Genomic DNA, 223,845 nt, shown 5'->3' with positions numbered 1-223,845 from the left:
CACAGCATGAGTTACAGGCAGCGGGAGGCTTCCTAGCTGTGCGGCAGGGTGAGCCTCTGTTCAGCACATTCAGTCGATCTACCTCAACTTCTCCCTTTCCAGATGAACACAGTAGCAAAAGAATCAGAGGCCCGGGAATCTGGGAGGCAGCATTGGCCTTCGGAGGTCCTGGCTTCTAAGAGCTCCTAAGGTCACCTAGGAACACTTCTGGTGTGCAGGGACTACACACACACATATACGTACACATATAGACCCACATATGTACACACACAAATAATTATATAATCACTTTACACCTCTCCTATACCCCTTTACCACCAAGTCTTACTGTCAGCACCAGTGTTACTCGCTTGCTAATGGAGAATGCTTTAAATAAATATGAGGTGTGTCATGGCAGCCAGCAAGACAGCAGCCAGTGCAACTAGCAGAAAACCAAAACCCATGACAAGCAGCCACCATAGGCAACAACATTCCTAAGGTCCTGTGGACGTGGCCCTCGGCTCACCACACAGGGGAAGACAGTGGCCAGAGGCCCACCCACACTTACCCAGCATGCCCGCTCAGTGGCACCCAGGGTCCCCAGGATTACCTCCCAGTCCTTCGCTTGGAATCCCACCAATCCCCTCCAGAATTCCTCCCCAAACCCTGAGAGTCTGGGCCCGCAGCCTCCCAGGATACATTGCTGTGATCACAAGACTTGACATCCAGGACGGAAGCCTGCCAGCTGTCAGCCATCTGGGCAGGAGTGAAATCTCAGGCTTGGGCATTTTGTCCTTAGGAGTACAGATTATCTTTTGGGACACTGGCTGCCACCTTACCATAGCAGTATCCAACATCTCCTGCAGAGACGAAGCCCGCCGGAGGAGGTGCCAAGTCGCAGTTAGAGAAACGTGAAAGTCAAGATACGTTCCTCCCCATCACGATGCCCGAGACCTCCAGATGCTAGCAATGGAGTCCCAGTTCCTTCCAGCTCCATGACCTGTCTGGGCCGTTTCTACTGTATACGTCTCTGTTTCGACCCCCTGCCTTGAGGTGCAGCCGCCTGGGAGCCAGTGGCCACGTGCCTCAGCTCCTGTGCCTTCCCTACTGGTATATTTATGTGGACACTGGTAAGAAGTTCACTTCAGGCCTCCACAGAGCAGGGCAGGCTGAGCAGCATGCACCTGAGCGACCAAAGGGGAACCTGTGTCTGTGGCGGCCGGAGGAGGTGGGTGCTGTAGAGAAGGGGCTGCCTGGGGACACCAAACCCTGCGCATGTCTCCACCCTGCCTCCAGGGGGAAATCTGTGAATCCAAGGCCAGCCAAAGGAGAGAGTGTGACAGCCAAAGTCCTCTCTCCCCGAAAATATGTTTTATTCTTGCGTTAGGTTTGTGTTTCCAATCGTGAATACAAAATGCTTAGAAAGTGGTTACAAAACAGCGTGAACCGGACGCAAGAGCGGCTGGCCCTGAATGTCGGTCACCTCTCGGCTCAGACGACGCAACTTGGGCCTGGCATCCGGGGCCAACTCAGTCGGGCTTCTCACTCTCGGGACCTAGAAAACAAGAGTGCCATAAGCTTGTTAGCTGGCCGCTGGGCGCCGGTCTCCACTGGGAGCCTGACCCCGACCCTGACATACGGCCAGCGCTCCCAGGAGATGCCTGAGGCAAAGATGGCATGGCGATGCCCAAGCCAGGCCAACCTGGCTCCCGTATGGCCCAATCACCAAGTGAAGCTGCAGGGGCACTAGCTCTGGGACACACAGGTCCTTCTCGTCCTGAGGAGAGGTGTCCAGCCCTAACTGGACAAACAGGAGACACCTAGACCCTCAGGTGGAGTCAGTGTCCATCCCACGATGCAGGAGGGGAAGGTGCTCTGGGCGAGGCCGTTGGGGGAGAGCTAGCCAGTGATACCCACAGAGGGGCCTCTCCCCAACTCACCATATTTCATAAGGCTACTGCCCTACCGGAAGACCAGCACCCCTCAGGTAATTGGTGATGACCCAGCCTCCAAGCCCTCATGATGGAGGTGTCCCAGCCTCCAGGAAAAAACGTGGGGCCTGCAACCTGGTATGCTTGGGGGGTAGCCCCAGTGTGGACAGGTCAGAGGCTGTACAGTGGACCACATGACACTCCACTTTATCTGCACTTCTGAGCCCAGCATCCTTGGGGCCTGGCCCCACCAGGCCAGAGCAGCCTCACTCTCCACTCTCTGTGCTGTGTGCAGCCTGGTTGCTTCCTCAGCCTCCCCAGCACCCGAGTAAAGGGCACCCAGCAAAGGGCAAGGCTGTGGGCGCAGAGCTGAGTTACAGCACGCCCTGGCCTGTCTGAAGCCACCTGCTTCCATCCTTCCTACAGACTGGTTTCACGTGGACAGAGGACAAAAAAAAGATGTTCCACAGTGTTTTCAAGCACAGATATTTATTTTCTCCTTCATATGTACAGTCTCATGGGGTTTCCCCACCCACCTCCCGTCCCATGTGAGTAAAGGACTCAGGCCAAGGGAGGGGCGCACGGCCTCCGTCCCTCAGAGGGCGGGCTCAGGGTACCCATTACAGAGAAGGGAAGTCTCGTTACAGTGTCTCGCCTGACCAAAGGCTGCACAATGACGTAGGAAGTCCAATCTTGACTGAATTGGTGGAAGCATGTATTTAAACCAAAATAATTCCATGGGACCAGCCATAAGCACGGTAGAACCCAAGAGTCCACAGTGGGCTGCCTTCCAGCAGGAGGCAGCTGCCTGTGGTGGAGGCGAGGGCTTCACCCACACCCAGGGCTGCTGTGTGCCTATCAGAGACCATGCCTATCCAAATGTCCAGAAGAGGAGCCTGCGGTCAGCAGGTCCCCCTGAAAATCATGGGCAAGGAAGGGAAGTAGCCAGAAGGGGGCAGTGCCCAGCCTGCTGGGTACATGGGCAAGTGCAGGGAGTTTTTGAACCTGTGCGCTTACAGCCCCGCCCTGGGCTACGGAAGGCTTTGCTCACTGGGTAGTTTCTAGTAGGTTCCTCACAGACCAGCTTCACTGCTGATGTTCTTTCCTGAGCAATCTGGCCATGAAGCAAGGCAGGGAACCTGCCCTGACTGAGGACCTAGTCCAGCTGGCCTAGCATGTGTAGCTCTTCTACAATCAATATTACAAATTCAGTTTCCCCCCCACCCCCACTTTCTTTCAACAGAACATTTCTGATAAAAAAACAAACAAAAAAAACTAAAGATCAGCTTGGGAAGTTTTACACTAATGCAACTCCACATAGTAAATGAAGACATCCAACATTCAGGCCAGTTGTCAATAACATACCTTTTCTCATAAATGACTTTTTTTTTTAAACATCTCCTCCCATCAGGAAATGCTGCAATCAAGACCCTGTACTTGTGCAAGGTGATGGCATGGTGCTGACAATGAACTGAAGGACAGGGAGTGGGTGTGAAGAGCGGGGGGAACTGACAGTGAAGGGGCCCACAGCATCAGCAAAATCAAATCTGGCTGCTATGCGTTGCACCCTCGTGGCCGACCCTGTGCCTAGGGTACAGGGGAGAGACACAGGGCCAAAGCACAACCCACTTCCCCTGAGCAGTTCAGCGCGTTCACTCCAGCCAGTGGCAGGGCAGAAGGCTATGTGATGTGGAGCCGAGAGGCAGGAACGCTGATCGCAGATGGCCACAGAAATGCTGGCAACATGGCTGGGCTACTCTGGGCTGCCCAAGGCCCCCAGGACACAGGCACTGGGATCAGGCCTCCGTACTGACCCAGAGGCAGCGCATAGGGCAGAGTGGGGAGGCTGGGGCAGGCAGTACCTGGTGTGGGCACAGGCAGGGCTGGGATGGCTCCAGGAATGGCTGCAGTGCACAGAGGGCCAGGTACTGGGGCCAGACATGCTGTCCCCATTCCTGCTCGAGCTGTTGGCATCTGTGGGACAGAAACAGAGGACAAAGTACACAAGGCTGTCATCAGCTGGTCTGCCCTTTTGGGTCCTGGGCTCCCTGAGGTGTCTGTCCTCAGAAGAGAGTGGACCCTGCCCACTGCAGGCCAGCATTCCCAGGCTGGCACCAAGGAGATGCTACAGCCAGGCCAACTAGGCCACAGCAGCAGCTGGTCCCTGTGGGCAGAGTGGTCCACCCCTCCACTAAGCTGACAGCCAGGCCTCCTGCTGGACTGCTGCTATGGCAGGGATGTGGTTCAAAGGAGGCATTTATGCATTGGAGGCCTGGTCTTTCGTAGTGTAGTGACATGACAAGGCGGAATCTTCAAGAAGTAAGGCCCAGGGCCCGGCGGTGTGGCCTAGTGGCTAAAGTCCTCGCCTTGAACGCCCTGGGATCCCATATGGATGCCAGTTCTAATCCCGGCAGCTCCACTTCCCATCCAGTTCCCTGCTTGTGGCCTGGGAAAGCAGTCGAGGACGGCCCAAAGCTTTGGGATCCTGCACCCGCGTGGGAGACCTGGAAAGAAGTTCCTGGTTCCCGGCTTTGGATCTGCGCAGCACCGGCCGTTGCGGCTCACTTGGGGAGTTAATCATCGGACGGAAGATCTTCCCCTCTGTCTCTCCTCCTTTCTGTATATCTGACTTTGTTAAAAAAAAAAAAAAAAAAAAAAAAAAAAAAAAGAAGTAAGGCCCAATGGAAGATCTCCTGTCACTGGGAGGTGCCCTTAAAAGATACCATGGGACCCCAGCCTCTCTGGCTTCCTGCATTGCAACGAGGTTACTCCCTCCCTCTGCTGGTAAGCTCACACGAGAGGCTTTATGAATGAAACCACTCAATCCTGGGCTTTTGGCCTCCAAAGCTGTGCACAATCTGAATAAACCTCTTTTCTTTATAAAGTCACCCTTTCAGGAATTTCATTATAGGATAAAAGCTCCCAAAACCAAAGACAGTGCCATTATGGAAGACCAGTGCCTGGGCAGAGCAGGAGGGCAAGGCAGCCCCTCCCTTGCGTTCTTAGTGGAAAAGCCAAGAAGGACAGAAGAGCAGCCAGTGACTCAGGAAAGCCAGCATGGCCTGAGACAGCAATCCAGGGACACTGCGATAAGAAAGGAACACATAAGGAAGCAGTGGCTTCCAACACTCAAAAGTTGGCAAGTGGAATCCAGCGACTGAAAAAAAGGCAAAACATTCCCTCCTGGCTAGGTCTGCTATCCCGCCAGAAATCACTATACTCGACTCCAGTAAGAACCCTGTAGGTGCAGAGAGGGCTCCCATAGCCCTCAGGCCTGCACAGAAGGCACACTCGCTAGGCTGCGAGGAGCCTTCCACAGAGCCTACAGTCAAGCCCTCTTAAACACCACACGCTCCCCAAGGACCCTGAACTTGTCCTGTAAACGCTCTGGATAACTCCCAGCCTTAGCAAGTAAAGGAATAAGGTTCAGACTGGAAAAGGCAAAAGGAAAACTATCTGCAGAGGACAAGACTGTATGGAGACAAGCCACAGGAACAGACAAGCCAGCTTCTAGAACCGAACCGCCAAGCCAATTTAGCGAGCAACCACATACACTAGCAACAGACATACAACTACAAAATCAAACCCGAAGAACAAAATTTGTGAACAGATCTCAAGATGTCAACCATCTGGAGATTAACTGAAAGACACATAACACCTTCTCACCAGATAAACTAAAAGGCAGAGACCCACCTTTGTAGCAACACTCAGCAATGCTGATATATCATATCTCACTGCTCAACAGCTAAGACAGTGCTCCCAACAGAAATCAGAGTGGGCTATCTTGGAAAGTGACAGGCTGTCCCTAAAACATATACAGTGTTCTCACTACTTATCAACTTTCACTTTCCATGGCTTCAGCTATCTGTGGTCAACCACAGCCTGAAATAGTAAAAGAAAAATGCCAGTTCATATTTTAAACTCCGAGTCATTCTGAAAAGTAGGTTAAAATCGCAAACCACTTGTCTCTGTCCTGCCTGGGCCATGACTTGATTTAGCATATTCAGGCTATGTTGCATGTATATGTGCAGGGAAAAAAAATAGTGTATGTACTGGTTGGTACCATCTGTAGTTTCAGGCCTCCAGGGCAGGTAATGGGGCACTAATCAAGACATTCTTAAAGATTAGCATTTGAGGTATTCTCTCCACTAAAACTCACTACACAGTTACAGTAATTAAGAGAGTGTGATCCTACCATAACTCACTGAAACCTAACTGCAAGATCAAACACACATCTACACATACACAACCACCTGACCAATGCCTGGGCAGACCAGTGCCATCAATGTGGAAACCATGCTGGAACAACCAGCCATAACACACAGAATCACCAAATACGGTCCTTCATCAAATCATACAGAAAAATTAATCTGAGATGGCTTATGGGCCTCAACAGCCAATACTACAAATCTTCGAGAAAAAATAATTAAAGATCCTATCATTTCACCACTCAGTAATGTTAGAAGACATGGAAGACAAATTCTCATATCACAGGAACCAAACTAAGGAGTACTAAAAAAGAGCCATCAGAAAATCGCTAACTAGGGGTGACCACCCGTGATGTTGGCATTTTATATGGTTGCTGGTTCAACTTCCAGCTGCTCTGTTTCCAGTGTAACTCACTACTACTGACCTGGGGAAAGCAAAGAAAAACAGCTCAAGTAACTGGACCCCAACTGCACATGTGGGAGGCACACAGCAGGATTCTGGCTCCTGGCTTCGGCCTGGCCCATCTGGGGAGTGTCTGTCTTTGTAACTCTACCTTTCAAGTAAATAAGGAATTTTTAAAGAAAGAATATTGCTGGACCCGGCGCAATGGCTCAGTGGCTAAATCCTTGCCTTGCGAGTGCAGGGAGCCCACATGGGTGCCGGTTTGTGTCCCAGCTGCTCCACTTCCCATCCAGTTCCCTGCTTGTGGCCTGCGAAAGCATTAGTAGATGGTCCCCTCCCCATGTCAGGGACCAGGGAGAATCTCCCAGCTTCGGATCAGCTCAGCTCCGGCCATTGCAGCCACTTGGGGAGTGAAAAGCAGACCAAAGATATCTCTGTCCTTCTCTCTGTAAATCTGCCTCTCCAATAAAAATAAATAAATCTTTAAAAATTGCTAATTGAAGAAATGCAAACCACTACAGAAATTACAAAGGATTTTGAAATGAAAGTGAATAAAATGCTAGATTTCAAAACTTTTGGAATGCAACTAAGAAACCATTAGAGGAGGTTTTTGTAAGTTCAAATGCCTAGATTATAAAAGGAATCTAGAACTGCACACCTTAAACTTCTGGAAGAATAAGGTTAACTCAGAAAATAAAGGCACAAGAAATGAATTAAACATACCATAAGCATAAGCAAAGACAAAATGAGTTACAGGAAAGGGCTCATGAAATCCACAAACCTCTGAAAGGCTGCATGAGGGAAGAAAGGAGAGGAGGGTGAGACACAGAGCAACGTCACCAAGGATCAGGAATGAGAACGAACACCGTGGGCTCTGCGAGCTGTAAAATCAAAGGCAAGGGGGACTCGGCGGCGTGGCCTAGTGGCTAAGGTCCTCGCCTTGATCCCATATGGCCGCTGGTTCTAATCCCGGCAGCTCCACTTCCTCCCTATCTCTCCTCCTCTCAGTATATCTGACTTTGTAATAAAAAAAAAATAAAATAAATCTTAAAAAAAAGAAAGCAATATATTTAAAAAAAAAAAATCAAAGGCAAGGACAATGCTATGAAGATCAGTGTGGAAGCTGGTTTACTCTGGAGGAACAGCAGGATTTAGCAAAACCGTCACAGAAAGAAACCAACAACAACCAAAAAATCCAAATGGTGCGTGGATAAAACTGTAGAAGAAACTACATCCATAAGAAAGATGCCAACCTCCAGGGATGAAACATGTGATAAATACAGCCAAAATGTCAGCTCGTGGTACACAAAGGAGCCTCAAAAAGTTCATGTGAAAAGCTCATCATGACAAATGTATTTGCACTTCAACTTCTGTATCAAAATAAACAACTTTTGGGCCCGGCATGGTAACCTAGCAGCTAAAGTCCTCGCCTTGAAAGCGCCGGGATCCCACATGGGCACCAGTTCTAATCCCGGCAGCCTTGCTTCCCATCCAGCTCCCTGCTTGTGGCCTGGGAAAGCAGTCCAAGATGGCCCAAAGCCTTGGGACCCTGCACCCGCATGGGAAACCTGGAGGAAGTTCCTGGCTCCTGGCTTCAGATTGGCGCAGACAGGTTGCTGTGCTCACTTGGGGAGTGAATCATCAGATGGAAGATCTTCCTCTCTGTCTCTCCTCCTCTCTGTGTATCTGACTTTCTAAATAAAAATAAACGAATCTTAAAAAAAAAATAAACAACTGTTAATCCTGTTTTTTCTCTTACCAACTTTGCTGGTTTTTAAACAGTATTTATTTATTCAAAAGGTAGGGTTACAGGGGGAGAGAGAGACAAAGAGAAGTCACCTATCCTCTGACTCATTCTCCCAGGTGACCTCCGGCTGGTGCTGTGTCAAGCCAAAGCCAGGAGCTCAGAGCTTCCTCTGGGTCTCCCGCATGGCTGCAGGGGCCCAAGCACTTCAGCCACTAGCAGGGAACTGGACTGGAGCTGGCGCCCAGACAGGCTCTGGCACTGCAGGCAACAGCCCCTTTCCAACTTTTCAAAGTGTCCTGGTATAGAATTAAACGTACGTTTTCATCTATTCCATGGGTTTTAAATTTTCCAAAGTAGAAGACCAGACAGAAAAATTTCCCACACAACAAACAAAAACAATTCCAACCTGGAAGGCTTTAAGCAATGAGCCTACTAAACATTTGCGAAGAAATAATGCCCATCTTTTTGCGTACTCTTTCTACAGAGGGATCCCATCTATAACTAATCCTGAGAGAACACCACCAAAACCTGCCAGCAGCAGTGGCCCCCTCCTCCCCAATGCTGGTTCCAGTAAGCCCGCACTCAAGCCCACGAGAAGCTATTACCTAAGATGCTAAGCACCCCTGTCCTTGTGTCCCGCCTGGGAACATGGGTGGGCCTAGGCCTGTGGGCTGCTGGCGCTACCTGGACCCCAAGGTCCTAGCGCCAGCCCCTCCTGTCCCTTCTTTCTTCTGGCCACAGGGTTGTGTTGTCATGTAGCTCCTGATCCACGACACCCTGAGCCAGATACCTGCCAAGTGTCTACTGTGCTGTCCCTCTGACACACAAGACTTTGCCTGAACCAGAGAGGCCTCCGCCACCCACCCATCCCAGCCCAGCCCAGCCCAGCCCCCCTTTCCCCAAGGCCAGCACTCACAACTCTGGACTCGCTGGGGGCAGACCCCCAGCCGGCCTGGGCCTCCATCTCCTGCAGTTTCTGAGTCTGCTTCAGCTGGTTGAGCGTGGGCTTCAGCTGCGTGGCCCCTGCCGTCTTGCTCGTCCACTCATCCACCAGCTTATGCAGGTCATCCGTGAAGGTGCCCTTCTTGTTGTTGCTGTTGTTCACCTGTGCCTGGACGTGCAGGGTGGGCTGGGGGCCTGGGTCGGGGCCTGGGGCCAGGCTGCTGGTGGAGGACCCTGGGGAGTCACATACAGGCCGGGATTGGTGACGACACACACTCGCCCAGTGCCCCTAGTGGGGCCGGCTGTAGTCATTCTCACGAGATGGCCAAGACCATGGCCCCAACTTGGCCAGTAACACCTTGCTTCAAGAGGCGGTCAGCACAGGGGGCCTAGCTGTCCAGTTTGGCTGCGGGTCACTGGGTGGCGCCATGCAGCTGACACTTAATCCCGTAACCCAGGCCAGCGGACAGGAAACCTTAGCAGGGAGCAGCCTTCACTCACTACCCACTCTGCCTGCTGCCACTACCCATATCCCACCAGGCTCACGTGGGAGAGGTGGGAAAAGTAGCATAGCCTGACACATCTGAGTCGGCATCCTAGGGAATAGGGGTAGATTCCTCGGGCTCTCTGTGGCTTCCGTGGCCTCAGCGTTAAGGAGGAGGCAGAGGGGCAGTGGGAAATACTCCCTGGGTCGGGGCTGGGAGCGGTACCCCCGCCTGCCAGCACCTGCCAGCCTTCCAGCGACCCCTGCTGGTAGAAGGGAAGTGGCACAGGAGGCAGGCCGTGCCATTTTGCATTCTCATGAATCTGAATATATCAATTGCTTGGAAGTGAACACACTAGTTGTTTGGAATTCAAAGCATCTTTCCTCAGTGGCCTCGGCTTCACTAAAAGCTAGATTTTTTTTTTTTTGGACAGATGAGATTTAAATATTTTCTAAAGTCATGTCCCCTAACCTGCCCTCTCCAATCCCACACATAACTTCCAATTGGTAATTTCAAACAAGCCAATTAAAAAGTTCCCCATATGCATTTTTTTATTTTTTTAAAAATCACCTAATGACCAACTCTTCAAACAAGCTGTTCCAAAAATGTAGTGTGCTTTAGTGGCTAGCAATGGAAAAGCAGACACAGACACTGGAAATTAGTGATGAGATTTTGTACACACATGGAGCTATTTCTACATGAACTTTCAGCCAGAAAACAAACAAACAAAAAGAAAAGTAAAGAGCCAGAGAGAGAGAGATGAGTGGCCCAGGCAGACCAATACCCATTCAGTGCTGGTATCGCTCCTCGTGGGGAGGGACTCATCCTTACACCTCAAGGAAATACTCATTCCTACGGTTTTGGAAAAGGAGCCAATTAATGATTGGGAATTTGTGGGCATTCCAGAAAGAAGGGGAAGCCTGTCAGATGCGAACTGGCGAGACCGCACAAACTCTAGGAGCCACGGCGACACAACGAGGGCCGGAGGGCGCTGTCCTGCCAGGCAGAAGCCAGGCTGCCCGACGAGGGGCACGGAGCGGGCAGGGAGTAGGCCCAGGCCGTCTGGCCGCAGGACCCTGGCGCGCACTAGCCACAGGGAAGCCCATGCGATGAGAAGGGAGGGGACAGAAGGGGTAAGAAACCCAGATAATTACTACTGCTGTGTTCTTTGCCTAGGCACAGACGCTTCAGGGCTGACCCTGCAAGGGAAGAAGAAACGACACAAGACCTTGGGGTTAGGCAGAACGGCACACACGGCACACGAACCACACCAAAGCCAGAGTCGGCAGTGTGCAGGGAGGGGAAGACGAAAGGCAGCGGCTCAGAGAGGAGGGCCCACCCGCCTTGGGGCAACAAGCAGCACCCCAAGTGAGTGTGTAGGCTCCTGTGGGTGGGAGGGGGTGCCGGGACTAGCCCACTCCCCAAGCCTCAGGGAGAAGTGTGTGCCTCTAGAAGCATAGTCCAGAAAAAAAAAAAAAAAGAAAAAAGAAAAAGAAAAAGAGAAGGAAAAAAAGGAGGGCAGAGGGGAAGCAAAACACACCGTTTGGCCTTCCAACACCAGGCTTTTGGGAGCCCGGTGGCTGAGGTAGGAAAACCCAGCCAAAGCCAGGTGCTCAGGCAGATCCTGGCCTGGCCTGGCCTGGCCTGGCCTGGAGGGGCAGTCAGGGATGCCACTGGAGGTTTTCTAAGTGCAAAAAGATACATTGTTTTGCAGGTTTTAGGCCCATTCTAGCTCCCTGGTGGCTGGCGTGGGTGAGGTCAGTGAGTATCCGGGGGGACACACATGTATTCCTTGAACAGGGCGGGGCCTCCACATGCAGCAGCACTTAGCCTCCTGGTCAGGACCACCTCTACACTGATCAGCCCACCACCTGCCCAGCACCCTGAGCCTCTCTGGGACCAGGTCATACGAGCATCTGGCTAACCAAGCAACATCCAGCAGGGCCTCGGAGCATGAAAGGTGCTGGCACGCCCACCTGTCCACTGGCTACCCCCAGGGATGGGGGTTGCTGGACAGTCAGAGCTGCAATGGACAATACAGGCCTAGACTTCCCCCAAGGTCACTCAGCAAGGCCATACTGGCATAGAGGGTCTTCCTGTCCCCTGGGGCCATACTGTGCAGCCCTCTTTGCAACAAAAGGCAGCAATCTGAACACTGAACACTGAACACTGAGGCTCTCCTCATCTGACCTGAGCTCACTCAGGCAGCAAACCCTGGACTTGCAAATCTGAGTGAGCTCAAACCGACTTTGAGCTCATTCCAGATGTCCTCTGAGGGCCACTGCAGGGAAACATAAGCTGAAAATTCTGCCAGTTTCTTAATGTTTCAAGAAATAAGGAAGGAGGTAGGCAGGGGATCCAGACAGACCAGCTCTGGGGTGGTGGAGGTGGAGCAGCTATTATGGACCAAGTCCTTGCTGGCTGTCATCCCACAGACTTGGCACGGACACGCAGGGCTGATGTCCCCTGGGGCACAGCATAGCACACAAGGAACGTGGACCATTTGCTATAGTGAGGCAGGGGACCCTGTGACCATGGCCACAACTCAGATCCAGGAAAGGCACTGACGCCCCCCACCCCCCGGTCTGGCACAGGAAGTATCAGAACCCTTCTAGACTGCAGTGTCCCTTCTCCCCTGGGATGGCCTTAAGATGGGGGGACTGTGGTCATACTCTGTTCCTTGGCCTAGCTATCAAAGGGGTGGCATGAAAGGCTACCTCAGCCTGCATGGATCTCTAGATGGGGCTGGAAACTCTGGTGTTCCTAACTAGCTCCTGGCCACCCTCAACGCTAGGAAGACCACCATGGAAGCCAGCTGCTGCCCAGGAGCCACCATAGAGCTGGGCCTCTGCCCAGAATTGTCTCTCACCTCCTTGGGATCCCAAGGATGTATCTTCACAACCAAAGACAACATGAGCCCACGAGGTCCCCCAACAGCATTCCTGGACATAACCCCCAAGTGACCAAAGAGCTGGCTCCCACGCCCACAGCCTTCCTGGATACCGGCCCAGGGGATCCAACAGCACACAAGGCATCTGCCACCACAGCCATCCTGGGCAGGCTCCAGGCTGAGCCATTCCCACCATGGCTGTCTTGGACACAGACTAGGGGAAAAAAACAGCCATGGACTTGCAGGCTAACCACAGCACAGAAGGCACTTGGCCTCTGGACAAATGGATCAGGCCCCTCACCTTACAGGCCCTGCTGCTCTGAGGCTTCAGGGAAACAGCCATCTCTCTAGGCTGGGGAGACACCTGCCCTGGCCACAGCCTCAAGGCACACCACATAGAGGCCATCTGATGGACAAGCCCTCCTGCCAGCCTAGGTTGGAATCAGCACCTTGGGCTCCCGCCGCCCTGGAGGCAGCCCAGCAGGAAGCAGAAGGGCCTCAAGCAGGTCAGCCCAGGTTTTGGAGGTGGTAGGCGCCACCAAGCTATTGCAGGATACACTATTTTCTTCCAGAACACACCAAAGGCAGCAAACAGGATGGCAGCAGGGTTGGCAACCTTGTTTTGGGGCAGCAAACATTTGGACAAGCCAGGGCTCATGGCCCCTGCAGCTCTATTCAGGAAAGGGAGGTACAAAGAGAAAAAGAAAGCAGAGGCTACACCCACGGGTTGACAGCCAAACCAGTTTCCACAGCCTGATTAGCCAGTGCCATCCGGCAGGCCTCACACACGAAGGACTCAAAGCCTGAGGCCAATACTTAAAAGTGGGTCACAGGGTGAGCACCAGGTGCAATGGTGAAGGCACCACTCGGGAGATCCAAGTCCAGGCTCTGCTGCTGCTGCTCCAGCCTCCCGCCACACTGCCAGGCAGCAAGCGATGCCTCAAGTGGCTTGAGTCCCTGCAGGGCTCCGAGACCCAGCCTCAGTTAGTCATTTGTGGAATGAACCAACATACAGAAGATCTCTGACTGCCTTCCAAATAGGGAATTTTCTTCAAAAGTAGGTCAGGCCCAGGAGCAGCTCCTCACATTGCAGTGTTTGTGGCAACATCTGGAACAGCAGCCCTGACAGGTGGCCTGCTCAACACCACATGGCCTCAGGAGTCGGCCCTGCTCATCAGCACCATCGGTGCCCCTCTCCGGGGCCCAGACACGCCCTGGGATGTCCGTGCGTGCAACAACCATGCCTGTTTGCTGAGCAAATGGGGACATTTTCACGGCAGCCTGAGCTACACAGGCCTATATAACACATCAGCTGGCCTTGCCAGCTCACAGCAGCAGGATGCACCCCACCAGGACATAGATGGAGACTAATTTGTTTTTTCTTTGGGGGGTGGACGAGAGATCAGGATCCCTCTTCCCTGGGCACCCCTGCCCAGGAGACCTGGCTGAACATTCTCTCTCCCATATGAGGGTCCCCAGGTCAAACATGCGGGAGCTGACAGGTAAGACAAAGCAGGGTAGTGAAAGACCCACAACCCCTGATGCCGAGAAGGGTCTGCAAGGGTGGTAGTGCCCGCCAGTGAGGCAGGTCAGCGAGCAGTGGGAACACAGCCTCTGATTCGTTGCCCCTCAGGATATGCCTCCACGCATGCCCGGAGTCCACTAGGACACACCCAGCGAATGCAGTCTATGCTGTGGGCCTCAGCCAGGGGCAACGAGCCACTCAGGACCCCACTGCCTGAAGCCCACCCTCCAGCCCACTGCTGGGGTAGGAAACCAGTCCTAGCACTCCACACGAGGTCACTTTGGCTTCTTGAACCTTCTGCTACAGGGGCCTGGCCCCACCCTACCTTGCCAAGTGCCTCTTTTGGGACTTCAGAATTCTGTGCATTTTGCTTTCTTGCAGGCTTTTCCAAAAACAAGCAGGAGAGGGGCTCCCAAATCAAGGCTGTGGACTGGGAGTAGGGGATCACTCAACTGAGTCAGCTGTCCTTTCTCCAGGTGCCACACCCTCAGGGATGCACAAAACCGGGTGTGCTGCTGCCGTGCCCCCGCCATGGAATCACATGGTGCCCGAGGCAGCCAACGTCCTGCTCAACCTTTCAACCTCCACACCCAGCCAACCATGCCCCCTCGACCCAGTGTCCTCAGCTACTCCAGACCCCTGTCCCTTTGGGCTTTACCCAGGAAGCCACAGAGGTGACGCACAGAGGGCAAAGGCTCGATGAGGAGCCCTGACCAAGGCAGCCCTGCCTGAGAGGCCGGTGGCACACAGGGTAGGGGGGCAGCTGAAGGAGCTGGGGGCCTGGGGCTGACCTCGCGGCCAGGCTTCTCTTCCCAGCCCAGGCCGCAGTCCACCTGACTTCTCCCCGATGCTCCACCTGGAGTGGACACTTGACAGACAGAGAAGGCCTCAGCCAAAGTTGGTCTGTAAGGGGTCAGGCAGTGAAGCCAGGAGCCACACACATATCATCACTGGGGGATGGGGTGTGGCAGGTGGCAGGCCTGCCTCACACAGCTCTACCTCCCGGTCACAGCAACATCACAGAGACACAGCTAAACCCTGAATCCACCACCCATTCTATGCTTCATTTGCAAAGACAACGTACATCAGCAAAGGTAACAGCAGGGGAAACCTTTTATAAAAACAAAGGCTGGGTGAGCGAGGGTACCCCAGAATACCCTCTGTGCTACAGCTACCATTGCAGTCCACACCACTGGGCACCCCCAACAACTGGGCAGCACTGGCCAGGGACTAGAGATGCTAGAACCAACCAGGTCTCACCTCAGTGCAAGCCACAGGCGCACGTGCACGCACACAAAACCAAAACAGGAGAAGTGTGAGATAGGCAGGGGCCAGGAGCCGCAGCAAGTGGAGTGGGGGACCTTTGGCCCCGCCCTGTCCTCCACACAACTAACCAGACCTACGCACAAGACCACCATGTGACGCTGTGGCCGAAGCCCTCCACCTACTGCCCTGTGTGTCCTGTCACCACTGCCTTGGTGATGATGACCCATGAGGGCTTCTCACAGGAGGGGTGGGTGGGGCTAGCGGCAACAGCACCCACCCAGGACACAGCCTGGGGTTCCACAAGCACAATGTATCTTTGTTGTACTAGTGTGCCCCACACCAGCATATCCAAAGCCAATTGTCGAAAAGCTTCATTTCTTTTTTTTTTCCTATTAAAAAGGTTAAAAAGCTCAAACCTCCACAAGATCTTGATGCACCTGCCAATCGTGCTCAAAGTCTGAAACAAAATGGCACAGTTCAGGGTGGCTGCAAGCAAGTGTGCGTGCCTGGGAAATGGGAACCTGGAGCAGCAGCAGGTTCCAGAGGACCAGAAGCAGCCTGAACTGGGCCTGAGTTTGGAAGATTTTTTGAGGAACCTGCATCAATGACCACCTATGAGGTCACATGGGGGTCAAAGAACAACGCAGCCAGCAATGTGCTCTGGCTGGATGGGTAAGGAGAGGAGGCTGGCAGGGCACAGACCTTCCTGGGGAGCTGCGGGGCAGGGCCTCACCACTGCACTTGGGGCTGAAGGGTGCACAGGATGAGGAAGGATTGTGGGAGGCTCTAGGACTTCCTGTGCAGGCATAGAGGGGACTCAAGATACCCGGGGTAAGGCACCTGTTCTCCAGCAAGTCCACCTGTGGGGAGTGGGGTGCTGGGAGCCTGCCGGCTGGGGGTTGGACTCATGTTCCAGGGAGCCCTTGGACGGCACCGGCCTGCTACATGCACATCTTCAAGGTCCAGACATGGGAAATACCGCATGTCTGGAGGAGGCTGAGGGCTGTCTTTGGCTTGTCATTGGAAAACTGGGGGCAGTGGACATGGATATTTGCCACAATTGCAACAGAAAAACCAAACCAAACCAAACCAAAAAACCAAACTACATCCAACATAAAAAAAAAAAAAAATGAAATAAATGAGGTGACGAAAACAATGCAAGGAACCCTGACAGGTGTGGCACAGGTGCTTCGGGGGAGGAGGCAGCGAGCCGCTGCGCATGCTTTTGGTGCCCGGGCGCAGCCAAGAGCATGCACGCGAGCCGACCAGGGTGTTCCAGGGAAGGGCTGGCGGGGGTCCCCCCTGCGACACTGCAGAGGTAGCTTCTGGGGAGAGGGGAGGAAGCATCCTCTGAAATGCATGAGAGGGAATGAAGACGAGGGGCCGGGGTGTGGGGGAGGAGAAACCAAGGGCTGGGAGTGGTAAAATACAAAAGAACAAATACAGACAGATGGACACAGATACGGGTCCAGTGAGGAATCGAGCGCGAGGCTTGCTACTAGACTTATAGGCCCCTCTCTCAGACGTTGGGTGGGAAACCGTCCAGCCTGCAAATGAATATAGAGGGAAGAAAACAAAGAGACACTCATCAAGTAAAGTTGCTGCACCCGCTCCTCTGTAACCAACAGCCACACCAGCCTCGGCACACCTAACATCCACGGCTGCACCTAGTCCAGCCCAGCACCATGGCACAGAGACGGCGTGGGGAGGAAGCCACGGGAGCAGCAGAGAGGAATGGCCCGGGGAGGGTGGGGGGGTGGGCACCTGGGCAGGGATGGTGAGGCCAGGAGAGCGCCTGATCCAGCCATGGCGGCGGCGTTGAAGAGAGCGTTTCCTCCTTGGGCCATGCTCCCAGGCTAAGAGCTGAGCCCTCCTTCGCCCAGGCTTGCCCTTGGGCTTGGGAAGGACCTGGAGGTTAGCACCATCCCAAACTCTATTATGGGAGCAGGCAAGGAGTAGGGGACAGCTGGTTGGTGCCATGTCATACAGTGTGATGCCAGGCTCCATCCCCTCCCATCGTTGGGCCAAGTGCCCTTGGTCCTGGCAACGGTCCTCCAGGTTGGCTCTGCTAATGCGTCACCTGCCTCGGGCTGCTTACAGCAACCTGGCAAGGTGGGGGCGGGGGGCAATCCCATCCTCTCTTCCAAAGCCTACATCCTCTGCCTCCTCTTCTACAAAGCCGCCCAGCAGCCTTTGCCGCAGCGCACATCCGCTCTGCACATAGGGGCGTGCTCCTGGACACCACTGAGCCCTACACGGCCGGCACATGCTGGATGGACACAGGCAAACTGGAATCACCTTGGCCACGCGCTCCGCCTCCGTCACTGGCTAAGCCGGAGCAGATGTCCGTGGACAGGGAGGCGCGAACGGAGCAGGGCTGCTGGGTCTGAACTGCCTTGGCGCACAGGGGCGTGCTGACGTGGGCAGGGTCCTTAGCGGGAGGGCCTCTGCTGGAGTCAGACAAGTGACCTGGGCAGAGGGGAGAAGAGGCGACAGGCACCATGAAGCGCCACCGGGCAGGGGAGGGCACGGGATGGGGCTGCGTCCCCTGTTCGCTACTGGGTGAAGTTGAGGAAGCTCAGAGCTTCCCATAGACAATGGGTGGGGTGGCTGACTCTCCCCCTCGGGAGAGAGGGGGATGACGAACGGACGTGCCTAGCCTCCACCAAGCCCTTGCCGGACGTGTGCTATGCCCTATGGCCAAAGCTGACACACCTTGGCTTAAAGAGATCTGCATACAACTCTCACATGAATTCATCTGCACAAACATAGCTGAGGAACTCGCACCGAATTCATGGAACTTGGGCAGCTCATGAACTGGTGATCAGCTGGCCATTGCTAGCTTCCTGCCTGGCATGCCTGGGGGAGCTCAGTTCACCTTGCAAGTGCTGCTCCCAAGGCCTTGCAGGATCTCTTTGCATGCAAGGACATGGGTGCCTGGCCAGGCCAGTGCCATCACAGTGCCCAAGCGCTGTATTAACAATGCCAGGAAGCTGTCCCCATCTTCCACTGCCCCTGCCTCTAAAGGCAGCCGCTGAGTCCCTCCTGAGCAAACGGGGTGGCACGGGCCTGAAAACTGGGGGTAAATAAGCCGTCCCCTCCAGGACTTGCGGGGTAGGAAGGGGAGAAGGCGGGGGGCCTGGAGCTTCTGAGGCACACGGGCTGCCCTTACCCACACTCAGGCCTTGTCTCTGTGCCCACCACAGAGGCCAGGCTTTTCTCAGCCGGCAGTGATTGTCCTGTTCCAGAAGGAGGAGGTCCAGAAAGAAGACCTTAAGCCCTTGCCCAGGTCTAGGGGATGTGGCCCCTATCCACACGTGCCTCCCAGGCTCCCTGGAGCCCCTCCCAGCCTCTTTCTGTCTGTGCTGGCAATGCAGCCCTCCACCTGGCAGTTGGGCCAACCTGTGCTGGAGGCCACGACCTTGAGCTGTTGCACCAGGGGGTTCAGTAGCCTGCCCGCCTTCAGCTTGTTCTTGCTGGGTTTCCTCCGGCGGCCGGTGGGGGGCGCCGTGTGGAAGAAGCCCACACTGGGCGGTAGTGGTTTGCCCAGGCGGCGGTACAGGGCCTCGATCTCCTGCTTCTGCTGGCTTTGCAGCTCTGAGATCTCCTTCAGGTGCCTGGAAAGGGGAGACAGGAAGCAGGCAGGTGGGCCACACCGAGAACGATTACAGGGGGCTTCGCACCGTTTGGTTGACGTTCAAGTCAGGTGCTGGACTGGGGGCCTCCAGCATTAATGGTTCCCCTCCAGGATGCTACCTTGTGAAACATACAGAATGACCCCTGTGCTTGCAATCAAGCCCTACATGTTGAACAGGAGACGGGAGGGAGGGGCTGCCTCAGGTTAACAGGCACACTGGTGGTGGGTGGGGGTGATGTGGAGGATTCCTGAAGGGAGAGAGACAGCATGTCCCTGCTGGGCCTACCTGGAGAGGAGCTGGCTGCACCCCTGCCTGCCTCTCCTAACCTCTGGGGTGCCCACGAGGCCTGCAGCCCTTTCCTTTGCCCACCTTTTCCAGCTAGGGAGAACAGGTGATGATTTTGTTTGGAAATGAAGCCAACATGTTCTGATTCTGTCTCCTGTATCCTTCAGAACTGTCCAATCTGCTTTACTAAAAGAAACTGTACCAGATGTTCAAAACAAACCAACCAACAAAAGGCAACATGATTCCAAGGTTTTCCTCCCTACAAACATCAGGGGGAAAGGGAAAACTGCCCACTGTTTGCCTCAGGTTTGCTTCAGGAGGAGCATTAAGTCAGGACTTGAGCCGGGCAGGCCATGGGCTGCCAGGCAGGCAGCGGGACTCCAGGAAGAGCTCTGGTCCCCAAAACTCAGATGCCTCGAGACTGGTACATTGGCGCCCCCCAGTCCACGCACATCTTCCCAGGCTCTCCTTGCATGTTCCTTGGGCCTCAGGCTCCCAAGAGCAAGGGTGGCCCAGAACAGGGCTGCTCAGAAACCCTGGGGACGGAGAGGGGCACGGACATCTGTGTCCCACTGGGGAATCCACGGGATGTCTATGCCACACTTGGGGGCCACTTTGTAGCTAATGCCACCAAGGGCCCTCAACCTCAGCTGATATTTACAATCTTCCCTGCACCTTTGATGCAGCCACACCCTTCCCACCCGAGTTCATTCCTGCTTCCTTGGGTCCTCTGAGTCCCCTTCCTGGAAGGTGTGTCTCAGACCTCGTCTGCTTAGGACCCCAGTGCTGCTATTTTAAGACCTGCTGCTCATCCTTGGGCCCTACCCATCTCAAGTCCTTGCCTTGCCCTGGCCCTGGCCTCTCTCAATACAACACAGGCTGTTAGAGTCTTACAGCTCCTCTCCTAGGTTCCCACATCCTAGCGCCAGGCCCTCTTCACAAGGGCCCCTCGCATAGCCAGCAGCCTGCCTGCATGGATCTCGCTTTTGTACCCGACTACAGGTTCTTTGGGATCCATCCCCCAAGAGGCTGTGCCAAGGTGCCCCTGCTCCTCTAACCTGAATGGGTTCAGGTGGTGCCTACCTCAGGCCCATTCACCGTCATGCCTCAGCTAAAACTACCAGGCACAGCTGCTGGCTCTGCCTCCCTGTGCTGCTCTGAGCTCCTCCCACGTCTGGCCAGCACGCTCTGCCCTCTTCTGCACCTGGCCCCATGACGGCCCTCTTGGGAGTTCTCTGATCTGGTGCACTTACACAGCACTAGCCCAATCTGCTCTGCTGTCCTTGGGGAACATGGCGTCAGTCACACCTTTGGAACCACACTGCTACGTACACCCTGAGGACAGCTCAGGTTCCAACTGCATCTCAGAGGGCCGAGGGACAGAGTGGGAGGACACAAAGACATTTTCACACACGCATAGAGCATTCACACATGCTCAAGAAATGGCAGAAATCTCCTAATTCTCTCAAGATCTCTCCCAGAAGGCTGTAGAACAAACTGCTCAGCTGCAGGCTGAGGATACGTGCACAATGCGAAGACACAACCCCCAGAGAAGCAGCAAGCAGGCAGAGTGCACGGTGGGTGGTGCTGGTGCAGGCCTGATCCCACCTTGAGGGTAGGACTCTCAAGAGCACAAGTTGGGTCTCAGCCGGCTTCGTCCCTGCCTCACTGCTTCAAGTGCACTGAACTCCACCCAGGAGCTTCCGGCCTGGCACAAGCGCACCATCACAGGCCCCTCTGCCCACCGCCTCCCCAGGGCCTCAGCTTCCCCCACGTACTTCTCCCGAAGGCTCCGCAGCTCCCTCTTGATGTCAGCATCCTCGAACTCCGAGTCATTGTCGCTGCTGATGTAGGACGACTGAGAGTGGAAGGAGGTGACGCTGATCGTGGGAACCTTCACACCCACCCTGCTGGGTGTTTCAGACCCCAGGGAGCCTGCCCGAGAGGACCTGTGCAGGAAGGTGGTGGCCTTCTTCACCAAGTCGCTAGCTGTGCTGCTGCCGGGCAGGGAAGCCTGCTTCTGCACTGGGGGTCTCCCCTGCGGACGCTCATCTCCGGAGTCGCTGGATGCGGGATCACCAACGCCCACCTCGATGGAGGAAGCTGTCTGCACCCGGCGCACCGCCAGCTTCATGTCTGGGCTGCAGGGACCCTCATCCAGGTAGACGTCAGGTGGGGCTGAGTAGCGCAGGCTGTGCGGCGAGGCCAGCGTCCACTCATCCTGAGTGCTAACCACCGAGAAGCGGCCCACAGTTCTGGCAGGTGAGTCTCTGTCCTGCTGTCCCATCCACTTCTGAGGGGAGCCCGAGGCCCGGGCACCATGCGGCAGGTGGCGACCAGACTGGCTGCCGTCTGCAACTCCCCCTGGGTAGCTCCGGGCCAGCTCTGTAGAGACTTCCCTGGGGCGCCCACCACTCCGGTCTGGGGGTTCCATGCGTGCAGGGGCATCCTTGGGAAACAAGTGGAAATGAGGAGCGTCCAGAGGAGCCCTGAACCCTCACAGTGGAGAACAGACCCCACCAGAGGCCAGGCTGAATCCCCCTTACCTGGGTGGCACTGGGCGCTATAGGCGAGTCTGAAGCCACTTGCCCGCCATCACTGTCACAGCCCAGCGTGTTGCTGGAAGATGACTCTGCTGTAGGAACAGGACAACAGCACAGGGACTGAGGGAGGAAGGGAATGGGACCCAGAAAGGCTACCACAACGAGGGCCCTGGAAGCTGAAGCCACACCTGTGTACAGCTCCTGCCCCAGAACTGATGCCACCTCCTCCTACCTCAGCCCAGGACCCCATTCAAAGTGTGCCATTCAGGAAGCTACTGGAGCTGACCTGGGCGAGGCAGCCACCCATCCAACAGCTATTTGTACTGGCTCTGGGAAGGCAGGTTGGGATCGAGTGTCCCCACTTGCAGAGGGATGCACAGTGAGGTTTCCAAGGCTCACCTGCTCCCATCTCCTGTCAATTCCTCAGCCCCAAGAAATCCCAGATTGAGGAGGCCCCTCACACCTCACACCTCAGCAGGTGTGAGAGCTTAGCACTGTGGAGATGGAGGGTCGGATGTCAGACCATGAAGGGAGGCATGTAGCAGGGGACAGCTTCCAGGAGTTGTAGCAACCCCAGCCCCCACCTTGCATGCTCCAGCCAAAATAATGCTGGGTCCATTTGGTGTGGGGGGGGGGGGAATTTTGTGACCTTGGAGGTAGAAGATATGGACCCTTACACTGGCTCTGGAAGCCCCCTGCACCTCCCTCCCCCGATGCTCCTTCTGGAACTCAGTGTTTTTCATAAGCCACAGCGAGCTCTGATGCGGCCGTGGCCCCAACGATTCTGAAGGGTGAGGCTGCAGACACAGGTCCCAGGCCTGAAAGGGGCTGGTAGCATTGGGCAATCTTGAGCTCTGTTACCTGTCGTTGAAGAAGACGCACCCTGCTCCTGCTCCGTCTCACCTCCTGGCATGGGGGCTGTTTCCAGCTTCTCCAACTGGTGGCAGAAACACAGGCAAGGGCATGAGCCAGGCCTGTCTTATCCCCATGTCGGCTCAAAGGCAAGTCCTCTCCCTCATGTTCCACAGCTGCCCTCAGCCACCTAGTTCCTCCATGTGCCTGACCACTTGGGGCAAAACCCATGTGGTCCTGCCAGTTCTGGGCAAGAGATACTCTACATGGCTGGGATGGTGAAGCTGGCTCCTTACCGAGGGCTGGGACATCTGGGTGGGCCCTGGGGCTGCACCGCTGGGTGCTGGGGTCAAGGCTGGGACCCCGCTGCAGGCCTCAGCATGGGGCTGTTCTCCTTTCAGGGACTCTAGCGTGAAGTCTCTGTCACCTGCCTCCACAGGGGTCCCGGCCGAGGCTGAGGAGGTGGGCACGTGCTCCTGGTAGAGCAGGGTTCGCAGCTTCTCATCCAGACTCTTGATGGTGCTGTCCACAAAGCCCACTCTGGGGGGTGGCCCTTCCCCATCAGACTCCAAGGCTGAGGGCGGCGGTGGAGGGGCGACAGGCCCCAGGGGTGGGCTGGGGAGCTGCGAGGTGGACAAGCTCACAGCACTCACAGCAGAGGGGAGCGGGGTCGGTGGATGGCTTAGGGTAGGCTGCCCTAAGGCCCTGCTGGGGGTGCTGGGCTCAGGGGCCAGGGCCAGAAAGGACTCCCCTGGGGTACTGGCTTCCCTGGCTGGGGCAGTCTCCCCAAAGCCTGTGGGATAGCGGGCAGCTTCTGGAACTGGGGCCGCAGGTCCTTGGCCTGCACTGGGGGGCTGCACAGTGAGCTGGGCATCCCAAGTCTCAGAGAGTGCCTGGGGAGTCTCACATGCCCTAGCTGGGCCCCCCGCCTGGATGGCAGTCCCTGGCACTAGTGCTGGCTCTGGTATGGCGCTGGCAGGCGGTGCTGCTTTGTCTTGGGGTACAGCAGTCCCAGGAGGGTAGGATGGTGCCGAGGGGGCTGTAGTGCCACCCAAAGGATCACTGAGGGCTGCCTGGCTCAGGAGCTGCTGACTGGCTGGGAAGCTGGGTGCTTCCTTCAAGGGGAGCTGGTCTGTACTGGGGGCTGGATCTAGAAGAAACAAGAAACACATGTCAGTCACGGCTGGTGCCAGGCCTGCCCTCCCCAGCTGCTGGGATGTTCACCACCACCGGGTACATGGTTCCAGCTCCCTGCAGGCAGCTTCAGCATGAACCACAACCTTCCTGAGAGCACTGGGAGCTTAGATTAGCAGCCAGCTCTCACCTCGGGCTCGCGGTCACTGTAGCGGCTGACTGCTAGGCACTTCCTTGCTTGCCCAGAAGTGGACAAGCACCTGGAAACTTCCAAGCCATCAGATGCTGAGTCCTCGGTAAGGTCAGAGAACAGCTGTAGGCCTTTGTCCTGAAGGAGCTGGTGCAGATCGGGGCAGGGATACACCCGGAGACCAGGCCAGGAAGCAGCGGCCAGCAGCGTCTCACCCAGACCTCATGGAGCTGCATGACATGTTAGTCATGGCTGGTGCCAGGCCTACCCTCTGGCAGAACCCAGGAGGCAGCACTACCCAAATGGACCACACCTAGGAGTTCTTTCTTTCTTGAAAACTAAAACCCTATGAACCTCTGACTCCTTAGGAAACATGAACCGAATGTACAAAAAACGAAAACTGTCATTTAAAAACAAAAGTGGAGGTGGGACGCTCGCTCACTTGGCAGCCCCACTCACTGCCATGAGAGTAACGAGCTGTGCTGGGCATCCCCTCCTCTGCTTTCCTGTATGACTCTCACGCTACTCTCCAGACGGCACGCCCCCATACCCAAGGGATGAAGCAGCCCCCAAGGGGCAGCAATGCTTATCCTTGGGCTCTGGTCTACACCTGTCGCGCTCACCTGTCCTGGATGAGTGCATGCTGGGTCACACAGTGGCTCATGCATGTCCAGGAGCTGCCATCGGAGCATGTGACCTTGACTGGACGGTACCAGGCTGCTTTTCAGCAGTGTCCGCATCTTCCTGGGGCTCCCTCCCTTCTCCCAAGTCATCCTGGGGTGTGTGTGATGGCACTGCCTTGTGGTTTAATTTGGTTTTTATTTTTTAATTGTGGTAAAAATATAACTAAAGCAAAGTGAAACAAGAGCTCTACCCTCTCAGCAGCCGAGCAAGCATGCAGTACCGTTCTGTCCCCTGTGGGTCCCTTGACACACAGCTGCACGTCTCTGCAACGCTCTCAGCTTGCAAGGATGAAACCACAGGCCCAATGAGGAGCAAGTCTGCTTCTCGCCATCCTGCAGCCCCACCAACCCGCACTGTGCCCTCTGCTTCTTCAGGTTTGACCATTTAGAGACTGTGGAGTCTGGCAAGATCTGAGCTGTGTTACTTGCACTGGGCTCAGTTAAGCCACTAAACTACAAGTCATTCATCTCCCAGGTTTCATCCACGGGAGCACTAACAACAGAACTGCCTTCTTTTCTTTATAGCCGAACAGTATCCATGGTGTATATGTGACATTTAGGGTTTTTCCATGTCGTCGGTACCAGGAATGTGCGAGGGCAGGCACTTCTTCCAGAACCTGCTCTCAATTCTTCTGAGTGTACACGCAGAATGAGATACCTCGGCCACCAGGCAGATCTGCTTTAACTTTTGGAAGAACCTCCATACTGTTTTCCAGAACATTCTCACCAACAGTGGACAGGGTTCTTTTTTCTCCAAATCCTTGTTAAACACTTGCTGTCTTTTGATTTTTGTGATCATAGTTATTCCAACTAGAGTGAAACGAAGACTCTCAAAGCACACGCTTCCCATGTTCAAGGCTCTCTGGATGTCCTTTTCTGTAACACAGCCGTCCCAGCCTCTTGCCCATGTCCCAGCACGTCTTCCTCTTTTCTTTGTTCCTGAGAGTTTTTCACATATCCTAGACAAGCAGCGGCCAAATATCCCCACAAATTCTCCTGGTCTGGGCTAGACAGAGGGCATCTTTTGCTGGTGGCAGATCTTCATAGAGCCTCAGCATTTTAACGAACTTTAATATGATTTCCCATAGTGGAGCTATGACGTATTCTTTGATTACATCTAGGAATTTCACCTTTTACACTAAGATTCACAATCTGTTACTGAATTTTGTACGTGGTGTGCGGCTGGCAGCCAGGGTCACTGTCCGACTGCACAGCCTGTTGTCTCACCTTTTTTTGCAAAGACAACCACCCTGACACTGCAGCTGAGCAGGCAGTCCTCCCTTGTCAGCCATTCATCCGGAAGTGACTGCATCTGGGCTCTTACGCTATACCTCGACTTTCCCATCCTGGTTCCCCGGACTAGAGATTAACATGGGCCGTGGCATCTGGTCCCTAACAGTCTTGGATCTCCTGGTCTTTACATTTCCACAAGCATCATATCATCAGCACGACCATTAGAACTGTCGTATTTCTGGAGGCAGTGTTGCTGTGGCTCAGCAAGTTATGTTGCCATCTGTGATGCTGGCATCCCCTATGAGCAGTGGTTTGAGTCCTGGCTCCTCCATTTCTGATCCCATTCCCTGCTAACATCCCTAGCAAAGCAGACAAATTGATGGCTTGGATCCCGCCACCCACAAAAGAGATGGAAGTTCCAGACCTGGTCCAGCCCTGGCCATTAAGGCCATTTTGGGGAGTGAATCAGTGGATGAAAGGCCTCTGTCCCAGAGTCTCTCCAATTTTTGCCTTTCAAATGAATACATCTTTTGAAAAGTACTAAATTTTTAAATTGGATCACACTAAACCTGAGTCCATGTTAAAAAAGTATTTAAAATATTGAATCTGCCAGTCCAAGAACATGACATATATTTTCATTTCATTTTTTATATACGGTTCATAAATTTCTGTTATATTCACCTCTTATGTTTGATATGTTAATGTTAATATAAACAAAAAATTTCAGTTTTCCATTTTTCTATTACTAGTAAATACAAAGAAGCTGCGTTTTGCATCTGCCTCATCAACTCATTTACTATGAATCTAACAAGTTATGGGAAGTATTAATTCTTACATGTACCATCACTTTATCAGCACAGATATAATTTCTTCCTTTCCAATCCTTATCACCTCATTCATTCAGTCACTCATGGTGAGGCAGAGAGCTTCTATCTGCTGGCTCATTTCCCCAGCACCTCTCACAGCCAAGGTCAGCCAGGCTAAAGCTGGGACCAAGAAATTCAGTCCAGGCCTCAGTAAGCTGCAAGAACTCCTTGGCTTGAACCATCACTACTCCTGTCATGAAACACATTAGCAGGAATCTGGAATCATCAGGAGCTTGAGCGAGGAATTCAAGCCAGCCAGGTCTTCCGGATGAGGGACGCAGGCATCTCATCCACTGAGCCAAATGCCAATACCCACCTTCCTGCTCTTCAAGGCAGTCATTAAAACGCAGTTACACAGGGGTTAAAAAACAAACCCATAAAATCATGTTATTGCCAAAACACTCTGCAATGATTTCCACTTCAATGTGGGGGGAAAAAGTTAGCAAGTGTATCCCTTGCAAACAATTTCATCTCTCTGTCTTAGAGCCAAAGCTTCTGAGTCAAAGATGGTTTTTCTTGGAGTGTTATGTTGCTATGTGAAAAGCCTCCACTCGGGATGCCTGCATTCCATTACTGGAGTATCTGGGATCAAATTCCGCTCTGCACCCAATCCAGCTCCCCACAAGCGTGCATGCTGGGAGGCAGTGGTTAATGGCTCATGCGCTTAGGGCCACACCACCCATGGGGGCAGAGGCAGCATGGAGTTCTCACTCAGCTACTGCCGGGAGACAGAGCGGGAAGTGAGGCATGAAGCTCTCTCCCCTCTGCCCACTTCATCCCTTTCCTTTCCTCCCTCCCTCTTTTTCATTTTTTTAAAAATCTTCCAAATAAACAAACTTCGAAAAGGCATCAGCCTATTCTATCTACAATTTTGATGCCAGGTAGTAATGCTGGAAGGAACAGCACCTTTTCCACAGCCTAACTGGACTGTTTAACGTTAGAGAAGAGGGCAGTGACTCAGCTCTGGGCGTCACCACAGGGAACGGCACGCACTGCGTATTTATTTCTACTTGGCAAAGAGGCTGATGTTGGAGCAGATAACAGAAGAAGCCCAACTTGAGTTGGCAACAACTCAAAGAAGCAGACATTTGCTTTGGAAAACCATTTTCCCAAATGAACAGCATTTTCTTTAAATGAAAATTATATTTACATTTACAAAAATTGCTCAGGGCTTTTAAACATGGGTGAAGACTGCAATTGTCTAGAGGGAAATGCTGGGTTCCAGTCCCCCAAATCCTAGCCTGACTGCATGAGGCAGGGCCTGGGCTTCTCTTATTATTTCTCTCTGTCTGCCCTTTACTGTGCTATCAGGACACTGGATAGTAAATACAAAATAGAAGTGGGGGTGCTAGTGAGCACTCTTACTTGTTCCTCATGTCAAAGAGAAACCGTCCAACACTGCACTACGAGGATGTCTTGCTGGGGCTGCCGCTGGGGTGCAGGGGGTTACGCTGGAATCCCATGTGGGAGCTGGTTCAAATCCTGGTGGCTCCATTTCTGACCTTCTTCTTCTGAATGTGCCTGGGTGAGCAGGAGTAGATAACCCAAGAGCTTGGGCCCCAGACATCCACATGGGAGACCCAGATGAAGATCCCAGGCCTAGCTTCAGTCCGCTTCAGCCCTTGCCACTGTGGCCATTCGAGAAGTGAACCAGCGGATCATAGATCTTGTTTCTTTCTTTCCCAATCACATGCTTTTATTTATATTTCTTGCCTTCTTGGAGATTGGTTAAGACTTCAGTTTGGGGCCTGGTATGGTAGTCTAGTGGCTAAAGTTCTCACCTTGCACACACCAGGAACCCATATGGGCACCAGTTCTAATCCTGGCAGCCCTACTTCCCATTCAGCTTCCTACTTATGACCTGGGAAAACAGTTGAGAACAGCCCAAGCCATTAGGACCCTGCACCTGAGTGGGAGACTCAGAAGAAGCTCCTGGCTCCTGATCAGCTCAGATCTGGCCTTTGCAGCTGCTTGGATAACAAATCAAGGAAGAAGATCTTCCTCTCTCTCTCCCTCCTCCTCTCTGTATATCTGACTTTCCAATAAAAATTAATTAATTTTTTAAAAAAAGCATAAATGATGATGAATAAAGCTTTTTAAAAAAAAGACTACAGTTTGATGCTCAATGATAACGGTGATAATGGACATTCTTTCCCTGTTCGCAAAACTTGGGAGAGCATTTTCAGTCTTTCACCACTAAAATAGTATTTTAGCTTTAGGTTTTGTTTTGTTATTCCTGAAGACTTTAGCCAGGTTGAGAAGTTCCAGTTGTGTTGAAAGCTTTTATAAACAAATGAATTTTTTATTTGTGCAGCTGTTTCTGCTGTCAGACCATTGATATGTTGAATTAGTTGACTCTTAAATACTGCCTTTCCATTTTGTCTTGGTATATTGTTCTTGTTATGAATTAATTTCTGCCAGGGCCAGCAGTGTGGCATACTGGGTAAAAGCCAGCAGTGTGGCATCCCATATGGGTGCCAGTTTGTGTCCCTATTTCCTTCACTTCTGATCCAGTTCCTTGATAATAATGTGCCTGGGAAAGCAAAAGAAAGTAGCCCAAGTGTTAGGGGCCGGGCGCTCACATGGGAGATCCGGAGGAAGCTCCTGATTGCCAACCAACACAGCTCCGGGCACTGCAGTCACTTGGGAAGTGAACCAGCAAATTAGATTCATTCTCTCTCCCTCTTCTAATTCTGTGTGTATGTGTGTGTGTGTGTGTAACTATGCCTTTCAAATCAAATAAGTCACTTTAAAAAAATAAGCAGTCTTGCCTTTATATAATTGATTTATCTTGCTAAGTATAATTCAGAATTTTTTCCTTTTGCATTCATGATACTTGGTAACTGTGTTATCATTTTCACTTTTAGTACTGCTTTTGCTCATTTCTTCTTCTTCTTTTTTTTTTAATTAGGGCAATGCTGGCCTTATAACAACATTTATAAAATTTACCTTTTTTTTTTTATCAATGCCTTATAACAGGATTTATAAAATTTACCTGCACTGTGGCGTAATGGATAAAGGCACTGCCTGTGTTACCAGCATCATATATGAGCACCGGTTCAAGTCTAGGCTGATGTATTTCCCACCCAGCTCCCTGCTAATGTGCCTGAGAAAGCAATGGAAGGTGGCCCAAGTCCTTGGGTCACATACCCAGTGGGAGACTGGATGAAGCTCCTGGCTCCTAGCTTCCAACTGGGTGGCTGCCGTCATTGCAGCCATCTGGGGAGTGAACTAGCTGATAGAAGATGTAATTCTACCTTTCAAACAAACTAATAAATCTTTTTAAAAAAAGTTTCTTTCTCTATTTTCTTGACTGTACAGAATGAGAATTATGCTTCTAAAATGTTAGGTAGAATCACTTTATCGTTATCAGTTTAACTGTTTGCCCTAAAAGAAAATTCTTGAGGAAATTTTTTTAAACTACAAATTTTCTCTATTAAATAGGTGGAGGAGGGCCAGGCCTGGTGTGATGGCTCAATGGCTAAACCCTTGCCTTGCATGTGCCAGGATCCCATATGAGTGTCAGTTCATATCTTGGCAGCTCCACTTCCCATCCAGCTCTCTGCTTGTGCCCAGGGAATCTGTCAAGGAAGACCCAAAGCCTTGGGACCCTGCACCCACATGAGAGACTCGGAAGAAGCTCCTGGCTCCTGGCTTCAGAATGGCTCAACTCTAGCCGTTGCGACCACCTAAGAATGAACCAGCAGATGGAAGATCTTTCTCTCTTCCTCTCTATAAATCTGTTTTCCAATAAAAATAAATAAATAGTAGTTTACAGCTTATTTGGACTCATCTAAGTTGTCCAGTGTCTGCCTATAGGCTTGTCCCGAGAACTCCGGGAACAGCCTTTTATCCTTTGCCTGTACTGGTATGCTCTTTTATTCTTGATAGCGGAACTTCATGGCAGTTCTTTTTGTCATCTTACTGGCTTGACATTTTATTTTACAGTTCGTTATTTTTGTGTTTTTGTTCTGTTTTTACCACAAAAAAAAAAAAAAAACCACTGTCTTCCCAATGGTCTATTATTTTTATTATAAATCCAATTAATTTATCTTTATTTTCCACATGTTTCTTGCTTTCAATTCATCGAAAATGATTTATTCATTTTTATTACAAAGGCAGATTTATGGAGAGGAGAGACAGAGAACTTCCATCTGCTGGTTCACTTTCCAAATGGCCACAACATCCAGAGCTGAACTTATCCAAAGCCAGCAGCCCTTCTTTTTTTTTTTTTAAAGATTTTATTATTACTGAAAAGCCGGATATACAGAGAGGAGGAGAGACAGAGAGGAAGATCTTCCATCCGATGATTCACTCCCCAAGTGAGCCGCAACGGGCCGGTACGCGCCAAACCGATGCCGGGACCAGGAACCTCTTCCAGGTCTCCCACGCGGGTGCAGGGTCCCAAAGCTTTGGGCCGTCCTCTCCTGCTTTCCCAGGCCACAAGCAGGGAGCTGGATGGGAAGTGGAGCTGCCGGGATTAGAACCGGCGCCAATATGGGATCCCGGGGCTTTCAAGGCGAGGACTTTAGCCGCTAGACCACGCCGCCGGGCCCCAGCAGCCCTTCTTGATTACAGGGTTCCAAGGACCTGGGCCACCCTCTCCGCTTTACCAGGCCCATCAGCAGGGAGCCGACTCAGAAGTGAAGCAGACAGAAGCACTGACCTGTTGAGTCACAACGGCCACCCCCTAACTCATCTTGTTTCTGTTTTTGTTTGTTTAAATCTATTTATTTTTATTGGAAAGTCAGAGGGAGGGAGAGACAGAGAGGAACATCTTTCATCCTATGATTCACTCCCCAAGCGGCCGCAACGACCAGAGCTGAGCCGATCCAAAAGCCAGGATCGAGGAGCCTCCTCCAGGTCTCCCACGTGGGTGCAGGGTCCCAAGGTTTTGGGCCGTCCTCTTCTGCTTTCCTAGGCCACAAGCAGGGAGCTGGATGGGAAGTGGAGCCGTCTGGACATGAACTGGCGGCCATACTGGATCCTGGTGCGTGCAAGGTGGGGACTTTAGCCACTAGGCTGCCGTGCCGGGTGCTCAGTGTTTTTAAATTACTGTTTATCACTGTATTTAAAGTTTCTAGTAGAGAACATACACACGATAGACACTGAGGTTTTAAAACATACATACGGATGTTTTTACAATCTGTATCTTTTAGACACAGAAGATCTTTACTTCCATAGCCAGTTTAGTGGTGTAGTGTGTTAAGCCAATGTTTGTAACACAGGCAGAACGCTGTTTCAAGTCCCAGTTGCTCTGTTTTAAATCTGACCCCTAATAGTGTTCCTGGGAAAGCAGTAGAAGATGATCTGGTACCTGGGTCCCTGCCTCCCATATGGGAGACCCAAATGGAGTTATAGGATACTGGATTCAATCCAGTTCTGTCCTTGATATTGAAGTCACTGGGGAGTAAGTCAAAAAAGCAGAAGATCTCTTTCTGTGTTCCTGGTCTTTCAAGTAAAAATAAATCCTTAAAAATGTTTGCTTCAAATTTAATTATTGGTATGTTTACACTATTTTATTGTTTTTTGCTTTATTCCCTTCTGTTTTTAATCCTCAGTTTCTCTTTGCCTTCTTTTAGGTGATATCAAATTTAATTTTTTTTACATTTTCAGTTATCACATGATTTTGATTATAGCTCCCTGAGCAATCTGTTTAGTGTCCACTCTGGGAATTCCAAAAACACATCCTTAACCTCTCATAGGACACTTAAATTTCAGCTGGGATGTGGAGACACCAAAAACACACATCACATAAAATTCCATCAGACAGTGTCATACATTTCTAAAATTTCAACTGATTTAAGAACTAAGGAGGGAATGTGCATCTGCTTGGTGCACGGGTTAAGACAACACTTGGTATGACCACAGTTCACATTGAAGTGGCTGGGTTCGGGTGCAGCTCCACTTTCAATTTTGGCTTCTTGCTATCATGTACCTTGGGAGGCACAGGGGACAGCCCAAGCACTTAGGTGCAGCCCACCCATGGAGATGATCTAGGTAGGGTTTTAGGCTCCTGTGAGCAGATCAACCTGAGCTGTCGCAGGCATCTGAGGAGTGAACCAAGAAATGGAAGATCTCTCTCAAGTACGAAAGACAGAGACAGAGAGAGAAGAAAGGAAGGGATGGCTGCTGACACCGTGGTTTTTTTTTTTTTTTTTTAATTTTGCAGCAGATTGATTCTGTTTCCGGGCATGGATTTCTGTTTACCTTACGTGGAGTTTGCTTAGCGTCTTGAATATGTAGGTCGAAGCCTTTCTCCAAACTTGGGAAGCTTTCATAACGATTTCTTCAAATATGTTTTCAGCATTGCACTTTCTTTTCTCCTTTTCGACTTCCAAAATCAGACAACATTAGAGCTTCTGTTGCTTGGCACGCTTCATTTTTCTTTGCCATACATGCTCTAGTGAGATAACTTCAGGTATTTCAATTTTCAGTGTTAAAACTTCCATCTGTTACTTCTTTGTGTCTTCTCTATCTTGCTGATACTTTCTAGTTTAGCATTCATTTGAATGTCTGTGATGGCTTGTTCAAGCGTATTCACAAGGTGACAGCCAGATTTTGACATCTCTGTCATCCTGTCATTGGCATATGACAAGACTTCACAAAGCTTGTGAAAAACAGTGCTACAACTGAAGTTGATTCCGGGGCTCAGTTTTTAAAACCTTGTATCAATGGGTTCCTCAACAAATAAATGAATATTATTATGAGAAAAAAAAGCATTGCATGGATTTCAAAATTCATTGCAATGAAATAAACTTAGCTTTAACTTCATTTTTCTACGAAATTTTTCATGTCTCCTTGAGTGCTGGCACTCCTGTCAGATCAAGCTGACATTTTTGAAGTTTTTTTTATTTATTGAATAATTCTAGAATATGTTCCAAACTTGGGACAATACTCCGAAGTCATCAGCCTTGTCTGAAGCCTATGCTGGTACTGGTACTTCTGCTTCAGTAGGTTAGTGGCCTGGTTTTGGATCAGCCTGCAAGGTCTGAACCGCCTCCTGTGGGCTATGGACAACTCCCACAGGTGCGTGTCCCTTAGGGGCTGGTTTGGAAGGCAGTTGGCGTCTACCCATCAGCCCAGTTCTCACAGTTGTTTATATACTAACTAAGGTCACATCCATGCACGCACAGGGTGAGGGTGCTCCCTGGAGTTTGGCTTTACACAGTTGTCTCCCCCGGCATGTACGCCCACATTCCCGAGGATTCCCATTCCCAGCTGCTGGGGACCAGTGAGTCCCATGACTACGCCAGGCAGTGCAGTGGCAGAAGACAGAAACAATGGGCAACAGGTTTTGTGCGGTGCCCCTGGGGCTCCACTGCCTTTGCCAGCAGGGAAGGCTCTCCCCTACTGGCATTGTTTCCTAAAGCCTACAGCTGCCTGGTGCAAGGCATATGGAGACCCAGAAGAAAACAGGGCAGGGATTACCTGCTAAGGTGCAGGTGTTTCCTTTCCCAGAGGGTCTCTGAGCAGCCCCCGCAGGGCTCATATTTGCTCCTAAGCCTGCATGAGGTACAGGCACCCTGTCACCCTCCCACTGTGCGGCACTAAGTACTGAAGAGTTCCCCTACCTCACTGTGGCTGCTACTTCCCCAGGTACTCAGCTTTGTCACGTGCCTGTCCCAGATGTGCAGTCAAGCTCAGCGTCAAAAAATGCTGAGATGGCTGCATATTCTTTCCCTTTCTTCTTCTTATTTTTATTACAAAGTCAGATATACGGAGAGGAGGAGAGATAGGAAGATCTTCCATTCATTGATTCACTCCCCAAGCAGATGCAAAGGCCAGAGCTAAGCCAACCCAAAGCCAGGAGCCAGGAACTTCCTCCAGGTCTCCCACGCGGGTGCAGGGTCCCAAGGCTTTGGGCCGTCCTCTTCTGCTTTCCCAGGCCACAAGCAGGGAGCTGGATGGGAAGTGGAGCTGCCAGGATTAGACCGGTGCCCATATGGGATCCCAGTGTGTTCAAGGAGAGGATTTCAGCCACTAGGCCACCGCACCAGGTCTAAAACCCAGAATATTTTTTTATCATATATGCCAGATTATTTTTTATAAAGAGTTATCTTATTAATTGGAAAGTAAAATAACAGAGACAGTAAGAAAAAGAGATCTGGGCTGAAGTCCCCACCTTGCACCTGCCAGGATCCCATATGGATGCCAGTTCTAATCCTGGTTGCCCCGTTTCCCATCCAGCTCCCTGTTTATGGCCTGGGAAAGCAGTCGAGGATGTGCCAAAGCCTTGGGACCCTTCACCGACATGGGAGACCTTAAGAGGCTCCGGGTTCCTGGCTTTAGATCAGCACAGGTCCAGTCACTGCAGCCACTTGTGGAGCGAATCAACGGACGGAAGATGTTTCTCTCTGTCTCTCCTTCTCTCTGTATATCTGACTTCCCAATATAAATAAAATAAATCTTTAAAAAAGAAAGAAAGAAAAAGAGATCTTCTGTCCACTGGTACAACCCATTCAGAGACAAGCAGGAATCCAGACTGGATTTTGGTCTCCCATGTTGCTGGCGAGGACATGAGTATTTGGGCCATCCTTTGCTGCCCTCCCAGGAGCACTAGCAGGGAGCCAGACTGGAAGCAGAGTAGCCACAAGACTCGACCTACAGCTCCAATATGAGATGCCAGCATGACAAGCAGCAGCGCAATCATTGTCCCACAAAGTCAGCCATTCTGTATCAGATACTGTACCCACAGATTTCTCTGCACAAATTATGCTAGCCTCAAAATTACACTACCTCCACAGAAGACATTTCATTTCTCCTCCGAAGAGCACAGCACTGACAGTGCCCTGGTGAGGGGCTGTGAACCCTCGGGGCCTGGCTACTCAGCTACTCACAGACAGGTTCAGCAGGGCCCACCCTCAGAGCATGGGCAGGAGACCCCCTCTCTTAGTCGGGCACACGGCTGGAAGGACACCTGGGTCCCTAGACACCCCTACAGACAGGGTAGATTCCCAGGGGACATGGGGCCAACACACATTCTCATTCCTCATTCAGCATCCTGCCGAGACCTGGCCAGATCATGTCCACCATCCAGTTTCTCAAGGCCTTCAAGCAGGTAATTTTCACAGCTCAGCCATTTCTCGCCCTTTTCTGTGGATGTCAATCCACATTATTAGCTCTGCCACCCACTGTGCCTATTTAAAGAAATAAAATGCCTGGGAAAGGTTTCCTGGGTCACTCAGCTTACAGGTATCAGTTTAACTACACTGACAATTTGCTTCACCTTCCTGTAAGCGGTTGTGCATTAAAATCAAGAGGTCACCCCTGAACCTTTCTTGATTCTCAAGTGGACTTTTGCAGGTGAGTCTCCTCATCCTGCTCTCCCAGCCTGAGCAGGATCCAGCCCGTTCTTCTGAGGGCCCCAGTTCTCAGTGTGTGGGGTTGCATTAGTGGTAGACTTTTCAGCGTGCTAAGAATTTCACTGTGGTAGCAAAAGTCTAAGGTGAGATGCTGGAAGATATGAAACTGAAATGAATTTACAGATATGTCATAGCTGCTCAATGAAGTTAGGTCTGGTTATCTAGTCAGCAAATGTTTTCCTGCCAATGGGCAGTAACCTAGACCTGAAATTGGTCAAAAGAACTCTTCACATCTTCTTAAAAGAGCATCAATTCAGGATGCTTCCAAAGTTCCTAAGGACAGCTTGTCATGATCTGCACCGGCAGGTGCAGTGGGCCAGTTTCATCAACGGCTGGAGTCACACTCCTCCCGGCACCAAGCGGGCTTCTCCCCAGACAGCCCACAGCCCAGCCTGGAGGAGGCCAGGCCAGCGCTCAGCACACACCTGCTGCCTGAGCTTCCCACATGCAAAAGTCCTGGTGGTACTTCCTCACTCTGCTGATTAGGGGGCAAATGGGCAGTGAGGAGGGTTACTTCCAGGAGGTGGAGCTGGTGCCATTCCTACCTTGGCTGGCTTCAGACTGCAGGGAGCTTGGAGGCAGAGGAGGTGACGACTCGAGGGCATCGGCCAGTGGGTGCTCAGCCACAGGGCAGATGATAAACCACCGCTTCCCCGTGTGCAGAACTGTAAAGGACAGTGCGCTGAGGGAGGGCCTCTGCACGTAGGGAGCCCCCGCCCCTGCAATGAACCCACCGCTCCTAGGGTCACTGGGAACTGCATGCATGACTTGGGCAAGGGACTCACCATTCTGCTGATACACGGGGGCATTCACCTGCGACTGTCCGCTCTCCTGTGGAAGGGTGGGCGTCAGCAGTCGGCACGGCTGCCTCAGGGAAGCAGCCATCTGCCCAGCCCACTCCCCGGGCTCTGAGGTCTCACCTCGCCTGCACCCAGCACACAGGTGCCCAGGTGCGGGGGGCTGGTGCCAGGGTCCGAGCCCCGGTCGGCATCCGTGTCCTCGCTGAGCAAGTCCTCTGCCTTGTCCATCACTTCCTTCATCTGCTCGATGAACGTGTCCCTCTCAGCAGGCAGAATGAAACCATGCTCCACCTACGGCAGGCATGGCTGGTGAGGACTCTACTGCTCTGACAGGGTGAGCAACTGCATCCCCACACAGGGGCCGTACTGCTTAGCAAGTACAGCAGGGCCACTCTGGGGTGGGCCAGGAGCATGAGTGGCTCCACTGGAGAAGCAGGGCTCCGGGGGGCCCAGTGGCCACCAAGTGGTCCATGCTCCCTGTCCCAGAAGAGCTTTCAGCATCTGTCCCTAACAGCTACTCTCCCTTTGGGGAGGAAGAGCCCAAATGCTCAGCTCAGCGGCAAGCTCTGGCTATGGGCACACGCCTGTTTTTCACCAGAACTGCTGGAACCTGGCCTCCCCATGAGGTCCCCTTCAGCAGCTCCAAGGCTCTTCTCAGAGAGTCCCCAGAGTGGGCCAGGCAGGCCTGTGGCTCAGCTGTGGAGAAGGCCACTTAGAAGTGGATGGGTCTCAGCCTTGCTGAGGGTGCATGTGACTGCGACACTGTCCAAGGGACAGGCCATGGCTGCAGACCAGGCAGCCTGCTGTGACTGGGGCTGCCGGGCAAGAAGGCTGCAACCAGGGCCCAGCACAGTAGCCTAATGGCTGAGGTCCTCGCCTTGGACACGCGGGATCCCACATGGGCACTGGTTTGTATCTCAGTTGCTCCACTTCCCTTCCAGCTCCCTGCTTGTGGTCTGGGAAAGCAATCGAGGGCGATCCAAAGCCTTTGGAGCCTGCACCCACAAGGGAGAACCGTAAGAAACTCCTGGCTTTGGACAGGCTGATGAGGGAGTGTTAGCCAGGAGGAACGGGGGGGGGGGGGGGGGGGGGACAGGCAGAAAGCCGCTAGGTGGAGCCAAAAGTTCCTGCCAAGCAAACAGAAGACAACACACACCTTTACCTCAAGGCCTACATCATGACTATTTAAGGAATGCTTGGCTCAGTCCAGGAGCGACCTGGACTGAGTGAACCGGTGAACCTTCCCCGGGAGCAGATACCAATAAAATCTTGCTTTTATCATCACTCTGGTCTTGGTAGTCCTGCTGTTTGGGGAGGAGTGAATCAGCAAATGAAAGATCTTCCTCTCTTTCTCTCTAAAAATCTGCTTTTCCAAAAAAAAAATACTAAGTAAAATCTTAAGGAAAAAAAAGCTGAAGGAGCTGAGAGTATCTGTGGCCCAGAGGCTTTTCACTAGCCAAGAGCACCTGGTATCTTGGAGCAACCAAGTCGCAACATTGTCTCTTCTTCCTGTCTCCCTATGATTGTAAATGGGTTTTAAATGACTGAAGAAGGCTTCTGTGTGGCTCTTCCCTCCAGGCTTTCTTTAATTAACATAGGGAAACCAACCCTAGGGACTCTTAGTTCCACCCAAGATAGCTTGCATATATCCTGGTCTTTGTAAAAAGAGCTTTGTCAGGCTGGCTTTTTGGGGTATAAAAGTCTGGATGTTCTTAGACAAGGTGTGTCATCCTAAAAGCATGGATGATGGCAGCAGTGTAGTTTAATACAATCACTTCTCCGTTAAGCACTGTCTTGCTGTTTGTTCTATCAATCCTCACAGAAGACCTTGACCGCCTGCTGGGCAAGGCGCCATGGGGAGGGGCTGCCAGGCAAGAGGGCACGTGATGTCCCAGTTTAGGAAAAATCACTGAATACGACTGAGCTAGAATCCCTGAGAACTGGAGGACTGCTTTAAAAATAAATAAATAAATGAATAGAAAAACACGTCTCTTTTTAAGCCAATGCCAAAACATGAACCCTCGAAGTTCTACGTTCACCCGGCCCTGCCACACACCTGCTGCTGCTGAGACACTCCGTGAGGGGAACACTGAACTGCACCAGCCCCACCACGCAAGCATCCCTTCTTCCACCCAGGCCCCTAGAGGCACAGGAAAGGAGCAGGTGTGAGGGACAGGAGCTGGGCACCCCACAGGGGGCCAAATGCAGGCATTGACGTCATGCTTGCTTTGCAGGGGAATTTTAGATGACTGGGCTCAAAGTATCAAATTCCAATTCTTCACATTGGGCATGCTTGTAAAGGCAAGGCAAAGAGGAAGAGAGTCAGGGTACTGAAGAACCTCACCAACCATTTTTTCATGGCTCATTGCTACTAAGAAACTGTATGACCTTGTGGGCCAAACGGCCTATGTGACCTTTAGCACTGATGGGCCCTAATTCTTATGAATCAAGGCCCACCTGTCTGGTTATCTCACAAGTAGCTCCAAGTAATTAAGTGGGTGCTTCCCTTAGTTGCTGGAGGCATGGGCTGTCCAGCAGAGATAGGTAAGGACTGTGTGGTATTTCCCCTCACCTTGCAGGCTATTGTGAATTGCCCCCTTTCAAGCTACTGTGGGCAACCCCTATAAAAACCCTACGAATGTGCTGTTGGGGTCCACACTCCAGTAAGCGGTGTTGGTCCCGGCCGGCTGGCCAGTCGGTCAGCCAGCTGCCTGCTCTCAACCAAGAACCCAGGCTCGGATGTGCTAAGCTTAAATAAACCATCCTTGTGTACTTGGATCGACTTCAGACTCCTGGTGATTTCTGGAGATCTCAAAATCTGGGCACAACAGTATTAAATCAAAACAAGGCTAAGAAGATGGCATTTTTACAAGGCTCCCTATTAAGTCATTGCCACATGACTTGGTGTGTGGAGGCTGGTGTGCCCATACGCGTGACAACCTAGACACACCCCTGAGAAAACTGCTACAAACCCAGGAACAGGGCACCCACAGCTCTTGCAGTCACAGGCAGGTGGGGCGGGGGGGGGGGGTCACAGAAGCAACACCAGCCAATGGTGCTCCCACCCGAACCAAGCAAGCACGTCACAAGCCCTCACACTCGAACTGAGCGTCACCATGTGAACAGATCTATGCATGGTGTAAAGGCCCGCATGGCACATCATCTGAAACACTGTCCCAGCACCTGGGTGAGACCTTAGTCATTGCTCAGCTGCTCACTGTCGACCAACACCCTGCCAGGGTTTGCCAAGTGTCACAGAAGTGCCTGTGTTGGAAGCCTACTCCGCGAATCCCTAGGTGGATGTGTGAGAGGAGTCAGACTGGGTAGTAGGCAGTTATAGTATTCTGGGTCGCCCAGTCATTTATCTCAAATACAAAATGTTACTTTCTCCACCATGTCTTGGATTCTCCCAAGAGACAAGTGCATATTTAACATATCAAGAACATGCTTCCAAGGGTGACATTAACATATCAGTTCCCCACCTAAATTCCAGCTCTGGCCATCGCCAAGGGGTGCAGTGTCAGACTGGTTTCTTTATCATTAATAAGGGTCTGAGGAAATTCACCAGTAATACCCATTTGGGCCTTTTGTCCCAAGGCCAGGCACCATGAAAACCAGGAATTCTCCTTTGTTTATGGAGAAACTCCTTGGATGTGAAGTTTTAAAAGACTCTATCCCCCACCATTAACTTGAGTTTTTTCTTCTTTCCTCCTGCCACTATTGCAGGGGTTGAGGGTTCTTTCTCTCTTAAAGCTCCCTCCTGTTATTAAGATGGGAGCCTCTTTCCTCAGCTTCTCTAATAAATCTTGCTTTAAAATTAAACTGTGTCCACATGAAAACTCTCCTTTCCTGTGAGGCTAGAATTGAGGCTGTTGCTGTACTTTGGGGTCAAAAACAGATGGAATGTGACAGCAGAGCCTTTGGGGGACTGGGAATGAAGGTGGATCAAGCCCCAGGATGGCATCCCACAGCAGGCAACTGCTCAACCCTGCCAGGAAGCCTTCACCTGGTGCCAAGCGATGCTGGCACCCTGCTCACAGACTTCCTGGTCCCCAGCACAACAGGCTACGTGTGCATATACCTTGATCCCTTATATTACTCGGCTTCAGGGATTTTATTCTTGCAGTAGAGAAGGCAAAACAGTTACCTGCAACTTTCTTCCCCACTACGTCTCAACCTAGGTCCCAACCTGCCACTGGCCTAACTCCATGGTAGTAGGAACCCTGCTGAGTCAGCTTGGTGAGAATTCCCCCACCTCCTCCATCTAACTCTGCACTCTCTCCCCACCCTTGATGTCTCTCCCTGCCTGCTCCAGGGGCTATGAGCAACTGGCTCCCAGCAGTATTATGTCCGTCACCTGCCCCACCACCACAGCCCTGAACAGCAGCTTCCTGGTGCTACTAAAAAGCATGGGAATAATTTATTTCCTCTTTACCACCGTGGGGGCCATATATGGGGCCCCTGCCACATATGCGGACCATATATGGGGTCCTATCCAGGCTACCTCTGGGGAGCAGACACCAAGGAACCCACTTGCCCCAGACAGACAGATGAGGCCTCCCCTTAAAGCCCAAACTAGGACTTAATGAAACCAGGGCAGGGCCAAGGTCCAAGGTGCAGCTTGCTGTTTGCCTTCAGGTCATCACCCACGCAGAACAATTGAGGTCACGGACTTAAAATGTTTCATTATTCTGTTCCCTTGGCCCAGGGAGCCTGGGGTGTGTGAGCGTTTCCTGTGCCTGTACATCTCTGTGTGTGCTGGACGTCTTCTTAGGGCCTCACAGAACTGCTGAGGATACAGCGGAACACCCCAGGGCCAGTAAGCGTGGCACTGTGAGAAGTTTATGAGCAATGAGGACTTCCTTCATGGGTAGGACAGAGGTATAGGTAGAACAGGGGACCTGGGACAGAGATGCAGGGCTCGGCAAGAGTCCCTGCCCACGGGGGCCGGGGGGCACTGGCAAGAAACTCAAGGACATGAAGCACTGGGGACACTTTTCCTTCCGCTGACACCACATCGCCTGCTTTGCTCCCTCCTGCTAACCTGAGGCCCAGGGAAGGTGTTCTAGGGTCACTCACGTTCACCATCCTGGGGAAAGCTATGGCCACACCCTGCAAGCTATCACCATACACTCTCACAGGCTCTGCAGACAGAACAGGTGCAGACAGACCCACAGTCCCAGAGACAGCTGCAGAGACCACATCACATCCACAGGCTACTGGATGCCCTTCATAGGGCCACCCTGGGGTGCCTGTCCCCACGCATGCCCCAGGCCCTGCAACCACCACCACCGCTGCTGGGGTCCCACCTTACCATGTACGTGGCAATCTCGTCAGGAGCGTCACCATCCAAGTCGAACTTGAAGGTCACCATCTTGCGGTTGTGTGTCTCCAGCTGGCATTCCACCATTTTGTCCCCTGTGTTGCACACCTGCCAGGATGGACGAGGACAGTCAGCGGGCATCAAGTCATACATGTGAGAGCATGCCGCATCCATGCCTCCCTCACCCTCCACTCACGTTCAGGATGGTCAGCCGGGGCCGGCTGGCCCTCTCTTGCCGGGAGCGGGCACGTGTGGACCTGCGGTGGTGCCTCCGTGACGCTCTGGTCTCCAGCCTGCCCCCACCAAAGCCGCCTTCGCAGCCGTCGCTTAGTTCTTTGCCGGAAGGGATGTCAGAGCCTCCACAACTGAGTGAGAACCAAGAAAGTCAGGGGCGCCCATGGCGCAGAAGTCTCCTAAGGACTCTGATAGGTGACCAGCTTCGGCATAAGATGGCCTGGCCAGGGTCTGAAGCTGTGACTTGTGGAGGTGGGGGCCTCCCTGCCAGGGGTCCCTCAGGGCCTGTCTCTTCACTGCAGTGTCCACTTTGAGTAACATCTGGGCTTTCTGGTTATTGGCCATGTCATCCTGACCTGGGAATAGTGAACCCTACCCTTCCAGACTCATTTGTCTCCTTGTGCAACAGGTTCCCACAAGCCATCGCAAGCTGCTTTAGGATGGCACATGAACCTGGAACCCAGCCAATGGAACAAATGGCCACTTCCTCAGCACAGCCCCAATGAAGGCACTGCCCATTCCTGCCTCTGGGGCAGCCGGGAGACCCAGAATCTACCCTGTTCTTACAGGTCCTTCCCAGCCTCTCACAGCCTTGTTCAGCTGCAATGGCCTTGCTACTAGGACACAGAATACATGTCTAAAACCTCGCTGGAGCTCTGGCCACCAGATGACAACCTGGGCCTGACCAAGACAACACAGCAGGTGCCTAGGGCTTCCCCAGTCAGGGATAGGGAAGGGGCTGATGTCTGCTTCAATCATGGACAGCCACATGGGAAGTGGCAGCAGGGTTTCCCACAAGCCCGTGTCTGGGCCTGCGTCCTACACCCCAGGTCAGGGTGGGCCAGTACCTCTCACAGCTCAGCGGGAGGCCAGGCGGCTTGTCCTGCAAAGCCTGCTCCTGAAAGAAAAACAGTAAGAGACAGGTGGGATCTTGCTGCTGCGGTCGCCCAGCCTCCCTGTCCTGGTCCTGAGCCCTCTGATCTGCACTCGCCCCTGGGATTGGGGACCACAGGAAGCAGGCCAGAGGTTGTTAATCTTACTGAGAAGCTTCAAGTCACATGGGTCTCTACAAGTCAAGAGGTTGCTGCTTTCCAGAACTGCTAGCAACAGCTTCTACAAGAGCCCCCAAGCTGTGGCAACCTGTGGGAGAGCTCTCTGCACAGCTGCTGACAAAACACCCTCTCTCCATCTTGCTGTAGGTTTGCACACAGTGTGGAGTTTGGGGAGATAGAAAAACAGGAGCACACCCCAACTGCCACAAGTGCTTCTGACTCCTAGGGCTTGAGGCCCCAGGTCACAGAACGCACCCTCCCAGCACCCATGGTCTCAGGCCAGAGGATGAGCAAAAGCACAGGGACACACGCACCTCTGGAGCTGGCTCCACCGTCAGCTGGACGGCCGGGCTGGGGGGAGCAATCACAGGCCCGCCGGGCAGCGATGCACTTGCTGGTGGCAGGAGCGTGGCAGTCTGGGTGGGCACACTCTGAGACACTGCCACCACCATAGGGGCCAGGGAACTGGGGAACTGAGGCAGGAGCTCGGGAGCGGCAGGCGGACGCACATCCGGCAGCGGCGGAGACAGGACTGCAGCGGGCGTCACAGGCACAGCGGGGACGGGGGTGGCGTCTACGGGGTATGGAGGCGGGTGGCCCAGCAGGACCTGGAGGCACAGGGATGCAGGTTGGGAGTGCGAAGTGGGAACCCAAAGGAGGAGTCGGGGGCCGCTCCTCTGCAGTCTGCATGCCAGCTGCAGGTAAGCCCTAGCCTCAGAGCACATTCCGCACATGGATGTTGCAGAATCTCATAGGAGGGCCCGGCGGCGTGGCCTAGCAGCTAAAGTCCTCGCCTTGAAAGCCCCGGGATCCCATATGGGCGCCGGTTCTAATCCTGGCAGCTCCACTTCCCATCCAGCTCCCTGCTTGTGGCCTGGGAAAGCAGTCAAGGACGGCCCAAAGATTTGGGACCCTGCACCCACGTGGGAGACCTGGAAGAGGCTCCTGGCTCCTGGCATCGGATCGGCGCACCGGCCGTTGCGGCTCACTTGGGGAGTGAATCATCGGACGGAAGATCTTCCTATCTGTCTCTCCTCCTCTCTGTATATCTGACTTTGTAATAAAATAAATAAATCTTTATAAAAAAAAAAAAAAAGAATCTCATAGGAATACTCACCACCTACCCTCTTCCATAGAGCAACCTGTCCATTGGTGGAAATACTCCAACCCACCCTTCTTAAGTAACGAATCTACAGCTAAACCCAAAGTGTAGGGTATGCAGAGTGTCTGTTCTGTTTGAGCCTGCTCAGTTTGGAGCACACTGGAAGCCTTCAGGTGCTCCCACAGAGCATCTGATGCCTCCCACAGAGGTGCCCAGCCACCCACGGCTCACCCATGCTCTCTTGTCCTTGGGGACAAGAAGTGAGAAGGGCAGAGAAGAGGCTGTGAATTTTTAAAATGACTGGATCATCTGTCTTCTCTGTGTAACACAGGTCAGAGAAGGCTGAGGACTTAGGGCAATTTCTCTGCCTCTCATGAAGGCAAATGACTGTCCACGCGGGCCCACTGGCCACAGGGTCCTCTGCCAACTGCAGGGAGGCTTAGGGGGAGCCTCACTGAGCCAGCAGGGGTCATTCCTCTCCTGATCCGATGCCCCAGCTGTGGGGGTCCAGGGGTGGCCAGCCAAGGTCATCGACACGGGAAATCCATCTCCAGCTGTTCAGCAACCATGCCTGGAGGGACTCACAGGGTGGCCTCTGCATTCACCAGAATGCTGCAGGTCCAGAGGCTGGTGCCAGGCAGCTGGACCTCAATGCATCACAGGCCAGCCAGCTGTGTCATCGTGGGCTTTCCTCAGAAACAGCTCTAACCAGGAAGCAGCAGGCTTTGGCTTGGGGCCCAGACCTCATGTGCTTCCTCCCAACCACTTTTCAAACAACACTGTCCCACTGTCCCTTCCCTTTCCAAGCGCAAAGACCCCTGGAAATCAGATGTCCAGAAGTGATGCTCAGAGAGTTCCACAAGTAAGGGAGTCCATCTAAGGTCTCAGCCTGGGCGAAGCTAGGGTGGGGAACACCCGGGATGCCCCTTCAACTCCAGCCCCCTTGCTTGTCTCTGCGTCAATCTTCCCCACAGTAGCAGGGTCTGGGCCTGCCAACAGAGGAGGGGCAGAAGATGTACAGGCCACAGAATTCCTGGGAGGCACAGATAGGGAGGTCTCCAGGAAGGAGGCACAGGTGCAGGGAAGCCCCCACAGGGGGCTCTCATGCCAGCTGTGTGTGTGAACAGATCAGCCTAGAGTGTGCCATGTGGAGTCTCATGGCAGGATTGCACCCGACATGGCAGGGCATATGGCCCTGGTGCCAACACATCCTTACAGCCAGCTAAGAGAGCTGCCTAGGGTTTCCACATGACATAAGGACAGGCCCCCAGTCTCATGCAGACCCAGACCCCTCCAATTTGCTGCTAAGACAGAATGTCCTGGCTTATCCTAACAAGGTGCTCTATGAGAGGCTGACCCAAGATGCACCCCAGCCCTGATGGCCTCAGGGACCTGAGCACAGGTAAGCGCATGGCTCAGAGCTCTCCACCACCCCCCACACAGTGGCTGGCATGCCAGGTCAGAAGGAACATCACCCATTCCAATGCCAGTGACTCTCAACCAGAAGGGATGCCCAGGGCAGAGTGGCCTCCTGTCAGCACCACCTGCCCCTTGATCCAGGTGCCGAGAGGCAGCCACAGTGCAGGGAAGACAGCACTGAGGATGCCTTCAACTGCTGGGTGCTAAGGGTCCTCCCAGCCCAGTAGAGGATTACCTGGCTTCCTGGAGCAGCAGCTGGAGTCTGTTCAGGCAGGTGGACGATGCCGGGTTGGAGGGGCTGAGGTGGCAGAGGTGGCACTGGCTGTGGGGGGGCGGCCCGCACACCCTGCACCGTGTGGTGGGGGGATGGAGGGATGTCAGCGGGCGCTATCTGTGGGAAGGCTGCCGGGTACACCGGGGGAGCCGGGAGCTGAGTCGGCAGCTGAGCCGGGAGCTGGGCCGGCAGCTGGGTCACCGTTGGGTGGAGAGACAGGGCAGCCACACCCTGCGGGGCCATGGCCAGCAGCGGGATGGCAGCTGGGGCATTTGGCACGATGGTGCGGACGGGCACAGCCAGGGGTGCCCCGGTGGGGTGAGGCAGCTTGACAGCCTGCACAGGCAGGGCCGGAGACGCGGGCAGCGGGGTGGTGAGGCTGGGCAGGATCACCGCAGGAGAGAAATACTGCGGCGGGGGCACAGGTGCCACATTGGCGGCCGGCAGGTCGGTGAGAACCGGAGGGAGGCTGTCAATTCCTGCCAGGGGTGTGACGGGAGGCACAACGGGCATCGGAGGCATCTGCAAGATTCACAGCAGCCATCAGCTGGGACTCCCACCCTCAGCATGGAGTCAGGGCAGGGGGACAAAGGGATCGCAGCTCTGGTCTCCAGGCACTTACTGTCTAACCACTCCCGAAGGGGCCCAGACATAAACGCAGTGGAAATCTTTAAGACAGAAAGCTACTGCAGCAGCCTGGACATGACCCACTCAGCTCATGCCCCGAAAAGGTCAAGATGAGGCAGAAGGGGTCAGAGGGGATCACAGAAGTCTGAAGCTTTGGAGTGTTTGATTCACAAGGGCTGGGACAGTCAGGCTAGAAGACTGCTCTCCACCCCCACGCCCCAAACCTGACACGAACAAAGGCAAACAGTACCCAAACTCATTGGAGGGTCCCTGTATAAGCAAAGCCTCTAGGACCCTCTTGCCCTCTTCCCCTGCCACTGGCTAAGGTGACACCCCTACACCATGCAGCCGCCCAGGAGCAGTGGCCTTTGACCCACCCCTACCAACCCTAGGTACCTGTGGAGGGACTTGAGTGAGTGGCTGCAGGGCTGGCGGGGGCATCTGCAGGGGCTTCAGTTGAGCAGGAGCCACCACCTGGGAGGTGGGAGCCATGTACGGAGGCAGATGGGAGGCTACCGGCTGCAGAGGGGCCACGGGCTGCGGGGCGAGGACCTGCGGCAGGGGCGTCGGCTGGGCCAGCGGAGGAGGCTGTAGGACAAAGGGACCACAGACCACTGGCCTGCTGAGGCAGGAGGCACCCCGTGTGCACAGACACAGGGGGACGCAGGACCCTCGCAGTGCAAGCCCACACTCACCCGCAGCATAGTCACACAGTCACACATACACACAGATTCACATACGCTCTGGCTTAGCATCAGTTGTGCAAATCCACAGCTGCGGTCACATGCCTACCTGTTCACACTAGCAGATACATGCCTGCCTATGCGTACAATGACACAGGCCCGCGCGTGCACGCACACACCCACCCCCCACCAGCTACCATTGAGCCTGCAGCCAGGGACAGGAAGACCTGGCAGGAAAGCTCTGAAAAGAGCCCTCCATTGTATGGGACCTATTTATGAACTGCAGGTGTATGAACACAACACACTACACGCACACACAGCCCGTTGGGAGCTTGAGAAATGGGACCTGCACAGATGCAAATGAAGCTTCACTCTGGACCACAGAGCTGACAACCTGCCACTAGGACCTGAATGGTGTATGACACTCACCTGCTGCCCAGGGGGCACTGGCTGGCCGGGAGGCGCTGTCTGGGCAGGGACCGTGGGCACGGGAGTGCTGGACGGTGGCAGCACAGGTGGGAAGCTCATCGCCGGCTCTGGGAAAGGCTGTAGGACCTGAGGGTGGGCGGGGGCCGGGATGGGGCCCACCGACAGGCCAGGCTGTGAAAAGTCAGGACACACTCAGTGGCTGCCCTGGGTTTTGTCCGCCTCGTCCCTGAACCCAGCCCCTGCAAGGACCCTGTTCCCAGAGATTTCAGCTGAAGTCGGGCATGGCAACACCGCAGCATTATCGCTAGCAATAAGAACCACCCTTGCCCAGCCAGAAGCCTCCGCCCCATGTTCGGGTGTCTCCACAATCAGCAACCATCACCCTGGGGCAGCAAGCCGTCCGTCACAGGGGCACCTGCTTTTACTCTGAGCTGCATCTGGCTGTGTTCTGTGAAAGGAACAAAACCGCCCGAGTCCGAGGAACCAGGTGGCAGGGGCAGACCCAGCCAATAGCTCTGGCTGCTTCTCCAAGGGACTTTCTCGGTGAAGGTAGGGGCATGGTGGGTAGCTGGCAGGACCAACTGTCCAGGAGAACCTCGGTCAGGCAAGGCAAAGAACTGGCTGGGAGAGGCTCTTTAGGGAGTGGTGTAGACACAGCCCACCCTTGCAGGGATCAGCTTCCCTCTCTGAGGACTTCCTGTCCTGGGAACTAGGGATTAGGAAGTGAATGCTGGCTCTGTTTTAGTGTAAAAAAGAAAGAAAGAAAACCCTTTGTGAGCATCTGGCCAGAGGTTAAAATACTTGCCTCCTATCCACAGCAGAAAACCTGAGTTCCATGCTCAGTTCTGGCTACCGACCCCAGCTGCCTGCTAATGCAGCTCCCAGAGGCAGCTTCTGCCACCCACATGGAGACCTGCACTGTGTTCCTGGCTCCCGACTTTAGACCCCAACCAGCGCTTGCTGAATCTGAAATGTAGGGAGGGATCCAGCAGATGGCAGTATCTGTCTGTCTCTGGCTTTCTAATTAGACAAATGTACGTATTTAGACTTGCTTCCCTCTTGGAAACAAAATAAAAACAAACACCAAGACATTGAAACGGAGTCTCAGGCTTTGCTACAAAGATGTGTTTCTGTCACCTTTGGGACAATTGGAGATGACATCTTCGGACAGGTCTGGGTGCCGGGAGGTGGCCTGTTGCTGCCATAAGCACTAGTACCTGCTCAAGGGTCAGGCAGGGCCAGCCCTCCCACAACATCTCAACCCCAGGCACCCCTAGTCTCTGTTTCCCGACTGCTTTTCTTATGGGAGGTCTCAAGGGATATGTCAGGGTCCACCATTCCCTAGTTCTTGGAAAGGACCTTGGGGCCCCTGGGGTCTGTTCCTGAAGGTCTCGCAGGCAAGGTGACCATCAGCCAGTCGGGGTTCCTTTCACCCTGACCACAGCTGGTCCAGCCTGGGCAACCTCAGGCCCTGCACATGTCACCGAGGTGGGGTTAGCTCTGGGACTCACCGTGGCCGTGGGTGGCTGGAAGGATCCCAGTGAGGGCAGGCTGTGTGGGAGGCCAGGTCCCTCGCTCACTGGAGGGCTGCACACGCAGGGGGCTGAGGGTGCTGTGTCCATGAGGGAGCCAAGCACCATGCTCTGCTGGCTGCTCTGCGAGTCCGAGTACACCGTGGAGCCCTGGCCGCTGTCGAAGGTGCTGTCCGCTGCAAGGGACACAGGCAAGGCTGAGAGAGGGCACTGCATGGGGGCAGATCTGGGCCTGGCTGCCAAATGAACTGGATCAGCTTTGCAGATTGCATAAATGACATCGCTTGTTGTCTAGCTACTTCAGAACAGTGCAGGTGGGGGGGGGGGGGGGAACGGCGCGCGCAGCTGTACCACCTGAACGAGACCCGGCATCGGGCAGCATGAATGCCAGGGCTGGCATAGCTCACCCACAGACTCCATCATCCCATTCAGTGCACAGCCTGGATGGAGGGAGAGATGCTATCGCACTCCTCAACAACAGAGGGACAAGCTAGGACACAGCTGACGGCTTAACTGAGAAACAGCACGCTCTTCTAGGACTCACAGGGTTCTTGAGATGCAAACCACCTAGACTGGGGCAAAGTGCCAGACAGCGAGCCAGGGCACAGATCAGACCTAACATGACTGGACGGAGAGGCCTCGAGAAGGGCTGCAGCACCAGGTAGGAGGCCTTCAAGGCAGAAGCAGCCCTGAGTGCCCACAGGCCAGGCCACACAGGTGACAGGCAGGAACCTGGGGCCCATGGGCACACCTCACTACCTCAGGCCTGGGAACGGCACTCCTTGCATGGCCAGGCCCGGGAAGTGTGACAAGCAGAAGCCTGCCCAAAGTGGCATTTTCAGATCCCACAAGTCACAGAAAATGACCTCTGGGTGCCCAGCTGCTTTTCAGAGTGACTTAACAAACTACACGGGAGATCTTGTAGGCTGCACAATTTTTCCCATGGACTGACTGGAACTTACTTAACCTAAAAAGGAATGCAGAGATTAATTCTGCAAAACCAATTAGACAAGTATCTCTGATTTATAATGAACCAGCTGGTCATCTGCACAGTCATTTCCACTCAGGCAGGGAGGGGCGCATGGACAGACCTGGCAGGCCTAAAGTGTGCAACACTGTTTCCATTATGAGTGTCCTTATTCCCTGGATAATGAAAGATGGAATTTAGGAAGCATTTTTGGACCTTCTCACAAATCATGCTGTTGCACAACATGGACCACCTGCAGTGAGAGACACACGAGGGTGGAAGCATGGAAAAGCGTACTATGACGAACGTGCGTGTTTAATGGCCTTGCTGCATGGACCTCCTGTGAACCCCATCAGCTCACCACGAATCATGGTCAGCATCATGGGACACTGCAGGGCCACTTAGGAGACGGGGACAGAAGGGCCAACAGTATGTGGGGTGTGTACTGTGCATATCTAATGTTTTAGGTTTGTCAAAACATGGAGTAGCGATGCAGCCATCACTCCAAAGTGAGGGCTGTCGGTTTGAATTGCCACAGCTCCTGAGGAAGAACGCTTGGCTAGTCTCAGGACAGACAGAGTGATCAACCATGCTTCAGTCTATCCACACAGACAGCCTTTCACGCGGACCAGGAGGGACTCTGCTCCAGGCTCCAGCCCCTCTGCCTGGGCTCACTGCCATGAGCAGGACACTGAGATGGGGAGGACGCCAGCGGGAAGCACAGGTCAGGACGAAAGGCCCCACCTCTGTCCAGCAGGCGCCCCTTTGGTGCAGCAGCTGACACCACCTCGCCTGCCCCTCACCCCCATATTCTCCTCAGACAGGATCAGGACTGGGACCCAAGTCCACAACAGAGTGCTTGAGGCCAAACCTGCTCCCATCAGACCCTGTAGGCTACCGGCATATTCATCCCCATCTCTCTCAAGCCAGATTTCAATGAGTCTTAAATCCCCCTGATAAGGGATGGCTGGAAGCCGGGACCAAATTTCAACTCCCCAAAACACACCTCACATCCACACCCCTCAGGATGGGCTCGGGATACAGGCCCCACGCTAGTCCTAATCAACCTGTAGCAATCCTCCACCAACCCCATCCTTCCAGATGCACCTGCTTGCAAGGTTGATGATGTGCCTGGGTAACCAAGGATGGGTGCCCATCGCAAGGCCAGAGCCCCCGGGAACCCTGGGCCTGTAGCAATAACCAACTCGTAAGGACAGCATGGAGCTCCACCCTGCCTGCCTTATGAAACCTTCCAATAAAAGGGAGACACTTTCCTGGATTTTCGGATGTGGGTGTTGGGGGGAAGGTGCAGGGCTGCCACAGCGTCCCACTCTAGTACTCACAGGCCAGGGAGGTGGCGCTGGCTGGCAGCGTGGGAAGCACAAGGTGCTGATCGGCCTCTGGCTCCTCGGGGCCTGGCAGCCCTGGCGGCCCAGCCTGCGCGTGGTAGGTCACCTGAACCTGCAGGGGCACCGGAGGGGCCTTGGCCTTGTCGGGGCTGCCTGAGTCCCGTGGCTCCTGTGACTGCAATGCAGGCCAGATCCTCTCCCGCCGCCACTGGATGAGGGCCACGCGGTCACGGATGGACTTGGCCACGATCTTCACATCGCTCTCGTGGAAAAATCCAGACTCAATCTGCAAAAAAAGTCATGGTGTCAGCATCCCAGATACCACTCACACTGTCCTCAGAGGTCCACCACTGACAGACACCCAACAGCATGTGTGCCAAGAGGTCCCGCTGGTGGGGTCCTTTGGCAAGGATAGCCCTTAACTAAAGCAGCTTCTCTTAGAAAGCTCTCATCATCCCAGGACCATCACAGGCCCTCGCTGACCAAAACCTGCACACTCCAGCTACTGGGGCTGCATGCAAATGTCCACAGCAGGTACTAGCAGCCTTCTAGGCTCCAATCTGGTGTCTCTACAGAAAAACCTCAAGCAGCTCAGCTGCCGGTCCTGAGCACTTCGACACAACCCAAGCTTGCTCCAGTGCTCCAGAAGGGGGAAAAAGGGGTGCTGGAGGGCGGAGCTGCGCTCAGAATCCTGAGTCGTCTTAGAGACAGGCTTTCCCGGGATGGGGAGACACCTGAGTTCTAAACACATTCAGGAGGTGCTTTCCTGCACTTGGCAGGAGTACACCCAGTGTGAAGGGGTCCCATGCCTGCTGAATATTGAAATGGATTCTCTATAAAAGATCCAAGAGCACTGGTAAAACAGCCCTGCGATTCCAGTACATGTCAGGAACTCAGAGGCCAGTAAGTGCGTGTGGCTGACCAAGCAAGAGCGTATTAGCAAGAGGCACAGCCAGCTCCTCCAATGTAGAAAGCAACCTGTGGGGCCCGGCAGCATGGCCTAGCGGCTAAAGTCCTCGCCTTGAAAGCCCCGGGATCCCATATGGGCGCCGGTTCTAATCCCAGAAGCTCCACTTCCCATCCAGCTCCCTGCTTATGGCCTGGGAAAGCAGTCGAGGATGGCCCAAACACTTGGGACACTGCACCCGCGTGGGAGACCTGGAAGAGGTTTCAGGTTCCCGGCATCGGATCAGCGCGTACCGGCCCATTGCGGCTCACTTGGGGAGTGAATCATTGGACAGAAGATCTTCCTCTCTGTCTCTCCTCCTCTCTGTATATCCGGCTTTCCAATAACAATAAATTCTTTAAAAAAAAAAAAGAAAGCAACCTGTGGTGTTGGCCAGGAATCAGCACCGTCAGCGAGGACATAAACCACACAGACTGACCACATGTGAGCTCTGGCTACCAGCATACATACCACACGTGTACTGTGAGCTCTGTCTACCCCCAGCACCCCACAGGAAACCAGTGCAGCTTCGACAGAAGGGCACAGCTTAGGCCCAGGCAGGCAGAGGGCCAAGAATGAACCAGACAGCAGGGAGATGTGCAGGGTTATAATGGACCCTGCAGAGACACGGAGCCAGAGGCAGGGCCTCCCACTGGGAAATCTAGGACAGTCGGACATCAAGTGAGCAAGGAGATCTTGAGGGTTAAAGGATGCACCCATGGGCCAGGCGCGATAGCGTAGTGGTTAAGTCTTCGCCTTGAATGCGCCGGGATTCCATATGGTCGCCGGTTCTAATCCCAGCGGCCCTGCTTCCCATCCAGCTCCCTGCTTGTGGCCTGGGAAGGCAGTCGAGGACGGCCCAAAGCCTTGGGACCCTGAACCCATGTGGGAGACCTGGAAGAAGCTCCTGGCTCCAGGCTCTTGGCTTCAGATTGGCTCAGCTGTAGCCATTGTGGCCACTTGGGGAGTGAACCATCAGATGGAATATCTTCCTCTCTGTCTCTCCTCCTCTCTGTATATCTGACTTCGCAATAAAAAATACATAAACCTTTAAAAAAAAAAAGGATGCACCCACAAGTCCCAAGGGATTTTTGCATGCTGTGGGGGGTGGGTGTAGGAGGGATGTAAACCGACTACAAGGGTCCAAGGGAATGGGGTGTCCCTGCCGCTTGGAGGTGGGAGGACTGTGGGTGGGTATGACAGCTCTCATTCTCTCCCCCTCCCACTGCATTTCTCTCTCTCTCTCACAGATCCTGGGCTCTGGGAGAAACTGCAGCAGAAGCAGGAACTGGGGTCTGGGCCACAAGACTGAATCAGCTCTGAGTGTACTGTAAAAGGGGCCCTGACCTCAGAGTATTTCAAGTACTGCCTTTGGGGAGGCTTTGTCAGGAAGCAGCACACCCTGAGGCTACAACCCATCAGACACCTTGATGGAAACCAGGATAGCTGCAATTCTCAAGCATCACACATCAGCTACAGCAGGTGGAGATGACACACCTGCTCCCAGCCCTCAGCATGTCTCCTCTGCAACGGACAGAACCTGTACCGCCAGTGCCAGTCCAGATCAACAAGAATGCAGTGCCTTCTCTGCGAGTCCTGGAAAGACCACAGCCCGAGAGTGACCTGCTCCAACAGGAACCAAAGGGCAGGTATTTGGCACTGGGGCTAAGACACCACTTGGGATTGATTTACCCCACATGCCAGAGTTTAAGTCCTGGCTCTCAGCTTCCGATTCCAGCTTCCTGCTGATGCACAGCCTGGGAGGCAGCAGGTGATGGCTCCAGTCCCTGCATCTACAACAACCACACAAGAGAGGCAGATGGCCATCTGCAGAGTGAGCCAGAGCATGAAAGACTGCTTTCTAACATAACCAACACTAAATATATCAATTAAGTAGAAGAAGGGGCCCAAGCTCTCCTGAGGGTCAGGCCACAGAAGACAGAGGGACTCCAGGGCCGAGGGGACACCTGACCCTGTTGTAGTGCCCTTGCTACGATGGTGTTGCCGGGGATTTGAGACAGCAGGGCAGAGGTGTTTGACTGGTGCTTTCGATGCTGACTGCTGCGTGCAGCTGTGCAGGAAAATGGCCCAGTTTGTAGAAAAAGAACATGAAAATACTCAGCACATGTGGTACCAGGTCAGCAACTCTCAGAGAGAGGAAGAGACACACAGACAAAGCAATGAGAGATCCTCCAGCTGCCGGTTCACTCCCTAAAGGGCCACAACGGCTGGGGCTGGGCCAGAATGAAGCCAGGAGCTCTGCCCAGGTCTCCCCCATGGGTGTACCCGGGCCATCCACCACTGCTTTCCCATGTGTGTTAGTAGGGAGCTGGGTCAGAAGTGGAGCAGGCAGGTCCTGACTGGTGCCAGCACTATAGCCAGCAGTATAACATACTACAGCACAACATCAGCCCCAGAAATGCTTCTCTAATGGATCACAGGCAGAGGTCCATCAGCAAGCTTGTGAATTGTTTCAAAACACAATTCCCTTCAGCAGAATGAAGTTCCTTCTTGGCAGCGACCTAGGCTGAGGCCTCCCTGTTACAGACAGAGGCAGGAGCAGCCTGGGTGCATGGCTGGACAAGCAGTCAGTGGAGGAATGGTCAGAGGTGAACACAGGCCAGTTCATCCACAAGCCCCGCTGGTTCTGCCACTAGTCCTCCTGGAAAAACTAGCGAGCAACACTTACACTTGGCCCTCTGCATAGGAATGGGCTTATCCCAGGGAACCCTGCAGACCAACACTCAACCATAGGAGACCCAGCAGGCAAGTGGAATATTAACAAGAAAGGCCCCCACCCAGCAGGCAACACCCCTGATGTTGACACCTGGGGACAGGTGTGCGCAGACAGTGGTCATGTTGCCAAGACCACTTCTACAGGACTAGGTGAGCTGAGGTCACACCAAAGCTGGCAGCCTCCCCTCATCCATCTCTGTCCAGGCACAGCTACCCTGACCAGACATTGCTCATGCTAACACCCCTCCCACTATGGGACATGTCTGCAAAGCCCACAGCCTGCCACCTACTTTCCTCCAGGTCTGTCTGCACAGCACCAAGCCCTCCCTCCAAGGTGTTCACCTTCCCAACAGGGAAGCACGGAGTCACACCCTGCACCACACTGGAGTATCCCCTCCCCAATTGCGGTATGGCAAAAGTGTTACGGACTGCAGCCAGTGATGGTAGAGGTCTCTGCGAAGTCTCGCTTTATTGATCCTTCACCTCTCCTTGTATACTCATCCCTCCACGTCCTAGTTTAGCCAGGATATTGGATATAGATGAGTCCAATTGGTCTGGGTGTTTTTAGCTACAGGCCCAGTTCCTGTTCCTGCTCATCCCATCCAGCACTAATCAACTCCTCAGCCCACAGCACTTAGGTATTCGCTCCTGGCCACCTGTGACTCACCTATCAACTGAGAGGGGGCGGTATTGCATTGTTGTGTAACTGCTCCCCTCAGAAGCCCCTTTAAAAGGCCCGTGAAGTAGGGGCTCACCCTCTTTCTGGTCAGGTGCTTCCATTGCTCTGGCAGCTCGACTCTTGGCTGATCCAGGACAGGTAATCCCCTGAGCATGGTCCCTGTGTACTGCTTAGATGGGACAATGGATATAGTCATGTTGTTTCTGGTTTGTGTGCTGTCACGGGTTCAGGAGAGGTGAGGCCTAACAACATTGGAATGTGGGCAGAGAAGCCAGGGAAAGGTGACTGTCCGCAGCTTTGTGTGTCCAGGTTATTCGTTGCATGTCTCTTAGGATAACTTACATTGTTGGGGAAGCTGGGACACAGGTCTTCAGCTTAACGGATGGACTTAAGGGAAATGACCATTTGTTCCTCTTTGGGTTATGTTTGGTTGGATTATGATTGTTTGGATTGCCATATGGACTTGTGATTTGCTATTTCTAGTATGCTCTGTTATCACCGAGTTTGGTTAATAAAGACTCCTTAATAAAACCTTAGACATGGCTGGTGTGATCTCGCTCACATCATAACAAAAGGAAGGGTCATGACATCTGAACACCTCTGGAACTGGGCCTCTCCATCTACCCCAGAGGTCCGACAACCTGAGGTCACTTCAGATCAGATGTCAGGACCCCATGGAACTGCACTTAGTCTCATTCTCTGAGCTTTCTCCACTATCCCTGTAGAGACCCCCACTCGCCCCCAATCCTGCCCCACCTGCCCCTGGACCTGGGAGTCAGCTGCTGTCCCTCTTCAGCCTCATCCCACTCAAGGCTTTATCTGGACCCCCAAACATCCCTTACTCATCATGGCTTGTTTTTAAGAGCAGGAGTGGCTTCAGGGGGCTGGCATCCTGACAGGCATCAATTCAAAACCCCTGGAAAGCAGCAGAAAGTGCTTGGGCCTCTGCGTACATGTGCGAGACCTTGAAGAAGCTTCTGGCTCCTGGCTTCATTCTGGCCCAGCCCTAGCCACTTGGCCTATTGAGGAATGAGTTAGCAGGCAGAAGATCTCTCTTTCTCTAACTCTGCCTTTTAAGTAAATTTAACAAATCTTAAAAAAAAAAAATTTTTTTTTTAAAGTGGCCACAGGCTAGAAGTGAGGGGAGTGATGGGCAGCAAGGCTCCTCCAGCCCAAGTTCAGGTGTGTGGGGGCATCAGCACCCACTGAGATGCGCTCTGAGGGCCAGGGCAGGAGGGCGAGGGCAGAACCTGGAAAGGCCTCCTGAGATCCCGCAGAGGGGCTTGTATCACCCCGAGGCTGCTGGGAGGTGAAGAGAGAGTAGAGATGGTTGGAGATAAGGTCTCCTAGAGAACAAAGCCCTTCACAAGAACAGGCAGCCCCCAGAGCTCAGCCTGCTTCCTTGGGGGGTTACAAGGGGGCTACTGAACATGAGCCCTGTCACTTCTGCCTGGACATCCTGGTCCTTGGTTAGCATATCCCATGTGTGGACAGCCAAGTGCCAGGGGCGGGAACTAGGGACAGTCTCAGCCTGCAGGAGGCCACACACATGCCGAAGATAGACAGGAGTACTTTCTTGTGATGCAGGCAGGGCTGAGACTGGGAAGGCGACCCTGAACACCCTTAGGGTTAGGCAGCTGCTATTTTACTAGGCAGCTGAATCCAGACTGCAGGCAACAGTCTAGCCATAGCCAAGCATCCTTCAGTATCTCCTTGCATCGGAATCTGTCTGATCTCTCCCATCCCCTAGTGTGGCTCAGCCATTCTGCAGCATCTGCCTCCTAGGCTCCTCCTGCCAGGCCAGAGTAGCCCAGCACCAAGCAGGTGCAACTACATTCAGAGAAAGAAGAAAAGAACCTTGCCCCACTTGGCCTTCCAGAGGCAACTCTGCTGCATCCAGTCCTGGACAAAAATATCACCCTGCCCACACTCCCTGCAAGGACACAGCCAGTGTGGTCCTGGTACCTCCTCAATCCCTCAGGCGCTTGTGGACCATCCCCATCCTCCTGCTCTCCACCACCCACAGTCCAGCAACAGTAGCCAGTGCACGCTCCACCCAGGGAGATGCTCTTAGTATACAGTTAGCATCAGATGTACATGCCTGCATGCCCCCACAACACTGACCACAGAGTGGCGCTGAAGGCACAGGAGGGTTGGCTGTTGGCTACCAGACTACAGGCAGCTGAGTCTGAAAACACCCCCTGTGCACCATAGAGTCCCCAAGAGTCCCAGAGGCTGAGCAATACAGATCTGCTCCCTTCAGAAGTTTCTGTTCGGGCCAGGGACATGACTGATAGCAAGCCAGGTGGGCACAGGCCGGCCTGAGGACACAGTGGCCCCTTGGCAGCACCAGGGGTGACAGTGCAGTCAGCTCACCCTATGGAGAAGCTGCCAGTGTGGAGTCCAGCTCAAACTAAGGACATGGAGCCCACTCCTTCCCTGGATATAGGTCTACAGCTCTGTCCTCAGGTCCATGTCCCTCAGGCGGCCAGGTGGGGCCAGAGGCAGCCGTTCTGCTGTCATGAAGGGGGTGTGTGCTCTCTTGCTGAGGGTCAGGGCTACGAGGTTTTTTTCTCAGCACTGATCTCACAGCACAACCAAAACCCAAGGCCTGCTGACCTATCACCCCCTGCAAGGGAACAGGAGGAGCCGAGACCTAAGGGTGGACAAAGCTGAGGGCTCACACCCTCACATACTCCTCAAGCTTCAGTGTCCCCACCTGCACAGAGTGGCTTCCCTAACTTCCTCCAGGAACTCACTCCACGTCTCACTGCACCTGCTCCCCATTCTGGGAAACATACAGGCACCATCTTCAGCAGATGCGGCAAAGGATGCAGATGCTAGAGGGAAGCACCGTGAGGTTTTGCAGCAAGCTGCGAGCAAGCTACTGCTATTCTCCCATTTATTTCACCTGCAACGGCCTCTCCGGACACTTAGTGCTCTGCCCACTCCAGGGCCGGTCTCGTGTTTATTCATCCAGTAGGCTCATTCATGGTCTAAAATGGCCCATCTTTGGTTACTACTGACATGGACGGCTGAGTCTATCTCACACCCCACCCAGGTGACCAGAGCAGCCCCTGCCCATCTATACTCCAGCCACCACCTGTGCAAGTCAGAGCCCTTCAATCCAGCAAATGAGCCCCACCTGCACCCCACTTTAACAGCACCTCTGATGGTAGCTCTGTCTAGCAGAATGTGTGGGTTGCCATCTTGGACAGCAGAGCCCCAGGAAATTGAGTCTTCCACTCGGGGCTCTCCATGTCCATCACAGCCCTGCCTGCCCACCACAGACTCCAATCAATGATCACTTCCTCCTTTGGCACTGAACATCCCTTCTCTGAATTGCTGCGCAACAGCTGGGCTTAGGAGGTCAGTGATTCCCAATTACAGAACACGTGCCTAGACTTTACCAGCTGAGAACCCTCTAAACCCTCTAAACCTCCAGTTAAGGGCAGCCTCTCCTCTCACCCTGGCCTGCACCTAAGTTCCCCCTTCCCCCACCAGTGGCCGCTGGCTCCACCTCCTGCCTCTCCCCAAGTCAGCTGAAGGCCTCCTCTCAGAGGCTCAGTGGATACCCAGGCAGAAGGAGGGCAACAGATGCCCAGCTCCACTTCAGACAGAGGTACAGGAGAGGGAAAGACCAAGAAGGGGAACAAAGAGAAATGCATGCTTCTTCCTGGAAAAACGCCAGCACCACAACGCCCCTGAACTACAGGCACCACAAAGATGCCAAACCCAGCCCCACCGTGAAGACACAAACAAAAGAACTGTTCTCCCAGGGCAATCCTCCCATGCAAATTCTTGAGCTCCTCCCAAGTTCCATACCTGGTCCCGCCCCAGGCCTATCCCAAGCAGGCCTATCTTATACAGGCAACGGCATAAGCCAAGCAAGTTACCATTTCCTGGGCCACCTCCTCAGGGGTCTCCTTCTCCAGGTCAAAGGTGAATTCTATGGCACCATTGTCCTTGGGCTTGCCCTTCAGCTTCTTGGGGTCTTCCACCCACAGCCTCAGGGCAATGGTGGACTTCCGGCCATGGTCCTCCTCGGCCAGCTCCACTCTCACGCCCGTGTCCTCCGCAAAGAAAGCGTGGCTCAGCAGGTCCTTGATCTCGTACCTGCAGAGAGATGGCGGTCACACACAGGGCACATCTACACGACATGCCTGCAGGGCACGGGCGGCCACATGGCGCCAGGCTGTGATCTGCACAGCCTTCTCCTTCAGAGGCTGTCTGACTCTACTGCCTGGTGGCAGGCTCTGCCCCGCGGGCAGCTCCCAACATGAGCACTGTATCCCAGAAACCCAGGGGACAAGAAGACTGTCACCTAAATAGAGACTTTAAAAAAGAAAGAGTTATTTCTTTGAAAGGAAGATTTTCAAACAGAGCGAAAGGAAGGGAGTAGAAGACAGAGTAGGAGAGGCCTTCCATCTGCCAATTCACTAAGTGGCCGCAATAGCCAGGGCTGAACCAGGCCAAAGCCAGGAGCAGATTTTGTAGTGAGCTAGGCAGCTAGTTGAGGGTCACAGCTTAGAAGCCACGCCACCACCACCACCCAGGTGTTCCTCCTGCCCACCTGGGATGCTCACCTATCATCACCTGGAACCTGAGAGGGGGCGGTATTATACTGTGTAACCACTCCCCTCACCAGCCCCTATGCAGGATCAGGATAAGGAGGGGCTTGCTCCCGGTGTGCTGCCTTGGTCTCCCCCAATACCTGCTTGCTCTCTGGCTTCCCGAGGACAGTCTGACGACAGGTAGCCCCTGAGCATGGCCCCTGTGTGTCTGTATTCCTCACCCTCTGTTCACTGCTTGGGTGGGACAGTAAAGACAACAATGCTAAGATGCTTTGTTTTTCTAATGTGTGTACTTTCAAGAGTTCCAGGAGAGGTGAGGCCTAGCAGTAGTGGAATGTGGGCAGAGAAGCCAGGGAAAGAATGTATGCAGCTCTGTAAGTGTACCCAGGCTATTCGTTGCATCTCTCTTAGGACAACTTATATTGTTGGGGAAGCTGAGACATAGGTCATCAGCGTAACGGATGGACTTCAGGGTAATGACCATTCATTCCTCTTGGGGTTACGATTGCCAGATGGACCTGTAATTTGCTATTCCTTTAGTGGGCCCTGTTATCACCAAGCTTGGTTAATAGAGACTCCTTAAGAAACCTTAGACATGGGCCCGGCGGCGTGGCCTAGCGGCTAAAAGTCCTCGCCTTGAAAGCCCCGGGATCCCATACAGGCACCGGTTCTAATCCCAGCAGCTCCACTTCCCATCCAGCTCCCTGCTTGTGGCCTGGGAAAGCAGTCGAGGACGGCCCAATGCAGTGGGACCCTGCACCCGTGTGGGAGACCCGGAAGAGGTTCCAGGTTCCTGGCTTTGGATCGGCGCACATCGACCCGTTGCAGCTCACTTGGGGAGTGAATCATTGGACGGAAGATGTTCCTCTGTCTCTCCTCCTCTGTGTATATCTGGCTGTAATAAAATGAATAAATCTTTAAAAAAAAAAAAAAGAAACCTTAGACATGTCTAAGGTTTGCACCCTGCAATTTCTTACAAGGTCTCCCACGTGGGTGCCATGACTAAAGCACTTGGGTCATCTGCTGCTGCTTTCCCAGGCACATCAGCAGGGAAACGGACCAGAAATGCAGTACCTGAAACTCAAACCAGCACCCTCACAGGATGCCAGCACTGCAGAAGGTGGCTTTATCTGCTGTACCACAGTGTTGGCTCCCACCTGAATGGGGCCTCCTTACACCTTGTTTAAGACTTCTTTTTTGGGCCTGGCGTGACAGCCTAGTCGCTAAAGTCCTCGCCTTGCATGCGCCAGCATCCCATATAGGCATGGGTTCGTGTCCCAGCGGCCCCACTTCCCATCCAGCTCCCTGCTTGTGGCCTGGGAAAGCAGTTGAGGATGGCCCAAAACCTTGAGACCCTGTACCTGCCATGTGGGAGTCCTGGAAAAAGCCCCAGGCTCCTACTTCAGACTGGCGTAGCTCTGGCCGTTGTGGCCACTTGGCGAGTGAATCAATCAGCAGAAGATCTTTCTATCTCTCCTCCTCTCTGTATATCTGACTTTCCTATAAAAAAATAAATAAAATAAATCTTTAAAAAAAAGATTTATGGGCCCAGCGGCATGGCCTAGCGGCTAAAGTCCTTGCCTTGAATGCCCCGGGGATCCCATATGGGCGCCGGTTCTAATCCCAGCAGCTCCACTTCCCATCCAGTTCCCTGCTTGTGACCTGGGAAAGCAGTCGAGGACGGCCCAGAGCACTGGGATCCTGCACCCATGTGGGAGACCTGGAAGAGGTTTCTGGTTCCTGGCTTCGGATCGGCGAGTACTGGCCGTTGCGGCTCACTTGGGGAGTGAAACATCGGACGGAAGATCTTCCTCTCTGTCTCTCCTCCTCTCTGTATATCTGACTTTCCAATAAAAATAAATAAATCTTAAAAAAAAAAAAGATTTATTTTTCTGCCTTGATAAAAACAACATGCTCACTTAATCAGATTCAGTGAAGACAAAAGCGCCCCGGCCCCTCCAGGTTCAACCCCGCTATGTGCCAGGAAGCTCCCAACCCTCAGCAGGAGACACCTGTCTCTGGGTGAGACTAATATTTCCAGGCACGTTTCCTGCAGGTTGAGACTGCTGAGGGGCCCAGTGAGATGGCCTAGTGGCTGTCATCGCCTTGTACCCAGTTCATGTCCCAGCTGCTTCACTTCCCATCCAGTTCCCTGCCTGTGGTCTGGGAAAGTAGCAGAGGACAGCCCAAAGCCTTGGGACCCTGTACCCACCCAGAAGAAGATTCTGGTTTCAGATCGGCTCAGCTCCAGCCATTACAGCCACCTGGGGAGTGAACCAGTGGATGGAAGACATCTTTCTCTGCCTCTCCTTCTCTCTGTAAATCTGATTTTACAATAAAAATAAGTAAATCCTGAGACAGAGAGAGAGCAGGTAAGACAGAAAGGGGTGGAAAAAGTATACTGTAAAGCAGAGGTGGCTCTGTGCGAGGTCAGCAAGAACCTGCAGAATCAGCTAGGAGGGCTTCACACCGGGAGCTGATGCCCAGGCACCAGATACTGCCACGTCCGAGGTCCACGTGGCTCTGCCACCCAAGCACATCCCAGCCTTCCTCTCTCATGAACAGAGTTACATAGCAAGCCTTGCTGTCAGCCTGCCTTCCTCCCATGTCATGGCTGCCAGCTCATCTGTTGGGCTGTGACATCAGCCAACCACCCCTCACTACTGCCAAGGGTGCTGGGTGGCCACATGGGTTTATGTGTGGGGGAAATATCCAACCTTTCCAGCTGCACAGCTGGGGCAGCTATGCCTGCTCTAGGGAGTAAAATGGTCTAGATGGCGGCCTTGCCATGGCCATGCTGCTCAGAGACACACAAAATAGGCAACCTGGAACTCAGCGAAGGACAGGGCGGCTGAGGCTGATCCAGGAGCATGCAAAGGCTTCCTAAGGCGCTGGGAATAGATAAGGTCCCCCCCCTTAGCCACCTCCTGGGGTTGACCATTATACCCCTTCCCCAACCAGGGAAAACTGGAAACAAGCCAAGGGGATGAAGGTGGCAAGTTCCAGGCACTTAAATGCCTGCCCCTGGCTGAGTCAGAGAAAAAAACACATCTCCAGACGCAGTCTCCAGAGGACATCATGTGAGGGCTGCCCAGCCTGCAGTCACTGTGCCTGAGCACTCAATGTGGCTTGAGTTCTCTGCTCAGGAACATGCTATATGCATCAGCTGGAGAAACATCCGGGGCTGGAGTTGGGGCTAAGGTACAACAAGTCAAGCGGCCACCTATTGTGCTGGTATCCCAAAGGGGTGCTGGCTTGAGTTCGGGCTGCTCTACTTGTGACACAGCTCCCCTATCAATGTACCCGAGAATACCAATGTAAGGCAGCCCAAGCACTCAGGCCTCTGCTCCTATGTGAAAGGCCCAGAGGGAGCTCTAGGCTCTTGGCTTCAGCCTAACCCAGCCCTGGCTGTTGCAGCCAATGAGGAGTGGACCAGCAGATGGGTGATCTCTCTGTGTGTCATTCTGTCTTTCAAATGAATAAATAAATATGCCTTAAAAAAAGGTCCAGGACCCAATAGCAACCACTCAGAACTTACCTTTCCTCCTTGTTTTTGCAGATGCACTCTCCAATAATCTCCTTGATTTCTGGATCGTGCACTTTCTCAAAGCTGGCCGGCTTGATTCCCTGAGGAGAGAGCCAAGTCACCGAACAACCAGCAATGGCTCCAAGCCATCCATGCCATGGCGTAGGAACCACCCCCTCCTCTAGCCATGATGGAAAGAAACTGGACCAATGTGCAAGATGGCCAAGTTCAGATCCTGGAAGCTGGCAGCGTGGGACAAAGCCTCAGAGACACCTGGGGTCTGCTTCTCCCGGCCTAGCATGCTGGCCAGGAACAGCTCCCAGGCTGGCCCACCAAAATGCAGCGATCTGGGGTCTGTGAGTTAAGGGTGGAGTTCAAGGAGACTTGAAATGTCACAAAGCGGGGCTCTGGGGAGGAGGGAACCCAGCATCTACATAAGATCTCCTCAAATACCAGACCACAAGTAGATGGTCAAATACAAGAAGCCATCGTCTCCTCAAACACCAGACCACAGGTGCAGGGTCAAATATAACAGTTCACACAGGGCAGTACAACATATTGTACGCCATGTACAGCATCCCACCAAAAATTCCCAGGCACAAGGTTTCGCAAAATGTTCATGGAAATATGTTATCTTAAAATTTTATGTGTGGATTTCAAAATTTTTCACATCCACATAAACTCCTTTTTAATTCCATTTTTCCATTAACTTTTTGAATTCCCCTTGGATGCCAAGAAGCAGAAGCATATGACCCATGACTTGGCAGAAAAATCAGTCCACAGAAATAGACTCAACAGCAAGAAAGAGACGCTGCAGAGAAGACTGCTAGAACTCATTGTGGCTGTGTACATGTATTTAAAGAGACAGGAACAGACAGAAACAACACTGACAAAGAACCACGTGGAGCCAGAGACGAAAGCCACAGCAGCAGATTGAAGGCTGCAGACAGGAGGGGTAAACCATGGGACCTGCAGCAGAGTGAGAAAGATGGCTACAAAAGCTCTGCTCTGCTCACTTTGGAACTCGCGATAAACCAACAGTCCAAGAAGAACACATGAAGCTGGGGTCCCAGAGGGACAGGATGGCAGACAGAGGGCTGAGAGAAGACACTACGAAATGCTCCCTGAGGTTGTGCCCTGCGTCCATGGATGCAACACTCAAGCCTCATGCTCTACAAAGTGGACAGGGAGCAAGCCGGAAGCTGGGAGGGTGGACCACAGGACCCCTCTGACTTGCTCCTCACAACCAAGGCCAGTGGTACGGTTCCCTGCCACCTTAGCCCAGGCTCCCGCTCCCATCCTCATCTCCATAACGACCATCTCCTGGGCAACAACACAAGCTGGGGCTGGTGTCACCTGAGCTGCAGAATTCGATAGCGGGGTTAACACCTCAAATATAGCACTCGGAGTCTAAGAAAGGTGTTGACCAGAACTTGGATGCAAGTCCTCCCTTCTGTGCCAGCTGCTGGTGGCCTGGAGGCCACAGGAGCAGCCCAATGATTACGTGGCGGGTTGTGTGTCTCCCACAGAGCAGCCTTCCTCCCCACACCCACTCCTTAAGGGGCCAAGGGTGCTAATTGTGGTCACAGCTGCTGGCCAAGGACGAGGCCCGGCAGCTTTCAGGGCAGGGAGGGGACCAGGCAGGTACCAGGCTGAGGACATGAGGCCAGCCTTACTCTGGCCAACCTTAGTCAAACATCCAGGTGTCCAGAGTGCAGCCCCTTTCCTCCACCCCACCCGACTGCCTCCGTAAGACACAGGCGCTCAATGCATGGGTGGGGCAGGGTGTATTCCACTGCACTGTTGCATTTGCTTAGTTTGGTGGGGAGGTGGGAGGGGCTAGGGAGGAAATTAGTTTTAGAGCTTTAAGTAACTGAGAGCATCCAATGAGATTCAGCCTTGGAAAACTTTTGATTTCCTCCTCCTCCTTTTTTTTTTTTTTTAATAGAAGACATAAAACATGAATTTTCCCAAATAGAGAGGGAAGGAGGAAGGGAAGTGGAAGTGTAACTATGGAGCAGGCCCCTGGCACAGGACAGACCTGTGCATGAGGAACACCAGGCATTGCCCAGGCTCAGGAGCGTATCCAGCCAGCGCCTCGGATCCTGGTGTCAGCCCAGTACCCTGCTGAAAAACCACAGGCCACTTCCCCTGGCTCAATCGAGAAGCCCAACTCCCCCTGTCCACCGCAGCCTACACCAGTGACCCCTCAAGCCCTGGCAAATAAACTCCTAAATCTCATTTTCCTGTCTCACTTCCCCCTACACACCCCATTGCTGCTCTTGAGGTTCCGCGGCCTAGGCCCAGTCCTGGACGCTGCCTGCCACCTCTAGTCCTCTGTGCATTGCAGGAAGGGCTCAGAGCAATCAAGTGACTGTCATTCTGAATTCATAACCAAAGGAGAGAAACACATACCATACACAGGAGGGCTCGGGTTGGAGGCACGGAGCCTGGCCATGTTCAGGGCTGTGCTGCAAGTACCTGAATCTGCAGGTGCCTGAGCTGAGCAAGGCAGAGCACTGCCGCCCCGGCTGGACCCAGGGGTGAGGAGGACCTGGGGCTGAAGCCAGGGACCTCCCTGGGGCTTTCCTAGCCCTAGCGTGGGAATTGGCATGGAAAAGCCCAGCTGGCTGCCCTGACCGGATGCTCTGTTTGGTTCCCCCACCCAGCGGGGCCACTACAGAGGAGAGCAAGGCAGGTCTGTTTGTACAGCTGAAGTCATCTCATCAAATAAAAACTTAAAGTGCCAACAAAACAGGGATTAAGGTTCTGGGGCAGCCCAACGCCAGCAACCTCCTAGAGACGCACTTGGCTAGGGACGAGTATTTGGTGAAAAAGCAAACAGAATGGTTCCAAAATAAAGACGAGGGGGAAGCAGCAACAGACCAGGCACAGGGCGCTGAGGACAGGTGGCTAGAGGTCCAGCTGGGGGTCCCACCTCCTCAGCCTCACTTTCAGGGGTGCCTCACTGCATCAAGGGGCAGCTCCCCAGACTAAGCCCTGCCCACAACAACCCCTTTTCACTCTCCCCTTGACTAAGAAGCCACCAGCAACCATCCCTTAAACCTCATCTTCCTCACCTGTGACACGGCCACCCCTTCCTTCCCAACACAGCAACTATGGGGTCTTTGCAAGGGCTGCATCCTTGTTAACAAGAGCTGGGAGAGACTCACGCAGGTGACCTTCCGGTAGATCTGGGCAGCATTCTGGCACTCTGAGTAGGGGTACTCCGAGGTGGCCATCTCCAGCATGCACATCCCGAAGGCGTAGACATCCACCGACTCATCGTAGTGTTCCTCGTACATCTCAGGGGCCATGAACTCAGGGGTACCTGCGTCAGGAGCAGCACACACAGGGCTCAGCACCAGCAGCCCCCGGAGAACAGACCGCGTCTCGGGGCTCCTGACAGCCCCACGCCCCCCAGCCTTTGTCCTGAAACCTATCCTTCCTTCCTTCCTCTCCTCCCTCCTTCCTCAGTTTGAAAAGGGTGAGTCAGGGAGACAGTGACTTCGATCTTCCATCCTCTGGTTCAGTTCCTAAATAGTCACAACAGTCAGGGCAGAGCTGGGCCAGACCAAAGACAGGAGCCTGGGATTTCATATGGGTCTCCTACGTGCTGGATGGGAAGAGGAGCCAGGACTTGAACGAGTGCCTATGGGATGTTGGTGTCACAGGCAGAGGCTTAGCCTGCAATAACACAACACCAACCCCCAGAATGACAATCTCTTAGAGCAGTAAGTGATTGCCAAATATTGGGCCTAACCCAGAAGATTCATTTGGAAACTTTATTCTTCCTCTTCTCTCATTTTTCTCTACTCCCTCTGCAGAAAGATTTAATGAATATTTTCATGAAGAACTAACTTAACTGTGTGCTAGGGTCCTCGCCTTGAACGCGCCAGGATCCCATATGGGCACCGGTTCTAATCCCGGCAGCCCTGCTTCCCATCCAGCTCTCTGCCTGTGGCCTGGGAAAGCAATCGAGAACGGCATAAAGCCTTGGGACCCTACACCCGTGTGGGAGACCCGGAACAGGCTCCGTGTTCTTGGCTTTGGATTGGCGCAGCACAATGAATCATCAGATGGAAGATATTTCTCTCTGTCTCTCCTCCTCTCTCTGTGTATTTGGCTTTGGAATAAAAAGAAATAAATCTTTTTTTTTAAATAAATAAACCTTAAAACAAAGAAAGCAAAAAAAAAACTGTGTGCCACTTGGTGCTGGTGCAGTGGCATATAAGGCTAATTGTCCACCTGTGATGCCAGGATCCCATTTGGGAGCCCGTTCACATCCAGGCTGCTCCACTTCCCATCTAGCTCCCTGGCCTGGGAAAGCAGTGAAGCATGGCCCAAAGCCTTGGGACCATGCACCTGTGTGGGAGACCTGGAACAAGCTCCTGGCTCCTGGCTTCAGATTGGCTCAGCTCTGATTACTGCCACCATTTGGGGAAAGAATCAGTGGATTGAAGATCTTCTCTCTCTCTCTCTCCTGTATAAATTTGATCTGTCTTTCCAACAAAAATAAATAAATCTTTAGGGAAAAACTTTATTGTGCTTGTAAAAGTTCTGGGCAGTGAGATGGAAGGGAGACAGAAAGAGGTCTTCAATCTGCTGGTTCACGCCATTTATTTTTTGGCCATTGCACCAGGCCCAAAATAATTATTTAAAAATGTATATGAACACACAAATATTGGGAAACATGGTTTAAGGCATTCTATAAGCTATTTACATAAAATCAATTAAACAAAAATGGCTTGTTCCAGGCCGAAGTTAGTTCCTGGGACCTCATGACTCTTGAGGCCAGTGACCAGCCCACAGCCCTGCTCCCTGCCCAAAAGGTGGAGGTGCCGACTTCTAGGCAACAAGGCCCACACCCAGTGCACACCCTGACTTGTGTATCCCTAAGGCAGGGGTGAGGAACCCTTCCGTCAAGGCCATTTGGGTATCTATAACATCACTGGCTAGCCATACGAAATTACCAACTTAAAAATTAGCCTGCTGGGGCTGGTGCTGTGATCTAGCAGGTAAAAGCCTATGATGTCAGCACCCCCACTGCGGCCTGGTGTGAGTCCAGGCTGTTTCGCTTCTGATCCACCTCCCTGCTGGTGCAGCTGGGAAAGCAGCAGCAGATCCCTGCCACCAATGTGGGAGACCCAGACGGAATTCCAGGCATCCGCCTCGCCCATCCCAAGTAGTAGCAGTCATTTGGTGAGGGACTCGGCAGACGGAAGATCAGTCACGCGGGCCCTCTCTCTGTGTAATGCTTCCTTTCATACGAATAAGTCTTTTTTTTTAATTTGCTTTTGATTTATTGAAATTGGAATCCTGATGTGGTTGACTTGGCAGGGCCAGATCAAATGATTTCATGGGACCTCATACAGCCCACATGGATGCTCACTCCCCCTCTCTGGAAGGACAGACATGGCTGGGGAAACAGCATCCCCGTATGAGGTCCCACAGAAGTGTTTACATAGGAACTGCGCATGTCCTATAAGCACAGCGAGTGCAAGCCCACGTCTACACAGGGAATCCCTCAGTCATGCAAAGTTACTATTGCCTCAGTGTAATATACACAGTCCAGGATAACAGGAGCTCATTGCCCTTTCAAGTGGCATCAGATGGCCAGAGGCCGTTTGGGAGGCATGCCACGGCTATTCTTTACCAAGTCAGCTCACACCTTTCCGCTTCTCTACAAGAAGCTCTCACCTCAACATCACAGAGACCTTCCTACGGGAAACAGGTCCCATGCACCTGCTGAACCCAACCAGAGAACAGGGACCAGAGATTTCAACATGGCCACTTTCAAAGTATTTGTTGATACTGAGACAGAGGGAAAGACCTTCTGTCGGCTGGTTCAATCCCCAAGTGGCCACAACAGCTGGAGCTGAGCCGATCTGAAGCCAAGAGCCAGGAGCTTCTTTCAGATCTCCCCTACAGGTGCAAGGTCCCAAGACCTTGGGCCATCCTCTACTGTTTTCCCAGGTCCCAGCAGGGAGCTGGATGTGAAGTGGAGCAGCTGGATATGAACTGGCACCCATATGGGATCCCAGCGTTTGCAAGGTGAGGACTTTAGCCACTAGACTACTGTGCCGGGATACTACTGTACCTGTATTTAAGTACAGGTCCTAAACAGCACATAGTGGTATATGTAGGTTCACAGATCAGCCTACAGAACCCTGCAGAGTCTGTCAGAACCAATGGGACTGCATGGCACTGGGCAACCTTGCCCTGGAAATGCTTATCTTTCTTTCTAAGGTCTTGCAATTTTTTTCTGTTGCACTGGCAACTTTTAAACATCTAAAGTTTCTCTCCTCCAAGTTTGCCACAGGATAGGAAATGCACTGCTCAGGCAGGGGCTGGAAGTGAATGGCAGGAAAGCCACACACACAAACACAGCCTGTGCCACAGCTCAGAGCTGAGGGAAGCGCCTGCTCCCAGGTCCTGGGGTGCCTCAGGATGCACTCAGAAACTACCCCGAGGGGCTCCCCAGGGCTGCACAGGCCTGAATCACCTCGGCCACTAAGGAGTGTCTCCAGGGTTTCCTCACGCAACACCTGCCTGCACCCTTAGGTGTCTGATACTTCTCTGGTCCAGACCCAGCCCATCAGACACGGGAGGACCCCTCGCCACCCCTTCTGTAAGGGAAGAACAGCTTCTCTGCTGTTTTTAAGACAAGCAGGTGTCAGTGGCCCAGTCCTTTGGAGTTAAGGGACCCGGTAGCAAGCACAGCGTCCCTACTGCCTGGTGGGGATTGGGATATGCGAGGAACCCGCTCTAGCCTGCCGTTAAAATGACCCTGGTGCCTGTGAAAGCCACGCCATGTGAGCCTGTGTCTGCTTCAGGGTCTGTAATAAAATAAAAACTTGCTCTACAGAAGTTAAACACTTGCGAGCCATAACTAGCCTCGAGAACTGGGTCAAAGCCAAACCAACCCAGGTGGCTCATCTGTGCTCTCCCCCAGCAGGCAGGCCCACCTCTTGTCTTCTCACGGGAAGATGGGGTGGGGGAAGTGAGCCTGTGTCTGCTTGGGGACCCTGACACCTGCTAGAGGCCTTCAGTGCTGATCAGCAACCAGCCTTCTCCCCTTTGTAAGATATACCCAGCCTATCCAGTGTGCGGCTTCCTCGAATAACCACTCTCAGTTTCTGTAGCTCTCTTGCTCAGCTCACTCTCCAGCAGGCCCAGTTCCATCCCTGCCACCTCTCAGCTCTTCCTGCAGAGCTGTCTGCCCTAGCCACGCACAGCCTGTGGGCAAGGACCTCCTCTACCTCCTGTCTATCCCTTCAAGGCCTGGTCCAGGCCCAGCCCATCTCACACAAACCATCTAAATGCACCCAGGAAGCTATGAGATCCAGGGAGGCGCACACCTGTGTCAACACTTGGAATCAGATCAGAACAAGGGACAGTGGCCATGGAGCTGATTCTGACAACAGCACCCAAGGGAGCATGGGCATATCATATCCTCTGATGGGGTTTGAGCAGCCCAGGGAGCTGGACCAGATTTGAAGTGTAAACGGAACCCTCACAGCTCTGCTGAGCTCCAAGTGCTCACCAGGCACCCGACACAAGTCAACAAGGTGGTTGCCTCCCAAGGACAGGACGGCTGGTGGCCTGAGGCCATGACATGGATAGAACCAGAGACCCAGAGGCCAATTTACTCCCAGGGTAGACACCCTGCAGGCGGCCTGTGCCAACTGCTAAGAGGATCCCCACCATCAGATTCAGGGAGAGCCAGTCGGGCCTGCAGCCCAGCATCAGCAGACTCCTGAGCAGTGGCAGCAGAGCATGCTTCCCTAACTGCAACTTTTGGGGTCCTTGGACAAGCCAAGATTAGTGTTAACAAGGGCAGCCTAGAGAACCAGGTCCCCATGGGAGTGCAGAGCCTTGCTAAGCCTGCTGGAAAACCTCAGCCTCTGCTCCAGCATCAGCATCATGAAGTCCCAGCCAGGAAGCCCGGGGCCTGAGTGATGCCATTTGAGGCAGGTGGCCCTCTCAGCCACCCGATTTGAGCCGCAAACCACCCAGAGCTTGGAGCCAAGGTATTGGCTCCCTGCCCTGGGCCCCTGCAGGCCTAAGCATTCACCTTCCCCTGACCCGTCAGGGAAACTGAGGCATGAGTCAACCCCTGCCCTCCTCTGGCTCTGCTTCCCCAAGAGCCACTTCCCCTCTTTCAAGGCAGCCACTCCACCCCAGGAATCATGGTCCAACCCCCCACCCCAAGTAAACCAGTAGTCTCTCTGGGTCTTGTTTTCCCTAACACCATCAACATCTCAAGCCCCCAGATCAGCTGCCCAGGCCTGTTAGTGGGAAGCCATCCCACATGGGGGCACACAGAATCCCAGTCTCAGTTCCCATGAGATTCCATTCGGGCCTGGCCCTGTACCGGCTAGTATCTCCCAGCCATCTTGACCCCCTCCAAGTAGCCACTTCGCAAGCATCCAAACTCACAAGGACCACCTGGGACCTAGGGGGACATTGAGCACCCTATACGCCAGAGGTGGGCATACTAACATGCAAGCCCTCAACCCTGCAAGCAGCTTCCAGCCAGCTGCCCCCAAGGCACAAGGAATCTCCTCTCCAAAAGGTGAGTCTAAGCAAGAAAAGCGAACATGCTCAGCAAACTGAATCCCCCCGTGCCACTTCCCCACCCCTATCACAGGCATAACACCTTTCCAGGAGCTCCCCACAGTGTCACTTCTTGGGCCCCATAATCTAGAATACCCCTTCCCTGCCCACTGAGACCAGCTGTGTGCCACTTGTCATAATATTCTCCAGTTCCTCTGTGGCCAGGGCCTGCTTCCCTGTTCCAAGTAGCCACACCACCCACAGCACTCACCCACGCTCTGTGTAAGGTGGCTCATCTTTCCCACCACAGATCACCCAGGACTGAGTCGGGGCAGAAGCAGTCGCTCATCCAGTTCCAAGCAGGTCCAGCAACTGTGCCGGCTGAACCACCAGCGCCTAGGGGAGTGACTTACGTGCCTGGCCACACACTGCCCACCATGTCTCCTCCCCCATGTCTAACCCAGATTCTCTCTGCCCCCTCCCCAGTCCCTGCTCAGCCAAGACCCTGGGAGCCTTGGGGCTCCAGCAGGAGACACAGGCTCACCTATCACACTTTTGGCAAACGATGCTCTCTTGAGGGTGGCCAGGCCCAAGTCGCCAATCTTCACGGAGCCGGTGGGCCCGGTGATGAAGATGTTGTCACACTTGAGGTCCCGGTGGATGATGGGCGGCGTCCGCGTGTGCAGGAACAGCAGGCCCTTGAGGATCTGCCGGCACCAGCTACGCAGCACCTTGGGTTTCATCACCTTGAACCGCTTCAGGTACCTGTGTGGCAGGACACAGCTAACAGTGTGGGTGTGGCTCCCGGGAATGGCCTCACCCATGTACACGGGGGATGGGCCAGGGACACATGCTAGCGAAGGTAACACAGAGGAGACCTGGACAGGTCTGAGCACAAACAGCGGAGGCCGGGACCACAAGCAAGCACCCCTTGCTTCCTCGGCACCCAGCACCTCCTTAACTAACGCTCAGACCAGCCCTGAGTTGAGCCCAGGCCTGGAAGGGCCTGAGAGGCCAACTGAGAAGTCACAGTAGCAGGGGGAGAGGCCCAGGGCCAACTGGACAAGTAGGGTCATAGGTCAAGAAGGCCAAGCCACCTGTGTGACTGCTCGGAGCTGCACCTTAGGGATGGTCAAGTGGGCCAAGCTGATGGCTGATTCAAGTGGAGCCGGGCTCTGGCTAGCCAGTAGGAAAGCCCAGTTGACTGCCTTAGGGAACACTACGGGCCTACATTCCCCTAGGTGGTCGGCTCAGCCTGAATAGCTGCCTGCTCCATGGCCTGAAAACCCCAAGAGCCTTCTCCCTGGGAGGGAAACCACCTTCTAACATCCCATCCAAGAGGGCCTGGTGAGGACAGCGTCCTGGCTATGTCTGCGAGATGAACATTTTTTTGGCACAGGAGGCCAGAGAGTGCCAGAAGCTGGCAGGGTCAGTCAGTCATTTCGATGTGGTCCTTTTGACTTGGCTTCCAAGTCCTAGGTAGGGTACACTTCCTTGAGGTGACAGACAGCTGTCCCTCAGCCCAGGATCTCAGCCAGTCCTAGCTGTGGCAAGTGGCCTTGTCCCCTCAGCAGCCACCCACCCCAGCCCACAGAGCAGGGGCACTTACGTCTTCAGCGTCCCTGAGGTCATCAGCTCAGTCACCAATACAATGCACCGCTTGCCCTTGGCGCTGGACTCCCAGAAGTCGTAGAAGCGCACAATGTTGGGGTGCTGCAGGCCTTTCAACATCTCCGCCTCCTCCTTGAAGCGCTGCCGCTCTAGCTTGGTGAGCTTCCGGTCCTGCAGCAAGACACACGTGCACCAAGTGTGTGGTGCTTGCAGAGCCCAGGACCGCTGGCCATTACCTCGCTCCTTACGGAGAGCCTCACAGAGGCAGAGAACTGAGGCTCAGCAAAGAACAGGGAGGCTTCACCCTAAGCCTCCCTCTCTGTGAGGCACCAACCACACAGCAGGGACACAGATGTCCCCAAAACCCACAGGGCACAGAAGTTGCTCAAAGGAGACCACCCAGGGACACTCAGCTACCAGCCCCAAAGCGTCGGTCTCCAGGAGCACAGGTACAGCCCCCGCTCAAGACCTCAGGCAATGAAGTTTGGAGAAGCCAGAGACTGACCACTTGTCCACAAGTCCCAAAGGCCTGCTCCCCTTCAGGGCACCTGCTGCAGGATGTACTCAACCCCAAAGCACAGGAGACATCCGGGTTTGGCTGGGGAGTACCTGTGAGAGAGGCTGTGATTCGAGAGTGCCAGGCAGATGGCTCAGCACTAACAATACTACAGTATGTGGAAGGCATACTCTACGTTGCACATGACAGCCTCAACATTTGTTTTCTAAAGTTATGTGACACCAGAGGTTATTCTTGCAAACAGCCTGATGCACAGACTTTTTATTGTCTCCAAATTGCTCTTATTAAGCCACAGGGAGAAGAATAATGAACACGTTTGCTTCCTGTGTACAACTTAGAGGAAGTGCTGAAGACACAATAGACAAGGCCCAAGCAGACAATGACATGCACCAGAGACCAGACCTAGGAACACAGAATGAAGAATTCCAAAGGATCTCAGGCTCAAGGGCCAGCATGCTGACCCTGCACAGTGGGAGGGCACAGCCTCACCTACCCAGCCTCCAGGACACAGCCATGGGTCAGTGGAACAGACCCCTGACCCTGAATTTAAACAGCCGCCACCTCCACCACTATCATCATCTGCATCATCCGGGGGACCTCATCTGATCCAAGAGCTCGGGCATCTCCCATTTACATATTTCACCCAAGAGGACACCATGCCAGCAGGCACCCATGCATCCATCGCCGCACCAGTCCCACCTTATTAATTCTGGAGCCCATCCAGGCCCCAGCCCTGCCCTACCCACTCTTCCAGAGAACCATCCCCAAAGAGCTGGCATGGCTCAAGGCTAGGGGACCTGCCCACTTCATCTTAGGAGATGAAGCCAAGGGCTGTGGGCCAGCACGCCCCTCACGCCCACCTGCCCTGCTGACACACTCTGAACCTGAACAGGGCTCAGCGTCACCTCTGAGTCCCAGAGGAGGCAAAGCCTGCCTCCCCCGACTAGGGAGCCATAGCAATGTCAGAAATGGGACGTGTGTATTTTCAGAAGACAGCTATAAACACCATGGATCACAGAGAAACAGAATGTTGAAGAATTCCAAGAGACAGAAAGCAGGTGAACCCAGACAGCAGAAGGGAACAGAGATAAAAGGAAACACAAGGGCCCGGCAGCGTGGCCTAGCGGCTAAAGTCCTAGCCTTGAAAGCCCCGGGATCCCATATGGGCGCCGGTTCTAATCCCGGCAGCTCCACTTCCCATCCAGCTCCCTGCTTGTGGCCTGGGAAAGCAGTCAAGGACGGCCCAAAGCTTTGGGACTCTGCACCCGCGTGGGAGACCTGGAAAAAGTTCCTGGTCCCAGCATCGGATCGGCATGTACCGGCCCGTTGCAGCTCACTTGGGGAGTGAAACATCAGATGGAAGATCTTCCTCTCTGTCTCTCCTCCTCTCTGTATATCCGGCTTTCCAATAATAATAAAATCTTTAAAAAAAAAAAAGGAAACACAAGCCCAGGCCCCATACAGCATCAAGCCAGGCTCCAATACAGACACGAGATGTGGGTTGCAGGACCACACGGAGGAGTACCTCTCTGTTAAGCAATGACCCCAAATAGTGGCTGATTCTCCCTGCAGCCCACACCTGGCCAGGCCTCCACTTCCAAGAGAGGTAACACAGATTCACCCACAGAGCCAAGAGAAGCCATGGGCACTGGCAAACCCATAGAAGCAAGCCATAGGTGAGGTGAGGGCAACTTCAAAACATCCACATAATGTTCTCACAAGAGGGGCAGCGGGGTGACCACTGTGACATCTGCATCTCATATGAGGGTCCCTAGTTCTCAAGTCCCAGCCGCTTTGCTTCCCATCCAGCTTCCTGTCATTGCACATCCTTAGACACACTTGTGACAGCTCCGGCACTTGGGTCCCTGCCACTCCTGAGGGAGGCCCAGGTACAGTTCTTGGCTCCTGGCTTTAGTGTAGCGCTCCCTCCCTGGCTGTTACCAGCATTTGAGTAAGGAACCATATCAGTCTTTCTCTTTCTGTCTGCCTTTCACATTCAACGAAAACAAACGAATACATAATGTTTCCATAAGGACCCAAGGAGTTGACACGACAAATAAAAGCAAGCATCTACTTAAAAAGGAACAATCAAGAAAAGACTTCTAGCACATTAAAGCTGAAGTTGCTTTCCTAACAAGGATGTTTGGAAATCAGATATTAGGGCTGGTATAGCATGCGTGCCAGTTCAAGTCCAGGCTACTCTACTTCCCATTCAACTTCCTGCTTATGCGCCTGGGAAAACAGCAGAGGATGGCCCAAGGCCTTAAGCCTCTACATTCACATGGGAGACCAGGCAGAAGCTCCTGGCTCCTGGCTTAGGATCAGCTCATTTCTGGCTGTTTTGGCCATTTTGGGAATAAACTTAGGGAATGGAAGATCTCTCTCTCTCTCTCTCTCTCTCTCTCTGCTCTTCTCTGTAATTCTCCCTTTCAAATAAAAATATTAAAAAAGAGATTCCATAACCCAATAAGACACTAAGTACAGAAAAGTTAATAAAACATGGACATGTTCTATGTTCTGCTCATCAAAAAAAATTTTTTTAAACATTTTATTATTATTGGAATGCCGGATATACAGAGAGGAGGAGAGACAGAGAGGAAGATCTTCCATCCGATGATTCACTCCCCAGGTGAGCCGCAACGGGCCGGTACGCGCCAATCTGAAGCCGGGACCTGGAACCTCTTTCAGGTCTCCCACGCGGGTGCAGGGTCCCAAAGCTTTCGGCCGTCCTCTCCTGCTTTCCCAGGCCACAAGCAGGGAGCTGGATGGGAAGTGGAGGTGCTGGGATTAGAACCGGCGCCCATATGGGATCCCAGGGCGTTCAAAGCGAGGACTTTAGCCGCTAGGCCACGCCGCCGGGCCCGTCATCAAAAATTTTTAAAGATTTACTTATTTTGGGCCCGGCGGTTCTAATCCCGGCAGCTCCACTTCCCATCCAGCCCCTGCCTGTGGCCTGGGAATGCAGTTGAGGACGGCCCAATGCATTGGGACACTGCACCCGCGTGGGAGACCCGGAAGAGGTTCCTGGTTCCCGGCTTCGGATCGGCGCGCACCGGCCCGTTGCGGCTCACTTGGGGAATGAATCATTGGACAGAAGATCTTCCTCTCTGTCTCTCCTCCTCTCTGTAGCTCTGACTTTGTAATAAAATAAATAAATCTTTAAAAAAAAAAAGATTTACTTATTTTTACTCGAAAAGCAGATTTATGGACAGAAAAGGAGATCTTTCCTCTGCTGGTTCACTCCTGCAAACAGCTGTAACAGCAGGAGTTGGGCCAGGAGCTTCTTCCAGTCCTCCCACATGAGTGCAGGGGCCCAAGGAGATGGGTCATTTTCTGCTGATTTCTAAGGCACATAAGCAGAGAACTGGGTAGGAAGTAGAGCATCAGGACTTGAACTGACTCCCATCAGAGATGCTGATACTGCAGGCTGAGGCCTAAAAAGCAGGTTGACAGAGAGGAGAGACTGACGTAGGCGTGGGAGGCAAAGACAAAGACAAAGAAAAAAATCTTTCATCTGCTTCCTGTATGGCTTAACACCTGGGTCTGGGCCAGATGGAAGCCAGGAGCCCGGAACTCCATCTGGGTCTCCCACATGGGTGGCAGAGGCCCAAGTACTTAGGCCATTATCTGTTGCTTTCCCAGGCTCATTAGCAGACAGCTCAGAAGTGGAGCAGTTGGGAATCAAACCAGTGCTCTGATGTGGGATGCCAGCATCTCAGGCAACAGCTTAACCATTGCACCACCACGTCAACCCTTCAAAAAAGGGTTATTTATTTAAGAAAAGATCGAGCCAAGAACTGGGAGAAGCTCATCTCAGCATGTGAAACTGATAAAAGACTCCAATCTAGCACACACAAAGAACTCCTGTAAGGCACAGAAGATGACACAGAAATGGTCCAACAGCATATGAAAAGATGCTCAAAGCCTCAGCCACCAGGAAGAGGCCAGCTAAAAACACACTGAAATGCTGCTGCCCAGACTACATGGGAGAGACTGACAATCACAACTACTGGGAACTGAAAGCACCTGCCCACCACACACACACACACACACACACACACACACACACACTCTCTCTCTCTCTCACACACACACACTCACTCAGACATACACACGCTCACATACACACACTCTCTGAGTGAGAGACAGGACAGCCCTAGGCAGCTCTGCAGCGGCCCTCTGTCCCCCCAACCCCCCTCTAGAATATCCACAAATGACAGACACAGAGGTGTTTTAACAGCCGCAGACAAAACAGGAACAGCCATGGCCTCAGCCCTCCAAACAGACCATGACTCAGAAATGAAAAGGAACCAACTCCTGGGGCAGGCATTTAGCCTCACAGGACGTGGGTAAGGATGCTCATGTCCCACATCGGAGGGCCCAGTTTTGAGATTTAGCCCCTCAAGTCCCCGTCTACCGAGACAGTGGGTGATGGCTCAAGCACTTGGGTCCCTGCCACCCACGTGTAGGGACCTGGATTGAGTTCTAGGTCTCTGGTCCCGTCCCAGATGGTCCAGACATTTGGTGAGTGAACCAGCACAACAACTTCCTCTGACAAATAAATATAAGTTGTTTAAAAAAAAATAAATCAAATAAAAAAGAACAAATTCCTGAGTCTCAAAATACCATGGGCAAATTTCAGGACCATCAAGCTAAAAGAAGCCAGACCCCGTTCTCTGAGCTTCGTCCTGCTTGATCCTGGTCGAGGGACTTTTCTGTAAGCATGGCTCCCAAACGCCCCATCTTCACTCCGCCTCAGAGAAGCCTAGACAGCTCCTGCCATGAGGCCAGCAGACACGAGGGCCTCTGGGGTTGGTCCAAGGGACAAAGGGAATAATATGAAAACACTAAAAGAACTGAAGGAGTACAAAATGAAAGAGTTAATGAACAGAAATATGACCAACTCTACAGCCATTTATTCACAAGAGGTTAGAGCTGATGGCCAAAACCCCCAGTGTAGGGTCATTACATCTGTCACCCATCCACAGGAGTGGGGGAGGACAAAGAGGCACCACACACTCTCACCAACTAAACCAGGTCACAGAACAATTCTTACTCGGATGAAAATCCCAACTTCAAGAATAAAGTTCTCCTCACCACAGAATTTCATCTGGGGGCCGGTGCTGTGGCAAGGAGAATTAAGCTGCCACTGCAATGCCAACATGCCATATGGGTGCCCGTTTGGGTCCTGACTGCTCCAACTCTAACTTAACTCCCTGTTAATGTGCCTGGGAAAGGCAAGAGAGGACAGCCCAAGTCCTTGGGTCCCTGCACCATGTGGGGAATGCGCAGGAGTCCCCTGACTTGGCCAAATCCAGTTATAGTACTACTTGTTTCCCAATATGGAGGAAGGGGAAGGAAGAGGGGAGGATACAAAGGAGGAGGATGAAGGTGATGAAGGTGATGAAGGGAAGGAGAGAGATGACCCACAGCAAACACCAGCGGATTCGATCCCTGGGAGCAGCTGCCAGGTTCTCATTTTTCCTTTTTTGCCTCTTGGTGCTCAGCCTCCCTGTTTCGGAGTTTCTCTTTTCTCTGCACCATGGTTCTCATCTCACTGTGGAGGGAACACATGGGGAAAGAGTCTCTTCCCCTTTGTGCTCCCAATTTATTTTATCCCTTCTTGTCTCGACAAAAACTGTATGAAATCAACACCACCATGCTCTGTGGGAAAAAAGAAAACCTTCTGTTCCCTCCGCTCTGCTGGGAGCTGAAGGGTGCCAGGCCCCTGTGTGGGGCAGCACAGAATTCTATCTGGCCCCTCCTTTCTCTGCGTACTGGGCTCAGAGATCACACTGCATCTCTATAAGAAGGACAGTCAGCATCCAACAATGCATATTCATCTACTGTCTCTGCTTTAAAAGAACACAGGGATACAGAAGGTCAGCAAAGGGTGGGATTAAGATGCTTGGGTGGGGTAACTGGGCATTCTGAAAACACAGCTTCCCCTCCAGCAGGTGTAACTGTGATGCTTAACAAACGACCCTGCAGACTAAGATGACACTTTTAGAAAATAAAATTCTTGGGCCCGGAATGGTAGCCTAGCAGCTGAAGTCCTTGCCTTGCACGCACCGGGATCCCATTCGGGAGCTGGTTCTAATCCTGGCACCTCTACTTCCCATCCAGCTCCCTGTTTGTGGCCTGGGAAAGCAACCGAGAATGGCCCAAACTCTTGAGACCCTGAATCCGTGTGGGAGACCCAGAGGAGGCTCCGGGCTCCTAGCTTCGGATGGCGCAGCTCCAGCCATTGCAGTCACCTGCAGAATGAATCAACGGATGGAAGATCTTCCTGTCTGTCTCTCCTGCTCTCTGTATATCTGACTTTCCAATAAAAATAAATAAATCTTAAAAAAAAAAAAAAAGAAAATCTCTCCTAATGTTGGTTTGAGCCCTGCCACCCAATCGGAGAATTAGCAGATCCTGTAAGATCTCATTTGGAATTGACATTCTCTAGTATAATTTTGTCCCTGCTTATTTAAATTTTTTGGTTTTTTCTAGAAAAGAAAGATGGTGCTTGGTTTTAAACACTAAAAGTGTATAACCTGTTTGCTGCAATACAACTCAATGTGTGTTCCCCCTTCAGAACAAAAAAGGAAAAAAAAGGCAGAACCCAAAATGTGTGACCAGTGTGGTCCCACGTGGATGGGAGATCGCCAAGTTCGGAAGTGATGCCGAACTAAGCCACTGAGGCACGTGGTACCCATGGGGGTGGGCAGAACTGGTGGATGAGAGGCTTGGGGAGTGAGGGGAGGTTTCCACACCAGCCAAGGACAAGGGGTCACCTTCGGGCATTCATCACAGCCCAGAATCTATTAGAGACTCCACTATGGACAATGAACATGTCCCATGACCCAAACAGGTGAGAGCGCTCCTTGGAAGTCAAACACCCGTGCCACAGGTGCTGTGCAGACAGCACCCGACACAAACAGCAAAGCAGCAGCTCCCTGAGCTGGAAGAATAAAAGAGCTGCAAGGCCGGATCAGAGCAGCGAGAAAACAACCCAGCTCCAGATCCGGTCCAGATCGACTCCAGGGAAACGCCAGAATCCCGAAGACCCAGAGTGAGTGACCTTAGGGGACGGCCCAGGCAGGCGACACCGAAGGGGGAAGGGGAGGACCAGGTGTCACGGAGGAAGCCTTCCTGACGGTAGCAGGTAGCAGCTACAGTTGGTAAAGACGTGGGAGGCAAAAGCTGTTAACAATGGAGCCTCACAGGTGGGTTGAGTAGGAAGGGGGAATTTCCCTTGTATTTCATGCCAATACCCACACCTATCAAGGCAGCGTACTGCTCAACTGCTTCACCTGGAAGAGCTCGGTCAGGCATCTCAAAGTGAAGCCCGCCCATCACCCACTCCTGGAAGCTGCCACAATTCTCACTGGTAGGTTGGCAACTCCATGCTGAAGCACGCAGCCACTGGCAAACTCACGTTTGCGGGGTGAGTTCATTCACTGATAGGCTGGAAAGGCTTGAGTCCAGTAGGCAAGGGTGGGAGAATCCATCTGAGCCCTATGAAAAGTTCTGCACAGATCCTCAAGTTCTGACCAAAGGGACAGGCTCCCAGTCACAGGCCCAGCACACCACATGGGCCACCCAGCCCACCAAACACAGGAGAATGCAGCCACTGAGTCACCATGTTCCCAACATAGCATGAGTGGTCCCAGCCCTAGAAGGCAAAAGATCAAAACATTCTGGGACTACACTGGCTAAAGGGCCCCCAGGGATGAGGCCTGGCTGTCCTGCAAACACCGCAGCCATGAGGCCACAGTGGGAGACACCCAGTGGTGCCTGGTGAGAGAATCTAAGCTCCTGCACACCCTTGGGTCACAGCGCTACTGGAACAGCCCCAGTGAGCACAGCAGCCAGGCTTGCTGCCCGCAGGATGCCACAAGGCCTGAGGTCCAGACACTGACTAGAGCTGCCTGGTGCCCTGAGACCCGTTGGGTACCAAGTGCAATCCCGGCACAGGGCAAGGCAGTTGCATCAGCTGACCACCCAGTGCTACATGGCTGCAAATCAAAACAAAACTGATTCAGGAGGGCTTGCTGGGACAAAGGGTCCCAGGCCTCTGACGAGTTCCTTGTCCCTAAAGACTCACCTTCCTTCTGCTACTTTAGTGTTCACATCAACAAGTCCCAACTCCATGAGAGCATCCCACACTGCGAGATGGCAGCATGAGACCTCGACCACACAAATGCACACTCTTGGTCCTCCTCAGCTCCCAGGCATGTCCCACCAGCCCCAGGCATTCTAGAGGATGTGGGGGGGGGGTCTCTCTGCAAGCCCAGAGTACAGAGGACCTGAACGGAGTGTATGCCAGCCAGGGACATAGTGCTCCTAGTGGCCCTCTCACTCAAGACAGAAGTAGGTATAGGGTCTGGGTCCAGGGAGTGTGTCAGAGACATCAAGTCACTTCATCCCCCACATTCACTCAGCTTCTGTAGGGGGAAGCCCATGGCAGAAGAGAGCAAGTAAACACGTGGTGCCATAGAGTGGGGCATCAGTCGGGCTACCTCCTGTCCCTGAGAAGCAGTGGCTGTAAGGAGCTGCCCACTCATCAGGGTGTGGGCAGGGCTTGGGTTCCCAGAGGAGAAGATCCAGACAGGCAAGGGTTCAGACCATGTATCATGGGTGTCACGGCAGGGCCAAGGACAGGAAGCAGGTGCTGAACTGTCTGTGGCTTCGGTGGAGTCATCCATCACCTCCTTTCTCAGGAGCAGCTGTCCACACCCAGCACCTGCTGCTGCCCAGCACGGGGAGGACCCACAAAGCTGAGCAACCTGTTCCCTGTGATAGTCGCTGCAACATCACACCATGGTCCCACTTCACCTCATCCATACATCACATACAGCACATATAAAAACAGGCATCACCACCAAAGTGAAGACATTCCCTGCCCTTAATGAACACAAGTGGCCGATGCTGGACATGGCCCTGACCTCTGACCTCTGAGAAAGACAGGGCGTGACTTGCCCCCATTACAGATGGCACAGGACAAGCAGGCAGCCAGGTGCTGCCTTGTTCTGTCACCTCTGTCAAAAGCTCCAGGACATTTTCAATTCTCCTGGGCAGATAGATCCAGGCCATGCTTTTGTTAGTTTTTGTTTTTTTTTTTTTTTAAAGATTTATTCATTTTATTACAGCCAGATATACACAGAGGAGGAGAGACAGAGGAAGATCTTCCATCCGATGATTCACTCCCCAAGTGAGCCGCAACGGGCCGATGCGCGCCGATCCGAAGCCGGGAACCTGGAACCTCTTCCGGGTCTCCCACACGGGTGCAGGGTCCCAAAGCATTAGGCCGTCCTCGACTGCTTTCCCAGGCCACAAGCAGGGAGCTGGATGGGAAGTGGAGCTGCCGGGATTAGAACCGGTGCCCATATGGGATCCCGGCACGTTCAAGGCGAGGACTTTAGCTGCTAGGCCACGCCGCCGGCAGGCCATGCTTTTGTGAACAGTCCCATTCTCCTCAAAAGAGGAGGGATGAGCAAAGGCGTCTAGCAACCCAAGGCTTCACTCTCTCCAAGCCTGCAGGACCAGGCCCTACCCACAGCGAGCTCCCAGCAGCCACACTCAGAACAGTGGTCAGTGGAAGCCATCAGGCCGTGGTGGGCATCCATGGTCCAAAATGACTCTGTTTCCAAAATTTTGCAAATGCTGACTCCATGCTCTGGAAGGCTTCTCACAAACCCAGTCACCCTCAAGTGACCCTCTCCTCTGTGGGTGGTTTCACAAGAACACACACATCTGCCTCCACCCCGCTACCTCCCCCTCATCCCTGTCCAGAATCTGGCACAGAGCAGCTGCCATGATGCGGCTTTGCCTGGACGTCATTCTGGACTCGCCCAGGTGGGCGTGCTGGAATCCAGCTCACTGTGCCACCTCCTACAGCAGCAGACTCCGGGGCCATGGGTTTTACTTCTGGACCAAGGGACTGTTACAGCTGAGAATTCACAAACAGCTTGCCCCTCGCTGAGTAGGACGGCGCAGTCATCAGCGTGGGAGACAGTGGGGGCCTGAGCCCCTCTGGTTTACGTTGGCCCTGAGGACACTCTCTCTTGGTCAGCAAGTGGCAGAGGAAATTCGTGAGCCACAGCAGGGCTCACCACATTCTGCCAGCCCTAGTGAGCCCTGGAGCCTTCATCCTTGGCAAGGGCATCCCTGAGCAGGGCTCTGCAGAGGTCCCCATTCCCACACCTCACTGGGGCCTCATCCAGCCCACAAGAACACCTATCAAGAAGCCCCAGCCCTGGAAACAGCAGCGTAGTCAGTTGGAAGCCAGGCCACCACCTCTAATCATGCACAAGGCTGAGGGCAGGAAAAGGAACCAGGCAGACACAGGGCAGGGCCCACACATGCCTGTCCTCCTACAGCCCTTGGACAAGCATGACTGACGGCTCTGTCAGCTGCCTGGGCAACAGGCGGGGCAGCACGGTGATTTGAGGGCTGGCACAAGGCATTTCAAAGGGACCCCCCCAAGCCTACCCCTTTCCCAACATCTGACTCAGGGCCTCAGACCCCATGCAGACTACACCAGAAGATAAGGCCCTTCTTCTCCAGAGGGTGCCCAACACTACCCAAATGCAAGATCACATCCCACAACTCCCATCAAGGATCTCTGGGCTGGACCATGGGGTTCTCAATCAAACCTTTCAGGGACCCCAAGTGTTCCACCCCCTACAAACACACAAACCCAGAAAGGCGGCACTGACTCACAGATCACCGAGAAGCACTTTGGCTCACATGCCTCACCTTAGCACCTCCTCACTGCTGTCCTGCCCTTGGCAATCAGGCCCAACAGACAAAACCTGAGGGGTCTTCATGACTGAGGAGGCTAAGGACAGAACGCAGACTGGGAAAGGGAAGGTGCAGCCCCAACTCCAATCCCACAAGAGGTGTGGGAGGAGGTCAGGGCAGCCCAAGCAGAGACACCTTCCAGTGAGGGACCCTACTGCAAGCCACTCGTTCCTGGCCTCAGTTTGGAGAGTAGAGGGACACTGTGCTGGCAGGTGGGAATAGGCTGCAACAAGGAGGGGCTCGAATTTTCGGGCTACAGTTAGCCCCAGAACGAAAGTGCCAAGCAGACACCGTCCAGTGGCACGCCAGGAGCCCCCGAGGTGGCATCATCCAGCAGGACCTTCTGCAAACGAAGCCACTGCCCATTTACATTACCCAAGGCCTCAGAGCAGAGATTTCTGTCCTAACAGGGGGCCAAGAGATGCTTTTTTGGGTTCTGCCCATCATTTACCCGGAGAAACCTGGGCAGGGTCTGTGTGAGAGAAGCTGAGAGAACTGAGAGAAGCTGGGGGTAGGGTCTGTGTGCTACATGCACCTGTGAGGGACGCCAACGCCAGTGAGACATCACTTCCACTCAGCACAATAGACTCAGCAACAATACAGGAGCCTGGGGGCAGGAAATGCTCCGGAGAGCCAGATACAGAACACAAGGGTGTCTTCATTTCCTAATAGAAGTTTCCAAATGTACAGGGTTGGCCCAGAACGCGGGGAGGGTGGGAGGACACAAAGGAGTAGCCTCCTCCTCTTCCACTCTGTGCGGCACACCCACACTGACGGCACCTTCCTGGCCATCTGCATGGAAGGGGTCTTCCTTAACAGGGATGCTTGGACCCACACTAAGTCCCCGATGGCGGGTTCCTCTGTAGCAAAAATGGAAGAGTCCCTCCCTATGACCTGTATACACACCTTTCAGAGACAGGTGGCTCCACTGTACTCAGACTGGCAGGTGCCTGTGGCCAATGGAGCAGCAGAAAGAACACGAGCCCCCAGAATCCCCTAGGATTGCTATAGGCTCTCCAGATGGAGGGCCAGCCCCACCCTCGACATGCTAACATGTGAAGATTGGGGCTGGTGGTGTAACACAGGACATTCACACTGCAGGGGAATGCCCTAGAGAAAAGCCCATCTTGTTGGAAACCACCCATCCCAGGGCACCTGTCCATAGGTGGCAGTAGGAGTAGTGCTTGCCTGGCATCCTCTGGGGACATCCAGGCACCTGGCCACAGGCCTTGGACATGCTGCACCAAGTACTGTCCCGCTCTCACATCCTGAGCACTGGCTCCTCACGTTCAGGCACCCAAGCACCCAGCTGCTGTCCCCCAGTGGTAGGTGGATGAGGGAAACCCAGGTAAGCAGTCAGCAGGCAGAAATGGAAAACCAGATCAGGACAACAGACACCAGCCAAGGCTGGGGCAATAAGCCAGCCCCAATCCACTCTGCCAGCACAGAAACCTGCCCACACTGGTAGCAGACACCACATGTGGCCGGGCCCATTGAAGGATGCCACTGCCGTTCTCATGACCTCCTCACAGGGAAGTAGCCAGCCCAGCCCTCCGACTCAGAGCAGTGGAGGCCATGAAAAACACCTCCCATGGGAACTTTCCACATGTCTGGAGGACACACCCAGCTCCCAGCTCCTCCCCAAGCGGACACCAAGGTGGCCAGGGCCAGAGGCCAGGCAGCTGCCCCTTGCCCCTGGGTCACATCACATCTCTGGTTTCAAGAAAGGACTGGCCATTTCACCGCAGGGACACCTAAAGATAGATTTGGAGAGCATCATGGGCATGGGTCAGTGAGATTAACAGTTCAACTACCAAGGACAGCTCCTGAGGCGGAGGGAGGGCAGAGCAGCCAGAGCCAAGGCCTCTAGGACTCTTTGGGCTACAGAGGTCCTCCGGCCTCCTGAGACTGGCCATCCAGCCCGCACCCCTCAGCCCCCCACCCAGGGACATTGTGTACAGAGTGTGGCTGCCTGCTGAAGATTACAGCCCCTCCCCCACAAGGCAGACCTCTCCCCTACGTATCCCCAACACGGGAAAAATGTCCAACTGCAGGCTCCTGGCCCTCACAAGGGGTAGGGTGTGAAGCCTGCTGCTGCACAAGGATCAGGTTCTAAATTCAGCCTCTAATCCACCCCTGAACAAAAACAGCTCGGGTCCTGACTGACCCTTCCCCGGAGCCCTGAACCAAGACCATCTCGGAGGCCAAGCTGTAGGTGCCAGAGATTGGCACATGGCCTTAGGACAAGGGTATCCACTGGACAGACCCTGAAGCATAAATAAATGTCTGTGGTGCCCCCGAGTTAGGCACTGTGCTAGATTCTGGGGAAGTGGGGGAGGGGCATTGACTGAGATTGTTCCAGCAGCATGTGGAACAGGATCATGCAGGCCCAAAGCCACTTAGGGGTTAGAAGCCCATGCCACCCACATCTACTCCCCAATGACCAATTACATCCAACCTCCTTTCCTGGATGTGGCAGCAAGAGCCCTGGCAGCCACAAGCAAGACAAGCAGGTGCACGGCACACACACCAGCTCCACCCACCTCACCTCAAAATCCTAGGGTCCTGCCTCGCCTAGGCAGCAGGGACCTCCACATTCCAGCACTGTCTCTCCTCCCTCTCCAGCTCTGTGGCTCAAAGCTGCCGGCGATGCCTATGGCCCACAAGTGCAGGCAGCAAGGCAGCCCAGCTTGAGACATGTTTTAAGTGTACGCGCATATTTTGGGGAGGGAAGGAATATTTAGGATCTTATTCACAATTTACATTGATAATATTTGGAATACATAATAAAATCAGTTCCATTGTTACTACACTTTTCACATGGCACCCACGGATGGTTCACCTTGCTTGGAGCAGGCTCACAGGTGCGGGAAGCCGGGCTGGGAGCCTCAGTGAATGTGCCAATACCAGCAGGGTGGTCAGGGCAGAATAGAGCTGTGGCTGCTCAGGCCCAGCTGGACTACGATTTGCTCTGACTCTTACTGCACAGGCAAATCCCCAGAAAATGACAAAATGATTCAAAGCCTCAAATACCTCCATAATTTTTTTAAAGATTTATTATTATTTTTGTTGGAAAGGTAGAAAGACAGAGGGAGAGACAGAGAGGAAGATCTTCCATCCGATGGTTCACTCCCCAAGTGACCGCAACGGCTGGAGCTGAGCCAGTCCAAAGCCAGGAGCCAGGAGCCTCTTCCTGGTTCCCAAGCGGGTACAGAGTCCTAAGGCTTTGGGCCATCCTCGACTGCTTTCCCAGGCCACAAGCAGGAAGCTGGGTGGGAAGCAGGGCCGCTGGGATTAGAACCTACAACCATATGGGATCCCGGAAGAGCAAGGCGAGAACTTTAACTACTGCGCTATTGCGCCGGGCCTGAAATACCTCCAGTTTTTAAACACTGAAGAAAAAAATTTACCAGACTAAGACACAAAACCAAAAGACCAAAGAAAACAAAGAGGAAAAAATACATGACCAAAATAAAAACCTTCAAGTATTTTATCATGCATAAGTTTTAAAATTACTGTAATCGGGCCCGGCGGCGGCCTAGCAGCTAAAGTCCTCGCCTTGAAAGCCCCAGGATCCCATATGGGTGCCGGTTCTAATCCCGGCAGCTCCAATTCCCATCCAGCTCCCTGCTTGTGGCCTGGGAAAGCAGTCGAGGACGGCCCAAGGCTTTGGGACCCTGCACCCACAGAGACCCAGAAGAGGTTCCGGGTTCCCGGCTTCAGATCGGCGCGCACCGGCCCGTTGCGGCTCACTTGGGGAGTGAATCATTGGACGGAAGATCTTCCTCTCTGTCTCTCCTCCTCTCTGTATATCTGACTTTGTAATAAAATGAATAAATCTTTTAAAAAAATTACTGTAATCAAGAAAATAGATACCAAGATGAGTAACTTTGCAAGAATTAAAATCTGTGAAATAAGAATCAATCAAAAATTAGAACTAAAAAGCTAAAACTCTGAACACAAAACAGGCTGTTTCCCTTATCCAAAGTGCTTGGGGCCAGAAGTGTTTCAGATTTCAAACTTTTTACGCTTGGGAATCTTTACATCCAGGCAATGGAATACCTCAGGCGATGGGATGTTGATCTAAACATGAAATTCAGCCTCTGGGGCCCGGCAGCGGCCTAGCAGCTAAAGTCCTTGCCTTGAAAGCCCCAGGATCCCATATGGCCAGCGGTTCTAATCCCGGCAGCTCCACTTCCCATCCAGCTCCCTGCTTGTGGCCTGGGAAAGCAGTCGAGGACGGCCTAATGCTTTGGGACCCTGCACCCACGTGGGAGACCCGGAAGAGGTTCCAGGTTCCCGGCTTCGGATCGGCACAGCACCGGCCCATCGTGGCTCACTTGGGGAGTGAATCATCGGATGGAAGATCTTCCTCTCTGTCTCTCCTCCTCTCTGTATATCTGACTTTGTAATAAAAATAAATAAATCTTTAAAAAAAAAAAAGAAATTCAGCCTCTGATGTTTTTTTCTTTCCAAGTTTGAATCCCACAAGTTTTAAAATCTGAGGCACTCGGGCGTGATTTTATTTGTATATAGTCTGCTTGAAGTATGTAATTATTCTTGAATTTGTGGGTATCTTACTATAGTTTTGGGAAACTATGACTTTTGTTTAAGACCCTCTAAGAAGCGACGCAGACTGAGCTGCTCTCAGGAGAAACTGCACAAAAGAGCTATGGAATGACACCTTCAAAGTTCTAGGGGAAAACCTGCCCTACCTCCCTGCTCTTTATTTACTTGAAAGTTACGGAGAGATCTTCAAGTGGCTTACTCACTGCCCAGGTGGGGCCAGGCTGAAGCCAGGAGCTTCTTCCCGGTCTCCCATGTAGGTGGCAGGGACCCTTCAGGTGATCTGCTTTCTCAGGTCATTAGCAGGGAGTTGGACAGGAAGTGGAGCAGCCAGGACATGAAGGCATGTCGGCATCTCAGACAGCAGCTTTACCATCGTGTCATCACACTGGCCCCTGTCCTGCCCTACAATTCTATATCCAACAAAAACATTCTTGAATCAAGAAAGAAGATTTTTGGGTTTGACACAATAGCCTAGAAGCTAAATCCTCACCTCGCACTCCATATGGGTGCTAGTTCATGTCCCAGCTGCTCCACTTCCCATCTAGCTCCCTGCTGGTGGCCTGGGAAAGCAGTGGAGGACGGCCCAAAGCCTTGGGACCCTGCACCCACGTGGGAGACCTGGAAGAAGCTCTAGGCTCCTGGCTTTGGATTGGCTTAGTTCCAGTTGTTGCAGCTACCTGGGGAGTGAACATGCCGTGTGACAACAAAGAACTTTGTCTCCGTCTCTCCTTCTCTCTGTAGATGTGATTTTCCAATAAAAGTAAAATAAATTTGGGCCTGGCGTGATAGCCTAGCAGCTAAAGTCCTCTCCTCACACATGCCAGGATCCCACATGAGCGCCAGTTCTAATCCCGGCAGTCCTGCTTCCCATCCAGCTCCTTCCTTGTGGCCTGGGAAAGCAGTGGATGATAGTCCAAGGCCTTGGGACCCTGCACCCACGTAGGAGACCAGGAAGGGGCTCTAGCTTCTGGCTTCGGACTGGCTCAGCTCCAGCCAGTGCGGCTGCTTGGGGAGTGAATATCGGATGGAAGACCTTGCTCTCTGTCTCACCTCCTATCTGTATATCTGACTGTCCAACAAATAAAATAAAATGAAATTTTAAAAACAGATTTTTTTCAGACAGAAGTCATCACTGCCAAGCAGCTACTAAATGAAATACAAAAGTAAAAGTTCAAATAAAGGGGAAGATGGTCTCAGATGGAATTGCAGGAAAGAACAGAAAGCAATAAAATGAATAAAATGCATTAGTCCCAATTAACACTGACATACAAGTCAACAACAGTAAGAGCAACGTCATATGGGGTGTAACTGAATGGGCAGCGTTTTGCATAACACTGTCACGAAAAGCAGGGGAGTAAGCAGAACTGAACTCTGAGGTGCTGTGTCACCCAGAGCGTCATACAGTGCTAACGCATTTCACTCAAGGTCATAGGCTGCAATCATTTGACCACAATCTACAGACAATTTACAGAAAAATGCCTAACAGAACTTCTGAGTGCACACTATAAGCTCAAAGATCCAAGAATGGCTCTTTTAATTACATCTGAGAACACATGTAGATAAGCAATTATGTGATGAAATAGGACCAGAAGTCAGAAACAGGCAGTGAAGTGGAAGGAGCAGAGCCACCTCAGTGACCCCCTTGGCGTCCTCCAGGGTGTGCCCCCTGTAAGCACACAACCACCAACATGCTGCTCCAACCAACTCTGGGAAGGAGGAACCCAGTCCCTCCCCAAGAGTGAGAGAGAATCGCAAATCCAGCGCTTGGCATTCACAGGTGCCCTGCACCAGAAGGGCGCTCGCACAGTGGGGTGGTGAGGCCGTCTTCCTCCTCAGGCGGACTTAGAGAAGCTGGCTCTAATGCCCCGGGATCTTCCCCACCTCCACCTACAACATTTCACGTCCACAAGTGGGAACCACTCCAAGGGCCCAAGAGTAAAACTCTGGGACCTAAACAACCCACAAACACAGGATCAGGAGAGCCCATCTCTGATTAGCCTCTCTCACTCCTGTCGCCCCCCTCCGCCCCCCCACATTCCGCCACACCCTCAGGCTTCTCTCTTCAAGCCCAATGGACAGCCAGATTCCCAGGCAGGGCCTCGTCCCTCAGGCCCAAGCTCCATGTGCTCCTAATTTACAGATGGAAAATCGAGACTCAGCCTCAGCAACCCTGCAGGTGGCAGGCTACAGCATGGAACAGTCATACTCCAGCAGTCTCGCCAAGCTCTGGAAGAAGGGGTGGTGACCACCTAGGAGGGGAGAGCCTAGCTGACATGATCCCACGCAGGGTCAGCTATGATGGCTCCAGGGAGAGGCTTAGAAGGTGCAGAGGGCAGGCAGCCATCTGCTGGGCATACTGACGTTGGCCTACCAGGGGCCACCCTCCCTGACTGCGATCCCATTACACAGGTAAAGCCACATGCAGCCCAGCAACAGAATTCATTCCAGAATTTATCCTATCCTCTGAGGCTAATCCCTTCCGATCCTGACTCCCAGGTACTGGCTCTGTTGAAATCTAGAGCAGTTCAAGAAGAAAGTCAATGAAATCTTCCCATGTGTAATTCCCTGCAAGATCTGAGGGCACCCTCACAATGGAAGAATAACAAGTGAAGGAACGGATGGATGAGCAAGTGAGTAAGCCATCCACGAATGAGGGAATAACTGTATGGGTGTGAATGAACACATGAACACATGTGAATAGATGACTGAATATATGAATGGGTATGATGTGTGAATGAGAAAACGGAAATGAGTGATAATGAATGAACAGACAAGTACATGAATGCCTAACAGCATGAGTGGATGAGTCTATGAAAGCACCAGTGAAGCAACAAGTGAATGGATGCATACGAGAGAGTGGGTGAATGAGTGAGCAGAGGGCTAACGCAGCAAGAGAAGGCTGGAGGCTGAGATGCCCAGAGTCTGCAAGGTCCAGGCAGTCCAGCCACAGGCCCCTTCTGGGGGACTCCAGTGACCAGCAGGTGGACCTCGAGTACCAGCCACTGCACATGGCACTGCTGTCCCTCCCCAGCACCCCACCTGACAAGCCTGTCACGGCCCACAAGTCATACATTCCACATGCCACACACACCTCACACCACATTCTCAATGTCGCACATCATCCATCACCCATCACATCATGGCCACCACTCTGGCTGGAGGCCCCTTTTCAGGGTTGGCGTTCACGCCACTTCATCAGAGAATCCCGATCCAAGGTCATGTTGCTTAGGCCACCTCAACTAGGCTAGCACACCAAGAGCTCTGCAACTTGAGTGCCTTGGGTCATGGAAACTGGAGCACAGGGTAGTGCGGAAGGGACAAAGCCAGGAGGACCCCAGAGGATCCCAACCAAGGTGTCCAAGACTTACGGACGAGGTTCTATAGGAATCCGTGGGAACTCCAATAGGAAGGTGGCCCAGGAGTCAAACACCCCTCCTGTCTTGAAGGTGTGCAAGCATGGGGGTCCTCAGCAGGCCACTGGAGCACAGTGGGCAAGGGCACAGAAAACAGCTGTCCTCGGCCCAAACCAGCCCACCTTCCACGGTCAGGAGGACACCACTGGAGCCAAGCGCCATGTGAACCCTACATTTGGAGTGGAGGACAGAGTAGGCCCAAGGTTTGCACCCCCGCACTGGGCTGGCCAGAAGATTTTTCCCCGGAAAATATCGGCAAGAAGAAAGGTTCTTCTGGAATGTTTTACTAAGCAAGGGTCTTAAGGGCCAGGATTTCATGGCCCAGCAGCAGCATCCTAGGTCAGGGCACCCTGACTGAGGGAGAAGGGTTTATTAAACCATGCTTGTATGCGTGCCTGGGACATTGCACGTACACACACACGCATACACACACGCACACAGAGGACACTTCATTTCCTACATCTCTTCTGTGTTACTCATAAGCAAGAAAACCAGACCTCGGGCCTGGTGGAGGACTAGGGTCCTGGGGCGAATCCACAAACAGGAGCGTGACCACAGGGAGCTGCTTCCTTCCCACAACTTCCTAAACTCTCCGCAACCTGCTCAACTTCCTAAAACTGACAGCAGTCAGAGCCGGGCAGAAGGCAGAGGGGAGGGGTGGGGGTGGGGCACCCGCGCTGCTACTTTCCATCCGTGACCCAAACAGAAGTACCGCGGTGAGCGAGGCGATTTCGATTTCCCCGAGTGAGGTTACCATGGCGTTTAATTTCCTCAAGTGCTCCCTTTGGCATGTGCTCTATAAATGGAGTTGGGGTTTGCACCAGAAACGATCCCGTATCACTCACACACTGCCAACCAAGCTCCCTGAGCTTGCATGCTGGGTGGGACAGAACAGCCCCTCCCCAGGAGATCCTCCAGCCTACACAACCAAGGAAACCCCTCGCTATCTGGGGCAGGTCACAGTAGGGGGTGCTCTCAAAGTCCAGGTGCAAGATAAAAAACAAGGACATCCAAATGAATGGGGGAGGGATGAGGGAGGAGGTGCGAAGGTTGTCAGGTCTCCTCCACTTGCTGGCCTTTGAGATTTTCCACAGAAACAACTGAACACAGCAGGCTTCTGGGTTTCCGCTTAGCTTCCCGCAGGGCTGACCCTGTCTCTGATTTAGGCCCAAGTGCCTAACCTCTGGAAGTGGCCGTGGCTCTCTCGGGAGCCTGGCATAGGATGGGTATCACCAGTGGCCCATGGCCCCCAGTAAGCCAGACACTGGAGAGACACATGGCTGAGGGTCCCTACCTGTCCAAGGGCACTGGAGCCAAGCACTGTTTCCTGGGACGACCCACCTACCTGTACCAGCCACATGGTCACCACCCTCATGGTACTATCCCTGGAAGCCCACTCCCAACCCCCACTGTGCTGGGGCCAAGGCAGTGTTGTACACCTCCAGAGCCTCCTGGGATCCCTGACAAAGAACAGAGTTGAGGCAGCACATGCAGACACCTAATCCGGGTCCCTGCTGCCCCCCAATCTGTCTCCAGCCCTGTCACCACTGTCAGACACCTCGAGAAAGGTGGCTGCAAGACTCAGAGAAATGGCCTCCCACAAGAAAGGGAAATGAACCCCATAATCACCGTGCTCCTAGCAGGAGGCGGGTGGGGGGTGCGTGAAGGGCAGGAAGTCATCAGAGAATCCCTGGACCCCAGAAGCTCCTGCAAGCACTGCCCCTGGACGGCCTCCATTTCTCCATTTCCTCATCTATACAAAGGACACCATCACGGCCAGAGCCAGGCAGGGGGCCTGGCTGCAGCCCTGCTCCGTGACACTTGCCCTGAAACGTCCCTGTTGAATGGCTGCCTAGGCCCTGGCTAGCACCCAGGCCCACTCTCCACTCCCAGCTCCGCAGCCCTGGTTCTCCTCCTGCCACCCAGACCTTACCACTGCTAGAGTGTGCCTGGGGACCAGAACCTATGGCCCCAACAGCACTGAACCAGCGGTGCCCCCCCACCAAGCTGCCCAGGCCGAGGGCTGTCTCCAAGGCTGCCCTCAGCTCTATGTCACTCAGAGAGTAAAAGTCAACACCAAAGATAAAGCAAAATCCCTCAGCAGTGCCAAAAATACCTCCCCACGGGATGAGCCTGAGCAGCCGCCAGCTTCCACAGCGCACTCGTTGCCATGGAGACCAGGCTCCAGACAGGGCCGCAGGAGAGCCAGGGACAGAGAAGGGGGACAAAGGGGACAGAGGAGGAAGTGAGTGGGCTGGTAGCAGCAGTGGTAGTGGTGGGGGGGATGTTTCCCAGGCTGTAGGAACCTGAATCCACCTGCCAGTCATCAAGGCTACCTCCCTCCAGACTTGGGGTTCAGCCAGCAGTCCCTTCCCCCACCCCAGGGTGACACCGGCCTTTCATCACACCTACAAGACGAGTGCAGTGGCTATCTGCTCTTGCAGCCCTGGGAAGGGGGGAGATCAGGCCATGCTCCCTGAGCTCCCAGGCACTGGTCACTGCGGAAAGCAGGGGAGTCAGGGGGAGGGGCCTGAAGGAAGGCCCCTTCCAGCAGGAGGAAGCAGGACCCCACCCCCACCAGATGTCAGAGGACTCCTCCTAGCAGTGCCTGCCAAGCCCTAGCCTGTCACTGTCCATGCCTAGCTGAGTTCACCTCAGCCTGGGACCACCCAGTGGGGACAAGGTCAGCCAGGTCTCCCAAACATACAGCCAATCCTGGGGTCTCAGGCACGCACTGGTAGCACACACCCCTCTGGTGCCCTGGGCATCTGTATATCTGTCTGTCTCTCTGACCGCCTGGACCCCCACAGAGCACTGATTTGCTGCCACACTCATACAGGGGCTGAGAGCAAGGCCAGTCAGGGAGCAAGAGCGGTAGCCACCCAAGGCCCCCAGGGAGCACAGCACCGGCCCCAGGAGAGCCAGGAGCCTCCTCCTGTGCAACCTGTCCCAGCTTCCTCGGGCTCCTGCGACAGTGTGCCCGGGCTGCCTGGCTGCCCCACAGCCTTGGAGGAACACTCCAGCCTGCAGCCAGGCCAGTTCTGCCCCAAGAGCCCAGATGCTCCACTCAGGTTGCAGGGACCTGAGTGAGTTGATGTACTTTTCCTTCTGTGTCAGGTGCCCATATTATCTGTTTCTGCAGCGGAAAGGTAAGCGCAAGATGGGGAGGGGTCCCCTCATCTCTGCCACCCCTGCCACCTTAAACACAGCTCAGAGGCCCACGTCCCTCACCTCTCGTTTTCACATACTCTCCCCTAAGAGCCTTAAATGGCTCCTGAGTACCCAGAGGTCAGGAAGGCAGCTAAACCACCCCCCTCACATGTGACATCACCTCTCCGGCGCTCAGCAGAAGCCCCTCACCAGCCAGCCAACCAGCTATGACACTGCTTGTCATGAATGATTCCAGACACCCCTCCCCTCAGGGAAGCTCTTCCAGGGAGCCCTCCAGGCATTCCTCCCACCCCACTGGGTTCTGTGGCCAGGCAGCTTGGATATAGCCTCCCCCAGCTAAATTCCTGGAATGCTGCATGCTGGGACAGCAGTACTGGAGGTCGGAGCAAGAGATCGGCCTCACTGTCAATCCCGGGGCAGTAGGGCCCCCAGGCTCTAGGGGGTGAGGGGAAAGCTATCCAGCCCTCTGGCTCCCACACATCTTGCCAGCAGTTCCTCTGAGTCTTATGATCCTGCCTCCTACACAACACTGGCCGTACAACATTCACGCCAATCTGTTACCTCACATCCAAAGTTCAACGCCACTACTCTGCCTCCCCACCTGTGTGGTGCCTGCACCCCACAGGCCAGAGCTGTTTTATTTGGAATGAAGCAAGGAGATCTCCCAGCTGGCCGCCCCTTCTGCTGGGGCTACTCCCCTCAGTCCCTACTCCACCGTAGCTGCCCTCAGTGTCTCCTGCTACAGGATAGTAGAACATTCAGCCTCCTATCCATCCACAGTCCCAGCCTCTTGGCTGAGCCTCTCACACACCAGGCTCCCCTCGGCCTCCTGAGTTGAGTTCAGCATCCTCAGGTCCCCAGGGCAAGCTCCCTGCCAGCTCAAGAGCTGAGGGAGGACAGCGTGCTTTGCCAGCTGCAGTGACCATTAATAATCACACCTTCAATCCTGCTGATTCAGCCTCCACCAGGAAGCCTGGCCTAGTCCCGCCCCCGGCAAGACAGGCAACAGCAGAGGCCTTTTGTTGAGAGGCCCTCAGCCATGCAAACACCCACCCCTTGAGAGCAGCACGCTGCCCTGCCGTTCCTGCCCCTCCCAAGGAGAAAGCAGCCCGGGCCCCTGCCTGGCCACAGGTGGCTGCTCTGCTGGGCGCCTCAAAGGACTCTGCATTCCCTCGGAAGTGGCCCCAGGGCAGGCTTGTTCCCTGGCAAGCAGACCAAAGACGACTGTGCCGCACAGCACAAAAACCCGCAGAGGTCTAGGGTCAGGTGCAGAGTACAGACCCCAAGATGGGCACGTGGGAAGCATCTACAACGGCCAGTTGAAATGGGGCCCAATAGTGCTCCCCTAACTCCCTCAAGCCCACCCACCGCAAGTTTGGAGGGGCCAGTACCCATCCTAGGTCTTGACTGGCAGCTCTAGGTGCATGGTGACCTTGGGCCCATGGCAACAGACTGCCTGCTAGCACTCAGCCTGATGGACGATTGCTGGCCACCTCCTGCCGCAGCCTTGCCAGGTCCCCAGGGGCTCTACTCCGGTCTGCAGCAGGTGCACACAAAGGGCCTGCCTTAAACCCCAACCCGAACTGCTCAGGGAAGCAGCCAGCAGGGCCAGAACGTTCCAATGTCACTGTCTTGCTCCCTCTGGGGAACACAGCCTGCCTTTGTCTCTCTATCACTGCCGTCATCAAATATTTACAGGGGCTGCCTGGCCCGGGCCAGACGTGAGCCACACAGACTCTTCCCTGGACATGGAAGAGGAGGCACACCGGGGAAACAGGCAGGTGTGGCCACCAAGCAGGACACCAGCAGCCAGGGGGACAGCGTCACACACAGCTATCCCCCACCCTGGGTCACATCCCACCCTGGGTCTGCTGCTTACTTGTCTGCAGACACACAGTGCTCAGCCAGCGACTTGGCCTCCCCGCAGGAAATCAACCACAGGAGTTGGGAGTGTGTCCCCACGTTGCACCTCCCAGCAGAGAACAAGGCCAGCAGGGGCCTAGGGCTGGAGAGGACCAGGAGGGGAGGTGGCCAGCCAGCATGTGCCTCTGCCTTGGGAATGCCTGGCACGTCATGTATGGAGCAGGCCCACCACAGAGGCAACCCAAGCATCTTAAGTGGGCAAGGGAGAGAAGTAGAGGGCACCAACAAGCCAGGAACTTAGGGATGCAGCTGGAGCGCAGGCAGCATCCTAGTGGACCCAGGAAGCCAGGTAAGCTGGACTCACAGGGCAGGAAATCCCAGTGCTGACTACGGGGAGGGGGAGAGTCTCCACAAGGAGGGGCCCACAACCACTCGCACACGCTGCCCAGTCCCCGAAGAGCTGGGACAGACAGTGCCAGCCTCGGCCACTGCGGCGTTCCATTTTCCTTTACTTTCAGAAGGCGTCCTGTGTCCGCTTCTATTTTAAAAACTGTTGCTCTGTATTTTTTTTTTTTTTCTCACCAGCTCTTACTTGGTTCTGCTTCAGGCTGAGTGTCTGAAGAGTTTCTGCCCTTTTCCCTCACCCAGTTTCCTTGTTCTCTCCGCGGCTACCTGTATTCTCTCTGCTGCCTCCTTCCCAACCCACCCCTGCCTGGCTGCAAAGCCCATGCAGGCCCCCCTCCTGCCAGCCAGGACCACTGTAGGGTCTTCATGAGGCCATGTGGCCAGAGGGGAGAGGGCAGGGGTGGCCAGATCCACCTACACCGTCCACTAGAGATCAAGGGGCTAGAAAGCAAAGTCAAGCTGGCATGGTGACTAATGACTCCTCAGATACCAACCCCACACACCCAAACAGGATCCCCTACTCCAGGGAGGAGCCAGAGGTCACAGAGGGCCCCCTCCCCGCCCTGCCTCCCCACCCGCTCTGCCTCCCCACCCGCTGATCCACTGAACACAAAGGGACAGTGCACTAGGCAGGGCTTGCTCTGGAGACAAGATTGTGCAGGGCCACGCGATGCTGCGGTGGGGCCACCAGCATTATTATCTCCCTATTTCCCCATCTCCAGACACACCTGGACCTCGGGAGTCTTGGGGTAGAAGGCTGGATGACCAGCCTGGCAGAGGGAAGAGGCTCAGCCGGGCAGAGCTGACATCCTCCTCCCAGGTGCTCTGGTCAACTCCAGGGTCCTCCAAGCAGTTACAGGGGACCCTCCCACCACCATGCAAAATGGCTGCAGGAGGACAGGTCCCAGGTAGGAGTCATGGACACACACTGACCCTTCCCCTCCTCCACCCCCCTCAGCCCTGCGTTTCCAACATTTCTTTCTCAAAAAATCTAAACTTGCTTCCCTGTCGCACCTCTTCATTAAAAAACAAGAGATTCTGAGGAACCTGTCTGGGCAGATGCCAGCAGCATCACTTCCTGACATGAAGGCACAGGACACAGCTGGGCCAAAGTGGGCAGAGCTCAGGTTCTGACCACCTTGGAGAAGCACCCTAACAGGAGGTGGCCCTCAGTCTGGGACACTGCACCCAAGGAGCTGGTGGGCACTCTCTTGCCGTCTCAGAACCACACCGAGCTGGCCAGGCCTCAGACACACACAGAGCTGGCCGGGCCAAGCCGCAGCATCGCAGCGGGGGCTTAGCCAAGCCTTCACCCACCCAAGCTGCTCAGCCTCTCCCAGGCCACAGGCAGCAGGGGTAGGGGTCCAGCTGATTTACCATCCCCACTGACAGCAGCACAAACGCTGCGCCTGTGGCTTTGTACAAATGCCCACGGGTATAAGCCAAGACAAAAAGAGCATAGAGGAAAGTGAGAATGGCTGTGTCCCAGGGGGAAGGCCCTGGGCAGGTTCCCCTGCCCAGGTATCATTGTCTGTCTCGCCCTAGGAGCCGTCTCCCCCAGCCTGGTGAAACCCGGGCCGGCCACCCCTGCTCCCTCATTGGAGCAGGTCCAGGGCTAGCAGAGGGCAGTGACAACCCAGACATCCACCTGCCCTAGGCAAACAGATCCTGCGAGACCCAAGGAGGCTGACCCAAAGATGGACTGGCACGAGTGCCCTCCCCATCATCCCCCCAGGACCTGGGCCACTCAAGAGGCGTGGGACAGAAGGGAGGAACCCAGCTTCCCAGGCAGACAGCAGGTCCTGGCAGCAAACAACTCAGCCTGCAGCATGGGCAGGAAGGCCTGAGACGCAGAAGCAAGGAAGCCAGCAGGCCTGAGCCTGGAACCACCCACACCTGCAGCCCAGCCTTCGCGAAGACCAGGGCAGGTCCCCACTCCACCACTGACAAGGAAACATCCTGGACTTCCTGGTGCCGCAGCCTCCCCCTGAGTAAAGTAGGGAATCAACATTTCCCTCCATGGCGCTGCAATGTGCAGTGATGACAGCCCAGTCACCTCTATGTCAACAGCTCTCGGTGGGGACAGCCTGGTCATGCCCACGTCCTGAACACAGTGTCCACATCAAAAGGTACACCTAGCTCCATGCTGGACCAGCATGCACAGAATCCATGCTGAAAATGCCCAAGCAACTCCACATCAAGCCAGCACACGCAACTCTACCTCCCGGCCTACACAGCATCCACACCAGACATGCACACACGGCATCCATGCTAGACCTACACACAGCCCCACGCCAGAAACACACATGATCTATGCACACAGCACCCACACCTGGGTGGCATATACAACCTCGCCTGGCTACATGCACACACCACACAGGTCCCCATCAAGATGGCCCATCAGGAGTCCCCGGAGGCCAGGCCCGATTACTGAAGAACAGCAAGGTGGAGGGATCAACTCGGATGGACTACACAAGCAGACATGGCCAGGATGTCCGGCTGGACACCAGGTCCCGACGGGGAACAGAAGGGCAGCGCAGTCGGCACGTCAGTCACATTGCTGCATATGAGGAATCCCAAGGGACACTGTGCATAGCTCTGCAGAGAGGCATGTCCTGGTTCCTGCTAGGAGACTCAACGTTAGTGCACCCAAGGGCCAATCACAACGGGGTCAGAAAACACAGAGACGCAGCCAGAAGGAATGCGGCAAAGCATGAGCAACTGGTGTATCGGCTTCAAGTTCCTCAAAATAAAAAGTGGAGGAGACAGGGCCAGTGAGGGCCAGGGAGTCCACACAGCAGGAAGGGGGCACTGCCCAGGGCAAAGAGCAGGCAGGAGGTGTGTCAGATGGCCACTGGGCTATGTGGGGGTGCGGCTGGGGCACATGACCCACAGTTGAGTCCTGAGTAAGGAGGAAAGCAGCTCAGATGCAGCACTAGCCCACCCACAGTCCCCTCCTCTCCTCAAGGTGTCCAGCCCTGGCCAGCAGCTCCTCATCTGGCATACCAACCTCACCTTTCCAAAGAGGGGAGACCAAACAGACCATGGTCACTACTTGCTTTCATGGACTAAAAGACAGACAAAGGGCCTCTTGAGAAGGGGGCCTTGTGATGGCTGGAGCCCAGCTAACCGCCCCACTCCCTTCCTGGCTGCAAACGTGCGTAAGACACTAATGTTCCAGCAGCCCCCTTGTAGCCACATGGGACAAAGCAAGACTGGGGACAGGCGCCAAGTTATCTGGGAGTCAACCGCTCACACAGCGAGGGAAGACGAAGGCCTGGGGCTGGGGTGTGGCCACCACACCTTCTAGGGCAGCTCCTGGCCAGAGTTCAAGCCCAGAACTCCCTAGGTGCAAGCAACAGGCAGAGGCCACAGGCTTGTCACGCACCAGTGTCGTGATGTATGGCTTCGAACAAGAGCCCATTCCTCTCAGCCTCCTGGCTCTCTGTGGAAGACCCCAAAGATCCACAGCTCAGATGTGCACCCCAGATAACCCCAGACAGTCCCCAAACCAGAGCTTCCACCCTTCTCTTCCCACCCCAAGGCTACTGACTGACACCATCTCCATACCCTCAGGCCTGTATGGGATGGGCCTCCTTGCCCAGGGAACCTTAAAGCCACAGTCAGGACACAGAGCCCCAGGTGTGAGCCCTGCCTCTCTGCCCACATGCATGGATAGTGTGCTCACATCCGCCTTGTCTCTAACTCCTGGAGCCGCATGGAGATACACCCTGCTGGAGTGCCAGGGAGACAGGCACAAGGGGACCGAACCCTGCTCAGTACACGGAGGCCTGGGCCCTGAGAAGAGGGACTCCACAAGCCCACAAGCCTGGGTCACCTCACAAGGCCAGGAGGCTCAGCTGAGGCCTCATGCACCCCAAGGTGCAGAAGAGCCAGCCTTTCCGGCAACGCCCCCAGAGAAACAACACACGATTAAACATCCTCCCTCATCCCCTGCAAACTAACGTTTTCAAAATACCCTCTGGGTGGAGAGAAGGCTGATTTGAAAAGCTGCACTAGGCTCTCCCCGCTCCTCAGGATGGCAGCTGTATTTTAAAAGGAAAGCAGTGTGTGCACACTAACTGGAGAGCAATACAAAAGTAAAAATAGTTGCACTCACTTACAGGGGAGCGGGGGGATTGTTTTGTTTATACAAACTTAAATGCAGCTGTCATACTGTTTTTTACTTAGGGAAGCATTATTTTTTTTCAGAGATAAATTTTGAGAGGTTACAGGAGGACTGAGTACAGAGCTCCCATATACCCCCCTCTACACACACCCAGTTTCCCCTACTATGAACATCTCACACTGGCAGACCCGTTGTAACGCATGAGCCGAAACAGAGACATCATCATACATATTCCCACCCACAGTTTGCATGAGGACTCACACTTGGAACCATACATTCGAAGAGCTGCGGCCACTGTGTGACGATGTGTCTCCACTAAGGCACCCCACAGAAGTCTCAGGAAACTTAGTCTGACCTTGCCTCCTCCCCGCGCCCTGAACTGCTAGCAACCACTGAGCTTTTTTCCCCGGATCCACAGCTCTGGAGCCTTCCCAGCCTGGCTTCTTTCACTTAGCTCTGCATTTAAGCTTCCTCCGGGTCTTTTCATGGCTTGAGGACTCATTTCTTTTTAGCCCCAATATGCCCTTGCCTGGCTATAGCAGTTTATTTGTCCATTGACCTTCTGAAGCACACTGCAGTAGCTTCCAAGTCTTGGAAATGACCAATAAGGCTATTATAAACATTCATTCATGCGCAGGTTTTTGTGTGGAGACTTAAGTTGTCTATGTGTTTGCAATTACATGTTCATTTGTATCACAAGAAACTGCTTAACTCTTACCACAGGAGCTGCACCATTTTGCACTCCCACTAGCAGCAACTGAGGGCTCCTTTTTGCTGCACGTCTTCACCAGCATCTTGTGGCTGTGCTGTCAGCATGACAGACTGTGGCCATTCTGCCAGGTGTGTAGCACAGCTCGCTGTTTTAATTGATACTTCCGTGACAGGGAGCCTAAATAAGCTTGTTGGCCATCTACACGTCGTCCTTGGCAGAGCGTCTGCTCACACCTCTGGCCCATGCCTTCCTGGTGGCTATGTCGGAGTGTCACAGACTCCTTGGGGAGCAGTCCTCCATCGGGTGACTCTCGTCTTCCTCCCATCCTAGCCACTGCCATTTACATCACAAGTCTCTAATCCCGAATCCAAGCCAGCTGGTCGTTCTCTCTCTCATGCACTATGCCCATGGTACTGCAACCAAACCATCATTGCTGGGTCCAAGGCTGTCTACATTTCCTTCTTCTCAGTGTTTTTCTCTTAATTTTTTTTCTTTTGCAAGATCAGACATACAGAGAGGAAGATATTCTGTCCAATGATTCACTTCCCAAGCGACCACAACGGCTGGAACTGCATTGATCTGAAGCCAGGAGCCCAGAGCCTCTTCTGGGTCTCCCTCGCAGGTGCAGAGTCCCTAGGCATTGGGCTATCCTCGAATGCTTTCCGAGGCCACAAGCAGGGAGCTGGATGGGAAACCGGGATTAGAACCAGCGCCTACTGGGATCCCAGTGCATTCAAGGCGAGGACTTTAGCCGCTTAGGCCACCACACTGAGCCCCCTTCTCAGTTTTAATGCCACCTTTGGGTCTTAGATCCACTTGGAGGGTATGAGGTCCGTGCCTAGGTGTGGCACCTTCCGCCTGTGCATGTCCTGTGGTTCGGCTTCACCTGTGCTTCTTGAAAACACCTTTGTTCCCTCGTCAAGGATCAGCAGACTCTTTGGAGGAAACCTTCCAGGCTCTCCAGCCCGTCCCACTGATTTGTTCACCTGCTCTCCACAAACACCACACTTCTCTTTCATCACCTGCATCTTATTCTTCTTCAAAACCACATTAATACGTATCTCATAAAAGCCAACACGAGGGCCCAGCACGATAGTGTAGCAACTAAGGTCCTTGCCTTGAACGAGCCAAGCCGGGATCCCATATGGGCACCAGTTCTAGTCCCGGTGGCCCTGCTTCCCTTCTAGCTCCCTGTTTGAGGTCCGGGAAGGAGGTCAAGGACGGCCCAAAGCCTTGGCACTGCACCCGCATGGGGGACCTGGTAGAAGCTCCTGGCTCCTGACTCCAAATCAGCTCAGCTCTGGCCATTGCGGTCAGTTGGGGAGTGGACCATCAGACGGAGGATCTTCCTCTCTGTCTCTCCTCTCTGTATATCTACCTTTCAAATGAAAATAAATAAATCTTAAAAAAAAAAAAGCCAACATAAGCTGCAGCAGCTAGGTATTCTAGGAAATCCTGACGACTCAACCCTTTAGGGAACAGAAAAGGATATGAAGACTCCTGGAAATAGGAAGGGGAGTTGTTTATTTGAAAGCTGTCGTGTTCAGGTGACCACCACCACGCCCTCACAGAGGCCTCTGCAACTCCAGCTGCCATGGCCAAAGGCAGATCCTAACCTGCTTTTTCAAAAAACTCCCAGCTGCTGCACTTCACACCCTTCTTATCATGGCCACCCAAAGATAAGGCAACATCACCCCAGGTGCTGGAAGGGCAGGAGGCTCTCAGCCACCACTCTGAACTTGTCCCTGCTTCTGACTTGTGCTGACAAGTGTTGACCGTGCAGAGAGGCAGCAGCTGGGGAAGCTCTCTGTACTGGGGAGCGATACTGCCCCCTCCTCAGCCCCAGAACCCTGAGGGTCAGCTGGCACCATCCCCAGGGCACCAAGGGGCCACAGGGCTCCGAGAGGACACTAGGAAACTGCAGGCCTTCCGCCGCCCCAGCGTATTTTCAGGAGACCTCCCAAGCCCCTTTCCCACCACTGCAGGTGGATGCCAATACCCCATGTAAGCCCCTCTGCCAGGCAGGTAGCACAAACCTCTGCTGGGCCAACCCAAGTTCTCCTCCATCAAGGCAGCGACAGGCACCTAAGCTATCACCTTGGGCCTCTTTCAGATGCAGACTGAAGGATGCCCAAAGCATAAGCCCCTGGAGATGCCTTCAGGCACCAAAGGGCTAGGAGTGCCCAGAAGGTGGGTGACCACACCATGCACACCACTCTCTTATCCACCCAGATGTCATGCCCATTGCTGCCCCTCCAATGTTGACTTTCTCTGCCCCCAAATCCAGCCTGCTCCACATCCTGCATCACTCCCTCCAAACGCAGCCAGAATCCAATCCCAGACCTGCTCTGCCAGCTCCCACCTGCACATGGCAGCCTGCAGGAGCTCCTGCCTCAGGGAGCTCCCTCCCCCAGGCCTTCTCCGAGGACTGAGGACTCGGGAGGACCTGGCTCTCTACCCCGGCAGTGCCACACCCACCATTCTCATATCCCTCAGACATTCTAGCTCCCAGGATCGCAGACTGTCCAGTTTGCTGTGGCAGACCCCAGCCTGGAACACAGACACACCTTAAGAGTGTTCAGTGAGTCACATACACCAGCCTGCAACACTGAACCTGGGCCTGGGGCCTCACCTCTAGAACTTTCTGGAATACTCACTCCTCCCCTTCTCCTGACACAGTGAGGAGGTCTACCTGTTGATGCCCTGGGTGACCCATAGCCTGTCATGGTCTTGGCTATGGTTTATTCCAGAACCTAAGTGGCCCCTGGCCCAACCTCCTCCAGCCCAAAAGATCCCTCCTGTCCTCCGTGGATACATCGGGTGAAGACCAGGGCCAGTCACGCATTCCCAGCCCTTCCTTGCCCCTCCCCACAAGCCAGGCTGTAGTTGGTCCCTAGCTGCTCTGTCTGGCGTCCTGGTGATCATCTCCAGGTCACCTGAGCCCAGTTCTATCCTCTGGGAATGAACCGGGCGCCTCGCCAGCCCAGAGGGCAGTAGCATGTGTTTAACGTCAGGAAAACTGAGAGCGCAGGTGCTGAGCTGCTCCATCCCACCCTGCACTCCACAGGGCACACAGGGACAGGACACCAAGATAGACACACCATTGCCACGGCCACAGAAGGCTCCCCCAGCAGCCTGGGGCAGGCCTCTTCGAGCATCGAGTCACGCAAGCAGCCGATGCCGACCCGCCACCCACTAGGCGCTCCCTGGGGCACAGAGACCAACTCACACAGCAGTCTGTCCTCACTCGGGCTCAGCCAGGCACCCCCCAAAGGCCCAGTCCTGGGCACAGGAGCTCCCCCTTCCAACAAGCAATGAGCTGTGGGTTCCTGAGCGGCCACGCACCCCCACGAGGTGCCTGCAGTTTGGGCAGCCAGTCATCAATCACTGCTGACCACACCACTAACCACACACCCCTCCCAATACCACTCAAGGCCAGGAGGGGCACCCAGTGCCCAGACAGCCACAGCTTTCGCACCTGGAACAAGAGAAGAGCCCTCTCCACGGGCCTTTCGGTGGCCAGTGCCAATTTTCTTGCCAACCTAGCCAACACGTGGTCAGCAAGCCCACAAAACATACTGCCAGCCACACCAACAACATCACAGCTCTCCCAACAAAGCCGAGCACCAGGAAATGAGACCCTGGGCAGGGCCTTGCAGCCCTTGTCAGGAGGGGCAGGGCTGGGAAGTGACCATGGAGGGGGAGGGGGAGGAGGGTGTCTGTCCAAGCAAGATTTTCAGTGAGGAGCTTACAGCTGGCCAAGGCGAGTGGGGCAGCCCAGGCCGGGGAAAGGCCTCAGGGTGTTCTCTGAGCAGGCTGACAGTACAGGCTGCACACCCCTGGCCAGGCCCGCATAATGGAAAAGTCACTGAGATGGACAACCCGGGATCACAGAACCCCTCAAATACAGCCACTGCCGCCCTGGGAGCCCAGCCCTCACCAGGCAATGCCCAGCAACGACGAGCCCCACTGATGACCCAGGCTCCCTGGGCACCTCCGTCCCTAGCCACCAGGTCCGGGCCTAACAGCAGCAGCTCCCCCTACCTAGGGACTCCGGTCACCCTGCAAAGGCCTGAGAAGTGCTAAGGGTCCAGAGTCAAGGCCTGAGAATCTCCTCTGGGTAGCCAGACCCCCACGCCAGGCACAGGGCACCATCTTGGAACAAGCATTGCAGCCTGTCAGCACCTTCCAGGGCAGGCCTGGGGCTGCAGGTCCACTCACTGAGGGGGCCTGCACAGCGAATGGCTGAGATGCACTAGGGGTGAAAGCCCCACCATCCTCCAACAAGCCTCCTGGAAAGCAGCCCAGGTCCTAAACTGGCTATATTTTCTTGGGGAGCTACGGTCATCTCAAAGAGAAAGAGGGGAATATGTTAAAGTGGGGGCCCTGCCACATCAAGTGTCACCTCAACATTGCTCTCCCAGCACTCGGCGCCAGGCAATTCCCTCACTCCACGCCTGGTGAAAGGCCAGGAAGACACTCAGGGGGAGCCCCCATCTGCCACCCCCACGCCTTTGGTGACTCACAAAGCCAAGAGGGTGCCCCAAGCCACGACACACACACACCCCCTAGCAGGACCAAGACAGGGCAGGTGAGAGGGCGAGACCAGAGGGCTTCTAGGGGCGTCCGTCCTTCCTTCCTTCCTTCCTTCCTTCCTTCCTTCCTTCCTTGTTGTGCCCTGGCACTGAGAACAAAAGTTCATTCAAAAGAAAAATGACAGGGAAGTAATGCTTTAAAAAGGCTTCTCCCGAAAACCCCAGTTCAATTTTCAACTTCGGACATCAAGACAGACTTGCGAAGGTGAAACAGCTCCTCACCCTTGGAAGGGAGCTACGCATCACTCAGGCTACAAAGCCAGATTGCTGTAGAAAATGAGAGAGCCCCTTGGCCTGACTCACTGGAAGGTGCCCGGAGTGGGGAGGAGCAGGGAGCCACTGGCACCTGGGTGCTGAGCCCGGGCTGGGGAGGGCCCCGGTCCTGAGGTGCTCTGGGTGCTCAGGGAAGAGGCGGTCACAACTCATCCAAGCTGCCCTGGCTAAAGGCAGCGCCCTGCCGACGCTCCTCACCAGGAGGCCAAGGTGCCAGAGATATCCCCAGATGGCCCCTTCCCAGCCACAGCACCAACACATCCTTGGGTGGGGGGTTGCCGTGAGGGCTGATCCCTACCCCCAACTTCCTCTGTGCCCTGGTCTGGGGAACTAGAGTCTATGGACTCCCAGCCACCCTCCACTTCCCCCAGTCACGCCCCACACCCAGGATACCATGGGAGGCCCCACAGGATACCACAGGCCCCTTCCCACAAAGTCAGCCCCGCCCAGCCCTCCACACCTTCCCAAACTCACAATGTCCCTCCCTGCGGCCTCCTTGCCAGTGGCCTGGGGGTGAGCTCCACAGCATCCTCTACAGCTGTGGAGGGCACACATGCAGCGGGGGATTAGCCAGGGGGCTTCCCCTCCTCTACCACGCCTGGCCCAGACCCCTCTCACTGTAAACCCCTGCCCCTGTGGCTCCAGTCACAATGACCAAGCAGAGGGCACTCACTCTTAACGATGCATTGTGCTGCACGTGAGCAGCGGACGGCAGCCAGGCCCCACCCCATGCGGCTCTGCCCACAGCAGGCAGACCCAGACATAACGGCTGGCCTTTCCTTAAAGGGAAGGGGAGCTGCCACGCTCCGTGAGTCACATGGACCTACTATGCCTCAAGACCAGGCTCGGCCGCTGCAGGGGTAACCCTGGACCATCCCCACTCCCGCAGTCACTGAGCCACCGCACTGGATTCAAGCGTAAACAGACTGCTCCTCCTCCCTCAGGTTCCCTCTGCCCCCCTCCCACAGCAGGAAGTCCCTGGCCCCCAGACCACAGCCCCCACCATGCAAACCCGAGGCTGCCTCCTGAGAGGGACCCAGAAGGGAAACAGGAGCTCCTCAGCTCCTCCAGAAAGACCTCTTAGCAGAGGACACCACTGAGCCTGCCGTGGAGGGCTGCAGGGCCAAGGGGAGGTCAGGGGTCTTTTGTCTTGGCAGACTGGCAGCACACTCTGCAGGGGTCTGAATCCTAGCTGTGAGCCAGAACATAGACAGCCCACAGCGTGGCCAGCAGCCCTAGCACCCAGCTTGCCCCAGCTCGCCCAGCCTGTGTCAGCCCTGGAAAACCAGCTAACATTAAGGGCAGCAGGGTAGGCTTACACATCCAGCCTGACTCCCAGGCCAGCCCTGCAGGACAGCTGCCTTCCTCCCCCTCCCCCAGCCAAGGGAGAACCCATAAACACCCCAGTGACAGGACCTGCCTCCTCTTCCAAAGCTGGCCCTGGCGGCTAGGGTTGCCTTTTATATAATCTCGCCGGCATGAGGGCAAGGTGACGGACGCGGCCCAGCTGCCTTCTGCATGAGTTGGTTTTAAGACCTCACACATCCATTTTGAGAACCATGAAACTCTCTGAAAGGCGGCCTGGCCCAGCAGGCCCAGGACCCCACCATGCACCATGGCAGCTAGGTTCAAAGGAATGCCCTGCAGGCTCCCTGACTGAGGTAACTGCACCCTTGCTGGACATGGCACACTTCAAGGTAGCTCAGAGCTGCCTGGTCACTCGCAGAGGTCCTAGACACAGCTTCCTAACCCAAAGCAGCAGTGCAGTCCACCTGGGTTAGTTAGTCAGGTGGGAAAGAGCTCCCGAAAGTCACACCCTCCACTCAGGGCAGTGTAAACCCAGCGGCAGGTGCACACTCCTAAGGTGGCAGACAGCACGCCCCCTCCCCTTTATGCACTGGCACCTGGTACCTCCTACCAGCCACCCACAGTGGGTGACCCCCAGGGGCTTCCAAAGGCCAGCCAGAAGGACGCGCTCAAGGACAGAGGAGCTGACCAGCCCACCTGCCGCTGGCTCACCTGCAATTCGCACCAGGCCACCTCCACCCAGGTCTCCGTGTCGAGCCCCTTGTAGACGGTCTTGAAGGAGCCGCGGCCCAGTTCGATGTCAAACTTCAGGAAGCGGCCGTCCAGGGAGGTGGCCACAGCCTTGAGGTCGTCCTCGTCGTCCTCTTCTTCCCCGGGTTCCTCCCGCCGAGCGCGCCCGGACTCCCCCTGGTCGGGCTTGGCCTCGGCCACCCCCGCATCCTCCTGCCCCGCAGACCCCGCGCCGGCAGCCCCGTGCTCCTCTGGAGGGCCGCCGGCCGGAGCCCGTTCGGCAGCAGGCGCAGCCGCAGCCGCAGCCGCGCAGGGATCGGGGCTAGCCTGCTGCTGTTGCGTGCGCTCGGGCTCCGGACCCGGGTCCGTGGGGGCTCCGGGGCCGGCGAGGGTTCCGGGCGGCGCAGCAGCCGCGGGGGCGGCTGGGCGGCCGCGAGCGCGCTCAGCAATGAGGCGGCGAGTCTTGCAGAGCAGAAGCACCCGGCGCTGCAGAGGCTGCGGGGGCTGCGCGCTCGGCGCCTCGGCCGCTTCCAGGCCCGGCGGCTCCTCCTGGTCCGACTCCACCACGCTGCGCCGCAGGAAGCGCTGCGGCCCGGGCCGCGCCGCCCGCGCCCGCGGCTCCGCCATGCCCGCCGGCCCCCGGAGCCCGGCCTCCGTCAGCGTGCCGGGGGCGCCTCGGCCGCCATCGCCGTCCATCTCTGCGGGCCAAGGACGCACGGGCCCTCGTGAACGCCCGCCCTGCCGCACCTGCCCGGCGCGGATGAGACAGCGTCGCCGGCCCGCGCCCTGCCCAGCCCTGCCGCGGAGGGACCGCCCGGGCAGCCAGTCCCCGGGGAACCCGAGGAAGAGGCTACAGAAAGAACCGGGAGGTTCGGGTCAGGGCTCAGCCTTGGCCGCCGAGAAAGCCTTCCCTGGGCCGTCCGGGGAACCTTGGGAAGGACCTGCTGGGGGGTCCCCAAGGGGCTACAGAAGGAACCCGGAGGCCGGGGGGAGTGGGCCAGCGCCCTGCCCAGCCCCGGGTCGAGAAGGGTCCCGCTAGGCTGTCCTGAGGGAGGCAGCAGAAGGGACAGGGAGGCTCCAAGTGGGGGGAGGCACCGGCCAGGCGGCGGCTCCACAAAGGACGCGGGCCCGGGCGCGGGAGGGGCGCAGGGAGGGGGCTGCGGCGGCGGCAGCGCGGCGCGCACACAAAGGCGGCGGGCGGGGGTCGGCACTCACAGGGCGAGCGGGCGCCGTCCATGCCCGCGGCCGGGCGGCCGGGGCGGGCGAGGCCGCGCTCCGGGGCCGGGTCTGCGCTCCGGGACCGAGACTGTGTTCCGCGGTCGGGGTCTTGCCCTGCGGGGCCGAGGTCTCCGTTTCGGGGCCCGGTTCTCTGGGCGGGCCCGCACTGGGCGGGTGCGGCCGCGTTGCTCTGTCTCCTGCGCGCAGCTCCTTGGACCCGCCGCTGCGGGACCGCGCTCCCGCGTGCTCTGCCGGCTCCGCGCGCCTCCGCTCCCGCACCAGCTCCGGCCGGGCGCGTGGGGGTGCGGCCTCGGCTCGACCCGCCCCTCCCGGCGAGGCGGGGCCTTGCACGCCCACCTGGCGGCAGACGCGCGCAAACCACCTGCGGGTCAGCCCCTGCAGCTGCTATCCGCCTCGCAGCGCCCCCAAGCCGCCGGAGCTCTGGGAGCTATGGGACCAAAACCGGCTCACGACCCACCGTGCATGGACAGCACTGCCAGGCTGGGCAAGGCGCAGAGCTGGAATATCCTCAGGCACTCAGCCCCAACCCAGCTCAGCGGAAGATTGGACTCCCCTCCCTGTCACCTTCCCAGTAGATCCAAGAGCTCCTCACCATAACCCAGGAGGTGGCATCTTGTGCTCATTGTACCCGTTTTACAGTACAGTAAACTGAAGCCCCTAAGGCAGCTATTACTTGCCATAAATCCCAGAGCTCCTGCAAAAGAAGCTGCTTTGGATAAGGGCATGGAGAGGCTTCCAGAAGCCAATTGGCTAGAGTGTCTTTCTTCCCCACCCACCTCTGCCCAAAGCCACCTCTTCCAGGGAACCTTATGTTATCTGTCCCTCTGCCTTCTTGCTGTTGACTCCTAGGGACAAGTCCTTCTCTTGGGGGGTCTCTGTCCTTGTCACACTGTGCCCATTGCTCCTTAGAAGCCTGAACCAGGCAAGTCTCCCAACTGATACCTCACCCTGTCCCCACCTCTGCCACCCCATGGCACACAGTCCTAGGACCCACTTTCAGAAGAGAGAGTCAAGGCCTGAGGGAGACACCAAGGTTTTCTCACATGGATCCCCACCCCCTGATGGGGTACCCTGGCAGACCCCAGCATCTACAAAGGAAAGGGTACCTGGGGGTTGCCAGCCCTGGCACCCTGGCATGAAGTCCCTCACATGACATGAAGGCTGGTAGAGAAGGCACTGGGACCAGAGGGCAGAGTGTGTGCCAAGCCAACTCTTCCCGAGGGCAGCAGGATTTCCTGGGGCCTGCTGGACACTGACAGCAGGTGCTGCTGCTGGCTGAGCCTGCGGCAAGCGGCCACGTACGCACATGTCATCCCAGCTCTGAGTTTGGCGATGCCACACTGCAGCCTGAGGTCAGCCAAGCTGAGTGTTCATACTGTGGAAATTGGCAAGCACTTCCAGCCAGGACTCTTCCCCCAGAGATGTGGCTGTTCAGCAGCGTGCTAGGCAGTTGGCACTGCCACGTGTGTTATCTTATGCCACATCTACCTTGCTAGACAGGCCTGAGCCCAGAGCCCATGCCAGGAGGAAGTGGACAGCAGGCGCTGTACCACAAGACCTCAGGGAATCTCCCTGGCTTGGTAGCAGGGGTAAGGGGAGGCTCGCAGGCAGAGGAAGCAACAAGGATCTTTTTGTCTTCCCTGAAGACAATGTGCCCCTTACAGTGTGGGTGACCCCAGCACTCCCAGCTCTTCCTGAGCCTCAGCATCCCAGCCCCCAGAGCAACGCTGGTCATTCTGGCTCATCCACTTCAGAGAGCTGCCTATTGCTCCTGGGCTCAGGCCAGGAAGGACCCCCAGAGCCCAGGGTGTGGTCGGGCCCAGCAAAAGGGAAACCAAGAAGGACTGGAACCAAGCATGTCCTGGACCTGAAACATTCAGTCTGGACCCCTCCTCCTCCCAACAGAGGGCCTGTCAGGAGGGCCCTGGCAGCGTGTATGCCATGCCTGCCACTTCCACAGGTCTGTGTGAGGAAGTATGGCTCCATCCACATGTACGTGAGGAGCAGTGGGGCCACAGGGGGAAGTGCTCTGGGTCCTAGGGCCATTCTGGAGGTGACTTATCTCAGGCCTGCTTACATACCCGCTCTGATGGGAAGCTCACTTCCTCTGCTTGCTGACGACCATTAGAGGTCACAGCTGTACAGCTAGTGGACAACACAGTCCCCTTGGCAAGGAATCTGAGGCAGAGCCCTGCAGCCAGCCTTGGGTCTATACAGACTGAAGCCTAGGAAGCCAGGATTTAAATGATAGCTGCTGTGGACCCATAGCCAGGTCACTGGCCATCCCACAGGTCACTGGTCAGCTGTAAAACAGAGAGAAGGAGCAGTACCCAGACCTTTGCACTGGGGCCTGGTCCAGGGACCCTCACTTTAAGAAACTAGGTCAAGGCTACAGAGAGCAGGCAATGACAGTACCCTTCCCTTTCATGTCAGCTTCCCCAGTACTAAGCACCCCCAGCTCCAGGAAGGTCTTCAAGAGAAAGCCTCCCCTGTGCCCCAACCTAAGCTGATATGACTTAGCCAATAAAGCACCTGCCAGCAGGTACCCACTCTCTGCAGGTGAGGCTCATGGCCAAGCTCCCATTTGCCATCCAGAGATGAATACAATGGTCATAACCAGGAGTCTCAGCACATGCTGTGGGACCCAGTGTGGGGGCTATCCTGCATGTCTGCTAACATCAGGGTTCTCCTAGCTCACCAGCTAAAAGAAGCAAAGGAGACTGGCCCTGCCACAGGAGCCCCACCACCCCCAGGCCAGCAGGTCTCTGGAGGCTCAGGTCCTTTCCTCATGGGAGGACTCCCTCGGTTGGAATAATGCTAGGAGAGTTGATCCCAAGGGAGCTGCAGGAAGGGAGCAGGACAAAGGACACAGGGTATACAATGCTTGAGAGCAGGGGGAGGCAGGCAAAAGTCAGCAGGTGCCTGGACCACAGCAGCTTGTGGCCTGCGCCCTGCTCCACAGCTGGAAGGGGAGCTGCTTGTGGGCAGAGCCCAGGGAGGGAGGGTCAGGTGGTGCGGGAGAAGCTAGTACTTCTGGTATGACTATGCTGTGATGGATGAGCGACCAAAGAAAGAGGTTTCTGTCAGAGTATGACATACATCAGGAAGGGCCCTGCACTGGTTGTTAAGGAAGTGCATTACCAGGAGGCACCAGCAGGGGAAGGCGAGCTTCAGGGGATGCTCAGCTCTGCCCTGGCAGATTTAAAGCAAAAATTCTGAGCCCTGGGAACAAGAGAGCACACACAGGTGCGGGGAGGCAGAGTCCACCTGGTCTTTCTTACAGCCTGTCCTACCTCAGTTTCCACATCCATGAGATGGGGCTGTGGTGCTGACTTGGTCCCAGAAGGCGTGAGAAGCTCCCTCTACCCACCTGGGAGAGTTTGCTGTAGGCATGGGCTGGGCTGAGCCAGGCCTTGGGAGTCTGGAAACTTCCAGTGGACCCTAACACTTAGTATGCAGTCAGGGCCATCAGCCCCCCATGGTCACCAGGTGGTGAGCGGGGTTGGCACAATTCAGGCTGCTGGGCAAGCAGAAACAGTGCTTCAGAGTGGGAGGTATCAAAGTTTTGAGAAGAGACTGCAGCCAAAGGGCTATGGCTGCCCAAAACCCACTCACCACAGTCTACACCTGTGACAGTCCTTGACAAACCCTTTGCCCTGAGGCCACAAGTCTTTAGGCAGAGCCAGCTGGAACTGATGAACAAGCCATATTAGCAGGGAGACTCAGCCATCTGAAAGTGCCCGAGCTTTCCTGGGAGCCAGAATCAGCCAGGTGGACACTTGTTCCAGACTCGTCCCTGGGAGCTGCATGCGAGTTGTGTATAAGCCAACTTGTTTCTTTAGGGCCTGGCCTTCCTGGGGACAAGCCACTTGCTGACAGACCCCAGCCTTGGCTGCCGTGTTCCCCCTATGGGTCTAGAGGAAGAAAAACAGGGAGCCTGGAGAGAAGGCAGAAGGTAAGGGCATCAAGGCAAGAGGGTCCTTGGGGCCAGTACTGAGGCATGGAAGGCAAAGCTACCACCTAAGATGCTGGCATCCCATATGAATGCCAGTTGGATTCAGCTCCCTGCTAAGACAACTGGGAAAGCAGTGGAGGACAGCTCAAGAGTCTGTTGTACCTAAGTACAACAGCCAGAGCTGGGCCTGTCTGAGGCCAGGAACTTCCTCTGGATCTCCCACCTGGGTGGCAGACACCTAAGCACTTGGGCCATCTTCTGCTGCTTTCCAGGCCATTAGCAAGGAGTTGGATTGGAAGTGCAGGAGCCGGGATTCAAACCAGGGTTCATGTGGAATGCCAGTGCCAAGGGTGAAAGACTGGTACACCACAGTGCTGGACCCAGAGTTGATTCTTTCAAAGTGTGCAATTCACAGGTTTCCAGTGCACTCACAAAATTGGAGAGCTGTCATCCCCATCTAATTCCAGAATATCCTATCATCCTGAAAGAAGGCTTAGCCCCAACTAACAGTCAATTGGCATCTGCTAACCACATTTTATCTCTGTGGCGGTTTTCTCTATCCTGGACATTTGCTACAAGTGGAATCACTTTGCCTGGTGTTTCAAGATCCCTCCATGCTGCAGCAAGTGCTGGCACTTCACCACTTCCTAGGCATGCAAACAATATTCCATTGTCCGAACATACCTAGTGATTTTTGTGCGAGCTCAGACTCATTATAGAAAGTGCATAAAAGAACAGATGTGGAAAGACAGAGAGAGACAGATCTTTTTATCTGCTAGTTTATCCCATGAAAGGTTGTATCTGCTAAGGCTGGGCCAGACCAAAGTCAGGAGCCAGAAGCTTTTTCTGGATCTTTCACACAGGTCCAGAAGCCTAGCACTTTTCTGGACATATTATCAGGTTGCTGAATTGGAAGTGGAGCATCCAGGACACACACCGGCCCCTATGGGGGCTGCCAGCACTGCAGGCAGCAGCTTGACTTGCTATGCCACATTCCTGGCTCTGATCAATGCTTTAAATCATACGCAGTAGCACGGTACATGAACCCCACTGCCTCCTGCAGCAGGCACAAATAAGCAAGCAGGTCTCCAAGAAGCAAACCTGACGTGAATGGGTTTTTCCCCAAGCAGTGCAATCATTTGATATTTCTCACATAGGCAGACACCAGGTGTCAGATCACATACTCCGTTTTGTCTTGGCCCAGAGCATAAGGCTTTAGTCCTTGAAGTGTCCTGGGATGTATGGGTGCTTCACTCCGCCTTACCTCCACTCACGATTCCTGCTGAAGCGAGGCCAGCTGCCCAGAGCAGAGGACACGATCACTCCAGCCCCCTGCTGAGCAGAGCACTCCCAGACCGCACCAGGCTGCCCCTGAACCAGAGGCATTAGACTCAGAAGTCTCGTGGGGGTCGGGTGGGTCCTATTCTGAGTGGTAGGATCCCTGTTAGGTCTTGCTAAGGGACAGACACACACACAGCTAGCTCTGGACCACTGGAGGTGGCACCATCACCAGGTGGGTCTGTGGCAAGAAAGAGGAATCCACAGGGGAGACCCACGCCCAGCAGGCTGTGCCTCTGAGGTAGAACCTAGGAGGGCAGTCACGGCTCCCTGCCCAGTAGCTGCCTCCCTCCAGGACACAGCCCTCTACAGCATAAATCCCCAGGGCTCCTGTCCAGAAGGCCAGATTTGAGGACAGGCATAAGGGCCTCACACTGCTCCAACCTAGCTGGACACCAGGCCCAGACCCGCCCGTTCTCAGCCCTGCAAGAATGGCCACTCCTGGCGAGGAACCTGATTCCAGGTTAGGCTTCCTCTGGGCTGTGACAGCAGCTCGTGCAGGGCTCACTCGGCTCACTCAGCTCACTAGCCCCATGCTGCTGCCTTTAAACGGAGTCGGTTCGCACACAGGCAAGGCCTCGTGACAGGAGCCAGAGTCTAAACACGGCTCATACCATCCACGCCAGTCATTCCCTTCTGGGAGATTTACCCGAACCAAGGGACAGGTGGTGCAGATAGCAATACATAAAGACATCCACTGGGGGGTTAGTTATGATAAGCCTTACAAATCTTGTAAACCTTCGACAACTGGAAAATGGTTACATAAGCCAGGTTATGCTGATCTACTCAGAGGCGATGGAGCCATTTCCCTGCTATCTGTAGCATTTTATGATGACAGGAAGTGGTGAAAAGTGATACAGAGAATCGGGAAGGGGCACCCACCGCTGGCAGGCCACCAAGAAGGCCTCTGCTGCTGTGCCTTTTTCTGCCTTTGGGACTAAGGGCCTGCATGGCCTGTGTCTTTGTTTCTTCTAAACATTTATGTACGTAAAAGACAGAACAATCTTCTCTCCACCGGTTCGTTCCCCCACCCCAAATGCCCACCACAACCAGAGGCTGCATAAGACTGCCATCAGGAGCCTGAAACTCCATCTGGGTCTCCCATACAGGTGGCCCAGACACCAGCATTTGAGCCATTCTCTGACATCTGGTATCAGGGTGTGCATGGGAAGGAAACTGGGTAGGAAGCCGAGGCGGGGCTTGAACCCAGGTACTTCAGTATGGGATGTAGGTGTCCCAGGCTGCAGCTCCAACTGCTGTGAACAACATCCACCCTGCCTGTATTTTTCTTTAATATTTATTTTATTTTTATTTGAAAGGCAGATTTACAGTGACAGAGAGTGAAATCTTAAATCCAGCGATTCACCCCTCAAATGGCCACAACAGCCAAAGCTGGGTCAATCCAAAGCCAGGATCTCCTGCATGGGTTCGGAGTTCCAAGAACTTGGGCCACCCTTTGTTGCTTTGCCAAGTCATAAGCAGAGAGCTGGGTCAGAAGAGGATTAGCCAGGATTCAAACCAGCACCCATATGGGATGCTGACACTGCAGGCAGAGGATCAGCCGGATGCACCACAACACCTGCTCTACCTGTGTCTTCTAAATGGAGGTGCTGAGAGACTGCAGAGTCCTCAAGATGGACAGATATGTGCCAGGGAGTGGCTAGTGTGCGCTGCCAGCCTTAGGTCTAGAGGTTTGTAAGTCTGACTCCAGGCCTGGCACTGCTTGCTGGCCTTGACCTTTGGCCCAATTGTTAATTTCCCCGAACATCATTTCCTTGTTAGTCAGTGGGAAAATAGAGATGCCCACCTCCCAGGCCAGGGACAGAAGTCCTGGCATCTGTCTCAAAGTTCTCAGAAACCCAGAAGGACGATACTGTGAAGATGGCAGCCCAAGGCAGACAGCTGGTGGGGGGCAGGGGAGTCAGCTGGGGCAGCAGGTGTGGTGGGGGCTGCATGTGCTTAGCAGCCCTCACCTGGCTCTGGGCACATGTCTGTCGCCCACAGGCCCACACATAAAGCAGGACTGGACCACAGCAGGGCCACCCAGTCTGCCAAGGGCAAGTCCTCCCCGTCCCCCATTTGCACAGGGGCGTGCCAGTTCACGGAGGCTCAGCAGCACAGGCCACGAACAGAGCAGAAGGCAGAGCCAGGCCTTGGCCGATCCTGCCCCTGCAATCACTGCTCAGGACGGGTACCCGGGTTTCCAGTGTGCCCCCAGTGGGACTCAGGCCCTGTGGCAACCCCAGAAGGATTGCATCAGTCTCTGTATGACAGGGGAGAGGGTGGTTTTTCCTACTTAGTAATGGTCTCAGCCCGTTCGGGTCTGGCCCCCAGCAGACTGAGGACGAATCATGTGTGCCTGTCCTTGGAAGGATCTGGTCATTCCGGCTGGACAGGTGACACCTGTGCGCCCAGCCCTGTGTTCACATCAGAAATGACCCCGTGGAATTACAGTCTGTGTGGGAGACGTCGTCCACTTGGGGCTCTGGGGACGGTGTCCTGAAGGAGGGATGTGGAGCCAGAAGAAGGAGAGGAAGGAGGAGATGGACAGTACTATTTGCTCCAAGATCCAAGAAGGGATGACTTCCAAGCATTACAATCCAGAGGTTTGTTTGGCACAGTAGTAAAGACACCACTTGGTGTGGGGGCACCACAGTGGCTCAATAGGATAATTCTCCCACCTTCAAGCACCAGTATCTCATATGGATGCCAGTTTGAGTCTCAGCTGCTCCACTTCCAACCCAGCTCCCTGCTGATACGCTTGATAAAACAGCAGAGGATGGCTCAAGTGCTTAACAGCCCAGTCCAGCCCTGACCACTGTGGCCATTTGGAGAGTGAACCAGTAAATAGAATATTCTCTCTCTCAGATAAATAAAATAAATCATAGAAATCACATTCCACAGAATTGTCAGAGACCATGAATTAGGACCACTGACCCTACAGGAAGGCATTTTCAAAGCCATCTCAGGTACATATCAGCAAATTTGTTCCCCTCTGGCTCCCATCTGTGCACTTCAGGTCCCCCTTGGCACAGCTCGGCTTCAGCACTCTACATGGGGCTGTCCCAACCACTGAGACTGCCCAGCAAGAGCACTGAGAGGCTGGCACTAGCAAGATCAGCAACCCCATGGAAAAATGGGCAAACAGGCAGAACCTTAAGACTGCCAGGGCCCAGTGTAGTAGCCTAGTGGCTAAAGTCCTCGCCTTGCACACACCAGGATCCCATATGGGCACCAGTTCTAATCCCAGAGGCATCCCTGCTTCCCATCCAGCTCCCTTCTTGTGGCCTTGGAAAGGAGTCCAAGACGGTCCAAAGCTTTGGGACCCTAAACCCACATGGGAGACCTAGAAGAGGTCTCCCGGCTTCAGATTGGCTCAACTCTGGCCATTGCTGCCGCTTGGGGAGTGAACCATCGGACGGAAGATCTTCCTCTCTGTCTCTCCTCCTCTCTGTATATCTGCCTTTCCAATAATAAATAAATAAATCTTTTTTAAAAAAAGGTTTTATAAAAAAAGGCTACCAGAAAGAGTGCACCTGGTGCTCAGACTGGGAAAAAGCATGGCTTTGATTGTTATGGAGTGCAGCCAGTGATTGCTCCCTTACCTCTCCTTGTATACTCTTCCCCCCACATCCTAGTTTAGCCAGGATATTGGGTACAGATGAGTCCAATTAGTCTTTTTAGCTACAAGCCCAGTTCCTGTTCCTGCCCATCCCAATGAGGGCCAATTAACTCCTTAACTCACAACAAACACTTAGGTGAATCACACGTGGGCAGGAGCGAATACCTATCAACTGAGAGGGGCCGGTATGAGTATTGCATTATTGTGTAACCACTCCCCTTGAAGCCCCTTTAAAAGGCCTGAGAAGTGGGGGCTCGCTCTCTTTCTGGTCAGGTGCTTCCATTGCTCTGGTACCTCGACTCTTGGCTGACCCAGGACAGGTAATCCCCTGAGCATGGTCCCTGTGTACTGCTTAGATGGGACAATGGATATAGTCATGTTGTTTCTGGTTTGTGTGCTGTCAGGAGTTCCAGGAGGGGTGAGGCCTAGCAGTAGTGAAATGTGGGCAGAGAAGCCAGGGAAAGGTGAAAGTCTGCAGTTTTGTAAGTGTGTCCAGGTTATTCGTTGCATGTCTCTTAGGATAACTTGTATTGTTGCAGAAACTGGGACATAGGTCTTCAGCTTAATGGATGGACTTAAGGGTAATGACCATTTGTTCCTCCTTGGGGTTATGATTGGTTGGATTATGATCGGTTGGATTGCCATATGGACTTGTGATCTGCTTTTTCTAGTATGCTCTATTATCACCAAGCTTGGTTAATAAAGACTCCTTAATAAACCTTAGACAAGTCTGATGTGATCTTGCTCGCACCCGGTAACTTTGATTCTGCCAAGAGCCCGCCAGTTAGAAGCCCACCTGGAGCCTTCAAGAAGCTGTGTTCCACCTCCTGGATTAACAACAACAAAAAAACAACAATCTGGATGTGCCCTGAGAGCACTGGCGGGGCGGGGGGGACAGACTCTCCCCGCCCATGCAGCAGGGCAACAACCAACTGCTCCTGCTGTGCGTTAGGAACTCACAGAAGCACTGCTTGGTCCTTACCACCGAGCCTCGAGCCTCGCTGCTACCCCCAGAAGTCTGCACCTGCCAGCTCAGGGGCACAGCATTCAGCCCTGGCAGCCCAGGCTTTAGCTTTGCTTCACATGGCGCCGTGCCCACCTCTTTCCTGGGTTCTGGGAGCAGGTCTTGCAGGATCCCCCACATCTCTTCTGTCTGGTAGTCTGATGTCTTGGTCAATGTCCTGTTACCATAACAAAACACTTCAGAACGCCTAGGTCCTGTACGCTGGCATATCCCAGAGCATGGTACTTGCACCTGCCAGCACACACTGAGGGCCCTGCTGCAAGGTAGCATGGTAGCCGGACATCAAAGCTACTCCCCCAACAACCCTCCATCCTGTCACTGACTCTCACAGTGTGCATTGGTCCATCCCCCATGGCAGAGTGCCCACCATGCAGTCACCACCCAGAGGTCCCTGCACTGTGGACCAAGTCTCCGACACAGACTGGTCAGCATCCCGAGGCCCCTGGCACCCAACCTGTATAGTGGATCACCCCACAAGCCTGTCCTGGAACCTCTAGTGAAGTCCCAATCCCAGGCATGTGGCCTGGCCATGGCCCAGGGGTGCCTGGAAGATCCTGCTGCAATCACTGTGAACTCATTTCACAGACCATGAGTGGGAGTGTGCCCCACTAGCTATGCTGGGGGAAGACCCCGATTTTCTTCTCCCCAGTATCTACAGACTGGGGGACAGGATGAGGGTGTGTGGATCCCTTGAGGTCCCACAGGGATGACTTTCCTGGCATCCAATACCACAGTGTATGGTCTAGGGCCAGCATGGTGGCTCAACTGGCTAATCCTCTACCTCTAAGCACTGGCATCTCATATGGATGCACTGGTTCATGTCCGAGTAGCTCCACTTTGCATCTAGCTCCCTGCTTGTGGCCTGGGGAAGCAGTTAAGGATGGCCCAGAGCCTTAGGACCCTACACCGGCATGGGAGACCCAGAAGAAGCTCTGGCTCCTGGCTTCGGATTAGCTCAGCTCCAGCTGTGGCAGCCATTTAGGAAGTGAACCAGGGAATGGAAGATCTTTCTCTGTCTCTCCCTCTCTTCGTAAAATGTGCCTTTAAAATAAATAAATAGATAAATCTAAAGAAAAAGTGTATGTGCTGAACACCTGGCCCAGGGTGTGTCCCTCCAGCACCCCTTAGGGACGAAGCAGCAGCCTCCATAAAGTAGGAACGGTGAGCCTGTGCCCTGTGTCCCACCCCCTCAGGTCACATGCTGGCCCCAAGTGCTGCAGATGCCAAGTGAAGCCAGCCTGCTCCAGGGTGCCCAGGGGAGGGTGGGGCTCCCACATGACAACTCCCCCGGAATCTTGCTGGGTCACAAAAAACGCTGGGCTGCAGGGTCATCCGTGTTTTCCCTCAAGTTTCATTGAAGAGTTTGAGACCTTCAGGAACAACTGCCAGATCCCGCCACCTTGGCTCTTCTGCTTTCTCTCCATGCACGGACCACACAGGCACACACTCCTGCCATTCTGCCGTCAGCGGTCCCTGTCTCTACTTCCTGCGCCCCTGACTAGCGACCAGGGACCTGCATGCTGCGGTAGGGCAGCCTTCTCCTGCCCCAACCCCCGGCACAAGAGATACTGCCGCTTCTGTTTTACGTCTTCCCTCTGTGGTGCACAAATCAGGACATATGACAAAGCGCTGGCGCAGGTCAGCTTCAACCAAAGAGGAAATTTGCTGGTTTGTGCAGTGGAAAGCCGGTTAGATCTAGGAGGCCCTGACCCACCCACCTGTCCCCTTCCCACTCGGCCTCCTTAGCTGCAAGTGACTGTCATGCCTGATGGCTTCTTCCTAAAGAAGCCCAGGAGCGGCCCTGTGGCGGAGTTTCATTGGCTGGCTTGGGTCATGTGCCTATCCCTGGACCAATCCCCATGGACAGGGACGGGGCAGTCTCCTCGGCAGGCGGCGTTGTGTTCCTCCTTGTGGATCAAAGGGCATCGGAGGAGAGGGTTGCTCCTAACAGAAGGGAGACCTCACTCTTGCACCTGCCCAGGCTCACCCCGAGGGCCTGCATAGCTCTACTTCCCCTGAGCCTCTGCCTGTTGCTGAGCCCACCACGGGGGATCCCAGGGAAGTGACTGACAGGGATGCCTCATCTTCCCTAAGCTCCCCACTCAGCACATACCTGCCAAGCGAGTCCCAGAATGGAAACCCTACTTTTCTAGGGATTTAATGCGAACTGTGTATTCAGGACCCCAAGCCACTGATCAATAAACCACAGCAGTGACCCTTTTGGCAAGCCAATACAAAATTGATCTTTGAGACGATTGCTGTTTTGCAAGATAATTGGTCAGGGATGACCAAGAGCCTTCTTTGTTGTAAGAAATGAGGACAGCATCTGCAAGGCACTGGCAGGTCAGCCCTCCCGCCCCTCCGAGGTCCCTGAGCCCAGTTTTCCACATGCTGGGGCAAGCAGGACAGCCAGACAGGGGCAGGGCTCTGAAGCCCACAGGATGAGGGTGGTGGGGTGCTTGTACTTCAGGACGCTTCAAGTGGATTCTGCCTTGTACCTGTAAGGATCTCAGGTCTGGGGTAACCCAAGGCTAGACCAGAAGCCAGGGAGAGGGGAGTGGGGTAACTTGGCCGAAAGTGATGAGGAGGAGGCAGGAGCCCTGGGAGCTCTCCTCGAGTGCCCAGCCTGGCCATTCTATCCTCATCCCATGTGGAGACAGTAAGGCCCAAAAGGGGGCTCACCCAGGACACCCTGTGCTCCTGGTTCAACACAGCCTGTAGTCCAGGCCCAAGGGAGTCAGTACCTGTGCTACTGACCACAGCTGTGGGTGGATGTCCGGAATACAAAGCCCCGGGGGCTGGGGCGGGGTTGAACAGGAGAAAACTGAAGCTGACCTCCTAAGAAAACAGGAAGAATCAACACCAATGGTGGGGATGTGGCCCAGCAGCTAAGATGCCTACGGCTTATGCTGCGGTAACCTGAGTTCAAGCCGAGCCTCGGCTTTGCTTCCAGCTTCCTGCTGATGTGGCCTCCTGGGAGGCAGTGGTGCTGGCTCAAGTAGCTGTGTTCATGCCACCTGTGTAGGAGGTCCACTCTGAAAGACAGATACGCAAGAAAGAACTAGAAAAGGTCACAAAACCCAAAGAAAGCATGTAGTATGTAGTCTCAGGAAGAACCGTTACAAGGAAGTATACCAACCGGCTGGCGCTGCGGCACAACACATCAGTTTCACCTGCAACACTGACTTCCCGTGTGTGTGTGAGTTCAAGTCCTGGCTGTTCCACCTCTGATCCAGCTCTCTGTTAATGTGCCGGAGAAAGCAGAGAAGGATGACACAAGTGTTTGGGCCCCAGCACCCATATGGGATGCCAGTACCACAGGCCGAGGTTTAGGCTACAATGCCATGGCCCCAGCCTCCTGTGTGTAGAATTTGTATATAACCATAATATCTGCCTGATTTAAAGACAAAAACACACAAAATGGTTTGAGAAGTTCTCTCTTGCACCTTTGACCCCGTTGCGCAGCGCGTGTCCACTGAGAGATGACAACTCCAGTTGCTGGAAGTTTATACAAAAACAAGGGTACAGGTGCTTAATCCCTGCGCCAGCCAACAGGAGATGCATGCAGAGCCTGCCACTGGCACTTGCGTCCCAGCCTGCCCCCGAATCCTGAGACCTCTTGCCCCAACACTCAGCACCCTGGCCCTTTCTGACAGCTGTGCAGCCTTCCAGCTGTGGCTGAGGGGACCAGCATGTTCCATGGCACAAGCAAGACTGCGGCCAGCTTGTGACTTGCTTGCGAGGAGCCCATTTGCATGATAGATTCCGGAAAGTGGGGTGCCTTGGTTGAAAAGTGCACACAATTGTGATTTTCATAGATTTTGTCAAATTGCCCTCAAGAGAGACTACACTGGTTCACACTCCGGCCGGCAAGGCAGAGAGCCTGTGTCCCTGCAGACAGCGCTAATTGAGTCCCGGATCAGGAGGAGGGTGGTAATTTCCGGGTCCCTCATCAGGAGCTAGGCTCAGCCTCCCTCCCTGCACCACCAACATTCCACCCCCACCCTGGCATGGTGTTTGCTGCTCTACAGCAATGGACTTGGTGCCTGAAAAGAACACGCATGGACTACTGTCTTGGTGAGGTAGCCAAAATTTATTAGTGGCATCAGACTTTTATAGACTGAGGGTCACATAGGATAAAGGGGAAGGTATTGAGTTTACATAATTCCCATAAACCTTTCTACAGAATCTATCAATTGTATCCACACCCTTGTTTGGAACTATCTTTTGTTTTGTATATCCCACCAACTGTTCTCAGTCAAATGATATCCAATCAGTTATACAAATGGTATCCAATCAGTTGTTCTCATACAAATGTTATCCTATAATTGTAATCCTATGCTCTGTCCTTCTAAAATCACAATGTCCTTCTGCAGCATGGTATGTCTGTTCTGCCATCGATCAGGGGCTGCTGTTGTCCTGCTCAGCTGCCGGCTCTGAACTCCAGAGGGAGTGCCAGGCGGAGGATCTCCTATACCAGGCCTGGGAGGAAAGGCCTACAGTCATGCCAGGAGCTTCCGGGCAGTGTGGATGGGGCATCTTCCCACAGAGTGCCAGCAGGTTCTGCCCCTGGACTGGCACACACTCCAGCTGGCCATTTCCACACCTGTGAGATGGGAACAACACTGGCCCTCCATGGGGGGCAGGAGATAGTGGCCTCTTCAGCACTTTCCACACCTCCAAGAGGTGCCTGCGTGGCCTATGCGTTGTCAGAGTAAAAGAGGCTCATTCTAGGCCCCTGTGACTGCCCCTGCTGCCCCGTCATTATCTTGGGGCACTGAACAGCCAGGGGCTGGCTGGGACCCTGGACCTGTCGCCCTGCCTGCTCCCAACTGCCCCGTAACACCTGTCCATCTAACACCTTCCCTCGGTCCCAGTGCGGTTGGTGAGGTCTCAGCTCGGAAGACAACTCCCTGGACAGAAGAGGTCCCTGTGACCTGTACCCATGCGCATGTGCTCCAAGTTCTGCTTGAAACTGCTCTCAGAGTGCTGCTGTCTCCTGGCCCAAGCCTAGAGCTCAGCGTATGGCAGCTCCCTCTGGCCCACAGCAGGGCCTTAACAGCTGGAACTCAATCAGGAGGGAGCGTGAACCAGCTCTGCTCCCAATTCAGAGCCAGGCAGGAGCTTGGGCACGCACCCTCAGCCCTGAGAGTGCCACCTGCCACCACCACCCTGAGGACAAGGCACCCTCGACTAGGGGGCTGTTGGATCCTGGTTTCCTGCCTGTCACTGTCATTATGTCGCTAGAGCTGGGAGCCAGTGGCTTAAGCCAGCAAGTAAAAGAGCCACTGTTGTAGCACGGTGCAGCTAGGACCTGGCTGCGTGGGCCTCTCAGCCTGCGCTCTAGTCGGTGAGAGACACTGGGCCCCTCCTATCTAGCCAGGGCCTCTCCTCGGGCTCATGAACCAGGCTGGATTTCTGCTGGCCATGGCCTCACTGCTATGGTCACCCACCAGGCACCTCCAAGAGGCCCATCCCCAGGGCGGCTCAGCACGAGCCCCAGACCTGAAGGCCAGAAGCCATCTCGCCCCATGAACTGATGACAGTGGACACTAATTGGGACTCAAAGTATTTTTGGGGTGTCCCAAGGATTGCAGATGCACCTGGGTCCAGCCTAGGCCCCCAGTACACAAAACCTGCCATGTACAAAACATGAGGATTTTAATTATGCAGCACTCCAATTTCACCATTTTCAATGGGAAATATATCAGCAGCACTCAGAGCCCAAAGCCGGGGAATTCCCTGTCACTCCATCCTGCCCTTGTTCTACCCACGTGTCCCCAGGAGGAGCCAGTGGCTGCGTCCTTGGAGCACACTTGGCATAAACACATGGTTTACCTAGCAGAACCTCTTGTGTCTGTCTGCCTAGGTAGAACTGGGCCAGGCAAGCTGCTACGTGCTTGCCAGCAAGTGCCAGCCTTTAGCTGCTCTGTTCACCTATATGGAAATCCCTTTATCCTGCCAAACACACACCCAGAAAAGTGTGTGCAGCAGCTCTGAGGATGACTGCCAAGTTACCCCACCTGGATCACATCTCTGCCCACTCGGGTCTCAGTACCCAAGTGGCCCCTAAACAGCAACTGTGTACTTGCTGGTTGGCTGTGTGTTTTTTGTCACTTTGGCACCCAAGAGCACCCTAAGCACTGCAATAACCTTGCCAGTCTCCAACAGGACAGGTGCCCAGGCATGCGACAGGTGAGCAAGGCCTATGGGGGCACATAGGGCTCCTCTGCCTCCTGGTGTCCCCTGAGCTGACACGTATGGGTAGGCAGACTCCCACTCTATGGATGCTCACATAGGCTGCTTCCACTTGTGTGCCTCCATGAGATGTGTTCCCTAAGATATCACTGTCCCTGGTAAAACTCCCTTTTAGAAAAGGTGGCCCTGAACACCCAAAATCCCAAAATGCCAGCTGCCAGGCTTTGGAAAGCTCCCATGTTGGCCTGCACCCTCTACAGACATCTTCCTTTTTTTTTTTTTTTTTTTTTTTTTTTTACCCTCTATAGGCCTGCTAGGGGCTGGGGACACAGCTCCAAATTGGCCTAGGCCCACATGAGACAGGCTCCCCTCTCCTTGTAACAAGACCACCGTCTAATAATCTCACTGCCCATGGACTCCAACACCCTGCTGCCGCTCTGATTTGCCATTCACATACTTACAACCTAAGGACCGCCCAGCTCTCAGCCTCATGCCTTCACTTCTCATCAAGCAGGACTCATCCACGTGGACCAGGTTAAAGGCGGCATCAGGAAGTGCTGTAGTGACCTGGGGCAGGTCCCATGACCGCCCATCCAGCTGCCTTCCCTATCAGCAAAGCACCCCAGTGGAATGTGCAGCTAGACAGACTAGAAGAGGAGAGAGAGGATGAGGAGCAGGCAGGAAGGGAAGGAAAGCAAGGCGGAAGGACAGATTGGAGAACATTACAGATCAACCACCCAATCAGCCTGCCTGTCCCGGCGTGTTGCACCTGTCACTCACCCAATCGTGGATCTAAACGATCCAGAGGAAATGTTGCGTCTGTACTGAACAGATGGCATATTTCCTGAACAACACAATGCTATGTATATAGTGTATACGTGGTATTACAAGTTCTCCGGAGCTGATCTTACGTGTGCTGGAGATAAAACCAGGTTACATGCAATTATTATGCCAGTTTACATACGGGAAGTGAGCATCTGTAGGGCTTAGTATCTCTTAGGGCCCTTGGGCCAATTCCCCATGTCACCAAGAAGGGAGTGTACATTAAGGACGTGAAGTAGGATTTGACTCTAGCTGGGTCAGCAGGAGTTCCTGGGCATCTGTCTGAGCTCCCGTCACAGACATGCATAGTGGAAAACAGAAATCATAAAGGAGAAACTCAGTCTTTTGCCTTAGGTTACAAGTTCCTGAAGCTCCCAGACCAGGGGAGTTTCTTCTTCTTTAAAGATTTATTTTATTTTTACTGGAAAAGTAGATTTACAGAGAAAGACCTCCCCTCCACTGGTTCACGTCTCTAGTGGCCACCAACAGCTGGAGCTGAGCTGATCCAAAGGCAGGAGCCAAGAGTGTTTTCTGAACATTCCACACGGGTGCAGGGTCCCAAGGCTTTGGGCCATCCTCTGCTGCTTTCCCAGGCCACAAGCAGGGAGCTGATTGGGAAATGGAGCAGCCCAGACACAAACCACTCCCATATGGAATCCCGGTAGTTGCAAGGTAAGCATTTTGCCATTAGGCTATTATGCTGGGTCCCAGGGGGACAACCCAAGGCCAGCATTGGGGCATTATGGGTTGGACTGCTGCCTACAAATGCTGGCTTTCCAAATCAGCACTGGTTTTGTTGTTGTTGTTTTTTGTTTTTATTGCAAAGTCAAAATACATAGAGGAGGAGAGACAGGAAGGAAGATCTTCCGTCCGATGATTCACTCCCCAAGTGACTGCAATGGCTGGTCTGCACTGATCTGAAGCTAGGAGCCAGGAGCTCTTCCGGGTCTCCCATGTGGGTGCAGGGTCCCAAGGCTTTGGGCCATCCTTGACTGCTTTCCCAGGCCACAAGCAGGGAGCTGGTTGGGAGCAGGGCCTCTGGGATTAGAACCAGCACCCATACAGGATCCTGGCATGTTGAGGGCGAGGACTTTAGCTGCTAGGCCACCGTGCTGGGCCCTGAGCACTGGTTTGTGTCCTGGCTGCTCCATTTCTGATCTGGCGCCCTGCTGTTATGTCTGAGAGAAGCAACAACAGATGGCCTGAATGCTTGGGACCCTGTCCCCACATGGGAGGGCTGGATAAAGTTTCTAGCTTTGGATTGGCTCTACCCTTTGGGGAGTGAACTTTCAAATAAAGAAACAAACCTGTTCCAAAAGAAAAAAAGTTGACCTCATATTGGGGGTTGGTGGGGGGGCTGTATTGTGTAGGGTCCTGGATTGGTCCCACGGGGTTCTCTTCGGTCCTGGAGGACATCTTGCCAGCCACAAGACAAACCTGTTCGGCGTTGAAAGGTCACTCTCTGGGCAGATTCTGAGCCAGCATCAGTTGTAACAACGCTCGAATTCAGACAAACCTGTTAATCTGCTCTGAGGTGCTATTGGGACTTGGGGGTTGGTTTAAACAGACACTTGTGCATGACGCAAACATCTAGTCCGGTGTGGTGCGCCCTCCAGCGGTGTCAGGAAGCCCTTTGCATAACCCTGACAAGTGGCCCCCTCACCACACATGGGGACACGCTGCCTGTGAATGGCACCACACCAGCTGCGTCCCACCAGGCATGGCCCAAAGAAAGATATATGATGGGGTGAGCAAGGATTTTTTCTTTTCTTTTTTTTTAAAGATTTATTTATGTTTATTGGGAAGGCAGATATACAGAGGAGGAGAGACAGAGGGGAAGATCTTCCGATAGATGGTTCACTCCCCAAGCGGCCGCAACGGCCAGAGCTGAGCCAATCCGAAGCCTGGAGCCAGGAGCTCTCTGGGTTTCCCATGCAGATGCAGGGTCCCAATGCTTTGGGCCGTCCTCGGCTGCTTTCCCAGGCCACAAGCAGGGAGCTGGATGGGAAGTGGAGCTGCCGGGGTTAGAACCGGTGCCCATATGGGATCCCAGCGTGTGCAAGGTGAGGACTTTAACCACTGTGCTATCGCTCTTGGCCTGATTTTTTTCTTTGATGGAAAGCTGACAGTGTCCGGAAACGGGGCCCAGCCGCTGAGCCTTGAAACATGGCCCTGCAGGGAAGGGACTGGCTGTCAGCTGACCGCACTGACCCACAAAGTCCTTTTTAAACTGAGACATAAGTCACCTTTCATAAAAGTCCCCCTTTTAAACTGGATAGCTCAGTGGATTCAGCATATTGGCAAGGTGGTGCAACCAGCAGCGCAACGGAAACCCAGGACATTTTCACCTTTCCCAAAGCAGTCCCCACCTGTAAGAGCAGTCATTCCCACTAGCCCTTTACCCCCTCCTCCTCCCCCTCCCACCCCCCCATCCCAGTATTTCCTGGATTTGCCTGTCCTGGATGTTTCCGACCAACAGAATCACCCAATGTGTGACTGTTTCTGGTTGTTGTTGTTGTTTTCATGGATTTACTTGAAAGGCAGAGTGACAGATTGGAAAGACGAAACTCTTCCAGCCACTGGTTCCCTCCCCAAATGGCCACAACAGTCAAAGCTGTGCCAGACTGAAGCCAGGAGCCAGGAGTGCCTCCTACTCTCCCCTGCGGGTGGCAGAGACCCTTGGACTCGGGCCACCGTTCACTGCCTTCCCGGGCGCAGTGGCAGGGAGCTATGGCAGACGTGGAGGAGCTGGTCTTGAAACAGCATTGTCACGTGAGAAGCCAGCATCATGTGATGCTTCTGGGAACGCCTCAGCCTGCTGTGTCTAACTTCTCCCGGGTTCCCTGTGTGAGGAGCCCCACACTGCCCTTCACAGGGGCTGCGCTGTCCTACTTTCCACTAGCAGTGGACGAGCATTCTAATGCTCAAGTGGCAGTCCTTGTGCTTTGGCCTTTAAAACACACCAGCCACCCACAGGGGTGCCGGGGCAGCACTGTGGGCCTGATCTGCCTTTTCTGTTAAAAAGTTATCTATTGGGCCCGGTGCAGTAGCCTAGTGGCTAAAGTCCTCGCCTTGCACACTCCGGGATCCCATATGGGCGCTGGCTCATGTTCAGGCTGCTCCATTTCCCATCCAGCTTCTTGCCTGTGGAATGAAAACAATGAGGCCTAGGGCTTGCGATATAGCAGGTCAGGCCAGTGACCGGGACACCCTCCGGCCTGCTGGCTCCATGTCGGTGCAGCCCCAGCGATGCAGCCATCTTGGGAAACCTGTTTTCTTTGTCATTCCGTCTTTCAAAGAAAACATAGATATGAAAGCAGAACAGCAATAACAACCAAAGATAACCTGGCTCTTTCTTTTTGTCTTGGGTGGCTTTTGGGAAATTACGACGTGCACTCTAAGAACACAGACACGTCCTGTGAGCTCACTGGAGCCTCCTTCCAGATCTTTCCGCCTTTCTGTGGCCCGGCGCCCTCAGTCTTTCCGTCAATGGTCAATGGGTTCCTCAGGCTGGTGGCCGGCAGGCTTCGCGCCTCTCCCGCCCCCGCGGGTCACACCCGGGAGCACCGCGACCCCTGCTGGCGGCCGCGGGCACTGCCGCCCCGCAGCCGGGCCTCCGCGCCTGCGCCGTGCGTCCCTGACGGATCCCCGGGGACGTGGCAGTGTGGGAACTGCAGCTCCCCGGGGAGGACAGACGGCAGAGCCGTGGAGCCCCGGCCGGTGGGGGAGTGCAACCTCAGCAACCGTGGCCGCCGGCTTCCTTCCTTCCCTTCCGGCGCCTCCGGGACAGACTCACCCGCAGACTGACTGCAGAGTTGCAGTGGTGGGGGCTGAGAATCTGCCATTTTCCTCTGGATGCTGGTGCTGCCGGGCCGGGTGTGGTGTGAGAGGCAGCTCCTGGGCTCCTGGCTTCCCAGACACAGCAATCCTGACCTCGAATGGAGAATGTGGCTTCCCGGAGAGAAGAAATGATACTGTCCCAGCTCCCTCGCGGCTGGATGACAAACTGTAGGAAACCTTGTCGCAGGCCCTGCTTTGTGACACTTGTGGAGGAGACAGGTCCAGCCCTGAAGCCCAGGGAGAAACCCAAACGGGGAGAACGCAAACTCACGCCCAGCCCAGGCTGGCTGCGGCCAGCTGCTCTCGGTCAGTGTCAGCTGCCTCTGGTCCGTGCCCCCCGCGGTTCCCAGCGCCCCAGCCCAGCTGACAGGCGAGTGGTCCTCATGCGATGACATGTGTCGGGTAGCACTCTTTCCTGGCTCTGCACTCTGCCGAGTGTGTTCGATTTTCCTGTGTTTGACGTTAGCGGAGGCTTCATTTCCTGGCCATCTGCTGTTTGGGTGGCAGCAAAGCCCTTTTGGTGCCAGGGGAATAGCATCTCGGAGCGAACAGGCTGCAGAGACCACAGAAGCAGAGGCAAGCAAGCGAGTGAGCAAGCGGCTTGACACCCTGATGTCACTGATTGATAGGGAAACATGGTTGATGGTCAGCCAGGAGGGGAGGCAGGGGTGGGAGGGACAGTAGAGAGGGAGTGGGGGCGGCTTGCCAGCTCTGACAAATGCTCACGGGGGGAGCAGGGTCCCCAGGCCACTCGGCACTTGCTTACCAACTTGTTTCCCACCTCCAAAGCTCATTGATGCGCTTGGGTACTAGTGTAAGGAGTTAAGCGCCAGCTCTGGTTTCAGAAAGCCTAATGCAGACCCTGAGAGGCAGAGGTGATGGCTCAGGGCTCCCAGCCCCGCCCACTCTGGCCCTTCTTTTTTGTTAAGATTTATTTATTTGAAAGTCAGAGTTATTGAGAAGGAGGGAGGTAAAGAGAGAGAGACAGAAAGAAAATATCTGTCATTCACTGGTTCCATTCCCAGATGGCCACAAGAGCCAGGGCTGGGCCAGGCTAGCACCATCTGACCTGATGTGCCACAGGGCTGGCACGCTTGTCCCTTCCAATCCCAGTAGTCTCTTCAGCACTCACTCTTCAAGTGGGACCGGGACCTTTTCTTCAAGGCTGGCCGTGAGGATGGTGGACCTAGCATCATCCTAAGAGGCAACTGAGCACCATTAGTTTGTACCAGAGGGGCCAGTGGTCATGGGGACAGGCGATGTCTCATGAGACACAGCAGACGTCATGGCATTTGATGATCAGGAACACATTGATTCATGGCATACAATAGGCATCACAGGCGATTGTGGAGCTCCTAGGGTCACAGCGGGGACCGGTAGCCCAAGTGTTGTGATGGAGACCACAGTGGACATCAGAGCGAACCTTCTGCTGGCCGAGGGCAGTGCCCCCACACACTCCACCTGTCTGTGCTATCTGCATGGCCTCTCTGCCCCTACGCCGTAGTCCCACACCAGGAACTCCCAACAGGTGTCTTCGGCCTTGGGCCTGTCCCTGCGTCAATCACTGAAAAGCATGTGTAAGGTAGGGCTCTAACTGGGCACATCACAGTCAGGGGCATCCACCTGCTACCCCAGAGGTCTCCCAGGGAACACTGAGAAGCTCCCACCTGGTGACGGGTGGGCATGTGGAGAGACCTGCGTTAGGTAGGGACCCGTACAGATGCCAACTCCTAGGAGCTGCTTCTTTCTCCATTTCTGTTGATTTATAAGATGCGATGTGGTGGATGCTGTGGTGTAGGGAGTTAAGACGCCACTTGTAACATTGACATCCTACATAGGCACTGATTCTAGCTCTGGCTGCTCCACTTCGGATCCAGCTCCCTGCTAATGTGTTTGGGGAAAGCAGCGGAGGATGGCCCAAGTCTTTGGATCCCCGTACCCACATGGGAGATGCAGATAGAATTCCTGGCTCCTGGCTCCTGGCCCAGGGAGTTCCTGGTTCCTGGCCTCGGCCCAGCCCAGGGCCACTGTGACCATCTAGAGTGAGTGAAATAGTGCATGGAAGATCTGTCTCTTCCTTCTCTTTCCATCACTGTACCTTCCAAAGAAACAAATCTTCAAACCTCTCAAAGAGAGACCTTTGTCGTCCAACAAGAAAATGGGTGGACAGAGAGCGACCCTGGGGTCACCAGGCATCACTGCCCTGGAATGCTGGGGACACCCAGCAGAGGCGCCTCCCCCAGTGGAGGCGCCTCCCCCACTCTCAGGACCAGCCCCTCCTTTCCAGGTAAGGTATAAAGATGGCTTTGCAGCTGCTGCCCGTGACAGCCTCTGCTTCAGGAAAGAGGGTGTCGCTGCCCTATCAACGCGGGGTGCTGGCATCTCCCCACCCCCTGCGTGCATTTCAGAGGCCTGCAGTTTTGTATGACTTCAGATACTGCCGTGGGGAATTAGACAGAAAGCTTTGCTCATAGGAGAGAGTAGTTCCTTAGGCTAGATTCCCAGAAGTGAAATTGCTTGGCTCGGAGGTCGTCAATATTTTAAAGGCGCTTGATACATATTGGAAGATCATTATCTGGAAAAACCCAGCCCGTTTCTACTCCTATCGGCTGAGTATAGAAGTTTGCCATGTAGTGATGGTGAAGGCCTGGCTACTCCCAGGTCAGAGGTGAGGGCTGCTTAGTGCACACAAAGTGAACATCATAAATTCAGTCTGTACCTCTGTAGCTTTGAGAGTTCCTCCTCCAAGTACGTTATAGCCCTTTAACATCTCTTGTCACTGTGCCAGTCTGTGCAATTTCATTGGGCACTCAGCTAAACATTCCCTGGGCCCCTGTGGCTGACTGAGGCCTATTCTCACCACTGCCTGTTGGAGAGAGGGAGAGGTGTGGGTGGGAATCTTCAGGGTCCCTGGAATCCCAGGAGCAGGTAGTGGAGCCCTCGGATGTGTGGGCACAGGAAGTAAACGTTAGCCTATTACAGGTGCAGGTGGCTCTGAGCCTGCACCAGAGCTTGACCTCTGTCTGTGGCCCAGGATGTTGGGAGAGACCTGGCAGGGCATCAGGCTGGGGCTGGGCTCTACCTCCAGGCACCTCACTGATGACCGGACAGGAGGTGGGGTGAGGGAGGGTGCTTCTGCCTGGGGCCTCAGCTCCTGCCCACAGGGTGTGGTCCTCCGCTTTGCTGCTTGAGCCTCCTCATAACTTGGCACCCCAGGAATGAACGGCCTGGCACGCTGCTTCTATCCTAGCCTCAAAGTCAAACACCAGGGCCAGCACGGTGACCTAGCAGGCTAATCCTCTGCTGTGGCACCTTCATCTCATGTGGGCACCAATTGAAGAACTGAATGCTCTACTTCCAACCCAGCTCCCTACTCATGGCCTGCGAAAGCAGTGGCAGATGGCCCACATCCTTGAGCTCTTTCTTGTACCTATATGGGAGACCCAGACGAAGCTCCTGGTTCCTGGCTTCAGATGGACTCAGCTCCGGCCATTGTGGCCACTTAGAGGCTGAACCAGTGGATTTCTCACATGAGTGCAGGGTGCTCTTGAGCAATGTTCTGCTGCCCTCCCAGGTATAACTGCAAGGAGCTACGTCAGAAGGGGAGGAGCTGGGACTCAAACTGGCACTCTGACATAGGATGCTGGAGTTGCACACAGCGGCTTAACATGCTATGCCACACCGCCGGCCTCTGACCGTACAGGATCAACGTATAGCTGGCTGTTATTTCCAAGCAATAGAATCACAGCCTTTCTGCTCACCTTGGTGTCCTGCAATGAACATACCTTCACCGTCAGTGGTATCCAGGTGTGAGAACAGGAAACTGCTCTCAGCTTCTCAAGAGAGGGAGGGGACCTTGCAAGCCACTCAAGACACACAGTGATGTCATTCATGACTTGGGAGAACCACTGAGTTAAGACATCCCGGGAGAGACTCAGCTGGCCATCCCTGTCTCCTCTCCCCCGTTCCCTAACCGTTTCAGCAGCACAGATTCCCCTGCCAGGACGGGTAAGGTTAGTGACCATGCACAGGTCATCCAGCTTGCAGAAAGAGTTGGAAAGCCAGCATCTTCCCGAGCGGGGACGCAGCCCTGCTGGAGCAGTGTGCATGGCTGTGTTCACACAGAGACACGTCAGCCCCGGCTCACAAATACCCCTTTGTGCAACAAGGGTTTCCATCAGCTCGTGAGATGCCCACAGCCTGGCCTGGCTGCATGCTGCCCAGCAACAGGCCTGCCTGACTGGGCCCCCTGCCAGCAAGGCGCCATCCGAGCCAGGGACAGGAAACGTGGCATTTGGGGGAACTGCCTGGAGGTTGCAGCCTCTGCGTGGTCTGAGTCACGCGCACAGGGTCAGGCCAGAGTGAAATCTCTACTCCCACTTCCCGCACTGGGCCTGGCTGCTGGCCAGCTGGCCTGAACTGCAGGACAGGGAGCTGCAGGGATGATGTCTCCATCTTGGGTGCCCACTGGTGCCCTGAGCTCCTTGGGCAGTGGTCCTACCCCAAGCCCATCCTCAAAGGTGTACATTACCTTCCTGCGCTGGATAGGGGATGTTGGGGAGGTGTGACCTGGTCAAAAGGAAGGAGCAGAGTCAGGCCTGGCGTGGCGGCACAGTGAGTGAAGCCACCACTGGTGACGCCGGGACCCTGTGTCAGGTTATCAGTTCCAGTTCCAGCTGCTCCACTTCCATCCAGTGCCTAGCTTAATGTGCCTGGGAAAGCAGCAGAAGATGGCCCAAGTGCTTGGGCTCCTGTACCCATGCTGAAAACCTGGCAGAAGCTCCTGGCTTCAGACTGGCCTAGGAAGGCCACTGTGGCCATCTGGGGAGCAAATCAGCAGATGGAAGATCTCTCTGTCTCTCCTTTTCTGTAACTTTGCCTTTTAAACAAAAATAAGATACAAAAAATATAAAAAATAATAAAAATTTAAATATATAAAAAATAAAAATAAAATAAAATAAAAACAAAGGGTATTGTACGCACACACACACACACACACACACACACACACACACCCCTCAACCTTCTTCTGCCTGACTGATCTGGCCAGTACATTGGCGACCTGGCAATCACTCCGACCAGTAGAAAACTGTGTCGGGGCTTGGGACAGACCCATGTACAGTCCTCTTCCCCCCGTGGATTTACACAGGGAAAATCCCCACAGCCGCGTGCCCGGAGTCCACTGAGGGGCCTAGCACCACAACTGTGCACTCCGCTTTCTGCAGCATGGGGACACCCGTCCAGGCCGAGGGATGTCAGAAGGGGCATAAACTGCTTGCTGGCCACCACTCCCCCCGCCTAAGGGCCAGCCACAGCATGGCCCCATCCTGTACTCCAAGGCTGCCAGGGCCACCCTTAACCAGCAGTTCTGAGTTGGGTTCATTGGCCAGCAACACCAGGGCTCTGGACCCAAGAAGCAACACAGGCCTCAGCCTGGTGAGCCAGGGTCTCCCTGACTTCTTAATCACGTGCCTAGTTAGACACAGGCCAAGAGAGGCCCCTGCCGACTACAGGCCTGTCATGAGGGCAGGAGGCATTCAGGGCTTCAGGTCAAAGCTTCCACCTTGTCCCCAGCTTTGGGCCTGTGCTTACCCCAGGGACACAGCACAGGCCCTACTGTGGCCTCTCCACAGCCACAAGAGTGCAGAGTGGACTTGGGAGATCTTGGTTGAAGCCCTGGCGCTCACATCCTCGGTCTCCCTGACTGTAGAATGGGTACCGCCACCTGGTGGTGAGATGACATTGACCAGGACTAGGCCATGGCATCCCTTAGCAGTGGGCACTCCTTCCATTCTGGCTTCTCAGTGGGGTTGCCATGGCTTTGTGTTTTTAGGGCAAACAGTTTGGGTGCCCCAGGGCAGGTGGCTTTCTGCCTCCTGAAACTGGGGGTCCCAAGTAGAGAGAGAAAAGCCTTGTTGGCAGAGAAAGCCTGGGCCTTTGTGCAAAAGACAGGGACACTAGGAAAGGGTAGAGCTGGGTCTGGGCAAAGCTGGAAGCAGTGGGGACTGCTGCCTGGGGCCATGGGCCCACGACCTGTGGGTCTCACAGCGACCTGTGCGCCCAGCACCAGGGCCAGCTCTGCGTCTTGACCCACTTAACACAGGGGAGAGGCCCTCCCTCGTGGCCTCAGGGTCTGGCTCCCAGCCCAGCACCTGCCCTGTGCACATCCGGCCTGCTCCCACGTTCCCTGGCTGGCGGCTTCGTGGTCAGGGGTGGCAGTCCATGCTGCGGCCAAGAATAAGGCACCCTTGTCATTAGTGGTTTGCTAAGCACAGGCTGGGCCCAGGGACACCAGGAGGTCAGATAAGGAGGGCAGTACCAGGGCAAGGGCAGAGGTCTGCACCCCACAGGGGTTCTGAGATGGACACCCTCCATCCAGGTTGGTCCTCACCAGGATGCTGGCCTTGGTAAGGGGCAGACCACACACACACACACGGACCAGGCAGACAGAGGGGCTGACCAGAGATCTGGGGTGGGATATTCAAGTTGAAGGAGAGGGCATACAAGGATCCTCAGGCGGAAAAGTGGTTGATGGTGTGGTGGTGTAGCAGGCTAATTCTCCACCTGTGACCTTAGCATCTCATATGGGCACCGGTTCATGTCCCAGCTGTTCTGCTTCTGATCCAGCTCCCTGGTAAAGGCCTGGGAAGGCAGAGGAAGATGGCCCAAGGCTGTGAACCCTGCACTCACGTGGGAGATCTGAAGAGGTTTCTGATTCCCAGCTTTGGACCTGTCCAACTCTGGTCATCGTGGGCATTTAGGCAGTGAGCCAGCAAAACGAAGATTTCTCTTTCTTCAAGTCTTTCAAGTAAAATAAATAAATCTTCAAAAAGAAGAAGGAGGAGGAAAGGGAGAAGGGGAGGCTGGGCAGGGTTCAGAGTGAATGACCACACACTCAAAGCTGGTCAGTGGCATAATGTGATTTTTCAAAATGGGATTTCGATTGGATGGGGGCAGTAGGAAAAATCAAAATTATAGTAGTTTCAACATAAGATAGCTTTCTGTAACCCCTACCACCTTACACTGCAGAAGTCCAGAGGGAGGCCTGTGCTCCAAGTGGTGGGGATGCACCTTTGCCAAACTTTGTCTCCTCTGTGTGACACTCCATGCCCAAAATGTCTCCTCATGGTCCAAAATGGCTGCTGTAGCTCCAGCCATTTATCCGGTTTCCATCTAGTAGGAATGAGGAAATAATAAAGAATGGCGCATCTCCTCTGTTTAAGGTTCCTTCCCCATATTGCACACACTTCTTTCATTATCAGAAGGCAGCCACAAGGTGTGCCTTGCTGCGTGGGAGACTGGGAACCAAATCTCTAAATCTGGAGGCTGAGGTAAAAATGCCAAGTCTGTAGCCGAGAGAGAGAATGGGGTGACTACTCTCTCCGCCACTGTGCTGGGGGGCACAGGCACACAGAAATGTGAGGTGGCATCAGCTCTGCCTGATCTTCAGGAAGCTGGGGGAGGGGAAGCAGCTAGACCAGAGCCAAGAACAGACAGCGGCAAAGAGCGAGCCGGGAGAGCTTCCCACCTCTCTCTCCTCTCTGTCCACACAGCCAGCTGCCCTCACTCAGCCCCTGGACAGCTGCAGAATGTTCCAGGTAGCAATGGTTATCACCCACGGGGCTGTACTGCCCCAATGGACACCCACCTGATCTGCTGGCCTGCCACCTGGCTGTCAGCATGCAGGGAGCAGCCCTGCCTGTACCGCCTCTGAGCTCCCTGCTCTGGTGGCCTTGCATGGAGGTGATGCCCTGGCACCTCTTTACGGGCCCATGTCTTCCCCTTCTTCTCTTCTGCCGGAAGTGGGGTGGCTGCTGCCCCACCTCGTCTCGCTGGGCGCTGACCTGAGAGACCTGCTAGACACACACAGGCCTCCTCTGAGGGGTACACCTGTTACCAGGAGCTGGCTCGGAAGGCGAGCCGGGTGGGCTGGGCAGTGCCAGCAGCTCCTGGGAAGGCGGGAAGGCGCTTGGCCCCAGGCTGCTTCCAGCGCCCTCCTCCTGCCCTGGTGGCAGGCTTGTGCGGGCAGCTGCACCTGGGCCGCGGGCCACCTCCCCAGCCTGTTCTCCCTTCTGCGTTACCCAGGTGTGGCTCTTCCTGAGGTCATGGCAAGGCGGAAGGCTGTCCCAGGTCTGAGGCACCTGTGTCCACACTGTATCCTAGGTGCCAGACCGTGCTCGATGTGGCTTCTGGGGCGGTAAGAGTGCAGGAAGGGCCTGGCCTTGGAGGCTCATCCTTAGCGTCTGTTCCCTGCCAAGGCCTTCTCAGTGGGAGGGCCTGTGCCAGAGCCTGCTGCCCTCCTGGGGACCCATGGGGCACCAGGACCACGTGCTATGCCCGGCTTCTCACCCTGAACCTGCTCCATCCTCCATCCGAGGATGGGCCAGGAGGGAGACCTGTGCCACTCACGTCTTCTGCCTGGTGTTCCCAGCTCACAGACAAGGAATCTGGAAGCAGGTGTACAGTGGGACCCTGTGGACTCTGCCCCTTTAAGACATGCCCAAAGCTGGATCCAGTAGAGGGCAGCCAGTCAGCAGCCTTGAGGCCTCGGGAAACATATTTCACAGGCAAAGGAAGATGACGCAGCAAGCCGTCGGGAAGTCCCCCGTGCAGGCTGCGATGTGGGGGAAGCCCCGCAGGCCCAGGAAAGCAGCTCCAGCTCACGCAGCCACACCCCGGCAGCCAGTACCCAGTGGTGGACTTCCCCAGGCTGGTTTCCCAATCCTCAGCCACCCGCTTCCTGCCTTGGGAGCAGCGGAGAACAAGGCTGGGGTGGACTTGTGTCCACAGCCTCCCCATCCAGTATCCACGCTTCCTTCCAAAGTGTGCTCTCATCCCACTCCCTGCCCCCAGCCCTACAGGGCCAGCATTTGTCCCAGCTCTGGACACGCACGGCGCAGGGACCTGGGGGAGCAGGACAGGGTGAGCTGGGCTAGCCTGGAGCTGCCCTGCCTGATCCGCCCCCAGGGAGGGCTGTGCCCGCCCCCAACACCCCACCCCTACACTCCAGAGCCCAAACAGGTACCCTAGTGAGGAACAGACAGAAACCAACAGGCAGCTCCAAACCCAGGGCGTCCTGGGCCTGGACCAGAAGGAGCAAGAAGGTCCCTGTTTTCTGGGAAGTTGCTCTGGAAGCTTCCCAGAGATAGTTCTGGGAGGAAGAGGTCTCCCAGCCTGCTCCACGCCCCTTCCCCCCTCCGGCGTTACAGAGGGGGCAGGGAGAAAGAATGCCCAAGGCTGGGGCCTGTGGAGGCGTGTCTGGGGAGACCACATGGGAAAACACACTGCATGTGGATGCCACCAGCTCCCACAAGCCCGCCTTCCCAGGGAGATAGGGTTCCCTCCGCATCCCACATGGCTTCCCACGCCTCCAAGAGGCCCCAGGGACGCCCTGGGGAACAAGGGCCCATTGATCCAAGGGTTGGAAGAGCCCTGCTCTACCCCTCACCGCCAAGGCAGTGGTCTGGCCACTGCATTAAGGGGCCCCTCTGGTCCCAGAGAGGGCTGCTGCCTCACCAGGCTGGGGGCGGGGCACCCCCACGCCATTTCTCAGGCAGGAAAACCAGGGCTCAGGAAGCGGGAAGCCAAGACACAAGATGGCCCAGGTACAGGGTGACCGGGTGGACCCTCACCGGAGCGCTGCTCTGGACAGGCCTGCACCCCCAGGGCCAGCCCCAACATGGGAAAATAAAAACAGGACAGCGCCATTTCAGGTTAGTTCCTGGTTCCTTCTTATAGATTGAAAGTGTCCGTGGCGGGGGCGCTTCACAGGTGGTCTGCTTTGCTCAGGACCATGCAGCCAGCATGCCCGGGGTCCGGTGGCCTCCAGGTCGGGCTGGACCCGCCCCGGCGGAGGCGGAGTTGGGGTGTGGGGGCGGAGCGGCCGCGCAGCCGGGACCTGAGGCCGGGGCGGAGGCGCGGGCGCGCTCAGGCGGAGGAGGCGGCCTGGAGGCCACACCATGGACTCAGGGCCCGAGGAGTATGAACTCAACGGAGACCCGCGTCCTGGCTCCCCCGCCGCCTCGGTAAGACCCCCGCGCATGCGAGACCTTGGCCAGCCCTGCGGGCAGCTGTGCACGCCACGTAACGCAACTTGGGCTGGCGGCTGCCCGACCCCTCCGGGAGCGAACCGGGACTGAACTTGGGTGGGCTACGGCCTCTCGGGGGCGAGGGAGAGGCGCGGGATCCTGGGCTGCTGCTGCTGCAGCGTGCGCCCCTGGCCAAGCGCAGAGGTCTCCTTCAGCAGCCTTCCCACCTCCCGCGCGGTTTCCTGCGCGCCCGAGGTGAGCAGAGCCCAGCACAGCCAGCCTCTGGCTGCTGGCCAGCGGCGGGCAGACAGCGACGTCAGCCGGTGACCACACGGTCCAAGCCTGCCCGCGGGAGAACCACTGTGCTGAGTTGTCTGTGAGAAATCTCACGCCTTCAGGCTGTCCATCCACAGGCCCCGAGCCTGTCCCGAGCCCGCTCTGGCTCCAGGAAGGGCTGGCAGAGGCCTCTGTCCCCCACCTCGGAACTGGGGTACCTCCTCCTGTCCTCCTCCCCTCCTCCCCCAGTGCTGGTTCTGAGGCTGAATCTCCATCCCAGGACCCATGGGTTCCCAGGGCTTGACCGTCTCCATCCCAGGACCCGTGGCTGTCTCCACCCCCCAGGACCAGTGCACTCTCTAGGCCTTGGCATGGCCTTCTGGCTTGTTGACTTTTGAACATTCCTTCCTTTTCCCACCCTGGTGTGGGGGGTGGAGACTGGCAGTCCTTGGAGATTTTCCGGATGTCCTAGTGCTGCGGGTCACAGTGGCCAGGTGGTGACTCCAGGCCTCAGCTGGTGAGGGAGGTGGGGACTGAGCTTGGAAAGCCCGCAGGCAGCACAGCCACACAGTGCCTGTCACCTGGGCAGACGTGAGGTCCAGTTGTCACACACGGACGGCCAGCCAAGCGTGGGAGACGTCAGGGTCTGCCTGCCTGGTGGGTGAGCACTGTGGAGCTGGGCATACCCCTGGTGTGTGGGCTTGGGAAGGTCACCTCCCCTGTCTGGGCCTTCTGCAGTGGCCTTACACAGGGGCTAGAGCTGACCCTTGGCCTGCCTCCAGGGCATGGGGCAAGGCAAATCAGATCACAAAGGGACAGGTGGCTCAGGAGCTGTTTGAAAGGAGGGTGCCAGGCCCCACCTTTGCTCTTGCCCAGCTGTGCCCTCAGCACTGCCTCTGCTCTCCTGGGCAGGCAGCTGGGTGGGCGGGTGTTCTGGGCATATGTCAGGCCATGGGAGGGAGATTGGAGGGGAACTGCTTGGAGTGAGGGGTCACAGTCTAGGCTTTGAGGCCAGAGAGAGGATGCTACAGCCCTTTCTGGCCCTGCCATCCCTACCTGCACCCAAGCTGCATTCAGACAGCAGCCCCAGCCCTGGGCGGGGAGGGAACGGGCATCCCCAGGGGGCTGGCAGGCTGCTGTGGATCAGGGAAGGCTTAGCGTGGGAACAGCATCTGAGCAGAGGGAACAGCAGGGCACCCCTCCCCAGGCTGGAGAGTGGGGAGCCTGGGGGTATATCCCTCTGGGAGAGTCTCTGTTCCCAGGTAGAGGTTTCCTGGGGAGGTTGCCAGCCTCCAAGGCCGCTCAGTCTGATCCACTCACCTGCCTGATGCCCCGCATTGTCCCCTTCCCACCTCAAGCCCTGTCCTGCTGTTTCTCGGGCGCATCGTGCCAGCACTGTGGGCCTCAGTTCCTCATCTGTGAAATGGGGATGATAGCAGCACATTCCAGCAGTCAGTGAGGGCAGAGGTTGCCGCCTGGAGGGTGCTGGGAGTCAGGCCCGGCACGTGACAGTGACATCATGGTAACTGTCCGCACGGAGCCTGTCTCCCAGGGTGACACCAGCAGTGGGTCAGCAAGGGCCGCTCTTTCCCCAGAGAGGGGCCTCCGTGGACTCTCACGTCCAGTGAGGCCCTGTGGCTTACCTGGGTCAGGGCTGTGAGACAATCTGCACCCACATTGCCTCAGCCTGGGGCCGGCTGAGTCCTATTGGGGCGAGAGGGCAGGAAGCCCCATGAACAGCCCCCACAGAACTGGTACCGCCTGTGGTGGTAAACATCAATTTCCACTTGGAGATGGTCCACAGCCATGGCACGCCTGGGGCATCCCTGGGCACTGGGCACAGTGGAAGGTGAGACCTTACAGCAGGAAGTTCGCACACAAGCTGAGAGAACCCCCCCCCCCCGTGCCAGCCTCACCATTCCCTGACCCTAACAGCCCCCAGGGCGAGGCTCCTGGAACCACAGCTCAGTCACACGCTCTGGAGAACAGGGTGCCACCCTGTGCTCTGAGTAGCCTGACCATGTGTGCCCGCAGCTGCTGGGCGTTTTCCTGTTTTCCTCACTTCTGCTTTCCTTGCGGGGTCTTGGCCAAGTCCTGATGTTGACGCTGCCGTGGACTTGAGGGCCTTTCTGCTCAGTGCTGTGCCCATAGGAAATGGGTCTGCCCTGCCCCACCCAGCCTTGCCAGCCCTGGCCCAGCTTCTGTGGGGATGCCGCTCCCCGCGGGGCCTCCCGCCAGGCACACAGGCCTAATGCTGGAAGATGTTTGGGTGCTTACCTTCCAGGTGGCTGGAGATAGGGGGGACATGGTGACAGCATGGGACTCAGAAAGGTGGGTTCCCTAGCCCCCCACCTCCAGCCTGGTTGTGGGACCCACAATAGGTTGTTTCAGCCGAGCTGAGCCTGAGGCTGGGCTCATGCCCTGGGCAGGTCCTAGCCCCCGGGGTAACAGAAGGACTCAGTTCTAGGTCTTCCAATTTCCATGATGCCCAGCTGGTGACCTTGAGGGCCGGGGTCGCTGAGCAGACAGTGCTGGAGTCCAAGGAAGAGGCACATGGGTGCCAAGGCCTGCTCAATGTGAAAGAGCTGTGCCTGGGTGGCCGTTTCTGCCCTTGTTGCTGTCTGCAGGTGCAGCAGCCCTGAGCTGGTAGGGTTTGCTGGGGGGTGGAGTCTAGCAGTGGGGAGACATGGAGGAATCTTATCTTATTGCTGTCCCCTGCCGTGGCCCTGGATGGCTCTGGTGCCATCTGAGTCCCTGGCTGCCTTACTGAGGAGACTGAGGCACAGAGCGGTCACCTGCTGGCTGCTGGTGTGGGCACATGGGCCACCACCGCTCCCAGCCAGCCCCAGTCCATGCAGGCCTTGGACAAGGACAGCTGCTGTGGTTGTGGCTCCCCAACCTCCACCCTGTCTGTTCCCAGGCAAACCTTGATGGGGATGGGCCGCCTGGCTTAGTCCCTTCTGCTCCTCCCGCCTGAGCTGGTGTGCTCAGCTCGTGGTCCTGGGATTGTACCCACTGAGACTACTTGTCCACAGGAGGAAGTGTGGGCCCTGCCGCCTTCTTCCCAGCCCAGCTCCTGGTTGCTGCTGAGGTTCAGGAGAAGTCCCTCTGCCTCTGATGAACATTAACCAGGGGCTGTGTTCCCTCAAGTACCGGTGCCATGGCGCTGTGTTCTTGGCAGTGGGTCAGGCCCAGAGAGCTCCCTGGCCCATGGCGCTGGGGCCACCAGCCACATTCCTTGGGACTCCTCTGTGTAGACGTCACCTTCAGGTTCCAAGGGTACTACAGGAGGCCTGCATATGGCCCCACTACCAGCCTGCACAAAGCCTCCTCCAGGGCCCTGGCTGGGGTGGACATGAATAGTTTGTATCCTGTGGCTTCAGGGCACGCACAGGCCTGGGCTGCAGTGCGGGCCTGCTCCTTCTTCAAGGTCTCCCAGGTCGGTCCTAGCTAAGTCTCAGTTTCCTGGTCTGTAGGATGGGAGAGTGACATATGCTGTCACTCAGTGGATGGGTGGCTTTCCACAGGGGCCTGAGATGTGAGGACAGGGAGCCTGAGGGAGTGAAGGGCATCCGCTGTGTGGTCCAGGCTGTGGCTGACCCCAGGCACAGGCCTGCAGCCCAGCTGTGCTGCTTATCATGGGGTAGGTCCAACAGGAAGCAGATGGCCGGAAGAGCCAGAAGCAACCTCACGGCAAGGGACACTGCGTAGCTAGGGCCCACCTCCACTGACCCCTGCGGGCAGTGGTGTCATTCAGCAGGACTCTGGTCCCCAGGGCCTGGGGTCAAACCCCAGGGCAGCCCTCATTTGTTCCGTGGCTCCAGAATGGGTAGCCCCTGCACCAAGCCTCAGTTGCCCACCTTGGCACGCAAACAGTGGGTCCACAGACCCTGTGGTTGGGGGAGCCGAGAGCTGGGGCTATGCTGTGCTGCACGGCCGCAGGCCCCTGAGACCAAGGACTCAGGGCTCTGCAGTCTTTGCCAATGGCCCGCGACTGCCAGGTCTTCCAGTGACTCACAGAGCCTTGGATGAAAATGAATTCTTCCCCTTGCCAGAGAGCACCATAGCTAGCCTGTGCATTTGTGTGTGCCTGGGTCGTGTGTATGTTTGTGTGTTGTAGGTGTGACTGTGTGGGCATATGTGTTCAGGACGTGCACACGCATGAGAAGGCACTGTGTAGCATGGGTATTCATGTGTGTACATTGTATGTTGTGCTGTGTGCATACTTGTGAGTAAATTGTGTGTTTCTGGATTTTCATGCACGTGTAACTATAGGCACATGTATAGGTATACATGCACACGTGGGTTATATTTGTGCGTGCCTGTGTGTTTCTATGGCCATGTGTGTGTGTGTACTTTATTTGTGTGTCATGTAAGCAAAGTGTAGTTTGTATGTGATTGTGTGGGTGTGTTTGCCTTTGCGTGTAGATGTGCCCACAGGTAATGTCTCCTCAGAGGGTGGGGACTCCCCACAGCGTGTGCACCTGTGTTTTCTCTCACCATCAGGTCCTGGGGTGGGGACCAGATGGGCATTAGAGTGGCTTCGAGCCATGGCGCTTGGGCACTTCTGGTTTATGCAAGTAGGAGCAGGTGCCCACAGTGGAACAGCAGCCTCCAGCCAGGGTGTGGCCAGCCAGGTGGCTTTGTAAGGACTAAGGACAGAGCTGGGGCTGCACTTGGGGTCAGGCTCAGGCTCCTGAGGGGAGGGAGCAGCTGTGCCCTGGGCGTGGGGGAGCCCCAGGGTCCTAGGGGCAGCAAGTTTGGCGAGCGTTGGGCTCCTCTGTGTCTCTGTGGCCCTCAGGCGACCATGAACTTTTTTTGTGTGTGTGTGGGTTACTCAGATTTTGATTACATTAATTAATAAACTTTATTTATCTATAACCTGATTAGAATATGCCAGATGAGAATCAATATTATACAGTTTTTTACATAAAAAAACTTTACATCTGTACCATATACATTTTATCTATCTGAAAACATTTTCTCCATTCACTGTTAATACGGAATGCTTGACAAGCTTGTCTTTAACCATCCGAGCACAATTCACAGTATGAATACACTTCTACTAAATCTGACCTCTGCAAACCATACCAGATTCGAATATATTCAACATTCAATTCTGTACTTAGTGTAAAATTCTCCATGAAGCCCAGCCAGCCACCCTAAAGAGAAACCAAACCAAAACAAACAACAAAAAAACAACCAAACCGGCCACCTACGTTCATTTTGCAGCAATTCAAGTTTCAGTCCTTCATTTCAGTGGCTCATCTTGAAAAGCCCTAGAAGAGTTTTATTACAGACAGTTGTCAGGAGAGTTATTCTCTTAGTTTTTGTTTTGTATTCCTTTTCGTGATCCTGACAAGCTACAACAGCATCCAGGCATGCCCAACCCTCAAAATTACCACCCCCTCATTAAGGCAAAACCAAAAATCCCACAAAACATACAAGACAGCAAGTTCAACCAAAACATTTAGTGCATCTGACAAAATATTAGGGGTGTTTTAGCAAGTAGGTAAGAAAACAAAGCAATAAGCCGGTGCAGGAAGGAGTCCGTGTTTACGACTTTATAGTACAGACCTGCATTTCCGTGCCTTTTCACACAAGGATGAACACCGGTGTCTCAGGCAGCCTGAGCACAAAAATCAGAATACCACAGTTGCTAAATATTTATTCTTCCATGAACAATAACTCTTCTTCCTGGGCTTTCTGAATTAGAAACATTTTGTCCTTCCAAATACAGCTCCCCTGAGTTGTACTCCTTGTAGTGGTTCTGTCTTTACATCTGTCTAGTTCTTTGGGTAGGTTTCAGTTGTACCACCTGCCCTCACCGGGTGGGATAGGGACAGGCCGGGGAGCATAAACTGACACTTTTTAAAAAAGCTTTCTGTTTCCCCCAACACACAGACTCCATCCCGTTTTTAACAGGGATTGAGGTGTTTGAAGTTTACCAGTAGCCTTCAGGCCTTGCTAAAGCCAAGCCCTGGCCCCCCATCTGTTCTGCAGAGGTTACCCCTGGTAATTTTCCTTGTCAGTACTCGCAGCCCAGATAGTAGCAGCCAGATCCCTGGGTCTGCCCCTCCCTGCATCTTTCATGAGTCCAGAAACAGGAGCTCCTGGAGTGGCCCCAAGAGGCTGCCCGTGCACCAGGCCCTAGGCGCTGCCCGTGCTCTGACCAATGTCCCAAGTGGTTTCTGTTCAGGAACTGCCACTTGGGTACTCTTGCACAGAAGGCCAGGATGAGGGGGCAGTAGATTTGTCCCAGGTGCCTGGGGAGGGGCACAGTGGTGCAGCCTAAGATGGGGGCTGCCAGGCTTGGTCAGGAAAGAAGCTGGGGCAAGAGAGACAATTGTGTGCTGCTAGGGGAAGTCTTGGGAGGCTTCATGGAGGCAGTAGCCCACACTAGGGCCTCAGAGCATGGGGGTATCTGACAGTGGGGCAGAGGGCCTGGCCAGGCCCCCCTTGACCAGCTGGACTGGTGAGCTCTGAGCGAAGTGGAAACTGGCCTGGAGCGTTGGGTGGGGGCTGGGAGTGCCCCCAGGGCAGGGGATGATGTGGGGCCAGAAGTGATGAGAACTTTCCTTGAGGTGGAAGGAGCAGCTGAGCCCAGGCCTCTGCTGAGTGCCCACTATGTGCCATGGATGCCCAGCAAGGTGGCCGGGTGTGTACAGTCGTTCAAGGATGGGATATGGCCAGGGTCGGTCAGCCAGGAAGAGCTGGTTTCAAGCACTGGCCGGTAGTGTTGTGGGGGAATTCGTCACTTCCCTTCTGGCCAGCTGCTGCCTGCGATAGCCGGTCCCAGCGAGAGGGGAGGCTTGCCAAAGGACAAGGGTGCCCCCCCCAGCCGACCCCCACAGCAGGAGGGCAGGGCCCTGTCCACTGGCCTAGCTGTCCGTGTCTCCTGCCTCTCCAAAACCTTATTCTTAGGAAGTTTAGAGAGAGCCAGCATGTAAGTGAGCACTTTCCCCAGGTCTGGGCGTGGGGGGTCCCCACCCTGGCCCCTGACCGCCCTGTTCTCCACAGCCGTCCCGCTGGGGCTGGAGGCACCAGCCCATCAATGTGAACCACTATGCCAACAAGAAGAGCGCGGCCGAGAGCATGCTGGACATCGCGCTGCTCATGGCCAATGCGTCACAGCTGAAGGCCGTGGTGGAGCAGGGCCCCAGCTTCGCCTTCTTCGTGCCCCTGGTGGTCCTCATCTCCGTGTCACTGGCGCTGCAGATTGGTGTCGGTGTGCTGCTCATCTTCCTTGGTAGGTTCCCCGGGCGCCCCTTGCCCACCCCTGAGGGCGGGTGCCACCCTGCTGCTCTGCTGCTCCCCCTTCCGGGGCCACCTGGGTCAAGGTCATCACACTAGGGATCTTTGGTCACCTGGCTCTCCCTGCTGCTTTTGCTGGCCCTGGTGACCATCAGCAGCTGCCCTACAATGAATTCAGAGTAGCTGAGTTACCCAGGAGGGGAGTGAGGGACCCTCATGCACTGTCCCCCAAAAAACCCTCCCACTGGACGGTGACCAGCCCTGCAGCCCTGCTCTGCTGCATGCAAACCCTGAGCCTGGCTGCTGCCTCCAACTTTGGTCTCCGCCAGGCTAAGACCTGGGGGTCTGGACCTCAGATCTATGGTAGACAGAGGCTGGTAGGGGGGCGGGGCTGATCTCCCCTCCTGCTACAGAGAACCAGGGACCCCCTGGCTGCCCATGCCCAGCTGTGAGAGAGAATGTGGGCAGCTGGGGGATCTGGAGGTGCAGGGCAACACTGCGGTTAGCCTGGCGCAGAGCAGTTTCCCATCTGGGAGGGCGTGAACTCTGGCCCCTGACCCACTGGGATTCCATTCATGGTGGAGACAAGGGGCTATGGAAGGTGGGGTACACACACTGGACCGGGCCACCCCCCCATTGCCAGATGAAACTTTCCTGGGTGTCAGTGCCCCATCTGGGGTCCAGGCTGCCTGAGTACCACCTATTCCTCTCTCACCCATAGTCAAGTACGACCTGAATAACCCAGCTAAGCACGCCAAACTGGACTTCCTCAACAACTTGGCCACGGGCCTGGTGTTTGTCATCGTGGTGGTCAACATCTTCATCACAGCCTTTGGAGTCCAGAAGCCGTTGCCAGATACAGCACCCCGGCAGTAGGTGAGCCATGATGGCCAATGGCGGGGGACTCTGGGGTGTGCCAGCATCCACCAAGCCAGTCCTGCCCCAGCACTGACTGCCTGGGGTTTCAGTGGTCTCTTGTGGTTGGCCAGACTGCTGACGTACCGGTGAGCTCACACAAACATGAGATTTGGGGGCTCCCCTCCCCTCCTCAGCCCCACTCTCAGGCAGAGCCCCCTCCCACCCCGAGCTGCCCTACATCTCTTTTCTTTCTGGGCCTTGCAAGGTTTGCATTTGCTTCCTGCTCTGAGATGGACCCTGGCTGTAAGTGGGGCAGTTTCAGACTGAGCCCTTCCTTGGATGCAGGAGGCACTCACACCATGCTCAGCCCTGCCGCCAGCAAGCACCTGCCAAGGGACGCTCAGGGCAAGCACAGGAGCCAAAGGCAGGCCCTGGTGGCTCAGTCCATGTGGCCGCAGGCCAAGTGCGCCCCTCGGCTCCTTCTGTAGGTAGGCATGCCTAACAGATGACATCACAGCAGGGAAGATATGAGCCTGCTGTGCTCAGGTCAGGGTGCCTGTGTTGGGGAGGATGGCAGAGCCAACCCTCCAAGTGGCCACAGTGGATACTGGGAGGCAAGCATGCAGCTGCACAGCTGGGTTGAGAGTGCCTGGCTCCCTGGGCACCATGCCATGCTAGATGAGTTACACAGTTACACAACCCCTGGTGTCTTGACCATGGAGCCTTAATGGCAGGACCTGGGCAGCCCCACGTGGCATTTATTGTTGGCTGCCTGGTTGCCGCTTGGGTTGTGGTTGAAGTCGCCTCCTGCAGAAGCCTGGTGCCAGCCTCTCTGTCCCTCATAGCTTGACCAGGCCTCTGCGTGTCCTCAATGTCAGCCTCAGGTGCCTCAAGTGCCATTCGCCTGCCAGCTGGGAAGAGGGCCCAGGCTTGTGGGTACATGGCCTGCATCCTTGGAGACCCTGCAGTGCCCTCAGGGTCGTCCTCGGGGTGAGGGAGGGTACTGAGCTGGAAGCAGCAATGGCAGAAACCTGGGCCCCATCGGTGGCTGTGGTCACAGATGCCTTGGGGCCCGACCTTTAAGTGCTGGTCAAAGGCATGCTGTGTTCATCGCATTATCAGAGGGGAGCCTGAGACTGGGAGAGCCGAGAGATGCCCCCCAGCCGACAGGCTCTTACCCTGGAGTCTGAGTGTCTGCTGGACCCCAGTGGTGCAGGCTGCTTGCCAGGCAGGCTCGGGAACCCATCTGGATCCTGCTGTTCATACCTCTTCCACCCACCTTTCAGAAGCCTGGATTGTGCCTGCCCAGCAGTCCGCCCACCCAGCCCAGGTGGTCACCGAGCTCTTGAGGCGTCCACTTATGGTATACAGCGCTCCCCAGGACCTCTCGTGCCCAGGGCCCAGCTGCTGCTCTGATTGGACGGCGTGCAGGAAGCCATCATGGTGTGTGGGGGCCAGCAGGAGGCCCAGAAGCTCAGAATTGGAAAGCTCCAGAGATCTGTGTCCAGACATGGGTCACGGCCCCCCTGGAGACACACAGCAGGTCCATGGACAGGCCAGACCAAGGGCCCCGGCCAGCCACTATCTCAGGACATTCCTGAAAGATGAGGAGCTCTCCCTGCTCCCACCGGTTCACCAGCATCCCCCGCCTCCAGGGAGGCCTGCTCCCATCTTCCCCTTAAGCCTCAGTGCCTGGGCTTGGCAGCCATCAGGAGGGAGCCGAGCCCAACATGTGCCCCCTGGCAGTGCTGGGCAGAGCCTCTGCCCTCTACTCGGCAGCCAAGCACCGCCCTCCCCATTTCTAATCAGAAATGATGAATAAAACCGCCACTCCTCCTAGGTGGCCTCCATGTGCCCCAACCCTTGTGGGCAGCCATAGGCATGGGAGCCTTCCCCACATACACTTTGTTTCGGAGTGTTGCATGGGGGACCTGGGGACAGGAGGGTGAGCTGGAGTGCTGCTGTAATTGAGTTATCTCAGATGCCCAGAGACTCCCTTACACGTCTGATAGTGCCTCGCCTGGGTTCCTGGCTGTCTTGCAAGTGCCTGTTTAGAGGTACCCCTTCCACCCAGCCACAGGGTCAGAGCTAGGGAGACCTGCAGGGCACTGTAGGGCGAGGGCACATGGGTTCTTCGCTGGCCCAGCCCCAGCTGGCAGCTCAGTCCTGATCCACATAATGGGGACCCTGTGGGCCTCACCACCCTGCCCTGGTACCCTGGTGCCCTACTGTGCCAGTTAGAGCAAAATAGGATCAAATAGAGCCTGGCCCAGGCTCCCCACACTCACCCCCTGGCCACCTGCACAGCAGATTCTTGCTCCTCTTTGGACTTCTGTGGTACAAAGTGAAGCAGTTCCAGGACTTGGGAACCAGGTGCCTCCTTGCAGGAGCCTAGAGGGCAGTCTGGAGTTTGAGGTCTCAGGGCCCTGGCCATCTGTTTCTGGGTCTCCTCTGCCTGGAGCAGCAGCGTGAATGAAGAACTGGGGTGGGGAGGCAGCCATGTTGGAATGCCCAGGCCCTGCAGCCCCTGGCCTGGACAGGAGTCACATGTGGAGCCTGCTCTGTCCATTCCATAGGAAGTTCCTGCTCTCAGCAATCATTCCCGGATGTTGAGGTCCTGGTCCCCCTCTTGCCTCGTCCATGAGTCTGATGCTCCCCCAACAGCAGGGTCTGGTGCAGGGACATTCTCCATGGGAGGAGGTCAGCTGATGGCCAGTCTGGGAGCCACCTGCTCTGCAGCCCTCATGCAGTGGAAGCCCAGCTCCTAGGCCCAGCCTTTAAATCTTCATTCTCTCCTACATGTTTCCTTTCCCAGACCCCAGCAGCCAACTTGTCCTCCCCACCACACCTTCCAGCCCATCCCTGCATCTCAGCTTGTGCTGGCCCTTGGGGGCCTTGGGTGGAGCTGGGGTCAGTCCTCCAGCCTGGCTTCCCACTTTGCCTCTGCATCCTCTGCAGGTGCCCCCACTTGGCCCCTCTAGGAGATACCTCTCACAGGCCTTTACTCTTCCACAAAGCCTTCTCCCATTTTCCTGCGCTGCCTCTGGCTGGCTGAGCTGTGGGCCCTGTTTTCCTCCAACTCCTTCAGGTAATTAGGCACATCTTCACTCCTGCCCTTAGTGTATGTGGCTGATCCTTGCTTCCTGGCTTTGCTTTGGACTAAAGGGAGAGGTGGGCCTTTGGCTCAGTGGTTTAAGATGCTGCTTGGGACACTATATCCCATATTGGAGTGCCAGGGTTCAAGAAGGCTCCACTTCTAATTCCAGCTTCCTGCTAAATGCACGCCCTGGGAGGCAACCCGTGATGACTCAAGTTGCCTTCTGGGAAGCCAGATTGAATCCTGGATACGTGGCCCACCCCAGCTGTTGCAGGCATTTGGGGAATGAACCAGCAGTTGGAAGCATGCTCTCTCTCTACCCTCCCTGTCCCACCTTTAAAATGAATAAATACATAAATAATAAAGAGCTGCAGGTTGAAAGTAGGAGAAGTTATTCTGAGAGATGTTTGTAACTGTGGAGCCATATGGTTCCATGGCTTTCGTCTCTCAAAGCTTTATCGTAGGAAATAAGAGCTCCATTTGGCTAGAGGAAGCGCCCCAGTCTGAGTCTAGGCCATGGATGTGGGTCCCCCATCCTGTGGCTGCAGTGGTTGGGATGACAGCAGTGAAAGTGATAGATGGGGCTGGTGCCATGGCTCAACTGGCCAATCCCTCACCTGCCAGTGCCAGAATCCCGTATGGGCGCTGGTTCACGTCCTGGTTGCTCCAGCTCCCATGCAGCTCCTTGCATATGGCCTGGGAAAGCAGTCAAGGATGGCCCAAAGCCTTGGGACCCATACACACATGGGAGACCTGGATGGGGCTCCTAGCTTTGGCTCAGCTCAGTTCAGGCTGTCATGGCCCCATTTGGGGGGTGAACCAGTGGATGGAAAAATCTGTCTCTCCTCTCTGTAAATCTGACTTTGCAATAAAAACAAATCTTAAAAAAAAAAAAAGTGAAAGACATCTGATGGAGTTTCACAGTTGGTGAAGGTGACATGCTTGTGTAACACAAACACTTAGTGAAAGTGATATGGCAGGTGCCTGGGTGAAGGTGACACCTTCTGAGGGAACACAACACTTGGGCCAAGGATGTAAACTAGGGTTGGACCTTTATGACACAGCAAGTAAGCTGCCATTTGTGATTCAGAATCCCGTATATCAGTGCTGGTTCAAGTTCCCACTGCTCAACTTCCTCTCTAGCCCCCTGCTAATACCTGGAAAGGCAATGGAGGATGGCTCCAGTGCTTGGGCCCCTGCACCTGGGAGGCCAGCATGGAGTTCCAGCTCCTGACTTCACCCTGGCCCATGCCTGGCTACTGGAGGCACTGGGGGAGTAAATCACCAGATGGAAGACTCTTTTACTGGTTACTGAATAAATATATAAAATCATCTTTAAAAATGGTGTGTGTGCCAGTATGCGCAAGATCTGGCACAGGGAGAGGTTCTGTTGGAGGAGCTTGGGAAACTCCTCTGTTGGGACACAGTCCCTACAGGTGAGTGCAAGAACCATGAGAGGGAGCAACCCAGACCAGGCCAGAGGAAGATACCCACCATCATACATATGGCATAGGTGGGGGGCAGACCAGGCTGAACCCTTTCACATCACCCGCTGGAGAATCTGAGCACCAGAATAGAGTGTGGGTCAGGCCAGGTTCGGTCGTGACACAAACCAGTGCTCATTACGGAATGCCAAGGTGGGGTGAGCTGTACTAGATGCGGTCGCAGCACCAAAACAGCACACATGACAATCAGGGAGGGAGGGGGCAAAGCCGGCAGGGGAATGTGGGTTCCCACTGCTGGATAGCCACTCCCACTGGAGAGCATGAATTGGGATGGGGGCAGACCAGACCAGGCAGGGCTACAACACCTGTGGGCCTCAGGTGAGCTAGATCAGGGAAGGGCTAGGCTGGGCTGACTGTTCTTACTGGTGCAAGCAAAAATTAGAGTGGGTGAAGGTTGGTTGGGCTTTGCTGCAGCATCAGCTGGCAGAGGCTGGCACTGGGGGCTTAATCTGTCCAGTTAAACTCCAGAACCACCTGGAGAGTGCATAATCAGAGTGGGAGTGGCCTAATAGGGAGATAGTGGGCACCTCCCTCTTGGGTTACTACTTCCACTGGAGAGCATGAAAACCAGGACGGGAGGCAGGGAATGTGGGCTAGACAGAAAGGCACTTGCCAGTATGTGTGTGGGCTGGATAGTAGGGTTGGTTGGGTTGAATTAGGCTTCAACGTCCATTGACATGTATGAGAGCTAAATGGGATGTGGGACAGACTGGACCAAGTCTGCAGTACATACTGACATGCATGGGAACCAGGGTAGGGGGCAGGCCTGGTAGGGATTTGGGGTCGCCCGGACTAGGCCGCAGCTCCCACTGGTTTGTGTGAAGGCCGAGTATGAAGTGGGCAGGATCTGGTTGGACTATAACACCCATTGGTTCGAGTGGAAGACAGGGCTAGAAACAGAACTGACCCCAGCAATTGCAACGACCAGCATGTGCATAAGCTGATTGTGGTGACAGACTGTGCCAGACCCTGGACTGGCAAGCACACATAAGAATCAGGTCTGGGGGCCCGGTGGCAGCGTGGCCTAGCGGCTAAAGTCCTCGCCTTGAAAGCCCCGGGATCCCATATGGGCGCCGGTTCTAACCCCGGCAGCTCCACTTCCCATCCAGCTCCCTGCTTGTGGCCTGGGAAAGCAGTCGAGGACGGCCCAAAGCCTTGGGACCCTGCACCCACGTGGGAGACCCGGAAGAGGTTCCTGGTTCTTGGCTTTGGATCGGCGCGCACCGGCCCATTGTGGCTCATTTGGGGAGTGAATCATCGGACGGAAGATCTTCCTCTCTGTCTCTCCTCCTCTCTGTATATCTGACTTTATAATAAAATAAATAAATCTTTTAAAAAAAAACACTGGTGTTCATGAGGGCCCAGGCCACAGGCCACCTCACAGCCACCTGTCACACTGTGGTGCTAATGAGGGCCCAGGCCACAGCCCACCTCACAGCCACCTGTCACACTGTTGGTCCTGGGTAAAGGACAACCTGATGATTTGGGACAGAACAGCCACCCCCTCCAGAGCCCTTGAGTTGGTAGTCCTGGGTGTACCTTTGTGGGAAGTATCGGTCAGTGAGGGGCTCCCACCAGCAGAGAAACAGTGGGGACCGGGGACAGGGGCTGTGGAGTATTCTGAAGGCAAGTGTGATATGGGAGGATGTTGGAGGGGTAAGGGTGTGTAGGCTAGCAGGGACAAATGGCCACATGCACCCAGAACCCGGAAGCTCAGCTGTGAGTTGCTTAACACAGGGTGATGAACATGTTGACTCCTCAGGCTCAGGGTCGGCTTAGGGTACGCCGACACTATGTTAATGGGGTTTCACTATTTCTGGTTTTTGCTAGTCAGCACCACTGGGCTGAGCTCTCTGACCCCTCGCAGATGACCTTGCCAGTGTCCACTGGGGCTGCCACTCTTGAGATCTTGTCTGTCACCTGGGGACTCTGCCTGCAGGTCTGCCCAACGGCAGAGTCCTGGTCACAGAGCACAGTCCTGGATACCTTTCCTGTGTGGACGGTGTGAGGGTCCATATGGGGCACAGCCTTCAGCACCTGAGGACAGCTGTCAGGTCCCCTGGGGTCCTGTCACAGATGAGCTTCGGTCTTCTAACCCATAAGGTGGGTGTGAAAATGGTGCCCCTTTCCAGGCACAGTGGTGTAGGACATGCCCCTGATGAGAAGGCCTGGCTCTGGGAAGTCCAGGGCCAGGTCTCAGGGCTCCTTGGATCCTACTTTTCCAGTATGTCACCTTCACCCAGGCATCTGTCACTTAGTGTGTGCTACCTCTCCCAGGCGTGGTGTCAGATGCACTAACATAACAGTTAGCTCACAAAATTGCTGTGGGACTGGGGCTCCACCTAGTTGTGCTGCTCTGAGCTATCCTAGGGGAGGGATCCTAATTCACAGATGGACAAACTGAGGCCCAGCAACTCAGAGGTGGAGGAGTCAGTCGGATGTTCCTGGGGGCTGTCCACAAAGCCGCCCTCATCCCGGGGTGGTGGCTGGCATGCCAGCAGGTAGGACAGGAGGTGGCTGTGTGGTGACGAGAAGGCCCTATCCCTGAGTGCCCGCTCTGCTTCCCAGCTCTGCATGCTCCAAGATCCTGGGCTGCAGCAGAGTCCCTCCTGGGAGGCCTGGCCCATCAACAGTGTGGGGCCTGCCAGAAAACCTTCTGGGAAAGCATCCACGAACCTCTGAAAACTCCCTGCAGAAAGCGCACACTCATGGTGATCTTGCGGGCTGGCAAACAATCTTATTTCCCCACAATCAGGCCAGTGGGAGAGGGACCTAGCCCTGGGGTCTTGTGTCCTGCATGTGCTGTGACTATGCATGTAGTATGTATGTGCACATGTGTGTGTACATGTGTGTATTTGTGCACATGAGCAGAGCCCTCTGAGCTGCCCCCTTGCCCCACGTCAGCCCCTTGGCTGTGGTGCGGTCTTCGGCTCAACCTCAGCTTCCCCATCCAGGAAGTGACGACAGTGATGGGTCCCTTTGGTGGGGAGGGTCAGTGTGACCACTGGCACCAGGCTGGCACAGTTGGTGCCCACCATTGGGCCACAGAGAGGGTCTTAGAGCAGATTTTGAGGCCAACAGAAACGAAGGCTGAGCCAGCTCAGCCAAGGCACCAGGGTGCGGTCCCTGATGGGCAAGAGCCAGGACCAGGATGTGGAAGGCTCAGTGCAGCTTTTCATTTTCAAAGATTCTGGGGCCACCTGGATCCATCTCCACCTGGGAGGGGTGGCCCTCGTAGGTGACAAGGACTTAATGCTTAATCTTGCCACAGGCTCTGGCTGTGGCTGTGCTTGGCACGGCCGGCACCCAGCCCCTAGACTTGTACAACCTCAGCCTCTGACTCTTTGGCCGCCCTGATTCCTCACTGCTTCTCACCCCCAGCAGGCAGTTTGTGGCCCTGGGGGTCCTGGTGGGTGGGGATGACCATTCCCAGCACACAGTGGCTGTCCATATGGGGAGCAGCTGAGACCTTGGGGGCCCAGGATGAGACCTGGTATGGAGGGGTCTCCTTGGACGGTCAGGGGAGGGGAACAGAGGAGGACTGACCCAGGCTCAGACCCAGTCCACACTGGCTGAGGCCCCAGGAGTACTGTGCCCTCTTGGGAGCTGTTTTCCTTTTGGGGGTGGTAGGGACCAGAGCTTGGAGCAGCTGTTTCCCCAAGCGAGTCCCATGCAGCCCTGCCCTCCAAGCACCGGCAGCAGCCTGGGCCTCTTGGGAAGGGCCACAGGAGGTGCCCAGCTCAGGCTGACAACCTGAGCCCATCCTGGCCACTTGGGGGCAGGGAAGGACCCTGGGCATGGACCAGCAGGAAAGGCTCAGTGTGGAGGTTTAGGAGGGGACTAGGGGCAGAGACCGTGATGGGGGAGAGAGAGATGACACGCTAGGGGAAGAGGTGCTGGTGGGAGGGTGGGTTGTAGGGCGGGTGAGTCCCCATATTGGGTATCCTGCCCCAAGGGCTGGACTCACCAGTGCCTGCTGGATCAGTCACATCTGGAAGCATCTAGAAGACTATCCTGAAGCAAAGGGAAGAGACCAGCTGAGAGGACATGAACATTTAATACATTAAGCACCTTGTAGGGTAAAGGTGATATGCTTCTTAAACAAGTTATAAATAATGAAAAATACACATTTAGAAAAAGAAGTGCTGGGCCCTGGGCAAGTGGACTGGGCCCTCTTTGGTTGAGTGATGAGTGGGGACTGGCATCAGGACCTGAGTCTGGGTCCGTCAGAACCCCCCCAGGTCATCTGCCAGGAAGGCCAGCAGGTAGCGGCTGATGTGCCTGTCGATGATGACGGGCGAGAAGCCGAGGATGCGCCGGGCCCCCGGCAGCCCTTTGGAATCTGAGAGACAAAAAGGGAAGAGAAGATATTTAAGGTGGACTCCCTCCTGGCCTGGTCGGACTCCTGGGAGCTGGGGCAGGGTGGGTGTCAGCACTATTACCTCCATCTGTTTGGGTCAAGACAGGAACTGGGGTAGTCCCATGGACTCCCAGTGAGTGGTGTGGGGCAGAAGGTGGAGGCTCCTTCCTGCACGGACCAGTACCCAACCCCCAGCACCCTTCCCAGTATGCAAAATCTGATACAAGGGAAGTTAGGGGCAAGGGGTGGGGCTGTGGGCCAAGCAGCCTCGCCCCCCTCCCCCCCCCCCCCCGCTTCAGAGAGACCAGAGCCCCCTCCGCCACAGAGAGATCTGCACAAGGTCACAGTCATGGCTTAAGGTCCCAAGTGTGGCAGGCCTTTCTAACCCCAGAGCCTTCCTTCTCCTCTGAGAAGTCACCATTTCCAAGCTCCAGGAGCCACAGGTTCCACAGTAGGCTGGGAGCTCCCCCTATGCTATCTCCCATGATCCCTGCAAGGTGGGCCTGACACTGCCCCATCACACAGGGGAGAACCCTGCAGCTCAAACAGGTCAAGGGACCATGCTATGTGGAGTTCAGGGACCTCCCTTGGTAGCCCTGGCTGCCTTGGGCAGCAGCTCACAGTGGCACCTACTCTGCCGGGGTCTGGGGAGGGACCACGTGCACCCACCTGGTGGGCAGCAATAGAGGAGGAGTGCCAGGCCTGTGGCCAGGCCCAAGCCCGCCAGGAAGCTCATGGGTCCTGAGGAGAAACAAGTGTGAACAGGGCCGCCCCACTCCTGAGCCGGCCAGCAAGCAATTTGGGGAGGCTCTCCAGCAAGACAAAGGCAGGAATGGAGCCCGACCTGGGATGCAGAAGCCCGAGGCAGAGAGAGAGACAGAGAGACAGAGAGAGAGGGCAGTGGGGGCGTTACCCCTGTCACTCAGCTCGTAGCTCTCGTGGCCCCAGTCAAGCTCTGTGCAATCTGAGTTTTCTGGAAATAAAATCACAGGGCACGGTTAGTTGTGGGTTGTTAGGGGGTCAGGGAGGTTATCCTGACAGGAAGCCCAAGACTGCTGCCACCTCCTGGGGCCACGGGGCTCCCATCCAGTCTCCACATGGATGGATGGACAGGGACGGACACGGACATGGACACACACACACACACACACACACACACACACACACAGTGCTGGGCCAGCCAGGCTTGGCACTCAGTGTCCCCTGCAATTCGGGATATCCTCCTGTGGTCCAGCTCCCACGCTTAGAAAACATGGGCATTGGGAGGAGACAACCTTATTCCCCAGGGGTCACAGGGCCCCATGTGCAGTCCACACTTCAATCCTGAGGGCCTGACTGCTGCTAGCATGGTGGCTGCCTCTGTAGTTGTGGCCTAGGAGGGCTCCTCCTCCCAGGCTCTCCAACAGGGACATGGTATGACCCCAGGAGTGCTTTGGAAGAGCTCATGGAGCAAAGCCTGGGGAGGCCTCCTTCGGGTCCTTAGAGTGGCCTGATTTGATTGGAGCCACCCATTTCTCTGGTCCAGAGCAGCGGTCCCTCCTCCAGGAACTGAGCACAGAGCTCTTGGACCACTCTCCCAACCTGCTGGTACTCTCTGCTCCCAGAAGCCCAGAGGACCCCAGACTCTCAGGACCTACCCTTTTGGGGTCTTTGGTGCACTGCCCAGGGACAGGGCCCTGCCACCCAGGCCTGGAGCAGCCCACGTGCACAGGCCAGCCACGGGGCATGGTGGGGGCGGTCATTTGACTGTGCAGTGCGTTGAGGACAAGGATGTGGTTGCTGTCTTTGATGCAGGGAGGAAGGGGTTAGTGAGGGAGGCAGGGAAAGGAACACAGGACCCACAGGTGCATGGGACCCCACCTTCTTTGCGAAAGTGACACAGGAGAGAGACAGACACAGAGATACGTGGGAGATGCCTGCGTGGTCTGTATCTGCTTCCCTGTTGCTCAGGGAGGGGCCGAGGCAGCCACTCAAGCCATGCAGGAGACACACATGCACAGGCCCGGAGGACAGCCATGTCACTGAGAGCTGGAGCGAGGCCATGTGGACTTACGCAGAGCCTGGCGGCTGGGCAGGTGGCTGTGCAGTGTCTGGGCATGGATGTACAGGGCACGGTAGAACTCCTGGCAGTCACGCTCGCCACTGTGCTGCAGGTGGCTCAGGAGGTCACAAAGCCGCAGGCGGAGGGATGCCTTGGGGTTCCGGAACTGGTGGGGTGCGAAGGGGTCACAAGGGGAAATCAGGCTGGTGTGTGAGGGTGCTGCAGTCAGGCTCTCTGGTCCCTACTTTCTCCTTGCAGGTGGCACACCCATGCCTGGTCCCCATTCCCTGTGGGATGGGCAACTGGGACTTGGACAGGTCAGAAAGCATGGGGCAAGGGGACATCATCTGACGTGCCGCCACTAAGCGTGGCATCTTCTGTGTGTCATTGGCAAGTTATTTCACCACCTAAGGACTGGCTTGGGAATAATGAATTACGGTGACAGGGTCATTACAGGGAATTGGCAAGGTGATGGTGTAAAGGATAACTTCTACAGAAACATGATTTAAGTATTTAAAAGTAAGTGGGGAAGCGACCAGGCTCTTCTGATGTGCCTGATACATAACCTCCGTGGTTCTGAAGGTCAGTTGACAAGGCACTTGGCATTGACCCTGGGGATCGGAAGGCCGGATGGCTGCTGCCCCCTGGTGGCAGTATGCCATTCTACATGGCTGCAGGGAATGCGAACTGACCCACAATAGCACAGAAGCTGCAGGTGCAATGAGGAAGGGGGTGTTCAGTTCCTCTTTTTTTTTTTCTATAAACATCTGAAACACTTCTAATCTTGTGGCTGTTGCCAGGGAACAGGTGGTTGGGTGTGGTGGCACGGGCAAAGCGAGCCAGGGGCTGGTGAGATGGGCAGGGCCAACCTTCTTTCCCATGTCCTGAAATTTGAAGCCTCTTAGGCTTCCCCAGCACTGAAAGGGAGGACCGGATCAGGCAACCTGGGACGGAACCCAGAAACTGCATCTCCAACAGGAATCCCCTATGCCCTCCAGGCGGGGACTCAAGGTGTGCCTGATCCCAGCACAGCCTGCTCACAGGCTCCTGGGCCTGTGGTACAGGTGGGCACGCTGCCTCTCCTAGCACTGAGCCTGTCTCAGCATGGCGTGCAGGTCAGAGTGAACTCAGATGGGGTACAGGGTCAGTGCCTGGACTACCTGGAACCTTCTACCCCCCTGTCAGTGCCTACCTGCTAGAAGCTTAAGGGGTTCCCAGTAAGATGCCCAAGAAATGATTCCTAGCTAACAGTTAAGGAATGGCGGGCTCCAAGTTCCATGCTCCCTGTGGCCCGTACAAGCACAAAGCCTCGCCTCTTCTTGGTGCGGAGTGAGTGGAGACAGCCTTGCAGCCATGTTTGTGCACCCCGATTCCCGAGAGGCAACCCCGTGTGAAGCTGCCCTGATAACCCCCATGTTCTATGGAGTTCCCTTCTTCCCTTTGTGGACACATGAGTCATTCTCCCTTCGGAGGACTTTCTACCCTTCTTCCCTTTCCAGACATGTCTGGAGCAATGAAGACAAAGAGGGAGCAAAGTCTGCTGGGTTCACTGCTGTGGGGCGAGCAAGGCCTAGCCTTAGCTGCCCTGCCCCTCTAGGTCTTGACTGCTGTGTGTTGTGTGTGTCACCTGCTGTCACACGGGGTCTCCTGCAGCCTTCCCACAATTCCGCAAAGGGCCAACGAGCCTGACGATCTATGAAGAGCCTGGGTGCTGAGAGCTGACACCATGCATTTGTTTTGGGTTCCCCCCAAAGAGGTCACCAGCTTGGGCATCCCTAGTGCCTGGGCCTAGGTGTGTCACCTGTGAGTATGCCATGCCGGGAGAGGCATCCCAGGCCCCCCCTCACCTCCTCAGCACCTTTTCCGCCTGCTTGTCAGTGAGGATCTGCGGGTAGTAGCGGTTGAGCTGCAGGATGATCCTGTCCACTTGCTGCTCGCTCAGGCGCCCAGGGCCCATCAGGAAAGGCGCATCCTGGACCAGGCGATCACGGTAGGTCTGATCTAGAACACAGGTCAAGAGCAGCGAGTGAGCCACACCTGTCGGGGTCGCCGCAGAGGGCACATGCAGGGATCACAGACCTCCCAGCCTACACGGGGCACGGCACATGGCAGCGAGAGCTGCCCCTACCACAAGGCAGAAGTGTGCAGGGGCAGCAGGCACCCAGAAAGAACCCCCTCCTTGGGCCTCTCAGCTAGGCCCAACAGGGAATCAAGGAAATTTCACTCATAGGGAAAAGGATCTGCTCTCCATGGGCCAGCTGGCAGTGAGGAGGGCCTGGGGAAGTCTCTGTAGCTCCCACAGCCATGCAGAGGGTGGCAGGGTTCAAGAGCCTGTGCTGGCATCCAGAGAGACAAAGCCCAGCAGCAGGGTGCCGGCGCGCCCAGTAACAGCTAACCCTCCGTAGGAGGCCTTTACCTTGCAGGTCTGCTTTTCAGAATTATAGTAACATATCACCGGTGCACTCTTTCCCATATGATTGCTCCTAAGAAGGACAGGTCTTTGAGGCAGACAGCAGGATGGAGTGGGTAGGCACAGGGTCCCCGGTGGAGAGCCAGCAGGTGCACCGCCCAACAGGACGTGGTAACCTGAGCCATTTTCCTATGTGTGCAGTGATTTTAGGCAATTGTATGCAATGATCACATTAAACACAAGGAATGTACACACAAAAACATTACTACAAAAAACCTACTTGGTGTCTGGCACGCTAGCTTTCTACCTTTGGTGCCAGCTTCCCATATGGGTGCTTGTTTATGTCCCGGCTGCTCCACTTCTCATCTAACTCCCTGCTGGTGGTCTGAGAAAGCATGAAAGGATGGCGTTGGGAGCCTGCACCTACATAGGAGACCCAGAAGAAGCCCCTGGCTCCCAGTTTTGAACCAGCTCAGCTCTGGCCATTGCGGCCATTGCAGCCATTTGGGGAGTGAACCAACAGATGGAAGATCTCTGTCTCTCCCTGTAGCTCTAACTTTCAGGTTAAAATAAATTAGTCTTGGGGGCAAGAAAATCAGCTAGGGGCAGGAGGTTGGCTCAACAGTTGGCTCACCACTTGGAATGCCAGCATCCCATATCGGAGTGCCTGGCCTTCTGACCCAGCTTCCTGCTAACACACACCCTGGGCAGCACAGCTGAGGCTCACGTACGTAGCTCCCTACCACCTGTGTGGAAGGCCCAGATGGAGTTTCTGGCTCGGCTTTGATTGTACACTTGGGGAGTGAACCAGCAGATGAAAGATTTCTCTCTGCCCACTCTTCCTTTTTCTTTCTTTTAAAGTAACTAAACACAAAAGGTTGCAGTACTGGAGAAAACGGAAGTGCAAAAAGCTACAAGATTGAAAATAATCAGCAAATTGGAAGAAGTGAGTCATTGTTTTTTTTTAAGTGGGTAAGACTATTATGTCCATGTTGGATATTAAGGGAGAAGCCCCACCCAGTTTCCCACCCACCCCAGGTCCCTGATGTGGAGCATGCTCCAAGGGTCTTGCTCAAGTGGTTTTGATAAGAAGTCATTCTTTACCAAAATTATTTTCGACATAATAGGTTAAACTCATCATTCAAAAGGCAAAACTTGGCAGAATGCAATTATTGTCTATAAGACTGACTTTAAAAAGTGAAAAGTATAGGAGAAAATACAAAAAATGTAATCAAAAGAGAAGAGAGGTGGCTATGTTAACATCAAACATCAAACAAAACACACTAAAATAGTTAGAAGAGATAAAAATACACTGAATATTAATAAAAGTGTTAATTCATCAAGACTATAATCGTAAACATACACATGCTAAAAATCAGATACCCAAAATACATGAAGCAGACATTGGGAGAAGTGAAAAAAGAAAACCACAGCCCTGTAATAACAGAGGCTTCAATACATTACTTTTAAAAATTATTAAGTTTCTTGGGCCTGGCGTGGTGGCATAGTGGCTAAAGTCCTTGCCCTGAATGCTCCGGGATCCCATATGGGTGCTGGTTCTAATTCCAGTGGCTCCACTTCCCATCTAGCTCCCTGCTTGTGGCCTGGGAAAGCAGTCGAGGACGGCCCAAGGCTTTGGGACCCTGCACCCACGTGGGAGACCCGGAGGAGGTTCCTGGTTCTTGGCTTTGGATCGGCACAGCACTGGCCGTTGCAGCTCACTTGGGGAGTGAATCATTGGACAGAGGATCTTCCTCTCTGTCTCTCCTCCTCTCTGTCTTATGGAAGAGTAGATTCCATAAGAAAATTATTTTTTTAAAAGAGTTATTTATTTTTATTACAAAGTCAGATATACAGAGAGGAGGAGAGACAGAGAGGAAGATCCTCTGTCCAATGATTCACTCCCCAAGTGGCTGTAACGGCTGGAGCTGAGCCAATCTGAAGCCAGGAGTCAGGAGCTCTTCCGGGTCTCCCATGCGGGTGCAGGGTCCCAAGCCTTGGGCCATCCTCGACTGCTTTCCCAGGCCACAAGCAGAGAGCTGGATGGGAAGTGGAGCTGCAGGGATTAGAACTGGTGCCCATATGGGATCCCGATGCATGCAAGGTGAGGATTTCAGCCACTAGGCTAGTGTGCTGGGCCCTTAATTTGTTTTACTATTTTACAATACAGTTCCACAGGTTCTGAGATTTCCGCTTCCCCCTCCACAGCCACTGATTTCCCCTATACTATTACATAGTGTAGTCTTTCACAAACAGTCATGAGTCCATCGTTCCATTAGGTTAGTGTATCCTGACATTGTAGGTATAGACAATGGCAGAGAGTCCAGTATGAAGACACACTTAACAGTGTCATTGGGAGTTCAGCTTTGATTTAGAAGTAGTGATGCATCTGGATATGATAGTCTCCATTGCACAGTTACTATAAATCCCTTAAATGGGGGGCCTAAGGACTTGAACCTCCGGCAGGCAGCCACCTTGCTGCCTGCCGGGGGCCTTGGGATGGCCACGCCTCAAGCCTGGGAACACACAGTAGCTACCACGTACACGTGGTGAGCTGCTCCAGGGCGGCCAGTGCGCCATTTGGCGCCAGGCTCTGCCTGCTGGCCGCCCGGCCAGAGAGCTCTGGACTTTTGGTTCTTTGACCTGCTGCCTGGGAGGCTCCCTCCTGAACCCACAGTGCTTTGGGGCGTGAATGAGTCCTAAAGATTTTCCATTGCAGTAAATCATACTTGTCCAGCAGGATGTCCCCCTTGCCTAACAGGATGAGCGATCAGCAGAGGGGTCACGGTAGGCAGGATCATGACATTGACTGGCATTCGAAAACCATACCTGGTGGTAGAAGGGGTCGGGGATGTGTGGACCAAACCCCGTGGGAACTCTGACCCCACTGGATGGCTTAGGAGGGCTGTTGGAGACAAGGCAGGAGACGCCACAGGCTGTGGGATGTGCTAAGCTGACCCAGAACAACCACTGGCATGCTCAGTACTGGCCAGGAACTGGCCTGCTTGGGGAGCTAGGGGAAGGCCCTGGCTGGGTGGAGTTTCCCAATAAGGGGCACAGGAGCTGGAAGGGGGCTGAGTTCTGGCCGGGTCACAGTTGTAATCTCCCTTGGCATAAGTGCCGATTGGGACAAGCCGCACCGTGCCGGGTTAGACCGCAGCACAGTTTGGTGCTCCAGAGGACCAGGGTGGATGAGGGACGGATTCGGCCAGGTTTCAACCCCAAATGAGCCATATATGAGCTATATGTGGGTATGGACGAGCCGTGGCTGGGCTGAAACTTCCATCAGCAGGAACCAGAACGGGTTGAAGACCAGTTAAGAAAGGCCGCTGCTCGTGCTGGGGCAAGAGATGGAAGGAGTGGTGCTGGCCCGTGGACCTGCTGGTATGCGCGAAACATGACTCCAGGAGGGGTCTGGTGGAGGAACCTGAACAGTTCCTCTGACAGGACACTGACCCTACAAATAAGCGGAAGCATGGAGGTAAACAACCCAGAAGAGGCTATGGAAAGTGTCCCACTGGCATACATCTGGCTCGGGTTGAGGGCGGACCTGGCCGAGTCGGTTCGCGTCATCCACTGGCAAGTCTGAGCGCTGGAGCTGTGTGGGGGTCTGGCCAGGTTCGGTTGTGATAAACACAGTACACAACACAAAATGCCAAGGCGAGGCTGCCTGTGCCTGTTAGGAACGCAGCACCCATCCCACTGGTTTAGGTGAGGGTCGAGTGTGTGATGGGCAGAGCCGGGATGGACTGCAATACTCATTGGTTCCGGTGGAGGTCAGGGCTGAGAATAGAACCAACCCAGCGGTTGCAACCACCAGCTGATGGGCTGACGGACTGAGTCGAGCACTGTGCTTGCTAATACATATAGGAACCTGATCTGGGAACACCTCAAAGTCTCTTTGGGGATCCCTTCAATCAAAATGGAGGACTCAGAACATTAACCAAGAAAAGATGGAAGATGGAGTAGATCAACCAACCACCTCAGCTATATGTTGACAGCGAAACACTGGGCAAGGGGAGACTCTATGATGGACTATGTCAATCAGTGGACTCTGCACCTGCCTCATTGTGCCTGGATTGCTGCTGATGGTATGTTGGAGCTTTTGACGGAGCAGGATGATACTCTGCTGGCTCTGCCTTCAGACCAGAGGGGGTCTCCCTGAGAAGGTGTTGAACTTGATTGGACAATGGGACGATGGACTATATGTTTGTTATATGCTGGCAATGAGGGAATCCCAAATGAACTGAGCTGTGGTTATGCAACAGGGTGGAGGAATCCACCATGGGGGGAGGGTTTGGAGAGGGGTGGAGAAAATCCCACTACCTATGAAACTGTCACGTAATACGATGTAATTAATGTATAAATTAATTCAAAAAATGCATTAAAATATAAAAAAATCCCTTAAATGAAAAGCCATAAAACAACATCAACAGGAATAAAAACAGAAAATTAACAAGAAGTTAAATAACATGCTACTGTATGACCTATGTGTCACTTAAGAATTTCGTAAAAAAGAAAAAAAACTTTTTTGAAGATATGAAAAAACAAAACTATCAAAACCCATGCAATGTAGCAAAAATGGTATTGAAAGGGACATTTATAAAATCAAATAGTTACAAAAAATCAAAATATCTCAAATAAATTAATAATGCATATTAAGGACTTATTAAAAAAAAACAAACAGGAGGCAAGAAATAAAAGAAATCACAGCAAAGGGTCCAGCACAGTAACCTAGCAGCTAAAATCCTCACGTTGGACATGCTGGGATCTTATACGGGCGCTGTTCTAATCCCGGCAGCTCCACTTCCCTTCCAGCTCCCTGCCTGTGGCCTGGGAAAGCAGTCGAGGACCCTGCACCTTGGGACCCTGCACCCGCGTGGGAGACCTAGAGGAGGCTCTTGGCTCCTGGCTTCGGATCAGCTCAGCTCAGCAGATGGAAGATCTTCCTCTGTGTAAATTTGACTTTCCAGTAAAAATAAATAATTTTTTTTAAAAAAAGAAATCACAGGAAAAATAACTATAATTAAAAATAGAAAACTACACATTGCAACACAAGCCATTTTAAGAAGATGAGCAAAACAAACTTTTAGCCATAATAGCAAATACGAACAACAGAGACAGCCCTGCAGTAGGTAAATAGTTTCTTCTAATGATTAAAATTTACCTCATTTATTTATTAGTCTTCTCAATAAGGAATGTATTATGCAATTATTCTCCTTAATGTACGATGCATCTATGAAAATGTCCTGTTTCTGGCTTTTTAGTTTGGGGCTGTTTTTGATTAATGCAGTTTCTCAATATTTTTACTTTCTTCTAACTTACAAAGTAAAATTAACTTCTCCCATGGGTACTATTATACTTAAATAGTTCTAGGAAAATGAAACCACTTTTTGTTGCTTGGTTAGTGGTCATGTCTTTGATTCTTTGGTTCTAGGACATAGCCAGCCTGAACTACTCTGCTGGTTCCCCCTCACCCCAATAGCTGTGTTGAAAAATGGTTCACCTGTGTGATAAGCCCTCGTATGTTTTGTCGTGAGACATATAATCATCCTCAGAGCTTGTTTCATTCTGTGGATTAATTATTTTTTCTACCACAGTATTAACAAATGGATTTATTGTAAATACAAAGAAAATGTATTAATATAGTGTTCTTATGCCAAAAAAGAAAAACAAGAGAGAAGAACCAAGCAAAATTAGAGATGAAAAAGAAAACATCCTAAGAAACTAGAAAGGTGATCTCTTCTTGCTGAATGGATCCTGGGGTCATCCTATGTGGTGTCCTTCATCTCTTTTAATATTTTTCATGTCAAAGTCTACGTTATCTGATATAAGACTGGCGACGTCAGCTTGTTTTTCCTTTCCATTAGCCTGAAATATCTTTTTCCATCTTTTCACTTTTATTTTCTGCATATCTGTTGGTGAGATGTGTCTCCTACAGGCAACAGATACATGGGTTTTGACTTTTGATCCAGTCTGTTAATCTAGGACACTTGATTGATAAGTTTAATTCATTCACATACATGGTTAATATCGATAGGTTGCAATTTGGTCCTGTCCTTTTACGACGGGCTATTCACTGTTAGATTTAGTCTACTTTTGGCATTTTTTCAGTAGGCCTTATTCCTTTTCTGTCAATAAAACATTTTTATCGTTTCTTTTTTTTTTAAAGATTTATTTTATTTTTATTACAAAGTCAGATACACAGAGAGGAGGAGAAACAAAGGAATATCTTCCCATCTGATGATTCACTCCCCAAGTGACTGCAACGGCTGGTGCTGCGCCGATCCCAAGACAGGAACCAGGAACTTCCTCCAGGTCTCCCACACAGGTGTAGATTCCCAAGGCCTTGGGTCGTCCTCGACTGCTTTCCCAGGCCACAAGCAGGGAGCTGGATGGGAAGTGGGGCTGCCGGGATTAGAACTGGTGCCCATATGGGATCCCAGTGCGTGCAAGGCGAGGACTTTAACCACTACACTATCATGCTGGGCCCTAACTCCCATAACTCTTATATTCAGCCTTTTAATAGTGTCCCTTATTCTTCAATATTTTTCTTCGCCTGACTCAGTTCCTCTTTCAGCTTTCTGATTTTTCTGCTATTGTTGAAGGAAATGTCTTCAATTTCTGAGGTTCTTTCTTTTGCATTGCTCATTCTATTGTTGAGGCTTTTCACTGATCTTTAAATTTTCTTCATCGTGTCCTTCAGCTCAACATATTTTAAAACACTAAAATTATATAGAGGTTCTTTTCCTTTGCTCTATGTATTTGTTTGAAAGGGAGGGAGAGGTAGAGGAACAAGGGAAGGAAGGAAGATAGGGAGAGAAAAAGTGCTTTTACCTGCTGGTTTATTCTGCAAAGTCACAACAACCTGAGATGAGTTCAGCTGACGCTAGCAGCTACGAACTCCATCCAGGTCTCCCACACGGGTTGTAGGGACTCCAGCACTTGGGCCATTTTCTTGCTTCTCCGGGTATGAGCAAAGTGAAGCCAGAATTGGAAATGAAGCCAGGACTTGAACTCAGGAATTATGATATGGGTACATGTGTCCCAAGCAGTGTCTTAAGCTCTGCACTAAACACTCATTCCCCAGAGGATTTTTCTTTATTTGTGACATAAAAAAAACTATATTAATTTGGCCAGGTGTGGTAGCCTAGCAGTTGGAGTCCTCGCCTTGAGCGCACCGGGATCCCATATAGGCGCTGGTTCTAATCCCAGCAGTTCCACTTCCCATCCAGCTCCCTGCTTGTGGCCTGGGAAAGCAGTCGAGGACAGCCCAAAGCTTTGGGACCCTGCACCTGTGTGGGAGACCCGGAAGAGCTCCTGACTCCTGGCTTCTGGCCTCGGATTAGCTCAGCTCCAGCTGTTGTGCCACTTGGGGAGTGAACCATCAGATGGAAGATCTTCCTCCCTGTCTCTGCTCCTCTCTTTATATCTGCCTTTCCAATAAAAATTAAAAAATCCTTAAGATAAATAAATACATAAAATTCAATATATAATGAACATATTTTCTTTGAGTTCACAGTAAACCCATTTGTTAATACTGTAATACAAAAATAATTAATGCACCTTATGCAGTAAAAATCAGCTTTGAGGAAAATCCCCTTCACAGTAAGAACACTAAGGCCTTCTCACACAGCTGCAATACTTTTCAACACAGTGACAGTCCCAGCGTAAAGGTAAAATGATAGAGTGCTCTACCTGGCTTCATTCTAGAATCAAGGAATCAGGAATCACAGCCACAAACCAAGCAGCAAAAAAGTAATTCCATTTTTCCAAATCTATTTCAATGAAATACTTACCATGTAAGAAAATTAATTGCTTCAATGCCCACTGACATGTATGAGCGCCAACTGGACTAGTCTGCTACACATACTAGCAAACCAGGATAGGGGGCGGGCCTGGTGGGGATTATTGTGGGTCACTTCTGCTAGGCTGCAGCTCCCACTGGTTTGTGTGAGGGCTGAGTGTGTGCTGGGCAGAACCAGGCTGGACTGCAACACCCACTGGTTCCAGTGGAAGTTGGGGCTGAAAACAGAACCAACCCAGCATTTGCAACCACCAGCTGATTGGGGCGATGGACTGTGCAGGGCCCCATACTTGCAAGTACATACAAGAATCTGGTCTGGGAACACCTCAGACAAAGTTTCTTCGGGGATCTGCCCAATCAAACTGCAGGACTCAGAACCCTAACCATGAAAAAGACAGAGGACAGAACAAGTCAGTCAACTATCTCAGCCATATGTTGGCAGTGAAAAACTGGGCAAACGGAGACTCTAAGATGGACCATATCAATTAGTGGATTCTTCAGAGACCTCATCGTGCTTGGAATGGCGAGATTGGCAGCAATTCATGACTGTTGAACTATCAAAACCACTTGAGCAAGACCCTCAGAGCATGCCCCACATTCGGGACCTGGGATGGGTAGGAGACTGGGTGGGGCTTCTCCCTTTACCTCCCCCTTTACCCCAGACCCGTGACAAAAACAACATGGAGATAATAGTCTTACGCACTTTCCTGTAGCCCTTGAACCTTTTTGCCCTAATTGACTATATAAAGAATAAAAATATGAAAAAAAGGAAAATTAATTGTACTCAGAAAAAAAAAACAGAAAAGCATTAATAGGCAAATTGTATTAATCAAAAGCAGCCTTAAACTAAAAAAGCCATCAACAGATATGAAATGACTAAGCAGGGGAGCATACAGCAGAGTGGGCACCAAGTCCAGAAGAGAAACAAGAACTCAGGCCAGCGGAAAGGGACAAAGGACCTCAGCTACAGGCGACTGAACAGGCTGCCTTGTACCCAGGCACGTGCTACACAGCTGGGAGAAAAGCAGCCAGTTGCTGGCAGGCATCCTGGGCCTGGCTCATGCCAAATTTGTGTGAACTGTACCAGTGTGCTAGCATAGTTGCCTATTCCTCTTTTTTTTTCTTTTCTTTTCTTTTTCTCTTATAAAGACATGTGGGGAAGGTGAGGAAGTCCAGGCCAGGACACACCACCCTGGTCCCCAGGCTGTAGATTCCCCAGGGAAGGGGTTTGGGGATACTGGAGTGGGAGCAGCTGAGGGCATGCTTGACAGGGGAGGAACAACTCCTGGGGTCTCTCATGGACTGGGCCACTGCACTCACGGGTAGGCAAGGGAGCGGAGATGGAGTGTTTTAAAGGGAGGAAACCAGATGGCATGCCCGGGTCAGGCCAAGGCACCTACCTATGTAGGAAACCTGTGTTGGGTTAAATAGTATCACCTGCCGCTTGCTGGTGCATGCAAAAGCTGAGACTGGGGGTCATGCCTGGCTGGACTGGCCACAATACCCACCCATAAGTATCCAAGTAGGGGGTGGGCCACCTCAGGATGGGCCGCAGCACTCATCCAGAACATCAGAGAAATGGATCTGGGGATACATTCTATAGGGGACTTTTGGGCTCACTTCTGTGGGGCTGTAGCACCTGCCAGTTTACATACAGAGCTGGAGTAGTATTGGGTCAAACCAGGCTGGACCACGGAACTCACCTGACAGAAACCCACCTGACACCCACGGAGCCTGGGATTGGGAGAAGGCTGGTATAGGTGACAGATTAAATCTGACCTGGCACACAGAGTTAAGTCTGAGATTATCCCAGGTGAGATTTCTTGTGGGACTCCCTAGCTACAGAGCTGGACCCAGACCTTGGCTAGAGGCAAAATCACAGGCTGTGTGGTCCCACCTTAGACAGCATGTATCAGGACTGGGCCTCCTAAGTGGCTGATGCCTGTGCAGTGGACAGCACATCCAAATGCACATGGAGGGGCTTGGCAGCGTGGCCTAGCGGCTAAAAGTCCTCGCCTTGAACACACCGGGATCCCACATGGGCGCCGGTTCTAGTCCCGGCAGCTCCACTTCCCATCCAGCTCCCTGCTTGTGGCCTGGGAAGGCAGTCGAGGATGGCCCAAAACCTTGGGACCCTGCACCCACATGGGAGACCCGGAGGAGGTTCCTGGTTCCCAGCTTCAGATCGGCACAGCACTGGCCGTTGCGGTCACTTGGGGAGTAAATCATCGGATGGAAGATCTTCCTCTCTGTCTCTCCTCCTCTCTGTCTCTCCTCCTCTCTGTATATCTGACTTTGTAATAAAAATAAAATATATCTTAAAAAAAATGCACACGGAAGACGTGACAGGCAGCTCATCTAGGCCAGTGGAGATGGCCACTGCCTTGTCAGAGGATGGAAACCAGAACAGGTTGGACCACTTTCCTGGCCAAGCTTTGCAACCTTTGCAACATGTTCCTGGGTCTGTGGATGCACTAAAGTGGACTTGGTCAGCCAATAGATCTTGGATTTCCTCAACCATGGAGCAGTGAAATGAACAACTCTCAGAACTATCAAAATCACTGAAGTAACATCCTCAGAACACTTTTCCTCACATGTTGGTCGTTAAGATGACATCAAACGACCCTCCCCCACTCCCAGGTGCTGATGTAGTTTGACAGCAAGGCGTAGTTTCCTTACCCGCCTCCCCTGTGGATATAGGAGAGAAAAACAAAACAAAACAAACAAAAAAACTGAAACATATGTCCCGCCCACTTTCCTCAGTACCTGAACTTTCCCACCCTAATCAGAGCCCACATGGGGGCACGCCTCTGATGGGCTGCAGCTCTCATGTCAGCACGAGAACCAGGGCTAAATGCGGGCCTGGCGGGACAAGCCCTGGCATGAGTATGGACTGGATTAATAGGGTTGGTCAGGCTCAGCTAGGCTGCAGTACCCACTGATGTGTATGAGAGGCAAATGGGATATAGGACAAACCAGACCAGTCTGCTGCACATACTGGCATGCGCAGGAACTGAGACTGGGAGTGGGCCTAGTGGGGGTTACTCAGAGTTGCTTTGACTAGGCTGCAGTTCCTGCTGGTGTGTGGAGGGCCAAGCATGTGGTGGGCAGTGGTGGGCAGGGTTGGGCCGGGTTGGGCTGGGCCGCAGCATCCATTGGCTTGCGCATGAGATGAGGTTGGGGACAGAACTGATCGGGCAACTGCCAACACCAGTGTGTGTGTAGGCTTTTTTTTTTTTTAAGATTTATTTATTTTTATTACAAAGTCGGGTATACAGACAGGCGGAGACAGAGAGGAAGATCTTCCATCCAATGATTCACTCCCCAAGTGAACCACAACGGCCGGTGCTGTGCTGATCCGATGCCGGGAACCAGGAACCTCTTCCGGGTTTCCCATGCAGGTGCAGGGTCCCAAAGCTTTGGGCCATCCTCGACTGCTTTCCCAGGCCACAAGCAGGGAGCTGGATGGGAAGTGGAGCAGCCAGGATTAGAACCGGCGCTCATGTGGGATCCCGGTGCGTTCAACGCGAGGACTTTAGCCGCTAGGCCACGCTGCCGGGCCCTATGTGTAGGCTTTTATAGATAGTGGACTAAGCCAGATCCCCCAATAGCTGGCACACACAGGAATCAGGTCTGGGTTCACCTCAGGGAAGATTTCTTTGGGGATACCTCTCAACTGGACCACTGGAAGAGCTTCAACCACTAGGAAAACCACAGCATATGGGGTCTAACCCTGGAATGCATGTGTCAGAATGGGCCTCCTTGGTTGCTGGAGCCTGGAGTGGACAGCATGCCCAGATGCACACAGAGGAGATGACAGGTCATTGGGGCCTGCAGAGGACATCTAGTACCATGGAGGGCAGAACAACTCTCCTGGCCAAGCTTTAACATCAAGTATCTGGACTAGTGGAAACTCTAAGGTAGACTATGTCAGCCGGTAGACCTTGGAAGGATTGCCTCAACCTTGGAGCAACAGCACCAACAGCATCTCAGAACTACTGAAACCAGGTAAGCAGTATGTATCCTCAGAACGTGTGCCACATTGAGGACCCTGGGATGACATCAAGTGGCTGTCCCCATCCCCAGGTACTGATGCGGTTAGGTTGCTGGCAGCAGCCCTCTCCTCTCTCTCCTCTTCCCCCAGATACAGGAAGAAAAAAGAAAGTAGAAGCAATGCTTCATCCACTTTCCCCCGTTCCTTGAATCTTACTACCCTAACTGGGGGTCCACATGGGCATGCATCCTTCTCAACTATGTAAACATCATCAAAAATAAAATAAATTGGGCCCAACATGGTAGCCTAGCAGCTAAAGTCCTTGCCTTGCACACACCGGGATCCTATATGGGCACTGGTTCTAATCCTGGCACCCCGCTTCCCATCCAGCTCCCTGTTTCTGATCTGGGAAAGCAGTTGAGCACGACCCAAAGCCTTGGGATCCTGTACCCGCATGAGAGATCCGGAAGAAGCTCCTGGCTCCTGGCTTTGGATTGGCTCAGCTCCAGCCATTGTGGTTACTTGGGGAATGAATCATATAAATCTTTTTAAAAATAGGTAAAAATAAATCTTAAAAAATAATTTTAAAAAGTACACATGGGCGCACCTCTCAACCATGTAAACAATGTTAAAAAGAAAAAATGTTTAAAAGTTGAAAAGAAATGGAAATTTTCAAAAGCATGTATGTCATAAGGGATTAATATCCAGACTATATAAAGAGCACCCACAACTTAACCAAAAGGCCCAAGCAATCCAATTCAAAAGTGCCTGTAATTACTGAACACTTCTCTGAGGATATACAGCAGGCCAATAAGGATGTGAAAAGATGCTCACATCATTTCTCCTCAGGGACTTGCAAATCAAGGGCACAGTGAGCTAATCCTTGGTACTCAGCAGACAACTCCATATTAAAGTGAGCAGTGCAGGTGGGAACCTGCAGGAAGCATAGCTCTTGTGTATGGCTGCTAGAAACATGACAGCACAGCTGCCGTGGAAGAACACACACCAGCTCCCTAGAAATGATCACATACAAGTCCCACATGATGTGGTCACTCCATCTCCAGGTGCACAGCCTAAACAACTGCAAGCACAAGGCATGGGGACTGTAGAAGGTCAGGAACCAGAGGGAGACAGGGGTAAATGGGAACCACCGGGTGTTCAGGACAGTGACACTGTCCCATATGGCACTGTTGGGAGAGAGATGGGACATCACGCATCTGTCGAAACTCACAGAACATACAACAGGGCAAGAACTCCACTAAACCATTCACTACGGACTGTAGTTAATTATGACACACTAATGCGCTATGTTACTAAAGGGGGGGGGGCACACTGAACAAAATCTGCCATTGATTAAAAAGAAAACTTGGGCTGGGCCTTGTAGTTCCACGTGCTGTCTCTGCTTGGGATACACAGCCAGTGCAAGTGTGCCTGGTTTGAGTCCTGGCTACTCTGGGTTTCTGAACCAGTCTCCTGCTAATGTGCCTGGGAGGCAGTGGGTGAGGTCCCCTGACATGAGGAGACCCAGAGGGCGCTCCTGGCTTAGCCTGACTCAGCCCTGGCTCTTGTAGCATTTGTAGCATTGTGAATCAGTAGACGGATGATCTCTCTTTTTCTCTGTAAATCTTCCTTTCAAATACATACATTTTGCAAATTTTGTTGAAAAATCTCATTATCAAATTTCAAAGAAAATACAGGTTTCACAGAACGCAGATCAGCCCTTGGGTTTGGGCTGGGATTCCTTAAGAAGTGCATGGGGGAACTTTCCGGAGAGAGAAATGTTCTGTTCTGATTCTGCAGACATGATCAAAAACTTGACAAATGTGTACTAAGAGTGAGAGCATCTGATTCACGCTCACTGCCTCCCAAATCCAAACAGAAGTTCTCCAACCACTAAATCAGATCATCTACTTCAGGCCGTCACCATAGTCACAGGAAGAGGGGGCAGGGCCTGGGCCTCCCACAGCTGATGGCGAAGACAAACTTACCAGCAGCCTACCATTGCCTTACAGGACTGCCCCGCAGGTCCGCTGCCTCCAGCCTATCTTTTCTTTTCTTTCTTTTTTTTTTTTTTTAAGATTTATTTATTTTATTACAGCTAGATATACAGAGAGGAGGAGAGACAGAGAGGAAGATCTTCCGTCCGATGATTCACTCCCCAAGTGAGCCGCAACGGCCAGTGCACGCCGATCCGAAGCCAGGAACCAGGAACCTCTTCCAGGTCTCCCACGCGGGTGCAGGGTCCCAAAGCCTTGGGCCGTCCTCAACTGCTTTCCCAGGCCACAAGCAGGGAGCTGGATGGGAAGTGGAGCTGCCAGGATTAGAACCGGCGCCCATATGGAATCCCGGGGCGTTCAAGGCTAGGACTTTAGTCACTAGGCCATGCCGCCAGGCCCCAGCCTCTCTTTTCACAGTCAAATGCACACAGGGCAATCATGTGCCAGGCACTCAGTGGGCTCAACACTCCTCCAACCTGCTTCTGCTCACCAGCTCCGCATTCTGACCACCACTCCCATTTTCAGAAATGGAACCTAAGGTATAGCAAGATGATAAGACCATCAACCAACACTGCAGTCAGCTAGCAGCCGATCCGAGGCAGGGACCAAGTATGGCAGTGTTGCAAGCCTCCCGTGGCCTTTTCACCAACTCATGCATTACCAGGTTGTAATCAGCTCAGAACCAAGGCTGTCCGTCCAGCATGCACTGGGCCATATGCACAGGGCTGGTTACACAGTAGGTGTTCACTCAAGAATTCTGGAATAATTTGTCTCAGGTCCAAGGCTGAGGACTGCTGGAGGATGACAGCCAGCACCCCGTGGCAGCCTGCTGCTCTCCGGGAACCACTAGTCCGGTGGGGCCTCTGCTGCCCACAAGCTGTGAGTCACTGCAGCCCTGAGTCACCACTGCCCTGAGTCACCTGGCACAGGCAGCACAGCCCAGAGCTCTGCACTTCCTGGAGTTCTTATGAGCTATGCTAGCAAACCACACACTGGGCACTGCAGGGCACAAAATTCAGAAGCAAGGAACCAGCCTTGGTGCCAGGCTGACTGCTCACAGCAGCAATCCAAGGTCTCTCTGACAAGCCCCAAGTGCCCATTCTTACCTGACTAGCACCAGAACTATGACCCCTGGCCCTCCTCCTCAGCATGGCACTGAGGCCCCTGAAGAAGCAGCCCTGCCTGTCCTCACCTGGCCTCCCAAGCCACTGTGCCTTCTTAGCCGGCACCTTCAATCCTGCTGCACTGCCTGAGAGCCCCACCTCAGAGAGAGATTATTAATTCCTGCTCAGCTGCTGTCCTCCCGAAGTGGCCTCTCACTGTGGCTGGGGGGACACTTCCGCACCAACCTCCCTCCCCTATCTTTTCCACAGGGTCATCCTGTCCCAGCTCCCAGCCTAAGACAGCCAGCACTTGGTGAGCACCAGCCCGTGTGCTGGAGGTGTCAGCTTACACAACTCCTTGGCAGTCAGAACCTCAAGGGGCAGGTGCTGACCCAGGAGTCTGCAGCCTGGGGGGCTGCCCATAGGACCCTCCAGGCCTGCATTCTCTGTGCCTGCTTACTACCTGAGAATGAATGTGAGCGGTGTGTAGAAGCCCAGCAAGTAGACAGCAGGGAGAAAGAGTGGGTGCATTGTTTTCTTTTTTTTTTTTTTTTTTTAATTTTATTTTAAATTCATTAATTACATTGTATTATGTGACACAGTTTCATAGGTACTGGGATTCTCCCCGCCCCTCCCCAAACCCTCCCACCATGGTGGACAACTCAAATACAACATACCGTATGACCCGGCAATAGCACTCCTAGGAATATATCCAGAACACTTGTTTTATGAGAAACCAACATGCACTCCTATGCTCATAGCAGCACAATCAGTAATTGCAAAGACATGGAAGCAACCAAAATGCCCATCAACAGAGGATTGGATAAGAAAGCTATGGTTCATCTACTCCATGGAATACTACTCAGCTATTAAACAAAACAAAATGCAGTTCTTTGTGGCCAAATGGGCCAAACTGGAAACCATAATGCTATGGGTGCATTGTTTTCAAAGTCTGGGTCTTTAGGACCCTGCTAGGCGGTGGCTTCGCAGCTGAAGGAAGCCTTCCCTGACTGCCAGCTCCTTTGGGGTGGGCTTGCCTTAAGTCCCACTGACATTCAGTCCCTTGGACAGGCCTCCTTGGAGCTGGGTGATGCACTTGCTAAGGGAGTTGTGGCAGCAGGGTCCCAGGCAGGGTGCCTACCACCAACCAGCCAAATGACATGGGCACTTGTAGAGATGTATGCAATCCCAGCCCTGGTGCACGGGGCACAGTGCATGTTCAGAACAAGCAGCTGCAAACACAGATGGTTTGGACAGAGGACAGAGCAGCAGTGGCAGCTGGGACCTCTTCTGCCTGGTATCCTGGAAGGTTCTAGCCCAGCAGCACCTAAGGTTAGGCTACAGTGAGCACCAGGGAGAGGCTGGGGAACTTGTGGGGTCATCCTGAGCCCTGGACCAACTCATGGTGCAGAAGTCAGGCTCTAAGGACGTGAGGCTTCTGTCAGCTCCTCACATTCTTCAATCGGTTAGTCATATATCACAACAACTTTGGAAGTGCACTCTGTCCCATGCCCCCAGGTCTGTCTGGGGTGCACACAGGGTGGGAGTGCAACTTTTGATTCCTTCCTGGCCTGGAGAGGGCGAGGAGGAGCCAGATTTCAGGCAAACGCAGCCAGCATTCCCCGGGTAAACTGTGAGGGTGCGCCTGTGTCACCCCGCCAGAGTCCTAACAGTCCCTGTCCGTTCCCGGATCTCACCCACTCTCGGAGAACAAGCAAGCCCCACCCACCTTTGCCTTCCCGGGTTTTAAATCCCATCTCGAGCATCCCCACCACGACACACCTCCTGTTTCCTCAGGTGTATCCCACCCGTCCGGGAACTGCTGACTCCACCCTCAGCGGCTCGGAGCCCCGCAGCCTGCGGCGGAGCCACCTGCAGCTCGGCGTCCTGGGACACACCTAGCGCCCTGCCCTGCCGCGCAGATCCCCGCCACTCGCGTCCGCCACTCCGCCTACAAGAAACGGCCAAGGTCACTCAGCCCCTCCGCCCCGCTCAGCCCCGTGCCCACCTGTCATGGCGACGACGCGGCGCACCCCGCCGCCCCGGCTGTCCGCCCCTCCGCCAGCCGCCCGCTGGGCCTCCGGTGACCGCCGCCCGCCCGGGGGCCGCGAGCCCCACCCCTTCCCTCAAGTCCCCTCCCCGGCAGCGTCCGCTGCGTCGCCGCCGGGCTTCTAGATCCCGCCCCTCACTCCGGCGTCAGGGCGACGTCGCTGGCAGGGCTGTGTGCCACGCCCCCGCCGGGACACGCCCCGCCAAGACACGCCCCACCGGCGTCGTCACCAGGACTCTACGCCACGCCCCCGACCAAGACACGCCCTCCACCCAAGACACGCCTCACTGGTGTCGTCATCAGGGCTCTGCTCCACGCCCCCCGACCAAGACACGCCCCGCCTGTCACCGCAGAAGTGCAACTCCGCTGTCGTTAGGGCGCCTCCTAACGAGTTCCGCCCCTCACTCAAGCTCCGCCCCGGAAAGCTCCTCCAATGACTGACGGGCGTTTGTCAGGCGCCCCGTCTGTCTCCACCCGCTGAGGGCTGACTCGCCGGCTGAGGGCCGCCTTCCCTGCCCCGCGCCCCGCTGCAGGCGGGAAAGCTGAGGGTCGGAGCGGACGCGACTTGCCCAGTCTTGCGGGAGAGCAGCCCTGGGACAAACGGCCGGTGCGGGATGCATGTTGCGCCCCAACAGCTTAATCCGCGGCTTGAGATCCCAGCACCTCAAATATCACAGCGCCAGTTGGAGTCCCTCACTGCCTGCCTTCCCATCCACTTTCTTGCTCATGCGCTGGGAAGGCAGTTGATGAGGCCCGCGTGCTTGGGGGTCCCTGCCCCACACATTTTTGTGGCCATTCTGGGAAACAAGTCAGTGGGTGTTAAGTAACTCAACATGGGTCAAAGGGGGCGGGGCCAGGGCCAGGGCAGGAATGCACCCCTCACCCAGGGGAGAAGTCTGACCCTACCACGGAGAACCCCAGGCTCCCATCTTATCTGTCCTTGTGAGCCTAACCAAGGGGGGGGGGGTCATTTGAGGAGTTTCCGGAGCAGAACAATGAGGGCCTTCAGGTAGAATTTCATCTATCAGCCCACTTCCCCTCCGTCACAGCCCTGGTCTTCCTGCTTCTAAGTGCCTGCTTCCAGAAGCCCGGACCTCCACTTGGGCAGGGATGGTGAAGGATGAGGCGCTGAGACGCAGGGCTGGGAGTGAGACCCTCCAGGCCTGCTGTGGTCTTGGCCACACCTTCAGGTGGGCGACATCAGCATTGCCCACCCATTTTCTAACTAATTAAGAGACCACCAATGGAGAACATCCTACCTGTAGGTTCCCCGCCCAACAAGGAGGGGTCAGGGAATGCTTAAAATCCCAAGACCCTTCCTCAAACCTTTGGTGTCTCTCTCTCACCCCACCTCCCAGCTTTCTCTCCGGAGGTGCTTCCCCTTCCCTGCTCACTTGGTCCCTTCGCAAATAAACTTTTCCGTCTGCAACAGATTCTTGGCTGTTTATTCCTATATTAAGCTGAGGAAAGAACCCACTGGGCATTTCTGGTAACAGGAGTTCTTGCCAAGTTGTGTAGGGAGGTTTGGTGCAAGCGGATTTTTGTGCTGGTCTGGTGAACCACGCACAATAGCCTAAAGAATGGATAAATAAGATGTGGCCCTCTCATGCAAGGGGATACTAGTCCAACTTTTAAAAGGAAGCAAAATCTGGAGGTGTTAAGATGTCCACATTCCATTTTGGAGAGGCTGGGTTTCATTCCAGGCACAGATTATTAGAAAGGGAAGGAGAGAGTGAGGGAGAGTTCTTTCACTGTTACCCCAAATGGCCACCATCGGGCTGAGCCAGGAGCCCCACATGGGTGGCAGGGACCAAGCACATGGGCCATCCTCTACTGCTTTCCCAGGTGCATGAAGCAGGGAACTGACTCAGAAGCAGAGCAGCAGAAAGTTAAACCTGTGCTCCGATAGGGATGCTGGCACTACAGGATGCAGTTTAACCTCCTGAACCACACCATCAACTCCCTGCAAGGAAGCAAACTCTTACACGTGACATGGAAGAACCTTGGGGTTTTGTGTTCGATGAAATAAGCTAGTTTCAGTAAGACAAGTCTCCATCTCACTGAGCTGAAGCACCCACAAATTCACAAAGTTGAGGGGCTGGCATTGAGAAATGCTGGCATCCCATGTGAGCGTCTGTTCTCTGGCTCCAGCTCCCTGCTAACGGCCTGGAGTAATCAGAACGACCCAGGTTTCTGCGTCCCTGCCATCCACACAGGAGACCTATCTGGGGCTGCAGGCTGCTGGTCTCTGCTTAGCCCAGACCAATGGCCATTGATCATTTGGACCAGTGAATAGATCCTTCTGTATGTCTCTCCGTCTCTGTTGCTTTGCCTTTCTAATAAGTAAAATAATTCACAAACTCAAACCACAGGAAATTTGAATGATGGAGGCCTGAGGCTGGAGGAGGGGAACTTGCAGAATCAAGTGTTGAATGGGGACAGAGTTTCAGTTTGGGAAGAGGAAAAGTTCTGAGATGGATGTGCTGATAATTGTGCGAATGTAACAATGTCACCTAGCTGTATGCTTTAAATACGGTTAAAAACAGCAAAATCCAGATTGTGGATATTTTATAATAGGAAACCTTCTGGCAGCTGTGTGGAAATGCTGGGGGTTGGGGGCTTGACCGAAGGAGGCCATGGGGAGGCTTAGCTGTGGGGGTGGAGAAAAGCAGTGGATCTCCCTGGGGCATGGTGCAAGCCCCAACCCCCATCTCTCTCCCTGTACTCATGGGTCTCTGTGACTCCAGTGAGCGCATCCAGGAGGACGCAGGGGGAATCCAGGACTGGGAAGATTGTCTTGCCAGCATCATGTCTTGATCCTGGAGAATACAGTACCAGTGGAAGCTGCTGAGTTTCCAGTAAGAAGGCATGGAGGAAGCGGCGGGCTGGCAAGGGCTGGTGTACCAGGCAGAGGGAACAGCAGTGCTTGGGCCTTGGTGGGATGAGCTGGGTGTGTCCCAGAAAACCCCAGCTGGAGGCAGTCACTCCTGGTCCAGTGCCAGTGCTCCACAGCTCTGACAATCCTGTGGGGAGCTGGGCTCTCCGCTCCAAGCCTGGGGGTCTCTAGTCCGCTTTAAGCCCCAAGCCCCTGCTGCCTTACAGGGAGCTCACAGCCTACAGCTTTCCTGGACATGGCTCTGCCCTGCCAGGCCTCAGCTCCTTTTCTCCCCCTTGCCACCAGGATGCCCATTTCTGGAACTCTTGGCTACTACTCCGTTTCTCCAGTCATCTGCTCCAGTAGCCCGGGGTGAGCCACCAGGGAGCACACCCCCATCTCCCCTTATATCTCCTAACCTTCCAGGCAGGCCTCTGAGCCCCCTGGCCTGCCCTGTGTGTCTACAGACTGGCTCCCACCTCACCTCAGTGGGGGTCTGGGTGGTGGAGTGGGCCCAGGGAGGGCTGAGTTTTTAACAAGGATGCAGTCTTTTGTCCCTACTGTACCCTGGTCAGAAGTTTCCCAAGAGCGGAGCAGAGCAGCTTCTCACCTTGCCTCATCGGCACTGCCACTCAGATACTGTACTCAGACCCGTGGCGATGGCAGGGCCTGCACGCACCCACAGAACCCTCAGGGCACCCTTTCCTGGGCCTGCCAAAGAACCCCAAAAGACAGGAGCTGCTGTCCTGTGAGGCCTGTGTCTTGGTATGTCACTGTGTGCTTTGCAAGTGACCACATTCCCCAAGCCTGAAACGAAAAGTCAGACTCACTCTTCCACTAGAGAAAGGGCAGCCTCAAAGGGCATCTGCGAGGTATCTGCCACGTGACAGCCAAGAACATGAAATGCCTTTGGCTGGGGATTATGCATAAATTGTGAAATGTCTGATACATATCCCCTCTGTGGTGCCTGCTTCAGCAAATCAGTTATGAGTGACACCATGGCAAACCCGGCTTCAACAGACAAGGGAATATACGGGGCAGGGTTTCTTCCTCAACGTCAGCTCCTTCTTACAGCCCCAGTGTGGCTCCCAGTCCTCCAGGCAGGAAAAATCAAAGGGAAATCTCAACCCCTTCTCTATGTCCTGAGAGGCCACACCGCAAATTATTGAGGGCTACAGGTATCTATTATGTGTTTATATGAAAGGCAGACCTACAAAGATCAAAAGTGGAGCAGCTGGAATTCAAAGCGGCTTCCATTGGGGATGCTGGCTTTGCAGGCAGCAGCTTAACCAACTGTGCCACAACACTGGTCCCCTGGCACACACATATGCTTTAAACTGGCCCAGGACAACCGTGAGGCTCAGAGGTGATAAAGTGGGGCCTGGAGCTATATATGAGGTCTGGGTTCATTTGAAGTGGCAGCAGGCACAAATGTCTGAGACCAAGTCCTGAACATGCGCACACAGGTCTGCTCTGTGAACCAGTCCTGAGGGGAGTTAAGTTTCACTCTGACAAGTTCCTGGGTTTTATTTATTTTTAAAGATTTTTTTTTTGAAAGGTAGAGTGACAGAGGGAAAGACAAGAGACACAGAGAGAGCACATAGCCGCTGGTCTAACTCTGTGACTGCAACAGCCAGAAGAAGGAAGCCGGGCCCCCAGTACTCCATCCGGGTCTCCCACACGAGTGACAGGAGTCTAAGCACTTACGCCATCCTCTGCTGCTCTCCCATGCACATGATCAGGGAGAGGAGTTGGAAGCAAAGCACCTGTGGCCCAAGCAGGTGCTACAACACAGTGACTGAGCTTTACAGCAGGTCTGCCCTGGTTTTGATGTGGCTGGGGTGGCCCTGAAGTTCTTTGGGAGCTTAGCCCCAGTATGGTGGAGCCTCTAAGAGGTGTTGAGGTCACTGGGGCTGCCCTGGAGAGGGACAGGAAGGTCATTTTGAAAGGAGCCTGAATTACTTCACATGAAAGGGAGTGGGCGTTGTGGTGCAGCTTAGCCACCACTGGGGACACCTGTATCCTGTGTGACAGTGCTGGACTCAAGTCCTGCCTCCGCTTCCAGTCCAAATTCCTGCACATGTGCACCCTGGAAGGCAGCAGAAAATGGCTCAGAGATTTGGATCCCTTCCACCCATGCTGAAGATCCTGGCTTCAGTGTGGTCTGGGACTGGCTGCTGAGGGCTTTTGGAAAGTGAACCAGCAGACAGAAGGTCTTATTCTTCCCCTATCATGCTGCCTCATGAATAACTTAAAATAAATAAACTTACTGTATCTTTGATACACGAAATATGCACACTGGGCCTTCCTCTCTTTCCTACCATCCACCTTGAGGGCCTCACCAGAGCTAGGCTGATACAGGCACCCTGCTCTTGACCCTTCAGAACCAAGAGTTAAAAAGGATAAGAATATCTTCACAAGTAGCTTGCCTTGGTATGTTGTCACAGTAACAGAAACCAGACCCAGGACCCCTACCAGGCAGTGAAGTCCAGCATTCCCCCATCACTGGAGCTTACTTGGCTCCTGATGAACAGAACACAGCAGAAAACAACAGGGTATGAGGGCCAAGGTCAGGGTCTTGATGGCCAAACACAAGGCCTCCAGCTGGGGCATGCCCCGGGAGTCTCACCTCACACACATGAGGTCACTCCTGGCAGCCAGGCACAGCCCAGGACCTGAGCATGGCCCAGCCTCAACAAGACCCATGTGTGAGCCATGGGCTGACAGGAGACACTTCAAGTGACTATTGCCCAGCAGGGCCTGGGAGATTCAGTGCACTGATGGAATAACAAGCAACTGCACTGCTGTGTCACTACGAGGTGGTTCGGTTGGGGGGACCAGACCTCAGGTCAGCGACCCCTCTACCTCTGTATCTCTCAGCATCAGAACTGCACCATAGGCCCGGTGGCGTGGCCTAGTGGCTAAAGCCCTCATCTTATATGCACCGGGTTCCCATATGGGCACTGGTATGTATTTCCATGGCTCCGCTTCCCATCCAGCTCCATGCTTGTGGCTTGGGAAAGCAGTTGAGGACAGCCCAAAGCCTTGGGACCCTGCACCTGCGTGGGAGACCTGGAGGAAGCTCCAGGCTCCTGGCTTCGGATCAGCTTAGCTGCAGCTGTTGTGTCTATTGGGGAGTGAATCAGCGGACGGAAGATCATCTTCCCTGTCTCTCCTCTCTGTATATCTGACTTTCCAATAAAAATAAACAAAAAGTCTTAACAGGGTGCATGGAGTCCTCCGTGGGACTTCAGTTCCATAGGGGTATGTTCTGCTGAGCAAGAGGCCAAGATCACTACCTGCAGTTGCTGAAAGGAAGTTTATTGCTCTTAATCTACTACACAAAAACTAGATCTGCCTGAAATGTCTCCCAGTCTCTAAGGAACCCTGGTTAGAGGGAGGCTGCACCACTGTGCTAACCCAAGCAGGAGCTGCGAATGAGCCACTATAAAATCACTGCAGCTGGGCTTGCTCGGGACCGACCACGCCCCGTCGGGCCCCCAGCGCTCAGCACCAAGGCAACCCCGGGAGGCCTTCCACCCAGAGGCTGACTTCCCAGACCAGTCTCCAGCTAGACACGTTCCGTCGCGGATGGTCCACTGGGTGGTCAGTCAGCCTGGCTCTCCCAGTGTGGATGGTGACACTGGTTCTGGCAGCGTGGTCATCCTGGAAAGTGAGCTGTGCTTGGCCCGGGTGCAGAGAGGGTCTGCCCCAGTTGTTCTGTGTGCACCATCACGCAGGCGTGGGAGCTGCTGGAGGGGCCGCTGGGACTCACAGCACCAAGTGCAAGGCTCCTGAGGTCCTTGTCCACGCTGGGGGTCACACCGTCCAGGTCCCTGATGCCCTCGAGCTCTCTGTGGGGGAGAAAAGGCATGAGCTGGGGGAAGGGAAAAAGGGGCACCCGTACGAGGATCTGGGCGCCAGGGAAGACCACTGTCCGCGGGCTGGAGGCCTGATGTATCTTCCCCCAGGTCCTGCTGCCAACTGGGCCTCGTGTCCCTCCTTCACAGGAGCAGGGGGTGGCCTGGGCCCCAGATGCTAGGAGGCAGGAAGGGGCTGCCAGGGCTTATGCAGCAGATATGTAAACCTCCAGCAGCCTGCTGCTGCTGGGCCTGGAGTATCCAAGGAGGAGAACCCATCCTTCCCCCTGCCAGCCCACCTCCTTCAGCACCCTCCACATTTCTGGAGCTCCTGCAGCCCCAAACACAAATCCACCACTTGTCAGGCTCACAGGACCCTGGCTGCACCCCTTCTACTAGGGCATCTGGTCACTCTGCCCCTCCTAGCCCAGGTTCTCACGTGCTCCCTGTACCCCAGTGTCTTCCCCTCAGGCATAGAGGTCTCCAGTAAGCCTTATGGGAGCACAACTCCACCCACACCGAATCCTCAGAAAACAACACAACACAAAAACAACTCTAGGCATAGGGATCAAGAAATGACCTGTCAGGTCAGCGAGTAAGTTAAATGGGTCAGCAGAGGGGAAAGGAAGGGAGAGAAGGGAGGCGCCGGGTGAGTGAGTTGCTGGACTAAGGGAATCCAGACCATAGAGTTCTTTACCAGCAAAATGGGGTCCTCTTTAAGATTAAGAGTGAATGTGTGCAAGGGCCTGGCATGCCTCAGGAAAGGGTTAATGAAAGCAGAGCAAGGGCAAAGGGCAAACCTGCCCTCCAGAAGGACAACTGAGGACCCACTGGGCAGCCTGGGCCTTGCTTGAGAGGCAGGTGATGTACCACGGTGGATAGAGCTGTACTGGCGCACCCCCGTTGATGGCACGCATGGCGTGTCAGGTTAATTGACAGCAGACAGAAATGGAGTTTTCAAACCACGTCCTTCCTGCCTCCTCTGGCACCATTCAGATTAACTGCAGGCACAAAAAGTGCATCCTGCCCCTTCTGTCTTCTGCACCATTTGCAACACCTGACAGCATGGACATTTCTCTGGAGGCTGCGCACACCTGGCCCCTCCTGCTTTCTGTTGTGCTACCTTAGGTTAGTTAACTATAGGAAAACTCTGGGCTCTGGTAACTCCCTTCCTGTCTCCTGTACATGGAAACTTTGTACTGCGTGGCTCTCAATCTGGCTGCAGGATGAGGGCTTAAAAACCCCTGACTTTCGGGCCCGGCGGCGTGGCCTAGCGGCTAAAGTCCTCGCCTTGAAAGCCCCGGGATCCCATATGGGCGCCGGTTCTAATCCCGGCAGCTCCACTTCCCATCCAGCTCCCTGCTTGTGGCCTGGGAAAGCAGTTGAAGACGGCCCAATGCATTGGGACACTGCACCCGCGTGGGAGACCCGGAAGAGGTTCCAGGTTCCCGGCATCGGATCGGCGCGCATCGGCCCGTTGCGGCTCACTTGGGGAGTGAATCATCGGACGGAAGATCTTCCTCTCTGCCTCTCCTCCTCTCTGTATATCTGGCTGTAATAAAATGAATAAATCTTTAAAAAAAAAAAAAAAAAAAAAAAAAAACCCTGACTTTCGTTGCTCAGCACAATGGCTCCTGGAGCGTAGCGGGAGCTGCTGTCACCAAGCTTGGGTAGTAGATTCCTCCTAACATCCTACACTTGGGTCCAGTGTGATCTCTCACACACCCCACAACACAGCCAGAATCGAAGTCCCTACCAACTTGAGCAGAATGCTAAGTAGGGGTCCCCACGTGAGGGAGAGCTTGGGAGAAGCCTGCTCCAAGCATTCCTTGCTACCCCCTCGTGGCTTCACTTCTACTTCCTGTTTCTAGAGCTGGATGACTGGAGTTGACCCTGAGTGGCCTCTGGACTTGCCTCCTAAAGCCCCTCTGGGCACCCTCAGGCACCCCACCCTGAGGCCTCTCCCGCTCCATGGGGAGGTGCCCATCTGTGCACAGCACAAGTCCTTAGGTCTAACAGCTGGCAGCCCTGGAATCCCTGAACTTCCCGTTCAGGCCAGCCACAGATGGGGCCAGCAGGCAGGGCCCACACTGCCCCTCCCCGAGGGACTTTCCTGGTGGGGACACAGGTCAATCCTGTTGCAGCTCTGTACTGAGGACAGGATCTCAGAGGGGAAAGGAAGAGGCTTTGAAAGCAGCCTAGGAAATGTGACTACACACAAAGGCAGGAGTCTAAAAAGCCCCGGGAAACTTGCACCAGGCCAGGCTCTCCTCTTAGTCAAGGGGCCCCCAGTCGCTAGGAGGAAAGCATCAGCAGGTCAATCCAGCACAGCCAATGAGTGACTCCCACTGGCCAGGTGTGGAGAAAACAGGCCTCCCTCCACAGCAAACACCTGCGGCACAGGTAGCAGCGAGCAGGCACAGCAGGAATGCTCACAGGCTCCATGGCTATGGTAGGAATGGAGCTGAACTTGCTTGTCCTGGAATCCTGGACAAAGATCTCGGTTCCTTCCTAGGCTCTCCCAAGAGGTGCTGTTGGCATGTGGTTCAGTGGCTAAGATGCTGCTTGGGGACCACAACTAAAGCGTCTGAGTTTGAGTCCTGGCTGTTTTCTCTTACTGTTAACCTCTGCTAATGCACACCCTGCGAAGCACTGGGTGATGGTGCCAATGGCTGGTCCCTGCCACCCACATGGGAGATCTGAATTGTGTTCCCTGCTTGGGCCTGGTCCAGCCCAACCATCATGGGCATTTGGGGACTGGATCACTGGACGGGAGATCTCTGTATGTCTTCCTCTCTGCAATTCAACTAAATAAGATAATTTTCTGAGAGAATGAAACAAACAATAGCTTGAAGCACAAAGACACACCCCCACAGCCTGACAGGTTCCTTGCGGAGATCTAAAGGGATCTTAGAACATCGGAAACAGTGTGAGGTGCAACCTTTGGGAGGTGATGGTGAGTGGATGAAGTCATCATGGGGAAGCCCTGGAGAGTCTGTAAAAGGAGATCAGTAGAGAAACACACACGGGCACACACTGCCATGCACACTCCACACACACGTGCTCATTCTGTACAAAGGTGGACACACATGTGTATACTCCATACACAGGTGCACACACGCTCAGCCCACACAAAGGTGCACACGCCCTGTCTCTCCCCAAACAATGCCCTGCCATCAAGGCCACTGCTAGATGCTGTCCTCCCGTGCAGCAGAGCTGGAGCCACATAAACCTGCTTCCTTTACAGCTTAGCCAGTCTGTGGTTCTGAGTGATTAACAGCAGAGGAGAGACCAAGATAGGTAGCTGCTAAGAATGAGAGGGAGGTGGCCTCGGGCCAGGCTGTAGCCAGCTGTGGCCAGAGGCTGCAGGTGGCGTGTCTGCTGCGGCCTCTATGACCTCACAGGCACTTGGGGCTTTGGGTGGGGCAACAGGAAAGAGGACTGTTTTCCCGCAGCCACTGGCCGGTTCCAGCATGTCTCTCATGCACACAGGATGGCACAGGCCACGGCCTTTGTCCCGGTGTCCTGGGACAAGAACAACAATGACCTTAGTGGCCAGTGCTCCCTGAGCTCTCCCTTGGGTGGGGAGCAGGGGCACACATGCAGACTTAATGGAAGTATCCGGGCAGCATTGGCATCATGGTCCCTGATCCACCCGTATGAGTGGGGCTCCTGGAACAGTGCTGACCTCAGGGTCCCCCAGAGAGGTAGGACATAAGCCTGGGACCCCCGCGCAAGGTGGCATGTCAGGGGACACTAACTTGGCCTTGGAGCCCATGGAAAGCATGCAGGGCAGCGACAAGGCTGGGCCAAACAGGTGACTGTAAGGTGGGAGAGAGCCAGGGAGTCCCGCACACTTGTGACAAGTACACACTTATGTACTTGTGACATTTTCCCAAAACAAGTTTTAGGTGAGAGAAAAATCCAAGAATTCAGAGTGATGTTAAGACAGCAAAACAAAAACAAAATAACAACAACAAAAACAAAAAAAGAAAGAAAAAAAGAAGAGATACGAAAAGAGCTGATGCCTTTTCTGTAGAATCGCAACAGAATGACCAAGGCCACGGTGCCTCAGCCCCAACCTGAGAGGCCCAGCAGGGCCATACCGGATGCTGAGCCCTTTTTCACATACTGAAAGTAGGGGACCTGGAGACTCGTCTCAACCAAGAGACCCCAGCAGCAGCCCCAGCAGGGACAACCTGGCCAGTGTGTGACATCTGCATGTACGCCTGCTCAGAAATGTATAACTCAGCTTGGTCAACACCAGACAGAGCGAGGTGGGTATCTCTGTTCAAGATCACTGGTCAGGGCCCGGCGGAATGGCCTAGCGACTAAAGTCCTCGCCTTGAAAGCCCCGGGATTCCATATGGGCGCCAGTTCTAATCCTGGCAGCTCCACTTCCCATCCAGCTCCCTGCTTGTGGCCTGGGAAGGCAGTCGAGGACGGCCCAAAGCCTTGGGACCCTGCACCTGCATGGGAGACCCGGAAGAGGTTCCATGTTCCTGGCTTCAGAGCGGCGCAGCACTGGCCGTTGCGGCTCACTTGGGGAGTGAATCATAGGATGGAAGAGCTTCCTCTCTGTCTCTCCTCCTTTCTGTATATCTGACTTTGTAATAAAAATAAATAAATCTTAAAAAAAAAAAAGATCACTGGCCAGAACTCAGAAGCCCATGCCAGGAAAGCCCCTCTATGGTGGTCCAGGATTGCACATGATCCTGGACTGCAGGTGTCCAGCCAGCGCTGATGGCAACACAGGTGTGGGGTGGGGGAAGAGAGAGGAGCGTGCAGACCCCGAGTGCCAGGACATCACAGTTACATCAGGGGACTAGAAGGACCACCTTTGGAGGGTGAGTTGGGATGCCCGTGGTGCAGCCACTCCCATCCCAGCCCCTGCTCACCTGGTGAAGCTGTGATTGTCATGCGCTTGAGCACGCTGGTTCCTTGGGCTGCTGTTGCTGTTGTTGAAGTTGAGGCCCTTGATGCCCAGATACGCAGCCTGCACTGTCTCCAGGTCCTCACCTCTCAGCTGGTGCCACAGCTGGGTTGACCTGTGCAGGAGTCAGGAAGAAGGGCCCTGAGCATGCGTGCACCCCTAGCCTCAGTGCATGGAGGCAGCTGTGTGCTCCACAGAGCCTGGGTGCTGCCCGCAAGGTGCAGGGCTGCTGGTGATATGTGTGTGGTGTGTGTGTGGTGTGTCAGGCCTGGCAGTCAGTTTCTTATAAAGCTTGCACTGGTAGCTGGAAAGCAGCAGAAAGATGGGTCATGTTCCCCAATTCTACTTTTGATGGCTGTACCATGCTCTGCACAGGTTGAAGGGTCCTCAGAGTCCCCACTGCCCGGCTAAATGCCTCACAAGCCTGGGCATTGCCCTGCCATGACTACCAGTGCACCACTGGGCTTGCTTGCTAACCAGAAGGCCTGGGTCAGCACTGAAAGTTCTGTCCGCTCCTCCCATGCCTGGAATGCTCCCTCAAGCCCAGCCCAGCCCCAGGCAATGCCACGTACCTGTTAGAACGCCGCTGCTCACTCCTCTTCATGCATTTAAGGAGACAGCAGGTGAGGAAGGCCACGGACATGAGCAGGATGATGGCACAGCTCACGATGGAGGCAATCACGGCCACCTTGAAGCCCAGCGACTCCTGCAGCGGCATGGCTGGGAAGGAGACACCATCGAGTTCCTTGGGGGCAGCCCGGCCAGGCCTGGCCCTCAGCAAGCCCACCCCTAGGGGAGGCCAGGAGGCACTGGCAGCAGAGGCAAGGGTCTGTTTCAACTACATCTGGGGGTGGGGCTATCAGGGAAGGCTCCCCCCAAGAAGGGTACCATTGAAGCAGGGTTTGCAGGGTGTATAGGAGCTGGCAGAGTGGCAGACTGGAGAAGCTGTGACCAGAGATTCAGAGGGATGGCCCAGTTCTCACCACTCAGTGAACACAGCGGCTTCCCAGCATCCAGAACACAGGTGCATTTCCTAGGGGTCACAGGTCTGCTTTCCAGCACTGGTGCCTGAGAACCTATCCTTAGGCTCCTGGGTCCCTCACCCACAACCACTGCCGGAACATACTGCCAGCCTTGATCACGCGCTGAAGCCATACTGGGTGGGGTCTGGGCCCCGTGAGGGAAGGCCCCGGAGCCTGGCTGTCCCTCCTGGAAGGGATGGAGGGCTCCACCTTGGAATTTGTTCCTCCTAGGACCTGACCCTAACAGATGCCCTTGTTCTCAGAGACTCCCTGAGCCTGGGAACATTTTACAGACTCCCAGGAGCCCAGCATCACTGTACCATAGGGTTCTGATCGGGGAGGGGGGCTTAGCATGCAAAGAACACAACAAGGTAACAGATGGGGATCCTCTAGGAAAATATCCACAGGGCACTCCACAGTGCTGTCTCACCAACCTTTCCACACCTAGTACAATAAATCCAACCCTTCCCCAGGCAGGGGGGGTCAGGGTCAGGGACACCAGGGTCTTCCATGTACTATCCTACTAGGTTTACTGCATGCATGCAGGTGTGAATGAATGAGCAACACTTCCTGCTTAAGCTGCAGCCTGTGACACCAGCATCCCATATCAAAGTGCAGGTTCAAGTCCCGGCTGCTCCACTTCCGGACCAGCTCCCTGCTAATAATGCGCCTGGGAAAGCAGAAGAGGAGAGCCCAGAAAAGGTCAGAGCTGGGTCAGGCTGAAGCCAGGAGCCAGGAACTCAACCTGGGTTTCAATTTGGGCAGCAGGAACCCAAGCACAGAAACCATCACCACCGTCTGCCATGGTCTGTGAAGCGGGCAGGCAGCAGACAGAGCCAGGTTATCAAACCTAGGCACTCTGATATGGGGCATGAAGAGACCTGACAGCCAGGCAAGTCTCTCCAGTCCCAAGAATGTTTATAACACAGTAATGACAGCAGTTGGCACTTAGAAGAGGCTGACTGGGTACCGGACACCGCTATGCATGTTTTACAAGTGCTACCTCATCACTCTGCATGCCAACCCACCACATATCACTACAGCAGATAACAGCAAACGGGGGAGGAGGTGCTGTCGCCTACTGAGGCCACACAACTCATCCACTGTAGGCAGAGATGCAGTCAATGTCACTTCCTCCCACACACTGCCAGTTTTGCACGTGATCTGGCTCTGGAATTCATGCAGGACTCGCAAAGCCAAGTCTTAAGTGGGAGGGCCTTACAGCATTAATGGTATCTCCCCCCCCCCTCGGGGAGGGGACTGGTGATAAAGGCGGAGTGTCATGTGACCCACACACTCTACCACCACCATCTTCATCAGATGCCAAGGCAATGAGTTAAAACTGTCAGACCTTGGATTGGAGCCTCCCAAAGCGTGAGGCACAGAATTCTTTTCTCTTGAGTTTCCTCATGCTCTGTGTCCCTTGGCAACTGGCTCCTTGTCACAGCACCAAAGCCCTCTACTGAGTGAGAGGCCTCTAGTCTGATCTGCTGTCCCTAGGGCCGGGCACCAATGATGACACTGTTAAGCCTCTAGCAGGTCTCCTGGTGCCTGGACGCAAGGAACTCTTCCTTTCTATCTTTCTAAAAAATATTTATTGTATTTATTCGAAAGGCAGAGTACAGAGAAAGCCCTTCATCCACTCCCCAAATGGATACAATGCTGGGGCTGGCCAAGCCGAAGCCAGGAACTCCACCTGGGATTCCTCTGTGGGCAGCAGGAGCCCAGGTAATTGGGCTATCTACTACCCTCCCAGGTGTATTAGCAGTTGCTGGATTGGCAGAGCAGCATAACACAAACCAGCACACGGACACGGAATGCCAGCATCTCAAGCAGCTCCTTAACCTGCTGTGCCACAAAGCTGGTCCCTAATTAGATGTTTCTAATTTTTGAGCACTGACTGCATAGGCCCAGCAGGTTGTACTGTGCCTACTGGGTGCTGAGACAAAGATTGACCAGTAGCTTGCAGCAGAGGCAAGCCTGCTGGCTTTGTGCCTGCAAAGACAAGATGATGGAGACAGAGGCTTGGGCACACAGAGCTCCATGGATTCCAACATTCCACACCAGCCCGCTGTGGCCTGACCAACCTGACCTCCAGGCTTGACACCTCCAGCCAGAACTGTTCCCTGGGGGCCAGGCAAGGATGTCTGGCTACTCAGTGAGCCTGATGTGACACAGCCAAGCTCCCCAGCTCCTCAGCTGTCCCTCCTGTAACACTCGTCACAACACCACAGGAGCAGAGGGAAGAAGTCTTTACCACTGCAAGCTCAGAGCGGTAGGCTGCATTGCCCAGATGCCCACTGGTGGGCTGTAGGTTTGAAGACTGCTAATCTGGCAGCACAATAAGAAGTGGGGAGCAGGCACGTGCAACAGAGGTCTAGTCTCTTTTCTTTTCTTTTAATTTGGTTTTTAAAGATTTATTGATTTTTATTATTGCAAAGTCAGATATTCAGAGAGGAGGAGGAGAGACAGAGAGGAAGATCCTCCATTCGATGATTCACCCCTCAAGTGACTGCAACAGCCAGTGCTGTGCCGATCCAAAGCCAAGAGCCAGGAACTTCTTCCAGGTCTCCCATGCGGGTGCAGGGTCCCAAGGCTTTGGGCCATCCAATACTGCTTTCCCAGGCCACAGGCAGGGAGCTGGATGGGAAGTGGAGCTGCAGGGATTAGAACCGGTGCCGATATGGGATCCTGGCATGTTCAAGGCGGGGACTTTAGCCACTAGGCCATGCCGCGCCAGGCCCTTGCATCTCTTTTCTACATAAACGACACTTATTCTAAAACAACACACAGCAGCAGAAGAGAATATTAGAAAAGAAAAACAACTGGCTCAAAATCCAGGAAACAGGGAGAATAAGCAAGAAAAGGCATACAAAGCTCCATTATATGACATGATTTTATACATAGAACAGACTTACAAACTCTTTAAAAACTACTGTGACCTAAATAGTTAAACCAAGTTATATATAATAATCAACCACAGGGACTGGTGTGATATAGTGCGATAAGCCACCACGCGCAAGGCTGGCATGCTCTACTGGAGTGCTGGATTCCATTTCCAATGCATCACCTTCCTGCTAAAGCACCTAAGAAGGTGATACAAGATGGTCCAAGTGCTTAGTCCTCTGCCACCCAGGCAGGAGACCAGGATGGAGTTCCTGGTTCCTGGCTTCAGTCTGGCCCAGCCCTGGTTGTTTCAGGCATTTGAGGAGTGAATCAGTAGGTGCAAGATCACTCTTTCTCACTCTGTCTTTCAAATAAAATAAAAATACATTTAAAGGGGGCCCGGCACCGTAGCCTAGTGGCTAAAGTCCTCACCTTGCATGCGGTGGGATCCCATATGGGCACCAGTTCATATCCCAGCTGCTCCACTCCCCATCCAGCCCCCTGCTTGTGGCCTGGGAAAGCAGTTGAGGATGGCCCAAAACCTTGGGACCCTGCACCCATGTAGGAGACCTGGAAGAAGCTCCTGGCTTCGGTTCGGTTCAGTTCTGGCCGTGCAGCCACTTGGGGAGTGAACCAGTGGATGGAAGATCTTTCTCTCTGTCTCTCCTTCTCTTGGTATATCTGCCTTTCCAATTAAAAAAAATCTTACAATACATGAAAAAGAAATATCCTCCAAGTTGATCTATAGATTTGCTCATAGATACTACAGTGAAATAGAATTGATTTTTATGTGCGGTACTATCCTTCCACCTTGCTGAATCCCTGAGAATCTTGGCTAGTTTTGTGAAAACTGACTAGGTATCTTGAAACTCATATGGAAACACAAAGGATGTGGAATAGTCAAAGCAATCCTGAAAAAGGAATGACAGAGGAACGCCTACATCTCAATCTCAAAGCGTACTGCAAAGTTATGGTCATCAAAACAGTTAGGTACCAACATTAAGGGTAGACATACATACAATGCAGGTAGGATTGAAAGTCTAGAAATAAATGCTCACATTCACAGCCACTTTGCTGAGACAATTCAATGGGGAAGAACAGGTTTTCAATAACGGATGCTGAGACAACATGTGAAAAATGAAGTTGCTTTCTCCACCTCACACTATACACTAAAATTTATACATCATGATTCAGAGATCCAAATCTAAGAGCTAAAATCATGCAGCTCTTAGGAGAAAACATAGGAGTAAATCTTTATGACTTTAGGCTATGATTTCTTAGATACAATACCAACATAACAGAATAATAATAATAATAATAACAATAACAGACTGGATATTGTTAGAAATATTTGTGCTTCCGCTTCACACTGGAGACTCTTGGATGCCATCGGGTGGCCATACCCCATCCCCGGGTACTGAGGCAGTTGGGAGGCTGGGTGCAGCTTCTCCCCTTATCACCTCCTTTTCCCCAATACAGGAGGAAGAAAAAGCAAAGGTGGAAACAACGGTCCCACTTACCTTCCCCTAACCCTTGATCCTTCCTACCCAAATCAAATTATTATTTGTGCTTCAAATATATACACAATAAAGTAAAAAGATTACTTTCGCTGGTAGGGAAAACATCTGTCAATCATATATCTGATAAGAGACTTGTCGTTTGGGGTGGGTCCACATTGCAGCCCTGAGTGCCCGAGATCGAGTCCTGCCTCCACCTGTGATCCAACTTTCCTGGGCGATACTGAGGGATGGCTCACGTGACTTCCTACCATCCATGTGAGAGACCTGGACAGGGTCCTGGCCTCCTGGCCTCCTGGCCTCCTGGTCTGTTCACTCTGGGGAGTGAACCAGGGGATGGAAAATCTGCCTGTTTGTCTATGCTTCAAATAAAAAAAATAAACTTTAAAAAATGATTACAACTCAACTGTAACAGATGACCACATTTTAAAATGAGCCAAGGATCTGAATGGACATTTCTTTAAAGACATTCCAAAGGCTGCCAAGAGGCATATGAAAAAAACTCAACATTATTAACCTTTGGGGAAAGGCAAATTAAACCACAACGGCTGCTACTTCACTAAGTCACCCATACATGCAAAAGACAGTAGCAAGTATGGGGAGAAGGAGGAGAGACGGGGGCCTCAGGTGCTGCTGGACTGTCAGAGGGTGCCGTGGCTCTGGAAAACAGTCTGGTAATTTTTCAGAGCTATATAAAATTCCTCTAAGAGAAGAGAAAATACATGTCCCCAAAAAACTCATACACCAGGGGGAAGGTGTTTGGTGCATCTCACATCAAGAGTCAAGGTTCCCAGTCCTGGTTCCACTTCCCACTCAACCCTAGGAGGTGCCAGGTGATGACTCAGGCCGCTGGGTCACTGTCCCCACGTGGGCTAGGAGGACTGATTTCTTTTTCTGTCTCTGCCTTCCAAATGAATAAAAGCTGTAAAACAACAGCACTAACAAAGTCTCTCAAGAATATTCATTGCAATATTATTTATAGTAACCAAAAAGTTGAAATACCTAAATGTCTGTCTACTCATACATGGATCAGTACAGCACAGTCCATCCATTCAATGGAATACTCTACAACAGTACAAAGGAAGTAAGCACTAACCCACAGATGAACCTTGAAAACATTCCACTGAGAAAAGAAACGGGTCCCAAAGGCCCCATGCGCTCATCTGCATCCTATTTGTACACCATACCCAACACAGGCAAATCCAGAAACCGAAAGTAAGCAGGTGGATGCCAAAGGCTGGCTGCTGGGAGAGCTGAGTGGTGACTGCTCAGGGTGGTGGGGTCTTTTTCAGGAAAATAAAACTACTCTGCATTTGAGAGGGTGACAACTGCGCATGTCTGTGAGTGCACTCCAAGTTACTGAGTTGTAGACTTCAAATGGGGGAACTGTATAGTAGGTGAATACTTCAACAAAGCCATTAAAACGGTTTCTATTTGAAAAGCAGAGCAACAAAGACAAAAGAGATCTTCCAGCTATTGGTTCCTCTCTAAATGCCTATGATAGCCAGGGCTGGCTCAGGCCCAAGCCAGGAGCCTGGACCCCACACGGGTGGCAGGGACCCAAGCACACACCGTCTCCCAGGGTATGTACGGCAAAGGCAGGATTAGAAACAACAGAGACTTGAACCCAGGTACTCACTGAGTCAAGTGCCACCCCCTGTGAGGAAAATATTTTTCAGTTGGAGAAATATACATCAAGACCTAAGACACAGCTTGGTGCAATGACTCAATGGCTAAATCCTCGCCTTGCAAACACCAGGATCCCATATGGGCGCCAGTTCATGTCCTTTTGCTCCACTTCCCATCCAGCTCCATGCCTGCGGCCTGGGAAAGCAGTTGAGGACGGCCCAAAGCCTTGGGACCCTGCACCCGCGTGGGAGACCGGGAGGAGGCTCTGAGTTCCTGGCTTCAGCTCAGCTCAGCTCTGGCTGTTGTGGCTACTTGGGGAGTGAATCAGCAGACAGCAAGTCTTCCTCTTTGTATATCTGACTTTCCAATAAAGATAAACAAATCTTTTTAAAAAACACTAGGGCCTACATGGTGCTATAACTGGCTTCCTGCCTCCTACAGTGCTACCATCTCATCTGAGTGCTGCTTCAAATGCCAGATGCTGCAAAAATTCTGACCTAGCACCCTGCTAACACACCTGGGAAAACAGGGGAGAATGGCCCAAGTGCCTGGACCCCTGCACCCATGTGGGAGACTAGAAGAAGCTCCTGGCTCCTGCGTGGCCCAGCCCCAATCACAGAGGCCATTTCAGATACTTTTTTTTTTAACCTTCTACTGGGTCAAGATAAAAACACGCCAGCCGGGCCTGGCGGCGTAGCTTAGCGGCTAAAGTCCTCGCCTTGAACGCACCCGGGATCCCATATGGGCACTGGTTCTAATCCCGGCAGCTCCACTTCCCATCCAGCTCCCTGCTTGTGGCCTGGGAAGGCAATCGAGGACAGCCCAAAGCCTTGGGACCCTGCACCTGTGTGGGAGACCTGGAAGAGGTTCCTGGTTCCTGGCATCGGATCGGCGCGCACCGGCTGTTTGGTCACTTGGGGAGTGAATCATCGGACGGAAGAACTTCCTCTCTGTCTCTCCTCTCTGTATATCTGACTTTGCAATAATAAAAATAAATAAATCTTTAAAAACAACAACAACAACAACAGCAACAACAAAAAACATGCCAGCCCCCAGGTTGGTGGGAGAACATAAGAAACAGAAATAGCTTCCGGGGGCTGGGGTGCTGAGAGGGAGGGTCTGTGCAGGAGGGGTCAGTGGGCTAGCATTGCCTAAGGATGCGGTGTGAGGAACTGAAGCCCTGGCCTCAGCTACCTTCTGTAACCCAGGCGCGTTAGCTTGCCCATCCCTGTGGAACACCTTGCTAGCCTCATTTGGCTCACGGCTTTGGAGCTTCGCATCCAAGACGAGGCGGTCGCTCTTCGAGCTCTGCAAAGGCAGGAGATGGTAACGGCAGAACACATGGAGGGGGTCATGGGGTGAATAGAGTCTCTCCTGACAACCCTCCAGCAAAACTCTGACGGCCACAGAAGGCCCTTCCAAGGTCACAACCATTGTGAGCTCAGCACCTCCCATCAGGACCTACATCCTAAAGTTTCCCATACCTATGAGAGCATCTTTAACCCAGGAGCCTTTCACATCCACCCCTAGACCCAGAGCTGACCTGCACTGGCCACTGGTCACGCTGCTCCCAGCAGGCAGCAGAGTCAGGCTTTGGGCTTCTAAGATCTGACCCCTAGCTCGGTGTTTGTAGACATCAAGGCAGTGGTGAGCAAAGGCCCTCACAGGGGACAGTCACACACTGCTCCCCACCAGGCTCTTCCAGGGCACTCGTGTCTGGCTCGGGACGGCTTTGGTGGTCAGAGCTGTGGGTGTGGGGTCTTGCAGCATGGGCAGCCGCAGGCCAGCCACATGATTCCTCCTAGGATGCCACAGTGCTACTACTTCCTGGTCCCTGATTTAGAGCAGTGACTTCCTCATTTTTCTGTCTTGGTGGCCCTCCCAGAGGGGCCCCTTCAGGCACAGGTTTGGAAGTAGCTGTTGGGGAGAGGCAGTGAGAGGTCAGCAGGAGCTGGGCTGGTGGTGGTGAAAGAACTTGTAGCCGGGCCCGGCGGTGTGGCCTAGCGGCTAAAGTCCTCGCCTTGAATGCCCCGGGATCCCATATGGGCGCCAGTTCTAATCCCGGCAGCTCCACTTCCCATCCAGCTCCCTGCTTGTGGCCTGGGAAAGCAGTTGAGGACAGCCCAAAGCTTTGGGACCCTGTACCCGCGTGGGAGACCCGGAGGAGGTTCCAGGTTCCTGGCATTGGATTGGCGCGCACCGGCCCGTTGCGGCTCACTTGGGGAGTGAAACATCGGATGGAAGATTTTCCTATTTGTCTCTCCTCCTCTCTGTATATCTGACTTTGTAATAAAATAAATAAATCTTAAAAAAAAAAAAAAGAACTTGTGGCCTCCGATGGCACCTACATCAGTGCCTGGCTGGGTCCACAGCCCAGCCTCTAGGCACAAATTCATCCTTTGAAGCTGAACAAGCATCTGGAGAGGTGGACAAAGAGAAGGAGGAATGGGTACAAGTGACCAGCTGGCTGGGCCAGTGTCACAGGGAGAATGCAGTTGGGTGTTAGTTATAAACACTTGACTCCCTTTGGTCTGGCATCGTAGTCTAGTGGCTGAAGTCCTCACCTCGCACACACCGGGACCCCATATGGGTGCTGGTTCTAATCCCAGCAACCCCACTTCCCATCCAGCTTCCTGCTTTTGGCTTGGGAAAGTAGTCAAAGACAACCCAGAGCCTTGAGACCCAGAAGAACCTCCAGACCCCTGGCTTCCAGTTGGCTTAGCACTGGCCGTTGCGGTCACTTGGGGAGTGAATCAACGGATGGACGATCTTCCTCTCTGTCTTTTCTCCTCTCTGTATATGTGACTTTCCAATTAAAAAAAACAAAAAACAAAAAATTTGACTCCCGCTGTTCCAGAACTGACTTGTGGCAGGTGCCCACACGGAACCAAGCCATAGCAGCCACTAGGGGCTGGCAAGAGATGCCTCATCTTCCACCTGCCTGTGAGTCCCGGCCAGAACCACCTCACCCACACCCAGACAGTGGGGGGACCCCCTGGTCATGTCCCACCCTGGGCCTGTGTCTCTACCTGCAAACACAGTCCCAGCCAGGCAGGAGTGGGGGGCAGGGCCTGGGTGAAATGACAACATCTCCAGCAAGGAAACCACTAGACTTCCCCTAAGTATATCTCAGAAAGAGCCGCATGGATGGCCGGGTGGGGAGAGGGTGGGGCATGGAGAGGGCCCGTCTGGGTTTGCACTTGGTCTGTCAACAGCCACATCCTGAGCTGTCGCCTCGGGTTCCGCTGGGGGAGGGCCACAGCTCTCAGACAGCTGCACAGGCCCAGCGTGCTCCCAGGAGCACCATCCACAACCCGGAGCCAGGCTCTCCCCAGGATGTCCGGGGCCTGCCCCACTCACGGTAACGAGTCTCACCAATGAACATACGGTTTGAAGGGTGAAGTCACCACCCACAAGGGACTGCCACCAGCCTACTGACCTGTCATCTAGTTCAATAAAAGGGCAGCACAATCTGGAACACAAACCCAGCAAAATCAGGGCCAGCTCTGTAAAAGTGCGTGAACAGAGGGTGCAAAGGGCTCAGGGAGGGAGGGGTGGTAGATTCTGGGGGCACACAATGGGGGTGGGGACGACATTAAATGCAGTCCTGGTACCAGATGTTATTTCTATGCAGCCACCAGCACACAGGAGGCAGAATGCCCCAACTGCCATGGCTGCCACGGCTGCCATGGCATTTCCTTTAAAAGTAAAGTGGAAGATTCTAAGACGCTGCGGTTCTGGAGCCTGATTCTGACATGCTCGCTCTCCTGCAGCAGGCTCCAGGCCCAAATTCCTCATTTCACTCATCTTCTGCTTCCCCATCTGTGAGATGGGCAAGAAGGGTGACTGCCCTGGGAAGCCCAAGGAGCAGAGGCTGGCACCCAGGACCACTCCCTAGGTAGGATATTAACAAGGCCACATCCCAAGCACCCCAGGATTCTAGCCTCGCAGGGGACCCCAGTCCCCAGACTCCCACTCCATGGGCTCAGAAGAGCTCAGGCCCACCAGGACCCCACCCCTCAGCCCATGACACCAGAGGATTTGCTCACAGTTCCCTCACACACAAACCCCAGGACAGATAGGGTCTCTTGCCAATACTTCCTTCAGGCTGACTCTATTTCCAGATGAGCAAGCTGAGGTCTGCTCATGCCAAGTGTGAGCTTTCCCTGACCCTCAGCCCCTCCAGATGGCCCTTCCCACAGGAAGAGGTGGGCATATGGTGCCAGGGGCTCTGGTCAATGCAGGTTCACTCATACCCTTATCCAGGTACATTTCATACCATCACCAAGGCCCAGCAGACAGGGTCGGTAGGCTCTGGGTCCCCACGTCCCTGAGGGCTGCACAACCAGGCCCACCTGGATTATTCAGACAGGTCTCCCGACCGCCTGCCACTCCTTGGCAACCCTCCAGCCAAGACCCTTGCCATCTGCCCCTGACATTTTGACAGCCCTGCATTGTAATTGTGCCTAACAAGGCAAATCCCACCTGCCCTCCATACTGAAAATCTACCCGCAAGAACACTGCTGCTGGCCTTGAATGCCACCCCATTCTCCCTTCTAAGCATGGAGCACCTCAAGAGGAGATGGGGAACCATGCTGGAGGCCCTGCCAGCCCTGAACCCTCGCCCTTCATACCCAGTGCTGGGGCATTTTTTTACTGCTTCCTAGAAGCCCACTTTTCCTAATGCAAATAAATCTTACAGGAGAGGGGGAAAATCAACAGAAAAAATTAAGTAAATGAATTTGATGCAAACAAGTAATAAAATCACACGAGGGGCCGGCATTGTGGTGGGGTGGTCCAGCCGCCGCCTGTAATGCCAGCAACCCACCTTGCCAGTCCTGGCTGCACCACTTCTAATCCGGATCCCTGCCCTAACGTGCCTGCGAGAGCGGTAGAAGATGTCCCTTGAGCTTAGGTTCCTGACAAACCACATGGGACATCCAAACGGAGTTCCTGGCTCCCAGCTTCTGCCGGGCCCAGATAGATCTCTCTCTGCTGTTCTGCCTTTCAAATAAATCTTCAAAATCTAAAAAGCACCCCCCCACCCCGACTCCCCTGTGGTTCTGCAGACCCCCCCCCCCCCACCCGGCCTACCTGACAACTGCTCAGCCCACCTCACCCTGGTCCACGGAGAAATGCAGGTCTGGCCTGGGTGGGGCCCATCCAGCCAGCGCCTCCCCCGGCCCGCGGAGTCAGAACTATCCTTGCTTGTTAATCTTTTATCTGGAACCTTGGACCACAGGCCAGTCCTTTCTGTCCTCCTTCCTGACGCCCACGCAGCCCCCACACCCTGACCTTGTAATGTTCCCTGCGGTGCTGGCCAAGGATCGGAGAACGGAGCAGAAGGCAGTTCTGGGACCCAGCCTCACGACGCCTTGACAGTGAGCCCCTGTGTGATGTTGCTCAAGCTCTCCATTTCCCTGGAGGTCTAAGGGCAACTTACACACCTACAGGTCCTTCAGCGGGTGGAACCCCAAGCAAGACCCCAGCTGGGCATGTGGCCCCAAAACCTTGTCTTCAGACAGGCTCCGTTCCCTCCGGAGAGTGACAACTGTTTCCGAGCCTGCGCTGCCGCCTCACTTCGTGGCTTCCCCTCCAGGACAGAACTGGGCTGGTTCCAGTGGAGGCCGAGTGTGCCCCCACCTCCCCACCGCAGTCCCTCCAACCTCCAGAGAGCTATGCCTCCTCCAGCAACGCAGCCAGCAACCACGCACGACGCTACTGCCAGGTCTCAGGGGCCCACAGCCTCCCTTGCTTCACATGAGCTCCAGCTGAGCCTCATTCTCCCCCTCTGTAACATGGGCGCAGCAAAGCTCAGTGGTGGAGCTAGAGAGGAAGCCCAAAGGAGGCCCACAGAGCAAGCCCTCCCTGGTCTGTCAGTCTCCTCCTGCACCCTGCCCCCCCTCAAGGAGTTTCCCCCAAGGTCCATTTTAGGGGTGACATGGCGGTCACCTTAGGGGATGTGAAAATGTCCCCAACACCCACAGCCTCCTTCCATCCCTTCACGGGGAGAAACCGGGGCTGGTGCCAGACGACCACCCTGCCTCAGGATTAAAGCCCTCGCTGAGCTCCGCACAATCCTAGCGGCAGGTCCACCGGGTCCACGACAGCAGAGCACACAGGGAAACTCAGGCAGGGGGTAACGAGGACCCCAAAACTCCCCAGCAGGGGACCCAGTGCCTAGCCAGTGCTCACATACAACATTGAAAGGTTCTGGGGTCTGAAGAGCAGAGATGAGCCAAGCCAGGTCAGGGCAGGCCAGGAGCTGAGATCCCCCACAGAGGTGCCTTCCCAAGCAGCATTTTGTATGCAAACACAACAGACCCCTCGGCACTCCCAGGCCCTCTACCACTGGGGCGCTTCTGGCAAGTCTCCCTCAGGCAGCAGCTCACAGGCCCTCCTGGAGAGCGGGAGCAAAGGGACCCGCTTAGCACCAAATTAAAGAATCACATGCATTATCAAAGCAGACCAAAGTCACAGAGTCTTGGCGGGGACGATGCCAAGCTCTCTTAAGTTTCCGTGCCTCAGTTTCCCCGCCACCACTTCCCCCTACTCCAGCCCGCCCCCGTCCTGGGGAACTGCACGCTCCCCCGGGGCCTGACCCAGCCCCCGCCCTCCAGACCTCAGCTTCCTCCTGTGCAGAACGCTAGAACCCCGTGCCCAGGCCCCTGGGGAGCGGTGCCCACGACCTTGGAGGCAGCTGAGACCCGGGTTCCGGTTTGGTTTCTGTTTCTGAAGTGCTCAGACGTGGAAACAGGAATGCAAAGCCCACGTTCGAACCCCCGCACTGCAGGTGTAGCCTCTTCAGCACATTGTCGAAACTAACACTTTAAAAGTAACTTAACAGCCTGCGCGCTCCTCCTTCCGGAGCGTGGGACTGGGGCTCAGCGGGAGCCCCTGAAGACGCGGCCGCCGCCTCCTGCACCGAAGCAGCGGGCTCCTTACCCACCTCGCCCGAGGTGCCACCAGGTGAGGCCGGTTCCCACTCGCAAACGGAGCCGCTGCCGGTTTCAGCCGCTTGCGTCCGGCTTCCGATCTGTGCGCGGAAGCCCCTGAAGGGTCCAAGGGCTCCACAGACAACCCAGACGGTGCCTCCCGACCTCCGGCTGCGCCCACTCCCCCTCTCCTTTCCCGTCTATAGAATGGGCTCAGGGCCCCAGGACCTCACCTGCGCGGCTCCACGGGGGCGCGGTGGTGACCCAGGCCCGCCTCCCGGGCCTAGCACTGCCACGGAGGGTCGCGGCAGCCCCGCGCATCCTGCGCGCTGCGCGCCTCGGGCCCCGGGCTTGCGGGGCCGGGGCGTAGTCATGCGAGGGGCGGGGAGGCCTGGGCCCCGCCCCGGCGGCCCTACAGCCGCGGGAAGGGGGGCTCCCCGCAGCCCCACGCGCCCCTCCCACCGGGTGCCTCCTGCCCAGATCTCATCCTCACCACCAGTGGTTTCGCTGTGTTTTTTTTTTTTTTTTTTTTTTTTTTGTGATTAGGGTTTTGAGTTCTCAGGGTGCACGATGCCGCAGGTACCACAAGACAAAGAGCAAAATCCCTCCTCCTCCTGTAATCCCCACCCCGATGGTGTGGGTCTGGACTCTGACCTTTGCCCCTACCCCACTCTGGGGGGGGGGTGGGAGCGGAACAAACTCCTGGGGTCTGGCTGGGGCTCTGCCTGCTTCTGACTGGGCACTCAGGGGCTTCTACTGGACCACAGAGCCCAGAGTCCAGCTCGCTCTTGCCTCTGGCCCCACCCAGCCCAGGACGGAGGAGGCCGGTGGGTCCTAGCCTAGACTGCCTGCCATTGGTTTCTGCTCAGAGGAGGCCTCCTTAGCAAGTGAGGTTTGGGCTGGGGCACATCCCTACCCAGCCGAGGGAGCTTCTCCTGCCATGGTGTGTACACACACACACACACACACACACACACACACACACACACAAGGAACAGCAGGTGCGATGTCCCGGGCAGCCCCTGCCAATGCGTTCAGCGCTCCCAGAAAACAGTTTGGTGTGACAGGTGGGAGACCTTTCTACCTTTCCTGTTTTTAGCTTGTTCCCAGGAGCACACACAAGGCTTTTCTACAGTTTCCTTGATGTAAAACTAAGGCCGTGGGCCTCCCAAGCAGAAGCATCCACAGAGCCCACTCCAGCCCAAGCTAGGACCTGAGAAGTCCTTGCTAGACGGTCTGGAGCCCACCTCTGGGTTAGCCCCTCCCCAGGGGCAGTGGAGGGGGGAGCAGACGGCAGCACTCTGAGGCCCCCACTCCAGGACTCCAGCAGTGGTGAAGGGTGTGTGTATCCTAGGCCTCCGTGACAAGGGACCTCACTGGACCTTGGAATGACCTTGTCTCACAGTTCAGGGGTCAGCTCCTGTCAGGCCCCCCAGGCTGGCTCCAGCCTCGGGCAGCGTCCCAAAGTGCCCGGCCTGTGGCAGTGTGACATCTGTTCACCCGGCCTTCTGCTATGTCAACTTCTTGTCTGAGGCCACCATTCCTCTTGGGTCAGGGCCCACCCTAATGTTCTTTCTTCATTAGGTGTGTGTGGCCTTTCCCCATTCTCGGGTCCTGGGATGGTTGGGAGGCTGGTTCGGGCCTCTCCCCAGAAATAGGAAGAATAAATAGAAAGTTTGGAAACCGTGATCACACCCACTAACCCTGGATCCCTTCCCACCCCGATCAACTATGTAAACATCATCTAAAATAATAATAATAAAAAGAGTTAAATTAATTTTTTAAAAAGTTGTGCAAAGACCTTGTTTCCAGATGAAGTCGTACCGACAGACACTGAGGCTCAGGGCCTCAGTATGTGCATTTGGAGGGGCACAGTTCAGCCCATAGCAGGTGGTGTCTGGGAGGACGGAGCTGTGGGAGGCTCCCAAGGTTGCTTCCGGAGGAGGACCTGTGACCTCCTGCATCATGCCACTACCCTTTCTAGGGCCTTCAGGGAAGTCTCCCTGGAAGCCCAACATCTCCGTGGGTCATGTGCAGGGAGGGACATAAGAATAGGAGGGGGGAGGGCCCGGCGGCGTGGCCTAGTGGTTAAAGTCCTCGCCTTGAACGCCCCGGGATCCCATATGGGCGCTGGTTCTAGTCCCGGCAGCTCCACTTCCCATCCAGCTCCCTGCTTGTGGCCTGGGAAAGCAGTTGAGGACGGCCCAATGCATTGGGACCCTGCACCCGCGTGGGAGACCTGGAAGAGGTTCCAGGTTCCCGGCTTCGGATTGGCGCGCACCGGCCGTTGCGGCTCACTTGGGGAGTGAATCATCGGATGGAAGATCTTCCTCTCTGTCTCTCCTCCTCTCTGTGTATCTGACTTTGTAATAAAATAAATAAATCTTAAAAAAAAAAAAAGAATAGGAGGGGGGAAGGCACCAGACCGTGGGGCAAACAGATGGCCTGGCTTGGGCTGCCTTCACCCATAGGGTCCCCAAACAGGATCAGACTGTCACACTGTCATCCAAGAGGAGCACATGACCCTGCCACCTTCCTGAGGCCATTGAGAAGTGGGACACGCAGCCTGGGGCAGGCTCCTCCCTAACATTCTGACTCCCACCTCACTGCTCTTCAGCTGCTTGAGTCCCCTAATTCTCCACAGTAGCCCCAGCCTGGCAGCACCCTCCAGGCTATGCCTGGCTCTGTGTCTCCTCCTCCTCCTCCAGACCTTGACTTCCTCCTCCAGGGAGACCTCCTTGATGATACTGTGCCCTCAAAGAATTATTCGTGCCACCTTGTCCAGAAGGCCCACCCCCTGTCCTGTTGGTGAAGCTGAGAGGACACACAATCAGCCCTTGGCCTTCGGGCTGAGATCAAGTGAGAGGAAGGGACACACTACTGGTGTGGTAGAAGCAGAGGAGGCTGGGGGAGGCAGGGGAAGAAGCCAGCTCAGAGCTGGGCAGAGCTGCAGCCCCTCCTCGTCCCTGCTTGCAGTTGAGAGCACGTGGGACACCTGCAGTGATGGTCAGATGAATGGACTGGCTGGGAGGCAACTGGGAGGCAGGAAGCGTCCTCAATCTCCCAGAGTCCCTGGTGGCTCCAGAGGGGTTGGACATGACCTTGGTGGTGACACTAGGCTTTGGATGCGATGTGTTCCCTTGGAACTGGATAATAATTGAAGAAATGTAAAACACATTTTGTGACCTGGGCCCTGACCACTGGGCTATTCTACCTGGTTGTGCCTGCATAAGCAGTTGATAACCCAGGTGACACTGAGCCGCTCTATCCTCAAGCTGGGACATGATGACTCAGGGACAGGCAGCACGGCAGCCTGCAGGGCAAGGGGGGTGGCGGTGATAGGTTCATAAGGTAGGCGCTATGGAGCACCTGCTGTAATGCCAACCAGGTCAGGAGCAGGAACAGAGCCAGGCAGAGTTGGGACAAGTCCAGAGCAGGCTGTTCCTGGTGTGGACGCTCTTTCTGCCTTTCTTTTGGCTCCAGCTTTCTGAGTTTGCTACAAAGAGCGAGCATCTCCTCTGTAATCAGAAAACAGGAAACAAAGCCACTCTCCCTTCTGTGAGTGTCAGTGGTCCCACGCAGTCCCAGGGCCCTTTGGATCTGCCCTGGTCAGCAGCTCACAGCTCGGGGAGATGGAGCCTCAGCCAAGAAGGTGGTCCTGCCAAAGCTTATGGGCCCTGGGGATTCGTCTTATTACCCAGATCTGAGCTCCCCCGGGAGGCTGGAGATCCAGGAGGTGGGCCTGTGCTGTCACTGGCTGAGAGTGCGTGCAGCTAAGCTGAGAGGTAAGAAGGTGCCCGGGTGGGTCAAGGACTCTGGGGCCTTAATGCTCGTGAGCCTGTTAAGCTTCTTTAGGCCTGGCACTGCCTTGCAAGCAGAGAAGGCCATAGAGTCACTGGAGAAGTGTGAAAACTGTCCCCCACCTGCAAGCTCCCCCCTGACAGCCAGCCCCTGAGCTCTGAAGGTGTGGCCTGTAGCCCTAGTCTATAGCGGCCCCAGGAAGGCCTGCACCTCTCTCTGGGCTGTCATTTCCCAGGGCGACAGCCACACCTACTAGTAGTCAGGGGTCTCCACCTGGGGCCCCTTAGAAGCCCAGGCTCAGAGCTGGGTGCACACCTGTTAAGCAGGCATTCCTAGGCCTCCCGCAAGCTTCTAGGAAGGGCCCAGTTACACATGGGGAAACTGAGGCTGGGGGTGAGGCTCTGCCCCAACTAACGCAGCTTATCTCAGACCTTCTCGTTGTGGTCTGGGCTTGGGCCCTGCCATGGGAGGTAACCTGGTTAAGCCTGTTACCTGGGTTCTCCATGTCTCAGTTTCTCCACTTAGGAAGTAGACACACAGGGGCTCCTGACTCAAGGCCAGAGGAAGATGAAAGGGGGAAGGAATGTGCCAGGCAGAGCTCTGCCACCTTCTGCGTGTGTGTGCCCTCTCACTCTGCTTGGGCCTGCAGCTCCAGCATTCTTCTGTTTCTTCCTCTTTTGTTTAAATTTATTTATTATAGGAGAGGAGAGGAGAGAATCTTGCATCTGCTGGCTTTTTTCACAAATGGCCACAATGGCCTGGTTACTAAAGCCAGGAACTTTATCTGGTTCTCCCATATGGGTGCAGTGGTCACCTTCTGCTCCTTTCCAAGGCCATGAACAGGGAGCTGGGTTAGACGTGGAGCAGATAGGACACAAACTGGTGCCCGTATGGGCTGCTGGCACTGTAGGTGGTGGCTTAACTCACTACACCACACACCAGCCCCTCTTTTTAAAACCTTTCTTTTTTTGGAAGATTTATTTATTTATTTTATTTGAAAGACAGATTTAGGGCCTTGTACTAGATTTAGTCTAGTGGCTGAAGTCCTCACTTCGTACACTCTGGGACCCCATATGGGTGCCAGTTCTAATTCCGGCAGCCCCACTTCCCATCCAGCTCCCTGCTTGTGGCCTGGGAAAGCAGTAGAGGATGGCTCAAAGCCTTGGGACCCTGCACCCATATGGGACATCTGGAGGAGGCTCCAGGCTCCCTGCTTCAGATCAGATCAGCTCAGCTCTGGTCGTTGTGGCCACTTGGGGAGTGAACCATCGGACAGAAGATCTTCCTCTCTGTCTCTCCTCCTCTCTGTACATCTGACTTTCCAATAAAAATAAACAAATCTTTTTTTAAAAAAAGAAAGAAAAGCAGATTTTACAGAGGAGAGACAGAGAAGGTCTTCCAACGACTGGTTCACCCCCCAAATGGCTACAACAGCCAGAGCTGAGCTGATTCAGTGCCAGCTGCCAGGAATCTCAAACCTCCTGTGGGTCTCCCACATGGACACAGAGTCCAAGATCTTGGTCCATCATCCACTGCTCTCCCAGGCCATTAGCAGTGAACTGCATTGGAAATGGAGTAGCCAGGACATGAACGGCTGCCCACATGGGATGCTGGCGCCACAGGGCGGAGGATCAAATGTACCACTGTGTTGACCCCAAGACATTTTCCATGGACACATCCTTGTGCAGCTCAAGGGGCTGTCCAGGTGTCTGTAGAGACTGTGTAAGGATCATTTATATCTTGAACTATTTTGATATGTGACCACATTCCTGTAGTGGTACAGTCAGCTACAGTCAACTGCAGACCGTACAAAATAGAACCTGGCAACTGAACCTGTTCCTTCTGTCACAATGACAACAGTTTCATAACAGAGTACTATTCCATAGGACCCACAGTCTTCACCCATTCCTCAGTGGACAGACACTTGAATTGTTTCTGTTTCCTGCCTACTGTGAAGAGTTTTGCACTATCCATTCCCTTGGAATGCCCAGGAGTGGGACTGCTAATTCATGCTCATTCTATTTTCAGCTTTTAAGGAACCTTCACTCTATTTTCTACAATGATTGCATTAGTTTATTTATTTATTTTTTTAAAGATTTATTTATTTTATTACAGTCAGATATACAGAGAGGAGGAGAGACAGAGAGGAAGATCTTCCATCCGATGATTCACTCCCCAAGTGAGCCGAAACAGGCTGGTGCGCGCCGATCCAAAGCCGGGAACCTGGAACCTCTTCCGGGTCTCCCACACGGGTGCAGGGTCCCAATGTATCGGGCCGTCCTCGACGGCTTTCCCAGGCCACAAGCAGGGAGCTGGATGGGAAGTGGAGCTGCCGGGATTAGAACCGGCGCCCATATGGGATCCCGGGGTGTTCAAGGCGAGGACTTTAGTCGCTAGGCCACGCCGCCGGGCCCAATTGCATTAGTTTAGATTCCCACCAAGAGGGTGCAAGGGTTCCCTTTTCTCTACATCCTTGCCAAAATTTGGTATCTTTTTTTTTTTTAAAGATTTATTTTTGGGCTTGGCGTGATAACGTAGTGGCTAAAGTCCTCGCCTTGAACGCCCCGGGATCCCATATGGGCGCCGGTTCTAATCCCAGCAGCTCCACTTCCCATCCAGCTCCCTGCTTGTGGCCTGGGAAAGCAGTCGAGGACGGCCCAAAGCCTTGGGACCCTGCACCCACGTGGGAGACCCAGAAGAGCTCCTGGCTTCTGACTTCGGATTGGCTCAGCTCCAGTTGTTGTGGCCACTTGGGGAGTGAACCATCGGATGGAAGATCTTCCTCTCTGAATATCTGGCTTTCAAATAATAAATAAATCTTTAAGCTAAATAAATAAATCTTCAAAAAATGATTTATTTTTGTTTGAAAAACAGTGACAGAGGGAGAGAAAGAGAGATCTTCTATCGGCTCGTTCTCTCTCCAAAAGACTCCAATGGCAGGAGTTGGGCCAGTCTGAAGCCAGGAGCTTCTTCTGGGTCTCCTACATGGGATAAAGGGCCCAGTCACTTGGGCCATTCTTCACTTCTTTCCCAGGCCATAGCAAAGGGCTGGATAGGAAATGAAGTATGTGGGATTCAAATCAGTTCCCGTACGGGATGTTGGCAGTGAGGATACAGGTGCTGGACCACAGTGATGGCTGCTCGACTGTTTCCTTTGCTGTGCAAATTCTGTTGTAAAATTTTTTTAAGATTTATTTATTTTTATTGGAAAGACAGATTTATTGAGAGAAGGAGATACAGAGAGTAAGTTCTTCTAACTGCTGGTTCACTCTCCAAATGGCTGCAATGGCCAGAGCTGATCCAATCTGAAGCCAGGAGCCAGGAGCTTCCTTTGGGTCTTCCACACGGGTGCAGGGTCCCCAGGCTTTGGGACATCCTCGACTGCTTTCCCAGGCCACAAGCAGGGAGCTAGATTTGAAGTGGAGCAGCTGGGACATGAATTGGCACCCATTTGGGGTCCTGGCACTTGGAGGTGGAAGATTAGCCAATTGAGTCTGTGTGCCAGCCCCTGTAAAAAAAAAAATTTTTTTTTTCACTTATTTGAGAGTAGAGAGAGAGAGAGAGAGGCGTTTTTCTCCTTGCACTAGTCCACTGCCCAAATGCCCATTCCCATTAGAGTCCTGCGCCAGGTTGGGCCACAGTTGGTTGCTCAGAACTCAATCCATGTCTCCTGTGTGGATAGCATAGGCCGATGCTTCACAGGGTGCACTTTAATGGGAAGGTACAATCAGTGGCAGAGCTGGGATTTAAACCCAGGCTCTGATAGGGCGCGCAAGTGTCCCAAGCAGTGTCCCAACAGGCCTGTTCCTGTGTAGCTTTTCAGTTTGGTGAATTCTACTCGTCTGTTTTTGCTTTGATATTTATGTGCATATGTAGACATAGATATGGAGCCCAAATCAATGCCCTGGAGCATTTTCTCTGTTTTATTCTCTTTTTAAAACAGATTTTTTTTATTTTTATTGGAAAGTCAGATATACAGAGGAAGAGAGACAGAGAGGAATATCTTCTGTCCAATCATTCACTCCCCAAGCAGCCACAATGGCCAGAGCTGAGCCAAACCAAAGCCAGGAGCCAGGAGCTTCTTTCCAGTCTCCCACATGAGTGAAGGGTCCCAAGGCCACAGGCAGGGAGCTGGATGGGAAGCAAGGCCACTGGGATTAGAACTGGCGCCCATATGAGCTCCTGGCACGTACAAGGCAGGGAATTTAGCCGCTAGGTTACTGCACTAGGTCCTGTGTTTTCTTCTGTTTCATTGTTTAGGTTGTCAATTCATTTTGATTTGATTTTTTTTTTTTTTTAGGTTTCTGGGTATTTTCTTTGTTTTATATATATATATATATATTTAAATTAATTACATTGCATTATGTGATACATTTTTTTATGCACTGGGATTCCCCCCTTGAATTGATTTTTGTATAAGGTAAGAGAGGAACAAGTTTCATTCTTTTGCATGTGTATATCCCATCACTATTTATTAAAGAGACTCCTTCTTTCGATGTATATTGTTTTTTCCTTTGATCAAAATCAGTGGCTGTGTATATACAGGTTTATTTCTGGATTCTCTATTCTCTTTGGTTTGGGTGTCTGGTTTTTTTTATCAGTACCATGCTATGTGGTTGCTGTAGTTTTGTAATATGCTTTGAAATTAGATATTGTAATCTTTTACTTTTTTGTTGTTGTTGTTCAAGATTGCTTTTGCTATCTGGAATATTTTGTGATTCCATATGAATTTTAGAGTTGCTTTTTTCCCATTTCTGCAGAGAGCATCATTGAGATTTTCATAAGGTTTGTACTGAATCTATACACTGCTTTGTGTAGCATGAACATTTTTACAAAAGTTGATCCTCCAATCCATAAATGGGATTTTCTGTGTTTGTGTCCTCTTTAATTTCTTGCATTGAGGTTTGCAGTTTTTGGGGTGGAGATCTTTGCCTCCTTGGTTCCATTTGTTTATTTATTTATTTATTTTTAAAGATCCATTCACTTCATTACAGCCAGATATACACAGAGGAGGAGAGACAGAGAGGAAGATCTTCCGTCCGATGATTCACTCCCCAAGCGAGCCGCAACGGGCCGATGCGTGCCGATCCAATGCTGGGAACCCGGAACCTCCTCCAGGTCTCCCACGCGGGTGCAGTGTCCCAATGCATTGGGCCGTCCTCAACTGCTTTCCCAGGCCACAAGCAGGGAGCTGCATGGGAAGTGGAGCTTCCGGGATTAGAACCGGCGCCCATATGGGATCCCGGGGCGTTCAAGGCGAGGACTTTAGCCGCTAGGCCACGCTGCCGGGCCCCATTTGTTTATTTATTTTTATTGTTTTACAGTCATTATGAATGGGATTTGCCCTGATTTCTTTTTTGGATAGTTCATTCTTGGTGCCTAGAGACAGTGCTGATTTATGCATGTTGCTATTTACGAAATTTGTTTCATTAGCTCTAACAGTTTCTTGGTAGCCTTTTGGGGTTTCCAACATCAAATCATGTCTTCTATAGCTACACTTTTCTCATCATCATGTGGCTACTACTGATAAAGATGTCACTGTCCCCATTTTACAGATGGGGAGCTGAGGACTGGCCATCAAACCACACATCTGCCAGGTGGCTGCCTTACTTGGCCACAAGGAAGATGACTCCAACTTAAACTGGCCTGATGGGAAGGGGAGCCAGGACCCTTCCTCCGGGTTGCAGGGGCTACAAGGCTCTGCTTCTCCTTGCCCCTCCCTTCCCACATCTCTTCTCACCCAACAGTATTCAGGCAACATTTGTAATGTGTTGGCCGCCTGCTACACCATGGCAGGGGACGTGGCCGCCAGGGACTTCACGATTCTGAATAAGGCCCTTGTAGCTCATGGTCTCACAGGCAGAGCCAGTACATCTCCCAGCACCCTAGTCCCTCAGCCAGGACAGACCACTCCTTCAGCAGTCCTCACTGTCAGACAAGAGCATGGAGATGGGCCAGGGCTCCAGTACGCATCGCTGCACAACCAGCGACTTTCCTTAGAAGGCAACAGTCTGGGGCAGGTGCTGTGGTATAGTAGGTAAATCCTCCACCTGCAGCACTGGCATCCATGTCCCTGCTGTTTTACTTCCAGTTCAGTTCCCTGCTAATGGCCTGGGAAAGCAGCAACAGATGGAGTAAGTGTTTGTGCCCCTGCCACGCAACTGGAAGACTGGGTTCAGGCTCCTGGCTCAGACCTGGGCATTGTGGCCACTTGGGGAGTGAATCAGCAGATGTAGAATCTCTCTGTCTCTCTTTTTGTAACTCTGATGTTTAAATAAATAAATACATTTAATTTTTAAGTATTTGTTTTTATTAGAAAGGTAGATTTTACACAGAGAAGGAGATACAGAGAAAAACCTTCCATCCACTGGTTCACTTCCCAAGTGGCCACAACGGCCGGAGCTGAACTGATCTGAAGCTAGGAGCCAGGAGCTTCTTCCAGGTCTCCCACGTGGGTACAGGACCCCAAGGCTTTGGGCCGTCCTCGACTGCTTTCCCAGACCACAAGCAGGGAGCTGGATGGGCAGTGGAACAACTGGGACATGACCTGGGTGCATGCAAGGCGAGGACTTTAGCCACTAGGCTATGTGCTCTTATGTACTGTTATTTATTTTTTTTCAAGGATGGCAACAATCCTCTCTTTAGACAGGGCTTGGCATGGATGTCTGTTCATGGCAAGCTCAACTGGAGCAGAGGGCCCAGGTTAGCTTGACGTAAGGCTGAGAGGTTGGTGCTGGCCCTGGACTCCTTGCTCACAGCATGGTGCTGGCTCCCAGGAGTAGCCTGTACCCCAGGACAGAAGATGGAACTGCCAGAGCCATCACTTCCATTCTGTTAACCTTCCCCAAGGACAAAGTTCAGATTCCAGGCAGGAAACAAAGCGCTCACCTTTCAATGAGTGGTGGCATGTCTGAGGGCCAGTAAGGCCTGGTTGTTCCTGCCTCTTTCCAGAGCACCCAGAGCCTGCTCAAAATTAGAAAGCAAGGTCATGTTGAGATCTCAGATCTAAGAATGACTCGGTTTTGATCTTTTGTGTGTGTGTGTTTTTTTTTTTTTTTGGTAAAACACAGATGCATACAGGGCCTAGCACAATGGCTCAATGGTGAAGTCCTTCCTTTTCAAACGCCAGGATCCCCACATGGGTGCCAGTTTGTATTCCAGCCAGTCTACTTCCCTCTGTGCTCCCTGCTTGTGGCCTGGGAAAGCAGTGGAGGATGGCCCAAAGCCTGGGGACCCTGCACCTGTGTGGGAGATCCAGAAGAGGCTCCTGGCTCCTGGCTTCAGAATGGCTCAGTTCTGGCCATTGTGACCATTTGGAGAGTGAAGCAGTGGATGAAAGATTTCAGTCTCACCTCCTCTCTGTATATCTGACTTTCTAGTAAAAATAAATAAATCTTAAAAAAAAAAAACCCAACCCACAAAGATGCATGCAGACAGCTGCAAATACAGGGAGAGTCCCTTGGGCAGGAAGTAGACAGTGTGACTGCTGGGTGGAAGTGTAGATAACACGTGTTATTGTTGCATTCACCCCAAGTCTGGGAAGCCAGCTCATGGGGCAATGCTGATTGATGGCTCCCTGTCCGGCTCTTCTGCAGGGCCAAAGCTCTCTCTCCTTGCTGCCCAGTTTCTTCATTCCATCATTTCATCAAGCACCGCCCATGCACCCTCTGACCTCAGAGGCCCCCGGGACCTGGAGGACACACTAGGAAAACTCTGTGTGTGCCCACAGGGTTCCTGCCTATGTTTTCCACATGACTCACGCATGGCTTTCTCCGAGAAGGATTGTCCAGCCCACCCCAGCAGGACCAGGGCCCACTGAGGGCTTGTCCTATCCTGAAGCAGCAACCATGCCTGGCTCACCTCTGGCCTGCAGCCCTGCCCGGCCTGCCACTGGGCAGGTGTCATTCACAGCCTGCACTCGGTAGCCATGCGAACATCGCTGCCTACGTAGCTGGCAAACTCCTGCTGCTCTTTTTCACTTACAGCATCAAACTGGCTTACAGATGAAGGTGGCATCAAACATCTTCTAGTTCAAACCTTGGTGACCCTGGGCCCGTCACCCTATGCTGTCTCTCCAGCCCTAGCCATGCCTGTCTGGCCTGGTGCCAGCTGCTTCAGGCTCCTGTTGGGTTTCCTCATTGCCAAGGCTTTCCTGCAGCTGATGCGTTCTTGAACCCTGAAGGCCGGCTCTTTAGAGCTGAACCCTCACATACAAACTAGCAGGGCCACAGTTCACATGCTGGTTTACTGTTTCCTGCCTCATTACCCCGGGGACAGCTGCCTGATGCCCAAAGAGAGCTTCTTGTCCCCAGAGTTTATCCAGGTCATTCAGTGTGGCCAGTCCTCTGCTGCTGTTGGAAACCACAGCAAGGGTTCCTGTCCACTGTTCCTGCTGCCTTTGCCTCCAAAGCATCCGCACTCCTCTGGGTTGGGGCGGGGCCTCCGAGGGGCGGGGCCTCCGAGGGGCGGGGCCTCTGAGGAGCAGACCCGTTTGCCGCAGCCCTTGTTTCCTCATTGGCCTTGCCATGCCGAAGCTACACTAACACCTGACTCATTTACAAACAGGTTCAGTTCCCACTCAGAAACCCTTGGCTCGCAGCCATGTTCCCTGAGCCTCTGCCTCCGTTGTCCCACGGTCTCTCACAAGCACACCTGTTTTGGGGTTTGGGGCGAGCCTCGTGTACTCGTATTCGTGCTAGCGCTGCCTCGCATCCACTGTGCTGTCCTGGTTCTGGCTTGGCGCACTTCACCTTCTGAGGCAGTCTCCATGCAGTTCCCCTTTTTTGTTCCTGCTAGATGAAGCCACATGCTCTGAACCACTGAACTACCTGATACTTCTGCTTGACATCTGGTGAACCTGATCGCGCAACGCTGAGGTCCTGTGCAGCTTTTCTTTTTGATGAACCCAGCTTGGGAGCCTCACCCCAATGCTGGGATGCTGGTCAAGACTTCGGCCAATGGGATCCTCTTGTCTCTCGCTCCTGACCTGCTGGTTGAGCGCACAGCCGTCCCTCCCCTTACCCCTGACCAGTGAGGCTGGCTGCCCTCTGTTCTCTGGGCCCTGTCGATAATGAACTTCGTCTCGGGGCCAGTGCAGAGTGTCTGTCACTGTGCCATCTCTGACTGCACCACCTTCACGAACAAAGTATGAACAGGGACTGAGTGGGAATGTGACTATTTCTGCTGAGTCCTTCGTTCCGGGTAACAGCACGTTCTGAGGACACCAGAGGTGTCTGCACCTCTGCACCCTGCACCTCTAATGGCTGACATCCTTCCCTGCCCCCCTCTCCACCCACCCCTAGTTTCCTGAGACACCTCCCAAAGGAGCCCTTTGCCATCAGATCTGGGTAGTGAGGAGGGAGGGGCTTCCCCAGGCGGTGTGGTGGCGTCCTTCCCAGCCTGTGGGGTGTGGACGGCAGCTCCTTCCTCCATTTTTGTGAGGGAAGAGCGGAGGAGTCTGGGTGGTCCTGGGTTTGGGGCGTGTGCACTGAGGCCCTTCCCTGATTCTGTGGTGGGGTCTGGGATGAGTCTACGGGGACACGCATGGGGTTGGTGCCAGCAGTTTGTCCTTGGCTGGGAGCTGCTGGTCCTTGAGGGAAGGTGCGATAGCTTACTACTTGGGGGAAAACTGAGCTGCTTTCCTGAGGAGGGGTTGTGCAGAGTTGGGCATCTAGGGCTGGGAAGAGGGGGTCTGTGTGCCTCACAGAGGTGCTGTGAGCCTGGGATCTGCAGGGGGCGATAGAGGACTTTTGCGAAGGCACAGACTGGTCCCACACAAGAGGGTGCTGAATGCGGCCACAGGGCAGGGCAGGGCACAGCTGCTGTGTGGCTTTACCATGGCCACCTTGGATTGTATTTCCATCCTGTTCCAACCCCTGTAGCTGAGACAAAGCCAGGGCTGACAGATCCCACCCCTCCCTCAGGACACTTAGGGAAAGACAGTCTACTTTTTCGTACAGCTTTGTTGGTTTTCCAGACATTTGGAGCCTGGGTAACTCTCATCCAGCTCTACTCCCTGCAGGTGACCCCATCACCTGGAGGTGATTCTGAGCGCTGGTTGGGTAGAGGGGGCCAGCACCGGGCAGGCATGGAACATTGTATTCAGGATGGCATCAGGGTCACTGGGCTTCCTTGTGGTAGGCACCCCACAGTAGGTACCCCAGGGGTTTGGTGGAAACTTCTGGGATCCGAGGTGGTTGTGGCCAACATGGCTAAGGTGTAAGTTTCTTGATACCTGCAGAGGCCATGCCAGAGGTTCCACTTAGGAATGGGCCCCAGCCTGGAAATGCGCCCAGTGGCTGGGGCCAAGGAGGCCTGGCTTTTCCAGATGGAATGTACAAAATGTGGGGTGAGGGCCAGCGGCTCCCAACAGACTGCCTTCCCTGCCCCACCCACCTCCCTTTCAGCCCACCCAGCCTGGGCTTGATGCCCTAGGATGGAGGCAGGAGCCCTGCATGGGGAGGCCTGTGTGATCTCCACCCAGGCCTAGATGACCTCATGAGAGGCGCTGTCGGCAGGAAGCAACTGGCTGCTGGGAAGGCCAACTGGTGCCCTCAGATCACCTGTCTCCCTGCCTGTGCCAGGAACTGCAGCTGCCTCATTCCAGGGGCAGGAGGGAGACGCTGAGAGGTAGGCAGGCTTGGATCCATCTGTCTAGTACCAGGTGCTGCCCACACACAGGCTGCCTTGCAGCTTTGGAGCTGATCACTGGTCCTGCCCACTGGGAACCCCACAAGGAGGGCATCGTGGGGGTAGTTGAAGGAGCAGACCGTGCTGTCTCCACTACAGAGGTGAGCACAGCTGGAGTCAGGTTCCTCATCCCTCCCGAGCAGGTACATGTCTCTGCCAATCCTGGGGCCAGCGGCCTCTCCCTGTTGTCTGAGGATGCCCTCTTGAATCCTGATTGACCTGCAGCAGGGCCTTCTATCCCTCAGGCTGCAGGGGACGCAGCCAGCACCCCAACCCTAGCCCCTACTGCAGTGGTGAGGAGGTATGCAGATCCTGCCCTGCCAGGAAGCTACAGGAGCCACCTCCCCATCCAGCTTCCCCAGGGAGAGATTGCTGTGCCTGTAAGAAGGAGTGGGAGGAACCAGAGCTGAAGCATTTAGCAGGTGACCAGGCCTCACTGTCCTGTGGATGGGCAGTGCCCTGGACGCAGGCCTGGGCTTGGGGCAGGAGGAGGGGAGACCATGCCAAGCTGCCAGCCACAGAGGTGTGGCAGGGGGGTCTAGCTGCGGGGCTTCTGGGAAGGACGGCTGCCCTGCGAGGCAGTTCCATAGGCCAAAGTGCCTCACTCCTCTCAGCTGGGCCTCAGTTCCTCTTCCAGGAGAGGTGAGAACAGAGCACACACACGCCCAAGCCTGGGCCAACCCTTGTCCAGCAAGTCCCTATGGGAGGTGACAGGGTCTGGGGCCATGTCCTGCACTGGTGTGTAGGGACAAGAAGTTAAGTACACATAGGTACTTATGGCCTAGTCTTCTGGGCCTGCTCCAGGCTGGTTGGAACCAATGTGATTTCAGGCTCAGGGCATTTCACAGAGCAGCTGGGTCTCTAGAAAATGCTAGCTCTGTCCAGGCCTGGGCAAGGACAGTGGGCTGAGGCTCCCCGCATCATCACAACCTCTGGCTTCTTCCTTATCCCTCTGGCTGCTGTCCACATGACCCTGTGGGGACAGGGGGCCCTGTCTCTCTCTCCACTCCTCACTCCACTGGGCTACCCTGGGGCATCAGCTAAGATGGCCAGCCCATCTGCTCCTCTTCTATTTACGGTCCCTCTCCTGCCCCTGGCATGCTGAGTGAGAGAGGAGTGTTCTGAGGCCACTGAGACCTCTATGTAGAGAGAGGAGGACCTTGTGGGGACCCCAAACAGTCTCAGCCCCACTGGAGTCACCACGTCTAGTGGGCCAATCCCACTTGTTCCAGAGCTGTGGGGCTCACAGGAGCTGCCTGTGACTCAGTCTCCTCAGCTGTCAAGTGGGTACTTCCTGGGGGGAGTGGGAGGTGAGTGGCAGGAGTGGAGCTCTTGGGGAAGGCAGAGGCTCTAACTGGACAGAAGCTCCACATACTTCTGAGTGGGGTGGGCAGGGGGCTTCAGCGCTCTACCTGGGTCAGGTGTCTCCTTGCCCAGCAGAAGGCCTGGCCTCTGTTGTGTATTGTCTGGTGTGGAAGTGCACAATTTGTTTTACCTCAAAGCCTCACAATCTTCATGTGGAGCAAGACAAGAAAAAAACCCCATCAGGACCCAGTGAGCGCGTGGTGGAAACCCAAATAGACCTGGGGTTAGACAGGGTGCCCCTGCAGTGGGCACACCATCTCAGATAGCCCAGCTGGCTCTTACACAGCTTACTTTGGCCCCACATCACCTGTGCCTTTGCTCTCACCCCGAGCCTCTCCGAATACATGCCTCTGAACTGTCCGTGTCCCCTTGTCTTCGTTGTGGTCCTCCTCTGCTCTCCTCTCCTGTGAGCTGCTGTCCACACCTGTCCTCCAAGGCTGCCTGGGTGTC

The 223,845-nt window shown here is 54.2% G+C and overlaps 4 protein-coding genes across 5 annotated transcripts; 1 reads left to right on the top strand and 3 right to left on the bottom strand.

Annotated features, from left to right (window-relative positions):
- Positions 1–1,335: 1,335 nt before the first annotated feature.
- On the bottom strand, positions 1,336–112,453 carry WNK2 (WNK lysine deficient protein kinase 2). Its single transcript, XM_058672431.1, has 30 exons — positions 112,281–112,453; positions 111,048–111,763; positions 74,586–74,758; positions 73,521–73,741; positions 67,591–67,748; positions 64,430–64,518; positions 60,214–60,433; positions 51,951–52,242; positions 49,620–49,816; positions 48,127–48,279; positions 47,393–47,584; positions 46,331–46,891; positions 43,889–44,182; positions 43,371–43,420; positions 42,485–42,653; positions 42,280–42,396; positions 37,086–37,256; positions 36,951–36,996; positions 36,711–36,830; positions 22,991–23,844; positions 22,704–22,779; positions 21,846–21,934; positions 21,078–21,748; positions 18,779–18,993; positions 17,675–17,845; positions 16,825–16,923; positions 10,850–10,894; positions 9,185–9,444; positions 3,773–3,884; positions 1,336–1,534 (listed from the first exon to the last, which is right to left on the bottom strand). Exons 2-30 carry the CDS (start codon positions 111,759–111,761, stop codon positions 1,509–1,511), a joined length of 6,555 nt encoding a protein of 2,184 aa, XP_058528414.1. The 5' UTR covers positions 111,762–111,763; positions 112,281–112,453; the 3' UTR covers positions 1,336–1,508.
- Positions 112,454–142,987: 30,534 nt separating this feature from the next.
- NINJ1 (ninjurin 1) lies at positions 142,988–153,357 on the top strand. The gene is made up of 4 exons (XM_004598821.2): positions 142,988–143,128; positions 150,428–150,656; positions 151,383–151,537; positions 152,806–153,357. The coding sequence occupies exons 1-3, from the start codon at positions 143,063–143,065 to the stop codon at positions 151,535–151,537; spliced, it is 450 nt and encodes a 149-aa protein (XP_004598878.1). The 5' UTR covers positions 142,988–143,062; the 3' UTR covers positions 152,806–153,357.
- A 6,802-nt stretch (positions 153,358–160,159) lies between these two features.
- On the bottom strand, positions 160,160–181,983 carry CARD19 (caspase recruitment domain family member 19). Of its 2 annotated transcripts, XM_058672531.1 has the most exons (6): positions 181,842–181,983; positions 164,381–164,523; positions 162,535–162,688; positions 161,395–161,454; positions 161,151–161,222; positions 160,160–160,463 (listed from the first exon to the last, which is right to left on the bottom strand). In XM_058672531.1, exons 1-6 carry the CDS (start codon positions 181,846–181,848, stop codon positions 160,348–160,350), a joined length of 552 nt encoding a protein of 183 aa, XP_058528514.1. In that variant the 5' UTR covers positions 181,849–181,983; the 3' UTR covers positions 160,160–160,347. The 2 variants fall into 2 exon arrangements, with proteins under 2 accessions (XP_058528514.1, XP_058528515.1); XM_058672532.1 differs by lacking the exon at positions 161,395–161,454.
- A 6,075-nt stretch (positions 181,984–188,058) lies between these two features.
- Positions 188,059–207,930, bottom strand: SUSD3 (sushi domain containing 3). The gene is made up of 4 exons (XM_058672473.1): positions 207,774–207,930; positions 194,124–194,271; positions 193,517–193,666; positions 188,059–188,612 (listed from the first exon to the last, which is right to left on the bottom strand). Exons 1-4 carry the CDS (start codon positions 207,859–207,861, stop codon positions 188,420–188,422), a joined length of 579 nt encoding a protein of 192 aa, XP_058528456.1. The 5' UTR covers positions 207,862–207,930; the 3' UTR covers positions 188,059–188,419.
- Positions 207,931–223,845: the final 15,915 nt, after the last annotated feature.

This window comes from Ochotona princeps, chromosome 14 (genome assembly GCF_030435755.1).
Source record: "Ochotona princeps isolate mOchPri1 chromosome 14, mOchPri1.hap1, whole genome shotgun sequence".
Taxonomy (NCBI): Eukaryota; Metazoa; Chordata; class Mammalia; order Lagomorpha; family Ochotonidae; genus Ochotona; species Ochotona princeps.
The sequence above is the reverse complement of the archived record's forward strand: the minus strand, read 5'-3'. Positions and strand labels throughout refer to the sequence as shown.

Excerpts from the sequence above, each read along its gene's own strand:
- WNK2 (XM_058672431.1), bottom strand. The coding sequence starts at position 111,761 with ATGGACGGCGATGGCGGCCGAGGCGCCCCCGGCACGCTGACGGAGGCC. Across the intron at positions 73,742-74,585 it reads ACCTCAGGGACGCTGAAGAC|GTACCTGAAGCGGTTCAAGG; the intron begins GTAAGTGCCCCT and ends CCTGCCACACAG. Across the intron at positions 67,749-73,520 it reads GTTTGCCAAAAGTGTGATAG|GTACCCCTGAGTTCATGGCC; the intron begins GTGAGCCTGTGT and ends CTCCTGACGCAG.
- NINJ1 (XM_004598821.2), top strand. The coding sequence starts at position 143,063 with ATGGACTCAGGGCCCGAGGAGTATGAACTCAACGGAGACCCGCGTCCT. Across the intron at positions 143,129-150,427 it reads CTGGCTCCCCCGCCGCCTCG|CCGTCCCGCTGGGGCTGGAG; the intron begins GTAAGACCCCCG and ends TGTTCTCCACAG. Across the intron at positions 150,657-151,382 it reads TGTGCTGCTCATCTTCCTTG|TCAAGTACGACCTGAATAAC; the intron begins GTAGGTTCCCCG and ends TCTCACCCATAG.
- CARD19 (XM_058672531.1), bottom strand. Across the intron at positions 162,689-164,380 it reads CTGACAAGCAGGCGGAAAAG|TTCCGGAACCCCAAGGCATC; the intron begins GTGCTGAGGAGG and ends GCACCCCACCAG. Across the intron at positions 161,223-161,394 it reads CTACGAGCTGAGTGACAGGG|GACCCATGAGCTTCCTGGCG; the intron begins GTAACGCCCCCA and ends GTTTCTCCTCAG.
- SUSD3 (XM_058672473.1), bottom strand. The coding sequence starts at position 207,861 with ATGCGCGGGGCTGCCGCGACCCTCCGTGGCAGTGCTAGGCCCGGGAGG. Across the intron at positions 194,272-207,773 it reads GCCCCCGTGGAGCCGCGCAG|CCATGCCGCTGCAGGAGTCG; the intron begins GTGAGGTCCTGG and ends TCTCCTTCCCAG. Across the intron at positions 188,613-193,516 it reads GACAATCACAGCTTCACCAG|AGAGCTCGAGGGCATCAGGG; the intron begins GTGAGCAGGGGC and ends TCTCCCCCACAG.